The sequence below is a fragment of the Balaenoptera ricei genome, chromosome 5 (genome assembly GCF_028023285.1).
Source record: "Balaenoptera ricei isolate mBalRic1 chromosome 5, mBalRic1.hap2, whole genome shotgun sequence".
Lineage (NCBI taxonomy): Eukaryota > Metazoa > Chordata > Mammalia > Artiodactyla > Balaenopteridae > Balaenoptera > Balaenoptera ricei.
This window is the reverse complement of record NC_082643.1, coordinates 52,526,938-52,770,730: the sequence shown is the minus strand read 5'-3', so window position 1 is coordinate 52,770,730 and position 243,793 is coordinate 52,526,938. Positions and strand designations below refer to the sequence as shown.

Here is a 243,793-nt window from a genome sequence, read left to right as displayed (position 1 = left end):
AACCAGTTGCATAAATCTGTCTCTATCTCTCTCCCCCTCTCTCCACCTTTATCTCTACCTGTATCTCTCTCTTTCTCTCCCCACCTCTTCTCTTTCTCTATACCGCTGTTTACTTATCCATCTGTAAAGATGTCTTTTCCCCTTGGTAATTAATAAGTAATCTGTGGAGTTATACTTTGAAACTGTAAATATGCCATTGCCTGATAATTTCTCACCAGTGACTTTAGCATCCATTCATGAAACTGGCTTAAATCAGTTTTTACTATGAGAGTTACGAATAAATTGACATTTATCAGTTGGCATTCTTATGTAGAGAAGAGCTTTTCCTTCCTCGACTTTTATTTTAATTTAGTATTGGTATAGATTTATGAATTCTTTTTTCCCCAAAATTTAATGAGTTATAATGCATTCTTGTCATTATTTACTTTACTGTCAAATTGTCCCATTGGTTTCTATCTTCTTTTGACATGTTTTTGAAAATGTCCTTAGTTTCTGGCATGGTGCTCTCAGCTTATTTTATAGTTTTCATGGATCAGCCCTGGAATTATTCATTTCTTTAAGAAGCTCAGGATTCTTATAGTAGAGAAGAGTGTTTAAAACCCAAGGTGTGGACACAAAATGTGCTCCAAGGGCACCAAGTAGCTACTTGGTTCCTACTGCTTTCAGGTCCTTTTAGTAGACATGATTAAGAAATAGATTTCTTCTTTTATATCATGTACTAAAAAATATTTCCATATTTAGGATCATGTTCTTAATATAGATTCCCAGAATTTGAGTGATTGGTTGAATTAACATGAACATTTTAGTGTATTGATTCTTATTATAAACTTGTTTTTCAGAAGCTTTGATTGTGGGTACTTGTTTTGCTGTATGTTTACCAGAATTAGATCTTAATTTTTTCTTTTTTCTAATTCTATCAAGTATATAAAAATTATATATTTTAAATTTAACTTCCTTTGATTACCAGCAAAATTTAGCGTCTTTCTAGTTGTTTCTCTTTGGTGAATTATTTATTCTTGCCCTTTCTCTTTTAGCATTTGCAATATTTCAAGATTTTTTTCTTTTTTTGGTTGTCTATTTGGCTAGGCATTGTGCATACTTAACCTGTGGACTTTTTTTCTAACTCAATAGATTTTTCCAGTGAAACACTGAGATAATTTTTTCCTAGTTAATAATTAGCAAAAAATTCTGCAGAGTGATCAAATAAAAATCAAATATGAGGTATATGAGAAATAGGTTAAACAAGTTACTTTTTTACTAATAGTGTCAAAGAATAATATAAAAACTTGATTTTCCTCAGTCACGTTACTTTCTTTTGTGAATGTGATTTCTTAAAAAATGAAACAGTTAAAACTTACAGGTTTTGTTATTTTCTTTTTCTTTTTGACTGAATCCTTAACCCTGCCCACAAAGCCTCAAGATGTAGGTAAGAAATTTACTTGTATATCACCTAAGGAATGACTAAGTTGGGATAATTTCTATTTTTTAACTTTGTTTTCTTTCAATTTAATTTTTCGCTTGCTTTTTTCTCCCTCTCCCTAGTTTACATATACTGATCAGATATCCTGAACTAACCTTCCCATATATTGTATTTTGGTGATCATATTACCCTATCTATAGACAGAGACAGTTATCACACCCACCAAATGGTCACCGGCCTTATGGTAGTATAGGAAATGTTGCTGGGAGATATAATTTGGATTTGAAAATATTAGTATTTCTTGCAGATGTGTATAGTGTATGGTAACAGTGGAACATTAGATATGAGTTAAGATTTTTCTGGAGCCTTTGGTTGTTCAATGTATCTCCCAACTAGGTGGTAAACACCATAAGAGTATGCAGGACCTTGTTTCTTCCAACTGTACAGTTTGTAAATCTCCCCAAGCCTGGCTGATGCAGTGTCAGCCTGGAGGAAAAGGTGACTTTTATATTTCTTCTGCTCAAAGGGGGAACATTTTGAACTTCATCTGTTCAGAGGTGTCTTTTTGTAATCCCTCTGGCCTGAAAGGAGCATATTTTTGTACCTCGCACCAAGGTGCTGTAAGTGTTGCCATGGCCCTGAAGATGTGGATTGTGTCTTAATTTGGTACCCCCTACAGTGTCTGCTAGTGAGCCCAGTTACCGGGCTTGAAGAAGGGTAGTCATTCTTGAGTTTTCCTTATCCTTTGCCCCTGTAACAACTTACTAAAAAATCCTGTTGATTTTTGTCTCCAATATCTTTTGCATTCATGTTTTCCTTTGCACTTCCATTACTCCTACCAAAATTCATGTCCTGCTGATTTCTCAATAGGATAATTGCAAAAGTCTCCTAATGGGCTTCTTGCCTTTTTCCACCTCATCCATTCATTCTTCCATCCATCTATTTGACAAACAGTCCTCGTCACTTTCTATTTGTCAGGCACTGTGGGAGATCCCAGCATATCAGACATACCACTACCTGCCTGGTATTTCTTAGCATATAGAAATGATGATATTACTGTTCTATATAAACATTTTCAGTGGCTCTTCATGGCTTCCAGTTGGAGCCCAAACTCCTCAGCTTTATATGAAAGATCTACATAATTTGGACCCAGTTTCTTTCTATCTTAGGTTCCATTAGTCTTCTTTATGACCCACTTTTTCATCAAAGTGGATTAATTGACTTTCCCCCAAGACATCCCAGGATTTCTTACCTTTGTGCTTTTACTCACACCATTCTCTCCACATAGAAATATGAGTTTCCTTATTTCTCAGCTAGCTGAAATCTTGTACATTTTTTTCAGACTCAACTCATATGCACCTCCTCCTATACTCCTTTTCTGGTTCCTCACCCAGAGATCATAAAGCATTCCTGTCATATACTTACCCACATTACTTTAGAATGTCATATAGATTCTACAGTGGATTATAGTCATGTTCATGAGTCACCTGCACTATGAAAGTACTTAGGAACCCAAGGTCCAGGGGGAGATGTTTTAGTCATCATTGATTGCCTCATAGTATCCAGCACAATGCTTTGCAAAAGTAAGGACTGCATGAAAATAGTCTATGTGAACAAATATAAATGTGCTCTGATAAGTGTATGCTCACTGGGAGGGAATCAATGATTTTAGACTAGTTCAGAGAACACTTAAATATCTGTGTCTGACTAACACTACAATCTGTACTACCACCAGCAAGCTCTGGTATCTCTTGTTGGGCACAGTTGTAGCATTATATCACTTAACAATGAACACACATACTACTTTTCTAGTCATATGTGACACTTAGTGGGGAAATGGTGCTTGTATTTGACATTTGTGGCTGGGGAGCCATCAGTAGTAAATCTAAAGTCTGGTCAGTGTGAGATTAATTCAAGTCAATTCAACTTAATGAATATTTTTTGAGCACGTAATCAACTGTGATTAAGATCTAATATTTGGTTCATATGATGTCTCTTCTTCATGTTAAATACGCCAAAATTATTTTCTACCATCAGTTATCTATTTTATACTTTATAAATTTATCACATATAGTTTTTTATTGGGAAAATGTTAAAATACCAGGATATATAATAACCTAAATATCTTTGTTTTTCAGATGATGTCAGTATCACCCAGAAATTTATAGAGGATAATATTGGATATATGTGAGTTTCTCTAAACTCATTTTGATGATGATGGTGTTTACTATAAGCTTATCTGGTACCTTCCAGAAATGTTAATTCTTCTCAAAAGTTATGTAATTAAATATAAACCATATCAAAAAATAAATACAGTGTTAATCATAAAATTCAGATGAGGCAATTGAATTGTCAAGAAGTTGTAAAACTTATAGCCTTCACACTTTGATAATTTCCTGAGGTTAGTCTGCAAGTGGGTGTTCCTATGAGTTTTTGGTTGGACATAAATCGAAATTCTGCAGGTCATCATTGTGTACTCTGTGTGGACTGTTGCAGCACCATCATTGCATTTGCTCAATATATTCAGGAGGCATCCTTTGAAGAAGTAGAAATGTTGGTAAAAGCCATGACAGAATACAGAGATAAATGCTTGGCTGACATGACACTCCCAGAGTGTTCAAAATTAGCTGTAAGTAAATTGTTTGCATTTCCTAAACAAACAAGCTTATTTGTCAACACTGAGAGAATTTTTGCCTTGGAAATATAAAAAGAAAGATGCTCTATGGCCCTCATTTTTAGTTTTTAATTAAAAAATCTTTTAAAAAAAAACAACAGAAATTTATTCTCTTACAATTCTGGAGGCCAGATGCCTAAAATCAAGGTGTTGTAGGGTGTGCTCCCTGCAGAGGCTCTAGGGGAGAATTTGTTGAATGCTTTTCTCTTAACTTCTTGTGATAACCAGCAATCCTCAGCATTCTTTGACTTATAATTACCTCGCTCCCATCTCTGCCTCTGTCATAACATGGCCATCTTCTCTCTGAGTCTCTTCTCCTTGCCTTATAATGACAGCAGTCACATTGGATAAGACCCTCTCAATAACTTGGCTCTATCTGCTGAGACCCTATTTCCAAATAAAATCCCATACACAGGCATGGGGATTAGGAATTGAACATAACTTTTTGGGGGACATTTTTCAACCCACAACAATGAGTATCTGGCTAGTCTCATTACAAGATTCCAATAACGAATTCTTCCTCCACCTGAATGAATTTGGACCTTGAAGCCAACTTGAGAATGAGGAAGAGTTAGTTTCATGTACCAACATAGTGGTCAAAAGCTTATGTCTCCAGAAGGAAACTAAAAAAGCTGAAACGTACAGGGGCCTGAGGAGTGCTATTTTCCGCCATCTCTACTAAATCACCACTCAAATGTGGTTTTGGGGCAGAATGAGAGTCTCTGTTCAAAATATATATTTTAATTTTATCTATAACCCAGAGAAACAATTAATATAGGAACGGCTCATAGCAGAAATCATGGTGAGGGAGGTGAGTAATGCAGATCTTAGATTTCTAAAAGCATCATCTCTCGGCGTCAGGAAGGAGAAATCTGGGCCCCTCACTTTTTAAAAAAAAATAATTAATTAATTATTTTTTTTGTTTGGCTGTGTTGGGTCTTCGTTGCTGCACGTGGCCTTTCTCTAGTTGTGGCGAGCGGGGGCTACTCTTCATTGCGGTGAGCGGGCTTCTCATTGCGGTGGCTTCTCTTGTTGCAGAGCATGGGCTCTAGGCACGTGGGCTTCAGTAGTTGTGAGGTGCAGGCTCAGTAGTTGTGGCACACAGGCTTTGTTGCTCCGTGGCATGTGGGATCTTCCCAGACCAGGGATGGAACCTGTGTCCCCTGCATCGGCAGGCAGATTCTTAACCACTGTGCCACCAGGGAAGTCCCTGGGCCCCTCATTTTTATTTTGCCTGACTTTAGTATTTAGGGTAAGGCACTTTCCTAGGAGATGCAATTCTGTGTAATGATGTACAGGAGGACTTGGTTATGAGCTTGCAGTCCACGCTGTAAGTATACAGGCAGGAAGACAGGCAATAGCCTGGCAAAGCGCATGGAAGTAGAGGTACCTTCCTTCCCTGCCTCTCTCAATATGTACTCTGCTGTCACACCCCCTCTTCTTGGCCTCCTCCCAATAGAGTCACCATCTGCATCTCTAGAAAACTATTACTAAACATTACCACTAAATACTTCACCAACACATTACACTCTGACCCTGTCACCTTGGAAGAGAAGGAAAAAAGCCATTATGTAAGAGAAATGTAGGCAGTAAAGAGATAGGCAGAGGTTGAAGGGCCTCAGGATAGGATAGAGAAAACTTCCCAAAGTGTGGGATGGTTGTCAAGGGTGTGGGTAAAGATGCTCTTCTGGTAATATTGGGAAAATTTGGGAATCTTTTTCGCAAAGGGTGACACTCACCACTCATTGTCTCCACTGTGTCATCTCAGAAGGTTGAAAAATGTCACAATGAATAAAAAATGTCTTTTACTTTTCTGTTGTCCAGAATGATGTTTTACTGGAAAATATATGTGCTATGGAGGGACTGCCACAAAAGCATAATTTTTCACACTGCTGCCATAAGGCTGACTTTGAAAGAAAACATTGTTTCCTCCATAATAAGAAAGCTGATGTAGGATTTTTGCCTCCTCTCCCTACTCTGGATCCTGAAGAGAAATGCCAGACTTATAAAAATAACAGAGAATCTTTTCTAAACAAGTAAGTTTAATTTTAGTAGAAAAATGATTTAATTGAAGAATTACTCTTAGGCTAAATCCAATATCTCTTCCAAAGGAACATAGCTGGGTTTCTTAATCATTTAGTTCATTAAACATGCATTTGTGTGTCAGATTCTGTGGTCATTGCTGAGGAGATGAACAATATATGAAATCTGCTTTCAAGATCCTTTCATTGTGATGTGTATTTTCTAATGGGATGAGCCCCAGAACTGAAGGGTGTGCATGGCACCAAAGTTCTACTGGAGGAAATAATATAGTCTTTCAATGGAGAGTTATAGCTTTTACTAAGGGTAAACATTACATCAATGGATGTTTAGCAAAAATCTGTTTTCAGTAGTGCAGTAGTTGTAGAAGCAGAGACTTTTTCTGGAAAGCTTAAACCACAAAGCTTGTTTGAACATAAGTGATTATGATCTCGGAATCTTGGATGGAGTGTGTATAGGTAGCTGTTCTTTGAACCTGAAAAGGAGAGATGCCGACCATCTGGCATGATAGGGGAAGAAAAAGAATAGCCAGAGCCCCGTGTTCATGATTAGAATGGCAATCATCATTCCTCTTTGGGAGTTGGCAACTTCAGTGATACAACTTTTATTGGAAACTCAATAACGCTGCCTTCCATTGAAGCCTTCAGTAATGGGAAATCCTTCTTCCTCTCACCTTTACTTTCACAACTTGTTCTTCTCGTCTTTTTAAATCTTCTCTTTTCCTTCCCTTGTCTACCATTCTTTCATTACCTTCCTGTTTTTTTCTTTCCCTCCTTCCTTCCTTTTTTCTTTTATAGTTATATCTACGAAGTTTCCAGAAGGAACCCCTTTGTTTTTGTCCCTACACTTCTTACTGCTGCTGCTCGTTTTGAGGAGATGACTAAAATATGTTGTGAAGAACAAGAAAAAGCTAACTGCTTTAGAACAAAGGTGGGTATTACATTTGTTTTCTTAAAAGGACGAGGATTCATCCCAAACTGTAGATCTTTACTTAAAATTAAATTATAGCAAAAGAGTTGTTTACCATTTAAAAACCATTCTCTTGTCACTTTTACTGGGTTTTCAACCCATTGGCCACCTGCTACTGATCTAAATTTCTTATTACCTGAGACCCTTGAAAGACAATTGCCCATTTCTAGGGTCTCTCTTCTGGCTTTGTCTTCCTTGTGAATTGGAAGGAAATGCTAGTGAGTAAATAACCAGGGTAAAAATGACATTTTATCTTCTATCTTGGACAAGTCCTCTTTTGACTACTTTTAAACTCTTTTAAAGTCCTCTTTTGACTACCCATAAAACTGAATCATCCTGGTAGAGATGGACAAGCTCACAGCACTCTTCACCACTCATCTTCCCATCAAGTATAATTCAGTCACTGGGAAGACTGGCCCCACCTTTATAATAAGCCACAAATTTATATTTTGATATGTACATTTCCTGAGATAAAAACCCCATAATTTTCTGTTTCTGAGCAAAGTTTGGAATTGTTTGGTTGACATGTGGTTAAGAAATAAGAGAATAGTGGGATTTTGTTCTTGCTTCAACAGAATTTCTCTTTATCCTTCAGGCAGAAACTTTCATACAATATTTAAAAGCATTATCTTCTTATCAAAAAAATGTCTGTGGGGCACTTATGAAATTTGGACCACAAATCTTAAAATCTATGTGAGTTTCATAATAAGTATTTTGTTTCTACTTGTATTTTCTTGTGTAAGTCCCATTTTTGTTAAATCATTGATGACTTTTTATTTATACTCTTCCTAGTTCCTCAAGGGTTTTGAGGTGGGGCTCAGTCTGGGTGGATTACTCAGACCAGGACATTAGGTCCGGTTGAGAGAAGACCTGCAAGGTGGGGAGACCCCAGAGAGAAAGAGGACTACTTCTGAGTTAGTTTTTGGTTAGTTGGGAATCTGAGTGGGTCTAGGAGTTCTGAACCTGAGTTTTAAAACATTCAAGTGTTTTAGACATGACTTATCCATCCATCTTTGACTTTAATGACTAGGAGACTACCCTCTAGGGATAAATTTTATTTTACATGCTTACCCTAGCCAACTAGCAATGATGCTAGTGCAATGTTTTGTGAAAAATTCTGAGATTTCAAATAGATCAGCAGGAAAGGATTCTGTGATGAATAACCTATGCCAGCCATGGGCTCACAACAAGAAATTGTGGTCCTTAAAAGAAGTGTTTTGCTATAACAATTATGGAAGAGGGCACATCTCTCAGGCCCTTTTTTTCCCAGTCCTGATCTGGGACTCAAAATATCAACCTAGGATTTTCAAAATGATCATGTGGGCCATGCAATGTATAAATATTGGTAAAGCCATCAGTGAAAAAAACAAGGGTACCACATGCTTACTGCAGCTATTTATACTGTATTAGCAAAGAGCTCCCTCTTGCCTTACGTGTTGTTCAAGTTGTTTTAGTGGTTTATCAATTCTATTTCCAGAAACATTGCTGTACTTAGTCAAAAATTCCCCAAGATTGAATTTAAGGAACTTATCTCCCTCCTAGAAGATGTTTCTTCCAAATATGATGGATGCTGTGAAGGGGATGTTGTGCAGTGCATCCATGGCAGGGTAAGTATTCTATAAAACCAAGTAAAAATAGTGATTTTGGGGGTGGCTATATTTTATTTTGAAGTTGCCCTAATGTGTGGCTACTCATCACAATAAAATCAGAGTGTTGATAAATTGGTTGGGATTAACAGATAACACTACTGTATATAAAATAGATAAACAACAAGGACCTCCTGTATAGCACAGGGAACTATATTCAATATCTTGTAATAGCTTATAATGGAAAAGAATCTGAAAAAAGAATATATATATATTCTTTTATATACATATATATTCAGTTATATATATAACTGAATCATTTTGCTGTACACCTGAAACTAACACAACATTGTAAATCACCTATACTTCAACAAAAAATAAATTGTTAAATAACAACATAAAATAAATAAAATAAAAAATAAAATGTTAACAAATAAGACCAAATAAAACTTTGGAACTTTTTATACATGGGATTGTTTTTAGATTACTCAGAAGATTCTATTTTATATGGCTAAATGCACATGACATAAACTCCAGGAATTTAGAATTTGTGGACATTAATTTAGGCCAGACTAAAGTTTTCTTTAATATTGCAAATACTCTTTAGTTATATTAGAAATTAACAGTAAAGCTCAGAAAATGATTCATCTTTATGTTTTTAAGAGCTGCTTTCTCTGAGTTTCTTCAGGCTATTTAGGAACAGTCTTTCCAGATAGGTAAATACGTTAATTTAAAATAACTCTTACTCTAGTCTTTAAAGTGATTCTCTAATGACATATACTGGTAAATATATTGTTGACCTAGTTGAAGATGTTCATGCATACGAGGGTAACACAATTTCATTAAAAATATCCCGACTTCTTAGTTGAAATTAGGCTTTTTCTTAGTGACTTTTAATTAGTCTTTCTGTTTTAAATTCACAAGGAAACATCATGTTAATTAGACAACTTGAATTTTAGAATATGAAGATATGTACATTTTATTTCAAGTAGCGGACAGTAGATATCACCAAGAATTATTTTGCCCTTAACTGTATTTCAATGAAAAGCAATCTCACTCGCTATTTACTTTTATACTGTTTGATTGTTTATGGGGATGTTGGTTTTATAATATTAATGTACTGAAAGGATATAATTGAAGATTTTTCCGTGAAGTTTGGAGCTGAGACTAAGGGATCATATTATATTCTTAATATCCTTTTCTTTGATGGCTTTATGTAGAAATAAGAGGAATAGAATTGTAATTTATTCAAAATAGAAATTAATTCTCAGACAATAAGAGATGTGTTGCCTAGAATGATGATGGCCTTAGGTGAAACGTATATATGTTTGCAAAGACGGGCTCCCTGGTTCTAGGAGGTTTGCTGGAAACATGGTGCCAGCCTCCTTTCCATTTCTCACCTCAGCCTAGAGCTTCATCTCATTCCTTATCCTCAGTGTTCCCCAGAAGAAGATTCCAGGCTGGTGAACAGCTTGGGCAAAGTCAGAGAGTCTGGAATAGCCTGGTGCTTTGACAGAACTCAATGTAGTTCATGGGACGCTAGGACAGAGAGTAGGAGGAATGTACAGCCTAATTCTGGAGGGTATGGAGAGAGGACTAGAGGCTAGACTAGCTTTTAAAAAATTATCCAACTAATGTGTAAGCAAGATAGCTTCACCCTCTCCCTTATTCCCGTAACTTTATATGGAGGTCAGAATTGGGTAGGGAGAGTAGGGAGAGGGGAGAGAGTAGGGTTTACTATTTTGTACATTATTTGATAATTTGAACAGCTTCAAATGAATAATATCCTTAGGAAAATGGCAACAATGAGCAGAATATCTCCTTATGTTTGAGAAGCCTTCATCTGGCAGTTGCTGTAGTGGTTCATTTGTTTACCATTCTTTCATTCGCTTATCAAATATTTCTTGAGTTTCTACTATATACCTGGCAATGTGGTTTCAGGCCATAAGAGAAGAAATCTAGGATTATAGATATTACAGTAACATGTCTTTGGTGGCCCTCATTAAAGTACAGATGAACTCTTATGGGAAAGAAACAGCATTTAGAATTTAAAATGCCGATACACCAGTGGAGTAGGGGTAAAGTATTTAAAAGATTAATACTTAACAATGAATGTAAACTTATGAGTCTATTTTTCATAATTATATCATCTAAAATCCTGAGAAATAAAGCTTGCCTTAGTATGAAAGTTCATTGTATTCAATCAATACAAAATTTAATTATCTATCAAATTAGCTGATGAAACAAGTCCAGATGTTATGCACATGGTTGATTTTGCTTTGAGTTTTGAAGGAAAATCCAGCCCTGAAGATATTATGAAAATAAAGTCATTTCCCATTCTTATTTGATACAGAGCAAGGTCATGAGCCATATTTGTTCAAAACAAGATTCCATCTCCAGCAAAATCAAAGAGTGCTGTGAAAAGAAAATACCAGAGCGCGGCGAGTGCATAATTTACTCAAATAAAGATGATAGACCAAACAACTTACCCCTAAGAGAAGCAAAGTTTACTGAAAGCGAAAATGTGTGTGAGGAACGAGATGCTGACCAAGAGAACTTCATGGCCGAGTAACATAACTCTATATTGACATTTATCAGGCAAATAGAAACTTTGGATTTGACCTATTTTGGCTAACTTGGGTGGAAGGAATAGGGATCATTTAAATCACATAAGTATTGGGTCTCATAATTTTAAGAGTCATGGCTATCGATTATAGTCTTTTTACATGATTTTAAGAAAATGCAACTGTGTCATGATGTGATGGCTAACATTTATTGAGTACTTGATATGTGCCAGACAATGGGCTGAGTACTTTATATGGATTATTTATTTTAATTCTCATACAGTCATGTAAAATAAGTGTGATTTCCCTCAATTTTCAGATGAGCAAACTGAGGTACAAAGAAGTTAAGAAACTTGTTCAAGTTTCACAGCTAAAATATGACAGAGTAGGGATTAGACCCCAGGAGGTCTGGCCTGAGAAGTTGCAGGCTTACCTGCCATGCTCTGCCCTCCCCTGCCGTCCCTCCCCCTACACAGCTGCCCAGCTGTTCAGGGGAAGACTAGTTGACTTGGAGCCAAAAGGACTAGATTTGAGTCCTGGTTGAGTCAGTGGGACAAAAGTTAACCTCTCTGTATTTTAGGTAATCATATATAAAATTCATATAAGAATATTCGTTCATTCCAAATATTTTGGTAATAAAATATAATCCAGGGACTTTACTAGGTTAGACAGGGTTCTTATCCCCAGTAAGCTTTCATCAATAAGAATTGTGATGTGAGAAGAGATAGCCTCATAAATAAATGAGTACAAGAAATGCTCTTTGATTTCTGATAGCAGATGATAGGTAATGTGGGGACAGGGGAGGAAGTCCCTGGGGACCATGGAAAGGCTTGATGGGGAGGAGGTACTGGAAGAAATTTTAGTAATCTGGATAGAAGGAGTAGAGCATGGATAGAAGTGTAAAACTGCTTGGTGTATATGTGGTTGTGAATAGGGTTTCTGCAGTGAGAGAGGAGGGTAGTGAGAGGTAGATGGGTCAGATCATACAGGCATGCTAAGTAATGAGATGCCACTGAAGGGTTTTCACTGAAGAATAAGGAAGGACAAAATCACTTTTGTTTTTTAGAAACTTCATCTGGAATGAATCCCAGTTTGGGACTTAGGTGGTTGGTAAGTAGTTTTCAGACTCAATGAGATGGGAAGTATGGGGGAATGTTTTGTGGGAAAGAGAATATGTTTGAATCTGACCACCTTGACTTTGAGGTGCCTGTGCGGTAATTAATTGGAAATGTCACAAGATAATTTTATATATGAACCTGGAATTCTGGAAGGAGGTCTGGATTGAAGATACAGGTTATTGAATACTCACCAAATTTTCAGTGCTTCCCATCTATTAACCAATTTAATTTTCAGAACGACCTTCTGAGGTTAGAACACTTTTATTATCCTCATTTTACAGACAAGGAAACTGAGGCACAGAGGTTAAGTAACTTGCTACAAAGTCACACAACTGATATGTGGTGGAGCCGGGATTCAAATGTAACCAGTGCGGCTTCAGACCCCTGCTCTTATAACCACTGCGCTCTATTGCTTCTCATGAGTCATGGACACTAAGTCAAATTAATCTAAATGATAGATGCAATGCGTTTCACTTGTACCTGACATATGCTTGCTAAATGGAAGCAATTTTCATCCTCGTCCTCATCCTCATCATCTCCATCACCATCACTATGACAACTAAAATAGGGTTTGAAGCCTGGGGAGAAATGATAGAGCAGCAATGAACATGCTGAGCCAGAAATGTTTCAGGTGCAGTTTTTCTGGATGCAAACATTTGATGCAAGACCTCAGTGGATCTGCCAGGCTAGGGTCGGCTCCCAGGGGTTTTTGTTTGCAATATTTTGGTGGTGTGTTTTTAGGTATAATTTTGTTCCTGGAGAAAGGTCCACGGCTTACGTGAGATATTAAGGGGAACACTTGATTCTCTGAAGGTTAAACACCACTGCTTTAGGATATGGGAATGTATCCCACAAATGGGATTGAGAAAGCAGGTGGGGAAGCAGGAGAGATGATGTCAGAAAAACCAAGATTAATCAAGAGAAAAATGTTGCAAAACAAAAAGAGATTAAAAAAAGTTCCTTGGACTCGGAAAACTCTTGTGAGGTATTGCTCTCTCAAAACATAGACCATTTTTACTTAATTTGAATGAATAGAGAAGATACTTTTATGAAGAAGATTGTAAACAGCACAGTCGAGGTAGTTAAAGAAAACACCTCTCTTTTGAGAAGAGAGTCAGCTTGGTTTAAACAAGAATGAAGTAGGCATCCTATGGGACCTAGATTCAAATTTTATACTTCTATTAACAGCCAGGTGCTTAACTGGTCTGAGACTTGGTTTTTTCAGCTATAAAATAGTACTTATCTTGAGGGTTAAGTGAAGTTAAATGAGAAAGTGTTTTATAAAGGGTAGGAAGCCTATCTTGGTCTCCTATGCACAAGGCTTGATCCAGTGCCTCGCACCTACTAAGGGCTTAATAACTGTTAGCCTTTTCTCTCTCCCTTTCTCACTTTCTCCCTAAATCACACCCACATATACTTCACCGAGGCCATGGAAACCTTCGCAATGACTTAGGGTGGCAGGAGTGATTATTCCCATATTTGACAAGTGTCAGGATGAAGGAATGAGCAAAGGCTGCTCCACAATCTCTCCCCAAGTTGGCACCAGGGGTGGGGAGAAATCCATATTCCCACCATCTCAAGATGGAGGTCTGAATGCATTTTCCAACAGAATTATACTCGATATGTATTTTCTAAAGTATTGGTGGCATGATCTACTATTTCTGATGCTTTATGGATTAAATCATTCTAACAATGAATGCTAAATACCTTTAATCATTCTATCCCTCCAAGTAAAAGGATTGTTAGTGTAAAACATAATATGGAAGAGAGCCTTTGTAAAATGATCTCCTGTTGTCAAAATGTCCTCTTAAATCATTCCCTGACCAAACCAGAGGAGGAACTTAGCATTTGAAGACAGACTCAGTATTAGAAGATCTCTCTAGAGTAAAAGATAGCAGGATTTGGTGTTTTGCTCTTTCTCGAAGTTCTAATATACAAAATATTTTACACATCGCAGGTTTCTTTATCAATACTCAAGGAGACATCCAGAACTGTCCACACCAGAGTTGTTAAGAATTGCTGGAGTGTATGAGGATCTCCTGAGAGAGTGTTGCAACACGAAAAACCCTCCAGACTGTTACAGACATGCGGTAAGTTCCATCCTAGTAGGCTCAGAGAATTAAATAAACAAAATAAAACAACAAACATTTAAAAACTATCAAAGTTTCACTCTGGTAAGTTGATCATTGGGAAGACCAACATCATCGGTTTGGGTTACTCATAATGTTTTGAACTACAAATCCTGTGTGTTGATGCAAAAAATTCTTCCCATTAAACATTTATATTTTTATTTATGTACTCTGTAGTTTCTTTGGCCAATTCAGTTTTTTGTTATAGTGAAAGTAATAAATGATTATTAAAGCTGATTAAGAAAGTATCAAAATTTACAAAGAAAAAAATAAAAATTTTCTGATTCTGTCACCAAGAAATAGCTATAATTAACATTTTTTCATCTTTTCTCTGCATATATGAATATATTTATATGTGTGTTTAAAAATAAGATTGGAATAATACTTTCTTAAGAAAACTTTGGATCTGTTTTTATTTATTGGCATAAAAAACATTTTATGTGATTAAACAGACTTTAAAAAATGTACTTTATTTTACATGATGGTATTCCATCATAATAATTGATTTAAATTCTCTCATACTGTACGTTTGAGATTTTGGACATTTATTTAGCTTTTTAAAATTTTTATTTGTAGGTGACCCTAAGTATCTCATTCCATTCATCTTTATTCATATTTATGGTTATTTTCTTAAGACAGATTATCAGAAGGAAAATTATTAGGTCAAATTATATAGACTTTAAAATAAAAAATATTTGATACAAATGGCCAGGTTACTATCTAGAAAGTTATTACCACCATATAGTTCTATAACAGTGCTTGAAAATGCTCATTTTACCTACACCTTCACCAACATTGCACATAGAAATTAACTTTGCTAAATAGTGAGCATGTTTTAAAAATTTAATTAATTTTTTAATGAAGTTAAACTTTTCCCATATGATTTTAGCTACTGTAGTTATAAATTTCCTGTGAACAATTTGTTCATGTCTTTTACCCATTTTTCTGTTGAAATTAGCATTTTTAAATATCAGTTCATATGCACTTTTTGTGTATTATAGAAATTAATTATTTGTCATTTTTGATTTGTTTCTCATTCATTTGATAAGTGTTGCTTTTGCTTTACTTAAAAAATTACCTCCACTTGCCAAAAATGCCAGTTTACACCCATTCATATTTGAGCAAGAAGTAAGAAGACAAGTTTTATCCAGCTCTACCGCTGTCCCTAACAAGGAGGTCTGTTCCTGACCCTTAAATGAATCATAGTGCTAGAAAATTCTCTTTATTATATGGAGACACAATTCGTCCCACAGCATTCATCCACTGGTGTGTAGTTTTCTCTCTAGTGGTCACTTAGTAGATGTCCAATTTTATGCCACGTGAGAGAGAGTTTGTCAAATATTTGAAGACAATTATTGGAGGTTTTAAGTTCCAATTCTAAGTGATGAAAAAGAAGATATAAAAAAGATACACATGATTAAAAATGTTCTGTAGCAATACTTACTCACTGGGTGATTCTAGGCAAGCCACTTGACTTCATAGGGCCAGATAACTTCTCTGGCCACTTCAAAGTGAGAATCAATATGATCATTGTCTGGGAATTCCCTGGCGGTCCACTGGTTAGGACTTGGGCTTCCACTGCAGGGAACACGGGTTCGATCCCTGATCGGGGGACTAAGATCCCACATGCCGTGACGCGGCCAAAATAAATAACTAAATAAAGACATACATAAAAAAAATAAACAGCTTGTCACCTCTTTCTAAAAAAAAAAAAAAAATATGATCATTGTCAACATCAGATTTGAATTTCACTTTGCAGACTGGAAAGCTCTATAAGGTAATGATACCTCTACAAGGTAATGATAATGAAAATTTTGAGCTTTCAAATTTAGCAAAAATCATATCTATAACTATAACTTAAAAATTCAAATTCTTACATATATAAAAACTACCCTCAATTTAATGAATAGCGTATGATAATGAGAGTTTGAAAATGCTATATAAATTAAAAAAGCAATTAGACAAGTTGACTTGAAGCTTATGATTAAATTTTAGATAAAATGTTCATAAACATGATTGTTCGTATTTTCAGGAAAACAAATTCAATGAGACAACTGAGAAAAGCCTCAAGATAGTACAGCGAGAATGTGAACATTTTCAGATTTTGGGGAAGGATGACTTGAAATACCAGTAAGTTGTTTGCACAAGTAGGTTAACGACGGTGACCAGGATAAAATAAAGAGTGCCACAAAGTGTCAAAATCTTAGCTCAGTCTTTTAGTTATGACAAGTTCATAAACTCTGGGAAAGAATAAAAACATAAAAGTCAAGAAGGCACATCAAGCTGTCATATTAAGCCCTTACCAGAAATGAGGTTAGAAATTGAAGACATACAGGATTCTGGACAGATTGATTCTCTAATGCATTAGTTTTTGTTTGGACTAGTCTTTCTCACTCCCAGCTCAGAATTTCTGGATTTTACCTCATTTCAGGAGTGTGGGGTGGGATGGAGAAAACTTCAGGTTGTTATAATTTTCCAAGGAAGAATTATTTAAGGAAATAATTCTTATTGAGTAAAAAAAATAATTCTGGATTTACTTAACACTTTAATATTCATTTTAAAGTATTCTTGTGAGCATTCACGAATAATATGAAGTTTGTTCTGGATTTTCTTAATTAATTACCATGCTAATGTATTGTGTGTTGAAACCAAACATCTTCAAGTCACAACAAAACACAGCTTAAAAAATATATTTTCACTATTTCTGCAATTGGGCTGTTATCTGAGAACTCAACCCATTAAATATCTTTGTTTCCTCCATCTCAGATTATCCTTTTCCAACATGTATCTATTAAATTTTCCCTTCGAAATATTTATTAACTGCTCAAGGGATTTCAAGCAGGATTTTACATACTAGCCAAGATATTTTCTTCCAAGGAGCTCCTATACTCACAGGTGAAGAAGGATGGGCAAATCTGAGAGTTTCTGAATTATCATGAAATTAGAAGGAAACTGAAACACAGCGATCTAGGAGGCAGGGTGCAGAAACACAGAGAGTGAAGGGACAGTTCTCTACCACTTTATGAGAGAGCTGAGGTTCGCATTGCCCTTACGTTGGTTGTCCCTAGCCTGGCAGGGTCGGGGCTTCAGAGGGCTAGACAAGGGAAAATGGGTACCTGCTTTTGTCCAGAACAAACAGACAAATGTTCTTTCAGCTACCTCATCAATCTCACAAAGCTAGCCCCCCAGCTCTCCACTGAAGAACTGACCTTTCTTGGCAAGGAAATGGTGACAGCTCTGACCACCTGCTGTACACTGAGTGAAGAGTTTGCCTGCGTTGATAATTTGGTGAGCCTGGCCCATGTGCCTGACTATTCCTAAAAGAAAAAAAAAAAAAAAGGATGCTTTTGCACTCATTGATTTATAGTGATTATCCGTCTTCCTCTCTTCATTGTTTTCAAGATTGTTAAGCAAGGAAGGTCAAGTTTTATTTTTGGCTTACTGTGTCAAAATCCTGAGAAGCAAAAGAGAAGTCTTAAATATTTGCTTGGGGTTCTCCAAATCATCTTTATTACTTCTTATTTATATTAGAAGCAATTTGTTAGAGCAAACCACTTGGAATCATAGAATTGTTTCAGAATGATAGAGAAAACTTCATAATCTTAAGTAATGGGATAAATTCTCTCTCTTGTCCCACCAGGTCAGTAAGAGAATTGCTGCTTCCAGCCCAGTTTGGGTTGGGTGTACCTTTTTAGGTCTGGGGTGGACAGTATGCTGGGGACATCCCAGAGGGGACTAAATCTAAGGGCCACAGTGTCCTGATGCCATTTTCAGTTGGCTGTTTGCAGCTCTCTGCTCAAAATCACAAATTTGTGTATATGTTAACAAGAATTAATCTCTAGGCATTTAAATTGCTATGGCTTGAATTTTTGTTATAATGCCATTTAGGACCCCAGCCTCTACTTTTCTTTGCACGTCGTTTCATGTTACAAGTGCATGGGTTTTTCTAAGTTGACCGTGATATTAGCACAAACTAACAATTCATCTAGCTGTATTTCAAAACTCCATTGCAACTTTCATTGGTATAGGTGGATTTAGTTCTTGGAGAGTTATGTGGAATAAATGAAAATCGAAGTATCAACCCTGCTGTGGACCACTGTTGTAAAACAAACTTTGCCTTCAGAAGGTCCTGCTTTGAGGGCTTGGAAGCCGATAAGACATATGTGCCTCCATCTACCTCTCAAGGTTTATTTATCTTTCACGCAGACTTGTGTCAGGCTCATAACGAGGAGCTCCAGAGAAAGAAAGACAGGTACAGACATTCTCTACTGTTCACCTTTTTCTCAGCAGGAAGACATATCATGTATTAATGAGGTTTATTGTAATGGATATGTGATTTTGGTGTTATAATCCTGTTCTTTCTGTCAAACTGTCCAGTCTGTACAATTATAAGTTAAAACCTAGCTAGTCTTTTCCTTTGCTAGAGCATTGGAGTATCCAGAAGACTGTATTTGAAAAGGTGGGTGAGAGTAACCATAAAAAAGCTCATAGAAGGATCATAATGAATCAGATTTTCTAGAGAGAATGTCATAGATGTTTGCTCTGAGAATCTCTCTTAATGTCTGAAGATAAGAGAGGCCAAAAAGGAACACGAATTTTGCTTTTGTTTTCTCAGGCAATGCTATAAATGCCAAGGAATCAGATCTTTTTTTTTTTTTTTTTTAGATTAAGCAGTGTCTGTATCAAGTGGAGTGGAAACAGAATTCAGTTATTGAGGAAGGGGGAATAGATGTTGCTTTGGACATGAATTTTCTAGAGACAGCAAACGTAGTCACATATTCTACAATATTGTGCATATTGAAGACTTACTATATGTTCCCATATTTTATACAATTTCATCCATGACTACGTAACTCTCCAAAGATTGTTATAATGGAATCCATCCTGTGTGTTTAACAAGAAAGTTTCAGGACATCCTTTCAAAAGTGGAGTATTTTAACTTTTTACATTCACCCAAATGGAGATTCCTAAGACATATGATTCTATAACTAGCCTTTTGGAGAAGAGGGCTGCAGAAAGAAATCGTTAATTAATTCTGTTTAACATCACTGGGTCACAGGTTTCTTGTCAACTTAGTGAAACTGAAGCCTGAACTTACAGGGGTGGAGCTGCAGTCATTGCTGGCGGATTTCACGAATGTGGTGAAGAGGTGCTGCCAGGCCCAGGGGCCTGAAGCCTGCTTCAAGGAAGAGGTACTTCCAGCTCTTTTCCCCCTGAAATCCAACTGGTATTCCTGGTCAAACAAAAGAAACCAGAACTCCCCTTAGGACCCCGCTTCCTCCCTGCAATGTCTCCCAGGCTGAGGCCTGAGAGCACAATCGCTACACAACTAAATATGCAGACATCTCTCTGACAGGGTTTTGGCACCATCTCCTTGGTGACGACATGGTGTAAGAAAAGGTGTCAGGAAATCATAGGTTCTATGCCAGCAGTCTTGGTCATGTCACTTAATCTGAACTGTGGTTCATCTTCTTTAAATGAGGACGGTAATAATTATCCTTGAATTATACCATCCAGTTGGTTAATAAATAGTTAATCTGACTTACAAAGGAGATCGTATCAGTCTCAAAGGGAGGGGAGCAGGAAGGACATCAGGAAGTGATGAGGTCTTTCAGGGGGTGGCTGTGTCACCTTCCTGGCCCTTGTCCCAACATCCCCTGCTAGAGAATACCTGTGTGTGAAGTGAGGAGGTGGCAGAGAAGATGAGAGGAGATGTGTCCCCTGCTGGTTCTTGTTCCAGGAACCTCAGGCACCTGTGAGTGTCGGCCCCAGTGGATACTCCTTGGAAGCACCTTGCCCACTGTTTCTTTCCTAGTGACACCCACTCCCCTCCAGACTCACTCACAACTCGTGCACACACACGTACTTCGTTCACACTCACATGCTTCATGCACACTCACAGGCACACACACACACACACACACACAGAGCTTTCATTCTGGTTGAGGGCCCTCTGTTTTTCTGAGTGAGTGCTTAGTCTGGGAATTTTTTTTGGCACAGACTACTAGTTTTTTGAAAAACATGCTTGATTTCATTAGAGGGTATTAGTAACATCTAGCATTTATCTGGGTGAGTGTATGTATTGAGACCACATAAAGGGAGAGATGAATTCCCTGGCAGTTTGTAAAAGGCTGGGGTGTCTGTTTCCAAGATCACCAGAAGAAATGGTTCATTGTCTCCTGTACAACATGGGAGTGGTTTAACTTTTCTTTACAAAACTCAAGACAACATGCTTCTCTAAATTCAAATAAAAATGTCTTAAATTTTTCTTTTCATTTTTTTTTATTGGAGTAGAGCTGCTGCACAATATTATATAAGTTACAGGTCTATAATATAGTGAGTCAAAAGTTTTAAAGGTTATGCTCCATTTATAGTTATTATGGAATACTGACGATATTCCCCATGTTGTATAATATATCCTTATAGATTATTTTATATTTAATAGTTTGTACTTCTGAATCCCCTACCCCTATATTGCCCCTCCCCCCTTCCCTCTCCCCACAGGTAACCACTAGTTTGTTCTCTATATCTGTGAGTCTGCTTCTTTTTTGTTATATTCACTAGTTTGTTGTATTTTTTAGATTTCACATATGCGTATATCATACAGTATTTGTCTTTCTCTGTCTGACATTTCACTAAGCATAATGCCTTCCAAGTCCATTCTTATTGTTGCAAATGGCAAAATTTCATTTTTTTTTTTTAATCTCTGAGTAGTATTATGTTGTATATACGTGCCACATCTTCTTTATCCATTCATCTGTCGATGGACACTTAGGTTGCTTCCATATCTTGGCAATTGTAAATAACATTGATATGAATGAACATTGGGGTGCGTGTATCTTTTCAAATTAGTGCTTTTTTTTTGGACACATATCCAGGAATAGCATCGCTGGGTCGTATGGTAGTTCTATTTTCAGTTTTTGGAAACCCTCATACGCTGTTGGTAGGAATGTAAATTGGTGCAGCTACAGTGGAAAACAGTATGGAGGTTTCTCAAAAGTCTTCCTATGTGTTTTTATTTCTTTTTTTTTCTCTCTCAGGGTCCAAAATTGTCAGCCAAAAGTCAGGTTGCTTGAAAAACATCAAGTAAAACTCACCAAAGGTAATAACTTCTATCTCAATCAAAGGTTAAATGTATTGGTATCTTATTTGGTCATTTTGGCTTTTCACTTCTCATGCTTCAATGTCAATTTCTGGCTCATCCCCCATGCCTTACACCTAACAGACCCCAGTACTGGTCCTGTAATGTTTCTCTGAGTATCATTCACTCCTTATGGGATGGCACAGCTGCATTTGTGCTAGCACCCTCTTACTGTCCCAGCAGTTTTCTGAATACCTAAAGGTATCCACTCTTCTGCCCTTCTGCTACTACAGTCAGATGTCTGGACCAGGAAGGAAAGGCAACCGAATCTATGAATGTTGACAGGGAGAGGAGGGGGTTGGGATGGGCAGACAGGCCTCAGTAAAGCTGTTCTAAGAGTCTCTTGCTTCAGTATTTACATAAAAGAAAAGTGATATGTTAGGGATTTCAAAAAAGTGTATAAAGGATCTCTTCTTCCCTGCAGTTTGTGTAAGACGAATTCACAAACTTTAGGAACAAAATATTGAGTAGATACAGCAAGGATGTTCAGTGTCCAGGAAGAGAGACCTGGACCTCCACAGGGAGTAGGTTTGGATCTACAAAAGGCAAAACATAGTTACCACTAACAGTTCTTTTTATATACATGACTTTCCATCACCCAAGTTATAACATTTCATATTCTTTTGCTGCACAAGATACTATTTTTCTTTCCAGGTTTCGGAGAAAAGAGAGGAAGACCAACATACCTGCTTCCTATCTGTCCTGTGGTGAATTTCATTTTCTGAGAAGAACACAGTAAAAAATTCTCCTATAATCATTATCTGAGATCATGTTATTGCAGCAAGCAATAAACAACAACATTATAAAGTTATTTCTCAAAGACTAATTGTCATGTGTCAACTTGTTAACAAAATTAAACAATCAAGAGTCATTCATTCCTTCAGGATCTTTGGCTCATTGGCTAAATCTACTACTTTATGGAAGACAGGACTCTGAAATAGCAATTGTGAGGGCAGAATCCTCACAGATTCTGTTCTTGATGCTACTGGGAAGAAAATGGGGAGTTGTGGGCATGCCGCATGACCTCTACTACTACTACTACTATTACTACTACTACTGCTATTACTAGCTGGGATTGAATGTTTTCAATGTAAAAACATCGTCGTAGGTACTTCTAATGCATTACCTCATTTAACTGTAACACCTCTATGAAGTAAACCTTTTTTATTCCCATTTTACAGATAGGGAACCTGAGGCTTGGGGATATAAACAAATCTGTTCAATGTCATATGACTAGTAATTGCCAGAACCAAGGTTTGAATTTGAGCCCTCTAATTTCAGAAGAATATTCTTAGCCACTGTACACACTGCCTGTGTATGGCCGTGTTGTGGGTGTCTTATAAAATCTGTTATTAAGAGAAGGGGAAAACTGCCCAAGCCATTTTGACAGTGACTCTTTTCTCCCCACATCCCCACTCCATGCCAAAATTGCTATTATGCTGGAGCTGTAAGCTTGGCAGTGACATCTAAGGAGAGGGAGTGGTAGGAACTGGGAAGCCAGGAAATGAAGGTTGGTCATGGGATCATGGCTTGATGATCCTGGCTGTTCTCTAAACTTTTAAGGTTTTTAGTATTTCAATGTCTGAAATGAAAGATGATGACCATCGAAGAGATAAATACATGAAAATATTCAGAGTTCTTTTGGTTTAACATTTAGAGCATAGTGTTTGGGATTCTCATTCATTTATCAACAAATATTTATTAGATCCTACTGTGTGTCAGACATTGTAGATGCAAATATGAGGCAATTAGACATGGTTCTTAAGTCCTGTTGGGCAGGGGAGAAGGATAGTAAGCAATCACATACAGTGTCATAGGTGCAGGATGGAAACAGCCCCTGTTGTGGGAACACATAATACCCGCACTCAATCTAAGCTGAAGATGCAGGTGGGTGGGGAGCGGGGGGATTATATTCCTTCTGCCAGTAACTTGCTGTATGGCCTCAGACACAAGTACCCTACGATCTAAGACTCCCATTTCTTGGTGTAGGGTGAAAGAATAATCCCCACGTCACAAAGACTTTAGAGAAATGTATTAAATTACTATATAAAGTATCCAATACAATGGCGAGCAGATAATAGGTGTTTAATTCATGAAGCTATTTTGTCCTTTTACCATTTTTCCAAGCACTCTTGTTTGTTAACAAGGATAATAAGGAAGAAAATTTTACTTAGATCATGAATAATAAGTTTAGCAAACAGAAGTGAAACAGAGCATAGTTTGCTAATTCAATTTTGTACCTAGTAGTGGATTCTGCTATGTGTCCAGTGCTATGTTAAGAGCAGCAGATATGAAACCAGAGACCCAGGAAACTCTGCCATCACAAGACTCTATTATCACAGAGGAAATTGCCGTGCAACTCTCTCCACTGATGTGCCAGAGAACACACTGAGAAGGCGGGTAACCAGTGTGATGTGAAGAAAGGAAGGAGAGGAATGTTTTATTCGGAAGTCATGTTTTTCCTGGAGAAGAGAGGATTTGGAACAAGGGCAAGTCACACTTACTCTGTATTGCTCAGACAGAAGCCATACCAATGAATAGAACGTACCTGGACTCACTCGATGCAGCAAGACTTTTCTAGTACTAGAGATCTTTGGAAACGTGATCAGCCTTGGGTGCTATAATGAGGGCCAAGACTGCACGTGCATGAGCCATCACCACCCAGGTTTTTGGTGGAATCCAGGGACCCAGCCTTGCTCTTTCTAACTCTGTTTCTATGACTTGGGCTAGAATTAGGTTTGCTGTAAAAATAATATTTTTAAAAATCATCATTGTGTCTTGTACTTGGACACCTTCCATTTTTGATCTTAAAGGTCAGCATGGAGATCTTCCTCTCTTAGAGAACAAATTCTGTGCTGTCTTTTGAATTCTATCACAAAACCCATTCCCTTGCCTTTGCCTAAATAATCCCCACAGCTTGTCTTTCCTCTGGTCTAAAAATTCTGTTATTAATTACTAATAAAGAACTTAACTTTTTTTATGTCTTCAAGAATCTCTTACTGTGAAAGAAGGATTACCGTGAGAAATTAATTTTGTCCAAAATTTTTAAAAAGAGGAATTAGTTTAGCACACATACAACAGTTTTTTTTTTTCTTTAAGTAACAGTTCCAATCAATTAATAGTGGCTGTAATGAGGCATTGTGCTGTGAATGATTCTAAGGCTAATCTAGGTTCAGAGAGAAAGAGTACAGTGATCGATTAGTAATGTCTGCAATGGGTGACAGTCTGGCAGCACTCATCCAAAGGATTTGCTATCCCTAGAGCAATAGGTCCATTTCTGATAGTCCCAGGTGGCTCAGAGTAAGATCTCAAGGGAACAGCTCTAAAGATGCAAGACAGAAAGAGCTGAGCATTAGGACAGTTTAAAGGACCCTGAAAATCTACCACACAGGGCCATCAATATTCTTTACCATAAGCCAGTGTGTCCCAAATCTAAATAACAGATTTGTTGTTGTTGTTGTTTTTCAGGCAAATATATCTGTCCCACTTGTGATATTTCTTCACCTAGGAAACCAGAAATGAGAATATGTGGGTAGAAGAATCAAGCAATGGACTGCCAGCCGTAAAGATTATCTGGTCCAAACCCTCCATCTATAAATGAGGAAACTGAGGACGGGAATGGTTAAAGTATTAACCAGTGATCTTCCATTTCTAAAACTTTTAATCTTTACATTTAGCTTAAACTTTTTTTTTTAAACATCTTTATTGGAGTATAATTGCTTTACAATTGTGTGCTAGTTTCTGCTGTATAACAAAGTAAATCAGTTATACATATACATATATCCGCATATCTCTTCCTTCTTGTGTCTCCCTCCCTCCCACCCTCCCTATCCCACCCCTCTAGGTGGTCACAAAGCACCGAGCTGATCTCCCTGTGCTATGCGGCTGCTTCCCACTAGCTATCTATTTTACATTTGGTAGTGTATATATGTCCATGCCACTCTCTCACTTTGTCCCTAGCTTAAACATTTTATTTAATTACTAATCACCTGTGTCCTGCCCTAGACCCAAGAACTGGATGATAGGCAAAGCAGAAAATAGCTGAAGGATGTTGGGACCTCAGCTTTTAATACTAGCTCTTGGGTGGTGTGGGCTCTGACATCAGACAGACCTGAAGTTCTACCTGTGAGTCCATGAGCAAATTATATGACCCCGAGTCTTAATTTATTATTCAAGAAATAAGAATATGGCTATCTAAATGTAATCATATAAAGCGCCAGACTCACAGCAAGCACTCAGTAAATTAGGTCGCAGTCCCTTGGGTTTGCTCCCAAGATCTATGCTCCCCACTCTCTCCAGCAACATAAAAATGTGCCCAGCACTGGAACCCAGGCCTTCACCATTTATTTGAATCTGGGAGAGTACATGTTTACTTGATCTGCTGGCATTTTTGAACTTTGTACACATCAACAAGCATTTCTAGGAAATGAGATATTTACCAAAAGTGTTTATTGATTACTTTATTCCAAGGTCTATGTGGTGTAATATTGAAAAAACAGGTAGATTGACGTGACTCGTTTTATTTTATTTAATTAATTAATTAATTTATTTAAAAAAATTTTAACATCTTTATCGGAGTATAATTGCTTTACAGTGGTGTGTTAGTTTCTGCTTTATAACAAAGTGAATCAGTTATACATATAAATATGTCCCCATATCTCTTCCTTCTTGTGTCTCCCTCCCTCCCACCCTCCCTATCCCACCCCTCTAGATGGTCACAAAGCATCAAGCTGATCTCCCTGTGCTATGCGACTGCTTCTCACTAGCTATCTATTTTACGTTTGGTAGTGTATATATGTCCATGCCACTCTCTCACTTTGTCACAGCTTACCCTTCCCCCTCCCCGTATCTTCAAGTCCATTCTCTAGTAGGTCTGCATCTTTATTCCCGTCTTGCCCCAGCTTCTTCAGGACCTTTTTTTTTTTTTCTTCTTAGATTCCATATATATGTGTTAGCATACGGTATTTGTTTTTCTCTTTCTGACTTACTTCACTCTGTAGGATAGACTCTAGGTCCATCCACCTCACTACAAATAACTCAATTTCGTTTCCTTTTATGGCTGAGTAATATTCCATTGTATATATGTGCCACATCTTCTTTATCCATTCATCCAATGATGGACACTTAGGTTGCTTCCATGTCCTGGCTATTGTAAATAGAGCTGCAATGAACATTTTGGTATATGACTCTTTTTGAATTATGGTTTTCTCAGGGTATATGCCCAGTAGTGGGATTGCTGGGTCATATGGTAATTCTATTTTTAGTTTTTTAAGGAACCTCCATACTGTTCTCCATAGTGGCTGTATCAATGTACATTCCCACCTACAGTGCAAGAGGGTTCCCTTTTCTCCACACCCTCTCCAGCATTTATTGTTTCTAGATTTTTTGCTGATGGACATTTTGACTGGTGTGAGATGATATCTCATTGTAGTTTTGATTTGCATTTCTCTAGTGATTAATGATGTTGAGCATTCTTTCATGTGTTTGTTCGCAATCTGTGTATCTTCTTTGGAGAAATGTTTATTTAGGTCTTCCCATTTTTGGATGGGGTTGTTTGTTTTTTTGATATTGAGCTGCATGAGCTGCTTGTAAATTTTGGAGATTAATCCTTTGTCAGTTGCTTCATTTGCAAGTATTTCCTCCCATTCTGAGGGTCGTCTTTTCGTCTTGTTTATGGTTTCCTTTGCTGTGCAAGAGCTTTTAAGTTTCATTAGGTCCCATTTGTTTATTTTTCTTTTTATTTCCATTTCTCTAGGAGGTGGGTCAAAAAGGATCTTGCTGTGATTTATGTCACAGAGTGTTCTGCCTATGTTTTCCCCTAAGAGTTTGATAGTGTCTGGCCTTACATTTAGGTCTTTAATCCATTTTGAGTTTATTTTTGTGTATGGTGTTAGGGAGCATTCTAATTTCATTCTTTTACGTGTAGCTGTCCAGTTTTCCCAGCACCACTTATTGAAGGGGCTGTCTATTTTCCACTGTATATTCTTGCCTCCTTATCAAAGATAAGGTGTCCATATGTGCGTGGGTTTATCTCTGGGCTTCCTACCCTGTTCCATTGATCTATATTTCTGTTTTTGTGCCAGTACCATACAGTATTGATTACTGTAGCTTTGTAGAATAGTCTGAAGTCAGGGAGCCTGATTCCTCCAGCTCCATTTTTCTTTCTCAAGATTGCTTTGGCTATTCGGGGTCTTTTGTGTTTCCATACAAATTGTGAAATTTTTTGTTCTAGTTCTGTGAAAAATATCAGTGGTAGTATGATAGGGATTGCATTGAATCTGTAGATTGCTTTGGGTAGTAGAGTCATTTTCACAATGTTGATTCTTCCAATCCAAGAATATGGTATATCTCTCCATCTATTTGTATCATCTTTAATTTCTTTCATCAGTGTCTTATAATTTTCTGCATACAGGTCTTTTGTCTCCTTAGGTAGGTTTATCCCTAGATATTTTATTCTTTTTGTTGCAATGGTAAATGGGAGTGTTTTCTTATTTTCGCTTTCAGATATTTCATCATTAGTGCATATGAATGCAAGAGATTTATGTGCATTAATTTTGTATCCTGCTGCTTTACCAAATTCATTGACTAGCTCTAGTAGTTTTCTGGTAGCATATTTAGGATTCTCTATGTATAGTATGTCATCTGCAAAGTGACAGCTTTACTTCTTTTCCGATTTGGATTCCTTTTATTTCTTTTTCTTCTCTGATTGCTGTGGCTAAAACCTCCAAAACTATGTTGAATAATAGTGGTGAGAGTGGACAACCTTGTCTTGTTCCTGATCTTAGTGGAAATGGTTTCAGTTTTTCACCATTAAGGACGATGTTGGCTGTGGGTTTGTCATATATGGCCTTTATCATGTTGAGGAAGTTCCCTCTATGCCTACTTTCTGGAGGGTTTTTATCATAAATCAGTGTTGAATTTTGTCAAAAGCTTTCTCTGCATCTATTGAGATGATCATATGGTTTTTCTCCTTCAATTTGTTAATATGGTGTATCACATTGATTGATTCGCGTATACTGAAGAATCCTTGCATTCCTGGCATAAACCCCACTTGATGATGGTGTATGATCCTTTCAGTGTGCTCTTGGATTCTGTTTGCTAGTATTTTGTTGAGGATTTTTGCATCTATGTTCATCAGTGATATTGGCCTGTAGTTTTCTTTCTTTGGACATCTTTGTCTGGTTTTGGTATCAGGGTGATGGTGGTCTCGTAGAATGAGTTTGGGAGTGTTCCTCCCTCTGCTATCTTTTGGAAGAGTTTGAGAAGGATAGGTGTTATCTCTTCTCTAAATGTTTGATAGAATTCGCCTGTGAAGTCATCTGGTCCTGGGCTGTTGTTTGTTGGAAGATTTTTAATAACAGTTTCAATTTCAGTGCTTGTGATTGGTCTGTTCATATTTTCTATTTCTTCCTGGTTCTCTCTCGGAAGGTTGTGCGTTTCTAAGAATTTGTCCATTTCTTCCAGGTTTTCCATTTTATTGGCATATAGTTGCTTGTAGTAATCTCTCATGATCCTTTGTACTTCTGCAGTATCAGTTGTTACTTCTCCTTTTTCATTTCTAATTCTATTGATTTGAGTCTTCTCCCTTTTTTTCTTAATAAGTCTGGCTAATGGTTTATCAATTTTGTTTATCTTCTCAAAGAACCAGCTTTTAGTTTTATTGATCTTTGCTATCGTTTGCTTCATTTCTTTTTCATTTATTTCTGATATGGTCTTTATGATTTCTTTCCTTCTGCTAACTTTGGGGTTTTTTTGTTCTTCTTTCTCTAATTGCTTTAGGTGTAAGGTTAGGTTGTTTATTTGAGATGTTTCTTGTTTCTTAAGGTAGGATTGTATTGCTATAAACTTCCCTCTTAGAACTGCTTTTGCTGCATCCCATAGATTTGGGTGGTCGTGTTTTCATTGTCATTTGTTTCTAGGTATTTTTTGATTTCCTCTTTGATTTCTTCAGTGATCTCTTGATTATTAAGTAGTGTGTTGTTTAGCCTCCATGTGTTTGTATTTTTTACAGATTATTTCCTGTAATTGATATCTAGTCTCATAGTGTTGTGGTCGGAAAAGATACTTGATACGATTTCAATTTTCTTAAATTTACCAAGGCTTGATTTGTGACCCAAGATTTGATCTATCCTGGAGAATGTTCCATGAGCACTTGAGAAGAATGTGTATTCTGTTGTTTTTGGAGGGAATGTCCTATATCAATCAAATCTATCTTGTTTAATGTATCATTTAAAGCTTGTGTTTCCTTATTTATTTTCATTTTAGATGATCTGTCCGTTGGTGAAAATGGGGTGTTAAAATCCCCTACTATGATTGTGTTACTGTCGATTTCCCCTTTTATGGCTGTTAATACTTGCCTTATGTATTGAGGTGCTCCTATGTTGGGTGCATAAATATTTACAATTGTTACATCTTCTTCTTGGATTGATCCCTTGATCATTATGTAGTGTCCTTGTCTCTTGTAATAGTCTTTGTTTTAAAGTCTATTTTGTCTGATATGAGAATTGCTACTCCAGCTTTCTTTTGATTTCCATTTGCATGGAATATCTTTTTCCATCCCCTCACTTTCAGTCTGTATGTGTCCCTAGGTCTGAAGTGGGTCTCTTGTAGACAGCATATACACGGGTCTTGTTTTTGTATGCATCAGCCAATCTATGTCTTTTGGTTGGAGCATTTAGTCCATTTACATTTAAGGTAATTATCGATATGTATGTTCCTATTGCCATTTTGTTAATTGATTTCGGTTTGTTATTGTAGGTCTTTTCCTTCTCTTGAGTTTCCTGACTAGAGAAGTTCCTTTAGCATTTGTTGTAAAGCTGGTTTGATGGTGCTGTATTCTCTTAGATTCTGTTTGTCTGTTAAGTTTTTAATTTCTCTGTCAAATCTGAATGAGATCCTTGCTGGGTAGAGTAATCTTCGTTGTAGGTTTTTCTCCTTCATCTCTTTAAATATGTCCTGCCACCCCCTTCTGGCTTGCAGAGTTTCTGCTGAAAGATCAGCTGTTAACCTTATGGGGATTCCCTTGTGTGTTATTTGTTGTTTTTCTCTTGCTGCTTTTAATATTTTATCTTTGTATTTAAGTTTTGATAGTTTGATTAATATGTGTCTTGGCATGTTTCTCCTTGGATTTATCCTGTATGGGACTCTCTGCTCTTCCTGGACTTGATTGAGTATTTCCTTTCCCATATTTAGGAAGTTTTCAACTATCATCTCTTCAAACATTTTCTCAGTCCCTTTCTTTTTCTCTTCTTCTTCTGGGACCCCTATAATTAGAATGTTGGTGTGTTTAATGTTGTGCCAGAGGTCTCTGAGAGTGTCCTCAATTCTTTTCATTCTTTTTTCTTTATTCTGCTCTGCAGTAATTACTTCCATTATTTTATCTTCCAGGTCACTTATCCGTTCTTCTGCCTCAGTAATTCTACTATTGATCCCTTCTAGAGAATTTTTAATTTCATTTATTGTGTTGTTCATCATTGTTTGTTTGCTCTTTAGTTCTTCTAGGTCCTTGTTAAATGTTTCTTGTAGTTTCTCCATTCTATTTCCAAGTTTTTGGATCATCTTTACTATCATTACTCTGAATTCTTTTTCAGGTAGACTGCCTATTTCCTCTTCATTTGTTAGCTCTGTTAGCTCTGGTGGGTTTTTACCTTGCTCCTTCATCTGCTGTGTGTTTCTCTGTCTTCTCATTTTGCTTAACTTACTGTGTTTGGGGTCTCCTTTTTGCAGGCTGCAGGTTTATAGTTCCCATTGTTTTTGGTGTCTGTCCCCAGTGGCTAAGGTTGGTTCAGTGGGTTGTGTAGGTTTCCTGGTGGAGGGGACTAGGACCTGTGTTCTGGTGGATGAGGCTGGATCTTGTCTTTCTGGTGGGCAGGTCCATGTCTGGTGGTGTGTTTTGGGGTGTCTGTGGTCTTATTATGATTTTAGGCCGCCTCTGTGCTAATGGATGGGGCTATGTTCCTGTCTTGCTAGTTGTTTGGCATAGGGTGCCCAGCACTGCAGCTTGCTGGTCGTTGAGTGGAGCTGGGTCTTGACATTGAGATGGAGAGCTCTGGGAGATTTTTGTTGTTTGATATTACGTGGAGCTGGGAGGTCTCTTGTGGACCAGTGTCCTTAAGTTGGCTCTCCCACCTCAGAGGCACAGCCCTGATGCCTGGCTGGAGCACCAAGAGCCTGTCATCCACACGGCTCAGAATAAAAGAGAGGAAGAAAAAAGGAAAGAAAGAAAGAAGAAGATAATATAAAATAAAAAAATAAAGTTATTACAATAAAAAATAATTATATTAAGAAAAAAATTTCTTTTTGTAGAAAAAAATTTTTTAAAGTAATAAAAAAATTAATAAAAATAACGGACAGACAGAACCCTAGGACAAATGGTAAAAGCAAAGCTATACAGACAAAATCACACACAGAATCGTACACATACACACTCACAAAAAGAGAAATAGGGGAAAAAATATATATATTGTTGCTCCCAAAGTCCACCTCCTCAATTTGGGATGATTCGTTGTCTATTCAGGTATTCCACAGATGCAGGTACATCAAGTTGATTGTGGAGATTTAATCCGCTGCTCCTGAGGCTGCTGGGAGAAATTTCCATTTCTCTTCTTTGTTCGCACAGCTCCCGGGGTTCAGCTTTGGATTTGGCCCCCGCCTCTGTGTGTAGGTCGCCTGAGGGCGTCTGTTCTTCGCTCAGACAGGACGGGGTTAAAGGAGCAGCTGCTTCGGGGGCTCTGGCTCACTCAGGCCGGGGGGAGGGAGTGGTACGGAGGAGGCGGGGCGAGCCTGCGGCGTCAGAGGCCGGCGTGACGTTGCAGCAGCCTGAGGCGCTGTGTGTTCTCCCGGGGAAGTTGTCCCTGGATCACGGGACCCTGGCAGTGGCGGGCTGCACAGGCTCCCGGGAGGGGAGGTGTGGAGAGTGACCTGTGCTCGCACACAGGCTTCTTGGTGGCGGCAGCAGCAGCCTTAGCGTCTCATGCCCGTCTCTGGGGTCCATGCTGTTAGCTGCGGCTCGCGCCCATCTCTGGAGCTCCTTTAAGCGGCGCTCCAAATCCCCTCTCCTTGCGCACCAGGAAACAAAGAGGCAAGAAAAAGTCTCTTGCCTCTTCGGCAGCTCCAGACCTTTTCCCGGACTCCCTCCCGGCTAGCTGTGGTGCACTAGCCCCTTCAGGCTGTGTTCACGCCGCCAACCCCAGTCCTCTCCCTGGGATCCGACCTCCGAAGCCCGAGCCTCAGCTCCCAGCCCCGACCCGTCCCGGCAGGTGAGCAGACAAGCCTCTCGGGCTGGTGAGTGCTGCTTGGCGCCGATCCTCTGTGCGGGAATCTCTCTGCTTTCCCCTCCGCACCCCTGTGGCTGCGCCCTCCTCCGTGGCTCCGAAGCTTCCCCCCTCCACCACCCGCAGTCTCCGCCCGCGAAGGGCCTTCCTAGTGTGTGGAAACCTTTCCTCCTGCACGGCTCCCTCCCACTGGTGCAGGTCCCGTCCCTATTCTGTTGTTTCTGGTATTTCTTTTTTCTTTTGCTCTACTCAGGTACGTGGGGAGTTTCTTGCCTTTTGGGAGGTCTGACGTCTTCTGCCAGCGTTCAGTAGGTGTTCTGTAGGAGCTGTACCATGTGTAGATGTACTTCTGATGTATTTGTGGGGAGGAAGGTGGTCTCCGCGTCTCACTCTTCCGCCATCTTGAAGCTCCTCCCCGACATGACTCATTTTAAAATCCAGTATTTGTTAATGAATGCTATCTATCAAAAATATTTCTTCAATGTCATGAATTTCTATTATTTATTTATTTATTTTTATTTATTTATTTATGGCCGTGTTGGCTTTTCGTTTCTGTGCGAGGGCTTTCTCTAGTTGCGGCGAGCGGGGGCCACTCTTCATCGCGGTGCGCGGGCCTCTCGCTATCGCGGCCTCTCTTGTTGCGGAGCACAGGCTCCAGACGCGCAGGCTCAGTAGTTGTGGCTCACAGGCCCAGTTGCTCCGCGGCATGTGGGATCTTCCCAGACCAGGGCTCGAACCCGTGTCCCCTGCATTAGCAGGCAGATTCTCAACCACTGTGCCACCAGGGAAGCCCTCTATAATTTTTTGAGGGTCATAGTGACCAAGGTGGAAAAACTTTCACCAGAAAAACGTTAATTATTAATAGCAATTACTTGGAAAGAATATAAAAGGATTCCTCAATTCTCTCAAATGATAGAATGTACTCTATAAAGATTCATCTGAAATAATGAAGACTGTTAGAACCATATCTTTTCTTGTCTTCTGCAGCTACATTAAATGTCAGACTCTTCAGAGAAGTTTACTAGATGCAGGTAGGCAATCCTATTTACAATCTATACACCCATGTGCCAGGAGATGAAACATAATGACTATTAACATATACATGGAAAGGCTTATCTTTCTCAGTGCTTATCACTGTCAGTAGAGTCATTGAAGATTGCTAGAAATTAACCTGTGGAATAGATACAGAAAGAGAATTGATATATTGAGGCAGCACACACAGGAAGATCTCATTTTCATTTTCCACCTTACTTCCACCCTAGGTGAGAGAATGATGTGTTTCAAACTTGTATTTAAAATTGGATAAATGATTTTAGATAGAGCAATAGTGTTTATAGTAGCAAGAATAATCCCATGAACTACATTATTCAGTACCTACTATGTGCCAGGCACTGTGCTCAATGCTTCACACATAGGCTTTCATTTAATACTAACAACCACCCAATGCAGTAGCAGTTATTTACATTTGATAGAGAAACAGAAACTCTGAGTGCTTAAGTTATTTCCTCAAGGCCATATTGAGTATCAGAGCTAGAAGCTGAACTCAGAATAACTGTCTCCAAAGCTTTTACTTGTTAATATGTAAATAATAATGGTTTCTTTATTAAATAGATAGCTGCTAAGCTCTTTTGAAGCTATTGATATTAGAAGGAAGACACTGTTTTCAATAGAGAGGATGTGTATGTGTATGTGGTGAGTGGAGATGATGAAGATGAAGATGATGAGCGAATCCAAGATGTATGAGTTACTGTTTTTGCCAAATTAAGCCTGGCAAAGTGTTAAAGTTTATACTTTTGTTCCTAATGCCAGGCTTTAATTTTCTTAGTGTTCTTTGCGTGTGCTAGTAACTTCTAATAAGAGATAACCAAAGAGTCAAGTTTAATTAATTCAGAAGTATCAATACAGGTATGTGCAACTTATTTGTAAGCCAAAGACGGTTTTCAACTACATGATGTGTTTGACTAGAAAGAAATCATTCACAAAATACAGTTTAAATAAAAGAAAAGATATATTCTTATAATTTGTTCTGGTTTATGATATAAACAAAAACAAATTTGGAAATTTATGAATGAATAAATATAGATTTGAATTGTCAAGGGGGATTTCAGTTTGGAAAATTTCCTCTTCTGTAAATAAAATCTCTTTTTTTTTTTCAGCCATGCAGCACACTAATAGCCAGAATTATCTAGAGGAGAACTTAAGAGCTGTGTGAGTTTTATTATCAGTATTCTTTTGTTTGAAATTTAAAATCATATTAATTATTTTTGGGGGGGAGTAGGGCAGTGATATAACAAGATTGATGGAGGAAAAGAGTTTGATTCTATCTTCAGCATTCACACAAGTGTTCTGTTTCAGCACTAGTATTATGGTTGCACAGTTTCTTCAGAAATTGACTTATGAAAAAGTACAAACCATAGTTAAAGAATTACTAGATCTTGCAGAGAAGTGCAAGAGCCTCAAGCCACACGAATCACCTTCAGAATGTTGTCACCAATTGGTAGGTGAATCATGTTCTCCCTTTTTCTCTCTGTTTTTTTAAAAACTAAATTGCAAACAAAAGATGTTGTTATGAAGTCGGATGATTGAATAATTAGGCAAGGGATTTTAAGGCAACAATATGTACATGTGTCACACTCAAGATATAATCTTTGTAGGTTTATAAACTTACATTTTATCATTTCATATCTGGGAGATCAGACTCTGAGAACCAAATGCTCAAGAGAATGAATTGTACCCTAGAATGCCAATTTGTTAATTTAAGTCGGTTGCTCTTTCTCTGTCACTAGAATATCATTGTCTGACATCCTCATATAAAGGTTTCTGGGAAATTAATGTACTGATTTTAAAAGTTTCTAAGAGAATATAAAAAAGAAGAAAAAAGTGAATATTATTATAGGCTTTTTTCCCACTTAGTAGAAAATCTTGAAAATTACTATTGTCTCATAAAATATGTCTATCTTGTGATTAGAAAAATCCTTGATAAAAACTAACATATTCTTATAATCTACATATTTTTGGATCAATTATTCTCATATCAACAATTTAAATACAAATAAATAATTTTCTTTTTTATTTATAGATTTTTTTCACTCCATCTTCTTGGGCTAAAACCTACCTATTTTTTACCAGACTCTAAGTAGTCGTAGAAAAATCATTAGTCTAATTAGAGACACACTTTAAATGAAGTTCCTTTGCCAGTGGCTAGCCTCACTTATTTTATATCGATTTCTTCTTATTTCCATTTCCAAAGATGACCTTTTTCTGCCCTTATCCCACAAATCTGGAAGCATATGTCATTTGAGGTTTACAGCATCCCACACATTTACTGCCATTCAAAGATACTTGAAAACTGAATCATTACATTTCTATTTGAATATTTGACACTGAATACACATTGCCTCAGAGTTTAACTTTTAAAATAAAGTCCCATGGAAACCAACTAAAAACAGTCAGGAAGCAAGGAAAGCAAACTAACAGCTGTTTCTTGGTGGGTAATTCTTATTAAAAATACCTTTATTTCTTTAGGTCCTGGGCATTTTGGCTTACCTTTATTTTAATACCTTCAACTGTATGAAAATGAAGCACTTACATAGGTAGGGAGAAAATGATAAATTCTGTTTGGCCAATGTCCAGCATATGGGAATTTAGACTTAAGAACATTTTAAAAGGCTTTCACTCAAAAGAGCTATGTCCAGGGACTATTGGATACAGAGTATAACATTATGCACTCAGTTGCACTCAGTTGCCTTTTCTATATAATTTCTTAACTTTCCTGTGGTTAGAAATGTAGACCACAAGTGCCTTCCCTTAAGTTATTATTTCCTCCTACAGATGACTACCTTCCTAGAGCATATTTGCAATAACCAAGGGTTGGCTGACAGACATGTATTTTCTGACTGTTGCAATACAAATAATTCAGCAAGACACAAGTGCTTCCTATCATACAAAAAGGATGTTGCAGGTTACAGTGATATATTCCAAATTTCAAATCCTGAGCAGATCTGTGAGATGGACAAAGAGAATCCAGTGCCAGTGAAAGAGAAGTAAGTCACTTTTCCTTGCCATGTCTTTGAAAAAGAGTATTTTCCAATTTTGAAGACAGATCTTTTGTTTTAATATAAAAGCCTCTGAGTACACAATGCTTGATTATATAAAATTAAAGTGAAAATTTGAGCTACAATTTATCTTTTTCCCTCACAATGACAACATGGTCTTAGTGAACCCAAGAGGGCATGAAAATGTCTGTGCCATGAAACATTAAAAAGGACTAGGATCTGTAAAGGACCCATCTCCTTAAAGGTTAGATTGGTCAGACCAGTAGCAAATGATGTTGAAAAATACAGTCTAGTAGACAAAGCACAATAAACAGAGTATTGGGAATAGAGAGCAGGTAATAGCTCAGGCAATGGGCTGGTGTTTGGGAGGTTCACCAAGGGATAGCAGGAGGGGTATCTGATAGGCATGGAGATAGAGTCTGTCATTGGGAACCTAGGAATAAGTAATAATTGTGGATCCGACAGAGATGAGTTTTCTACTCAAGAACTCTGATTCTGTAATTCCCATCTGGAGTGGATAGCATGATAGCCCGTGGGTAGGTGAGCTCATATTTTGGTTTCCTAGTTAGCACAGGAGTCTATCTTTTGAGAGTGGGGTACGAACAAGTTAGAGGCAGGCAACCAAAACCAGAGAGAGGTAGAAATGACAAGAGAAGTACAAAGCTTCAGTTCTCAAGGAATGCAATTCTGGCCATCTGGTCAAGACAGACTCACACACTGGGAATAAGGGAAAGATCTGATTGCTGGATCTAGGTCAAAAGGCATGGTGGTGGTTTGATTTCAGATTTTAGACATGAAACTCTAAACCAGAAATGAATGAGCAGACAGGGTGACTTGATGTTGAACAATGTAAACACTTTTAATTCACCTATACATGGGCAGAATTGCCCCAGAAGTTACTGAGCCTTCAGGAAGGAATTAAATGGCCCCAGTCACTAGGGAGAAAGGACTAAGGGACAAAGGATTGGGCCGGTTCCAACTGGTCTGACATTAGGGGCAACCAAATGGGAAACTGTAATATGAACTTGGCTACCTATTAAGTGAAGTGCTAGCCACTCTAGGTGAGATTTATAAAATCAGGTTCAGGCATTATAAAATCAGGTTTGAGCATTCAGAGATTACGAAATCTAACCAATACTCAGGCAGTGAATCTAATCTCTTCTTGAACATTTACAATTAAGTCAGTATCAAGGAGTTATTTTACATGCTAATTTAACTTATGTGCATACAACCATAAATATTCAGGAGAAAATAATTTTCTAACTACTTGCTTCATAATTATATCAACAACTTTGTTTAGTTCTCAACCAAAGAAACAGTAACTTATATCAAAGCTAGAGGAAAAGTCTGCTATTTCAGTCTTATCAAAAGATAGCATAGAATACAGATACACCAAACTGTAGTTATTGTATCTTTGGATTATCTAAGGAATTTTCAATGACAGTTTTGATTATTGTAAGATAAGTGTGACCCTTTGTTACCTTGCAATAGGGACATTCTATTTTTAAATGGCTCTAATTATTAGAAAGCTTTTCCTTATACTAAATTCAACTTTGCCTTTGGAGATTTGAAATTAGATTAGTTCATACTGAAAATCCTCTATGGGAACTAAGTTACTGCAGCACAAAAATGAACTCTTAGTTTAACATAGTACCCAACAGAGAGCAGAGGTATTGAATGGCTCCAATGAAATTTCCTATCAACCAAGAATTTTGCCTTATCTTGGGTGGCAGTTGTATCTTGATAATGTCAATTCTGCTTTTCTTTTTTTACAAGTTGGGCTTGAGAAACTTTGCTGAAATGAAACAAATCTATTGACTGAACTTCCAAGAGTAAGGGGGTGTGAGGGTGGAGGTTGGGCGGGGGTCAGCATTTTCTCTAGTTTAGCCTTTTGCTTATACTATCCCAGTAAATGGTTAAAGCCTTAACTGTGCTTTCATTTTGGCTTTTTGTCTTCATTGGCTACTCTGGAACTTGGCAGGTCAGCCTTCTCCAGCTCAGCTCAGCTCCTGACACCCCTCTTCCAAGGGGTAACTCAGGAGTGCAAGATCCTTCCACCTTGGAGCTATACCATCTGGAGCATGTGTTTCCAAGGTTACTGCAAAAAAGAAAGCGAGAGACTAGGGAACTGTGCAAAGTAATTAATAGCCAAACCTAGGAGTGGTGTATGGCATGTTTATTAGTATTTCATTGATTAGAACTCAGTTATATGTTCCCACTTAACTGCAAGAGAGGCTGGAAAAGTAGTCTTCCTGTGAAAACAAGAAGAGAAAGTGGATTTGTGTGAACATTGAGCCAGTTTTTGTCTGCAATGTCAGCTTTTTTGGGGTAATTGTGTGTGTGGGGAGGTGGGGAGTAAATAATTTGAGTAAGCTTTGTGGAATAGTGTGAGGAGATATGATTATAAGTGAAAGGCAGGCCTGGTGCCCAGGCTCTATAATGAATGTAAAGAATAAATTTGAGAAGCAAATTAAGACTGGGATTTAGTAAGAAACCAAAATATTGTGTGACACGTCTTGGAGGACAATGGAATTAACTTTTCTAGTCTAGAAAGATCTTATGGATGATTTCAGAGATTCCTCTTCACCCACCAATAGCTTCTAAATTTAATTCCCCTTCACCAGGTGTACAATCTTCCATTTACAATCAGTTTAGACTATTGAACTTTCTATCTCCTACTACTTATGTAAAAATGAAAAGTTTTAATTACTGATTTTCTTTACCTACTGGTCCAGAAAGTACAGTTGGTGACTTCATGGGCACTGTCTAACCTCACAGTGATCTCTCTGTAGTGAACTTTTGATGCATTTAAGTACAGTGCTATCCTATTTCTGTCACCATGAAATTCTAGAAGTTTCAGGTCAACAAAACTAAATGAATCCTAAGTTTTTAAGAAACAGTGTCAGCATATGTTCTTGAATTCCAAATTATATAGCTTTGTATTTGTCAAATTACAGGTACATTTATGAAACTTCTAGGAAACATCCATTCTTGTACGGACCCACTATTCTGACCATGTCTGCTTGCTACGAAACAGCTGTTCAGTCTTGTTGCCGAGAAGAAAATAAGACTGAATGCTTCCAGATAAAGGTAAACTATTCATATGTCAACTCTTACTTAGGGACTTGTTATGCTAAGTGTGGGCTATGGACCATCAGCATATGCATCACCTGGCAGCTTGTTAGAAATACAGTCTGAAGCTTTTCTCCAGACCTGCTAAAGAAGACTTCATTTTAACAAGATACTCAGGCAATTCATAGAGTCCTTAAATTTTGAGAAGCATGATCTAGCATAAATATAACTTCATAATAAATATTTAATATTCCAGTTATTATTTCTGTATAACAGAACACCCCAAAATTTAGTGGCTCAAAACAATAACAATGAGTTTATTACTCTTATGGTTTCAATGGGTCAGGAATTCAGGAAGGGCTCATCTGGGCTTTTCTGGCTCCTGATTTTTCATGTGGTTGCAGTCAATGGCTGGGGCTCTGAAGGTCTGAAGTACCTGGAGGTTGGTCCAACATCTCTTTCTCCTCATATTATCTCAGGGCCTTTCCATGTGGTCTCTCTGTCTTGGCTGGTTTGGGCTGCTTCACAGAATGGCAGCCTCAGGGCAGAAGTTGTATGGCCTTTTATGACCAGGATTCAAAAGTTACTTCTGCTCTACTCTATTGGTTGAAATACTATAAAATCTCACCAGTTTGAAGGAGAAAGTAAATATACTGTAACAAAAGCTCATTGTAAGAAGAACATGGGATAGAAGTTGTTATTATAGCCATCTTTAGAAAATAGAGTTAGCTTCACACTTAATTTTAACCGTGTGGCTTTTTCTCCTTCGTTGAATAGACATAAATCGGTGATTTGTTCCATAATAAAACTACTTTTTATGTATGTTCATTAAAGGTTCTAAATATCAACACAAAATAACCATCTTTAGAAGGCACACCAGATGGATTTTCCCAAGGTCATGTTGAAATGAATAGTAGTTTGATAATCGTTTTGATGAATTCCTCAAGTCTAAGGGCAGTGCCGCTTCTTCCTTGCTGTTTTCTTTGATCTCCTCAGTGAGAATTTCTCTCATATGCCTCTCAACCCCTATTTCTCTATTCCTCTAAACCTATTTCTCCTATTGAGCTCCTCATCATCTACCTTGTGTAAGAAATTAAATAATGTATCTAAAGAGTCTGACATATGCTAAGTACTCAATAATCGTAGCTATTATCATTAAAGCTCCTTACATATATTTCTTTCCCTAGTCATCTCCAATTCCTTCAGTAGCCAATTCTGAATTCCTAAGCAAGACAGTCATTTTTGTCTCCTTTTGGTTTCGTATTATTAAAAACAACAAAAACAAGTGATTGTGTAGACTTAGGTCTCATTACCTGGCATTTTGGAAGAATGAACTTTTTCATGAAGGTTAGTTTTTTTTAGGTAACTTGTTTCAAAGTTTTCTTAATCTTAACCCTTTCAGAGGAAATTTTTCCTTAATGTATAACGTGCCCCTATAATTTTTTTTTTAATTTTTATTGGAGTATAGTTGATTTACAATGTTGTGTTAGTTTCTGTTGCACAGCAAAGTGAATCAGTATACATATACATATATCCACTCTTGTTTAGATTCTTTTCCCATATAGGTCATTTCAGAGTATTGAGTTCCTTGTGCTATACAGTAGGTTCTTCTCAGTTATCGACTTTTTATATAATAGTTTGTATATATCAATCCCAATCTCCCTATTTATCCCTACCCCCCAACCCCGATTTCCCCCTGTAACCATAAGTTTATTTTCTACATCTGCGACTCTATGTCTGTTTTATAAATAAGTACTATTTTTTTTAGATTCCACATATAAGCAATATCATATGATATTTGTCTTTCTCTGTCTGACTTATTTCACTCAGTATGACAATCTCTAGGTCCATCCACATACTAAGCAGATGCTTTTAAGTTAGCTAAGAGTTCTTTTCTCCTCTCCCTCACTTTGTGATGTTTACAGTCTTGCTGCCTCCAGGATGTCTGTTCCTAGAAGTTCTTGCTCCTTGCCCAGAGAAAATTGCATAGCCAGTCATGTAAAAGTTGTATCTATGATCAGAGAATGTAGTTTATGAGGTAAGCCTTCACAGACTCTCTTGTGAAGAAGTGGATAAGCTTGTTTGTATTTGATTTCAAATGAGTATAATACAACAAAATAAGAATAAAAATAATAATTATATTTATAATTAATTATAAAGTATAATTTATTATCGTTGTGTCATATTTGTGGTTTGAATATTGCCTCTGTATACATTATCTAACTTGTTCTTAAAAAAAGCATTGTAAGGTGCTGTTACCCCAAGTTAAAATAATATATGGTCAATATAATGTTTTAAGTGAATATATAGAGCTCTTCTGAAATTTGAAAATGTTGTTTATTCTCCCACCACACAGAGATACCAATTTTGGTATATTTCCTTTTATTCATTTTTTTCATTCACAGATTTTATTTTGTACATTGTTGTGATCAAATTGAATATATAGTTTTGGTTAGAGACTTAAATACATGTGCTTTTTATTAGAAGACAAAAGTAAAAATTCTGGGTTAAAGAATATGAACATTTTTGTGGGGGAGGCTCCATTAATATATATTGCAAAACTGGAGCATATATCATAGATAAGCATTTGGAGACATGTTCAAGATGACAGGGCTAGTAACTTGAATAAAACCAAAATACAACTGTAAGATGTTATCGAAATTTATTCTAGTGGCTCTCTGGATTTTTGTTTGTTCACATTCTTGTTCTCATTTATATGCCAAATGTCTAAGTTCTGGGACAAACAATCTCTGGGGAAGTGAGATGCTATTTTATAAAAAACAAAAAACAAAAAAACAGAGCCTTCACCAAATTATGCTTTTACATTTGGCCTCATAGATAAGGCAATAAAAACTTTCTACTTTTGAGGAGATATATGATTTTTATTTTTCTCTCTTCTTTACTAACCATGAGATGAACTTCTTCTGTTGTTACCATAGTTCTTTGATGAGTCGGTTTTCTAATTACAGCTAGAACCCATCAGAAAATACGTTAGAGAAATATCTTTGAGGCATCACCACTTATGTGAGATTGGGATTAAATTCAACCACAAAGTAGCAAAAGCAGTGTAAGTTACCTATTTAGATTTGTGGGCTTTGTTGCTTTGGATCACCCTCTTTGATTAAACTCATTTGAAAAATCATTTATCTTTCGTTTGCTAATGTCTCAGTGCAAATCTGGTTCCTTTCTCTACACGTGTGCTACTTGCCTGTTCAATAGGGCACACTGGGCTGTGCCTGAAAATGCACAGTCCTCCTCTCTACCCACTATCTCCTGTGGGGTTGATATCTCCTCTATCAGCTTCTTCCATCAGCTCAAATCCTTTAGGCTCTTCTCCAGTGCACAAAAGATTCTGTACATTCAGATGCTCACACTTAGTAGTTCTGCATGGTAAAGGTTAGAGGACAAAAGGTATTTTTCTCTTGGAAGATAAGAAATATTTTGGCTCTAATGTCATGTAGGACAGAAAAAGCGAGTGGTGTTTTTTGGGGTGGGGATAGAGGAGTGTGGGGTGGGAGGAGAACTTGATGCTACTCAGTGTGCCTCTATCTTGGCCCAGATTGTGTTCCTGTCCCAAGTTGACCCCTGAAGACATCTTCCCTTATATCACCTTCTTCCCCAATTTAGGATAACATTGGGCTGCCTGGAAGCTCAGTTTTCCTTATAAGGCAAGCCCATTTTTCATATTTCTAGAAAAATTTCAGGGATGTTTTTCGGTTGTGAACAGAGAGGGACAAGGAAGAACCAAACCTCTTACAATTATTATTATTATTATTTTTTTCACTGAATAAAAGTTTTTCTTAAATTGAAGTATAGTTGATTTACAGTATTGTGTTAGTTTCAGGTGTCCAGCAAAGTGATTCAGTTACATATTTTTTTTTCAGATTATTTTCCATTATAGGTTATCACAAGATATTTGAGTAAATGTTGAGACAAAGTTTAAATTTTAAAATTGATGCAAATCTGCTTGATTTGGAGAATTTCATGACCGCCTATGATACAGGTGGGAATAGGCAGAGATATATCTCTACTCTATGGAAGATTTCCCTGGTGTCAACTATTGGAACTATTGCAGAATTTTAAAGGAGTTGGATGATATCCATGATTCCAGTAGCAAATATGTGAAGTTAGGCAAAGTCAGTTCTTTCTAAACCAAAAGAAACCATGTTTTCCTAGAGCTAAGTGTCCTGATTTCCAGACTCTGAGTCAGGGCTGGGGGAAGAAGGGTGATTTTTCTGTTATTACAAGGCAAATAATGGGAATGATATAAAACCCATCACTTGTCTCAGACCACAGTAAACAGGCAAATGAAACTATCTAGCCCTATGTGTATAACCATGGACATAAATTATTAGAATTGCAAATATCTCCAGTCTGGTCCCTAAAACAAAATCAAACAAAGGAAGAAAGGAAGCCTTTCCCCAAGCTAATGAGAAATCTCACAGTAAGTAGGATTTGATTTCTTTGTCCCACTGAGAATGTTATTATTGATGTAATTTAAAGGTAATTAAGAGGTTTATCTTACAATTATTATCTTTCTGATAAAGAATTTTATTTGGAAAGTCAGGTCAGATAAATTCCCAAATTACCTATCTAAGCAACTCAACTTCTTTAAACAATAATTTGAATGATGAAAATGACTCTATTTACACGATTATGAATTGAATAATTTTCATTTTGTGATTTACATCTTTGTATGGCTCTGGGTTCTATCACTGTAGAAATAGAAAACATTTATAATATACAACTGTCTTCATCCTACATTTGCAACTGTGTTTCTATTCTTTCGGTTACTCAATGAACTACAACTAATTTTAGAAAGAATTGAATTCAAAAAACTGTTTAAAATGTACTTTTTTTTTCAGGGAATTGGTTCTGTTGACTAAAAAACAACCTAGAGCTAACTTTTCTGAAATTGCCAAACTGGCCATGGATATTAAAAATCTGCATCAGATCTGTTGTGAAGGAAATGCAGTAGCGTGTGTGCTTGGCAGAGTAAGATTTTCTCTTTTCTTAAAACTCTTTAAAATACTTGTACTTTTTAAATAAAGGTGAGGGTGGTATAAATGAATCTAAAAAAGTAATTATCATTTCTTAATATTATCAACAGAATGGTGTCTCCCCTCCTCTCTCTTCTCTTCTCATGAAACAATTTTTGTCTTTCTTTTCCTCCCTTCCTCCCTTCCTTCCTTCCTTCCTTCCTTCCTCATTCTATCTACTTTATTCTTTTATTCTTAAATTTTTAGAGCTGGCTGCTAATTTTCTTCCAAACTGGGATTGTATTTCATTCATCTTTGAATCTCTAGCAAGTCTTAGAATTGCAAACTATACCCTCAGGCCTTATCAGCCTGGAGGAAAGAAGAAACCACCAAAAGCAAAGGTGTGGCATCAAGGGACAAGGGCCAGGGCATGGACAGCATAGAACTCACCTGCCCCACGTCCAAATTTAAAGTCTCAAAATCCCAGAGAAGGAAAAAATTGTAGCTGTTAAAATCCTGATAACGTTTTAGTAAATCACAAGTTACAAGTATGTTCCTATTCATTCTACAAGTTTGAAAATTGAATAATTTTCATCATGATAAAAAATAAAACAGAAACAAAGACAGACTACAATCATGATTTCAGTGAGAAATCTATGACTCTTATGGGCAGGAATCCTTACCCCCAACAATTTTTGTCCCATTACACAACAGATTAAGGAATGTGGGTAACAAAATCAATTAAAATAGAAAAATCATTGAATCGAACACTCAGTAGAACCCCTAAGATTCTAAGTCCTCAAATGTCTACTTTGCTGGAACAGAGAGTTGGGGTCGGACTATAGCTTTCCCTTGGCAGCCATCGCAGTTGGCCATTGTTTGGTCAGTGCCGCATTCAGCTTGACCGAAAGATGGTGGCCGCTACTGCCAATTCCATCCTGGAGATAGACAATATAAAGTTGCTTCTTGGATTACTTCCCGTATGGCAAGAATCTCAACGCATACTGGAAGCAATACTATCCTATACACTTAGAAGTCGTGCTGGCTCTTTAGGACAGGCTCTCAGAATCCTGTCTGCATGAAGACTAGGTGAAAATTACAGGGAACTTTGGGACCTATCCATAGGTATTAAAACAAAACAAAAGAAAAATCTCTAAAATCCTTTAACACATAAACAATACCCATGCCAAACTGGTAACTCTAGAACGGCTCCTGTTATGGTCTATACTATGACAGGAATGCTAGAACAATCTCCAGTTATTTAATTATATTAGATAGTATTCATAAGCAATATAAAGTAACTTTAGATAGTTCTGGCATTCCTGTTTTATTCTAGACTATAAAGGAAACAGGTTTAGAGTTATTGGCTTGACAAAGATACTTTTATGTGTTGAGATGTTTCACTCTGTTTTAGAGGTTGTCTTGTTTTGTTTTAAATAGGATGGATTCTGAACATTAGTAAATATTCTTTTGTCTTCTTAGGATGCTCATTTGATTTTTATTGTTTGACTTATCCATTGATGAATTATATTAAAAGATTTCTTAATATTTACCCATCTTTACATTGCTCAAGTCAATATAATTTTACTATATCTATGGTCTCTCTCTCTCTCTCTATATATATATATATGTCACATTTTTGCATTTATCTTTAGATGTGAAATGGATCTAGAACTTTCTTTTTTGGCACATATTTTATCAGGTTTTGGTATCCAGTTATGATAACTTCTAAAAGATGAGTTAGAATTTTTTTCCTTTCGAATTCTCTGAAATAACTTAAATAGCACTGTAACTTACTTGTTTTCTGAAGGTTTGTCTGTGAAACTGGAGGAGGGATGGAGATGTAAACTGATGTGACAACTTCTCCATTTCTTTTGTTATGGATTTATTTAAACATTTTTTCAGTCAGTCTTTATTATTCATGAATTCTGTACTTGAGAATTCACCTACATGCCAAAATTTATTTGTGACCCCCAAATCAATACTCACAGCACTTTGTGGTCATTCCCAGATTTATGCATGCTCAGAGCAGTGGAAATCTGAGTTGGCAGATGTGCATTGTTCCAGCTACAATAGAACAAGGTGATGCTCTCTGCCTTCTTGTTGTAGCTCTCATACTGTGAATAGGTGTTCTTTTTGCAGTCTATTTAGTGCCACATTTTCTGCATTTCTGTGCTTTTTGTTGATGAGTTAGCTGTTTAAAATGGCCCGAGTATAGTTCTGAAGTGTTGTCTAGTGTTCCTAGAAGCTGTGATGTGCCTTGTGGAAAGAATATGTATTTTATTTTATTGGAGTATAATTGCTTTACAATGGTGTGTTAGTTTCTGCTTTATAACAAAGTGAATCAGCTATACATATACATATATCCCCATATCTCCTCCCTCTTGCATCTCCCTCCCACCCTCCCTATCCCACCCCTCTAGGTGGTCACAAAGCTCCGAGTTGATCTCCCTGTGCTATGCAGTTGCTTCCCACTAGCTATCTATTTTACATTTGGTAGTATATATAAGTCCATGCCACTCTCTCACCTCGTCCCAGCTTACCCTTCCCCCTCCCCTTGTCCTCAAGTCCATTCTCTATGTCTGCATTTTTATTCCTGTCCTGCCCCTAGGTTCTTCAGAACCTTTTTTTTTTTTTTTTTTTTAGATTCCATATATATGTGTTAGCATACGGTATTTATTTTTCTCTTTCTGACTTACTTCACTCTGTATGACAATCTCTAGGTCCATCCACCTCACTACAAATAACTCAGTTTTGTTTCTTTTTATGGCTGAGTAATATTCCATTGTATATATGTGCCACATCTTCTTTATCCATTCATCTGTCGATGGACACTTAGGTTGCTTCCATGTCCTGGCTATTGTAAATAGAGCTGCAATGAGCATTGCGGTACATGACTCTTTTTGAATTATGGTTTTCTCAGGGTATATGCCCAGTAGTGGGATTGCTGGGTCGTATGGTAGTTCTATTTTAGAATATGTATTTTAGATAAGCTTTGTTCATGCATGAAGAACAGTGCTGGTGGCTATGAGTTCAATGTGAATAAATCACCAATATGCAGTAGTCCGCCTTATTGCCCCTTTTGCTTCCTGAGGTTTCAGTTAATCACAGTCAACTTTCATCTGAAAATATTAAACAGAAAAATCCAGAAATAATTAATAAGTTTTAAATTGTGCACCATTCTGAGTAGCATGATGAAATCTTGTGCCATCTTGTTCTATCTCATCTGGGATGTGAATCATCCCTTTGTCCAGCGTTTCTTGGGGATTAGTCACTCAGCAGCCATATAGGTTATCAGATTGGCTCTCCTGGGATCACAGTGCTTGTGTTCAAGTCACCCTTACTTTACTTAACAATGGCACAAGAGTAGTGATGCTGGCAATTTGGATCTGCCAAAGAGAAGCTGTAAAGTGTATCCTTGAAGTGGAAAGGTGAAAGTTCTCAACTTAATAGGAATAAGAAAAAAAAAATCAAATGCTGAGGTTGCTAAGATCAATGGTAAGAACAAATCTTTTATCTGTGAAATTGTGAAGAAGGAAAAAGAAATTCATGTTAGTTTTGCTGTCACACCTCAAACTGCGAAAGTTTTGGCCACAGTGCATGATAAGTGCTTAGTTTAGATGGAAAAGGCATTAAAATTGTACAATAAGGTATTTTGAGAGAAAGAGAGAGAGAGAGACCACATTCACATAACTTTTATTACAGTATATTGTTATAATTGTTCTATTTGATTGTAAGCTATTTTTGTTAATCTCTTACTGTCCCTAACTTATAAATTAAACTTTATCATAGGTATGTATGTACAGGAAAAAACATAGTATATATAATGTTTGGTACTATCTGCAGTTTCAGGCATTGACTGGGGGTCTTGGAATGTAACCACTGTGGGTAAGGTACTCTATATTAAATAAGGTGTTTTAGACAGAAACATACACAAAATTAGGTTATGTCTTGATCTGTTGACGAAAATGTGGCCAGAGACTTGCAGAAAACTTATTCTGTCTTTCCTCTAGGGCAGATGATTCAATATTCACGAATTCAGTGTTTATAACTACTGTGAATAATGAGAATCAACTGTACTTATTTTTGTCAGGTTTTAAAATATACATTTTCCTTTAAAAAATCTCCTTCATTAGCACTTTCTCATTTAGAAATATAGAGTTCTACACGACAATATTATTATTTGATAACTAAAAACATCAATTATGTAGTTATACCTCCTTTCCCCCCATGTATATATGTTTTCTCCTTTAAGTAATTAGTTTTGCAAAGGGACTATTTAATTTACTGTTCTTTTCCAAGACAGAGTTCTTGGAAAACGACATTTACTCCAGTTTCACAACTAGGTAGAGCCTAGTCAGAAGTGCTTTATGTCATTTCTAGGCCTGGCCTATAAAATCTCCTGTCCAAAACCCCCAATCTGAGGTCAATGTTAGAATCTACAAGTTGAAGATGACAGTGCCTCTGTCAGCCTGGTTCTCAGAACTACTGCCCAGAGACAATACACCTCCCCTTCTCAATAGGACTTTATTGAGAAAGAAACGACTGGATCCTATTAAGCCACCAAGAGCAGGCTCGTCTCTTAACTAATGGACACACTCTCCCTTATCGGTCTCAGCCTGACCTCACAATGCAGCTTCAATTTACCACTCTCAGATCTAGATCTTCAGTACATTCTTCTTCTCTCCTGATCCCTTAATCTTAACCTCAACTAAATTTTCCCAATGAGCTCAAAATGTCCTATATATCATTTCCCAAATATGCCATGTTCTTCACCTCTAAGACTCTTTATATATAAAGATGGATAATTCTAGTAAGCTTTTCCTCTCCATTTGTTTCCAACTAACTTCTATTTGTCCTTCAAGACTCAAACCATTCAAGATCTTCACTCTGATCTTTATCCAGTCTGGATTGCCAGTCTCTCTTTTTTCTTCCAAAATATAATACGTACATTTCTCTAACAATTTATTTTATAATGCATTATTATTGTTGTTTAATTATTTGACTCTCCAACTAGATTGTGAGTTCCTTAAGTATAGAGACTAGCTTGTTCATACACACATGTACTTATTTTTGTATGTGTATATATAAGTAAATATGTAAGTTTTATAGTAATATTACAGTAATGTAGATAGAAAATGACAGAGACAAAATGTTTTCTAAACTGGGATCCCAGAACGATAACAACAGCAGCAAGTAATAAAACTCTTCATTTGTATTTTGTTGGGCTAAACTTGAAAACAATAATACAGTCTGTCTCCCTTTAAGTTCTTTAAGAGATGTTAGAAGAACTTGTGACACTTGAGTAACATCAAATAGAGAAGGTTTCTTATTAGAATGAGTCACTATAAATGACCTTTTTGGTCTCTCAGTTTGTCATGGAAAAAGCAATATAAGATGCCAAGTTTTTCTCTGGTTTTCTACTAATAGCAATAAAAAGAAATAAGTTCAGAATGAAGTCATCAAAAATAACTGCTCTTTTATGTTTATAGAGCCAGCTTATGAACTATACCTGCTCTAAACAGGCTACACTATCCAGCAAGATCACTCCATGCTGTGAACTGCCAGAACCATTCCGAGGGGAATGCATTATCAACTCAGAAAATGACAAACCTGATCTCTCATCCCTGCCACTTAGCAGGTTTACAGAAGACCAGTTTGTATGCAAACAATTCACTGACAAACAAGATGACTTCCTACAAGAGTAATATGGCTTTTTGTAAAATCTTAGTAATGGGATATTGTATTTATGGATTCTTTGGGAGAGGTTGCAAACTTGAATGATGATAGAGGCGAGCCAATGATGTGAGTGAACGGTTAAATGGCTGAGAGGAGATGCCTTGTGGAGTCCAAGGTTGCAGCTACTATTTGGCTCTAGCTACTTGTTACCATATGGGAATGTAGGCTTTGGGTCGTTGGGTCAACTGCATTTTGAGAGAAGTCGGAAATCTCTTGATTTTTAAATGTTGACATCTAATATAGGAATTTAAAAAAACATGGTGAGCGTCAAGTGTGTGCAAGCTTTGCTCTGAGGGACTTAGTCATCCCTAAGTATGGCTTTCAGATTGGTTTGCCTGGCCAACTCTTCTAATTAATTTAATGCCTACTATCAAAGCCATAGTGTGGCATTTCAAGATTAAAGAGATGGAGTTCTAACATCTCTGGTGTCCATTCAGAAGTGCAAATTATTTGGGGCATAAAGCAAACTGATTTCAATATATTATAATATTAAGACAATATTACTGAGTAATTGAAATAATTCCAAAGTCACTTTGTGAAGTATTATTTGAAGCAAACTAAATTCTAACAAAACATAAGAATTTGAATTATTCTCAAAGTTTTCTGTAGATTGACTTTAGCTATATTTCTGAAATTACATTTGACACTGGCTTGTAAAAGTAAATGTCACTACCTGAACTCACTTATCCCTAAACTTGCATTTAGTATTGAAAAAGTTGATACGTACAACTTCCTAGTGGAAATTACGTTAGACTATGAGTTGTGAGACGTGAGTTCCAGTCTAGCTTGGTCATGCATCAGCTTTGAAATGCAGTTCAAGCCACTTAATTTCCCCAGACTTTTGGGTTCCAACTGTAAACTGAGGCAGTTGGATAAGATCACTTCAGATGTCCCTTCTGTAATTCTATGATTCCTTTGAAAATATTCTAGAGTCCAAATTTCTCTTTCTTGTAACCCAGAAGAATGTGCAGCTTATGGACAACTCATGCTTGAAGGCTTATGTGGAAAACAGGGGAAGGTGGTTATTTAATACCTAGTCAGCACAGTCTTACAAAAAAATTGTAATATTTATAAAATCTAGCCTCAAAGATCATCAAGAAAATGTTCTCACGCAAACACTTGAAATGAATTTCTAGTAAAAGTAAGGAGAGACCCTGAGCCAGGAACTAAAGCTTATCAGGATATTTTAGGTTCAAGTTTGAATCTGCCACTCACTACTGTGTAACTTTGGAAAAATCACGTAATTTTATTGATTTGGTTTCCTTATCTCAAAATATAACCAATAAAACTTCCCTGCCAGCCTCCCAAGATTTTCAAATACCTAAAGTCAGTTAAAATATTGAATAAATTTCATGGTCATAGTTGGCTTTTGAAAGAAAACTATGGCTTCAGAAATTTAGTGTTTACTTTCTAATATGCTTCATGTGCTTACAGGTTTCTTTATGAATATTCAAGAAGACATCCAGAGTTGGCAGTTCCAGTGATTTTAAGAGTGGATACACTATATCAAAACTTACTGGGAAAATGCTGTAAATTAGAAAATCCTCTGGAATGCTATAGTCATGGGGTAAATTCTTTTTTTTAAACCTGTTTCTCATAAGTGATTGCAAACATAGGGAAAAGTCCAGTGCTGTTAGTAGTGCTGTACTTTTGTAAGATGATTATGCATGTTCTTTCTAACTGCAAGCACTACACAAAAACTTTGATTTCTGTCTAAACCAAAGGCCACATCATTATACAGCAGCAACTTTCTGTGTGAGTCACTGCATTATAGATTCTGTGTTTTATGAAAACAACTCTGTGCAATCTTCTCTTTAAAGTTTGCTTGGCATGGTAGCAGGTAGCCTGGAAGCATAGCCTATTAGGGTGGGGGAAGGTTGACAGTTTCCACCAAGCAGGCCTGGAAACTGTCCCTATCTCTGGCCAGAAATCATACTGTTCACAGTCAGCAGCTCCTGTTGTGTAGTTGACGTGGAAAAAGCCGGTTGCCTTACAAATCTCTGACCAGAGGATCTGTTATCCACAGCTTACCAGGAGCCAGGTGGTTCTGGCTTTTGTTATGCTAATTAGTGGCTTACTTATTTATAGAGAGGTGGGGATGGAGGACGAAGGCATTTCTTGTCCTGTTTGAGCTCAAGCAGGTACACCTAGCATCTTCCTGTTCCCGGAGAGAAGGCTAAATGAAGGCGACTTAGTCTTTTGTAAGTTAGCACCCTTTCATAGCATCACCTGTAGACTCCACAATCATCATTATGGTAATAGCCCCTTTCAGGAGCATGGATGTTTAGAGTTTACAAAGTAACTTTACAACAAGTGTCCTATTTTATTCTCATGACAGCTTGGTAAGATAGGTAATGGCATAAGTACTAGCTACATTTTATAGATGAGAGTTTTGAATTTCAGAAGGTTCATGTGACTTGTCCAATGTCACACAGGCAGTAAGGACAAGGCTAAGTGTTAAATCCAGGCAAACAGTTTGCCAATCGGGTAAAATTTTTACTATAATAAATACTGTTTATTAGGATCAGGTGGACTGGGTCTGATTACTTAAGAAGATAACCAGTGCTCCTACCAAAGAGCTAAGTCTGCAAGGTCACTCGTATCTTCCCACTGGAATTTTATTTGCACTGTTCAAGAATTCTTTGAACTTTCATTTAGCTCTGAGAATTCCATGTGATTCCCTTCAACGTGTATTTGTGGAGTGCTTTACTATGTTCAAGTCTGGTACTTGTTTTTATTAAACCATGACTTCTTAATATGTATCTATATTTCTATACCTACATCCATATCTCTATATCTGTACTGTTTACATAAAAATGCTGTATTATTAAAAATAACCAATATGCACGCATACGCACACACATTCTGATCAATTAAACTTAGATCTATAAATTACTTTTAAGGACCTCTTTTTGGCTTGATGAATGATTAGCTTTATGCTTGTAAAATATGCCATTGAAGCCCATAAAAGAGTTCATACTACAGGAAACTAAATATCAATCTTGCTGTCCCACTTTTTTCTCCACAAAGTACATGGCCATTCCTGTTTCAGCAAAATGTGTTGTTTCAACATTTCCAAACTCACTAAGTAAATAAAACCCTGGGTTTAGTAAAACAGTCACATTAAACTATTACAGAAGATGGTTTTGCAATCTTACCTCAAGATATATTGTTGCAACGTTAGATAAACACTGATTATCTTTATTTTTCAGGAAGAGATGTTTCAAAGAGTGGTTCGTGAAAGCCATGAGCATGTGAAAAATCAGTGTGATTTACATGAGAAATTAGGAGATAGTAACTTCCATGACAGGTATGCTTCCAAGATATTGTCCAGATTTATGGTTGTTCGTGAGTTTTTGTTGACTTCTGCTGCTGAGAGTTGCTAAGAGTCTATAGTCAACCTTAAAATCTCAGAGGCCAAGGAAAAACTCAGTTCAGAATTAACCTAGCTATCTTTGTCTTGATAAGACAGTTGTCCACATAACCTTGGGTGCTTTTACATTGCTTTTTAGGCCAGTTTCCAGATTCCAATCAATGCCCAGAGGTCAGGGAGCCAGCAGACCCTGACTGCCCTTCTGCAATCCCATAGGAGCCCTCTACCCTTCACCTGGATATTTAGTTTGGGGCTTTGCATGCAATTTGGAGTCAAGGCTGCAACAGAAATCTAATCTAGGTTTTCTTTGTCAGTTTCAAGTCAGGTCAATATAGCAAATACAGTATTTTCACCATTAAGAGTAGAGATAAATAGGTACCTTAGTCAGAGGGAGCACACGTAACTCTTTGTGTGCAGAGAGCCTGGTAAATCCCATTGTATTTCAAAGATTAAGATATAAAAAAAAAAAAAAAAGCCAATTTTCAGTTATCTTTAAGATCTTACTGTAATGGTCTATTAAGAAGCAGAGTATATATGTTAATCCCAATCTCCCAATTCATCACATATATATACACTAATATGTATAAAATGGATAACTAATAAGAACCTGCTGTATAAAAAAATAAATAAAATAAAATTCAAAAATTCAGAAAAAAAAATATACAACTGAATGCAGAAAAGCAGGTGGAGAGCACTACATGTTTGTGGATGTTATTTCAATAAAAGTCCAAACAGTTTAGTGTGTGTGTGTGTGTGTATGTGTGTGTGTGTGTTTTGATAAAATGATCTTAAAATTCAAACAGATATAAAATAGGTAACTAATAAGAACCTGCTGTATAGCACAGGGAACTCTACTCAAAAAAAAAAAAAAAAAAAAGAAAAAAAAAGAAGCAGAGTATTGAGGAAAAGTTCAGTTTGATATAATGTCCCATAATATTGAGCTTAAATTAAATGTCCAGAATAATGGATCCAAAAAAATTATTCTTGTTTTAGAATATTTGGCTTATTATTATTTTTTTACTGTTGTGTTTAATTGCTAATGTCTAGCTTAAGGATTAGACTGTGGCTCTCAAACTTTAGAGTGCATCAAAATTACCTGGAGGACTTGTTAAATACAGCGCACCCCTAGAGTTTCTGATTCAGTAAATCTGGGGTGGGGCATAAGAATTTTTATTTCTAACAAGTACCCAGGGGATGCTGCCAATCCAGGGGTCACACTTGAAGAAGCACTGGATTAGGTTGACTATTTCATTAGATGTTATAGCTAAATTCTTCCCCTAACTCCATTATAATATAAATGCAATAAATGATTCTGATATTTTGTTGTCCTCAAATTCAGTTCTGCAGAGTCTTTCTCATTAAAATCTCTCTCCATATCCCTCAGTTCCCACTACCACTCTCCTAGTTCAGGCCATCACTTGAATTACTGGCATGGACTTTTCTTCCCTCACTTTGCCTCTTGCCCACTCCAATCCATTCTTTATATAGCAACCATAATTATCTTAAAAACAACGTAAATCTGATTCTATAGTTAAGCTTTCTTCCTTCTCCTCTCTCCAATTCCCAGTCCCCCCTAATTAAGAAAAAAATCACACTCAGTGACTTTCTAAATGCTCCCCTCTTACTTTCACTCCCCTTCACCTGGCTCATTTTTAGTTATTGTCAGATCTCAGCTCACATGTCATTTCCTCTAGGAAGCCTACCTGACCTCCCTGGGATGGGATTAGATGTCATTCTGTGTGCACCTATAGCATTCTCTATTCCTCTCATTACACTGATTGTACTCCTCTATCTCCCTCACACCCCCAGGGGTGTGAGACCATGAGAGTAGGACATGTTTCCTGATCGTTGCTGTAGCTTCTATTCCTACACGTCGTAGACAACCAATAGATGCTTTAATGGCTGGTGCATATATTTATTTCAGAAGCTGTTGACTATGAGTCTGATTTTGCAGCCATCCAAATTAGCTATCACAGTATCCTTCATAAGTAGAAAGAAGATGGATCAGAGTGGAGCAATGTGTGAGGTGGAAAGGGAATTCCAGGTATACTGAATAAGCCATTGAGCCACTGGGTCAAGAACTAAAAGGATAGACTTAAAACCAATCTAATGACTTGCTCATCCCACATCAGAGACAATGTCAGATATTGAGGAAGACTTTGTAGAATTCTTCATTTTGGGCACATTGCCATTGCCAGGAATAAGAGGAAATTATTCTTTCAGGCTCATAGTCCTTTATACTAAGAAAGCCCCACAACTATCTGCTCAGGAGTTGGTTATATTCACGAGGAACATGGCAGCTGCTGCCACCAAATGTTGTCCACTGAATGATAAGCAACAGTTTGCTTGCATGGAGAACTCGGTAAGCACACCCTCGACTGCATGTTTGTCTGTTGTTAAAAGTTCTGAACTCCAAGCCCCAGCAATCAGTCTCATGTTGGTGGACATGTCTATGAATTGTCAATGGAACCTAATAATTCTGTCCTTAAGAGAATTTATTTCTGGTCAGTTCATGCCAACTGTCTTTGATTAGCAGCAGAGATAAGACTATCACTTTGTAAACACTGGGGATGTCAGATTCACCAGACCTTTGCCTGGATCATATCCCAAGGTCTATTCCCTGGATTTTCAAGTCAACAAAAGCGATTTTGCTGATTTTAGACTAATTCATACTAATCAAAAGTGTAGGAAAAAACCACCCAATTTCCTCTTGTGTTTCTCCTTTACTCTTACAGAATTACCATATTCACAACATTTCTGACACCAGATGTGTGGGTTTTTTTTTTTTCCCCAAAGCAAGCACTGGGAATCCTACAATTTAACTCAATTCTAACACTATCTGCTTGGAGATAGCATCAGATCCCACAGGTTGAGGGCTCAGTTCCACAAGACTGCTCCCACCTCACTTCAGATGCCAATCACAATTCCAAGTTGTCACCTGTGCTTCTGACTGATTAGCTAGAAATCGGAGGTTTCCATGACCCCCTCCTTGTGTTCAATTAATTTTCTAGAGCAGTTCACAGAACTCAGGAAAACACAGTTACCAGTTTATTGAAGGATATGAAAAAGATGCAGAAGAACAGCCAGATAAGAGATACATAGGGTGAGGCCTGGGAGGGTCCCAAGTGCAGGAACTCCCTGTGGAGTTGGGGTGTCTCACCCTCTTGGTACATGGATGTGTTCACTCACCTGAAAGCTCACTGAACCCCATACTATTGGGATTTTATGGAGGCTTCCTCACATAGACATGACCAATTATTAACTCTATTCCAGCCTCTTTCCCCTCTCTGGAGCATGGGGGTGGGGCTAAAAATTCCATGCTTCTAATCATGGCTCGGTCTTTCTGGAGACCAGCCCCCGTCCAGGAGCCCCCCAGGAGCTCACTCAGAGTCATCTCATTAGAACAAAAGCTGCTCCTAATGCCCTTATCACTTAGCAATTTATAAGCATACCAGGACCTTTGTGTCAGGAACCAGGGTCAAAGACCAAATATTTATATTTTCTGTTATCTTACATCAAACTTACAAGTGTTACCTTCATTAGACAGAATACCAGGTATTCATTTACAGTGAGAAATGTCTTCTCAATGTCAAGAATAATTGGGTCTAATAACTAGGCTACACTTTTCCCTGAATCACATTACTTGGGAAGTTGAAGTAGGATATGGGTATTCATGCCAATGGAATCAGAGGAAAGGCAGGGATGGTCTTGAGGGATATTTCTTCCAGGGATATGAATTATTCCCTCCTAGCAATGGAGAACATCACTCCAGGACCTGGATGCTCATCTCTAGGTCTCTCTCAAGTGGTATATTTTAATGCTACTGAATTCTTGTTTGGTGACAGCTTTCTTTGTCCTATATTCTTGGTAGAGCATCTCCTCTATGCTAAGTTAGTCTTTTTTTCTGATAACATATAGTTGTTTTGGTTACAGATTTAAAATTTTTTATTATCCAGCTCTGTCTTCCTTTTAGTTTATTATAAATTTTTATTATCTAATCATGCCTTCCTTGGGGAACTCTTGATTTATGTTCCTAAAACCTTGTTTTTAAGTGATCTCTTTGGTTACTTCAATAAATTCATAAATTAAATGTTGCTGCTCACTGGTTTCAGTCACTTCATCCCCACATACATAAGTGACAGGGAATTTGTGTGGTCATTATACTCAGAGGGGAATACAGGCAGCCTTGCAGCCAACATCAGGATAAGTATCAGACACACCCTGGGAGCAAGGCAAGGTGACTGTTCCAGAAGGAGACAAGAAAATGGAAGGAGACAACTGAAATAAGATCCAGGGATTCCTTTCACCATTCATTTATTCACTTTTTCATTAATTCAACAAGTGTTTATAGGTGATTTATCATAGACCAAGTTCTGCGGTAGTTACAGATGTCCAGTTATAAAACACAGAAACACATTGGATTTGAGCTTTTCTAGAAGTGCAATCATCAGTCTTGCATCTGGGTCAAATTAGCAGTCATGTTGACCTGAGACTTGATTTCAATTGGATGGAGCATAAGAAACTCCTGCCTCAAGTCAACACTGGTCTATAAACGGCACACTGGGGAGGAATTGGGAGGTGGGGTCCAAGGGAACTCACTTTTGAGGATGACAGGAAGAGGAGGACAAGGCTGAGAACCAGGCCTCACCTGACACTTGCTCTTTCCCAGACAGTGAAATCCAGGCCAAATGAGCAGACACTAGAATTTGAGAATACTTTTCTATGGATACAAAAAATAATATTAATGACCACAAACCTTATGGTTCTTATTTCAATTCTTTTCTGGGGAAGGCAAAGCTAATTCTTGGAGCTTTATGCAGAAGACACGAGGCAGAGTCTATCAATGCCGGCGTGGGTCACTGCTGTGATGACTCGTATGCCTTCAGGAAGCCTTGCTTTGATGATCTGCAAGTAGATGCAACTTACACTTCTCCACATTTATCCTGTGACCAAGTCGTCAACCTTAATGAGGACTTGTGCAGAGCTCAGGAGGAGGAATTACAAACCGAAAAGCAAAAGTAAGGATCTTTGTTTATATATATAATATATATATTCTGGTTACCCTGAATCAACACAATGCATCAAAAGCACTCCACCTCCTGGCAGTGGGGCAGCTCCCCTTTAGTGCCCACCCACTCTTCACACCCTCCTCACATGCCCCTGATCCTGCCCTTGGGAGAAAGCAGGTCCTCGTCCTCATGGTTCCTTCTCCCCCAAGGTCATTAGAAATGGTTGGTAGCTTACTTCTAATTAATTTATTTACTCTAAGACTTGCTCTTGGAGAGTCTAAATATTATTAGTCCAACAGTATCACCTTGCCAAATGAGGCAAAGTTTTTGTTGCCTTGGGAATAAACACATTCCCGTGGTCAGCAAGCGCAAGGTTGTCACTTATTCTGTTTTATCACAGTACTTAAAATTCATAAGCCAACGGACCCTTGAGGTCCTTTCTTCAGTTCCCAAGGTGAGCTGATCACAAACTAGACTGTAAACCTTTCCAGTAAACATTCCAAAAACCATTGTAACACTTAGTTAGCCATTCTTTCTTTAGCCCAGGCTGATGTGAGAAGATAATACTTTATTTTTAGAGTTCGGGCTTTGCTTTCTCTTGAGGAAATTCTCTGGCATAGATAGGCACCCTTTATGTATGTCATCTCACCAAATCCTTACTGCAGATTTAGGGGGTAGATACTATTATTACCCCATTTTGATTGTGAGGAAACTGAGGCTAAGGAGGCAAGAAGAAATGGTATGAGATCATGCAACAGGTAAATAAGTTGTTGAACTGGAATTTGTACCCAAGCTACCTGGCTCAAAGCACATATGCTTAACTACCAACACGTAGCTGTTAGTGTGCCCTAATCAAAGGGTTATAATGCTGGTGATAATTTTTAATACTTGAAACTCTTCATGTAAGGGCTAGATAATGAAAATTGTGAAATATTAGGAAGCATCCGTGTTCTAGTGAATTCACTGTGTTTTCTGTATGGAGAAAGCAATAACACAGAGACAGCTAATGTAGAGATTTCTAGAATATTCTGGGAGGATACATACTGGGAGTCAAGGGCTGGGCTGGACAAAGCTCTCCAGTTTCCTGGGAAGTGGTAGGGGTTCTCTCCATGGCTTTCACCCCTATATAGTTCTGACTGATCATCATAGCATAAGTCCACATACACACAAAAAAGAAAAAAAAAAAAAACAAGTGAAGGAGCTCCTGGAGGGGAAAGACAAAATTCAGCAGGATTATAAAGAGAAGGCAGAAATGAGGTCATGGAATAAGACAGAGGAAATAAAGAGAATAGAAGTTCAAAGGAAAAGAATTTAAAATCCAATTAAGAAAAATACAGAGTTGAAATGTTAAGACTTAAGATAGTATATAAAGACTAGAATGTGCTTTAAATGAAAGGGTGAATAAATGTAATGAAAATAAAAGATTAATATCATTGAAATGAAAAGCTGGAAACAACTTGATGGTGTTGAGGATTAAAAGTAGGATCTAATATTTTAAAAGGTAAATTAAAAAATTTAAAACTAAAGGGATGAATAGAATTAGGGGAAATGTTTTAAAACAGCAGTTGGGTTGATAGGTAGAGAGATCCGGGGGATGGGCTGGGTGGGTGTGAGGAAATGGACAGGAGAGAGAAATCCACTGCAAGCAGATCACAGGTATGTGGCAAGTCGTTATAAGGGAGGGGGGCCTAGCTTCCAAATGGCACAGAGTCCCCAGCTGTAGAAAAGGCAGCCTTCATATCTGGAGTGTCAAGGAAAGGTACCATGACCTGCTGATACCTCTGCTCCAAATCTCACTCCCAGACCTGCATTCTCATAATGGGACCCTTTTTTCCCCTTACCTGTCCCAGTACAGTGAAAGTGTTTCTCCTTGTTTGTTTATTTATTGGAGTATAATTGCTTTACAGTGTTGTGTTAGTTTCTGCTGTACAATGAAGTGCATCAGCTGTATGTATACCTATATCCCCTCCCTCTTGGACCTCCCTCCCACCTCCAGCCCCCCATCCCACCCATCTAGGTCGTCACAGAGCACAGAGCTGAGCTCCCGGTGCTTTAGGTAAGCAGCTGCCACCTGATCTGGAAGCTCAGCGGTCATGCAAGTGTTCCCTCTACTGGTGCCTCTAGGGACATGCATCCAGAAACCAGCTGACCCAGCAGGACAGAGGAGAAAGCAGAATAGTTGGGTGTGTCTGAGGCATAGGTGAGAGAGGGGAGAGAAACTTCTGGGGCTGAGACTAGAGGGGTTGGGAGGGGTCAAACCATGAAGACAATTGGAATCCCAGAGCTTGTGAGGAAAGAGAAGAAGGGTATATATGAGGGAGCCTTCCTACCTCCTCCACTAGGTTTCTCTATTATTGTTAAGTCTACAGCTCAGACCCTCAGGGAAATTATAAAAATGCTCATCAATTATTTGCTGAGTGAACAAATGAATAAGTAGGTGAGAAGCTGTGACAATGTACCATTTATTGTGGGAGTCAGGGAGAAGGGAGACTGTGGTTGGAAGCAACCAATAATTTGAAACGAAAGTTGCAAGTTGTGCTATTACTATAATTATTCATTATCGTTGCCATAATTTGATGAAATAATTAATATAATTATTCATATTATCTTTGACACTATTTATAAGTGCCTGCAGTATGCCAGTTACTGTACTCAGCCCTTTAATGTAGTATTATTTTTGGTCCTCACAAAAACCTTGCAATGTAGGTGTTCAAATTCTCATTTTATAGAGTAGGGTCAGAGAGGTTAAGTATCTTACCCATCGTCACACAGACTAGTGAGTGGAGGTCCTAACTTGAGCCGAAGTAAGTTTGACTGCAAAGTTTGTGCACTTTTTATGACATTGGAAGGAAAAAGAAGTCCAGATTTTGCATGAACTCACAGTAAAACCAGTGCCCCTCCTATACCAGCTTTGGCCACTTGGGGTGCTGAATCCCCTAGGCCAGACCATAGAAGCCCCAGTGGGTGCTGGGAAATGGGGTAATCTCACTGTGTAGGTACTCATGATGGTTAGTTTCTGTAACATGGGACTGAAGCTGTCCTATGCTTTTATGGGTTGGTTAGTGAATTTCAGCATCGTAGCAATACTGTTATCTGTGGGGGAATATATTCTGAGACAAAAACCACCAAAATTCCAATGGGAAGTAGCCTGTATTTCTCACTTTGAATAATTAATTTGTTAAAAACTGATAATTATTATTCAAAGATAGTATCAACTGTTTTGACCATACATCATACATAACCATACAGACTTGAATGATACAGAGATACAAACAAGCACAGTGTTTTCTTTCAAGTGGGATCAAGTTTAGGTCTAATTGGAAAATTGAATATGTACATGTCTCAACTATAATAAAACATAATTTAAAATAAGATCAAATATGTACAGAATGGTTGGATAGAAAAAAGAATGCTTATACTATTCTATTTCTTTGTAAAATGTTGATTTACTTTATTATTAAAGTAATACATAGTCTTTGCAGAAAATTTAGAAAATATAGAAAAGAGAAGAAAAACATAATACTTTTATTCCAACACTGCAGAGATACCCATTATAAATATATGTAGAGTGTAGGGATATATAATTCCATATCTGTATACAAGCGCACACTCCCACAATTGCCCTCTGTCCATCAGTCTATGGTTTGAATACATAATAATGCAAGTTTTGCACATTCTTGCTACTACCCGCTTATACAGAATTTCAGTTCCAGCAATTATCCTCAGACTCCTCAGGGGAGAGCTTATGAAACTCCCCTTGCCTCTCCCCCTCCGCAGGAATCCTCCAGGCATTCCTGGATCCTTGGCACCACTCCTGTGCCACTGGGAGCAGTCATGCCCTCCAGGTACTGCTGTCTCCTGCTCAGCAGCAGACTGGATCCCTTTCAATTGGTGACAAAGTTGCTTTATGTTTTGTTGTAAGGAAAAAATAAGACCTCCCCCAAACCTCAGGATTGTACACATTTAGCAGGTGCTGTGGCAGTGCTGCTTGTGTCTTAACGGTGTGCAGGACTTTAATGAAAACACTCTTACAGCCCCCTTTCAAAGAGTTATCCTGATTCCATATAACTCAGAATTGAGTGTAATGGAGGCCCATCTGGGGAACCACTGAATTACTCCCGTTTTCCACTGACCAGACCTTTCTTAATGGGCGGAAGTCTGTGAGCCTGACTTCTTGTCTCAGGACGAGTTCTCGAAAGTAGTTCTCAATCCTCATGCCTTCTGGGAGGGAGGCTCACCTCACTGGCTTGTTATATATGCCCAGATGTATATTATTCCCAAGGAGTTGAAACTAGTGTTACAAATGCAAAGTGGAGATGACATAGAGCCTTATTAAGGAGGTGACAGAGAGCATTACACAAGGTAACATTTATAAATTTTCAGCACATTGTCTGAAACAGAACAAGTATCAAGATACTCAAAAGATCTTGGCTGTTGTCATCATTTTTAATGTAGCTTTAAAAATGATAATGTATGCAGTTTTGTCACTGATTATTCTTCAAAACAGCATTTTAATGGCTTTTTAATATTCCAGTATATGGGTACAATAATGAACTTAACCAGTCCCTGTTTCTGGGCATGAAAATTGTTTTCAGTTTCTAAGTATCATAAATTGTGGCAATGAATATTTTTGTACATATGTCTTTGTCCCCTCTCTGATTTTTTTCTAAATTCCCAGGTCTTAGGATTAGGGGCAAACATGGAGTTAATTAAAATCTCCTAGCTTCTATTGACTGTGTCTTGCTGGTGCTCAGAGATGCAGTGATTACATGCTTCTCAAACCCACCTCATGACTGTAGTAGTTTCCGGAAAGAAAATTGACTTGTGCTTCCTTATCTTCAGTCAGGCTGCTGTTTCAGCTCTGTCTATCCTCAAGGCTGGGGGTTGGGGGGAGGGTGCGAGAGGGTGGAGTTGAAATGGGAAGTTCAGAGGCATGTCCAGGGCGCTACCAAGTTAAGCTAAATATCTGATTGCTTAGATGGGCTCAGCACGCTACGGCCATCTGGCCAGGGCTGTTTCTGTAGGTCCTGCGGGCACCGCCTGAACAAGCTAAGCCTGGGAGCTGCAGAGCGCCGCGTCTGCTTCGCCTCTGTTCCCGGCTTCGCTCCTGCCTTCCCCGCCTGGGACCGAGCTCGCTCTGCCCAGTGCCTGCGCTGGTGCCACGTGCATGTTGGGGACTTCACTGTTGACGACTGCCGGGCAGCAGAGGGGTGGGTGGCATCTCAGTCCAGGAGTCAAGCGACTCAGAGTCACCTTGCCTTGGGCCAGCTGCCCGCAATGAGAGCGGGGTGCGGGGAGAAGAAAAGGGCGTGTCACTGGGGCACAGAGTGAGACAAGCGGCGCGCGCCCCCTTCCCCACTGGCTGGTCCCTCTTCACCATCGTTTCCAGCTGATGGCAACTGGCACAAACTGTGCCCGCCAGCCACTTGGGGCAGCCCACCCCAGGGGTGCGGCGGGCCTGGAGTTCTCTGTCTTGTGATATAAGTACTTATATAATATCCTCAATTTTGCCTCTTGGCTGAAAAAGGCTAAAATATTTGCCGGACCCTTGGGTTAGAGTGTCATAGAAATAGCTACTTAAAGCTTTGAGATATTTTCTTTTATACTTATTCAAGTACAAATTAGGCCACTAGGTATTATCAGTGTGAATTTGAAAATGAAGAGTAAGTGAAGGTTTTTGGGTAAGCAATAAAATATGGATTAATGTACATTTCCCCTACCCTTTGTGCCTTGTTTTCTTTGTAGTTAAATCTCTCTTGATCAGTAAAGGAAAAAAAAAAAAAAAAAAAAGACAACATTGGAAGATTTGGGATACTATTTTATTAAATAGAGAGACAGAAACCAGTTTATAATTTTAAATATTTGAAGTGGTTGAAAAACCGATGTTTATATAGTTGTGGGGAAACTCATTCTGTGAGGGAAATCTGAGATGATTGTCAAACTACTGAAGTTTCAAATTAGTGTATTGGTTTTATTATTAATAACATATAAGGGGCCCTCAACTTCCAGGTGTGTTATACTTGTAATATTTATTGGGAAGTTAGTTGTTTAGAATAAATGTTGTTCATAACAAAATATTATAGGAAAAGCTAATTTATTGTATAACCTATTTACCACCCAATGTAATAAAAATAGAAAATAATATTTACCCTAGTAATAATCACATAAAGGTAATTAAGTTTAATATAATAGTTATATTGATGAGATGTGCTTGAAGAAAAATATGTTGAATAAAAGATGGAGATGGATATTGTGAAAACTATGAGGACATCAGGGCATTTTCAGGGCCTGTAAACTTAAGAGTGAGAGCTATGCAAAGGCATGGGTGGTGTGCAGCTTTAAATAAGCAAGGCAGGTTTGCAAGCTGGCCTTCTAGAACTCAGGGAGTGCTTGTATTTTTGCCACTCATTTCTTATTCAGACTCCTCAGCAACCTTGTGAAGCATGAACCATATGCAACAGAGATGCAGTTCCAATCAGTTATTGTGGATTTTGCTCACCTGGTGGAGATGTGCTGTCAAGCAGAGAAAAGTGAAATGTGTCTCCAAGAAGAGGTATCTCTGTTTCCTTGTCTATTCTCTTAGCACTCTTAGGGTAAAGTTTAAAAAAAAAAAAAATCCTTTCTCCATGCCAATCATGAATGGATTAGGAGAAAGTCACAGTTTAAGTGGATCGGTGTAATTGACTATATTTGGGTTTAAGATATGTTAATATTTATGTTCATTTGAGGGAACTAGGCGTGTTAGACATGAATAAGGATAAATACAAAGTCATGACACCAGGTGAACTGAGATGTTTAGGACTGAGGGTGGGAGGAAGAAGGATGAGTTGAAGACTTTCTCATTATAGAGAAATGGTGTCCTTGGAAATATAAGGAATTTTAAAGAAATAACAGTTTAAAGACCTGTCTGGGCAAACTGTAGCTTCATTCTAGAAATTTCTGGGGGCATAATCAGGTAGAGTCACCAAATGTGGTTTGGGGCTTAACTAGGAAACCGGTTTAGGTGAAAAGGATTGCATTTTCTCAGTGGCAGATCATTAGAACAGGGGGTTGAAGAAGCGAAAGCGAAAAGAACAGTGACCAGAAAAAAGTGTCTCTGTGCATACACACCAAACTGACTACCAGGAGACTGTTTTGTGTAACTAATGTAATTGCATACAGTTAACAAGCAAATGACTTTTCGTAAGATGGTAACGTTGTATGATTTAAATTTCTAAGAATAGCATGGTAATCCTACCATCCCTGTGTGGCACAGAAAATTCATGTTAATTCATGGAGGGGACCTGGGATGGACCATTCTCCTGGGGGCATGACTTAAGAAGCAGAAACTAGGATATAGTAGGTAATAGTATCCGAGTAGAAGAATGCAAGCGTGCAGTTCAAAAAATAAAATATAATATAGCAGGCTTTACAGTCAAAACAGGCTGGGGCTAGTTAGTCCTAGTTAGGACTAGGTTTAGCAGTGGCCCAGGGAAACGTTTTCACAGGTAACAATTTTCACGAATGCCTCAATTACCTTCAGTGGCTCTTTTCTACTTTTTCACCTAAACTGTACATGTGCTTATGTTAAAAGTCATATATCTATGGTCTAGTCAAAGGTAGGCAAACTACAGCCCTCTGGCTAACTCAGCTCCACTCCCTGTTTATGTAAACAAGGTTGTGTTGGCACACAGCCTTGCCCATTTATTTGCGTGTTGTCTATGGCCGCTTTTTACAACAGCAGAATCGAGTAGTTGTAAGACTGAGTAGTTGTGACAGACTGAATGAACTGCAAAGCTCCAAATATTATCTGGCTGTTCACAAAAAAATTTTGCTGACTCCCAGACCAGCTGATACACAAAATGAAAATAGTCACAAGTGCCCATTTATTTACTTTAAAGCCCTTTTCACTTTTTTGTAAAACATTCAGAAAACAGATCTCTACCTGAGTAACAACCCCATATCCACACAGATAAACACTTTTGCAGAAGGGCCTGCGCCTAAAAATTCCCAAAGGAATTTTCTTGAAGTGTTCTTGCCCTTGAGTGTGAATGCTTCTTGCTTGAACTATTTCATCAATAGCATGATAGGAAGATTTCTGTGTGCTTTTTTTCCCCACACTTTTTGTCTGACGGTGCTCTTCAACTTAATCATTGAAAAGCCCAAACTTTTCCCCTTCCCTCCCCTTCCCTCTCTACTTTCTTTCAGGATTTCTCCACAAATTAAAGGAGAAAATAGGGGCTATCTGAAGAATATATCATGTTAATTAAAATTTGCTAGATGAATTTCTTCAGATAGAAATGCTTATTATATGTAATTCTGCACCATCTATAAAGTTCGACCAAGTATATCTCCGTATGATTATTTTAAGGAGGTGATTCTGAAATATTCGTGTGCATCAGAGTTACTTGGAGGGCTTGTTAAAACAAAATCAATATTTTCCATCCCCAGCGTTCCTAATTTAATAGAGCTAGGGTGAGGTCTGATTATTTGCATTTCTAACAAGTTCCCAGGTGCTACTGATGCTGCTGGTTTGGCGACCACTTTAAGAACCACTTTCCTAAGGTGAAAGTAGATAATCATAAACTGTTTCCTCCCTCCCTTCCCAATATTTTTATATATCTAACTTAGTGAGAAGTTGGAACCAAGGACAGTAACAAAAATAATAAAACAATTGAAAAATAACCTATTTATGAAAGGAAGTGAAAGATTTTGGGGACATTAAATACAAAGGTAAGACTGGAATATAAAAGCAATAACCTTATATGAATAGGCTTAGCAAAAAATATAGGAATATATGATCGAAATATTTTGGAATCTTATCATCAAGAATTTCGGTGAGTCTTTGTGCCTCTGTGTTTGTGGAAGAGGTCTAGGTTTGACTGTAATGCAAATGAATAATACCTAGTGGCTTTGGGAGTCTCCATGGAACCAAAATCCCAGAAGTGAAGAGGCTTAGCCAATTAGCAGTCTGTAGATAATCCAAGTTAGACTAACTGCTCCAGGGACCTACATGCATTTTCTTTGTTTTCTTTTCTGAGATTAGAATAGTCAATTATGTGAATCTGTTCTGCCTGTTAAAAGAGAAAGTGGGCAGGTTTGAAGACTGCCTTTCTAGCTATGGCTAGTGGGAGGGTAAAACATTTTTAAACAAGATGGAAGACATATTTTGAGAAGTAAACCAGAATGCAGGAAAGTTCTAAGGAGAAAAAAGTGAACCAAAATTAATGTTGGTAAGAATAAGAATGAAACAAAAAGAAGGAATAAAATAAGAAACTCAACCATACAAGGTGAATTTGGATCTTCCAAAGAAAAGGAATTTCATATTTCATGAAATAATAATGTGAATTGTAGACTTCAGCAGTTTTAAGGAGAAAACTACTCAGAAATTCTCTCCTCCAGGTCAGTGGGGAATGATAATTGTAGCCTGAGATACTTATCTGTCACCCAACAGAATATAACATAGAAGAAAGTTAACAAGAATTAGCAGGAATTTGGGCAGGTTGAAATGATGGTTTGAAAATAATACATGAAATTTAACAATAAAAAAAGCAAAGTTCTGCTTTTAGTTGTGACTCAACACAAGTTCACGGGGAAAGACTTGCTGGTTTAAGTAGTCTAGGCGTACAACTTGATGGGTCTACTATCAAAACTATTGCAATCCTGGGATGCATTTCTGGAGAAAAAACAAGGATCAGATTAAGCAATGTGATATCGCAACCACATGGATCAGGTCACTCTGGAATACTGTATTTACTTTCTTATGATATATTACACAATTTTTGAAAATTACATAAGTAATACATGAACATGGCAAGAGTTCAGACAGAAGAGCAGGGTACATTTCCCATTCCCAAAAGGTAAGCAGTTTAAGTTTTCACTTTTAGTATTCCTAGTGATTACCATTATTACCTTAATAGTTTTTTAAAATATTGCTGTCACTTAAAGAATATAGTATACTTACATTAACTTCGACAATACTACCAGTAGACTCTCAATTTTTTTTTTTAGGTAAAGTATTTTTGTAGTTTTAGCTCTTTTATTGGTTATACTCTATTTCTTGGTCCTTCGACTTCAATCAGCATCTAGTGATTTTCCAAAACATAATTAACATGTCTAAACTTCTTTTGATTTCTTTGCCAGCTTTCCTTTTTAAAGCTATACCATTACTTCCACACTGTCTAGGTTTATTCATCCTGCTTTGTAAATGTAAGGTTTATATGCTTTGTCAATAGGTTGATCCCAAAACTGGAAGGTATTAAATAGTGTTCAATAGTGTGTTTAACTGTAATATTATTTACAACTGTACAATGAATGGATTGACCAATAGTTTAATGACTTATCCTGTATCACTTAAAAAGTGTCAAGATTAAATGAAGTCTTTTTTCTTACTTACTATCAACTGCAGAAAATATGCCACATTTATTTAGTTTTACATATTTGGACTATGATTTCCTAGTACATCCTTCTTTTTTGAGAGTTTCTAATTACCATTCTTTTTCCATGTTGACAAATAAAGCATCTACTTTCATCACACCACTAAAATTTATCACACCGCTAAATTATATCAGGTTCTTAATCATACAGTTTTTGTAATAGAATATTCTATCATCTTAAAGTTTGATAAGATTTGAAACTTAAAGTTTGATAACATTTGAAAAGTCCTCTGACTTAATCTTTCAGTTTGGATTTAGTTATTTCTGGGACTGATTTATGGCTGTCCACTAAGAGTTTCTTTTTAAGTGTAACTCTGTGTAAAATTGACTATTTCTAACATCCTATTTTGTGTTTTTTTTCTTGGATTCTTTTAAGTTTTTTTGGCTACATTCTTAAGTTATGTATGTATGTATTTATGTATTTTTTCAGAATGGGACCCGGGTGATAAACTTTTGGGGCCCTTGCATATTTAAATATTATTTCTCCCATATATTTACACAGTTATTTTTTAAGCTGGTATGTTAGTTGGGGTTCTTTAGTTGTAAATAATAGGATCAAATTCTGGCTAACCTAAGTAAAAATTAGTACATTGAAAGGATAGTAGTGACTTCAGGAATCTTTAGGAAGTTTAAAAAAATGGGCTGAGCAGGAGATAAGAACCAAAGCAGCTCAGAAGTCAATGACTTTCTGGTCTTTTACTGCTGGTACTTCTCTAATGTTACTATTCTGAGCTTCTTGCTCTGCATTTTGATATGTTGATTAATATCACACCAATGACTTTATTTCTCAGAAGTTCATTATAGCTCTTACATTGATGGGTTTTTTTTTTCTTTTTAGCATCAGTAGGCTTTATTCTTTCTGGTATATTGTTACTATTATTGAATTGGGATTTCAAAAGAGATGAGAGGTGACCCATTTTAAAAGGATCTTGTCAAGTTGTTATGTCCAGCAGTATCTAGAATGTAAAAAGGTTTGAAAAGCATGTCACAGGATTTGGAGAAATAGACTAGTAATGTTTACTCCAAAGTCTTCAGATGGATGACAGTTTAGCAGTCTCCTATACAGACAATGTACAGGCTGGAAGAAAATATTTGCAAACAATACTACTGACAAGGGATTAATTTCTGAAACATACAAACAGCTCATACAGCTTAATACCAAAAAACCAAACAATCCAATCAAAAAATGGGCAGAAGACCTAAATAGACATTTCTCCAAAGAAGACATACAGATGGCCAACAGGCACATGAAAAGATGCTCAATATCACTAATTATCAGAGAAATGCAAATTAAAACTACAATGAGGTATCACCTCACACCAGTCAGAATGGCCATCATTAAAAGGTCTACAAATAATAAATGCTGGAGAGGGTGTGGAGAAAAGGGAACCCTCTTGCACTGTTGGTGGGAATGTAAATTGGTGCAGCCACTATGGAGAACTGTATGGAGGTTCCTTAAAAAAACTCAAAATAGAGCTACTATATGATCCAGCAATCCTGCTCCTGAGCATTTATCCAGAAAAGATGAAAACTCTAATTCAAAAAGATACATGCACTCCAGTGTTCATAGCAGCACTATTTACAATAGTCAAGACATGGAAGCAACCTAAATGTCCATCGACAGATGAATGGGCGAAGAAGATGTGATATATATACACAATGGAATATTACTCAGCCATAAAAAAGAGTGAAGTAATGCCATTTGCAGCAACATGGATGGACCTAGAGATAATCATACTAAGTGAAGTAAGTCAGACAGAGAAAGACAAATACCATATGATACAACTTCTATGTGGAATCTAAAAAATGATATAAATGAACTTATTTCCAAAACAGAAATAGACTCACAGACATAGAAAACAAACTTAATGGTTACCAGAGGGGATGGCAGGGGGTGGGGGGCGATAAATTAGGAGTTTGAGATTAACATATACACACTACTGTGTACAAAATAGATAAACAATGAGGATCTACCATATAGCACAGGGAACTATATTCAATGCCTTGTAATAACCTATAATGGAAAAGAATCTGAAAAAGAATAGATGTATATACTTGAATCACTTTGCTGTACACCTGAATCTAATACAACATTGTAAATTAACTATTCAATTTTAAAACATGAATTAAAAAAAGGAAATAAATTAACATTCAAACAAAACAGAACAAAAAAAGTCATGGGTCACCGCGGAAGTAAGGATATGTAAATTCCAGAGGTATTTTTAAAAACAAGCCTAAATAGATTTCAATCTTTCTAGACAAATTAGGTGTGGTACTGTTTGAAGGTGGGAAGAACTAAATTACTAGACTTCTAACCATTTTCTACAGGATTCTAGAGGCTCTTAGGAGTGCGAGTCATCTATCCCTCAGATGTGTGTGTGTTCATACCTTAGCAGTGGAGTTCTAGGGGTCCCATTTCCACTAAGCTAAAGATTTCACTTTTATCTACTTGGGCTTCCACAAATGATTTTTATTTGAATAAGGACTATACAGGTACAAATTGGGGAAAACTTTTGGACTTAATATCAAGGTCTACACCAGTACATATGAAGGGAGCAGAGATAATCTGATCAATTTTAGTGGTTTTGTTCCTCTTGAATTTCTATACCTGAATATGTAGTGATTTAGCATGGGATTACCCTAGAGCTGTTTTAAAATGCAGCGCGAAGCTGACGTTGATTGTTCATTCTTACCCTGCAGCAAAAGAGTGCCATATTTTTGTGAGGAGGAAGCAAATTTTTATTTATTCTAGATCTGGGGTCCTGAAAGTGGATGAGGCATTGCAGTTAATTAAGTCCTTAAGCTAAGGGACTAGGCCTGTGAGAAATTCTGAGACCTTGAGAGGCAGGTGTATTAGATCCCATCTCAGGCATGCAAAAGGGAAGTCTTAAAGATTTTCTGTTTGGGGATCAGAGCTGCTTAGCTGTTTTCTCTTTCTCACAGATGTGCTTATTTGCTTTTTTTTTAGGGGTCCAAACTGATTAAAAAGTGCCAGTCTCTTTTGGGAGGCTAAATGATTCCAGCATATGTCAATGTACAATCTTTGCTGAGAACTGCTTTTTGATTTTCATTAATAATGAAATGCATGTCTAATATTCAAAAGAAGAATCAACACCATTTTTCAGCTACTAGCAATGTTACTCAGGAACATTAGCTAGTCTACACTAAATCTCTCCTTTCCTACTCAGCAGAGAAATCTACTTATTGTAACTCTCCTACAACCCACTTCCATTCCTTCTCTCTCCCCATAAGCTTTCTACTTCTCAGAAGCAGCAACAGAAATATGAAACCAAGGGGCCTTTCAAAACCTCAGGTGGGGGGCTTCCCTGGTGGCGCAGTGGTTGAGAATCTGCCTGCCAATGCAGGGCACACGGGTTCGAGCCCTGGTCTGGGAAGATCCCACATGCCGCAGAGCAACTAGGCCCGTGAGCCACAACTACTGAGCCTGCGAGTCTGGAGCCTGTGCTCCGCAACAAGAGAGGCCGCGATAGTGAGAGGCCCGTGCACCGCGATGAAGAGTGGTCCCTGCTTGCCACAACTAGAGAAAGCCCTCGCACAGAAACGAAGACCCAATGCAGCCATAAATAAATAAATAAATAAATAAATAAATAAATAAATTTAAAAAAAAACAAAAAACCTCAGGTGGATGTAATGAGCTACCATATTGAACTGGGACCTGGCTGCTGGGATTCTGGAGTGAAAAAGACCCCAAGTGCCATTTGTGGTTTCTATCTGTATCACTACTGAAAATGATTATTGATGAACTGAATGAAATGTGTTTTACAATAAAGGTACTTACATGACTGCATTCCCTTTTATCTTTACCCGAGATATGATGTTGACATTGTCACCAAGGGGTCCTAACATATTTATATTCACTTGAGCTTTCAGTGATGATTTGTAATAGTAGTCTTTTCCCTGGAAATCCTGGCATAAATGACATAAAGAACTTATCATTTCGACTTAGTTTTGCAGATTCTTGTTTTGTGTGTAATGAAGTAAAAATAAGCAGTGATATTTTAGTGCTTACTAAATTAATGATTTTGTTTAGAGAAAATGTTTAATTCTCATTATAGTGCTCTTTACTTGATTTCAGTTTTTCCTCACTCCAGTAATTTCAGCATGTTCATATATACTAGCAAATTAAATCCAATAAACATTTAAGTATCTATGGTATTCAATACACTGTGCTAGGCGTTGCAGGGAATAATATGAATATGATATGGCCAGATCACTAATGGATTTAAACAAGATATAAACACATAAGGAATTATAATAATGGGCAGATTTCACGTTTCCAATGTCACAAGAGCAGAGCTAACTAATGTGGAACCCAGGAGTTTGAGATCACACATAGCCACAGAGACCAGGAAAGTTCATGGAAGGAGTGACCCTGGCCAATGACTAGAAAATAGGCATGTTTTAACAGATAGATGTGGAGAGTGTGAGCGCGAGTGGTGAGTGATTCAGATGGGTGGGTTCTGAGACAAGAATAAAGTAGTTGTGGGCAGTAAGACTTAGTGAAAGCCTAGGCTACAGTGTTGGGTGAGGACATATTGTAGTTTAGTTATAACAATAGCTAATATTTATCACACACTTCTTATGTGCAAAGTGTCAGCCTTTAAATATATTATTCCTATAACTCCTACAACTGTATAATGAAGTAGGTACTATTATTTCTATATTACAAGTGAAGACAGAGAGATGCCATTTGAGGGTGTGTAATTAGGGTGAGGCTATATATTCTAGTGGTTAAGAGTGTGGTTTCTGGAGCCGTAAGTTCAAATCCTACCTCAGTCTTCTACTAAAGAGCTTAGCAAATCTCCTAACCTCTCCATGGCTTACTTTCCTCATCTTTAAAATCAGGTTGAAAGATTAATTTCCTCACAGGAGTGTAATGGATGTTAAATGAGTTGATCTATGTAAGGCAAATGCTAAGTGTGGTTAGTTTCAACAATATAAAATTGCTGCTTTTGTAGGCCAAATATGGACAATTTCAAATGTCTCAGTCTAATAGTTTAGCTGTTATTTAGAAGAAAAATGGATGCTGTTGGGGTTTTGCCCTCTTGAATTGCCTCCTATTCCTTTCCTTTCACATGTAGATATCTCAATATAATAGATACATCTGCCATCTTTTCCACCTAATCAACTGCCTTGCAAATGGATTTCTTCAGTTCTTGAAGCCAAGTTGAACAACCCTAAACAAAATTCCATAGTAACACTGCCTAACTGTATATTTCATACTGCCAAGAGATGATAAAATACACCACCATATTAGGGAAAACCATATAGAAAAGTTTCGATATGTTTTTAGCTACTAGATCAGAGTTGTGAAAAAGGAGGCATATATACAGGGGATTTAAAAAAAATATTTTAGACAATTTATTCACTCATTCTTTTATTCATTCATTAATTCATTCAGTCTTTTATTCAATTGATTTTTATTGAGCATATCCTATACACAGGACACCATATTAAGTACAACAAAGTATACAAAGATGAATGTGACAGGTCCTCTACCATTAATAAGTATAACATTATCTAGAACTGAATTTGAACTAATATGTAACTGGTAGTGAAATATTTGGACCACCTAAAACAAGGATGAACGGTTTTGTGACAAAAGTTTATATTCTTGTATTATGTAAAGATGACTCTGAAGTGAACAGATTTTTGTCTCAGAAATTATATCAGTTATCTATTGTTATGTAACAAATTATCCTAAAACATAGCAGCATACTACAACAAACATTTCGTACCTCACACATTTTCTGAGGATCAGGAATCCAGGAGTGGTTTAGCTGGGATTTTTGGCTCAGGTCTCTCATGAGGTTGTAGTCAAGCTCTTTGCCAGGGCTGCAGTCATGGAAGGCTTGACTGGGGCTGGCCGATGGCGCACACCCACGGCTGTGGGCTGTGGACGGGGTGCCTCAGTTCCGTGTTGGCTTTTGGGCTTTTGGAAGAAGGTCTCAGTTCCTGTTATATAGGCCTTTCCCTAGTGCTACTCTGGATGTGGCAGTTGGCTCCCCCCAGAGCAAGCAATCCAAGAGAACAAGCAAGGAGGACACCACAGTGACTTTTCTGACCTAGTCTCCAAAGCCACAGCCTGGCACTTCTGCTTTCCTCTGTTCCTTAGAAGTGAGTTACTAAGTCCAGCCCATTGGCAAGGTGAGGAAGATTAGGCTCCATATCTTGAGAGGAGGAGTATCAATGACTTCATACATATATTTTAAAACTACCACAGTAGTGATGTTAACATCTCACTTGAATAATTTATTTGAATTTTTTTGCATCTAGTAGAACTCTGTGCTTGCATGTACTTGCTACTTTTTTGTTGGCAACTTTTTAATCATAAATTTTCTATTTCCTAAATAGAAAAAGCAATACATGTTCATTACAGATTATTTAACAAGTGTAGAAAAATATGAAAAACATGAATCACCCATACATAATTCTACAAACCAGACATAACCACATTTAACATGTTTTTGGTTTGTAGTGTTTATGTACAAATAATAATATACATACATATATAAACATATATCTTATATATCTTATGGATAATAAACTTTCGGATATTGTATCTATATTCTTATCCAGATACATAAGGAGAATTTACTCTTATAATTAAAATTTATTAGAAAACAAGTTAAGAGCTGCATAACATTTTATAGGTAAATGTTTCTTTCCTTCCTTAATCTTTTTTTCCTATTTTTGAACATTAGGCTATTTACCTCCTTTTATCACAATAAATAATAATCATCTTATATCTGATTATTTTCATATAAGATCCTTCAAGTAGAATTATAGGATGAACTTATTACGAAATTGCTTTCAAGAGAAGTTATATTCATTTGTATTTCTACCAGTAGTTTAAGTGACCATCTCATTGTAATTTGTTGAGTATTTAATATTATCATTTCTTAATCTTCTTTAATAGATGAATTTCACTTTCCTTCGCTTTGCATTTTGTTGACACGCCAGTTATTTTATTGCGCCTCTGCTCCACATTCACTCTTTGTTGTTGTCTGTGAAAATGTACATGGGAGCCTTTCTATATGCTTCCTTTGCAGCTTACATGATGTCATGCTTTGTCAGTAAGGGGCACTGGAGAAACACTGTAGGAGGAAGTTGGTCTTTCCTGATCCTGGGAAGCTGACTTTCTTCCTTCACTGCTCTCTCTACCCAGAGTGGTTTCTTCAGTGCTAGTTGCCTGTAGGGTGCAGCTCTCTTTATCTTGTTGGGTTCCTCCAACCCCTTTTGTAGCTTTTGATTTGGTTTGTGGTGGCACGGCCTGGAGGCCCAGTAGAGGCCTGTGTCCTAGCTCAGATCATTACTCTCCACACCTTCTCAACTTGGTGCATGCTCCCAGAGAGTGCCTTGTGGGGCTGATCATCTGGTAAACCACTTGCCCCACCTTTGTCCCATGCAGCCTCAAAGATGCCACAGTCCAAGGCATACACAGAGTTGTACTAGGTTCCTGCAGAGATGGCTCCTGCAGCCCCCCCAGTCCTAGCAGCACCGGCAGCAGCGCCCTTGACTTCATTTGTGTGCCTACCCTTCAGCCTCAGCTTACCTGTGCCCCCAGACTTTGTTTCCTGCAGACCTCCAGACACCGACAGCCTGTGATCTGGCTTTGTGCCTGCAGAGAAGCCCCAAGTCCCTTTGCTCACCTGCCCACCTGATCCACACTCCAGAGGGTTGTTCCTGCTTGTCCTATGACTGTGGCCCTGCTGTGTGCTGGGCAACCAGAGGATGTCTCCCTTATCCACTGGGCTGCAACCACACCTTCTCCAGTGAATTCTCAGCTCCTCACTCCAAGCTTTTCCTTTGTGGGGTATTCTTCCTCAGCCTTAGGGTACCCTTTGGAGTTCTCTTCACATTTTTATAGTTACTCTATCTTCACAGCTAAGTAATTCTTTATATTAAATTTCCCCTGTTTAAATGACTGTGTGGTTTCTGTCTCCTGATTAGACACAGACTAATACAACTGATCACTATTAAGATACAACTTTTTTCACATACTTAGTAGCCATTTGCATTTCCTCTTCTGCAATTTTACTTTTCAAGCCATATGTCTTATTTATTCTATCCAGGCATGGTATTTTTTAATGCATTTGGTAGACTTTCAATATATTAAAGATGAATCTTTTGTCATGTTTATGGCAGATACTTGACACTACTTTAAATAAGTATACTGAATTTTAACCATTACATTTGCTTTATTTTTGTGAGATGAGATTTTCTTATTAACTGATAGATAATAGGATGAAGATGCAAGCCCATGTCTTATTCAACAAAGGAGATTTCCTAGGACTGAAAAGCTCACAGCACACTTTTACTTTCGTCTGGTTTAGGATTTGGTTACACTGAGAAGTAATACCTTTGTCTTAAACATGTTTCATATTTTGATAACTGATCTTCCAACTGGGTTTATTACATTCAACCTTATCCCATAGTGTGTGTAATATAATCAGTTTAATCCAGTGCTTATGAGGAATGCAAATAGAAGTAGTAGTGGAATGGAAAAGAGCTGCATAAAACTCCCTTTTAATATAGAGTTCATAAATAAAATCATAGATGATACTTGTGGCATTCTCAGTGCTTTTTCAGATTGGTTAAGTGTACTTGATGGACCCTGAGTGTTGTTTTGTAGAATGAGTTGTCTTGGAGAAAAAGGGCAGAGCTCCAGATTTCCTGCCCAACTTCGGCTACCACTTGCATTATCTTCTATATTCATTCAGCAACAAATGGTTATCATGGGTCAAGTCTTAGCCTAGCCAACAAAATACACTAAATCTCTGTGATATGTTTGTTTGGAAAAATAAAGAAAACTAGTTCAATTGACAAAAAAAAAAGCTTAAGAACACTTTTGAAAGTCATCAGCAGAACAGAGGGGGAAAAAAAAAGAAGGGCTCAGGTTGAGAAAATTACGATTTGGATTTCTTAACAGAGTCCATAATCTTTTCCATCCCAAAGGACAGATAGCTCTGATGTTATAGATAGCCCAAAGCCACCTATCCATAGAAAGATAGTCCTAGATTTTATGAAAAGGCTAGAGTATAAGGAGCTGTGAAACACCATCACCATCAGATTCCTTGGTGGGGTAGTAATGTGCTGATTTTTTATTTTAAGAGCTGGCAGCTTTTACTTCTGAATCATTTCTGAGAGTCAGTTGATGAGAGTTCTCTTGACAGTTGAAGCTAAAATAAGTTTTAGCTGCATGGTATCTGAAGATGCCATTTAAATTCAAGTTCATTGAGTGTTTTACTATAAAAACTATTTGGAATACATAGTATCCAAGCTTATTCCAGTTACTGAAACTAAATTCAAGTTCCTTCAGTCCAACTGTGAACCCTACTTAACCTCTTCAGTTTAAAGAGAGACAAGCTTTTTCCACATTCAATTTCCTACAGATTCAAGTTCACATATATTTATATAAATGCAAGTATAGAATTTATACACTCAAATAGTTGTAATACCCTTCTAATTTTGTTGAAGTGTTTTAGCAATAGTGACCTGTATTGCTAAACTGTTGTCTCTGTTTTTATTACCTGTTTACTTCGAAGACATTTCAGTATGATAGCCTTTTCTGTACTGAATCTGAAATAAGGAGAAAAAGAATATTAACAACTGGACACATTTTGTGCCTTGAACCTATTAAAGAACGAAGCACCCAGTGTGCAAGCTCTTAACTTACTTTGTTATTGTTCTCTGAATCTCTCTTTTCTCTTCTTCATTTAATCTTTGAAGGATGGATTCCAGGAAAGAAAAATGAAAGTTAATATACTGAGCCACCTGAAAGAAAAACAAACAAAAAGAGCAGAGCATTTGTGTGAGAGATGCTGAGTGAGGAGAGGGCAAAGACAGATTCAGGGCAATGGCATCCATACATCACTGCTAATTTCTTCTGCATCTTTATCCATGAGGAATATGCGAGCATTCTTTTTGGATGGTCCCTGTAGGAGTCTATGCAGTAGCGGAATGTCTGTTTTCTTTAGCCGTCTCTGCTCTGCAAATGAAAATAAGAATCAGCTACAGTCAGGAGTCCATTCTAGAGAAAAAAAAAAAAAACATAATTTGTCCATTCATTTTGCTTCTTCAGCTCACTTTGAAAGACCTAAAAAGAACATACAACAGGAGGAACTCAGAAAAGTAAATTGAAATTAAAACCTTTAAATGAACTAAAAATGGACTTCTTTCTCTTGCTATCCTTCAGGGTTTGACTTTCTATTTCAGAATGCCAACTTTGCCTTTGGTTTGGATGTTCAGACAAATCTTCAGTCCCATTTATGCCTTTTATCATGCAACACTCCTAAAAAATTCTTTACAATTTTTCATTCTTTCAACAAATATTTATTGATCTTTCCTAGTTCCATTGATGTAATTCTATCTTTCTAGTAGTTCAGATCCAAAACTTTGTAATTATCTTCAGTTCTTCATTTCTCTCTCACCCCACATCCAGTCCTTGGCTTTTCTTAAAAATATATTCAGAATTGTTATTCGCATCAGGGGTATTTTTTATTATTTCATTAAACTATGGACTTCATCCATTCAACCATAATAATGAGATGAGAAAAAAATAACTTCCTGTTTGGTATCGTCCCAGAACTTCAAATTTCCAAAAGTCACAAATACTCCCACCCCAAAATACTTCTAGCTTTCTGCTGAAGTAGTTTCACATCTGTGATTTCATTTTAGGACACAGTGCCTTTACACTCATTTTCTTTCCTCCTCCCTTCCTCAAATATTTTTTGAGTTCCAACTATGTACCAGGCCTTGTTCTCTGTACTGGGTACACTACAGAACAAAGCAGAGTAAAATCACTTCCCTCATGAACCTTACACTCTAGTGGAGAAGAAGATGATAAGGAAGATACATCAATAAGACACGTCACATATAGTGATAAGTATTCAGGGGAAAAAATAAAGCAAGGGAGGGGGTAGAAAGCATGCACATGTGTAAATATGTTCGTGCAGGGGAGAAGTTTGCAATTATTGTAGGGTGGTGGAGGAAGGCCTCACTGAAGATGTAACATTTGAGCAAAGACCTGAGGGAGATGAGAGAGGCACCATGAAGCTATTTAGGGGAAGTGTGTGCCAAAAGGGTAAGTAAATAAATAGAGCACCTCTGAGGTCAGTGCATGCCTAATGCTGTCAAAGAGCAGCAAGGGAACAGGGTGGCTGGCACGGAGATGAGGGGAGGGTTGTTAAACGATGAAGAGAAGAGGTAATGGGACCAGCACAAAGACTGTGAATTTAGTGTCAGACGAGAGACCATTGGAGGATCTAAGAAGTGTGACATGGTCTGACTTCCATGGTTAAAGAATAATCTGTCTGCTCTGTTGAAGTAGACTGAAGGGGAAAAGGTGGACCAGTTTGTCCTTTCTACAGTATCATGTGTTTCCTTGGGTTTTTAAAAGTTCCAAGTGTCAGAACTGTTCTCATCCCCTGGACTGGACTTACCCCAGGAAAAAGGGCAAGAGAGGATCTAGAACATAGAAGTCCAGCTTCCCCACAATTAAAGTGACATCCATTCCTTTGTCCACAGAGTCAGTGTTCGTTGCTTTAATTCCTCTACCTTTTCTGAAGCAATGGGGAACCCCATAATTTAGCTCCTGTCATTAACCCACCAGAATCCTCTTCTGACCTTTACATCTTGTATTAACTTGGTTTTGCATCCTCGATTTGCTTCATTCTTGATATCACAGGGCAATGTTCCTTGCTTCATGGTCACCTGGGATAATTATTAGAAATATGTATTCCCAGACTGTCCTCAGATCTGGAGGGGCTTGAGAATTTGTGTTTTAAATGAACTCTCCAGGTAATTCTGAAGGGTGCTACAATTCGAGAAACACTGTTATAGATCATGCGCTTAGTAGATAAAAGGTATTAAAAAACACAGCTATCTATTTTCCACATTACTACCCAAACAGGTGCTATATACTCCATTCTTTTCTCTATTCCTGGTCCCTAAAAAGGTCCTAGTTATGATTACCTTCAGTTCTGGATTTCATGTATAAGAAATTTTGACACAATATAAAAGAAAACATAATTTTCACAGGTAAAATTTAAATAACTACATTTTACAGTAAAAATAAGCATTTCCCCCTGATTTTAAAAATAACATACGTATTGGGGAGGGGAAAGGAGGTTATATAGGTCAAAGAGTACAAATTTTCAGTTATTAGAAGAATAATTTCTGAGGATCTAATGTACACTTGAAAGTTGCTGAGAGTAGATCTTAAGCATTCTTAGCCCAAGAAAAAAAGAGTTAACTATGTAAGCTGATGGATGTGTTGATTATCTTGATCTTGGTAATCGTTGCACAGTGTATATGTATGTCAAATAATCACATTGTACACTTTAAATATATACAATTATATTTGTCAGTTATTCCTAATTATTCCTCAATAACATACATACTACTGTAATTATGAGGAAAAGTATAAGGCAGAAAGTAAAAATCACCTGGAATCCCAGAACTCTAGGATAAGCATCTTTTCACTTTTTGTGTCCATCCCTTCATATATCTCTTTATGCACACACACAAACAATACATAAAGGTGGTCGTATCACACTTGCTATTTTTATTGTACACATATATTTTTAAAAATCATAATTTGTTTTTTGTTTTTTCCTTTTGTGCTTTTTCTCCTTCCCATTGTCTTTTCTGTATCTCCCCAACCCCCTAACCAAGTAATCAGTGTTAATGGCTTGGTATTTATCTTTCCATACCTTTCTCCCTGATCATGTGATCATATAAACCACATATATAAATAGGAATTTATAATTCTTTTCTAAAAATGGGATCATACTATATACATTTATAGGTGTCTTGCATTTTTAATTAAATGTATATTATAGAATTCCTTCCATTCAACTAGTATAGATCTAACTCATTTCATTTAATGGTTGCATAATAATCACTTATTAAATCATTCCTCTATGATGGGTAACTTTGCCTTTAGCTTTTTGTCACTATAAATAGCCTTGCACATAAATCTGTAGGCAGTAGTCCTTTTATTTTTGTGAAACAGATTCTCACCAGTGGAATTGCTGGGCTAAAGGATATGTATACTGTGGATTTTAACAAATGTTGCTAGAATGAATTTTAAGAAAGTAGACAGACAGATCTTCACCAGAATTGCAAGAACATACGCTTTTACCCTTATCCACACCAGACATAGGTGATAATATTACATTGAATTTAAGGATTGAATTTACATTTCCTTAACTTCTGCATTCCCTTTAATACTTGTATTTCCTTGAGTTTAAGACTTTCCAAAAAATATTTACTGGTTACTTTGTTATTCTTTGAATTGCTTTATCATACTTTATTTTTATTGGATTGTCTTCTCACTATCATTTTGCAAGAACTTTTTGATATTGTAGGTATTAATCTTTTTTCTGATATTCTTCATAATGCTTGTTTCCTTTTTTTCTTTTTTTAAAAAATTATTTATTTTCTTATTAGTCGTCCATTTTATACACATCAGTGTATATCAGTCAATCCCAATCTCCCAGTTCATCACACCACCACCCCCACCACCCACCACTTTCCCTGCTTGGTGTCCATACATTTTTTTCTCTACTTCTGTGTCTCAATTTCTGCTCTGCAAACCGGTTCATCTGTACCATTTCCTAGGTTCCACATATATGTGTTAATATACGACATTTGTTTTTCTCTTTCTGACTTACTTCACTCTGTATGACAGTCTCTAGATGCATCCACGTCTCTACAAATGACCCAATTTCGTTTCTTTTTATGGCTGAGTCATATTCCATTGTATATATGTACCACATCTTCTTTATCCATTCATCTGTCGATGGGCATTTAGGTTGCTTCCATGACCTGGCTATTGTAAATAGTGCTGCAATGAACATTGGGGTGCATGTGTCTTTTTGAATTATGGTTTTCTCTGGGTATATGCCCAGTAGTGGGATTGCTGGGTCGTATGGTAACTCTATTCTTACTTCTTTAAGGAACCTCCATACTGTTCTCCATAGTGGCTGTATCAATTCACATTCCCAACAACAGTGTAGGAGGGTTCCCTTTTCTCCACACCCTCTCCAGCATTTGTTGTTTGTAGAATTTCTGATGATGCCCATGCTAACTGGTGTGAGGTGATACCTCATTGTAGTTTTGATTTGCATTTCTCTAATAATTAGTGATGTTGAGCAGCATTTCATGTGCTTCTTGGCCATCTGTATGGCTTCTATGGAGAAATGTCTATTTAGGTCTTCTGCCCATTTTTGGATTGGGGTGTTTGCTTTTTAAATATTGAGCTGCATGAGCTGTTTATATATTTTGGAGATTAATCCTTTGTCCGTTGATTCATTTGCAAATATTTTCTCCCATTCTGAGCGTTGTCTTTTCGTCTTGTTTATGGTTTCCTTTGCTGTGCAAAAGCTTTGAAGTTTCATTAGGTTTCATTAGTTTAGTTTTTATTTCCATTACTCTAGGAGGTGGATCAAAAAAGATCTTGCTGTGATTTATGTCAAAGGTGTTCTGCCTATGTTTTTCTCGAAGAGTTTTATAGTGCCTGGTCTTACATTTAGGTCTCTAATCCATTTTGACTTTATTTTTGTGTATGGTGTTAGGGAGTGTTCTAATTTCATTCTTTTACATGTAGCTGTCCAGTTTTCCCAGCACCACTTATTAAAGAGACTGTCTTTTCTCCATTGTATAGCCTTGCCTCCTTTGTCATAGATTAGTTGACCATAGGTGCAAGGGTTTATCTCTGGGCTTTCTATCCTGTTCCATTGATCTATATTTCTGTTTTTGTGCCAGTACCATATGGTCTTGATTACTGTAGCTTTGTAGTATAGTCTGAAGTCAGGGAGTATGATTCCTCCAGCTCCATTTTTTTCCCTCTAGACTGCTTTGGCTATTCAGGGTCTTTCGTGTCTCCATACAAATTTTAAGATTTTTTGTTCTAGTTATGTAAAAAATGCCATTGGTAGTTTGATAGGGATTGCATTGAATCTGTAGATTGCTTTGGGTAGTATAGTCATTTTCACAATGTTGATTCTTCCAATCCAAGAACATGGTATATCTCTCCATCTGTTGGTATCATCTTTAATTTCTTTCATCAGTGTATTATAGTTTCCTGCATACAGGTCTTTTGTCTTCCTAGGTAAGTTTATTCCTAGGTATTTTATTCTTTTTGTTGCAATGGTAAATGGGAGTGTTTCCTTAATTTCTCTTTCAGATTTTTCATCATTAGTGTATTGGAATGCAAAAGAGATTTCTGTGCATTAATTTTGTATCCTGCAACTTTACCAAATTCATTGATTAGCTCTAGTAGTTTTCTGGTGGCATCTTTAGGATTCTCTGTGTATAGTATCATGTTATCTGCAAACAGTGACAGTTTTACTTCTTCTTTTCCAATTTGTATTCCTTTTATTTCTTTTTCTTCTCTAATTGCTGTGGCTAGGACTTCCAAAACTATGTTGAATAATAGTGGTGAGAGTGGACATCCTTGTCTTGTTCCTGATCTTAGAGGAAATGCTTTAAGTTTTTCACCATTGAGAATGACGTTTGCTGTGGAGTTGTCATATATGGCCTTTATTATGCTGAAGTAGTTTCCCTCTATGCCCACTTATTGGAGAGCTTTTAAAATAAATGGGTGTTGAATTTTGTCAGAAGCTTTTTCTGCATCTATTGAGATGATCACATGGTTTTTCTTCTTCAATTTGTTAATAAGGTGTATCACATTGATTGATTTGCATATATTGAAGAATCCTTGAATCTCTGGGATAAATCCCACTTGATCATGGTGTATGATCCTTTGAATGTGTTGTTGGATTCTGTTTGCTAGTACTTTGTTGAGGATTTTTACATCTATATTCATCAGTGATATTGGTCTGTAATTTTCTTTTCTTTTAGTATCTTTGTCTGGTTTTGGTATCAGGGTGATGGTGGCCTCATAGAATGAGTTTGGGTGCTTTCCTTCCTCTGCAATTGTTTGGAAGAGTTTGAGAAGGATGGGTGTTAGCTCTTCTCTAAATGTTTGATAGAATTCACCTGTGAAGCCATCTGGTCCTGGACTTTTGTTTGTTGGAAGATTTTTAATCACAGTTTCAATTTCATTACTTGTGATTGGTCTGTTCATATTTTCTATTTCTTCCTGGTTCAGTCTTGGAAGGTTATACCTTCTAAGAATTTGTCCATTTCTTCCAGGTTGCCCATTTTATTGGCATAGAGTTGCTTGTAGTAGTCTCTTAGGATGCTTTGTATTTCTGCGGTGTCTGTTGTAAGTTCTCTGTTTCCATTTCTAATTTTATTGAATTGCGTCCTCTCCCTCTTTTTCTTGATGAGTCTGGCTAATGGTTTATCAATTTTGTTTATCTTCTCAAAGAACCAGCTTTTAGTTTTATTGATCTTTGCTATTGTTTTCTTTGTTTCTATTTCATTTATTTCTGCTCTGATCTTTATGATTTCTTTCCTTCTACTAACTTTGGGTTTTGTTTGTTCTTCTTTCTCTACTTCCTTTAGGTGTAACGTTAGATTGTTTATTTGAGATTTTTCTTGTTTCTTGAGGTAGGCTTGTATAGCTATAAACTTCCCTCTTAGAACTGCTATTGCTGCAACCCATAGGTTTTGGATTGTCGTGTTTTCACTGTAAGTTGTCTCTAGGCATTTTTTGATTTCCTCTTTGATTTCTTCAGTGATCTCTTGGTTATTTAGTAACATATTGTTTAGCCTCCATGTGTTTGTGTTTTTTACATATTTTTCCCTGTAATTGATTTCTAATCTCATAGCGTTGTGGTCAGAAAAGATGCTTCATATGATTTCAATTTTCTTAAATTTACTGAGGCTTGATTTGTGACCCAAGATGTGATCTATCCTGGAGAATGTTCCATGCGCACTGGAGAAGAAAGTGTAATCTGCTGTTTTGGGGTGGAATGTCCTATAAATATCAATTAAATCTGTCTGGTCTATTGTGTCATTTAAAGCTTGTGTTTCCTTATTAATTTTCTGTTTGGATGATCTGTCCATTGGTGTAAATGAGGTGTTAAAGTTCCCCAGTATTATTGTGTTTCTGTCGATTTCCTCTTCTAGAGCTGTTAGCAGTTGCCTTATGTATTGAGGTGCTCCCATGTTCTGTGCATATATATTTATAATTGTTATATATTCTTCTTGGATTGATCCCTTGATCATTACGTAGTGTCCTTCCTTGTCTCTTGTAACATTCTTTATTTTAAAGTCTATTTTATCTGATATGAGTGTTGCTCCTCCAGTTTTCTTTTGATTTCCATTTGCATGGAATATCTTTTTCCATCCCCTCACTTTCAGTCTGTATGTGTCCCTAGGTCTGAAGTGGGTCTCTTGTAGACAGCATATATATGGGTCTTGTTTTTGTCTCCATTCAGCAAGCCTGTGTCTCTTGTTTGGAACATTTAATCCTTTCACCTTTAAGGTAATTATCGATATGTATGTTCCTATTACCATTTTCTTAATTGTTTTGGGTTTGTTTTTGTAGGTTCTTTTTTTCTCTTGTGTTTCCCACTTAGAGAAGTTCCTTTAGCATTTGTTGTAGAGTTGGTTTGGTGGTGCTGAATTCTTTTGCTTGTCTGTAAACCTTTTGATTTCTCCATCAAATCTGAATGATATCCTTGCTGGGTAGAGTAACCTTGGTTGTAGGTTCTTCCCTTTCATCACTTTAAGTATATCATGCCACTCCCTTCTGGTTTGTAGAGTTTCTGCTGAGAAATTAGCTGTTAACCTTATGGGAGTTCCTTTTTATGTTTTTTGTTGTTTTTCCCTTGCTGCTTTCAATAATTTTTCTTTGTCTTTAATTTTTGCCGATTTGATTACTATGTGTCTCGGCATGTTTCTCCTTGGGTTTGTCCTGTATGGGACTCTCTCTATGGTTCCTGGACTTGGGTGGCTATTTCTTTTCCCATGTTAGGGAAGTTTTCGACTATAATCTCTTCACATATTTTCTCGGGTCTTTTCTCTCTCTCTTCTCCTTCTGGGACCCCTATAATGTGAATGTTGTTGGGTTTAATGTTGTCCCTGAGGTCTCTTAAGCTGTCTTCATTTCTTTTCATTCTTTTTTCTTTATTCTATTCCACAGCAGTGAATTCCACCATTCTGTCTTCCAGGTCACTTATCCGTTCTGCCTCAGTTATTCTGCTATTGATTCCTTCTAGTGCATTTTTCATTTCAGTTATTGTATTGTTCATCTCTGTTTGTTTGTTCTTTAATTCTTCTAGATCTTTGTTAAACATTTCTTGCATCTTCTCGATCTTTGCCTCCATTCTTTTTCCAAGGTACTGGATTATCTTCACTATCATTATTCTGAATTCTTTTTCTGGAAGATTGCCTATCTCCATTTCGTTTAGTTGTTTTTCTGGGGTTTTATCTTGTTCCTTCATCTGGTACATAGCCCTCTGCCTTTTCATCTTGTCTATCTTTCTGTGAATGTAGTTTTTGTTCCACAGGCTGCAGGACTGTAGTTCTTCTTACTTCTGCTGTCTGTCCTGACTCTGGGTCTCTAACTGTTTGTTGGGCTTTTTTCAGAGGCAGCAGGGTAGAAAGACGCCACAGGGTCTGCTTCTGCTCCAAGTCCTCTTCAGTGGTGCCTATGTCTGTGATTTTCTTCCATAGCAGTTGATAGTTGAATAAATTTTAAAACTTTGTTTATGTGTCTACAGTTGCTTTCATTGTGACCCTTCTTCATAATGTTTGTATCTTTTATCAATACATTTTTATACAGTTCAATGTTTCTACCTTTTAGTTCTTTTCCAAAACAACTAGAATGAATACACACACACACAGACACACACACACACACTCACTCTTAGAATTTTCAAAAATTTAATATATTTCTTATATTTAAGCTTTTGATTTATAAGGACTTTAATTTTGTATGTGTTTGGAAATCCAGCTTTCATTTTCTTGTGATTGTTCCAGATCAAAAAGTATTATTTTATTCTATTCAATTTCTGGCTCAAACATTCTGATACTTAAATTATAACCTGAGCTACTTTTATAATTTAACATTTAAAAATTTTCAGTTTTAAGGCTTTCAAAGATTTCATTTTAGTATTGCCTTAGGGTTTCTCTAATCTTTCACTCCCTGCTCCTAGCACCCCACATATAGCCTCTTCCGAATGTCCTGCTGCTAAACTTTTACCTCCACCACAAAGTTCTGCACATTTTTCTGTACTGAGGAAGAGAGAACACTCCCACAATGGGTCAGACACTGTGCTAAGAAAGATGAGGAAGAAATGATATGTAATGATGACTCTAGTAAGAGCTAGAATAATAAGGGAAAGTGAAAAAGAAAGAAGTACAGAGGTCAACTTAAATGCCTAACAATTCCTGGGAACCTTCCACCTATTCTCCAGTGCTCTTTGATCGCCATTCAGATAATTTAATGACTGGTCAACAAGCAAAGTCTTTTGTATTATAAACTCTTCTAGGATACCTTATTCTTAGGGTGTCTTCCTCTGAAATTGTGAAATACGAATAATGTAAAACACTCCCCCTCTCTTCCTTCCCTCCCTCCCGTTCTTCCACAGAAGGAAGTAAACTGCTTTTCTGCCTTTCTTATGGGCAGAAAACGATAACACACTGGAGTCATGTAAGAACAACCACCAAGCTTTCTTACCTCCTGTTGCAAAAATAATGTAAAGTGCAAAATCCTGGGCACTATTTTCAATCTGTCAATGGAAAAAAAAGAACAGACATGAATTCTTTGTTGTCAATGTTTTCTAAGCCAACCAGACCCAAATTATATATGTTTCTTCACTTTCATTTTTCACTTTCAGATATAAAACCTTTTCTGCTCCCTGGGGTAATGTAATTTCTCAGGCACAGTCCATTTATATTATAAATGGACCCATGCAGTTCAAACCCATTTTGTTCAAGGGTCAACCATACATAGGAAAGAATTCTTTAGAACTGAACATTTAATTTCAGAAAAATCCATTTATGTGCCTACAGTTAAATTATATACAAGATATTTATAGCTCAGGTCACTGATAAAGATTACCTTAAATTTTTGGAGAATTTGCTTTATTACTTCTTCAGTTCTCATATTACTGTTTATTCTGACCTTAGTTTCTGATCCAAAGGCTGGAGTGAAAATTGATGTCTAGTAGAGAAAAAAAAAGATTGATATAATTTTAAGGACTTAACGTGACAAACTAATGAGAGTCTAATGAGTTCAATATTTTGAACCTGGCCTTCCTTTGGACAAAAAATCCAAGATCATCAGTTTAAAAATTTGCTTTCTTACTTTTACTTTCTTTGTTGTTGTTGAATACTGTACTATGTATGCCTTTAAGCAGCTTTATATTTTTTCTAGAGTAAGTTAGGTAAAACATCATTTGAGAATGTTCAAAACAGTTTCACTAGATAGCCACACCATTCTTCAGTGTAGTTTAAGATTTCAAAATCCCTCCTGGTTGGGAATAATTGTTCTAAATTGTTTTAATTTGAACTGTATAAAATCACTCCTTTTTGGTTGGTCAGAAATGGCCCAGTGTTGGCAATTTCATATGGTTCAGCCTATATCTCAACTGAGGATTGAGGTAAAAGTGTTGCTAATTGAATATCTAGAACAATATTTCCTGCAAGTTGCTCTAATCAAGAGTCTGCCTTTTAGATAATACTTGGTAAAAGGTTTCCATGGTCAGATAAGTCTGACACATCCCTCTTGGGGATTAGTAATGCACCATAAAAAAATCATAAGAAACATATAACCATAAAATTTTTTCTCATTATTTGATCATTATTCCTATTTTAAAATAGATAGAATCCTGAGAGAGATGAAAAAAATTAAATGGAAAATTCCAGAAATAAACAATTCATACATTTTAAATTGTGTGCCATTCTGAGTAGCATCATAAAATCTTGCACCATCCTACTCCATCCGGCCCAAGATCCCCAACCATTGACAATGTCTGCTCCTGACAGCCAACTATCGACGTCATCATGGCTTGATGGTCCAGGATCATCTGAAGCAGATGATCAAGAGTAGCCTAATGCTGCATCACCATGCCTCCGTTATTCACCTCACTTCATCTCATCACACCACAGGTATTTTATCATCTCACACCCTTACAAAGGTGAATACAGTGCAATAAGATATTTTGAGAGAGATGGAGGGAGAGAGAGACCACATTCACATGACATTTTTTACAGTATATTTTTATAAATATTCTACCTTATTATTAGATATTGTTGTTAATCTCTTATTTTGCCTAATTTATACATTAAACTTTATCATAGGTATGTATGTATAGGAAAAAACAGTATATATAGAATACAGTGCTATCCTCGGTTTCAGGTATCCATTGGGAGCCTTGGAATGTTTTCCCTTGGGACTACTGCATCACAATCTAAGCCTCTAATACTGGAGGCATTATCAAGAGGCTTCATGATATAAAAACATATCTTACGACTACATCAACTTAAATTCCTAGATGCCCATCATTGCATACACATTGATAGAGTGCTTTGGGTTTCGGGGTTTTGTTTTCTGCTAGTTATTATACTGCAGTGAATGATATTTGTGTGAAATATCTTTAGTTCCACTTGATCTCTTTCAATCAATATCAATAAAGCTAATGTAAACGGAGTTCTTCCTTCGAGCAGATACTTATGCTAAGTACTGAACTCACCTCATTCCACTTAATCCTATCAACAGCCTTGTAAAGAAGGAAGGAGGAAAGAATGAAGGCTAAGAGGTTGAGTAATTTTTTATTTGCTCAGCAAGAATTTGCAATCAGGTCATTACGCTGCAACACCCAAGCATTCAGCTATGATGCTGTGCTGCCAACTTTAGTGCCCATTTCATTCTTAGCCTTGCATATCCCATCTGGAAGCTGCTCATTTGGAATAATGTGGCTTTCACAGCCTACTTTAACACAAATCACGCCACAAGTGCTGATGACATACAGCATAATTCTGAGGAGAAGAAGAAACCAGGACAATTGGTAGTTGCATATCTGTGGGGGACTGTCAATGTTACTTTTTGGCCAGGAGGACATTATTGAGCCAGAAAAATGTCTAATTTGAACAGAGAATTCACAAGGGAGATTTCTCCGTACCAGTCTCCAAAGGAACATATGGATACTCTCTCAAGGGATGAAAAAGAAGGAAAAAAGGTAGAAAGCCCTAAAGAAAAAAAGCTTATGATGAATGAGTCAATATTTTGTATGAAAGGGCTTAGAGTGGTGCCTTGCACAGAGTGAGTGCTTTTTAAGTATTTATTTAATGAATGGATGAATGATCGCTAAAGTACATGACATGAAAAATTTGAGTTCTACAAAAACATGATGTATTTCCTACCTTCGGCCAAGTTAAATGTCTTATAAATACTATAGAAAGGCACATATAAATTTAACACATATTAAGTGAAAAAAATCAAAATGCAAATAGTATAAGCTACAATTGCACTTGTGTAAAAAGTGATATGGGTTTATGTATAAGACCTGGAAAATTTAATTGATCAGAATAAACAAGTCTATAGCTGATTTTTTCCTTTTATTTAAATATTAATGTTTGAATGTACTTTGAACCAATCTCTCTTGTAGCACTTACATATTTTAATGCCATTTGTGGATGTATTGGTTTCTTTGCCCAAGCTCTGAGCTCCATGCTGGCAAAGGCATCAATTGAGTCACCTTTATATTTCCAGTGTGTATCACAGGGCCTGCCACTTAGGGTTCACTGATCATGTTGGTTAAGAACTTGGCTTCTGGCATCAGACAGAAGCTGGGTTCGGGTTCAGAGTTGCTACTTAAAAGCAGTGTGACCGGTGATGGATTGTGTAACCTCTGTGAACCTCAGTTAACTCATATGTAAAGTAGGGAACATAATGGTATCTGCTTCATAGGATTGTTTTAGTGATTAATGAGATAATCCATCAAAACAGTTTAATGCTTAACACATAGAGAGTACCCAATAGTAATAGTAGTAGTATATCTAAAGGCATTATTATTATTTTTAATTGTAAATTGAATTGAGTGATATTGTTAGCACAATAGACAACATTCTTTTAAATGACATTAATGAAACTGTAACTCACTTCATGGTTATAAACGTGTCCGTTAATAGAGGCCCTATGCTTCTGTCTGTCCTTTCTGTCCATCATCGGAGGCTTCATCCTTTTTCTCACCAGGGTTGCTTCACTCATGGTTCTATAGAGCAACGGGGATTCAGGTTCTTCATCTGCATGAAGCTTCAGAGTGCTACTGTGATAAGATAAATAATCTGGGGAGAATAAAGGTTATAAGCCCATATAATTTAGCTGCTCACCTCTTTGCATCGTGGGTGGATTTGATTACATACTTAGTAATTATGTAGCTAAGCAATGGACTATAATGCTTTTAAACAGAAAATAGCAATGATCTTGTTTAAGAATAGGGCCATCTGGTGACACTTGTTTTCCATTTTACCTTGGAATTTTAATTATATTGTAATTAGAGTATAAGCATGTGATACTTCATCTTTCTCTAGCACTGGTGCTTAAATAAAAATAGATTTTTATTGTATCTTTGGTGCCAAGAGATTGTGATTCCCTTGTGTTTAGGTGAGTGTTGTCAAAGGGCTAATTATAAGGACCCTTATATAAAAGATGCCAAAAGGCCATAAGACAAAAATAAGGGAATCCTGGAAGGAGCATCATGTTTGTTACAGAATCTGAGTTGTTATAGAGACAGCAGAGAGGACTGAACTGAGAATGCTTTGAAAAAAATTAAGCTAAACATTGGAAGTTGTTGGTAGATTCATGAAGATAATGCCAGCACCATACCCTTGTTCAGTCTGAAGTCAGTTTGGTAATATCACCATCCCGGGAATGTGAACCCCACCCCAGCCTCAGTCATCATCTTCTCCTTGGATCTCTACATATTACATGAAAATGAAAATCCATGTAAAATGATATCATGCCCGAGTCTCAGTAAATGACAGATACTAATATTATTCCTAACACATCATCATTATTATGATTACTGTTGTCACATGTCATAGGGGGTGGCATTTTCCATTCGTTTGTCAAATTTGATATGAACTCACTTGATGTTCAAGTAGATTTCTCTTTTTTAAATAAATGTTTGAAACAACCCTATCAAATATAGTGAATGCAGTATATCTGCCTCTGAGAAGCAATGTTATATAAATATCTATTAACCAAAATGTTCAACCTCTCAAAAGATGTAGAATTCAATCTGAAGGGCTTGGTCTAACATAGAAATCTTCTGAGTTTAATAAATGATCCTAATCCTTGGGGAAAATATAAAACAATTTTATGTATACAAACTTTATTCAAACCATCAGTTCTCCCTAATCTAGTAAATCTAAGGGACTTGATGTCATTTAAAAAATAATGTTTTTATATAGCAAAGTAAGGTTCTTAAACATCATATGAGCACTGTAGTGACTTAAGTTAGTATGTTCCTAAAATATATTTTTTTAATATAAAATAAGGGTTTAATAAGTAACGGTATATAAAATGTTGAATTTCAGAAAAACATTTAGGATTCATGCTTTGTATTAGTTTAAAAAAGTCTCCTCATTAATAAGATTTTGATACTGACCTTCCTGGGAATCTGTTGCTCCAGACACTGGAATCTGAGTCCTGTCCAAATCACTAATACGGTAAAGATCATCAAATTCTCCCCAGCGTGTCATTCCCCTGAAAAGTAATAAATCTTGTAAGAGATATTATTCTATCATAAAAAGGCATAGGATGGTTTTCAGATTTACAGTATTAATATAGTGCTGTGGGCCTCTGTAGGTAGACACATCATCCTAAGTTATAACAATTTTTTATATTATTAAAATTATATTTATACCAGAGTAGTCAGCTTGCATTTTAAATAATTCTTATACTGATTTTGAGCATGTTATGACCCAATAATTCAGTTACACACTGAACCACAAGATTATATAGATTCTGTAAAACATAAGTGCCAGTGGAATTAGTAGAAACCAATATAATCCATTCGTTTTTTTTTTTAAACATCTTTATTGGAGTATAATTGCTTTACAATGGTGTGTTAGTTCCTGCTTTATAACAAAGTGAATCAGCTATACATATACATATATCTCCTCCCTCTTGCATCTCCCTCCCACCCTCCCTATCCCACCCCTCTAGGTGGTCACAAAGCACTGAGCTGATCTCCCTGTGTTATGCAGCTGCTTCCCACTAGCTATTTATTTTACATTTGGTAATGTATATATGTCCATGCCACTCTCACTTCGTCCCAGCTTACCCTTCCCCCTCCCCGCGTCCTCAAGTCCATTCTCTACGTCTGCATCTTTATTCCTGTCCTGCCCCTAGGTTCTTCAGAACCCCCCCCCCCCTTATTTTTTTTTTTTTTTAGATTCTATATATATGTGTTAGCATATGGTATTTGTTTTTCTTTCTGACTTACTTCACTCTGTATGACAGACTCTAGGTCCATCCACCTCTCTACAAATAACTCAATTTTGTTTCCTTTTATGGCTGAGTAATATTCCATTGTATATATATGTCACATCTTCTTTATCCATTCATCTGTCGATGGACACATATGGTCACCTTATCTTTGATAAGGGAGGCAAGAATATACAATAGAGAAAAGACAGGCTCTTCAATAAGTGGTGCTGGGAAAACTGGACAGCTACATGTAAAAGAAAGAAATTAGCACACTCCCTAACACCATACAGAATCCATTCTTATACAGATATCTCACAATGCTTTTAGGAGAGTTTAGATACAAAGTGTTTATTCTGCCAACTTGCACTAAGTTCCTGTTGTATTCAAAGCATTTTTAGGTAAAGTGACTCCAATATAGTGATATAAAGCCTATCTTTAAGACGCTTGAGCACTATAAAGAATGCAATTTATAAAGGAGGAAAGTGTATGAGAAACTTCTTTTCTGGAAAATCATGATTTATATAGGGTACTAACAATTTTCAATGCATTCTAATGCCCAGAATACATAAAACTGGGCAACTGCTTATTTTTACCAGTTGGGCCAACACTCATTGTTATTTTCTTTCTGGCTTTAGATAAGCTACTTATCTTCTCTGTGCATTAGTGTTCTCACCTATAAAATGGGGATGATTATAGTATGAGGTAGGATAAGGTTATTGAGAAGATTAAATGAGTTAATTTGTGTAAAATCCTTGAAACAGTGCCCAACACGTAGTAAGCACTCAGTATGTGTTAAAAACTATTGTGATCGTCCTCATCTTCATTGTCATCCTCATCATAATCCCCATCATCTGTATCCATTTCATGATAGGTCAGGAGCCGTTAGGGATCCAAGGTATTCCTAGATGTCTCTAGGTTAATAGACACTATCGTAGCTGGGACCAGTCTTAGTCCTACTAAGAGTCTCTTCCATAATGTCTGTTTTCCTTATGACCAAAAAATATTCACCCATAGGGAATTTGTGGCATTAATTCTTCCCAAATGTCACTGGTGGCAACAACAACAAAAAATGCTTATTCATACGAATGGTGGCAAATATGAATAAACATGGTCCTTTTCTTCCTTGATCTCTGAATTCCTTTGATGTCTTTTTACAACTTCTGTATCATTTGGGCCTCATAATAAAAGCCTTATGACATAGATAAGATAATCCTAATTATTTGTTTATTAATTTTCTAGTAAGCTGTACTATACAGAATATAGCCAGCCAAAATAAATGTCTTAAAAGTCCAAGAACTTTAGGCAATAACTTTAACTCAAAAGAGAACTGTTTTGGTCCTGACTCAGACTCTAGTTATTCTTCCTTTTTCTTTTTTCTTTTCAATTAAAGTATAGTTAATTTACAATGTTTTAGGTGTATAGCAAAGTGATTAAGATATATATATATATACGTATATATTTCCTTTTACAGATTCTTTTCCATTATAGGTTATTACAAGATATTGAATATAGTTCTTGCGCTATACAGGAGGCCCTTGTTGTTTACCTATTTTATGTATAGTAGTGTGTATCTGTTAATCCCAAGCTCCTAATTTATCCCTCCTCCAATTTTCCCCTTTGGTAACTGTAAGTTTGTTTTCTGTATCTGTGAGTCTATTTCTGTTTTGTAAATAAGTTCATTTGTATCATTTTTTTAGATTCCACATATAAGTGATATTTGTGGTATTTGTCTTTGTCTGACTTACTTCACTCAGTATGATGTTCTCCAGGTCCATCCACGTTGCTGCAAATGGAATTATTTAATTCTTTTTTATGGCTGAGTAATATTCCATTATATATATATATATATATATATATATATATATATATATATACACACACACACAACATCATCTTTATACATTCATCTTTTGATGGGCATTTAGGTTGCTTCCAAGTCTTGGCTACTGTAAATAGTGCCGCTATGAACATTGGGGTTCATGTATCTTTTCAAATTAGAGTTTTAATCTTCTACAGATATATGCCCAGGAGTGGGATTGCAGTATCATATGGTAACTCTATTTTTAGATCTTTAAGGAACCTCCATAATGTTATCCATAGCGGCTGCACCAATTTACATTGCCACCAACAGTGTAGGAGGGCTCCCTTTTCTAGTTATTCTTATGATAGATAAAATTATCAATTTTCCCCAATCTATAGAAGATTAATTTAAAAAGGCAGATGTGATTATCATAGAAAGAGTGATAGCAATGGAAAAGACAGAATACCAACGAAAAATGGAAACTAAAAAGGCAAAGCACCCCGGTGCTATCTCCCATGGGGGAAGATGACAGAGCCCAAGCACACCAGACCAGTGATGTGCTATAAATTCTTGGTAATCCTGCCCAGCTTCACCCCTGTCCTCACCTTCTCTCAGCTTAGTGGTGTCACACAAATACAGAGAAACAAACATGCCTCAATATGGTCAGTGTTTGGCCCATTTTCCTTCCTACCATCTTAGCAAAAATAAACAACTCCCCCATCACCCCCAAACCCACCCGTTTTCAGCTCTGGATTGTGTAATTTGAAGCGTCTCCACATACAACTGTGCAAGTGACTAAGCTTGAAGGCAGTTACCCAAAGTTTTCCAAAGAAAACTGGTTGGGACTTCAAGTAATATCAAATAGTTTAACTTGCCCAAGCACAGGACTGTTAGCGTTGCCCTGATCAAGCTTCAGGATATACACCATTAGCAAATTTAAACTGTGGGGAGGTTTTCTAATGAGCTGCAAAATAAAAAGGAGGTAGAAATTTGACAGACACATAGAAGGCGGCCACTTCTCTACCCACATTGTAAAAGAAAAAACACTACTGATGTCATTCAAATGTACACCTGGCCAGTTTTTGCTCTTTATGCCATTCTGCCATGACTTGTCCAATGCACGTCAAAGCAGACTTTGGAAAGACATTAAAAGCAGAAATGAAAACTGGTGCAAGCAAACATAACCTCAATAAAGCTGTTTTTACGAAAAATTTCCAAAACAAAATACTTGGACCAGATATGAGAGATCAAAGTACTGTCCGTAGAATTGTTTCCATAAAAGATCACAAGTGGTCACAGCTCAAACTGATTTATTTTTAAACTTATACCGCTCCCATTAAGCTGATTCAGTGTGACTCATTTCAAAGATAATTAAAACAAACTAGCTTGACAAACTGATGATTCTCCCCAACGGTGAATTGAAAGAAAAGATTGCAGCCCTTCCTGCAGCTGAGTACACAACTTCCACGTCTTTCATTCCACATTCCATATCCATCCACTGGAGATATTAATCTGTGATCCTGAGAGAGTAGAGGTATAAGTTCTGCCCACACAAACCCAGTGTGGGAAAGAGAACAATAAGAATTCTTAGGGAGTGAGGGAATAGTCCATTTCCTTACACAATTTCACTCAAGGCTCAGAGTTTAAATGAATACCACCTTGAGGGTGGCAACCAGAGTGAGGGTGTCTAGGATTGGATTGAAACAAAGTGGCTCTGCACCCCACTAGGGAATCAGAGACCAAGGATCTTTTTCTGACAGTTCTTACCCACCAGAAAAATCTGATACACTGCACTTCAAATATTCTCCCAGTAAGTCTCATTACTGTGGTAAAGGGCAAGCAAAGTTTTCTAGGGTAGTCTTTCTCAACTTTATTATTTTTTTTCTCAGCTTTAAACTAAAGGAGATAATTTATGTTTGTTTCACATCACTGTTCTGATAAACAATAAGAAAAGGCAGATGGAGTCTATGGAAGGCACATCATAAGGAGATTAATTTATAATCTGCCACAGAATATGGAAAGGCAGCAATATACCTTCTCTACCTGGGCTTCTGAAACTCATCCTCAAATTCAGTGTCTCTAGGAACAAGGGTTTGAATTTTAATTGGAGAAATTAAAGAAAACATCTTGGGATATCCATTCAAAATCGTGATAGCTTAATGTGATAATACAGGTAGCTTACTGCATATCTTTGACATCCTCCCATAGTGTTCCACATTAATCAAGCGTTCATGATTCAAATAATTTAAATGCATCAAAAAGAGCTGGCTGCTCAGAGAACTTGGCAATGAGTTCTTAGGTAATAGGAAGAATGATAGCTAATTTTGCCAAATTCATACCTTGTACAGTTTCCTAAAGGCCCAGGGGTAATTTTTACTTTTAAATGATGCTCCTCGTCCTTTAGAATCATCAGCCCCATCCATCTTCTAGTACCTGAAGGTGAGGGATGCAGGGCTTCATCAGGCTGCCTAAGTCTGTCATTTCTCTTCTGCTCTTCATAAGTACTGGACCCTTTGCCCTTCATTAGTCTGGATGGGAGACTAATCAGAAGTGGTAGATGGGGAGACAGTTTACCCAACAGAGCAGAGGTAATGTAACCACCAGGATTCCGTGGGCTTCATTCGATACTAAATTCTGAGTCCTCTCTTTGTGTCGACACACTGCTGAGCACCGGGATAAAGATGAATAAAGCATGCTCCTTACCCTTGAGGAGCTCACAGGCCAGAGGGGGAGGCAGGGGTTTAAAAATACAGTTAACGGCGTGCTCTGAAAGGGATATAGAAAAGTTGTCAGGGCACCTACTACAGGGTCAGAAAAGGCTCTCTGGAGAACGTGTTACCGACCTGAATCTTAAAGGATTGGTGGAAGAGTCTAGCAAACGGATGTCGAGAAGCAGATAGGCTTCCAGGCAGAGAGTCAGGAAAGTAAGAAACTGCATGATATGTGTAGGGAATAATAAAATGTTCAGAATTGCTGGAACCTCACGTTTGAGAAAGATTGGCAAGGTGCAAATCACAGTGGGACTTCAGTGTTTTCCCCAAAGGAAAAGTGGTGCTTCCCTCAAGGTGATACCCGATTTTCCTTGGTTATGACCAAAGGTCAGATTGAGGAAAAGGTCAATCTCTACTGCTCTCTCTCCATCCTCTCTCCTGCTAGAACTCCAGCTCATCTAGTTATGGATAGAAGGATGGATGAAGAGAACGCTTGATACCTCCATGTATACACGAAAGGAAGATGTGTTAGAAAGTCAAGGATTAAAAAGGAAAGGGAGAAGGGAGGGAGGAAGAAAACAATATTTATATCTGTGATTTCTTTGGGAATATTTATTAATTTTTCTAAAAATTGTAAAGGATAATGAAAATATATATCTCAGCCCAACTTATATATTCAAGGTACAGTTGCATAATCCCACACAGAGTACTGTTTTGTGCATTTACTGTACTTCACATGCATTTTGTCCTGATCCTAACAGGACACAGTAATCAGATGGAACAAAATTAAGTCTCCTTTCCAGAAAGCAGGAAAAGCCCTTTGTTCTAAGAAGAGGAGAAATTTAAATTTTATCCCCCCCTTTTTGGTGATAAGACCAGGGCTAATGAAATCTTGCCTTTACATTTTGTTTTTTCTAGTGAAAGAATACAGTCTCCCAGAAGAGAAGGAATACAGCAGAGAGGTCAAGAGCCAGACTCTGGCACCCATAGACCTGAGGTCCAGTCCAGTTCTGCTACATGGTAATTGGGGATCTTGCACAAACTACCTAACCTCTCAGAGCCCTGGTTTCTGAACACCTACGTCCTAGAGTTGATGGGGGATTAAATGAGGTTGTATATAAACGTTAGAGCTTTCATCCTTGAGGCACACAAAAAAGGTAAATATGAAGATCATTTTCTAAGGAATTAAAATCATAAAAGGTAGCTCACCTTTTGGAAAAGACATCTGGTGACTTCAGCACAGTGAAAGAAGGGATTTGCTTCTCATCTTGTATTTTCAGTTGTATAGGCCGCTTTACTCCCCAGAAAATGTCCAGCGTTCCTTCAACAATTAGTTTACCATCGTCAGTCTAGGGAAGAAACCAATCATCTCAAACACTATTTTTGTATTATTTATAGAGGCAAATGTTTTAACTGAAGATGTAGAAATGAAGTCTGTAAGACATCTTAATAGATAAAAAATAAATTCCCAGGTGGGACTGTTTGGCTTTTAAATTTATCTACAAAACAATTCTATTTTTGAAACATTCTTTTATTTTTGAAAACAGCTATAACCAGCAAAGTCATAATAGTAGTGACATGCCCACCAGAGGGCACAGTATGCTAAAATATTTTCTGAACTCTGCTTCTTCAATTAAGTGGAATTTTAATTCTTTAATTCTATTTAGCTTAAAATTAAAGCAGAATTAAAAACTGTGCTAAAGTAGAAATCAGAAGAACAGCTATTGTTCAGTTTAGTGGCTATTTTCTCATTTCTGAACAGGAAAAATTTAGCTCACAAACTTATGCAGAACAAGTGAAATAATGTATGTAAAAACACAGTGTAAAATACACAACAAATTATATTTTTGAAAAAAATCAATAGCACTTGAATAATCTCTTTTAAGTTGGAACTATTATAACAAAAGAAGGAAATTCTATGCAAAGAAAAATTAGTAAACAGGATTGAACACTTACTTATCCTGTGGATGTAGATATTAATACCAAAGCACATTCCCATAGAATGTATTTTCTAATCTTTCTCTCTTATATATGTAAAAGTCTGTTACTAATGTAGTGTTATTATTATAGTAAATTTGGAAAATATAGAAAGAATATTCCAACTATCCACTAACTACTCTAACATGCAATAACTACTTGTTATTATGAAAAATCAATAATTAGAAAACATTATAAACACAAATGACTCAATTCTTATTTGAGAGTGTAATGAAAACTCCAGACTCTGGAATCAGACAGACCTGTGTTTGAACTCTGTCTCTGCCATTTCCTAGCCGTGTTCTCTTGGGCAAGATGTCAAACATCTATAAAACTGGGCTGCTTCTTCTGAAGAATGAAATCATAACAATCCTTGATTCATAGGACCTCGTATTTAAAGTGCTCAATAAATGTTATTGCTTATTATTTCTTTGGCTGACAAACCTACTTTGGAGTCACTCCTGAAACAAAATTTTGCTCTTTCTCCCCCTTTTGAGTTCATATCTCAGATCACTGTGAGGTCAGGTACCAATCAGTTGTCCTTAACAGCCAAACATAATTTGCTCTCTGAAATGGCAGTACACGATGCAGAGCCTACATTTTAGTTATTGATGTATAAATCTTTTCGTGGCTTAATTATACTACAATGAATCCCTTATATCAAAAACTCATAGAATAACTGCTCTTCTGAGGTTATCTAACTTTTGCTTTCAAGAAGAAATACTCCAACTATTATCAGAAAATGAGGTTTTCTCATGTAAGGAATATCAGAATATTTTTTAATTTCAGAAACCATCTCTAGGACTTCCCTGGTGGCGCAGAGGTTAAGAATCCGCCTGCCAATGCAGGGGACACGGGTTCAAGCCCTGGTCTGGGAGGACCCTACATGCCAAGGAGCAACGAGGCCTGTGGGCCACAACTACTGAGCCTGTGCTCTAGAGCCCGTAAGCCACAACTACTGAGGCTGCGTGCCACAACTGAAGCCTGTGCACCTAGAGCCTGTGCTCCACAAGAGAAGCCACTACAGTGAGAAGCCTGCACACCGCAACCAAAAGTAGCCCCCGTTCGCTGCAACTAGAGAAAGCCTGTGCGCAGCAACGAAGACCCAGTGTAGCCATAAATAAATAAATAAATTTAATTAAAAAAAAAAAAAAAAGAAATCATCCCTTTTGAAAGTAACTAAATAAATTATCCCTGAAGGCTTGTTTATACTTATCTAATCTCATTGTCTCAATCTTTAGGCCTTTTCTCTTCTAGATCTACACCAATACCCTTGGTGATCTCAATGATCCTTATACGCCATCTCTAAACTAATAGCTCACAACTTTAGATATACAGCCCAAACCTTCCCCTAAACTTCAGTTGTCAAACTTGACATCAAATTTAATATGTTCCTAATTAACTTTTGATCTTTCTTCCTGTAAATATTTTCCTTTCCCAGTCTTCCCCATCTTGGTAAATAGAACCCCCATCTTTCCAGTTGTTCAGGTCAACATTTTTAAAGTCACCATTAATCTTTCTTTCATACTTAACCTCTCAAAATCCAATATGTTAGCAAATCCTATTAGCTTTATCTTAAAAATATATCCCCGATATGGCTATACTCACCATGGGTACTACCACAATTCTAGTTTATATCATTGTCATTGTTTGCCTGATTATTGCAACAGTTTCTTTGTGGTCTACCTCATTCTTCTCTTGCCCCTCTATGTATTCCTAGTAGCTAGAGAGATCGTTTTATTTTTACTTTTTTAACTTTTTATTTTATATTGGAGTATAGTTGATTAACAATGTTGTGTTAGTTTCAGGTATACAGCAAAGTGATTCAGCTATACATATATATGTATCTATTCTTTTTCAAATTCTTTTCCCATTTAGATTGTTACATAATATTGAGCAGGTTCCCTGTGCTGTACAGTAGGTCCTTGTTGGTTATCCACTTTAAATATAGCAGTGTGTACATGTCAATCCCAAACTCCCTAACTATCCCTCCCCCCCCTTCCCCCCGGTAACCATGAGTTCGTTAGAGAGATCCTTTTAAAATGAATCTTTAGATAATACCACAACTCCTCAGTGGCTTTCCATCTCATTCCAAGTACAAGCTGAAGTCTTCACAATGATCTATAAGAGCCTACATGCTCTGGTGCCCTCTCCTTCTCAGTTCTCTCTATAGCTTCCTTGTTCTCTACTATCCCATTCCCACAAGGTCCCTGCTGCACTGGCTTCCCCACCGTACCTCAGTTACACCAGCCAGGCTCAGGACCTTTATTGGGCTGCTGGATATGTCTGTGTCTGGAATGTGTGTCCCACAGACTTCTACAAGGTTTGCTCCCTGACATCTTTCAGTCTTTGGTCAAATGTTCCTCTTTCCCCATCCACTTAGATTCCTGAGCCCTCTTCCCTGCTTTGTTATTCTCCACAGCCTTTCTTTTTTTGGCTGCATTGGGTCTTCATTGCTGCACGTGGGCTTTCTCTAGTTGCGGCGAGCAGGGGCTACTCTTTGTTGCGGTGCGCGGGCTTCTCATTGTGGTGGCTTCTCTTGTTGCAGAGCACGGGCTCTAGGTGCGCAGGCTTCAGTAGCTGCAGCACGTAGCTGCAGTAGGCAACTCAGTAGTTGTGTCGCACAGGCTTAGTTGCTCCGCAGCATGTGGGATCTTCCCAGACCAGGGCTCGAACCCGTTTCCCCTGCATTGACAGGCAGATTCTTAACCACTGTGCCACCAGGGAAGTCCCTCTCCACAGCCTTTATCGCCATTGGATACACAGTTTACTTTTTTGTTTCTTTTCTGACTACTAAAATGTAAGCAGCATGAAGGCAGGACATTGTCTAGTTTCTTCACTGCTATGTCTCTAGCTTTTAGAACAATGTCTGCTGTGTTGTATACAATAAATATTCATTAAATTAATTAATCAGAGATTTAGAAAGCTACATGCTATTCTCCATGGACTGCCCCTTTTAACAGTGTCCATCATTGTAACTAAGTCAGAGACTTGAAAATTCCGGATTCTAACTTTATTGACGGTGAGTAAAGATGGAAAGATTAAGCAATCTGATATTCTCACTGTAAACTTTACTTCATACAGTTTTAAAAAATTATGTAAGACAGGACACTTTATTCTAAAAAATCAAATGACTTTTGCAAATTGAGCACTGATTCACAGAATAGGAAATGACATGCCTCGACTTATATGTCTGTCACATCAAAATTCAAACATTTTCCTAAAGGAAACGAACTTTTTAACATCATGAATTCTGTGGAAACAACTGAATTAAAATATAAAATCATTTTCTTAAAGTTTTGATCTTTTCTTAAATTTTATATTTTTACAGTTACCTATATGAGAGATCTAAGATACAGGATAATATTGAAATAATTTAAAATTAGGCCATTTAAAAAATTTAGGCCCATTTCTTTATAAAGGGATTAGTTATTTCCTACTTCTGTAGGAAATTACATATAGGAAGGTAATTGAAATGTCCAATCAAACTAAATCGTTTAAGCTCACTAGTAAAGGCCAGAGAGGTTTATAAATTTCCTTCTGTTCCAATTGCAGATTTAAGCCAATGGTGGCCGAAAGTCAATGCTGTACACATTTGAAGATCTGAAACATAGGTAGAAAGTTCTAATGTTCCCTAGGACCAGGAAGATATTGCAAAGATGTGAAGTGAGTCCCATTAGAATACAAGACTGAGTAGGAAGACCTGTGGAGAATGAGGCATTAAAAAAAACAATCTAAGGCCACTTTGTACAGTAGCCTGCCAGTTGCAACCTTAAAAATGCTTGCTGAATTGTTTCTAGGATAGATTTTTAATGGAATTGCTGTTCAAAAGATGTTCATACTCTGTTTTTAAAGTAGAAAGCAAATATGTCATTAAAGTTGTTTTAAACTTTTTCCCATTCTAAAAAATACTTGGAAAGTCACAGATGTTTCAGGACTAGGATTTTGCAATATAGTCTAAAACTGAAAAATCATGATCAAGTTAAAGATTCACCTGTTTCTCCCAGACCATTTGCGTTATGGACTCCAACTTATCCTGACTTCTCTGTACTTTTATGGATTTTTTTCTCCTGTGAATCAAACTGTACTGCATTTCTTTGACGGGCTTACCTGTCCATATAAAATATGCAGATTTTTCTGGTTCTTATAAAAGATGTTATAGGTCTCCAATAAAGAATTAAGTTGTTCCCTAAAAAAACAATATTACATTCAGTTACAATCAGTCTTAGGCTCTTTAATGGTAGAAGGCAATAATGGTGCCTTCAGTTCAAAAACATATGAGATAGGAAAAAATGGTTCAATGGAATCTTTACTATTCTGTCATTTTAATACAGGTCATTGAAAACTGAAGCCTTCTTAGGACATCAACAAGTGTTGAAGATGTTAATTCATAAATAAATAATCAAAGTAAAACAAATAAAATCTGGTCTTAGGTGGTTACTTTCCCTTAGTGAAGATGTGTGTTAATAATTTCAAAGTTGAATTTGATTTTTAAAAAGTCCTTCAAAATTTTCCATAATGAAGAAATGACTGGCTGCAAAGAGCTGTTTGAATTGAATATATAATCTAAAGCAGTGGTTCTCAACCCATTTAAGTCACAGTATCTTTTGAAACCCTGATGAAAGCTTTGGCTTCCCTGCAGGGGTTTGGGTTAATCCTATATATAAACACATAGTTTTGCATATACAATGTGTAGTAGCTAATTTATGTGCTATTTTGAAAGACTTTCCTGATAAACAAGGAAGGAGTTATTTTCCACATAGTGTAAGTATAGGTTCTTTTTATCTGACAGTGACAAACTGACATTTAAAAATATTCTTTGTTTAAAATTCTGGAGTAAAAGGGAATTCCCTGGCTGTCCAGTGGTTAGGACTCCAGGCTTTCATGGCCAAGGGCCCAGGTTTGATCGCTGTTCAGGGACCAAAGATCCCACAAGCTGTGTAGTGCGGCCAACAACAACAACAAAAAATTCTGGAGTGTATACATCAAAATATTTCTAGTGGGTGGTAGGATTTGAGATGATTTTAAATATTTTTCTACTGTCCTCTCTGTTGTCAAGTTCTTCCCGGGGTTGTTGTTGTTTTTATAAAATTTTGAGTTAGTTTTATTTTGACAGTTAACAATTAAAATATTTTCATAAGAGAATAAATAAATAAATAACCAAAGGATGGAAAATAACTGCAGGCAAAGTGGTGAGGAAAGTGTTCTGTAGCAGGAGGCAGCTGTAAAACAGATTTCATTTCACATTCCTTTTTTGTTTTACAACATTTAATCAACCTAAATTAAGCACCTAGTATGTGCCTGACTTTATGCTTTCCACTGGAGATCCAGCAACAGCTCAGGAGTGGTTGTTGCTCCTGAACATCTCACCCTCTGTGGCAGGTGAGCTCTGGCAACGGGAATGCTGGTTCCTGCCACACCTCCGTCCTCCCTTTGTGCTACCACAGCTCAAGATGCTGCTCTCACTCACCCTGCTGGTCCAAGCTATCTTCTCTCACCTGCATTATGGCAACAGTCTCCTAAAAGCCTCCCTGTGTTTGTTGTCTATTCTCAACAGCAGGAGTTATTTTAAGACAAACCTGATCACCTCTCTCCTTTGCACAAAGCTCTTCAATATCTTCTCATCATTAGAATAAAAACCAATATCCTTCCAATGACTTCAAAGGCCAGTTGGGCTCTGATCCCTGTTACACCTTCCATCTCATTTCTACTTCTCTTTCCTTCACTCACTGAACTCTAGCCGCTGGCCTCCTTGATGTTCCTTGAGTACTCCAGGCACATTCTCACCCCAGGGCCTTTGTACATGATGATCCCTCTGCCCAGAATGACCTCCCCCACGCCATCACACTGTTAGTGCATTCATTTTTTTTTTAGCTATTTACTCCAACGTCACCTGCTCAAGGAGTCCTTCTTGACAACCAAATCTGAAAGTTTGCCTTCTCCCAACATTCATATCCTGCTTTCCTCCTTACCTCTGCCCCTTAGTCACCATCTAACCTTGAATATATTTTATTTATTTATCTTATATTCTGTCTCCTTCACTAGACTGTAGCTCCAAGAGACTAGGCTTGCTTCCATGTTTCGTTCACACTATGTTTCATGTGCCTGGAAGAGAGCATGGCACATAGTAAGAACTCAACAAACACTGGTTGAATGAAGTGATCAGAAGAAGTCTTATTCCTAAAATAAAACCAAACATATCAACAGGTGGAAAGCTTTTTTATATAAGTTGTTTTATGGGGGAGACATCTCATGATATTAAACTTCCAGGTATAGTAATTGATAAAATCCCTTTGATCTTCAATACCTGTCTCCCTCCCATAAGAATACTTGGCTCCATGAGGGCAGGAATTTTGGTCTATTTTATTCATTGCTGTCTTCCCAGTGCTTAGAGCAGAGCTTTGTGCATAGTGGGCTCTTATTCAATAAGCATTTAATGAATACTGAATGACAGAGTTCATGTATATTGATTTTTATGTTTGAGATCAGGTAAACATACTTTCCACTTGACTTTTCTCACTTGTAATTTTTAATGCGCACATTTCCAAGGATCAGGACACTCCACACAAACACCACATAAAAAAATTCTACAGAATTCCTCCATGTTATTATTCCATTTCCCAACTGGCTTACTTTAGAATTTTAGTGCTGATGAATATTTCTGTTCTAAACATCACTGGGCACACAAGGGATTTTGTTTCATTGGAGTCATTGCTGTGGGATGGTTCCTTAAAATTAACATACTGGTAAAGAGCATGAAGACTTTTATAGCTCTCATTATTGGGTGCCAGGGCAGCATACGGAAATTTCCAGTTCACTTGGGATGCAACTCCTGATATGCTGAGCTGTGAGAGTTGTTATTAAAGTAAATGAATTTTTACATAAACTTATTCCCTCAGCTTCTGTTTCTGATTAAACTGCATGATAAGGTATGGTACAAGTATCCTTCAAAGTATTTACCTCAGGACCATGTTTGATTAGAAAGATTATTCTCTGGGAACAAGCTACTTGGAAAATGTTTCTGTATCTGAAGAAACCTGACTAGATCTTTCTGCACAGAAATAAGTCTCCAAATGACCCAGGGAGTCAGCAAACTGTGGTCCCAGGCCACCTGCTTTTGCAAATAAAGTTTTATTGGAATACAGCCACACTAATTTGTTTGCCTATTGTCTATAGCTGCTTTCTTTCTATAACTGCAGAGTTGAGTAGTTGTGATACAAACCATATGGCCCACAAAGCCTAAAATATTTATTATCTGACCCTTTACAGAGGTAGTTGGCCAACCTATAAACTATGTGTGACACAGGGTAACTAAATACCACAGAAATCTTCCATATTTTTCTCACCACAGGCAGGGTCTTTCCGACTATCAATGAAACTTTGAAGGATTTTGGCATGTGGAAGAAGAAAAGAGTTCAGTCAAATAGCGTTGGGATAAAATTAGGTAAGTTAATGGTGCCATAAAGTGAGAAACTAGAAAAGAAAATCCAGATGTTAGGTAAACAACTATAGTAATGGTGTATGCATTCCAAGTATTAAAACTTCATCACATTTTAATCGTATGGACTTTACCAGAGGAACTTTGAAAATGATTAGTTTATGCACCTGATGAAGCAATGGGTTAATACAACACGAGGATAAAGTGTAGCCTGCAACATTCTCACTCGACTTGTTGGCATTAAGGGCACAAAGAGCTGAAGAAGTTATTGTCAAGTTGATTATCTCTTATCTGCTGACTGATTCGAATTTTGTCCTCTAACAGAAGACCTGTCCTAATGGTCATCATTCATACATTTGCTGTGTGAGCACAATAAAGAGGTCTCAGCCATACACTGAGGTGGGTGAGAGCTTGAAGGAATAGACTCTGCCTACTGTGCACTTTGGAGGGGAAGGATTAAGCAAGAAGAGTGTGAGGAGCTTACCAGGCAAAGAAAATATTAACAAGGACATTCTAGATATTTCTGTAGTTTTTGTGACAAAAGCTCAGCGAGTTGGGACTCTAAGAGTAGAACATGTAAAATGGGGAATGGTGAGTGATGAAGAAGCAGGCAGGAACCTTGTGAACCATTTTAAGAAGCTTAAAATTCACCCTGCAGGCAATGGGCAGTTACCTGAGGTTGCAGGCAAGTGTAAGGTATGATGTGCCTAAGGGCCACTAGGGAGCTTATGGAAGACAGATTGCAGGACAAAACAACACGGAGGCAGCAAGATGAGTGGAACAATTGCAATGGTACTGGGGTAGAGAGCCAAGGCTATGTTCTGTGGAAAGGTGATCAAATGTCCCTCATGTACAGAAGAATCTAAAGTCTAGAAGAGACCTAAAATAAGTATAGGGATTATTTGGTTTAGGAGATCCAAAGGCCACCATTAAAGTGTTATCTAGGCAGTCCCTAGTCAGGAAAGGGAAGACTGATTTAATATACATGGTGACTTGTCAGTGGTAGTTATAATGTATTTTTTAGGATTTAACTTAAATGTTAGCTATGGACCTCCCTATCTCATAAAACAGGAAAAAAATCATCTGTGTACTTTTCCCTCTCAGCCCCAAAGAGTCCCCCACCCAGCCTAGACCAGACTGCTTAGCAGCTGTTCAACTGCCCTAACAAAGCTATAAAGTGGGTGATAAGAAATGAATTCCATATCCAGTCTTCTCAGTTTACAAATTTGTCTAGAAGCCACAGGGACACCCAAGAAGTTGGCATGGTACAAACAGCCTGTATATCAATACTTTATGTGTGATACATAAATTGATTTTCTAAGAAGAGCTTGGTTTTCTTGAACATGAAATACTGTATCATAATATATCGTAAGAATTTTAAAAAAACATTATCACATAATATATAACATGAATAGTGTTTTTATAAAACTAAGGAATAGCAAACTTCTATGTAAACTGGACTTCTAACTGAATGAACACATAGAGTCATAAGCTTCCCTGGGACAGAAGCTGGCACTGTGCACTGACAGTACAGAGAGGGGACCCTGATAGATGCAGATGGACACACAGAATTAGTCATTACAGCTCCTGGGTGAGTGCTTACCAGGGAAGGACTTAACATGGGGGGGCGATAGGTGTAGGGGAATGATGCCAGGGCTCCTGCTCCTTTAAGGTTCCCTGTTCCTGTTAAGGCTGCCAGCTCAGTTTTAATGAGTAAAAGTGGATCCAGAGTTGACTGTAAAATGCTTAGGTGTACTTTGCACTTTGTGGTCTGAATTGCATCTGCTCAGCAGATGGGAATTACCCACATTCTGACGTTCGTCATGAATAATGGGCTGAGCAAGAGAGGAGTTCCTCAATCTTATCACGCTATTTGGCCGGAAGAAACACTTTGTATTTAATTTTATAAACTGTAATATGCATTGACATATTGGGCAGCACGAAGAGTGGAAATGAGTTATGCCCTGCATCCACAGATAGAATGAATGTCAAATTTTAGTTGTAATAAGAGTTCTCCCTCATTTTAGTAATGACTTACAGCATAGTTCAGTGGCTATCTGATCCTTTTCCTGGAAACCAAAAAACCCCATCTCATTCTTTACTAAGTGAGTCTTACAATTTGGACAAAGGCAAACGAGAAATACTGTTGTATGTTGTAGCCCAACACAAGCTTCAGAGATTGCCACATGACACAAAATAAACTTCAGTGGAAAATACAACCCAATGTAGGCACCAAAGGCAAATTTGGCCATGGCTGTGCTTCCTGAGTTTGTGTTATTTCTGCCTCTTGGAGACTTGCTGAAAAATGTTCAGGCTCCCAGCCAGGCAGACACCGAACCACATAGTGACAGCAGCACTAGAGACAGCATTCTGCTGTGTGTATTGCCATGTTTAAGAGCAGGAACCTAAAACATTCGAAAGAGTCTTTTCCGCGAGATGAGGAATTGAGGTAGAATAAAAATGCTAGCTTGCTCTCTTACACAGTCACCCCTCCCAATTTTGTTCATAATGTTACATTTTAGCAATGAGATTAACTATTTAATGTCAGGTTCAAAAAACTGAATTTGAAACTTAGAATTATTTTTACAAAAATCATATTAACACGTAAAGATAGCAAATTGATCATTTCCTGGGAATTAAGGTTGTGATTTTTTATTTTATGTGTTGTAGTTCTGTATACTTTTCAAACTCTATATAGTAAGTGCATAATACAGTCATAATGTTTTCATAATTTTGCTTCCATAAACATGTAATATGAACTCCTGTATGTTTTTGGAAAGGGGAACCAGGAAATATGGGGACAAAAGAACGAGTAAAGCCTTATCATTAAGCTCTTTGCCAAGACAAACCATCATTCCATATTACTGACGTCTGCAAGCAGTAGCAGAATTCTCTTAACCCACATTATCCTTCGTTACTGTCAACTTGAATCCTGGAATTAAAATTGCAAACTCCTGCCACCCCTCTTCCATAAGTGGCTACAGCTCCAGTTCTTTTTGTCTTTGGCCTCATCTCCTGGCTCAAATGATAAGGAAAGAAGACTGCTTTTCAACCTTTGCTTAGAGACTTTCTTCAGCTAGCAAAGTAGGTTATTCATTTCCATTGCAAATGAAGGGATTGGGTTCCACAGTTTGAATACTGAGAAGCTGGGAAGGGAAGGGCTATCTCGATTGAAGCAAAAATGCAAAACCTGAATGATCAGGGAGCCCTGAATTTGTTTAACTCTCCCGACTTCCTTCAAAGGGCCGCCCTTTTTGAAAAGGAAGGGTTTTGAACATCTTTAGCAACTCTGCTCAAGTATCATTAATTATTGCTGGTGGTTGGGATGATGGTGCCTGTGATTTGTTTGCCTTTTTCTTCCAAGCAGTTCTATTCTAGACCCTAAGTCTCTGTCAGTGCTGACAATTGATAATGAAAAGGACCTGGGAGTTTCCTGAAATCCATTAGTAATCTAATCAGTAAGGTAATATAACTAGACTTGTCTCACCTCCACCACATAACCACCCTCTGGCTGCTTTTGGCCATTTTGTGACTTTTGTATTTTCTGAGGTATACATCTTTTTAAGATTACCCCTGTAAACAATGGCCCTGGAGCCATTAATGAATAGATCTATCAACTTCTCTCAGGTCCTTAACACCTAGAACTCAGATAAGAGCAAAAGGATTAAAGATTAAGGTATAATTTCACAATATTAAAAAGGAATTTGAAGTGACTGATGGCTAGTCGGTTGATAGAAAACAAAAACCCCCAAAATGTTTTCTTGATTATGAAAACTCCACTGTTTAAGAGGGGAGCTGTAGCTACTCAGAACAATGTCACTAGATGTTGGTAAGACATGGAAGAGGGGATAAAAAGGGAGAGGCAAAGAAGGATCGTATCATTTATTAAAATGCTCGTGCTTCTGAAGAAGACAGGAATGTGCCTTAGAGCTGATACCTGATTTTGAAGAGAATTCCTTTATAAGGGTAACTATCAGATTTTATATTTTAACACACCAGCTTGTTTTCTAACAACCTCAGATAAAGGAAGACACTTATCTACTCTCTTTCTCTCTATGGTTTGGCTTCTGAAGATTTTTATGAAAAATTCACAGCCTGTTATTCCAGTTGGCGGCTGCAATGCTCAGCTTCTGCATCAGACCTTGGTTTCTGTTATCACATGCCGCTGACTTCCTAAGGGCAGCCCAAGCAGTTTGTGGACGGGGAAGAAAGAATGAGGGAAGTCTATGCTCTACAATCTCCTTTTCTGGCCTGAAACACAGAGAAGTGTGGTCTCTGGCTCGCAGCCCTGACACTATTTGCAAATCAGTACTGATTTTTATATTCTATTCTAATCCAATGTAGGGACTTGAAACTACCTCCACTTCGATGGAAACTACCTCCACTTAGATGGAAACGCTTCGATGTTTCTTGTTGTAGCTGATGGTTTTGGAGAGAACAAAGAAATATTTAGTGCCCAAGAAAAAGCTGTTTGAAAACTACAGAAAAATTATGTGTCCTGAATGTGTGGACAATATGAAACACAGTGGTAGATGTTAGATAAATGGTCCTAAAACCGGACCTGAAGGGCTTGTTGAAACAGATCATGAGTGGCACCTCCAAAGTTTCTTATTGAGTTATGTCTGGTGTGGGTCCTGAGAATTTGCATTTTGAACGTGTTCCCAGGTGATTCTGATGCTGCTATTCCAGAGACCACACTTTTGAAATCCATTCTTTCAGATCTCAGGATGCTGAGAATCACGGTGATATTATTCTTTTAGGGGAAGGGAAGTCTATCAACTGGCAGGTTGCAGGTTGAAATAGGTGGACATTCCAACTGAAACTAAAATAGTTACATATAACCAGCCTACTAACATTTCTGCCCTTTCCTCCTCTGTTACTGAAGTAAGAGGCCAGGGAACACTGTCCTTGCAGACATTCTTTGGGAGGAAGTTTGTTCTAGTTTCCTATTGCTGCTGTAACAAATTACTACAAACCTAGTGGCTTTAAACAACACAAACATATTATCTTACAGTTCTACAGGTCAAATGCAGGTCTCACTGGCTATAACCAAGGCTGTACTTCTTCTGAAGGCTCTAGGGGAGAATACATTTCCTTGCTTTCTCCACTTTCCACAGCCTACCCACATTCCTTGGCTTCCGGCTCCCTTTTCCATCTTCAAAGCCAGCAGTGGCTATGCAATCCTTCCCACTCCATCACTCTGACATGGAATCTTCTCACATAGTTCTCCTACCCTCCCACATTTAAGGACCCTCATGATAACATTGGGCCCATCTGGATAATCTCCCAAATTTAAGGCTAACGGATTAGCATCCTTAATTCCATCTGCAACCTTAATTCCCTTTTGCGACGTAACATAAAATATTCACAGGTTCAGGGGATTAGGAAGTAGACATCTTTAGGAGGTCATTATTCTATCACGGGATTCAGGGGTGACTCCTATCCAAATATTGTCTGAATACGTGGGAGGCATCTTGTTAGAAATCAGAATCTGTATTTTAACCGAGATCCCCAGGAAATTTGCATGTATGTTAAAATGGAGAGAAGCCCTGATATAATCACCTTGCCTCTAGGTACGAAACAGTATTTAAGGGTAATATATGTCAAGCCAAAATACTAAAGTCCTGATTTAGTTCCTTGATGCTGATACCCCATACTCACTCATCATCAGCAAAAGTTTATTGAGGAAAAAAAAAAAAAAAAGTTTATTGAGGGATTACTACGTAACAGACAATGTAATAGATGCTGGGGAGACTGCAATATTTAAAACCAATGGGGCCCCTGCAGTGATGGGAGTTGCTTTCTGGAGGAGGAAGATAGAAAAAAAAAAAACAAAACAAAAGAGCAAATAAAGAAATATGTTGATTTTACATAGGGGTAAGTGCCATAAGAACAATAAAACATCGTCCTGTGATGCAGCAGATGAAAGAGGGCATTTTAGAAAAGGTGATCAGCAGGCCTGAAATATTCAACTGACACCTGAGTAATGGGAAGGAGCTAGCCCTGGGAAGAGTCAAAGAAAGTGTCCTGAGCAAGAGATGCTGGTGCCACATCTTGTGTGCAGGACTGAGCTTGACATGTTTAAAGGAGAAAAACAAGGGAAGAATGGCTCAAGATGAGGTTCTAAAGGTTCTCCAGGCCAGATCGCATTGGGCCTTAGAGACTCCTTATGGTAAGGAGTCTGCAATAGGAAGCTTTGAAGGGTTCAAGCAGGACACTGTGACTACATTGTAAAGAGACGTTCTGGCTGCTGGGGGAGGATGGATTCCGGGGACAGGGAATGGAAGCTGGCAGCTCGATTAGGAGGCAGTTCTAGTTGTCCAGGCAAGAGACAGTGCTGGCTTGGACTAGATGGTGAGAAGTGGTCGGATATTGGAGGCGGAGTTGATGGGACTTGCTGTGGGGCTGGGTGTAGAAATGAGGAAATGAAACAATTACGTTGGTTTCTAGCTTCCATTAGGATCTTGCTTCTCATTTTTCCATGATTTAAACTTTTAGGTCTTTCTAATACGTGCCCTATAGATATTTTTTTAAAAGCCAGTTAAAAAGTAAACACAGATGTGTCACACAACACGCGTCATGATTGGAGCAGATGCAGGCTGACCGTAAAAGAACACGCTTTGTGTATGAACGGCTGGGAAATTTTGTGCTTGTTGAGGATGAGTACCTTGACTTCACAGTCTGATGCCCCTTGTTCCCTTGAGATGGGGAAACTATTCTGTTAAGCCTTTTGGACTGATACGCCTTTCAGCCACTTGGACCATCAGGATTGTTACTAGAGTGTCTGAAACACAACAGGGGGTCAGTGATCCCCGGGGCCATCTACGTGAGCATGAACTAGAGACAGGGCTTTCCTTACAGGGCTTTTACGGTGCTCTTCTGTAATGCCGCCGTGACTTTGACCACTGATTCTCTTTACACGGGAAAAAATACATTAAGCGACCTCCTTGTCTCTATTCTGGGCGTCCTCCATCTACTCTTCACACTCTATCCAGAGTATGTAGAGCATACAGAAGCATATCATCTGCTTTGGTTAACATCCTTAAATGTCTCTATACTGCTCTTGGTATAAAAACCCCAAATCCTTATCACAGCAGGTAAAGTCCTGCTTGGTCTCTCTTCCTCTTTAGCCTCTTTTACAGAGATGCTTTTTCCTGTGTCCTGCACCTCAACCACTCTGGGAACTTTCACTGGCTGGAACTCTGTGCTCCCTCTGGCCGTGAAGATGTCAGGAGTGCTCTCTTGCTGACTCTCTTAAACTTGTTAGCTTGCTTCACCTTCAGATCTCTGCACTTCCCTGCTTAGGCTAGATCCTTATTTTCTCGTAGAACTTGGTTCTTTTCCTTCTGAACGCTGACCTCATTTTGTTATCAGGCTTTTAGAGCTATGGTCCTCACTGTGATTTCCAGAGCAGTAGCATTTGTACCACCTGGGAACTTATATGTGCAAATGCTCACTCTACCCCAGACCTGCTGAGTCAGAAACTCTGGGAATGGGGTCCAGCAATCTTTATTTTACCAAGCCCTCCAGAGATTCTGATGAAGGCTCAAGTTGGAGATTTGTGGCTTCAGACTACAACCTCCATGAGAGTAGGGCTCTTGTCTGTTTTTGCTCAAAATTGCTACGCCAGCTTCTAGTCAGCGTCTGGCTAATGGTGTGCTCTCAGCAATTGTTTGTTTAGGGAATTAAATATAGAAAACTGAATGCTGAGCAATATTTAGTGGGGAAAGATCCTTTACCAGCATAGCTAACATGACCAGAAATTCAAGTAAACTCTGTGTCATCTATTTCTAGAGTCTTTGAATTTTGACCTCATCAGACTTTCTACTGAAACATTTTCAGTGTGTATTGGGCAGACAGATGATCTTGTTGTTTTTTAATGGACTAAAGTGATAAAATAGGTAAATGTGGAGTAGATAAATTTTATTGTGAATAACAGTCATATTGATATGCTCAATGACTGTTACCAACATATACTCATTGAAAAATATCTGATAATAAAGCTTAACGACCCTTTTCACTAGTCTGGGGGTGATATTATTGACCTTTATGTGAAATTGTGATATCCAATTTCTCACAATAAAAATGAATTTTTACTAGGTCACCAGACATGAATAATGGGAATGTTTACATAAATTTAAAAGAAAAACTCCCACATAGAAAAAGATTCCTCATTTTTAAAGGAGATGGTCCTACACATGTCTCAAACTTTTTGCCCTGGCTTATTTTAAAATCCTGACTCCTATCAAAATATCTCAGGGAGGACTCCCTTATCCGTTATTAAAGACAAAAGTCCAACAGTCTTCAGAAGAGTGGTGCCCTGTCTTTATACACCTACCTGCAGGGTATTCTGGGGCTCGCAGTGTTTGCGTCAGTTCCTTTGATCCAGAGAAGACCCAGGCCATGGACCTGGGCAAACATTGCCCTCTGGTTCTGCCCTCCAGGTAGGACGCAGCCTCTGGAACACTGGCTCTTTGTGCTGAATTTGTGCTCAGAGGTGCAGGTGGCTGCTTTCTTTGTTTCAGCAAAGGGTACCGGCCAACATGCTTGGCAACAGGAACTGTTTGGAGTGATGCACTTTCTGCTCAAATTTATTACATCTTGCTATTTAAGGTTAGTTAGTAAGGACAGGAATGCACATGTGCCTTGTGGCCACTGTTGGAAGAGCTGCAGCCTGCAAGGGTTTGTATTAGGTTCCTAAGTCGGAGAATAAAAAAATCTAACAAGTTCCGAGAGTGAAATCTGATCTACATTCTAAAACTGGATTTGAACTCTTTTTTCAAATTCCGGATTGGCCCTTGCTCACCCCAAAAATGCCCTGATTTTAGCCTAAGACTTGAAGTGAAAGCACTTTGAAAGCAACTATAGGGAACCACTTTTTTTTTTTTTTTTTAATACTCAGCTCACTTAGAATATTTACCATGTGAAGCAACGGAGCAGTGACAACCCCAGGCAAGGAAACAGCAACTGGAATTTTAATCATTTGAGCATGGAGTTAACTTATGCCAACACCCTTCACTCAGGGAGGTTTCTAAACTCAGAAAATTCTTATCCAGGAGTAAGACATAAATGTTATATTACTTACTGTGCTATTAAATCAATACCTCTTATTTCATGGATCATATATTTGCTGAAAGCAAAATTTTCATTAAGGAGAGTCTATTTTCCTATTAATTTTCAGCATTTTCATGTATTTCTGTGCATGAAAATAAATATCCCTTAATAAGTTGGTGATTTCTATCTTGCCAGAACAATGTCTGTCACAGAATGGGAGATGAATAACTACTTAAGTGAATAAGTGAAGAATGGAGGGGTTTATGACAAGCTGGATATCATAGGTAGTCAATGGTATCATTATAATTTTTGGTGACTATTTTGTAAAGATTTCCCTGAGTTCCAGAAATTTTGTTTATTTCAGGTGGGCAGAAGTTCTCAAACTTTAAGCCTTTCCTCCTCTGAGCAGTAGTTTCTAGACTCTAGTAATACATCAGAATCACCTGATTAGCTCTGAGGCGGAGCGCAGCATCTGCATTGTTAATAAGCATCTTGATCTCGGAAGGCAGGTGGCCCCTGGACCACATTTTGAGGAATGCTATCTTCAAGTCCAGTGTTTGCGTAAATGCTATATTATTTTACTTTGCCACCTGGAATGCCAATAATACATGGATACTAGGGTCTGAAAGGGTCTCTGTGGTATAGAAGATAAACTGCAAGTGCCCAATTCAGTCAATTCAAAAATATGACACAAAATAAGGGTCACTAGAAATGCAGACACTTTGGAAATATCCTCCCCCAGAATATGTGGTTTCATTTTAACATATTTCATTGTAGGCCAGTTATAAAATGGGAATGCATATAGGTTCTCAAATTTTGTTAGTTTTCTTTCTCTTCTTATAGTCTAAATGATTAGAATGTATGCATAAAAATATTTTCAGCGATTAAAAAGTTACAGAATGCTGGCTTCAAGGCTATTTTGTGGGAAAGTGATTGATACAGACTGGCTGAGGGCTATGGCTGTGCTGTTCAAAACTAATTATTCATGTACTGCTTTTATGAGTTTGGCTAACTCCAAGTATAATCTGTTATCACTTAATATTTTTCTAGTTGATGTTTCTCTTTTTATATATTTATTCAACAATTCTGTATTACTTATTGCATTCATATTTGCAGAATTATATATGAAACACTACCCTCTCCCCTTAAATTTTCAGTCTTATTTGGGGAATAAAATAAATAAATATAATACATTAGAAAGTGAGAGTGTTCTGATAGCATGTGGTTCTGGATGGGTGTTTTCATTAGTTACAGGACCCATGGTTGTGAGTGACAGAAACCCAACCAAGTTACTTAGTAACTTGGTTACTAAGTAAGCTTTTATCTGTCCTGAGCAATAATGTTTGTGAAATCAAAGATTTCATGTGCTACTTATATTTTTCTAATGCTTTCCAAGAGTGTTCAAATCAAAACCAATTATTCATGTTTAACCTAAAATCATCTCATGTATCAAGGCCATACAGGTACCTCACCTTGGGAAAGAGGATGCAAAAGATACTTAGGTCTTACCTTCAAGGGGCTTACATTCTACCTTGGGAAACCAAGCATCTGTTATGAGGCAGTAAAGACAAGGCAAGAAGCCTTAAGCTGTTGGTGGGAGAGACAGATCATCAAACTATTTTAGAAAGCTAATTTGTAACAATAACATTAGACTTACTTGTATACTTTGATTCAGTAATTACACTTCTGTGAACTAGTCCTTGTGTATTCAAAATATTGGAGCCATCTTGAAGGTCAAAATTAAAGGAATTATATTATGACATTTCTATATTGTTGAGTGATATAGTATCATTAAAATCATCTTTAGGAAGATTATTTTAATAGTATGGGGAAATATTTGTAATAGAATGCCAGGTGTGTAAAACAAGATATAGAATGATCTCAACTATATAAAATAAAATCCTTAGAATATGGAGAATATGACAAAATTATACAGTATATTTTCTGAGTACTAAGATTATGGATAATTTTATTCTTTCAATCTATATGTTTCTATATTTTCTCAGCTTTTATAATATAAATATATAAAATACAATAATTTATAAAATAAACATACTTTCATCATTAGGAAGTAAACATTTTAAAAGAACAAATACACAAGTAATTAACAGGCTAATTAAAATCTTACTGCAGTTCAGGGAGGATTTCATGGGAAAAGTGAGGAACTGAGACTGGGAAACTATAAAATATTACAAAGGAAACAAAAGTTGACCTGGTAACCACCAGTGTATGGAATAGGTGTTTATCTCAGTGAAAATTCTTGATTTTCATACTGTAATTACACAGATGAATAAAAGGAATGTGGTGTCCAGGATGAGAAGTTACCATCAGCTGCTCATGGCTACAAATGAGATCGACATTAATCAATTAAGAACAGAACAAAGAGCTTCATGAAGGCGGAAGAAAGCTGTTCTAGAGAAACAGAGGATTCAAGGACTGAGAATAAAGAGAAACACATGTGAACACATAGCACGATTGGGAAGAACAGGACCACCCCTTGGAGCAGACATGAGTTAGGGAGGGCACTGGGACTTCTCTATGACATTTGTCTTGAGGTTTTATAGGGGAAGAGAGGTCATGGAGATGCCAGTGAGTGCAGAAGGGGACTGTGAATTGCTATTTGGATTACGTGGTGCCTGTTTAGGGTGTCTTTTAATCCGATCATAAGGGTAAATCTAAAGGTTTTGGTGAGAAAGGACCTTGCTTCCTCAGGAATCCAAGAGGCGAAGAGCAGCTGTGGAGCTGGAGTAGATGAAAAGGAAAACGATTGCAACCTCAGACTGAGAGGTGGCCCCAGGAGTAGTTTAGCAATGTACTGAGGGCGGGACTGGTGGGAGATGAGAATCAGGATTCCATGGGCTGACCTGAGTCAAGCAGATTTGAATAACAGGAAAATACGTACAAGGGTTCGTACATTCTTCTCTTATGCCGTGTACTGTTTCTTCTCGAAACTTCCCTCCCAGTGTGGTAAATTTGTTTTCCTGGCTGGTTAAACTTACACTGCACAGAAGGCATTTACGCAAAAAGGAACACTGGTGTAGACCCAGGGCTACTGTCTTTGGAGACACCTTTGTTCAATGTTTCTGTAATTTTCTCTGGGGGAGGCACTGTGGTAGGGGGACCTTCTTGGGGCTGTGCTGGGCTCTTACCCTGTTCTGCCCTTTCTGTCACTCTCTCGTGAGCCTCTTCCCTTTTCTTCACAGCCTCTCCCATCTTCTCCATCATCCCTCTATCTTGAATCTCATTTGCCTCCTGCTTCTCATGCAGATCACTCACATGCTTTTTTTCATCATTTTCTCTTCCCAAACCATCACCTTTCAGGTCCTCTCAACAATGTCCGTCTTGTTACCATGTCCATCTCTTACTTCTCTCTAGGATCTTTCTGTCTCTCTTCCCTTTGGTTTCATATGGATGTTACTTTCTCTGACTTTCATTATCAGTCATCTGCACTTATTTTAAAAATTAATTTCTGCCTTTCATTTCAATTTCCCATTTTCTCAACTTCACTCTTCTCCTTGTATCTCCAGCAGTATTTTAGCTACCTTGACATCCCAAAGTGGTGTTTTCTGTACTCACCCACTCTATCACTGCTCCTTCTCTCTGTTCAGTGCCCACATTCCTTCTGCCCACTTTCCATCCGATGCACTACTGCCTCGCCTTGTTGTTTCCTACTTTTCCTTTCACTCTTTTCTAACCCTGGACCTTGAATCTTCTCTATCGCACTTATTTCCTTGGTGATATTAGTCAGTCTCAAATGTAACTTGTCCAGGACTGAACTCCCGATCTCCTACCCCAAACCTTCTCCTCCTGTAGTCTTTATAATGTCTGAAAGTATTAACTCCATTCTTCCTGACCCAAATCCTTGGAATCATCCTTAATTGTTCTCTTTCTCTCATACCCACATCTAATCCTTCAGGAAATCCTATTGTTCCTTCCTTCAAAGTATACCCAGAATCTGACCATTTTTCCCCACCTCCACCGCTGCCACCTTGGTCCAAGCCGCCATCATCTCTACTGTGGACTATCAGCTCCTCGATAGTTTCTCTGCTTCTATCCTTGTCTCCTCTTCAGTCTGTTCTTAAAGCAGCAGCCAGACAGATTCAGTAACTCGTGTACTCAATAATCTTCAGTGATTTCTCATCTTGTAAGTGGGAAAGACAAAGTCTCAGTGGCCTATGAGGCCTTACATATTCTGGTCCCGTTCTGTCTCTGACCTCACCTTCTCCTACTGTCCTCCCTATGTCACTTTCCCATACCAGCTTCCTGCACCCTTACAGGCGTGTGCCTGCCTCGTGGCTGTGAATTTGGTGTCCCCTTTCCTGGAAGGGGACCTGGGAGGCTCCCAGCCAGATACCCACACAGCTCACTCACTTCCCTCCTTCAGGCTTTTCCCTACTGCCACCTCCTTCCTGAGGCCTTCCTTGGCCATCTTATAAGAAGTCATAACTCACTGCTCTCTACCCGCCACAATCATTACTCCCCTTCCAGCTTTATTTTTATTCTTCATATCTTTCAGCACCTAATGGTGCATCTTGTTTTACATTTATCCTACATTTTGACTGTATCCCTCTTTTAGGAGGCAACCCCATGAGGGTAAGGGTTTTGTTTCATTCATTACTGAATGCTCAGGGTCCACAGGAGTATAAACTGCTTTTAGGAAGCAGTTTATAAGTATTTGAGTAATGAATGAATAACTCATCTATCTTTTACTTCCTGTCTTCTTCCCACCTCTTAGATTTCATGCTTATCCTCCAGCTGTGGCTTTAATGTCATTTTTGACCATATTTGTTCCTTTTGCTTTCCTACTGTGCAATCCTGCGTCATTAATACTACTTTCCTCTGTCATTTATTTGGCTTTGTTTCTCTTCCCTGTAAGACATGGATCACATTCCAGGGCGACTTGTTTTTTTTTCTTACCTTTGTGTCTTTCCCCTCTTCAGCTTCTGCTCTAGCTCAGCCAGGTTCATCTCTTATCTGTACTCTTACAGTTTTCAAATCCCTGCTCTATTATTCCTAAACCAGCATAAGATGCTATCTGCTGTGTATAAGAAAATAGCCATAGCTGTTGTCCATCTATTGCATAATCTAACATCAAGAGGGAAACAGTAAAAATGAAGTATGTCCTGAGGAGCAAGGGGGGGAAGGAGAGGTCAGGAAAGCCTGGTTTAGGCCCATAGGCGAATTCTTTGGATATATTATTTATGAGGAGCCTCGGATCCTTTACTTAATGCTGCTCCTGAGAACTGTGACAACTATTAAAATAGAAATTTGGCTCTTGGTGAAATTAGACAACTATTTATGAAATATGAGTGATTGTTCCATGATAGGCTATGGCTTTTCAGTCTTTAGGAACATATTTATTCAATTTCTAATTCAGTGTCTCAACTGATGATTCATATCACTGATCTTGTGGATCATACATCTTGCTTTTTTTTATTGACACACATTTAGACTTTATTATAATACCTATGGAAGACCCAAATTTAGGCACTCTTTATATCATATTTTCTGAAATATTTTACAAAGCCCTCATAATTTTTATAACATTTAATTCACTGGGTTCTCTTTGTAGCAAATGAGAAAAATTAGAAAATGTAATGATGCCATTTTCCAAGTTTTTCCAATGCAGTTAAAGCTTTCAAAATGAAGCTTAGAATGACAAAATGCATAATACACATAAGGTGTAATCCACAAATGACTGATAACTAGAATAACATATAATACAGGTGTACAGTTACCTGGTAATGAATGTCCTCTCATTGATGAAGATCCAAGAAGAGGACTGGTGAGCCATCATTGTCATTTTCTCCCCCTTTTTGAGATCATCTGAGGCTACCCTAAAACATTAGAATAATATTAATGATATGTTCCTGTGATGCATTCATAAATTAGTTTCTGCCTTAAACTGAAATTATTTGTTGTGTCCCTATTGTGTAAAAGTATTTTGGGGAGAGTTTTTAAGTAGTGTTTTTTGTATGGGCATGAGGGTTGGGTTGGGGGCGCTGGGAGGAAAGAGAGTTTTCTTTTTACCATGTGCCTGCTCTGGATCTTACACTCTGAATGTGGGCCATTTGATGGATGTTATCTCATTTACTCCTCAGACCATGCCAGCAAAGTAGGGGTGTTATTTCCATTTCACTTAGTAAGCAGTGGAACAAATAATTTGAAGCATGGTCTGAATGTCTTTAGGGTTTCCTCTTTTTTTTCTTTCCAGAATTGTTTTTGCAGCTTGAAAAGGGTTTGAGTTTCTATAAATTTGTCTGTTCTAAGATTCTTTTAAAAGATTTTTTTCCTATGTCAAAGGGAATTAATTTTGAGGATAAGTTCAGAGTTCTAACTACAACTCACTTTGAGTGGGTTTCTGAATGGCATCTTCTAAACCTGCTTTTCATGGTTATTCACAGGATAATTTGTTTTGGGAACAAGTAATAATATGTTGTTTTTTCCCCGTCCCCTTCCACCCCCTCCCCCGCCTCCATATAGCTTTAAGATGTTTAGGTGTTTTACTCCATTCTTATTACTCAATACACGCTTTTGAGAAAAATCTATTTTATTCTCTTTTGATATCAGTTTCCCATTTTAAACTGAAAATTATATTCTGCATATAATTTATGGAAAATAGTAGTAAAGGAAGACGAACATATAATTTAATTTTGACCATCTAAAGAAAGATGATAAAGAGGGCATATGAAGAAGTACTAGATGAGCCAGAAATACATAGCTTGACATACGGTTTTCCCCTTGGTAATCAATTCAAGAGACTGACAGCTGTGTGATAGAGAAGGGGAGAGAGAAAGGCAGACAGGGGTGGAGCAAGATTTCTAACAAAGGACAAAACGAACTGCAATGTTGGCCCATGATAAATGCTACTGATTTGCAAATTTATAAGTGAAATCCTGGACCAGAGATGTGCTGATAATCACTTCCCAGTTCACGGCTGTACTAGCCATGCTCCCAGCGATGCAGGGATCCAGTATGTCTGAATCTGGCATAACTCCCTTTATGAGGAGTCCTATTTCTGAATTTTTAGTATCTGATTTGGAATACACGCTAAGAATTTTCTTCATTTTTCAATTTATCCACAGTTCCGATACTACCAGGTTTTACTGATTTAAAATTTATCTTCCTGCTCCATCTCTCTATAAATGCATAGATGGGCTTAGGGTGTTGGAAGCTGCTGTTTCCTGGTGCAGAGCTCACGCTTTATTGAGAAGTGTAAAAAGGAAAAAAAAGAAGGCCCATGAGGAATTCCGTCTAGTTGAAATAATGTTTCTGAAGCCTTCCTGATTTTATATTTTATAGTAAAATTTCTAGATACTTTTGAGAAAAAATTACCTGTCTCCCTGTTATATTTGTAAGTAAAATTTACAAATTTTATTTGTAAAATAAAATTTACAAATTTTATTTGTAAAATAAAATTGACTTGTGAAAAAAATTGACTTGTGAAAAAAATTCATTTAGTTTTAAACTTCTGTTTATATAGCAGCTCAGTGTTATTTTCTTTAAAAAGATATTAAATTCCCAAAGGCTTATGTGATCCAGAAAGAGGCATGTTGCAATCATTGAAATTTTGGGGGGCAACATGATAATACAAGCTAGCTAAAGTAGAGAAGAAATCCTAGGGCAATGTTTGGCGGTGTGCAGAAAAAAGGAAGATGTACTGTGTAAACTGAAAAACTAGAGAAACTGTGGCCCAAGGCAAGGAAGGATCAGGAAGTTTGGTAAGTCTGTTTTTGGAGTATTTCTAGAAGAAATTCTCTCCTGTATGATTCTGTGCAAGGGAACATATTCCTTCTATTCCAGCAATTGAATTCAAACTGACTGAACCCTGTCCCATCTCACAAACACAGCTTGAAGTTACCAGGCAGCCAAAATCAAGCTCTGACTTGCAGGGTTGATTAAGTGTGAAGTAACATCTTTCCAGTCTCCTTCAGGCTCTGGAAACTGTGGTCAGACATGAGTAATAACCTCCATTATGTCTTCATATAAATGGCATTAGGGTGTGACCAGAGATTTTATATAATATTTTCTAGTCATTCCATTTTGCAGAAATAGAATATTTAATTATCATTGCTTCAAGCCTATAGAATCATAGGAGCTATAGCCAGGATAAAAAGGTAAGCTAGAGAGAAAAGTTCCATTTTTTTTTTTAACATCTTTATTGGAGTATAATTGCCTTACAATGGTGTGTTAATTTCTGCTTTATAACAAAGTGAATCAGTTATACATATACATATGTTCCCATATCTCTTCCCTCTTGCATCTCCCTCCCTCCCACCCTCCCTATGCCACCCCTCTAGGTGGTCACAAAGCACTGGGCTGATCTCCCTGTGCTATGCGGCTGCTTCCCACTAGCTATGTATTTTACGTTTGGTAGTGTATATATGTCCATGCCACTCTCTCACTTTGTCACAGCTTACCCTTCCCCCTCCCCATATCCTCAAGTCCATTCTCTAGTAGGTCTGTGTCTTTACTCCCGTCTTGCCCCTAGGTTCTTCATGACCTTTTTTTTTTTTTCTTAGATTCCTTATTTATGTGCTAGCATACAGTATTTGTTTTTCTCTTTCTGACTTACTTCACTCTGTATGACAGACTCTAGGTCCATCCACCTCACTACAAATAACTCAATTTTTTTATTTTAAAAAAGAAGGGGAGGAATTTCCTCCTTTTCCTTCTGAAGCAGGTCGTTTTGATTTTGGTTGGGGTAAGCTGTGTGAAAGACATTCTATGTTTTCTTTCTTCAGGAGAATACTAGCAAAAAAAAAAAAAAAAAAAAAGAAAGAAAGAAAGAAAAAAGATAAAGAAAAGCTATCCTCACAAAATCCTGATGCATAGTTTTTCCTTATAGTGAGCTATGAGCACATCTCAACAGGCATAATGTAATATTCAAGCTGTAATAGTCAAGTTGAATGCTTGACTAGTTTCCCTTTATGCTTTTACCATTTTGATCATCACATCATCTTGTTCACAAACCTTCTTGGGATCTCGTTCTTAGCAAATATAGCTCAAGTCTCTTAACCTGACCTTCAGGCTTTCTGCAGTTTCACCCAAACCTACATTTCCAAACTCAGAATTGAAGCTTTCTTTAATACCAGGGCTTCTAGTCTAGTGGAATCACGTGTCATCAAATCTCTTCTCACTATTTCCCTTTCCCTCATCATTTCAGGTTCTAGTATCTGCTCAAGTGGGATCGTCTCAATCTCCCCATGACCTGTTCTACACTGCTGTGATGCCGCTCTCTGCTGTCCATTGGTATGGTCATGATTGAGTTATACCTTATCTAATTTTCTACTCATATCCTCTTGCTCAAAGAGTGGTGCCCCTCTAGTTGGGAATGTCATCCTCTTTGATAGCACATCATTGGAAGGGGGTTTGTGGAGGACTCATGACAGAAGAGACAGAAGCTTAGCCAACCAGGCAAATTAACTGTATAGGTCAGAAGCTACAAGGGCATTTTAGGCTCCCTTGGGACAGAGACACAGCAAGCTCCAAGAGCCCAACAAATCCCAATTACTCAGTCACAAGATTTGGTCTGTGCTGTTTGGTTATATAGCCTTTGCTCTTGCTTCTAAAACCTGAGTTTTGCCCCTAGATTTTGTCATTCTAATCATCCTCAAAAAGAGTTACTGATGCTCCCTAGTGAGGTCCACCCCCCCACACACCCCCAGGTGGTCACCTTGCTACCCAAACATAACCTTCTCCCTCCTGCATCCAAATTATTTATCATTATTTACCATCTATTCTTTACTTCTATACTTTTATTTCTCCTGTACCTCTCCTTCCACATTCCAGCATCCTATATCTTGCCAAGTGGTTCATTTTCTCTCCTCATTTTCTCTGCCTCTTAGCAGCAATTGACAGAGTTGGTTGTCCCCTCCTTCTGGAACACTTTTTTTGGAGACTTTTGAGACAAAACAGCAATCACACAACCTTACTTTATTTCCTTGCTCTCACAGGTCTCAACTTTTTAGTCTTCTCTACTGCTTCCTCCTTTATATAAAATGCTGGCTAGTTCTAATAGTCTGTCCTCAGCCATCCTCTTTTCTCTAACTACACTTTCTTCCAGTTAATCTAATCCAGTTCCATCCCAGCCTCTCTGCTGAGCTCCAGACTCATGTCACTGCCTACTTTATCTCTACTTGGATGTCTATCAGGCATCTCAGTGTCAACACGGCCAAACCAGAATCACTGACTTTCTCGCATGCTCCAGAATTCCCTCCTCCACAATTCTTTCCAATCTACCCAACTGGGCACCAAAACTAAAACTCAGTCTTACTTTTTCCTCTTTCATCATAACTAGATTCCAATCTGAAAGTAAGTCCTATTTGTACCTCCAATAGGTAACTCCAAAGCTTCTGTTTCCAATGCTACCACTCTGAGCCAACCCACCACCATCTTTCTCTTGGATTATTGCATCAGCCTCCTGACTGGTTTCCCTGCACCCACATCGTGACCCATATTCCATTCTCCACATGGCATCCAGGATGATAATTTCAAAGAGCAAATTAGATCTTGTCATTTCATGATTAAAACATTGCAAAGACTTCCAAGAATGAACTAGAATAAAATATAACCTCCTTATGATGACCCCCAAGATCCTGTCAAACTGTTCAGTATTCATTCCCTTCATTATTTCCCTCATTGATTACATTTCATCTATCAATACATTGGCCTTCTTTCTGGTTTTCAGTCACTCCCTAAGCTCATTCCTGCCTCAGGGATTTGAACTTGCTGCTCCTCCTACTTGGAGCACCTTACCTCAGACCTTCACGTGGCTGCCTGTTTCCCATCACGCAGATCTCAGTCCCTGGGTCTCTTCTCTCAGAGGCTTTCCCTAAGCAAGTCTCAGCCAGTCATTATCACATTATTTTCATCTAGGTACACATCAGTATCTGAAAGGATCTTATTTATTTACATTGTCTGTATTCCCCAACTACAACATGAACTGTTTAGGATGTGGGCTTTTTTGTTTGTTTGTTTGTTTACCTGTGTACATCCAGTTCTTAGAATTTTGCCTAGAACATGGAAGGGATTTAATTAATATTTGTTGAGTGACTGACTAAATGTCAAATTGTAGCTGTGACCCAAAGGACTAATTACTATTAATAAAACTTTTCTTGACCTCATAGTTAATATGATATTTTAGCTGGGACTAGAAGTCGGGGATATTTTGAACTGAAGAAGCACAAAGTGCAAATTGACAGTGATGGGCTGAAGAATCACGGCAGTGGCTTTCTGATTGGCTCCATTCTATTTGTGTTCACAAAAAAAATTACCTAAGGTATCATTAAAGATAGCAAAAATCGCTATGTAATTATATTGTCAAACTCATGATCTATGCTGAAGCAAATCATAGCTAGCTTCAGAAGATGTGATTAAACAATTTCAAAAGCCCTGGGACTTCCCTGGTGGCTAAGAATCCACCCGCCAATGCAGGGGACATGGGTTCGAGCCCTGGTCCGGGAGATCCCACATGCCATGGAGCAACTAAGCCCATGCACCACAACTACTGAGCCTGTGCTTTAGAGCCCATGAGCCACAACTACTGAGCCCACGTGCCACAACTACTGAAGCCTGAGCGCCTAGAGCCTGTGCTCTGAAAAAAGAGATGCCAGCATAATGAGAAGCCTGCACACTGCAGCGAAGAGTAGTCCCTGCTCACCACAACTAGAGAAAGCCTGTGCACAGCAAGGAATACCCAGTGCAGCCAAAAATTAATTAATTAATTAATTTAAAAAAAAACAATTTCAAAAGCCCTTACATTATTCTCTGACCCTAGAAATAAGGACAGTTGAATGGAAATTATGAAAGAAAAATGAAAATAGGATAAAATTTTTCTTCATAAGCAGTATATGCTAATTGAATAGGAAATAATATTGACCATGTCTGAATCCAAAAGTTGGCTAAGCAAAATATTCAAACAACTGAAATACCTGAAAGGTAAAAATGTGATTTAGTAAAAGTCCCATTTTATTATTAATTGCTGAAGTGAGAAATAAATCTATGAATTCCAATAGTTTCCCTTTTCCATTCCCATTAACCATGATTCACTGCAAATTAAAATCTGGTAATGCCTTTGTGAATATCCTCTAAGTTATAAAGACTTGGTAAATTTAAGAGTCTGAGCTAGTTACCTCAAAAGGCTTAAGAGGAGGATAATCAGAGGTTATGATTAGCATAAAGATTTATTAACAAAAGAAAAATTACGGGTGTAGAAGCCTAAGGGTCTTACTTTGAATGTTCACAATTATTTTGGTAGAACAGAACAAACTATGACTTGAGGAGGAAGGTAGTTGTTAAAAATCTATATACTTTACTGGGAGGGATAATCACAAAGGGCTCTCCCATCCTGGGGCCAGAGCTTATTACTTAGATTGTGTATGAACTAAGATCACTTATTTAATGTTTGGCTATTTATTTTGTAATTATGTCCAGACAGAGTAGAGCTCAAGAGATATGGAATTAAATAGGCAAGTAATTAAATCCTGGAGAAAGAAACAGTCCTAGAAGTACTAGGCAGGTCTAGGCTGAAACAGACCTTGGAGGCTCAAAAGGGAAGAGAGAAGACCAGGAAGATAGAATCAGTCTGAGCAGGCAGCAGGGTTCAGGAACCTGAGAAAGCAGAATAAGTCAGCACCAGTATTTGGGCAACGCTGAGGACAGAGAGCATCTGAGAGCATCAGTGGTTCACCTCTTCCTGCTCTGCATCCTGCCTAGATGTGGGCTTGCCTGGACTGGCCAGAATGAGGCCGGAGGATGGGAGGTGAAGCCCAGTTAACTCAAAAGGGCTGGTCATTTAAAGTACCTTCCTTGGTCCAAGCATGGATTAATTAAATGGTTGTTTGTTTAAAAGTGGGAAACTTGGCTCCCTCCTTTGTATATCAACAAATATTTCATGAGCTCCCTCTCTGTGCTGCTGCTGTGCTAGCCAGGAAGTGTAGCCTGCATCTGTATCTGCAGCTCCTGATTCCTGAGGCCCCTGCATGCAGGAAGTGTCAAAGTGGTCATGATTTTACAACGAACCAAAAAAAATACATGTGCTAATTTCCTTGGGTCCTCCAGCCAAAGAGAATTTCTCCTGCCTTTGAACTTTGATAGCAAAATATCTGCAGCTTTCTAATTACTTAGTACTTTCTCTCCCTAATCATATTTTATTTTACCTGATTTCCTTTAGAACAGGATGATTGCTCATTTCATTTTTGTATCTCCTAGAGTGAATGTATATATGCAAGTATGTAGAGAAGACATATATAAAATTATGAATATCTGTATATTCAAGATGTGGAGAGATGTACAAAAATATTAACAGTAAAATTGAGAGCTATGAAATTGAGTGATAATTATTTTCTTTTTGATTTCATATGTACTTTCTAAGTCATATACGAGGAACATATCTTAATAACACACACCATAAAAATTCCAAAAAAAGAAAAAAGAGCAGAGAGTATAACATTAGAATAGCGAGTGTGTATTTCAATTGTGAATTAAGATTAAAGGCTGTATGCGTGGTGGGTTTTGTTTTAATTATTATTTTTGCCTGAAGAAAACGCAACGGAAAGTTACAAATATGTATTTACCTCTAAAATAAAGCTGTTTTCTCTAAGCTCTGACGTGGAACCTTGTAGAAGAGAAGAGTAGACCCGTATACAATTACATAACTTCAAGGAAGCAAGACAAAACATCTATAACTCTAACCGTTATCCAATTCTTAGAAAACAGGAAAAGAGTCAAGAAAAGTATGGTTTCTGGTAAATATTTGGCTCCATATTTTTTCTAAAGAATGTGTGTCATTTGCAAAGATGGTAAAAGTTGAGCGTTGGACTATAATCACTATCACTTTATTAAGTGATATTGATTGCAGTTAGGGAATGTTTGTTTTGAGATACAAACAAAAATGTAGTACAGTGCTTGAATTTAAGACAGGATAAACAGGATGAATATCAAACAACCAGGCTTCTATGTGAGTCTACCATCACCATCAGTCCAGTGGAATCTAATTTGAAATGCCAAACCTTTAGTATGCTATTGCATATTTACATGGCGCTAATGCCCTGTGCTCCATTCTCCCCGGAGTGCCCTCAGGGAGGTGAGAAAAGCAGGAGCAGTAGGAGAAGCGAGCTAGTTGGAAGGCATTCAGGACTCAAGGCATCTCGCCACCACTCAGTCTGGGAAGGAGCTACTCCAACTGCCGATGGCTTCTTCTGGAATTGCTTCTATGGCACAGCTCAAGAGTCTCTGCTTCATCTGGGTTTCCAAGAGGAAATCCTAAGGTTGACTTCACAGGGGCCATGGCTCAGTTTTTCTTGTTCATCTGTTGGCTGCAAAAGAATCGGCCCTCCTCTTGAGCTCCATTTCCTAGACTCTGGGATAATGATGGCGCTGTCCTTCAACCATCTCAGCTACTAAGATAACACACCCTCATCCCTTAAGAGAGACACCTTCATGTTCAACTACTGAAAGCAGTAGTATTGGTTCGTTTGGTACTTGAGATGATGTTATGAAATGATGAACTCACTCTACTTGATAGCTTTAAAAGACTAATTTTTTTCCAACAGATCCAACCCTCTCTAACCCTAGACTTTAATGAAAAGAGAGAACATTCAAAAGAAGTTCTTTCTCAGAGGTTGTATTTTCAATTGACCTTTACTTGACTATTTTTAAAAATCTAAACTTTTATATGAAGCCCATGTATCTCTAACAATCCTAAATTCCCCATCTGCATTGTAACCAAAGAATCTGTATAAGTAAATCGACTATTAGCACTAGATTTCTATGTTGATGAAAGGTATAGGATGCATCTTACTTTAGGAAGTTAAAACAAGTATCAAATATGAAACCTTGAATTACATGTTAAAAAGACATATTACATATATGTTATACTATTTTAAATGTAACCAGAAAAGTTAATTTTTTCTTAATCACTGCTGGTTACTTCTATCTCTTCTGACTGACCAAAACATTTAATAGTTTATCAGAAAATTTTATAAGCATTAGAAATAGTAGAAAAACATTTGTATACTAAAATAGACTATAGGAAGATTTATAACTGGTTATGTGGTTAAATAAATAAATCTCAAATTATTCTCAAACATGGTTAATGGAATTATCTCAGTTGGGGCTAATGCTTATTATTTAGATATATGCCTATTAACGAATACAAAAATCAAATATTGATAACTTGTTTAAATTCTAACAATATTTATTCAGCATAAAGGCATATTTCCTCTTTGAAAACTATTTAGTAAACACTGATACTATAATTTATTCTAAATAGATTGGATTATTTTATAAGTTTTTAGTTAAACTACACTAAACTCAGTCAAGCCCCGGAGGACAATATAATAGTACAGTTCAGTTTAGTTGGCTTTAGAATTCTATCTCCAATTCTCCAGTCACTATCCCATTATAAGGGTGGGCGGGAGGGGGAACTGGATGAAGGTAGTCAAAAGGTAAAACTTCCAATTATAAGATAAATAAGTACCAGGGATGTAATGTACAAAATGATAAATATAATTAACACTGCTGTATGTTGTATATGAAAGTTGTTAAAAAGTAAATCCTAAGAATTTTCATCACAAGTAAAAATTTGTTTTTCTATTTCTTTAACTTTGTATCTATGTGAGATGATGTATGCTCACTAAACTTATTGTGGTCATCATTTCATGATGTATGTGAGTCAAATCATTGCACTGTACACCTTAAACTCATACAGTGCTGTATGTCAATTATATCTCAATAAAACTGGGAGAAAAAAAAGTTCCCTCTAGCTCTAAAAACAAAAAAAACCCCAAAACAAAAAAAACCTCAAACAAACAAAACAAAAACACAGTACATACATTGCAGATTTTCAACTCTGCAATTTGAATCCATTAAAACAATGATAATATTAAGCTAGGATCAACTGCAAAGCATTTAACTGTTTTATATTAATAAAATAAAAAGATAAAATGTCATAATTGGAAATACTTTGCTAGTCACACCTACTAAGTTTATTCCTTCCTCAAAGTTATCCACATTAATAAAACCACCAGCAACATTAACCAAAATACCCTTTAAAGAAAAATTCATAAAGTAATTTCACTTCCCTATAATTTAAGTGGTAAAGACCAGCAAAACACAGGTATCATTCGTTTATGTTTCTTTTCCGTAAACACAAATAAAAGTCCATATCACTTTAATATAAACAATACAATATGTGCTACAATGTAAGAACATGAACTATATGGTCTAATTTTATCAAAGTTATTCAGGGGCAGTCTCTCTCATAAATAAAACTCAAAATTGATGGGTTCTACAACATGGGGTTGAGTGTTTCTCTCCTACTATGAAATTATTGTTTCTTGTTAGAAATAACAGATTCATATAAGTGAGACTTCTCCAAAGTAAAAATCATTGAGTAGCAAAAAGTTTGAATTTGCCACCACATACTCTATTGGAAAAGTGGCAAGAAGCCAGATAATTTCATTGCTACTCAGAGGTCATGCTTTGCCCACTTGCCATCTGCTTACGTGTCCTGGACCCACTCACTGGAAACCAGTTCAACTGCAGTACCCCCATACTGTCTGGTCTCACTAGCTCACTCACCGTCCTTGACATGGACCCTTTGGCAGAGCTGCAAATTGCTTAATGCTAATTGGAGGCACTATGTATAACTATGTATAGAAGGCTTGCTAAGTGTTTTAATTCCCATCAAAGCCCTATTGGCAGATCCTGTTATGATGCTTATTTTATAGATGACAAACTGAGGTTTGGCTGGGTTAAGTAACTTGCTATGGGACAAACCAGTAAGAGGCAAAGCCAAGATTTGAACCTGTAGCTCTCTTGCTTCAGAATTGGACCCTTAACTCATGGACTCTCATTTAATTATGATTATCCTTTCATTGTTTGGGGCAGTCTTAAATTATATCAGAAATCCTTTTCAGTTTTGTGTGTGTGTGTGTGTGTGTGTGTGTGTGTGTGTGAAATCTCTGTTGATTTGTGGAAAATAATAAAACTTTAGCTGAACCGCAATTAAAAAGACCTTTCAAGTCTGCTGCTTGAATGTAACATTGTAACCATAAGGGTACTGAGGGCAAGGGGGAAGTCATACAGGAGTCTAGTATCTTTTCCAGGCAAACCACAATTCCGGGTGAAGAACTTGAGTTCCACATCTGTCAGAAAAGGGAGGAGGGTTTGGTGGCCACACTTACCTTCAAGCCCTCCCCTCTTTGCCCTCCCCTCTTTGCCCTCCCCCCTCCCCATATGCTTACCTTGGTCAGGAAAGGGCGTTCTGAAAAAATCAAAAGGAAAATACCTCCGGGTTTCGGGCTGCTCTGACACATGCACACCTTCAAACTTGGCTCCCTATGGATTTTGCTTTCTAACAACTTGCCCTCAACTTGACCTCAGGGAGTGGATTATAGGGTTTTTGGTTTCCCCTACCCCCATGTTTCACCTGCTACACTGTGAATAGGAGATTTTTACCTTAGTTGTTGAGCTGAACCTGCTCCGGAGAGTTTGTTCCCCTGCTCAGTTCCAAGCTCTGATCATCGTTGGAGAGTCAGTGCTTGCTCACCTGTCCCGGAGGTGGAGCTGGGGTCGGAGACGAGCGCGGGAGGAGGGGCGCACACGCTCCTGCCCGGGCGGGGCTCCCTCTGCGCCGGGCAGTGCCCCGCCCACGAACAGCAAGCCCAAGAAACTGTTAATTATTACTCCTTTTGGCTACAGCAGGGAAGTGTTAGAAACCTGAGCCACTCCCTGTGCCTCAGTGCATGTTGGGAGTGTTTACTATCTTTCTTCGGAGCCACTGATAGGAACTCCCCTTTGCTCCCTGTCACACATCTTGAGGACAAGTGAATTGACATGCTGGTTAACGCTTTAACCTCTGAACTGGCCGGATTCTAATCTCTCCTCTCTAGTCTGTAGAGAAATAGTCTTCAAGAAATGACACCGACTAGGACTGAATGTCATTATTCACATGTCTTTCTTTTGAAAATTTTCTCTTTTAATCAGAAATTTCTTAATTCCCCCCCTTGTTCTTTTGCCACCTCCTTTCCTAACTGGCACCTTTTCACCCAGAGCGGTGGTTCTCCCACTCAGAGCAAACCAGAGGCACCTCCGTATCTTGCTAAACCCTCATAACCCATGGGCCTCAGCACCTATGAGTCTCTGATCTAGTAGATCTAGGGTAGATGGCGGGTATGTTTTAAATAAGCTTCACAGAAGAATCTGGTAGACATCAAAATTTCAAAACTATTGTAATAAAAGTATGCAAGAGGAAATGAATAGTAATTTAGTCACTACCTAGTGAATTGTGTTTGGTGACTGCTTTTCCTTAATACCTCTAATTTTAAAAAAGGCACTAAAGTCTAGTTAACTAGACTTATTATGGTGATGATTTCATAATATATGTAAATATTGAATCATTATGTTGTATACCTGCAACTAGTATAATATTATATGTCAATTATACCTCAATTGAAAAGAAAGGAATGGATAAAGGAACTGACAGTTTTAAAAAAAAAAAGAGCTCCCTCTTTGAAAACTACCAAATTTACTTAAAATTAGTAAAATCAGACCCCAAAAAAGGGCACCAAAAACTTAGAGACACTCAGATGACAGATGCTCTGGAAATAGTGCTTTTATTTACACTCACACAAATGCACTTTTTGGTATCTTTGGTACTTTACCTGTTTCCTATGTAAAGCACTTTGATCATGAAAAAAGAAAAAAAGAAGGTTATTTTACAAGAGTAAACCTCAGAGCCCTCAAAAGGAATTAAATATAATTCCTACAATGAGTTGAATAGGCAGAGTTGATTTCTGGTGTCCTGTGTATTCAAATGTCAAATTAACAGACAGACCGTCACTCTAGATTTGCAGGTTACATGTTTGATATAGAACTTGAAGGATTCTCTGTGTTCAAAAGGTCAGTTTATCTAGTTAACTTGTCATGTGTGGAGACCAGGGATGATCAGACTGACCATTCCTTGGGCTATTTTAATAAACTGAACAGGCAAATGGGCTTATTGGATCACAATCAAACCTTCTACAACCTCATATATGAGGACAGTGTGACCTGGTATTACCTGTGGGGATTCATTTGATGGCCACGTTGGCCTTACAACCCCCCGTTTGTGACTGCTGGTATGGACTGACCTTTGAATGATGACTAATAGGAGCTGCAGTGTCCACAGCTCTTAGGCTCCAGAATGTCTTTGTTCAAATCCATGCCCCACTCCCATTGCCTGCATTTCTTTATTATCAGTATCCGAGAAACCTTGTTTTGCCTTTTTTATCTGCAAGCATCCTTGAAGCCTTTATTCAGATTACTCGTTTTCAACTGGTTTCCTTTCACTAGTTTCAGTGATTCCTTTTGTTCTGGAGTACTTAACCTTTTATAAATATGTAATTTTTATTTTGTAATATAAAAAATACGTAGTTGCACATGTGGAAAATATGAAAAGCACAGATATGTAGAGGAAAAAAATCACCTACAATTCCATCTCTCAAGTATAGTTACCAAGAACAATTTGGTGAATGTCTTTTTTTTTTTTTATATAATAATAGCAGTAATAGCTTCCATTCTTTTTTTTTTAATTTTTTTTTAAATTTTTGGCTGTGTTGGGTCGTTTCTGTGCAAGGGCTTTCTCTAGTTGCGGCGAGTGGGGGCCACTCTTCATCGCGGTGCGCGGGCCTCTCACTGTCGCAGCCTCTCTTGTTGCGGAGCACAGGCTCCAGATGCGCAGGCTCAGTAGTTGTGGCGTACAGGCCCAGTTGCTCCGTGGCATGTGGGATCTTCCCAGACCAGGACTCGAACCCGTGTCCCCTGCATTGGCAGGCAGATTCTCAACCACTGCGCCAGCAGGGAAGCCCTGGTGAATGTCTTTATTGACATACTTTCTCTATGGATATTTACCAAAATGCTATTACATTTGCTTATTGTTTTATAACCTGCTTTTATCACATTAAACATATTATGAACAATTTACCACATGTCAGTCAGGTTTTTTTCTGCAATATGTTTTTAACTAGCTGCACTGTATTACACCATATGGATATACCATTATTTATTTAATCAGTTCCCTATTGAGAAATTTATATTACTATAAACAACGCTGTAGTAAATGTTGTATGCAATTGCACACAACCACGATTATGCCTTTTAGACATTTCAAAAAATGAAGTTGCCAGATGAAAGGTAATGCACATTTTTATAGAATTTCTCTCAAGTGTCAATTTTATACTCCTGGAGTAACTCTTGGATTATTTTTCTTCTTTTAAACATTTCCTTATTTGAAAGGTAAAAAAATCATATCCTATTTTAAATATGTATATTATTGATTACCTATAAGGCTGAACCCACATTTAGACTGACCCTGCATTTTTGCTTTTTGTTTATTGTACTCTTTGTTCATTTTTTCTGTATTGATTTCTAAGATCTCTTTATATATTAATCACATCAACATATTGTCATATATGCTGTGACTATATTTCCCAGTATTATTTGCCTTTTAATTTTGTTTATGGTAATTTTTGACCTACAAAAGCTTAAAAATTTAGTTATTAAATTTATTACTATTTTTCTTTATTGCTTATAACTCAGTGTTAAAAAGCTTTCCCATCCTTAAAGTATATATATATATTTTTTTTCTTCTAGTTTATTTATTTAGAGATTATTTATTTATTAAATTTAACATTTCAACCCATCTGGACTTTATGATGCTAACAACAGTGATATTTAAATCTAAATTAATTTTTAAAAATTATTAGTTATTAACCAAGTAGGATTTATTGAATAATTATAGATTATAAATTCCACAAGGTAAGGACTATGTCTTCTGCTCTGTTTTATCTCCAAAGCCTAGCACATGACTAGCAGGTTCATTGTTAACTCAGGCCGAAGTTTTATTTGTTTATTCACTTATTTACTTATTTATATATTTAATTGAGATATAGTTGATTTACAATATTATATTAGTTTCAGGTGTACAACATAGTGATTAAAAATTTTTATAGGTTATACTCCATCTAAAGTTATTATAAAATATTGGCTATATTCCCTGTGCTGTCTAACATATCCTGTAGCTCATTTGTTCTATACATAGTAGTTTGTACCTCTTAATCCCCTACCCCTATCTTTCTCCTCTCCCTACCGGTAACCACTAGTTTGTTCTCAATATCTGTCAGTCTATTTCTTCAGGCCAAATGTTTAATAGTCACTCGATTCTTTTCTTTCCGTCCTTCCACTCCCAGCAAGTCTTGAAGTTGTATCTTAGTCTCTGCATCTCCACTACCTGCTAGATTAGGCAGTATCACTTCTTGCTCAGATACTACAAATGGCGTCCTAACTGGTCTTTCTGCCTGTACTCTTGTCCCACAGTAGTCCATTCTCCACCTGTAGCCAGTGTAATCTCCTATAAACAAAAACCAGATCACAATGCCACCTTTCATCTCCTTTGCTGAAAACCTTTCTGCCAGTTGTCCCCTGTATCTGGGATAAAATCTAGATCTGAACTCCCTACATCTTTGACCTTACTGATTCTCTGCTCTCCTGGTACTGACTCTCTCTTGCTGTCCTGGTTTGATTTTTGTTCCTGGGACAGACCAAGCTGGTTCTTGCCTCACTGCCTTTGCATTTGGTATTGTCTCTGCCAAGAAAGCTCTGCTCTTGTCACGGCTTCTTTCCTTTCATTTTTTTTTTTTTTTTTCCTCAAATGTTACTCCTCGGAGAGGCCTCCCATGACCACTCTATTTTTAATTTTTATTTATTTTGAACATCTTTATTGGAGTATAATTGCCTTACAATGGTGTGTTAGTTTCTGCTTTATAACAAAGTGAATCAGCTATATGTATACATATATCCCCATATCCCCTCCCGCTTGGGTCTCCCTCCCTCCCACCCTACCTATCCCACCCCTCTAGGTGGTCACAAAGCACTGAGCTGATCTCCCTGTGCTATGCGGCTGCTTCCCACTAGCTATCTATTTTATATTTGGTAGTGTATATATGTCAATGCCACTCTCTTACTTCGTCCCAGCTTACCCTTCCCCCTCCCCGTGTCCTCAAGTCCATTCTCTACATCTGCGTCTTTATTCCTGTCCTGCCCCTAGGTTCTTCAGAACATTTTTTTTTTTTTTAGATTCCATATATATGTGTTAGCATATGGTATTTATTTTTATCTTTCTGACTTACTTCACTCTGTATGACAGACTCTAGGTCCATCCCCCTCACTACAAATAACTCAGTTTCATTTCTTTTTATGGCTGAGTAATATTCCACTGTATATATGTGCCACATCTTCTTTATCCATTCATCTGTTGATGGACACTTAGGTTGCTTCCATGTCCTGGCTATTGTAAATAGTGCTGCAATGAACATTGGACCACTCTATTTAAATAAGTCCTCCAGTCTTTCTCTATCACAGTCCCCTGTTTTATTGCATTAATGGCAATTGTTATCACTATCTGAATGTATTTTGCTGTTCTGTTTATTATTGAATATATATTTATTGTTTTGGGTGACCTGTTTGTTTTACATCTCCTCTCATTAAAAATAGGATCTAAGAGAACAGGGACCTTGACTTCTAGATTCAGTGTTCTGTCCTCAGTGCCTAGAACAATGCCAGGTCCATGTCAAAGGCTAAAGAAACATTGGTTCGTGATCAACTCATGGTGGCTTAATAAATATGTGTTGAGGAAAAAAATCAAGATCATATTTTTTCTGATTTGAAGTGATACTTTTATCTAGTACTAAGGGCATATATATTTTAAAACATGATTCTAGAATTTATAATTTTTTCCATTGACCTATCTAGTTATACTGGCATTGGTTCCATATTATTATAAGAGCTTCATAGTACAACTTAACCTCTGGCAGTATAACCTGATCATCATTTATTTCTAAAATTTTCTGGGTTATTCTAGCTTTGTGATACATAAATAGCTGCTCACTATAACATAAATAGTTTACATTTAGTGATTTCATGATTTTCCGTTGTCATTGGCAATTCTCCTAGGCCAGTAGGCTAATTCATATTAGCCAATAATCCAGTTAATGACTTCAGGTCTAGGGGATAAAGGATCCTAAAAGTAGATATTTTTCTTGTTTGATACTTTATTTTAGGACATTGAAGTGAACGGTGGTTTGACTGCAATAATAGCTCTCATTTGTTCCTGCTTCCCTGTATCCCTTGGAAGGACTTTCTTACACTGGTTCTGGGCTTGGCTATATGATTTGCTTTGGTCAATGAGTCAGTACCCAGTGATGTAAGCAGAGGCTTGAAGACTAGTTGTGCACTGGCACATACCCTTTTATTGCTCTTGGGGCCCTGAACAACCCTATGAACAAGCCTGGGCTAGCCTGTAGGATGATGAGAGACCCTTGGCTCAGTTGTTTTATTACGCCAGCTGACAGCCTAAAAGGAGAGTCAGTAAGCTAACCTGCAGCTGACTGAAGACCCATAACAGAGCTCAACTGAGAACAGCAGAACTGCCCACCTGAGCCCAGCCCAAATTTCTGATCCACAGAACTATGATCTGCATCAATGGCTGTTGCGTTAAGCCACTAAGTTTTGGGGTGGTATGTTTTAGGGCACAGGTTAACTGATACATCTGGTGTGTTTTTCTCACACATGTACACACATGCACACATACATGAACATGCGTACACACTAATATATTATTACTTGGAAAGTGAGAGAAATCTTAGGATCACAATGTGTTCTTAATATAATTCTGCTACAGGGATACAATCACCCATAGAAATGGCACAGAAAAGGAGAAAAAAAGACATGTGTATAATTAGAATGGGTCATTTCTACATCCCACTAAATCACTCCTGAAAAATATTTAGAGCTGATTGCAACTGGAAGAAAATACAAAGAGAACAACAAATTGCCTGATTCTAACACTATGACCCAATTGCTGTGGGTCACTCATACCAGTTTGTTTCATAGCCTACACCTTGTTAGGTATCTGAGGTTGCACTGGAAGCCAAGGCTACGCACTAAATGAAGTAAAAAAAGGAAGCAGAGGAGCTCCAAACAATGAGGGGACTCCCAGTAAAAACCTAACTAGAAATTGCCTTAATAAGGAAGCCAGGCATTGATAAGGCAACATGATAAATTACTTTTCCAATATGTAAAGCTTAAAATAAATACATTTTACATTTGGTAATTTTGCCATAGAGATCTTAATAAATTATAATAACAACATTAATTCTCTGGGAAAAATCCCAGCATCTCTCTTGAATTTGAAGAATAAACCATCATTTCCTGTTTAAATTAAGAAACATTTAATTGCTTTTTTAATAAAAACAAAGACTTTAGAACTTTGACTTTTTAAAAAATTGTTGAGAAAAATAAGATAAGGGAGGGGAAATTCCCTTCTAAAATTCCCCTAAAAATTTAATTAAAGTAATGCTGTTATTAATGTGCAGGTCATTTAAAAACTTTTATATAGTTGATGAATTTTTTAAAAACCTCACTCTTCTGTAGTTATTGTATATTTTGTACTTATACTGACTTTTGAATCAGGCTCTAGTTTGTCCTAATCATGGGCATAAATGCCACACAACTGCTTTTACAATTTGAACAATGAAAAACATTGTATTAATTGAGAAGTGATAAAATAATTTCCATTTCTAATGCATTTTCTTTCTCCTCTGAGAGACAGTTTCTTATCTTCAATATGGACTGTTTTACAATAGTGTAATGGCCAGTGGAAAGCATTCAGCTTAGTCAGACATTGAAAAATTACTGGAATGTAAGGTTGATCTAACTGGGACATCTGTCACCCCATTGATCACAAGGGTTGATATAGCTGATCTGGCTGGCTAGGCGGTGTCCCCTTTCTCCCTCACCCCTCCATGAATGTCCCTCCTGCAGCTGCATGCTCCCCTAGGTGAAAGAAGGTGACCTTCCCCTACATAGGCAGACTGTTCTTTGGTCAGGGGTATATGAGTAGATGTGCTCCCCTGCTGGAATTACCCAACAAGCTCTCAAGGTGCATTTATAGGAGAACATAGGGCAGTCATGTTTTCAAGACTCCAGACACATCTGAATGAGGCACACATGTAGCAGTCTGCCTTTCTTTTAGAAAAACAGAAAAGGAAAAAGAAAAATTACTTTGTGCCAGGCAGGTGAAGAGATGGTCATACAAAGATGAACAAGACAATCTCTGCCCTTGAGGAATTAAAAATCTTCAACATCTAGATGGACTCCATTCAGTCTTCTCTGCCATAGGAGAAAAGAGATTTCAAAGCACACATACTTCCAAAATTCAGTGACAGAAAGAAACACAGGGCATAGTGGTGTTTTGATAGATTTTAAGAAGTAGAAGGCACAATGTTTTTTTAACAAATGTACTCTTTATTTAAATTAAAAACTTTTTAATAACATTTTTTATAACATTTTTAAAGATTATTTTCCAGTTACAGTTATTACAAAATATTGACTATGTTCCCTGTGTTGTACACTACATCCTTGAGTCTAACTTACCCCCATAGTTTGTACCTCCCATTGCCCCACCTCTATGTTGCTCCTCCCCCCAATGGAAACCACTAATTTGTTCTCTATATCTGTGAGTCTGCTCGTGTTTTGTTATATTCACTAGTTTGTTGTATTTTTTAGATTCCATATATAAGTGATATCATACAGTGCTTATCTTTCTCTGTCTGACTTCTTTCACTTAGCATAATGCCCTTCAAGTCCATCCATGTTACTGCAAATGGCAAAACTTCATTCCTTTTTATGGCTGAGTAGTATTCCATTGTATATATATACTACATCTTCTTTCCATTCATCTGTTGATGGACACTTAGGTTGCTTCCATATCTTGGCAATTTAAATAATGCTTCTATGAACATTGGGGTGCATGTATCTTTTTGAATTAGTGTTTTGGGTTTTTTTTTTTTTTGGCTATATACCCAGGAGTGGGATTGCTGGATCATATGGTAGCTCTATTTTTAATTTTTTGAGAAACCTCTATACTATATTATGCAGTGGCTGCACCAATTTATTTTCCCAGCAACAATGTACAAGTGTTTCCTTTTCTCCACATCCGCACCAACATGGAGTGGAAGAATTAATATTGTTAAAATGACCATACTACCCGAGGCAATCTACAGATTCAATGCAATCCCTATCAAAATCCCTATCAAAATGGTATTTTCCACATAACCAGAAAAATTAATTTTAAAAATTGTATGGAAACACAAAGACCCCAAATAACCAAAGCAATCTTGAGAAAGAAGAACAGAACTGGAGGAATCACACTCCCTGACTTCAGACTATACTCCAAAGCTACAGTAATCAAAACAGTATGGTACTAACACAAAAACAAACACATAGATCAGTGGAACAGAATAGAGGGCCCAGAAATAAACCAACACACTTATAGTCAATTAATCTACAACAAAGGAGACAAGAATATACAATGGAGAAAAGACAGTCTCTTCAATAAGTGGTGCAAGGAAAACTGGACAGATACATGTAAAAGAATGAAATTAGAACATTCTCTAACACCATATACAAAAATAAACTCAAAATGGATTAAAAACCTAAATGTAAGACCAGATACTCTAAAACTCCTAGAGGAAAACATAGGCAGAACACTCTCTGACATAAATTGTAGCAATATTTTTTTGATCCACCTCCTAAAGTAAATAAGAGCAAAAATAAACAAATGGGATCTAATTAAACTTAAAAGCTTTTGCACATCAAAGGAAACTGTCAACAAAACGAAAAGACAACTTACAGAATGGGAGAAAATATTTGCAAATGATATGACTGATAAGGGATTAATATTCAATATATATAAACAAATGTACTCAGTAAATGAATAGAGAATCATTTTCAAATAAATGAAATGAGCAGTAGTCATTATCCCACCCTAAATGGTACTGCTTTTGAAAACTGATAACTGTGTACAAAACATAAAGAAATTCAATGGAATGTGACAGTGATTGCTGTTTTTCTAAATATGGCATTTAGCTAATTTGATCTGTATTCCGTTCTGTTTCTCCATTCCTTCTCCCCCAACACACAGACTTTTTGATACCATGTAAGACCTCTCTTCAAGTTTTGGAAAAGAACTAATAGTAGTAATAATAATAATGTATGAAAAATTCAATTTCATGCAGTAACAGCTTATAAGCAAGTAAGATCAGTGTACTGAAATTTCAGTACAGTATTGTGTTGGCCAAAAAGTTCATTCGGGTTTTCCATAACAGAAAAACCCCAAACGAACTTTTTGGCCAACCCAATAGTTGAATGCTACTGAAAGTCAGGTTGTAACCTGGATGTTTTTTAAGGCAGTATTGTAATGATGACAATATTTCTAAGCAAAAAATTGGAATATTTGATTGGACTCCTGGATAGAATACATGAAATTAAGAATTTTCAAGGAAATCATGGACATATGATTATCAAACAAATAACACAATTTTCATTAATGCTGACTCTATATGATGTGCTCAAAGGTATCATACATAATGACAGACTTAAAAAAAATGTTCTAAACTATTAACAATTGTTTTTCTTAGAAGGATCCACAATTGCTTTCTGTCCCACCCTTAATAACCCTGGCTACTCCATCATACGTTCTAAGCATAGATGCTTGCATAATTTCAGAAAACAAGATATAGTTGAGTTTGTGTTGGTTACAGTCACAATATGCAGCTCCTGGAGCATATCCTGTTTGTGCTAAGGGATTCTTCTTGGGGTAAATTCTTGTGACATCACATAGATCACAGCATTTTGGCAGAACTGGGTTAAGCACTTAAGTAACTGTAATTATATATCTTCTGGGTAGTGTCTGCTAATTAGTTAGAATAAAATGTTGATCTGGAATTAATATTAATATATCTGAACCTCTTTCATTTAGGCTATGTATTTTTTTTACTAATTTCCACAGCTACATAGTCTGTGCTTTGACATCTAATATTCTATAGTTTTGCTGCTTTATTTTTTGTTGGGCTAACAATCCCAGGAATGTAGAGGAATAGTTCCCAAGTTTCTCCTGCATTATAATTTAGTTTTTCTGTTTAAATAAATTTTATTAAGGTGAAATTTATGCCTAATACAATGCACCCATCTTAAGTGTACAGTTTTGAGTTTTGACGAACGTACACACCCTGCAACCACCACTGCAATCAAGATGGAGAATGTTTCCATCACCCCCACATTTCCCTCCTCCCCGTTGTAGTCCCTCACCCCTCCTCACAGGCAGGTACTGATGTGTTCCTTACTGCTTGTAGACAATTTTGCTTGTTTTGAAACTGCATCTGTATAGTCACCACAGTGATCTTACGTAGCCTGTACATTTACTTGGAATGGTTGCAGGTTCCGACGAAGATTTATCTTCTTATTTAACAAATGTTTATTGAGCTTCTACCAGGCATCAGACATTTCCCACCAGTCCTCTTTCACTGATGACAATGAAAATGGAGATAATATCATAACTAGATTTCATAGGTGAAATTTACATTACTTGTCAATATGCAATGTGAAAGTTAAGAGAAGGGAATATTCTGAGTACGTTTCTTTAACTTTCAGTTTGGACAATTGGATTTTTTGTCATGTATTGAGTTTTACTGAGTATAGTTGATATACAATAATCTGCACATAGTTAAAACATACAATTTAGTATGTTTTGACATATGTATACCACCATGGAATCATCATCACATTCAAGATAATGACCATGTCTATCACCCTCAGAAGTATCCTCATGTTCCTTTGTAATCCTGCTCCCCATTCTGTCCACATGTGAATCCTAATTGTTTCACATATTCATCAACACTGGGTATAGTTAGTCTTTTTAATTTTAGCCATTCTATTAGGTATGCAGTGGTATCTCATTGTGGCTTTAATTTGTATTACTCTAATGATTAATGATATTGAATATGTTTTTGTGATTTTCTGGAGTATATGTTTGTGATTCTTAGGAAGAGTTTTCCCAATTCTTTAGCACTTTTCTGATAAGACCAGTGATGATATAGACAAATGCGATTTTTTGATATTATATAATGAAATATTTTAACATTTGGAAGATCTGCATAAGTCATTAGGCCAATATTTTCCAAATGACCAATACATAATGTCACAGAATCTTGCATGGGTAAAAGATCCATCCGAAGTTTAAAACAGACCAGATGATTTTATTATATCAGAGTATAAAAACTTCATTGACATGGTTTCAGATTCCACACTGCAACTCATATTTAACCACTGCTTTTGGTATCAGGGTAATGGTGGCCTCGTAGAATGAGTTTGGGAGTGTTCCTCCCTCTGCTATATTTTGGAAGAATTTGAGAAGGATAGGTGTTAGCTCTTCTCTAAATGTTTGATAGAATTCGCCTGTGAAGCCATCTGGTCCTAGGTTTTTGTTTGTTAGAAGATTTTTAATCACAGTTTCAACTTCAGTGCTTGTGATTGGTCTGTTCATATTTTCTATTTCTTCCTGGTTCAGTCTCGGAAGGTTGTGCTTTTCTAAGAATTTGTCCATTTCTTCCAGGTTGTCCATTTTATTGGCATATAGTTGCTTGTAGTAATCTCTCATGATCCTTTGTATTTCTGCAGTGTCAGTTGTTACTTCTCCTTTTTCATTTCTAATTCTGTTGATTTGAGTCTTCTCCCTTTTTTTCTTGGTGAGTCTGGCTAATGGTTTATCAATATTGTTTATCTTCTCAAAGAACCAGCTTTTAGTTTTATTGATCTTTGCTATCATTTCCCTCATTTCTTTTTCATTTCTTTCTGATCTGATCTTTATGACTTCTTTGCTTCTGCTAACTTTGAGGGTTTTTTTTTCTTCTTCTTTCTCTAGTTGCTTTAGGTGTAAGGTTAGGTTGTTTATTTGAGATGTTTCTTGTTTCTTGAGGTAGGACTGTATTGCTATAAACTTCCCTCTTAGAACTGCTTTTGCTGCTTCCCGTTGGTTTTGGGTCATTGTGTTTTCATTGTCATTTGTTTCTAGGTAGTTTTTGATTTCCTCTTTGATTTCTTCAGTGATCTCTTGGTTATTTAGTACTGTATTGTTTAGCCTCCATGTGTTTGTATTTTTTACAGTTTTTTTTTTTCCTGTAATTGATATCTAGTCTCAGAGTGTTGTGGTTGGAAAAGATACTTGATACAATTCTGAATTTTCTTAAATTTACCAAGGCTTGATTTGTGACCTAAGATATGATCTATCCTGGAGTATGTTCCATGAGCACTTGAGAAGAAAGTGTATTCTGTTGTTTTTGGATGGAATGTCCTATAAATATCAATTAAGTCCATCTTGTTTAATGTGTCATTTAAAGCTTGTGTTTCCTTATTTATTTTCATTTTGCATGATCTTTCTATTGGTGAAAGTGGGGTGTTATAGTCCCCTACTATTATTGTGTACTGTCAATTTCCCCTTTTATGGCTGTTAGCATTTGCCTTATGAATTGAGGTGCTCCTATGTTGGGTGCATAAATATTTACAATTGTTGTATCTTCTTCTTGGATTGATCCCTTGATCATTATGTAGTGTCCTTCTTTGTCTCTTGTAGTAGTCTTTATTTTAAAGTCCGTTTTGTCTGATATGAGAATTGCTACTCCAGCTTTCTTTTGATTTCCACTTGCATGGAATATCTTTATCTATCCCCTCACTTTCAGTCTACATGTGTCCCTAGGTCTGAAGTGGGTCTCTTGTAGACAGCATATATACAGGTCTTGTTTTTGTATCCATTCAGCCAGTCTATGCCTTCTGGTTGGTGCATTTAATCCCTTTACATTTAAGGTAGTTATCAATATGTATGTTCCTATTACCATTTTCTTAATTGTTTTGGGTTTGTTATTGTAGGTCTTTTCCTTCTCTTGTGTTTCCTGCCTAGAGAAGTTCCTTTAGCATTTGTTGTGAAGCTGGTTTGGTGGTGCTGAATTCTCTTAGCTTTTGCTTGTCTGTAAAGTTTTTAATTTCTCCATTGAATCTGAATGAGATCCTTCCTGGGTAGAGTAATCTTGGTTGTAGGTTTTTCCCTTTCATCTCTTTAAATATGTTCTGCCACTCCCTTCTGGCTTGCAGAGTTTCTGCTGAAAGATCAGCTGTTAACCTTATGGGATTCCCTTGTATGTTATTTGTTGCTTTTCCCTTGCTGCTTTTAATATTTTTTTCTTTGTATTTAATTTTTGATAGTTTGATTAATGTGTGTCTTGGCGTGTTTCTCCTTGGATTTATCCTGTATGGGACTCTCTGCTCTTCCTGGACTTGACTGACTATTTCCTTTCCCATATTTAGGAAGTTTTCAACTATCATCTCTTCAAATATTTTCTCAGTCCCTTTCTTTTTCTCTTCTTCTCTGGGACCCCTATAATTCGAATGTTGGTGTTTTTAATGTTGTCCCAGAGGTCTCTGAGACTGTCCTCAATTCTTTTCATTCTTTTTTCTTTATTCTGCTCTGTGGTAGTTATTTCCACTATTTTATCTTCCAGGTCACTTATCTGTTCTTCTGCCTTAGTTATTCTTCTATTGATTCTTTCTAGAGAATTTTAAATTTCATTTATTGTGTTGTTCATCATTGTTTGTTTGCTCTTTAGTTCTTCTAGGTCCTTGTTAAACGTTCCTTGTATTTTCTCCATTGTATTTCCAAGATTTTGGATCATCTTTACTATCATTACTCTGAATTCTTTTTCAGGTAGACTGCCTATTTCCAATTCATTTGTTTGGGCTGGTGGGTTTTTACCTTGCTCCTTCGTCTGCTGTTTATTTCTGTGTCTTCTCATTTTGCTTAACTTACTGTGTTTGGGGTCTCCTTTTTACAGGATGCAGGTTCGTGGTTCTCATTGTTTTTGGTTTCTGCCCCCAGTGACTGAGGTTGGTTCAGTGGGTTGTGTAGGCTTCCTGGTGGAGGAGACTGATGCCTGTGTTCTAATGGATGAGTCTGGATCTTGTCTTTCTGTTGGGCAGGACCGTGTCCAGTTGTGTGTTTTGGGGTGTCTGTGAACTTATTATGATTTTAGGCAGCCTCTCTGCTAATGGGTGGGGTTGTGTTTCTGTCTTGCTAGTCGTTTGGCATGGGGTGTCCAGCACTGGAGCCTGCTGGTCGTTGAGTGGAGCTGAGCCTTAGCTTTGAGATGGAGCTCTCTGGGAGAGCTTTTGCTGATTGATATTATGAGGGGTCAGGAGGTCTCTGGTGGACAAGTGTCCTGAACTCAGCTCTCCCACCTTAGAGGCTCAGGCCTGATACCTGGCCGGAACACCAAGACCCTGTCAGCCCCGTGGCTGGGTCATCCTGGAGAAGATGGACTGAAGCCAAGAGAAAGCTAGAGGATTGGAGACCTGTCAGAAGGCTTGTTGGATGAAATCAGGCGAAGGATGGTGAGATTCTGTACCCAGGCTCTACTCGCAAAGGGGAAAGTGGTGCCTCAGGAATCCGAGCGCACGCTTCCACCTTATTATTTCTTTTAAATTGAGTTAAATGTTCTGGCCATTTTGCAGTTTGGCAGAAAGAACACAGAGACACTGTGATCAGATGTGATTTGAATTCTGGTCCTGCTTCATACTGGGTTTGTGCCTTGGGCAGCTAAACTCTTGGAGCCCTAGTTTCCTCATCTGTGACATGAGAACCTTGGTAGAGACCTCAGATGCAGTCATATTACATAAGGAGGGGTAAGTGAAGCACCATGTGCCTTTCACATAATAGTTGCTCAATAAATAGGAGCTGTTATTGCTATTTAGGGAGGTGTGAACAGGAGAGGGCAAAGATCTCAAAAGTGATGCTTCCAAGACTGAAGTTGTTAGTTATAACGGAAGGATGGAGCTACATGAAAAATGAAAGTAGACTGTGGCCAATGAAAAAAATTTAATTTGAATTTTTTGGTTTTCCAATGTGACTCAAGTATCCATTTTAATACTTTCTGAAAGCATAGACATATATGTCTATATGTATATGTATGTATATATCTATATCTATATCTAGTGACAAACTTAGGCTGAAGGCAACAGAAATTAATCTGGGACAAGGAAAGAGTAGGAGGAGTGGTGCTAACCAAAGCCACAGATAGCTAGATAAACAGATGGAGAGGTAACTATGAGAGAAGTCAGGTAGAAAGGACAGGGGGTCTCCATGAACTCAAAACTTGAAGACTTTGCAATGTCATTCAGCCCAAGACCTATGTTTTGCAATTGTGGTTGTGCCACTGTTTGCCCAGCTCCTTTTCCTTGGCACCTCTTTTTAGGTTATTAAGTTAAGGTTGATTTCTTTTTGTGAAATGTCATGAATATGTTGGAGGCAACACACACAGGCAGAAGTAAGTTTGACTCTTATCTCTGCCAATTTGAGCAAACTAATTAGTGCAACCTCTATTATTGAGTCCCTATCATGTCCCTGGCATTGCACTAATTTCTGATGATATGATGGTGAACAAAGGCACCTGTTAATCCCTGCTCTCGTGGACCTCAGAGTGTCAAGTGGGAGACAGACATTATACAAAAATGACACTAATGAATGTATAATTACACTCTTAGATAAGTTCTAAACTGTATCATAATTTAAAGGAGGTTGGGGGAAGAGTATTATATTTAGAAGGAACAGCATGTGCGAAAGATCTGGAGCAGGAGGGAGCAGGGAAAATTAAAAGACAGAAAAATCAAAGGTAGATGGAGTGAAGACAGTCAAGGAGAATGCAGAAGGCTCAGTTTCTTTGTGTATAAACTGGAGCTCATACCGTAGAGGGTTACCTTATGGATTAGTGAGAGCCTAAGATAATGTCCAACCAATAGTGGCTACTAGTTAGATGGTGGCTACAGTTATTATAACATAATTGCTGCAAAGATGAAGACATTTCTTGAATCACATAAGTCAAATCAACCTTGTCTTTAACATTTATTTGTGCTTGACCTTTGTGATGGGCTACTGGCAGACAAATGTGTCTCAGTCCCTGCATTGCCCAGCAGACCTGCAGTTTAGGGAGAAAGTGGGGTGTTTTCTTTTGGTCTTGGACTATGTAAGATGCCTGTCAGTGAGAAGAGGAATGTCTAAAAGGCATGGTTGAAAGGAAGGAGGGAAGAGGTCAAAGAAGCTCGATGTTCTAAATCTTTTTTCCCCAGACATGTCTTGAAATGTGACATTCCGTTCCCCTAATCTGTCATTTTCTATCCTACAGGCAAAAGTTCCAATCTCCCAACATGTTCCTGCAAGCAAAGGTCTGAACAAGGAAACAACTGTAGAAAATCTCTTTTAGCAGTCAGAGTGGAATTGAATTGAATTGTAGAACAGCCTTTTAAATGGACCCCAGGATGAGAGCCCCTATAGCCCAGAGCCTGTAGCACAAATAACCTGGATCCAAATCCCGTCTCCACTCTTGACTTCTCTGTGTCCTTTTTTCCCTATCTGTAAGATAGGGATAATGATGAAAACAGTAATATCTACTTCAAATGGTTGTTGTGAGGATTAAATGAGTAAGCAGAGTGAATGTGCAAAGGCTTTAGAACAGTTCCTGGCACAGAGTAAGCATATGTGTAAGTGTTAGCTATTATTTTAATGCCTGAAGAAGTTGCCACTTTTGCCCCTCCCCCCTCCAACATATACACATGCACACCTATGTACGTATATAAATATGAATAAACACACACACATAAGGTTTTCATGATCTTGGTATCAAGATGTGTATAAACTTCTTAGGGTGTTGTATATAATTGAAAATGCTTTGAATTTAATGAGTTTTCAAATGCTGCAGCTATTAAGGGCAATAGACAAAGGGAAGAATTTTTTTTTTTTTTTTTGGTCGCGTCACGCGGCATGTAGGATCTTAGTTCCCCAACAAGGGATCAAACCCGCGCCTCCTGTATTGGAAGCGCGGAGGCTTAACCACTGGACCACCAGGGAAGTCCCCCAGAAGAATGTTTTAATTTCTACGGCATCTTTCTAGGGACTAGTGTTGTTTCTTTCTTTCTTTTTTTTAAAATTAATTAATTTATTTATTTATTTTTGGCTGTGTTGGGTCTTCGTTTCTGTGCGAGGGCTTTCTCTAGTTGCGGCGAGCGGGGGCCACTCTTCATCGCGGTGCGCGGGCGTCTCACTATCGCGGCCTCTCGTTGCCGAGCACAGGCTCCAGACGCGCAGGCTCAGTAGTTGTGGCTCACGGGCCTAGTTGCTCCGCGGCATGTGGAATCTTCCCAGACCAGGGCTCGAACCCGTGTACCCTGCATTGGCAGGCAGACTCTCAACCACTGTGCCACCAGGGAAGCCCCTAGTGTTGTTTCTTAATAGTCAGTGCATGAGGGAGAAAGAAGAGTGGGAGGGTTACTTGGGGAGCAGCTCTTCTTCCTCCTCCAAATTTCACGTGTGACCATCAATCCACATCAATCTTCCCGGCTGCCCCATCCGCTGACATCCACCCCAGCATAATTAAAGCCTGGGGAAAAGGTAAAGAGCTAGATAGCAGGGATGGGAGTTGAGAACCCGTTGCCTCATTTTGCACACAGTTTAGCTTCCTGCATCCAGACCAAGGTCCCGTGGCCACCTTTGCTTGCAGAAGGCTGAGCTCTTGTAGGTTGGGACTCAAGATGTATCTCCAGGCTTTGAGTGCACAAAAAGGGATTAGCTAACCCATCAGCACCTCTCTAACTCCACATCAGCTGTCATCAGAAGCAGTAGGTTGGCTTTCCTAACTTCAGGCTCCTATCGGTACAGCTTCCTGGAACCTGAACCTCAGAGGCTCACATTTCCATTGCAATGCCATAGCCAGAGGGTGCCCTTGTTCCTGCCAATCTCTTACTTGGAGTCTGCTTTCTTTGCCATTCTTTATAAAGCTGGAGAACTTGAGGCTGCAGACACCAGTTCTCAGTAATACTGAGGTTGCCCTTGCAGGACACACATTACCAGTTTTCCTTTCTACACATGTTGCTATCTGACCTATGTGTGGATTGTTACGCTGCAGACTTCAACACATTTTCTTTGCTGCCACTGAGAGTTGCTGTGTTCCTAACTCTCTTTGCTCTAATCATTTGTCTTAACCCAGAAACCTCTGTAAAAGGAGAGGTGAACACTCGTGGGGGTGAAATGTGGCTCAACCTGGGGTAAATATAACCCCATATTTCACTACCATTTGTTCTCTACCGACACAGCACCAGAACTCAGCCCTGGCAATATGCCTCCTCAGGGCTTCCAGCTTTCTCTAGGGATCACAACTCAGTTCTCCCCTTCCTTCAACTTGACCCCTCTCTACAACCATTTGAGGCCACTCCACTTCCACTGCTGTTGGGTTTCTTTGTGAAGCATCGGATGCCCAAGCCTGAGTATTTTATCCTGAGGTTTCCAACACTGTCACTGTGGAAGGGCCAAAGTGGTGCATATGTCAGCAGATACACAAGAGATGTTCCTGCTCTCGGCTACACTGGCACCAGGCCCCAACTGTACAGTTCATGTCCAAAGCCTCACGGAGTCCCCCTATGAAGGCGGCCCTTCAGCTGCCACCAGCAGGCCTACTCTTCATGGCCTCAGTCACAAATCTAAGGAATAAAATAGAGATTTCTGGCTTCTGATCTAGCATGTAAGGAGCTTGGAAGTCACCACTCTGTCCTAACAAGTAAAATGCTGAACAGACTGAAAATGCAACCTCTCTTCTTAGATCTGTAAGACAAGTGAGGTCACAATCAAATCACTTCCCCCAAATTGATTAGACCAACAGGCATGTACAGAGAATCACAACTTGCTGGAACAGAAACCCATGAGCAGAAATTTCCATGGGAACCAGTGCTGGGGTAGGAAAACCTGGACTGATCAGTTTATTATAAAAAATTTCAAATATACAGAAAAGTAGGAAGACTTTTACAGTGAATACTATATACTCACTCTATGGATTCAACAATGAACACTTTACTCTACTTGTTTTTAAAATTATATATCTATGTAGCCATCATTCCATCTATCCATTCTACGTCATCATCTTATGTTTTGATCCATTATTAAATCAATTATAGAAATCAGTTTGTTTACCCCCAGACACCTTTGTGTGCATATCAGTAACATTATTAACTAGAGTTCAATGTAGCTGTATAAACCAAAATTGTTCCCTTTTCTTAGGTATAATGAAATGCACAAATCTTAAATGTTCCATTCGATGACCTTCGACAAATGTATACACCAGTGCAACCCAACACTCTTTTTTCTAGCCATGCTGGCCTCTGGATCATCCTCAGGGTGCTTGCAATTGCTGTGTCCTCTACCTGACATCTATCCCTCCCAGAGAAGACATGCACATGGCTTATCTTGAGTTTATGCTGAATTGTCACCTCCATAGAGATTCCCCAGTTAAAACTGCATGCCTACCCCTGGCCTGGCACCACCCGTCCCCCTTCCCTGCTTTAGTTCCTCCATAGAACTTATTTTTTTAATTTAGTTTATTTATTTATTTATTGAGGTATAGTTGATTTACAATGTGTTAGTTTCAGGTGTACAGCAAAGTGATTCAAATATATATGATATACATATGTATATGTATATTTTTCAGATTCTTTTCCATGGGTTATTACAAGATATTGAATATAGTTCCCTGTGCTGTACAGTAGGTCCTTGTTGTTTATCTATTTTATATATAGTAGTGTGTATCTGTTAATTCCAAACTCCTCATTTATTCCCTCTCCCCACTTTCCCCTTTGGTAACCGTAGGTTTGTTTTCTGTGTCTGTGAGTCTGTTTCTGTTTTGTAAATAAATCCATTTGTATCATATTTTAGATTCTGCATATAAGAGACATCATAGGATAATTGTCTTTCTCTGTATGACTTACTTAGTATGATATTCACTAGGTCCATCCATGTTGCTGCAAATGGCATTATTTCATGCTTTTTATGACTGTGTAATATTCCATTGTGTATATGCGCCACATCTTCTTTATCCATTCATCTGTTGATGGACACTTAGGTTGCTTCCATGTCTTGACGACTGTGAATAGTGCTGTGATGAACGGTGAGGACTCCACAGTGCTTACTGCTCTTCAGTTTTGCCATTGTGTACTGTTCATTTCCTTTCACTTGACTGTAAACTCCATGAGGACAGAGCTTTTCATCTCTTCAGTTCCCTACTATAATCTGAGTGGTACAATTGTGCCTGGAATACAATAGACACTAAAAATTATTTGTTGCTTGATAAAATTAACAGATGAATTAATATGCCAATATGAATACTTATTTAAGGGTCTGTGAGATTTTCCAAGAGGGTCCTCTTGCTAAACACTCTGTTTGATCCGTGAAGGAAAAGCGCGACCTTGCAGCCACTGCACATGGAGGCCCCTGCATATGCGGGTCAACAGGGGCCCAGGGTTCAGCTGGGGAATCAGGTAGGGACTCAGGTGCCCCAGGTACAGCTGGCCCTGGGGGCACTGCATACAGACAGAGCACTGGTTCGCAAAGCTTAGTATGCATCAGAATCACCTGAGGACTTATTAGAACTTACACTCCTGGGTGCCCGTCCCAGAGTTTCTGATTCAGTCAGTCCTTGGTGAAATCCAAGAACTTGCATTTTTTAACAAGTTCCCAAGTGATGCTCTGCTGGTGGTCCGGGATCAGGCTTTGGAATACAGTAGAGCATTGACCGCTGTTTGCTGCTTCTCTTTTTCAAGGCTGTGTACAAACCCCTCCCCCACCATCGCTGCTGGACCCTGTGCTCCCTCTTCTTCGCATCCAGGGCTCCTGCTTGTGGCTGAGCAAGGCAGCGACTAGGAGCAACGGGCAGGAGAAAGCCCAAGTCTCACTCTTCCCTGACCGTGCTCCGCCTCGGCAGTTGTGAGGCCTGACATCTTCTGTCCCTTACAAGTGGTGATGACTCCACAGACATATCTGCATCAAAGAAATGAGTTAGTTAATTGATTAATTCCTCAGATGAATATGGGAGGGGGGGAATTGAGACCAGAAGTAGATTAAGCCAGTGGTTCTGAAACTTCAATTACACATGGGACGCTTATTAAAAAGGCAGCTTTCCCACGACCACCACCAGCAACTCAGAGGAGTGCTAAAGTATTAGGGCTAAGGTAGTTTAAGAAATAACAATTTAAGTAAACACCCAGATGATTCAACTATGGCTAATCAGTGGACCCACGCTACAAAATACTGGATTAAATAATTTGCCCAAGTTCACCCCAATAATAGCATACATGGAATAGAACTGTGTCTAATTCATTGAAATATGTTCTTGACAGCCTACTGTGTGCAAGCAGTGTTCTAGGCTGTGAAGAGGCAATGGTTCACAAGCTAGGTTGGATCACCCACGCCCTTTCAACTAGAACATTCTGCCTCTTTCTAAGTGAGTCTGGTGAAGATTTCTTGAGATGAATTATGCTTTATTGTACTTCAACTTAGCCACGGTGATTTAAGAAAATGACAATTATGGGCACGAATTATAGGCATCAATTTAAAAATGTAGTAGCAAATAGAGAACAGTTTCTCTAAGGCAATTCAATTAAATACCATATAAATCCATATCATATGACACAACTTAATCTAATGCAATTCAATGCATTACATTACGCTACAATACAGCGAAAAATGCATTGCAGTACAACGCGGTATCTCACTGCAGCTGCAGTGCAGTGGTCTTAGCGGCAACCTCATCTCAGGTCTTAGGCTGTGGCGCCCTCTAGTGACAGAGACTGAGACGCTTTTTTTGTGTGTGTGTGGAGGCTACAGATGCACTTCCCATTAAATGAAAAAACCGTCAACAAACATCTGTTAGAATGGAAAGGAGCTGAGATCCAGCTGCCTGCTTTTTATATAACAGAGGTCACAGATTAAGAGACTTACCTGAGCTGTCACCTGAGTTAGTAATAAAGTAACTGATTATCCTGTCCGTACTACTCTTGTTTTCACAGTATTTTTTTTCATTTGTGACACATAAAGGAGGAATAGTAATCAGCCTTTTCTCCAGCCTGAAGATAGGAGCCTGGAGTGGCAATATAGGATGGTTAGAAACCCTATAAAGGATTAACACAATAGAAATATAGAAATAAAATATGTAATGGAATATCATAGAAATAGAAAAAAAATCTGTATCCTTTAATATGGACTCATCTTCCTTCATGGTTGGAGGTTAGCTGCTCTTATGCTGTTTGGGGATAGCAAGGAGAATGTTAATGATTCAAAATACCTTATTTTGCAAAATGTATTGTGCAAAATGTAAAAACTGTGTATTTACAGTTCATTAAATTCATATTTACTGAGCACCTACGATGCTTCAGCTCAAACAAAACACACACACACATACCCCTAAGCAATTTCATCTGCATAGTAGGCTCCTTTTCCTCCCTCCACATTTGCTGAGGATGACGAGAGCTTTCCTGGTGCCAGGCGCTCTGTTAAGTACCAGCGGAGCTCACGGTCACGGGCTGACTCCTTCATCTCCTTTGTGGAACATGTGACTCTGATTGAATATGATGCTATGAAGGCTCCCATACCAGTGCATCAAACTCAGGTGATCCCCTTAGGTGCCACTTGGCACTCTCTTGCCTAGTTTTGATGGAAAATAGCCCAGTATAGTAATCCTGCCTTGAGAAGATCATGGTGAGCAGGGCTTTAGGCCCTTTGAGGACGAATTTCCAAATCATGTCACCAGGAAGCCTCTGAGACAAGCAGAGGTGCCAGCTAAAGAGAGAGGAAACCTACAATGGATAATGGAGGAGGGAGACCATATCAGTTGCAGTGGTTGGGACCATAGTTCTTCCCATTTCATTTCCTCACCCAAGCTTCCCTTAGGAAGAGAGGCCCCCAGAATCCTAGAAAAGCTGCTCCCTGTATGTATGTGAGGAAGTGGATCTCGGCAGTGCTAGGGGTGGACTGCAGTGGACATGGGCTGTGCCCTAGGTTCTCCTTCATCACCTTAGCTACTGGAATAGGGAAGAACAAATCTGATTCCATATTAGATCTGTTTCTTTGCTTTCTGTTGCTTTTGTTACAAGTTAATCATGAAAAGGATGTCGACTATAGCTATAGACATACATAATGGCCTGTCTCAGGGAACCCTGCCACTCTGCCTGAATGTTAAACTAAAATACCTTTGTTCAGCTCACAAGGAACATCCTGACCCAGCTCACCTGTGAATGGCTGCAGGAAAGAAGAAATTAACACATCCCCTCTCTGAGCCTGGCGAAACCAGGAGACATTTGCAAAACTTATGGCCTTTTTTACTTTACCTCCTCACCTCCCCCGTCTCTGCTCTATAAAAGAAACTAGCAACCAGACCCTGGGAAGATGGTTCTCTAGGACTCTAGTCTGCCGTCTTCTCGGACTCCCGGCTTTCCGAATAAAGTCGCTCTACCTTGCCCCAACACCTCACCTCCCGATTTATTGGCCTGTCGTGGGGCAAGCAGAATGAGCTTGGACTCGGTAACACTACTGGAATACCGTGAGCAGATGACCTTCAGCTCAGACCCTTCAGAAATTGCCTCAGTTGCTGAGGTGAACTGCCGAGGTGAGCTGACTTCACCTAAGCTCATAGCCTTCTGGGCCCTACCCATATCCGATGACTGATAAGGTGGAGATAAAAGACGCATTGGACTCCAAAGCAGGACAACTTTGACGGGCCATAGCACCTCTAGTAATGATCAGTTAAATTTTGCCTTAGTAGATAATCTAGGAGACTTAGATGCAAATTTATTCTTTCTCCTATTGTTTGAACTTAGGATGCTATTAAACTGTAACTAGGGACTTCCCTCATGGCGCAGTGGTTAAGAATCTGCCTGCCAATGCGGGGGACATGGGTTCGAGCCCTGGTCTGGGAAGAGCCCACATGTCGAGGAGCAACTAAGCCCGTGTGCCGCAACTACTGAGCCTGCGCTTCTAGAGCCCGAGAGGCACAACTACTGAGCCTGAGTGCTGCAACTACTGAAGCTCGCGTGCCTAGAACCCGTGCTCTGCAACAAGAGAAGCCACCGCAATGAGAAGCCCGTGCACTACAATGAAGAGAAGCCCCCGCTCGCAGCAACTAGAGAAAGCCCGTGTGCAGCAACAAAGACCCAATGCAGCCAAAAATAACTTAATTAATTAAATAAATTAAAAAAAAGAGTACTGCTTTTGACAGCACCTTTAAAAAAAAAAACTGTAATTATCACTAGTAATTTGATGGTAACATCTTAAGCATGTAATTTTTCTATTTTTAAAGAATATTTACAAAGAATAAAGCCTTATGATCAGTGTTACTAACTCAAAACACATATATATTTTTATACCTCCTGGCGTCTACGGCCTAATCACTTTTCAAAAGGGTCAGGCAGGTTTGTTGTGGCATACATCAAAATATGTTTCCGTATAGCCCGTGCTTTGTAAATATTTCCAGCTCAGTATCTGTGGACTCTTAAAAATTCTGCCCAGTTTTTCTTGACATAAAGAAAATTTATTTAGCTAATTTTGAAACTTCGCACTGACAAAGTTTAAAAAATTTATCTGACTTTGAATGATGAAGATGAGAAATTTTATCAGCTTGTCTAATGAAGGTGGCTGTCAACTTGATAAAACAATTTTCTCCTCACTCACACTATAACTTTACAAGTCTCCTTCTCAGTCTTTTTGGACCTGTTTCTTTGTTTATTAAGAAGAATTGCTTTATATAATTTGACGCTGAAAATCTTGTATGGTTTTGAGAAAGAGAAAAGCTGTCCCCAACCTCCAGGAGCTGGGCTGGTACGCCCAGCAAGACCTTCATGTTCTTCTTTTGAAATAAACAATTTCACAGAACACTGACATCAGGCAAGCTGCTCTGTGACCCTGATGGATCAAGACACAAACAAGACCACTTCATAACCACAGCTGAACACAGAGTAAATCATGAATGTGGGTTAAGCCACAAAAATGATCAAACATCTGGCCGTGCAGGCTGATCAACATGCCTGCTGCTTCTTTACTCGTTACAGTTTTAGCCTCGGTCTTGATATCCCTCTGTCTAGGTAAGATTTAATAAGAGACCCAACCATAGAATTGCCCCACTTTCTGACAACATTCAGTCCAGAGCGAAGCCCTGTTTCCTAACCCTCACCCCAAATCACCTAACGCAAGTCCAAATTTAAAAATAAATTCTTCTGAATGAATGCCATTTTCACGAGATACCCCCCGCCCCCAAGGTGTGATTTCTCCCTCACACAATGAGCAACACACACTGCTTTTTCAACCACGGTGGTGTCCCAGTGGAGGGTGTGACACCTTCTTTACTTCACCTATTAGTAATTTCAACTTAACTTGGCTAGAACGTTGCAGGTAAACTTGATTTGTCTTAATCTAGCTTTCCAGGTTCACATCTCTAATTTACACAGTATTTTCTCTCCAGATTTGCTCAATTTTTCAGTATTCTTTTCTTTAGACATGGAATAGGTCAACAATAATTTTGTTAAATGCTTGGCAATCTTCCTCCTTCCCAAGTATTTTAATAGATGTGATATTTATTTATTTATTTATCATAGAAACATAGAAATGCTTATGGAAAGACGACAATCCAGTTTCTGTTTGGCTGGTGCATGTTTTGCCATTTGCCTGTAAGGCATTTTGAAACTCTGAGGTTTCCTCTGAGTCAACTCCCTGCAGGTAAATAAGTAGAAAGACCTGTGTCAGGGTACTGACATGGGGAAGCCAAAATTCCCAACTGTCAATAAGTGACGTCAGTGGAGAGACTGAGTCATGTTCCATCTATGTAGTTCTTTGAATTCCTAGAGGAAAAGTTCATGGAGGAAATGGTTTTGAACAAAATGAGAAACAATCCTTTTGGTCATGTTTTATTTCTCAACATCATTTCCTGTTCTTAGACTAAAAGGTACCTATGACTGATAACATTTGCTCCAAATTCTCAGAAAATAAAGCTTGTTTTCCTTGGCAGGCGTCATTATCCTCTGTTCCTCTGCTGCATCAACCTCGACGTCTTGCCTACTTCCCGCTTATTTGCGGCCTATAGATTACTGCAGCACTACGGTGTCAGTTGGTCCCGCCCAGAACACTTCAGTTCTGCCCTGAAAGGATATATTTAATAACTGATTGGTGTGTCCCTTTAATACAAGAAAATGGAAACTGAACAGCCAGAGGAAGCCTTTCCCAACGCCGAAACCAATGGCGAATTTGGTAAACACCCTGCTGAAGATATGGAAGAGGAACAAGCTTTTAAAAGATTTAGAAACACTGATGAGATGGTTGAATTACACATTCTGTTTCAGAGCAAGAATGCTGGGGCAGTGATTGGAAAAAGAGGCAAGAATATTAAGGCTCTTCCATACAGACTGCAATGCCAGTGTTTCAGTCCCAGACAGCCGTGGCCCCGAGCGCATATTGAGTATCAGTGCTGATATTGAAACAGAGAAATTCTGAAGAAAATCATCCTTCCCTTGGAAGAGGGCCTGCAGTTGCCATCACCCACTGCAACCAGCCAGCCCCCGCTCGAATCTGAAGCTGTGGAATGCTTAAATTACCAACACTATAAAGGATGCAACTTTGACTGCGAGTTGAGACTGTTGATTCATCAGAGTCTGGCTGGAGGAATTATTGGGGTCAAAGGTGCTAAAATCAAAGAACTTCAAGAGAACACTCAGACAACAATCAAGCTTTTCCAGGAATGTTGTCCTCAATCCACTGACAGAGTAGTTCTTATTGGAGAAAAACGTTTTAAGGTTGTAGAGTGCATAAAGATCGTCCTTGATCTTAAATCAGAGTCTCGCATCAAAGGACGTGCTCAGCCGTATGATCCCAATTTTTACTATGAAACCTATGATTATGGTGGTTTTACAATGTTTGATGACTGCCGTGGATGTCCCTTGGGATTTCCCATGCGGGGAAGAGGTGGTTTTGACAGAATGTCTCCTGGTCGGGGTGGGCGTCTCATGCCTCCATCCAGAAGAGATTATGATGATATGAGCCCTCGTCGAGGACCTCCTCCTGGACGAGGTGGCTGGGGGGTGGCAGAGGTCGGAATCTTCCTCTTCCTCCACCACCACCTAGAGGAGGAGAGCTAATGGCTTGACAGAAGAGGAAGACCTGGAGACCGTTATGATGGCATGGTTGGTTTCAGTGCTGATGAAACCTGGGACTCTGCAATAGATACATGGAGCCCATCAGAGTGAGAGATGGCTTATGAACCACAGGGTGGCTCTGGACATGATTATTCCTATGCAGGGGGTCGTGGCTCATACGGTGATCTTGGTGGACCTGTTATTACTACACAAGTAACTATTCCCAAAGATTTCGCTGGGTCTATTATTGGCAAAGATGGTCAGCGGATTAAACAAACCCGTCATGAGTCAGGAACTTCTATCAAAATTGATGAGCCTTTAGAAGGGTCCGAAGCGGATCATTACCATTACAGGAACACAGGACCAGATACAGAATGCACAGTAATTGCTGCAGAACAGTGTGAAGAAGTCTGCAGATGTTGAAGGATTCTAATGCAAGATATTTTTTTTTCTTTTTTATAGTGTGAAGCAGTATTCTGGAAAGTTTTTCTAAGAATAGTGAAGAACTGAAGGAGTCCTGCATCTTTTTTTTTTTTTTAATCTGCTTCTGTTTAAAAAGCCAACATTCCTCTGCTTCACAGGTGCTCTGCGTTCAAAGTGTAGCGAAATCTTTGCAGTTCACCAAATGAAAAGTTTTATTTCCTTGCAAACAGGGTTGGGGGTTGGGGGAGGGTGTGCAAAAATGAACATTGAAATTTTGAAACAGCAGCAGAGTGAGTGAATTTTAATTTTTGTTCATTGTTGGTGGTTTAAAAAAAAAATCCCCCCATGTAATTATTGTGAACACTTTGCTTTGTGGTCACTGTAACATTTGGTGGTGGGGGGGGGGTGGGACAGGGAGGAAAAGTAACAATAGTCCATATGTCCCTGGCATCTATTCAGAGCAGTGTGCAGAATGTAATGCTCTTCTGTAAGAAACGTTTTATGATTTTTAAAATAAATTTAGTGAACCTGTTTTTGGTGGTCATTTTTTTTAAGATGGTCTTTTTTCTTTTTTAACATCTTTATTGGAGTAAAATTGCTTTACAGTGGTGTGTTAGTTTCTGCTTTATAACAAAGTGAGTCAGCTATACATATACATATATCCCCATATCCCCTCCCTCTTGCGTCTCCCTCCCACCTTCCCTATCCCACCCCTCTAGGTGGTCACAAAGCACCGAGCTGATCTCCCTGTGCTATGCAGCTGCTTCCCACTAGCGATCTATTTTACATTTGGTAGTATATAGTAGTCCATGCCACCCCCCCCCCTTCATCCCAGCTTACCCTTCCCCCTCCCCGTGTCCTCAAGCCCATTTTCTATGTCTGCGTCTTTATTCCTGTCCTGCCCCTAGGTTCTTCAGAACATTTTTTTTAGATGCCATATATATGTGTTAGCATACAGTATTTGTTTTCCTCTTTCTGACTTACTTCACTCTGTATGACAGACTCTAGGTCCATCCACCTCGTTACAAATAACTCAATTTCGTTTCTTTTTATGGCTGAGTAATATTCCATTTTATATATTGCCACATCTTCTTTATCCATTCATCTGTAAGACAGTCATTTTTAAAATGGCTGAATTCCCCCCAAACTCCCCCAAACTAAACACTAAGCTTAATTTTCAGTCCTCTGTTGGATATAAATAAATGAATCTCTTCTTGGACTTAGGCAAAATATCTTGACACATTCAAGATATTCAAGAAATCACACTGGTGTTTTCTTAAGTGATTTGAAAGTCCATTGCTTGGGAGGAAATTCCACCATACATTCATGCTTATAATAAGCTGGCGATTTTTGTTTGTTTTTGCAAATGCTTGCCCCTACTTTGCAACGATTTTCTGTTTGTAATTGTGAAGAACCAAGGTGGGGAGCAATACAACAGATGGAGTAGTTGGTATAAGAATATACCAGAAGCCTAATGGTGGCAAGTTTTATTAATCAGGATAATACTTGGTTATGGAAGTGACTGATGCTAAATAAATTATGATTATTTTTTATTAGATAATTTCTCACCTATAGACTTAAAACTGTCAGCTTGGTAGTGTCTGTTAGCTAAACCTTTTAAAATATATATATATTCTTGTTTTTCCATAGTATGCAAATTGAAAGAAAAAGATGTACCATTTCTCTGTTGTATGTTGGATTATGCAGGAAATATTTGTGAACTATTCAAAAAAAGATGAAAAAAGTTCCTGTGGATGTTTTGTGTAGTATCTTGGCATTTGTATTGATAGTTAAAAGTTCACTTCCAAATAAAACTCCCATAATGCTAGGAAAAATAAAGTTTGTTTTCTTTGAGTTTGACATAACTTGTATTTCACACAGTTACACAAGTTGGTGAATAGTAATATGACTGACTCAGCGTGAACTCCTTTAGTCTTATGAACCTATCATGAATTTCAAATGACAAAATCTAGATAAGCTGCATAAAAATGATCTGATTACTGCTTGGGTCTGGAGATAATTCTATATCTTTTATCCCAGGAAGATGTCCACAAGGATGCCCTTATTAAAACTATAGCATGTAGAAAGTAAATCCCTCATTTAAAGTCATTTCAAACACAAAAGTATACAGTGTTGGTGTCTATTTATCAATGAAGAGCTTTCAGTTGCAGAAAACCTGAGTCAATGGGATTTAAACAATAATGTGGATTTACTGGCTTCTGTAACTGAAAACCAAAGGACGATCCCGCATCAGACATGTTTTGGTTAAGAGCTTGGTTCTGTTTCTTCATTCTGGCTTTATCCCAGGCCGGATGTCACCCCACAGTCACAAAGATGCATGGTCACGAAGGGGCGACAGGCTTCCTTGTCCATTTCCAGGGTAGAAAGTGGCACTTCTTACATATCAAATGATATTTCCTGTTCTTCATGCAGATTGAACTAAGGTACAGTGACCATAGTTGCAAGGGGTTTGAGAATAGGCTGATTGACCGTCAACTGGAACTGTGGAAATGGATAAGTCCACTTTCACATCACGGTTACTGTGTGATTACTACACGGTTACTACAGATATTTCCTTAAAGGAAAATCAGAGATCTGTTGGGTAGGAGGAACAGAGGGAATAGATGCTGGTCAGGCCTGTCCAGGACATTCCATTTTAAATCTTTGACCTATTGGAAGTGATATCCCATTTTACCTCTAAGTGGCAGTATAGTATTGGGCTAAAGACATGGGATCTAGACAGGTTGCAGTCATTCAATTCTTAGGTCCACAGTTACAAGCAGTATGGTTTTATGCAAGTCACTTAACTTCTCCTTGCCTCAGCACCTTCATTTGTAAGATGGAATTAGTAGAATCTTCTTTGTAGAGCTGCTATGAGTTTTCAATGAAATGATGCATATACAGCACTTAGCGTAGTGCTTGTCAATTTCTAAGTATTGGGAACAATATATTTGCAGGTGAAGTAGCCACTTGATGGACTCTCTAAGGCATTGTTTTATCTGTTGGGGCATGTGCACACTGCCCAGAATGTTTTGGAGGTTTTTCTTCCCATTCTTAGGGCATTTTTGTCAGTTAACTAATTTATTTTAGGTAAACTCAGTTCTTTGACCCAGAGACCAGCAGTCTGGTACTAAAGAAGTGATGTGTTGTGGCATATTGTGCTATAAATTCTCCAAAAAAAAGCCCCACCAAGTGTTCGTGATAGGGAATTTCCTTTGCAGTGTAAATTTCATTCTTAAATAGTTTGAATACAGGGTACCAGCAGCATCTTACTGGGTCTCCATAGTTTCTTGTTAGGAAAATCACCACAGAAGGCCTGCTAAACCCATACAGGGCAATAAAGTTTTGATTATTCCTTGCTTACTTCCGTCAGCTCAAGTAATTGGATAGCTGAATATATGCATATGGCAATAGCAAAGTAATTTTCTTTTGGCTTGCAACTTTTTAATTTCATTTTTATTGAAGCCAGTGGTGAGGTGGGATGGTGGAGAGCAAGAAGAAAGGAGGTGAAGTAACCCTGGTTACTTGTTTTAAAACCCATCCAGTGAGGGCTAAAGATGGAGCTTGGACTACATTCCTTTGGGAAAATCTATATAAACCTCGTAATGTACAAAGTAGATGAATTAGGGTGATTCCTTCAAATAGCTCTTTGCTTTTCAAAATGATTTATCTTATGTATTTACAGAAATGACAAACTTGATGAATTTGGAATATGACTTGTGCTTAAGTATATGGAAGCAATTAGATCAAGGGAAAGAACATCAGCTTTGGAGACGGAAAGACCACTCCTTAAATCCTGACATCACTGTTTGTCAGGTGTGTGACTTTGGAAAATAACTTAACATCTCTGAACCCTCAGTTTCCAAATCTGTGAAAGAGGGACAATAATACCTTCTTTGTAAGAGTTTATGGAATGATTAAAAAAGAATTGTCTAGCACAATGAATGATAGATGTAAAGAGCACAAAAATTATTCTTATTTATAAAGATTCATTGAACATGTAAGTTATAAGGAAAGATCTATTATGTAAAGTAAAGCACGTCTACACTCAGAATTCTATGACTTCTTATTGAATGTCCTACATCGGATCCTAAAGCATTCTTTTGTCACAGGGTCTCATCACTTCAGGTCTAAAACTGAGAGACTTACACACTTCCTACTGTCGCTGAGGAGAACAAATAAACTGGAATGCCACTATCAGCCCACTGAATCAGTGCTTGGCTGCACATTATAATTGCTTGGGAACTTCAAAAAACCTCAATGTCCCAACCGTAACCCAGAACAATTAAATCAGAAGTTCCGGGAGTTGGATCCAGCCATGCGTTTTTTAAAGCTCTGCAGAAAATTCAAAGTGCAGCCAAGATGGAGAATCATTGCTCTAAGCTGTTGCTTCTCAAACTATAATGTGCGTGTGAATCACCTGAGGTCTAGTTAACTTGCAAGTTCTGATCCTATAGATCTGGGGTGGGGCCTGAGCCTCTGCATTTCCAGTACTCTTTCAGGCGATGCCGTTACTGCTGGTTCCCGGACCACACTTTGAGCAGTCAGACACTCAGATGCTTATTTTCCTCTCTCTTTCAGCCACCACCCAGTTCTGGGAAAAAAGCCTTTTATAAAAATACTTTCCTTTCCTAGCAATAGCTTTATTTCCCCTTCAGTTTTATTGAGAAATAATTGACATATATCCCTGTATAAGTTTAAGGTATACAGCATAATGACTTGACATATTGTGAAATAATTATCACAATATGTTTAAACATCTGTCACCTCATATAAGTACAATTTTTTTCCTTCTGATGAGAACTTTTAGGAACCACACTCATGACAACTTTCAAATGTACAGTACAGCAGTGTAAACTGTAGTCATCGTGTTGTACATTACATCCTTAGGGCATATTTGTCTTTTAACTGGAAGTTTGTACATTTGGACAACCTTCATCTAATTCCACCACCCCTTACGCCCTGCATCTGGTAACCACAAATTTGTTCTCTTTTTCTACGAATTTTTTTTTAAGATTCTATGTGTGAGTGATACCAGGTAGTATTTGTCTTTCTCTGGCTGACTTATTTCACTCAGCATAATGCCCTCAAACTCCATCCATGTTGTCACAAATGGCAGGATTTCCTTCTTTTTTTATGGCTGAATAGCATTCCTCTGTGTGTGTGTGTGTGTGTGTGTGTGTGTATACTATATTTTCTTTATCCATTCATCTGCTGATGCACACTTAGGTTGTTTCCATGTCTTGGCTATTGTAAATAATGCTGCAATGAACATTGGTGTGCTTATATCTTTTCAAATTAGTGTTTTTGGTTTCTTTGGATAAATACCCAGAAGTGGAAGCGCTGGATGATATGGTAGTTCCATTTTTAATTTTTTGAGGAATCTCCATACTCTTTTCCATAGTGTCTGTGCCAATGTACATTCCCACCAACGGTGTACGTGGGTTCCCTTTTCTCCACATCCACACCAGCACCTATCTCTTGTCTTTTTGTTGATGGCCATTCTAACAGGAGTGAGGCGATATCTCATTGTGGATCTGATTTGCATTTCTCTTAGGAATTGCTTTTACTTCTGAGACCACTGTCATCTTTATCCATGCTAGAAGAATGTTATTCTTTCTCCAGGAGTGTTTCAAATTGCTCTACCCTTCTTAAAATATCAGTAACTTTGACTTATGAAAAATATATATCTCTGTCTTCAGTACAAGATGACTCACAATTTTATCAGGAAAAAATTTGTTAAAGTATTGACATAATATGAACACCTTCAGAAATCTGACTGCTCTGAGAAGTTTTTAAAGAAGATAATTTATGCACAACTAAAAATCAAGAAGAATGCTTATTCAGGCAGTGTTTGTTTACACTGAAAACTGTTAAGAATTGTTGATACTGCTGAGATTTAGATTTGAATCCCCAAAGCAGCTTTAAACTGAACTGTCTTGTCCAGAATCATTTTCCTAAACTCCACTGGTCAGACTACTACAGCTGCCCTACAGGTGACCTTGACTTTTGGTACAGAAAACAGAAACTCCTGAATAGATCTGGGACTTGTCCAGGCTCTGGCACAGGAATATCCACGTTAGTGGTATGCCTTTAAAGGCGAGAGCCAGGATACTTAATATCCTTTTTTTACTTTCTTGTTTTGTTTTTTTTTTACTTCTTTAGCCTGGCATAGACGACCAAGCCAATGGCGTTTGAGTCAGCTATATCTAGGTTTGAAATCTCAGCCCTTCCTATTTGCTGTCTTCGAGTTTGGGACAAAGTACTTTGCTTGTTTGCATAAATAATTGTTTATTATACTCTCACATAACAGGAAGTCATGAAATAATGGTTTTAGGGATGGCTCAGCAGCTTGACCATGTTACCAAGTTTCTCCCGATCCTATCACATTGACAATGTGTTTCATCATGATGACTGTGGAAACTCCAAGTATCATATCTGCACAGGTATCATACCTACACAGGACAACGCCCTTAGTAGAAAGACAGCGTATATCATATACCTCTGTTTAATCAGGGAAAAAAGTTCTATCTAGAAAACTCCCTAGCTGACTGCCCTGTCAGTCTCATAATTCATCCCTGGGCAGAATTCACATTGTCACATTGTGGAGAGCACACGGTCAAATCAGGATCCTCTTAGCAGGGAAAAGTGGGATATGCTAGTGTATTGACAATGTAGGTCTTTAAAACACCATTAACAGTTGTCCTTCTTCATTGTTGAGACTATCTCTGAATTAGGCAATTACATTGGCCCACGGGGAATCATCAGCTGGTTTGTTATCCCCGAACTGATTTATTTCTTTACTTGAGAATGGCTTCAGTTTGCATCTTGGAAATTTTGTTTCTAGTAAAAGAGTTCTTATCACATTGCCATAAGCTTTTTGAAAGTTTTCACCTAGAAGTTGAAAACAGTATGATCTTTGTTGCTCTCTTCAAAATTTAAGACCAAGAAGGCCAAATTACATTTTTATTTATAAACAAGGACTAGGTTAGCATCAAATTTAAATCTGAAATCAGAGAGGAAAGAGGACAAATTTTGCTCCTGTTGTATTAATATATCATGGACATTTGTTGCTTCCACTAACACTGTATTATGAGTTCTTCACTGGAGGTGGCTGTGTCTTATTAATCTTTGTATTCCAAGAAGTTGACTCATTTCTTGGCTCATAGGAGATGTATGATAAATGTTGTGTTGCAAATAATCTCAAAACACACGATTTCATGCAACGTTAACTTGGCAAAGTTATAAGACAAAGTCCTTGTCTTGGCATTAATGAATACCTCCTAATTTTCCTATTACCATACTTGAGGCAGCTTGTCAATGATCCTCCAGCTTATGGTGAATGTATCAAGTGGTGTCGACAGAGTCAACTCATGAATTGGCATTACTTGGCACACACAGAGTAGATGTGGCGCTTAGCCTGTTTTTTGCAGCACGAAGCCCTCCGTTTGTCCCGAGCTCATTACTGCACATTGGTCTCGGAGTCCATAGCTGAGGGATATCAATAGTTCTGGAAACCAGCTCACATCACATCCTATGCTTCACTGATGGCTATGTCTGAATCAGAGCAAGGCTTGAGGGCGCAGGGTTTCTTATAACTTGTTTGGCTGGTTTTCATGAGTTGACTGATTAATGTGGACAGTCAGCTCATTTCTCAGTGTGTAAAAGATGGAATCACTGTGAAATACTAGAAATTTCTTGAAAATGAAATACAGAAATACGAGGAGAGCCAGAGGGAAGTGAGAATCAAGAATAGCTTCCAATAAGGAACTTTAGAATGTAATTTTCTGGGAAGCAGAGACCCGTGACTCCTCTGTCCTCAGTCCCCAATGGTGACTTGCTGCAACATGTTATATTGTGTAATGCTCAGGAAAGTTCACATGTACCAGATACCCTTCTTTTCTCCCGAATCATGAACACTGAGGGCCAGAGGGGCATTTGCACATAGAAGCACCCCTAGGTGGTCGTCCTGCCCTCACCCTCTCTTGGTAAGTGGCCATTCTCGGCGGGCTGGTCATTCTGGTCAGTTAGTTTGTGCTTCTTCCATCATTCTCAGTTTGGGTAGCTCTTGCAGTCTTCCCAGAGAACGAACTTCCTGCCTAGGGTTCCTGATGAGTAGCCGTTGCCTTGGGCTTAAAGCTGAGCTTTTATGAGTAACACTGAGTCAGAGTATGGTAGTGATGATCTAAGATTCTGGAGTCATATTTTCTGGGTTCAAATCCCAACTCTGCCACTTGCAAGTTCTATGACCTCAGATGCTGCACCTCTTTTCCCCTCACTGCCTCATTTTCCTCCCGTACGTCGTAGGGCTGTAAGGAAGATTAAATGAAAGCATTGTCTGCCACAGAGAAAACACTGTGTAAGTCAGTAAGATTATCATCATTTGTGTCCGTCCCAATTCAGATGTGTCACAACTTTAGCAATTCTACATGGCGCCTGTACACCAGTGGCATCAACTTAGAAATTTCTCGGCTATGCAAGATAGGTGACTAAATAAACTGTATAGCAATGGTTGTGATCACCATTTTGCATCAATATTTTGTTTTAAATTTTCTTAAATATCTTTCCTATAATTTCTTTATTTTCAAGTTAAAATATAAAATTGTCAAGGGCTGGGACTTTCTTTATGAATTTCTTCATATACCCAATGCAGAAGTGCTACATATGTGTCAAATATAAAATGTACTGTTTTCAAAATTAAAAAAAAAAAATCAATTGAGAGGCAAGCCCTTCACGATGGCAAAACAACCAACCAATTCAGTCACAAGGCTCCTAGTTTTAGGACTGTTAAATTCTAGGGTCAATTCCATTGTTTTCAGTGTAATAATCTGACTACCTTATCACATAATCTTCCCACCTAACATCCATATGACTTTAGGATACCTGGACCTCATCATTGTCTTTCATCTTAAGGAGATACTGGGATTTCTAATGGTTTAGCTGATGACAAAGGTTGTAGTATTGAGGAATAATCCCTATTTAGAGATTAGAAGGCTCATGAACACGTCATATGCAGTTAGAATATAATTTAACCAATGAAATATCCAGTTGGCATTTGCTCAAGTAACACAAGAGTTTCTGATCATTGGAAACCATACAATATGGGCAAAGTGTTGGTGAAACACAGCAGTGTGTCCTGGTCCGAAAGATAACATTTTGGTTGTTTCTCTGGTCATCGAAAAGCTACATCTATATCACATGTACACAGCTTCTTGTAGGTCACTCAAAATGAATTATTTCAGGAAGGTAGTGGGTTTGACCCAGTTAGGCAGTGCAGAAGAGTTATTAAAAGTACTGGCTCTGGAACGGAACCCCTTGTGATCAGATCAAAGCACAGATGCACTATCTTGTGTGCAACCTCAGGCTGATTCCTTCACCTCTCTAAAGATCTGTTTTCTTTTCTAGAAAATTGGCATAAAAATAGTACTACTTCATTACTGTAAGCATAAAATTTGAGAATGTAAAATAAAGTGCTTAGCCCACAGACTGTATAGTAAGAATTCACTACATTTCAGCCATTATTTTTTACTATTATTTGAAGACAATTTCTACCTTGACGCTGCATTGGTAAATAACATAATGGTGAGAAGAAAGCTCTTCCTGATTAGTACTGAGACCTGCATATTCAGGGAACTCTAATTTGTGTTTCAGTAAATGATCTGATTAGTGGTGAGATCAGAAGGTCCTGTAAATGGCTACCCACCCTGTTCCTGTCAGAACCTGAGTCAGGTTGAGACTAGCTGCCTGACACATTTCTGTATGGTTTCCACCTAATGAAGCCACCTTCATACATTGCTTTCTTTAACTGACCAAGGACCTATTGAGAAAACTGTCATCACATGACAGAGGGTTCTTGGAAGGAAGACGTGACTTGCCTGAGGCCAAGTTTCTGCAGTACTACTCGGATAGTCTTAATAATAGCCAACTTTAATGAGCATCTACTATGTGCTGGCACTGAGTTAATAAGCACTGTACATGCATTATCCTGATTAATATTCATAACAACCTTTTGGAATGGGACTTTCATTATCTCATTTAAGTACAAGGAAACTGAAGTGAAGAGAGGTGTGTAATTTGTACAAATCCCCACAACTTGGAAAAACCAGGGTGTGCTCTGACACTATACGATGATGGATGCAAGGACTTTGTGTATGAAAATTGTTGTTTCTCTGAGGCCTGTAGGGTACATATATTTTTGGAAGGGCAAAGATTAACTTCTGTTGAACTTTTTGTTTTTCTTTTTAATTTTACTTTTTATTCTATTTTATTTTTTTAACATCTTTATTGGAGTATAATTGCTTTACAATGGTGTGTTAGTTTCTGCTTTATAACAAAGTGAATCAGCTATACATATACATATACATATATCCCCATATCTCTTCCCTCTTGCGTCTCCCTCCCACCCTCCCTATCCCACCCCTCTAGGTGGTCACAAAACACCGAGCTGATCTCCTTGTGCTATGTGGCCACTTCCCACTAGCTACCTATTTTACATTTGGTAGTGTATATATGTCCATGTTACTCTGTCACTTCGTTCCAGCTTACACTTCTCCCTCCGCCTGTCCTCAAGTCCATTCTCTACGTCTGCGTTTTTATTCCTGTCCTGCCCCTAGGATCTTCAGAACCACTTTTTTTTTTTTTTTTTTTAGATTCTATATATATGTGTTAGCATACGGTATTTGTTTTTCTCCTTCTGACTTATTTCACTATGTATGGCAGTTTCTAGGTCTATCCACCTCACTGCAAATAGTTCAATTTCATTTCTTTTTATGGTTGAGTAATATTCCATTGTATATATGTGCCAGATCTTCCTTATCCATTCTTCTGTTGGACACTTAGGTTGCTTCCATGTCCTGGCTATTGTAAATAGAGCTGCAATGAATATTGTGGTACGTGACTCATTTTGAATTATGGTTTTCTCCGGGTATATGCCCAGTAGTGGGATTGCTGGGTCGTTTGGTAGTTCTATTTTTAGTTTTTTAAGGAACCTCCATACTGTTCTCCAGAGTGGCTGTATCAATTTACATCCCACCAACAGTGCAAGAGGGTTTCCCTTTTTTTCACACCCTCTCCAGCATTTATTGTTTGTAGATTTTTTGATGATGGCTAGTCTGACTGGTGTGAGGTGATACCTCATTGTAGTTTTGATTTGCATTTCTCTAATGATTAGTGATGTTGAGCATCCTTTCATGTGTTTGTTGGGAACCTGTATGTCTTCTTTGGAGAAATGTCTGTTCAGGTCTTCTGCCCATTTTTGGATGGGTTGTTTGTTTTTTTGATATTGAGCTACATGAGATGCTTGTAGGTTTTGGAGACTGATCCTTTGTCAGTTGCTCTATTTGCAAATATTTTCTCCCATTCTGAGGGTTGTCTTTTCGTTTTGTTTATGGTTTCCTTTGCTGTGCAAAAGCTTTTAAGTTTCATTAGGTCTCATTTGTTTATTTTTGTTTTTATTTCCATTTCTCTAGGAGGTGGGTCAAAAAGGATCTTGCTGTGATTTATGTCATAGAGTGTTCTGTCTATATTTTCCTCTAAGAGTTTTATGGTGTCTGGCCTTCCATTTAGGTCTTTAATCCATTTTGAGTTTATTTTTGTGTATGGTGTTAAGGAGTGTGCTAATTTCATTCTTTTACATGTAGCTGTCCAGTTTTCCCAGTGCCACTTCTTGAAGAGTGTGTCTTTTCTCATTGTATATTCTTGCCTCCTTTATCAAAGATAAGGTGACCATATGTGCGTGGGTTTATCTCTGGGCTTTCTATCCTGTTCCATTGATCTATATTTCTGTTTTTGTGCCAGTACCATACTGTCTTGATTACTGTAGCTTTGTAGTTTAGTATGAAGTCTGGGAGCCTGATTCCTCCAGCTCTGTTTTTCTTTCTCAAGATTGCTTTGGCTATTTGGGGTCTTTTGTGTTTCCATACAAATTGTGAAAATTTTTGTTCTAGTTCTGTGAAAAATGCCAGTGGTAGTTTGATAGGGATTGCATTGAATCTGTAGATTGCTTTGGGTAGTAGAGTCATTTTCACAATGTTGATTCTTCCAATCCAGGAACGTGGTATATCTCTCCATCTCTTTGTGTCATCTTAAGTTTCTTTCATCAGTGTCTTATAGTTTTCTGCCTACAGGACTTTTTTCTCCTTAGGTAGGTTTATTCCTAGATATTTTTTCTTGCAATGGTAAATGGGAGTGTTTCCTTAATTTCTCTTTCATATTTTTCATCATTAGTGTATAGGAATGCAAGAGATTTCTGTGAATTAATTTTGTAGCCGGCTACTTTACCAAGTTCATTGATTAGCTCTAGTAGTTTTCTGGTAGCATCTTTAGGATTCTCTATGTATAGTGTCATGTCATCTGTAAACAGTGACAGTTTTACTTCTTCTTTTCCGAATTGGATTCGTTTTATTTCTTTTTATTCTAGGATTCCTGTGGCTAAAACTTCCAAAGCTATGTTGAATAATAGTGGTGAGAGTGGGCACCTTGTCTTGTTCCTGATCTTATTGGAAAATGTTTCAGTTTTTCACCATTGAGAACGATGTTAGCTGTGTGCTTGTCATATATGGCCTTATTATGTTGAGATAAGTTCCCTCTATGCCTACTTTCTGCAGGGCTTTTATCATAAATGGGTGTTGAATATTCTCAAAAGCTTTTTCTACATCTATTGAGGTGATCATATGGTTTTTATCCATCAGTTTGTTAATATGATGTTATCACATTGATTGATTTGCATATACTGAAGAATCCTTGCAATCCTGGGATAAACCCCACTTGATCATGGTGTATGATTCTTTTTCTCTTTTTTTGATTCTTTTAATGTGCTGTTGGATTCTGTTTGTTAATATTTTGTTGAGGATTTTTGCATCTATATTCATCAGTGATATTGGCCTGTAGTTTTCTTTTTTTGTGATATCTTTGTCTGGTTTTGGTGTCAGGGTGATGGTGGCCTCGTAGAATGAGTTTGAGAGTGTTCCTCCCTCTGCTATATTTTGGAAGAATTTGAGAAGGATAGGTGTTAGCTCTTCTCTAAATGTTTAATAGAATTCGCCTGTGAAGCCATCTGGTCCTGGGCTTTTGTTTGTTGGAAGATTTTGAATCACAGTTTCAGTATCAGTGCTTGTGATTGGTCTGTTTATATTTTCTATTTCTTCATGGTTCAGTCTCGAAATGTTGTGCTTTTCTGAGAATTTGTCCATTTCTTCCAGATTGTCCATTTTATTGTCATATAGTTGCTTGTAGTAATCTCTCATGATCCTTTGTATTTCTGCAGTGTCAGTTGTTGCTTCTCCTTTTTCATTTCTAATTCTGTTGATTTGAGTCTTCTCCCTTTTTTTCTTGGTGAGTCTGGCTAATGGTTTATCAATTTTGTTTATCTTCTCAAAGAACAAGCTTTTAGTTTTATTGATCTTACTATCATTTCCTTCATTTCTTTTTCATTTCTTTCTGATCTGATTTTTATGATTTCTTTCCTTCTGCTAACTTTGGGTATTTTTTTTCTTCTTCTTCCTCTAATTGCTTTAGATGTAAGGTTAAGTTGTTTATTTGAGATTTTTCTTGTGTCTTGAGGCAGGATTGTATTGCTATAAACTTCCCTCTTAGAACTGCTTTTGCTGTATCCCATAGGTTTTGGGTCGTTGTGATTTCATTGTCATTTGTTTCTAGGTATTCTTTGATATCCTCTTTGATTTCTTTAGCTATCTCTTGGTTACTTAGTAGTGTATTGTTTAGCTTCCATGTGTTTGTATTTTTTAGTTTTTTTCCTGTAATTGATATTTAGTCTCATAGCGTTGTGGTCGGAAAAGATACTTGATATGGTTTCAATTTTCTTAAATTTACCAAGGCTTGATTTTTGACCCAAGATATGATCTATACTGCAGAATGTTCCATGAGCACTTGAGTAGAAAGTGTATTCTGTTGTTTTTGGATGGAATGTCCTATATATATCTGTTAAGTCCATCTTGTTTAATGTGTCATTTAAAGCTTGTGTTTCCTTATTTATTTTCATTTTGGATGATCTGTCCATTGGTGAAAGTGGGGTATTCTAGTCCCCTACTATTATTGTGTACTGTCAATTTCCCCTTTTATGGCTGTTAGCATTTGCCTTATGAAATGAGGTGCTCCTATGTTGGGTGCATAAATATTTACAATTGTTATATCTTCTTGTTGGATTAATCCCTTGATCATTATGTAGTGTCCTTCTTTGTGTCTTGTAATAGTCTTTATTTTAAAGTGTATTTTGTCTGATATGAGAATTGCTACTCCAGTTTTCTTTTGATTTCTATTTGCATGGAATATCTGTTTTCCATCCCCTCACTTTCAGTCTGTATGTGTCCCTAGGTCTGAAGTGGGTCTTTCATAGACAGCATATATACGGGTCTTGTTTTTGTATCCATTCAACCAGTGTATGTCTTTTGGTTGGAGCATTTAATCCATTTACATTTAAGGTAGTTATTGATATGCATGTTCCTATTACCATTTTGTTAATTGTTTTGGGTTTGTTAGTGTAGGTCTTTTCCTTCTCTTTTGTTTCATGCCTAGAGAAGTTCCTTTAGTATTTGTTGTAAAGCTGGTTTGCTGATGCTGAATTCTCTTAGCTTTTGCTTGCCTGTAAAGGTTTTAATTTCTCCTTCGAATCTGAATGATATTCCTGCTGGGTAGAGTAATCTTGGTTGTAGGTTTTTCACTTTCATCACTTTAAATATGTTCTGCCACTACCTTCTGGCTTGCAGAGTTTCTGCTGAAAGGTCAGCTGTTAACCTTATGAGAATTCCCTTGTATATTATTTGTTGCTTTTCCCTTGTTGCTTTTAATATTTTTTCTTTGTATTTAATTTTTGATAGTTTGATTAATATGTGTCCTGGCATGTTTCTCCTTGAATTTATCTTGTATGGGACTTTCTGCTCTTCCTGGACTTGATTGACTATTTCCTTTCCCATATTAGGGAAGTTTTCAACTATAGTGTCTTCAAATATTTTCTCAGTCCCTTTCGTTTTCTCTTCTTTTGGGACCCCTATAATTTGAATGTTGGTTCATTTAATGTTGTCCCAGAGGTCTCTGAGACTGTCCACAATTCTTTTCATTCTTTTTTCTTTATTCTTCCCTGCGGTAGTTATTTCCACTATTTTATCTTCCATGTCACTTATCCGTTCTTCTGCCTCAGTTATTCTGCTATTTATCCCTTCTAGAGAATTTCTAATTTCATTTATTGTGTTGTTCATCATTGTTTGCTTGCTCTTTAGTTCTTCTAGGTCATTGTGAAACGTTTTTTGGATTTTCTCCATTCTATTTCCAAGATTTTGTTTCATCTTTATTATCAATATTCTGAATTCTTTTTCAGGTAGACTGCCTATTTCCTCTTCATTTGTTTGGTCTGGGGGATTTTTGCCTTGCTCCTTCATCTGCTGCATATTTCTCTGTCTTCTCATTTTGCTTAATTTACTGTATTTGGGATCTCCTTTTCACAGGCTGCAGGTTCGCAGTTCCCATTGTTTTTAGTGTCTACCCCCACTGAGTGATGTTGGTTCAATGGGTTGTGTAGGCTTCCTGGTGGAGGGGACTGGTGCCCTCCATTTCTGGTGGATGAGGCCAGATCTTGTCTTTCTGGTGGGTAGGATGGCTTCCGGTGGTGTGTTGTGGGGTGTCTGTGAGCTCATTATGATTTTAGGCAGCCTCTCTGCTAATGGGTGGGGTTGTGTTCCTGTCTTGCTTGTTGTTTGGCATAGAGTGCCCAACTATAGCTTGCTGGTCATTGAGTGGAGGTGGGTCTTAGCATTGAGATGGAGCTCTCTGGGATAGCTTTCACTGTTTGATATTACATGGAGCCGGGAGGTCTCTGGTGGACCAATGTCCTGAACTCGGCTCTCCCACCTGAGAGGCTCAGGCCTGACACCTGGCTGGAGCACAAAGACCATGTCAGCCCCACAGCTCAGAAGAAAAGGTAGAAAAGGAAAAAAAAAAGGAAGAAAGAAAGATAAAATAAAGTTATTAAAGTAAAAAATTTTTTTAAATTATGAAAAATAAAAAAATGAAAAAATGAAAAAAAAGAAAGAAGAGAGCAAGCAAATGAAAAAACAATCCCACCAATGATAACAAGCACTAAAAACTATACTTAAACAAACAAACAAACAAACAAACAAAAAGGACAGACAGAACCCTAGGACAAATGGTAAATGGAAAGCTATACAGACAAATCACACAAAGAAGCATGCACATACACAGTCACAAAAAGAGAAAAGGGGAAAAAAAAAATCCAAGTCTACAGTTGCTCCCAAAATTCACCACCTCAATTTTGGGATGATTCGTTGTCTGTTCAGGTATTCCACAGATGCAGGGTATACCAAGTTGATTGTGGAGGTTTAATCCACTCCTGAGGCTGCTTGGAGAGATTTCCCTTTCTCTTCTTTGTTCACACAACTCCTGGGGTTCAGCTTTGGATTTGACCCCACCTCTGCGTGTAGGTCGCCTGAGGGCGTCTGTTCCCCACCCAGACAGGAGGGAGTTAAAGGAGCGGCTCATTAGGGGGCTCTGGCTTACTCAGGCAGGGGGGAGGGAGAGGTATGTAATGCGGGTCGAGTCTGCAGTGGCAGAGGCTGGTGTGACGTTGCAACAGCCTGAGGCACGTTCTGTGTTCTCCCAGGGAAGTTGTCCCTGGATCACGGGACCCTGGCAGTGGCGGGCTGCACAGGCTCCAAGGAGGGGAGGTGTTGATAGTGACCTGTGCTCGCATACAGGCTTCTTGGTGGCTGCAGCAGCAGCCTTAGCATTTCATGCCAGTCTCTGGTGTCCGCACTGGTAGCCACCTCTTGTGCCTGTCTCTGGAGCTCGTTTAGGAGGTCCTCTGAATCCCCTCTCCTTGCGCACCCCGAAACAATGGTCTCTTGCCTCTTAGGCAGTTCCAGACTTTCCCAGACTCCCTCCTGGCTAGCTGTGGTGTGCTAGGCCCCTTCAGGCTTGTTCACACAGCCAACCCCAGTCCTCTCCCTGGGGTCTGACCTCTGAAGCCCAAGCTTCAGCTCCCAGCTTCCACCTGCCCCAGCAGGTGAGCAGACAAGCCTCTCAGGCTGGTGAGTGCTGGTCGGCACTGATCCTCTGTGTGGGAATCTCTCCATTTTGCCCTCTGCACCCCTGTTGCTGCGCTCTCCTCTGTGGCTCCGAAGTTTCACCCCCGCCCATCCCCATCTCTGTCAGTGAAGGGGCTTCCTAGTGTGTGGAAACTTTTCTGCCCTCACAGCTCCCTCCCAGAAGTGCAGTTCTGTCCCTATTCCTTTGTCTCTGTTTTTTCTTTTTTCTTTCGCCCTACCCAGGTACGTGGGGAGTTTGTTGACTTTTGGGAAGTCTGAGGTCTTCTGCCAGCATTCAATAGGTGTTCTGTAGGAATTGTTCCACATGTAGATGTATTTCTGATGTATTTGTGGGGAGGAAGGTGATCTCCACATCTTACTCCTCCGCCATCTTGAAGGTCCCCCACATATAGCTTTTTGAGTTAGTGTTTTTGTTTTCTTTGTAAAAATATATAGGTGTAGAATTGCTGGATCATATGGTAGTTTTGTTTTAATTTTTTTTGATAAACCTCCATACTGTTTTCCATAGGGGCTGCACCAATTTACATTTCCACCAACAGTGCAGGAGGCTTCCCTTTTTTCCATATCTTTACCAACATTTGATACATCTTGTATTTTGAATAATAGTTATTCTAACAGGCATGAGGTAATATCTCATTGTCGTTTTGATTTGCATTTCTTAATTGATTAGTGATGTTAAGCACCTTTTCATATACTTGTTGAGTATGTGCATGTATTCTCTGTAAAAATTGTCTGTTCAAGTTCTTTGCCTATTTTTAATCAAGTTGGGTTTTTGTTGTTGTTGTTATTTTGCTATTGAGTTGTATGAATTTCTTATATTTTGGATATTAACCCCTTATCAGATGTATGGTTTGCAAATATTTTCTCCCAATAAGTAGGTTGCCTTTTCATTTTGTTGGTGATTTTCCTTGCTGTGCAGAAGCTTCTTAGTTTGATGTAACCTCACTTGTTTATTTTTATTTTTGTTGTCTTTGCTTTTACTTTGGTGTCAAATCCAAAAAATTGCCAAGATCAATGGCAAGGAGGTTGTCACCTATATTTTCTTTCAAGAGTTTTATTGTTTCAGGTCTTATATTCAAATCTTTGATCATTTTTGAGTTGATTTTAGTGTATGGTGTAAGATAACACTCCAGTTTCATTCTTTTGCATGTGGCTGTCTAGTTTTCTCAACACTTTTTATTGAAGAGACGGTCCTTTTACCATTGTATAGTCTAGGCTCCTTTGTCATAAATTAATTGACCATATATGTGTGGGTTTATTTCTGAGCTCTCTATTCTGTCCCATAGGTCTATGTGTCTGTTTTTATGCCAATACCATACTTCTTTGATTACTATAGCTTTGTAGTATAGTTTGAAATCAGGGAGTGTGATGCCTCCAGTTTTGTCCTTCTTTCTCAAGATTGCTTTGGGTATTTGGTTCTCTTATGGTACAAATTTTAGAATTGTTTCTTCTATTTCTGTGAAAAGTGCCATTGAAATTTTAATAGGAATTGCACTGAATCTGTAGATTGCTTTGGAGAGTATGGACATTTCAACAATACTAATTCTTCCAATCCATGAGCACAAAATATGATCATTTCCTGTTATCAACTCACTAGCTGAATTTGTCATAGTTGCCTGCCTATAGAAACTTTCACTGACCCCAGAGGGCAGCCAGCCGGCTGTACTTTTATTTTTTCATTTTTAGGAAGCCACAGAGCTGTTATGACCCTTGTCTAGCACTTTGCTTAGTGATCCTATGTACTAAGAGTTTGATTGGCCTATCCTGGAGGATCTTCCAACCAGGTAAAGCTAAAGACCACACGCACAAATCTGTCATAGATGTTTAGAGATTCTCCTGAAAGAGTTTCTATTTTGTGACTCACTTGGGAAATATGGAGCAAGCCTCTTTGTGATATGTTGTATCTGAAGCCAGAAAAAACATGAAGGGAGTCTGGGATCCTATCCTTTGCCACCACAGTGGACTTGTGTTTCTGCAGCTGTGTGTGTGCTGGGGTGTTAGTGGTGGTTATGCAGAAGAGTGTGCTATGCTCAAGGAAGTTTGTGAAAGTGTGTGTAATACTAACAGGTCTCTTCAGAGTCTTTATTTGACAATGTTAATGGTGAATTGCAATGAATTAAGGTAATATAAATGACTAGAATAATTTTTTTACCAAGAATCTTGTAGAACTACTTTCCTGTGGAATGCGTTTTGAGAAACTCTGGTAAAAATGGTTAAGTCTGTAGGCTCAGGGTTAAATCCAAGCTCCACCACCTAAGTGCTGTGTGACTTTGGGAAAAATATTTAAACCCTTGGTGCCTTCTCTGTTTCTTCCTCAATAAAATTAATATAATAACGACATCTATCTCATAAGGTTTTGTTAAGTGTGGTCGTGGTTAGCACTCAATAAATATAAACAGTTTCTCCATTAAAGGATGCTTCAGTTGCATATTTGGGTTAGTTTCCTCAGCTTCATGTAATTTAATTTTATTTAATCTTATTTCCTCTTAAATGGCCATCTGCTGATTTGCAAGGGACCCCCTTCCAAAAACAAACAAACAAACAAAAGCAAACCTTGAGCATTGTCTCATGGTAAGCCATGCCCAAGGGTGCTGTTGACCTAATGATGCAGTTGAAAATAACACTGAAGTATGCAAACATTAAGGGCCACAAGAAGATCCTTTTATTGTGAGAGGGGTCCACACAGCTCCTCTCCCAGCCCACAGGGAGCTCATATTATTAGTCTATAATTCTGAGTTCTCAGGATAAGAAAATTCCTCACCTGGGGCTCAGATTTTGTTCACAAGAAGGCTGTCTAGCAGGGCTGCCTGTGTGGGTAAATGACTGAAGCCCTTGTTCTCAGTTGTTCCTTTCTCTGAGGGCTCTGCAAGCCAACATCCAGACACTTCAGTTTTGAGATATCAACTTGGCATTTCGCCAGTTTTAGAGAACAGAAGACAATAAAAAGATGTCAAATGGTTGGTAAAAATATTAAAAATTGTGGCCCATGAGACGATGAGGTGGACATGGTAAATAGATAAAGACCACTTTTTTTTTCACATTTCCCTGGCTACCACTACACATTGGTGGGGTGAAAACCTGCTGTTTTCTCTAAAGGAATGTTGGACTCTGGAAAGACAAAAGCATTCCCCTTCAAAATCATCTTTCTTCAAAATCATCTTCATAGCTTCAAACTCATCTTCCTTCCAAGATGGTCCAAGCAAAATCCTTTGTGTTACAGCTAACTTAACAAGCAGCGGTAACAGTAACCATTGGGTGAGCCTAGGTGGTGGCACTTTTGTATAAGAGAGGGGATGTATTGTTCAGGGAGGAGAGAGAGTGCCCAGCAAATCCTGCTTCCTCATCTGTGGAGGAAGGTGAAGGGGTGGGAAACCCCCAAACCCTCACCCTGGGAGATGTGGATTTAAATAGCATCTGTGGGATTTAAGCAGCATACACGATGTTAGCCTGCAATCATTCCACACTGGTAAGTGGAATTATTACCTAGAACACTCAGGATGGGCATGGAAAAAGAGTGGGAACACAGCAGCAATAAAGGGGAAAGTTGAGAAATATTTATGGAACAAAATTATTAGGACTTTAAGATTGATTAGTTTTGGGGGGGTGAATGGAATAGTCAAGGATAATTCTGTCTCTGGCTGACTAAGCTGGGTGGATTCTAATGTCATCAAAGGAGAAAGAGCAAGGTTGGGGAGGAAATAATGAGGTCAGATTCAAAAAATTGCACTTAGGTGTTGACTGTCAGTTCCCAAAAAGTCTACCAGAAAAACCTGTTGATCAAGCAACGCTGTTTATTAGAACACTATCAGTTTTAATAATATCTCAAAATGCTAAATTAAGTCAGGGAAGCTATAGCATTTTAGGGCCTGGGCTGGGGTATTTTAAGGTCAGTTTTTCAAGGAGAGGGGTGGTAGGGATCAGTGGGCACACTGAGGCACAGATCTTGAAGCAAGACTTGACTTGAGGAGAAGCTCCTAAATCTTGATAAATAAACTGTCTAATTGGCTTGCAGTCTTAACTTCCAGGAAAGCGTATTTCCTAGATCAAGAAGCTAACTTGTTTTGCTTGGTGCCAGCATCATTTAACATAAGGACACAGTCAGTAGGTGTAGTTCTACTATCGTCTAGTTCAGGGAAAGGAAGTTCTCAAGACGTTCACGGGACATTCAATCAGTCCAAACGGTTGTCTAGAAACTGGTGGTGGAAATGTAAATAATGGCTTCGAGTCATCTGAATAGAATATGCTTTCTGATACAAAGCAGGAACTCAATGAAATATCAGACAAACCTCCTTTGAGGATGTCTTCTATCCAGGATCACTCAGGAAACTAAAACTTATAAATGCCCCTGAAACGTTAGTGACTTGACATCCAAATCCAAGAAGGAAGGAGAAAGTGATCATTTTATTCTTCTTCCTCTCTCTTTATTTTTTTTAGGATCTGTGTCCTACCCCTCAAGTTTCTATCCCTAAACTATAGCCATTGTTTTGTTATCAGGACAACTAAATGTGTAAAACATGCCTTATAAATGGTCCCGTTCAGAAAATTACAGCTTTAAGGTCATTTCCAGAAAACAAGAAACAGATAAGCTTACATATTGTCCATGATCTGTAATTATCTCCTGAGAGGAAGCCATTATTGAGCCTTTGGAAGAGGGAGTACAGGAAAAACCAGAGGGTAGAAAATAGACTTGACAGTTTCTTTCTCTGTCTGCCCAACGTTTTGACTTATTCTAAAGGATGGTCAAATATATTGGGTGCATTTAGTTAATTCACACAACAGATGTCTGTTAGGCACTTACGGTATGCCAGCCACTGTTATAGGTGCTGGGATACAGCAATGGACAAATGGAAATCCCTGTTCTCGCGGAGGTTACATTCTAGTCATGGACGCAAGAAAACGGGAACAAATAAATATATTAGATAAATATATATGTCAGGGGGTTATCAGGACTATGAAAAAAATATGACAGATGAGTGGATAGAGATCAACAGGGGAGGGACATTTTAAATAAACCAGAGACATGGTACAGGGTTAGGAATGAGGTTCCTGATTCTCAGTTTGGGATTTTTTTCCATTACAACATTTTGCCCTTCATGGTTTCCTGTTATTGCTTCATATTCCAGAAGCATCTTCCCTTTTCTCAAGCAGTAAATATAGAGGTAAAATACATGGCCAGAAAATCTGGAATTCTAGGGGCAACAGGTAAGTGCTTATTAGACCTGTCGGTTTTACTTTAGCCCAAGGCTGAGGCTGGATGGAGGAGATTACAGTGGTGTTCCAAACAAATAGTCATTTCAGACAAACAGAGGTGACTGCTTTTCTGTCTCACTATACTTATGATTCAGGTCTTTTTTGACTTAACTTGTTTTATCATCAGATAGAATTGTAGCAGCTTTTCTAGCTTAAGAACAGCTTAACTGGAGCTCTCCAACAGTTGGTCCACAGTCCTCTGGAATTGTAGAATGATATCAGTTGATATTTTAAGCACAGTAACCAACTTCTTTCCTACCTGTCTCAGAGAACTATTTTAGGTAGAGTTCATTCTTCTCTTACGTGCCTTGGCTAATGAGATAACAAAGCTGCTATTCATGTCAGCCGATTGTTTATCTCTAGACAAAAGGACACATCTTAGGTAAATAGAAACCTCTGCTCAAAAAACAAAGGAAAAAAGGTTTGACTCATCACTTTGAGTGGAGTCTTTAATATGGAGTGGATAACTTTAATTTGTCTGACTCAAAAAGAACAATCTCTATTTAAGAACAGGAGTGAAAAATCCCCCAGTCCTTTGGCGGGTCTTGGTCACAAATATGTAGAAAGTAGATTCTTATTTTATATGCAAAGTGTTCAATGGATGATTGGCTAAATCTCCACCTCTCTTTCCCTTTCATTTTCTTTTAAAATAAAAAGAAGTTTTGTTAGCTTAAATGAAAAGAGACTTATGGCAACTGGGGGAAGTTGGGCAGCGTGGCAGTAGTTATAGAATGAATAAAGCTTTGATTTCGTTTTTTTAAGTATAAGTTGTCAACAGCTGTGCAAAGCAGAGTTATACTCTACCCAAAATCCACCATGGAAAATAATGCCCCCTGCAATAAGAGTAAACAAAAGTATTTGCATAATAGTCATACTAACCAAAATCGATAGACAACTCCATTGAACTCCGCCTACCCATAATCTGCATAGATCTCATTCTGCAGTACACTTCTCTCTTTTCTCTTCATTTCATGTGGAACATTGAATCTGGAAGAACTGTTCTGTTTCCTTTGAGGTTCTTATTCATCTGCTTTTTATTTCTCCTTACATTTTAGTCATCCTGATGGAAGACAAGGGAGAAAAAAATGGACAAAAATATCTCCGTACATTCTTTTAAAGAGCCTACTGTGTGTCAGACTATTCTAGTCCCCTCCAAATACCAGAACCCCCAAACTCCACTCAACTGGAGTTTACATGTGATTGAAAGGGGATGGAACAATAAACAGTAAATAAATGAACCCAAGAATTATTTCACATTGGGGGGTTAAATTATTTTGGATGTTCAGAAAAGGCCTTGGTTACATGGTAATGATATTTGAGCTATGAATTGAAGCTATAAACACCTCTGGGAACAGAGATTTCCAGGCAGAGCACAAGACCCTAAGAACTGAACTTGGCATGTTTGAGGATCAGAAAAAGGCCAACTGAGTGCCACCTGAGATGCAGAGGTGGGCTAGAGTTTGAGAACCCTTAGGGGCTATCATAAGAAGCTATTTAAATGAATACTTTATTCTAGTTACAGTAGGAAGTCATGGAAAGTTTTTAAGCAGGGCAGTGATGTGATTTGATTTACTTTTTAAATGATCACCCCTGCTGTTATATCCAGAGAAGAGAAGATGATGTTTGGACTCATGTAGTAGTGGTGAAGATGGAGAAATGCAGACAGGTTTGAGAAGCATTTTGAATGCAAAAGTAAGAGGACTTACGGATGGATTAAATGGCAGTGTGGCAGGAAAGAGAGGAATTGAGGTTAAGTTCTTGGTTTTTGACTTGAGCAACTAGGTGGATAATGGTACCATTTACCAAACTGAGGAAGCCCTGGAGATGAGCCAAGGAGGGAGTGGAGGGAGTACCAGTAGCTCTGTTTCGGCCAGATGATGCTGGAGAAATCTCTGAGCCTTCCAAGTGGAGAATTACTGCTGACACCTTCCATTTACAGACTGTATTATATACTTAAAAGTTTTTTATTTGTACAACTAATGGATTGATTGTATGGGCAGATGGGGAGATTTGGACAAGAAGGAGAATGAGTGAAGAGAGGAGGGGCACAGAAGCGTGAAGGAGATGGTGCTCCCTGATGTGATTGCTGTTGTTGACTGCCATGCCAGGCAATCCAGCCTTGGCTCTGCCATGTGCCCCTGAGAAGAAATTTACTCCTTTTCCTCTCCCATGCCTTCTTCAGACCATCTTGCTGGGGACTGAGATGACACATTTCTCAGAAGGAAAATAATAATTGACTTAAATATTCTTTCTTTTACAATCCTCATTTGCCTTTGAAACTCTATCACACTTCTTGGTTTGTTATTCTAGTTGTCACACTGAGGCTTCATAATCTATGAACTCCTGGGTTCACTGCGTTCTAGGACCCAGGAAAATAAAACACTTGCTCCTATTGAGCAATAGTTCAGCATGTACCTCTTTGATATTTATATGTCAGTAAATATAAGTAACTCAAATGATTCACTTAAAGAAATGTTTTCTAAACCATAAATTAACACTGAAGACACATCTTATCAATGATTTGTTTTCTTTCATACACTCAGTTGCCAACTGAATTTTCAGAGGAATGTTTTTTTAAATTAGCAGATAATATTTATGTCAATGACTATTATATTTAAATATTTTTTATTTCAAAACAGATTAATAGGAAATTGCAAAGATAGTACAGAGAAGTCCAGTGTACACTTCACCGGGTAGCAACTATTATTTTAAAAAATCTTAATATATTTGCCTTTAATTAATTTGAAAGGGCAGAGATTCTCTCACAAGTAATTGGGTCTATGGTGAAAAAATATATATATATTTGCATTTCTGTTGTATATGTATTCAGAGTGAATTACTGGGTCAGAGAGTATGCATATATTAATTATTTACTTTTTATTTATAAAAGTAATACATGTTCATTATATAACATTTTAATAATACAATAGCCAAAAAATTAAACTACCTATAATTCAAGAACTGAGATACAAGCAACGAAAACTTTGATGTATAAACGTTTCCTGTGAGGGTGAGCGAAGAGTGTCCCAGGAAGTGGAACGAGCTTGTATAGAAGTCCAGTGCCACAAAGAATGTGTGACTTTTCATAACGGAAAGAAGTTCAATGTGACTGGATCTTAGAGTATAAGCAGGCTGTGTAGGAGAAGACCATGCAGAACTCTATAGGGGCTTGTTAATGGAGGGTCTTATACTCCCAAATTAGATTTAGTCTTTATTCTAAGAGCAATAGAAAAGGCATTGTAGAATTTTTTAGGGTGAGGAATAATATAATCGTTTTGTGATTTAGAAAGGTCATTTCTAAAAAATAATCATTTCTGCCTGCAGTATAGAGAATGCAGTCGGGTGGAGCAAGATGTGAAGCAAGAAACAAGACTTTCTAGTAATCTAGGCGAGGGATAATGGGTATGTGGACTGGTGAAATGTCAGTGGAATAGAAGCTTTGGTTATTGATAGGATTTGGGGGGTTAAGAGAGAGGGACAAATCAGGGAGAGATTCTAGTGTTCTTTCTTGGGCAACTCAGTAGCTGGTGGTTTCTTTCAGAAACAAGAGAAGAGGAGATCCAGTGTCAGGAGGGAGGTGATGCATTAGTTTGGGATTTACTTGGTTAGGGTGAACCATAAGTCATCCAAGTAGGTGTGTCCAAGAGACAATAGATACATAGTTCTTCAATTTAGGAGAGAGGTCTGGCTTCAAAATATAGGTTGGGAGTTATTACCAAATAGATGGTTACTTGGGTATGGGAAATTCTACTGAAAAGAAAGACTTGAGAGAGAAATAGCAATATTTTAAAACACGGAAGGGAAAGGGAACTCTGCAAAATAAACTGAGATAGAGTAAACAGTAGAACCAGAATTGTCTAACACTGGGGAAGCCAATGGAAGGGATTTTCAGTAACATGGGAATAGGCAGCAGGGTCAAGTGCTCCTGTGTGGGCACATGGAAAGAAAGAAGTACTAGGTCTGTCTACACACCCACCCTACCTATTTTAATGTAAATATTCACAGACCTCTAGAAGTATAAGTTTCTCAAATGCTGAGAACAGTTTACTTACCATTATGTAGGTGGTGAGGATCTTGAATGTCTTTTTATTAGAGAAAGAAGTCAACAGCATTTGGACACAGATTGTCTTCATGAGTGAATGTTAGGATTGGAAGGGCCATGGAAAGCTGTCAGATGTGGGCTGGCTGGACCCAAAGCACTGCAGAGTAAGGGGCTAGAGAGGTGAGGGGTGTTTCTAACCTCTGAACTCTCCTTGAAGCCAACTCAGAGGACCCCTAAGGGAGAAAAGGATGGATAGACTTCCAAGCTCATCTCCTGGGAGTGATCATGGGCAGGAGGTGAAGAGGAAAGCTGATGAATGAAATTAAGGTGGTGAGAGGATAACGTTCAGGAGGAGAAAGCAGAAATGGTTGCAAGATACATCCTGACATTTTAGACTGGTTTATTTGTGGGCTCTTGTCATTATTAATCCTTGAGAAGAAAAGAAGAAAAGAAACACACTGTTAACCCAATTTTTTTTCCAGTAGTAAGCAGTACGAAAGGGAGTCTAGAGTGTTTTAGTGTATTACAGTTTTGTTTACATAATAATGCTTTGACTTGGTTCAAGCCAGAGTGTAAACAGCCTAAAGTTGGAACATTTCCCCAACTCTTTCGATGTCTTCCAGAGAAGGAGGTAGACTCATCCCCTATTCAGGATATTATTTTTAAAAATTATGAGAAACAGAAAACAACAAGAAAAGATAGATCTAAGGACCTTAGAGCCTAGGCTAGGCCTGCTGGATCTTGCTGTCAACAGCACATTTGTTATTTTCTTCTTAATTATACTTGTTATTATCTTTTGTTCAATTCTGTGAACACGTGTTGTGCAAAGCATCATACTAAGCCATCATACGGAGGAACAGAGATGAAAGACATGGTTTTCTCTTCTTCAGGAGCAGACAGTCCCATGAAAGCAAGGTCAAAGCCTATCATTTTTATCTTCATATCTTCAGCACCTCATACATAGAAGGTGCTCACAAATATTTGCTTAATAATCATATGAGTGCTGCAATGAGGCTAGGCATACAACCAAGTAACTTTAATACAAATTCTTGTTTCCAGCTCTTTCAAAGCTGATTGCAGTGTACTGTGCATGATGTAGGGCCTCAACCAGTACCATTTTTACAAGCAAAATACATTTTAGTCCACAATCTGGAGCTGAGTTTGCTACTTCTGTCTTGTGGACGCTGTCATATTTACATGTTAAATGTGAAAGCTGCTACTTTGCAGGTGTCTCCATGCAATGTTTGATTTCATGTGTGAAGTACTGAGCTCTTCCATGGGAATTAAAGACATTCTCACAATATAAGCATTTTGTGTATATTTGATACTGAAATACAAGAGTGTTGGTGGGGAAACTTCACTGAACAATCAGTAGAAACTGAACACTTAAAACCAACAGCATGATATGACTGTGTGTGATGGCCCTTTGAAAGGTTATATTTATGAGCTGGTATACTTTATTTTTTTACAAAAGATCAAGTCTTTTAAATTATAGACTTCTGTAAAAAGATGGAGAATTGAAGAGATTTCAGGCAATCCAATTAGGATTAAAATTTCATTGACATAACTTCACATAATCCAATTAGGAATAAAATTTCCCTGTAAAAGAAAAATTCTTAGGCAAGAAGGGTAATTTAACAAACATTTCTATTAGTGATTTTAGAATTTGAATCACATTAAGGCAATCTGCTATAGAAAAAGGAGTGAATGAAAATCACTCTGTACCTGTCTTGTGCCAGCCCTGTCTCTGTCCCCAACACCATGGTCTTTGGATGTCTCTGCTTCTATTTCCTCATCCATTAACTGAGGAAGTTATGTGAGAATGGTTGTCTACAACCACACAGATCCAAACTCCTCTTTATTATTAGATACTTTATTACCTGCTATTTGAAAATGAAATTCGGAAGCAATATAATCTCTTTGCAGTTATAATTCAGTGGAACTTGATAAGGTATTCTCTCCATAATATAGGGCAAAAACAGAGGGAAAGCAATTTATAATTAAATAATATGTGTTTTACATAAATGTTCAGGTATAGATACACCAGAAGACATAATGGAGCAGACAGAAGCTTGTACCTATTTATAAGGAGTGAATTTACATTTGAGAGAAGTAAGTAGTTTATAAGCCACTCCATACAAGAAGTGCACAGAAATGAAAGCCCAGGAGTCTGGATGTGGACACTAGGATAAAAAACAATGTCAGGATAAGTAAAAACAGATCAGGCTGATTTATAGATGATAAAAGGAGAGAAATGGAGAACATAAGGAAGTATGACACTTCTCTGACAGCTTTATTGGCTGTTTCTTTGTAAAAATGTTTATTTAATCCTGATGGTTTCACTGCTTAATTTGAAAAGAAAAGAATTGTTGACAGAGTGAGCAAATTAGTAAATCAGATACCACGGGTAGGTAAGAGGAATAGAAAGTGCTAGGGGATTGCTGTGTTTTATAGTGTAGTTAGAAGACTTCTCTGAAGAGGGACGTTTACATGGAGAACAGAAGAAAACAAGAAAGATTATGCAAAGCAGAGAAAGAACCTGGGTGGGGGGCACTTAGAATGTGCCAGCAGCTGCAGGGAGGCCAGGGCAAGAAGGCAGAACACACAGGGCAAAGCACAGAAATGGCAGAGGATGAAGTCAGAGAGTGGGAGGAGGAGATAACATGGGGACTTGAAAGCCACTGAGGGACTTCTGACTTTCATCTTAGTGGGATGGGAAGCCACTGGAGATACTGAGCCTAGCAGTAACATGTTGAGGCTTGTACTTTAACAAAAGTCTTTTGTTTCTTTTATTCATTCAGAATGAACACTTTACAACTGAAAATTGAGTGTAGGGGTAGAAGGGAAGAGATAGATAAACCTAGACCAATAGGAGGATATAGCCATACTTCAGGTGAGAGATGATGGTGGTCTGGACTTCAGTGACAGCAGAAGAAGAATTAAGAAGTAGATGAATTTTAGATATATGTTAAATAGAGAGCAGACAGGAGTTGTTGATGGTTTGAATGTAGGTGTAGGATAAGGGAAGCAGAGATGACTAAAATCAAGTTTTAACTTGAGCAACTTGGAGAATGGACTAGCTGTTTACCAAAAGGGGAACACTTAAGGAGAATCAGGGCTTTGTGTAGGAGAGAGAATGGAAGTTTCATTTTGGATATGCCTTTTTGAGATGCTTTTTAGATATGCAAATGGTGATTGCAAAGAAGCAACTGGATAAATGTGTAGGGAATATAGAAAGAGGTCTGGCCTAGAGATATAAATTTTCCATGTTGGTGGATGTGGTGGAGGTGTTTCTGGATTCAAAATTTGAAGTACCACTCCTGACAAATTTTGTCTAATGTTTAAAATACAAGAGAAAATGACAAATTTCCAGTTTCCACTAACTTTGTGGCACTTAAACATCTCATGTAATGCTCTGTCTTTTGAAGGACATTTTTACACTCTCAGAATCCTACAGATCAAATATTATATTCACATATTACTAAGGAATATGAATCTTACACTACAGACTAAGTATATGGGAAAATTCACATTCATTAAAAAAATATATTAAATTTGAGCTTACTTCATATTCCTCCAGAGTCATGAGAGATTTAATTTCATTAAATCATTAATGGGATTCCTTGGTTTCTACCACCCCACCTCCCAGATACTTCTAAGATTCCAGGAGACATATGGAAAAGAAAACATTTGGAGAATGTTCCTCTGGTCTTGAAATCCATGAGAGACCAATTTTACAAGCCCACATGGTTTGTTGAAGTGCAGAGGGGCATGCTCAGAGCACAGAAGTCTTTGCCAAGTTGGAAACTCCAGATCCCAGGTCTAACTTTCCTAGGTATAAAATCAACCATTTCCCCAGAGTCCTGTCACCTCTCTGGGGATCTGAGAGAAGTTCAGTGTTCTCCTTCTAGTGGAAACTCAAATCTTACTGTCTTTTCTAGTCTAGGATAATGTACCTTCTCTCCCCTTCTCAGGTCTCTTTTTCCTCAAAGACACTCTCTTCTTTCTCATCCCCCAGCAGGATTGCTGGAATAACCTTCTTAATTAGGCTTCTTTAGGCTTTTCCAAAAGAAGAAAATGCTAGTTTTTAGACTTCTTCTGCTTTAGAACAAATAAAGTTGGAGCTTCCCTGAGCCAAGAGAGTACAAAAAGCACAGGGAGCATAAAATATAGACTAATAATCCCATAAAGTATCCCACCACACTTGGAAAGGCCATCACCATGCTGATATGAACCTTGGCTCTGACTATCTACTATTCAGTTAGTTGTGTGCTGAGGGAGAGTAATAAATAGAGCACACTCTGAAATCCTCAGGTATTTTTAGCCTTCTCAGTTACTCACTTCATTAGTGCAATACCTTATCTGGTTAGAGCTTTGCCATTAAAACTCACTGTGGCATCCAATTGCACATGGCAGGGCTAACAATACACTCTCTCACTTGTGCCTGGAGGAAAACAACAGCGAACTCCCCAGGCCTGTTCTTGCATGACTGCAGCCAGTATAGCTTACTTTCCTAATGCCTTACTGACCTACTAACATTCCTGAGGTTCTGAGCCCTGTCATAAGATCACCTAAATAACAGCTCCACAGGAGGTTAAGCCCCAAAGGAGGAGACGCATTTCTGCCTCACTGAGTTGTGCCGTGATCTCCATGTAATGGTACTCTGAATGAAGACAAAGGTAGTTCTGGGCAAGGAAAACCTCCTAATTCATGGGGCTCACAACATAAACCTTATAACAAAGGGAACAATTCTTTTTGACTTTGTGAATAGACCCAAACAGCTCCTTGGCTCTTGAGTTTCTTGGACTCTGCTCATTTTTGAGCCCCATGACCTGCCTTGAGGACAGCCCTGTCAGCTCACCCTTTGTGCCCTCTTTCCATAGCCTTGGCAAGGAACAAGGCAATAAATCCAACTTTATTGACTTAATTTCACATCTACTTTCCCAAAGAAATTTCTGGAAATAAGGAAATTTGTTGGTTCCATTTTTACACTAGTAAATTTGATTTCTATTGAGCCCATTCTTATTGTCCTTCGACATGATAACATCATAATAAATGATAAAAGCAACTTCTTCATTAAGAATATGACAGAGTAGAAGAGAGAAAATGATGCTTGACACTCCAAGCATCCAACCTCAACAAGGGAAGTGGACAGCAGGTGAGGGTCCTATTTCTTAACAAGGTCTTTTATTGGGTTAAATCTGAAATAACCCTGTCATTTGGTGTCATTTGGTGATTAAATGACTAGAGTCATTCACCAAACATTTACTCTGTCCTGTGACAGACCGGTATAGTTTACACATATCCATTATTGAAACAGTCCAATTTTTGAGCTTCTTGTTTGTTAAAACAAAAATTCAAAAGCAAAACAAACCCAGACATGTTTTAAAAAAATGAACTTCAATGTTTCTGAATGTACAATACCTGAAAACAGGGATCAGGTAGCTATTTTTAAAATGTCAAAAATTTATTTCCTGAACTTCCAGGGTAAAAGCAGAATGTTTGCCTTTGGCATACTCATTCATTGTCCTAAGTGGTATACCATTTAGATAGTTAACCTTGCTTCTGAGAATTGTTTATTCTTTCTCCTTGTGGTAGCTCAGCTACTTAGAAAATAGTCCAAAGGACTATCAGACTGGAATATTAATTGATATCCTACTTAGCATCTTAAAAAGTTGTTTTATGGGAAAGAGTATATAAACATATTTTACATTTTCTTTTCTTCTTATTTCTCCTCTTGTTGTTCTTTCTTTCTTCTGTTTCCCCTTCCCGCCCCTGCCCCGCTTCTCTCTGTCCTCCTTCTCCTCTTCCTTCTCCTCCTTCTTCTTCTTTTTCTCTTCCTTCTCTTTCTCCCTCTCCCTCTCCTTCTCCTTCTCCTTCTTCTTTCTTCTTCTCCTCCTCCTCCTCCTCCTCCTCCTCCTCCTCCTCCTTCTTCTTCTTCTTCTTCTTCTTCTTCTTCTTCTTCTTCTTCTTCTTCTTCTTCTTCTTCTTCTTCTTCTTCTTCTTCTTCTTCTTCTTCTACTTCTTCTTCTTCTTCTTCCTCCCTCCTTCCTTTCCCTTCTTTTTTTCTTCCTCTTCCCCTTACCCCTTTTATTCTCCTTCCCTCTCCTACTTCTCATTCTCCTTCTTATTCTTGAGTTTATCAGTTTCCCTTAGTCTGCAGGGCAATCTGGGATTCTGTGTAAGGCAGTGATGATGGTGAGAGGGGTGTCCTTTACTTGGGGAAAAGAGTAGGTGGGATATGGGGCTTTGAATTAAGGAAAGAATTGCTAGTTTTATGGTTTTAGACTAAATTCTTCAGTATTGGGGCTTTATTGCCAGAAGAAAGGGACTTATATATGAATGTCTTTGATCATTCTTTCTGGTGAGCCAATGTACGACTTGGATTCTAGATCATGAACCATACTGTCTTGAATTTCTGTCATTTCCATATGGTGAAACTATGTGCTAGGAGATGGGGGTACAAAGATGAATGGTCCACGCTCCCAGCACTGAAGAATCTCATCATCTAGAATGGAAACTCAGAACAACTCAAGCTCTATTATAAAAGCTAAATAGTGATATAATAAATACTTAAATTGAATGCTCACAGAAAATTTTGAGGAAACTGAAGCATATAGAGATTAAATAGCTAGTCTAAGATCACACAGCAATACGACTTGAGTCAGGACTTGAACCTACACAGCTTATGAGACAACTCTTGAGGCAATGAAGAGTCACAATGAAAGAAAGACCTGAGGCTAATGAAAGCTTCTGAGGAGAACTTATGTTTCAGTTTAGCCTTGAAGGATGAGTGGTAAACTAGGCATCCCAGGTGAACAAGACAGGTGAGGATATTTCATGTTCTCAAATATGCATATTTGAGAGATTGTCAAAGGGCCAAGAATAGCATAGAAACTCTTGATATCTAATAGAGCAAATCTTCTCTTGTTTCTCTTCCATTGGTCAATTATCCATACATATGTTGATATTGATCTGTCACAATTAGATAATTGATCAAGGGGACAGAATTGAAAAAAAAAAACCCTCAGAAATAGACTTCTGCATGAACACTTAATATGAAAGAGGTAGTATTGCATATCAGTGGAGAAAACTGCTGGGACAATTGAGTATCTGTACGGGCAAAAATTAAATTGGACCCTGTATTGGATGCTGTAATGCCTGCCCAGATCTCCCCTTCAGGATGGTAGCACTAATTCTCCAGCTGCCAGGAGTATTGTTAGCTCACAGCTCAGAGCAAATCCCACCTCAGGAATTTCCTTTGGCCTAAAGTAGATACCGTGTTCAAAGCTGTGCCCTCTCCCTGAGGGTAGTCTAGCTCCAAAGACTGGTTGATGTGGGGGTAAAGATCTATCAATATGAGGCATCCTAGAAGGGCTATACCAGTTCCACAACTCCACATGGAATCTGCTGAGGCCTCTGCTGCATCTGTTCTACCATCGAGTTCAAGTTCAAGTTTTCCTTATCCAACCCCACTTTCCTCACTCTCTACTGGGTATTGTTCCTAAGAGCATTATCCAATAAACCATAGGTGTGCAAATTAGCATCTCAGAAGCTATTTCCTAGGGAGGTCCACCTATGACAGACCCCTAACCCACATCATACTCCCAAATCAACTCTAGGTAAATTAAAATAAAGGTACAGAGAGATGAAATAATTTGCACAAGTTCACATATCTGAAAGTGATAGAGCTGGGATTTAAACCTGGGCAATCTGGCTCTAGAGTCTCTGCTCTTAACCACTAATGGCAAAGAAAATAAACCAAACGGAACTGCATGGAATATCACAAATGAATCACACAAACATATTGTGGAGCAAAAAAATCAAGGCACAAAAATGCAAAGAGTATGACTCAGGCAAAATGAGCTCTATTGTTTAGGAATGCATGCATAATGAAAGGCAAGGCAAAGATTACTGAAAAGAACAGGAAGTGGTTACCTGAGAGGAAGAGGAAAAGGTTGGAATTGGGAAGGATGTTCTAGGGGTGCTGGGAATGTATTATTTCCTGATCTGGGTGGTGGTTACTCATGTGTTCACTTTATAATAATGTTTTAAACTATAGCTTTGTATTCTTACTCACTTAATCTCATGTTTTGAAAAAATAGAGGGGGACTTCTCTGGTGGTCCAGTGGGTAAGACTCCACACTCTCAACGCAGGGGGCCCGGGTTTGATCCCTGGTCAGGGAACTAGATCCCGCATGCATGCCGCAACTAAGGATCCCGCATGTCACAACGCAAAGATCCTGCATGCCACAACTAAGGCCCAGTGCAGCCTAAATAAATAAATAAATGTGATGCATATATTATCTCTTAAAAAAAAATAGAGGGAATAAAGAAAACCACATTGAAACAGAGGAGGTGACTGCAGGGGAGTACCCTTGAAGGGTCAGCCAAGGGTCAGGGTCACAGAATTCTGTGTGTGTTAATGTGCTTTTCAGACATTAACCAAGAAATTTTGCAAAAGCCTCCCCAAATTGTCTGTTTTTGAACAGGGAGCTCTGGAATCCTGGTGGTCCAGACTCTGTGTTGGTGTTGATTCTGATCTCTCTATAAAGCCATGGACAGCTGAACTATCCACCTCCTTCTGCGCTTTGAGGTCTGTGTTTTAATCTGCCTGGACAGCTTTCTCCTGCATGCCTTTAGGTGCCTCAGAATCAACGCATTTGAAACAAAACTCATCAGTAGCAGAATGAGCTTTTAAAATTCTTTTTCCTCTTGGGATTGAGTTCATACAGGCTAGATGACAAAGGGACACAGCCTAGAAGATTGTTAATCTGAGTGGTATAAAAGATTGGATTATCCCGCATGTAGCATAGCTCTCTGTCTTCCTTCCCTCTTCTGTGATTCAGCCGGGGAACAGCTGGAGATGAAGGGCTGATAGTGAGCTCAGCAGGGAGGGAACCATTAGAAGTCCCGAGAAAGTGGTGTAAGAGGACAAAGGGGCTTTGGGATAGGAGGAAGGGGTATGAGGTTCCTCAACCGACTTTAACTAGGTTCATCAGTTCAACTAGGTGAACTGAAGGTCAACAATTGTGACGTTGCTACAGTAAGAGAAATGTGTGACCAAGGCAGTGGAATGGGGCCCAGAAGCCACTTTGGACTCCCACCTATTCCCATCTTATATTTTCTTTGTAATTTTTTCAGCTATTTGTCAGATTAACGTTTAGGCCATGTGGGACAAGGACAGTGCTGTTCCCACTTGTCTCAATAGAAACACAGCTCTGGAGGCTTCACATTTTTTCAGTTTAGCAAGTCTACAAGCATAGGTTAGACATCAAGTTTCTGAGCAGGGCTCTGAGAGCCACTGATAAGACAGTCCCTTCTGTCATGGAGCTCACGCTATAGCTGAGGAGACAGGTCAACAGGCGAGCACAGCGCCAGATCTCAGGCTCTGGGTGAGACCCTAGGGCTGATAGAAAGGAGTGCACATGACCCCTGTCTTTAAGGAGTGTACCTAGAAATTAAAATGACTGAGCAAGACAGAGCGAGGGTGTTGCATATTATGTGTAGCTCTCCAAGGGGAGTGTTGGATTTGGGGGAAGAGTTGTGGAAGGGAATTCTGAAAGAAATAGTTGAAGACCTGAGTTTTGAAAATAAAGTTATTATGATTATTTTATATTTTATGTGTTTGAAAAAAAAGTTTTTTCTATTTATACTTTTTCTTCTCATAGCTTTCATAGTACAGTGCTTTGAACCCAGTATTGGAGGAGAACCTTTTGGGAAGGGACTGGGGTATAGATTCAATGGTTAAGGTTTCCAGATGAGACATCTACATCCAGGGTGTAAACATACGTTTCTTTCAAGTATAATTTCTTGGAAAATTAATGGAATAACATTTTAATTAAAGTCTTTTTATTATAGAACAATGGGACCTGATTAGAAAAATGGCTAATTATGGTCTTGTCTTTCTTGAAACCTCAATGTATCCTTGAAAAAACTGCAGCATAAAGTAGACCCATCCAGGAAGCTTAGTTTAGGAAGCTAACCCATCACACTGACATTTGTCAAGACACTTAATTTGTTTGGTTTTAAGAAAATCTTTTTCTTTTTTTCATTGTTAACACAAAGAGCAAATTTATATTTGTTCATTGAAGAGTTTCTAAAGCGTTGGAATCACAACAGTAAGAATTCATTTCTCAATTTGCATTTATCACTTAAAGAGACACCAAATTGCTCATGAATTAATAAGCTGACAGATATTGTCATTTCCTGGTGGGATACTTTCACAGTTTTAGGACAGGAGGAGATTGCATACAAGGTACTGTTCATCATGTGTCTTGGGGTATGTTTCCAAAGGTCTGAAGTTTACATTAAATTTATAGGAACAAATGTAATTGAATTAAAAGAGAGAAATCTACATCTTAGAATAAGGCTGTGGAGTCAGATGGTGGTTCTAAGAGTGCCTGCTATGCTTAACCTTTAGCTATAATTTCTTTCTCACATGCACTGACTCAGTATATGCTGCTTCATGTTCTGTAGCTACTTGTCACGCTTATGAATCAAGACACTGAAATATTAGCCAAATGAAATGTTGCACAATTCAGCCTGTTCACTCATAGCACATAATTTTGATTATAATCATCTGTAGCCTCAGATCTGGCAGGCTTGAGTCCACTAAGGGAAGCAGAAATGAAGCAAGAGATGAAAGAATCTGACCTTGGCTGCAAAGGGTAACAGGATGCCAGCAGACTCAAGGTCTTGCTGTTTTCCCCCTTTTATTGAAATGGCAGGTCCATAACAAATTTATGCAAATACTACATGGAAAAAAATTTCTCGAAGGCAATTTCTTCATGCCAAACATTTTTGCTTTTCTTTGCCCTAGACTGTGGATGATATTAGCTTACTTTAGAGTCTATTTCTTCCAATTTTCCTCCAAGCTAGGGCAAAGGAGTGTTTATGTCACAAAAAGGCCAAGGCCCTACAGGTAGGGCTGGGAGTGAGAGAGGCTCTGGGGCAGGATAGAACACCAGGAGGTTTCACTAACGTTCTTTTCTTTCTCAACCACCCCTTCCCATCTCACAAGTGGCTAGGGTTCAGTAAAAGGATAGTAATTTTCATCTAAACCTGGGAACAGAGGTGCCTGGCACTTGAGGATGAAACCACATCACTTTATTCAAGATCCAACTCAAGAAAACTCTCTCCTCATGACTAATAGAATCTGAACACTGACTCCTTAAAGTGAAAATGCAGTGGCATTAATACATCAAAAGAAAGTTACATTAAAATAAAACAAATCTCTAAAAAAAGTAAGTATTCTACAACAGGAGAATTCTAGTCCCTGGGTCCTATCGGAGCCCATTGTTAGTCAGCGTGTTTCCAAGTGTCACTTACTTCCACCTGTCATACTGTATGAACATCCTGCCCCTTGGGAACTCTGGCCTCCACCTGCACTCTTCTCTACTGGGTGGTTCCATTTTTTCCCTTAGCTTTCAGTTTTCTAGTTTTACCCATCCAGGCATCTCTTGTGGCAGAGGCTTGTGGCTTGTCCCAGGAGTTTGTCTTCATGGATTAATGGGTGAAGGTGGTTCTTTTGACAACAACCCAGGGTCTAGAAATGAAGTGTTAAAAGATCAAGAATTCATTTCTCATGGACATCCCTTCCCAAATGTCCTGGACTGGTGAAGCATTCTGTGTGCCCAAATTACTGTGTGTAGATTCCAGGTAGGTATTCTCAGTGACCAGCTCTGGGTCCACTTCTGTTGCCCCCACCCCATTTCTACTGAAAATACTGTTTCACGCAATGACCAAAAAAAGTCGGCATGCCCTGGGGTAAGGTGTGTTAAATTATCCTAAGTGAAGGTGGAGAGAGATAGCATTTACAAGTGGAAGGGATCTAAAAAATAATCTACCCCAACTCTCTCAGTTTTCTGATGAGCAAAGAGAGCTTTGAAGAGGTTACTCATTCAAAGTTACTTGGTGGTAGTCAAGTCCCTGATTTCCCCTTCTGGGCACTGTTACTTGTACCATGATGTTTACTATGTTATCATTATTACAAGGGCCACAGCAAAGTGCATTCAATCCAACCAATGGTTATTGACTCCCCACCACGTACAGCTACAGCTCACTATATGTTAGTCACAGACCTAGGAGCTGGATGTACCCACAAAGACCCTGCTCTACAGGAGCTCACATTTAACTGGAGAATAGATTGCAAGAAAAACACTATTTGTGTTATGATTATGATCTTAGTTGTTACGCTGCACAATGAGATTATTTTAACTGGAAATGGCTGGCTTTAAAGTTGTTCTACAAAGGTTTGAACATGTTTGTCTTCTGTGACATTCCCAATTTATAACATTCCAGCTGTCTGAATGTTTGCCTAACGTTGGCTATCCTGTTCTCTGGTTCTGAGGTTGTAGTCACAACAATTGTAGCAAGAGGTGGGTGGGCTACTTAGAAGGCAGGCTAGAAAGGCAATCATTGGAGGAACGGCTACAAAAAGCCAAAGCGGAAGTTTACCCAAACCAATTGGGAAAATTTTTTTACATTAATTACTATTTTTTTTCCTTGCTGAGGAGTTATATTAACTCAGAGTTTCCTCTGAATATTTCTGTAAAAAATTCCCCTTTGATGAAATGAATTACCTCATGAAATCTAAATAAAGAAGGAGTTGGGAGAGCAGGAAGGAGACTCCAGCAATGTGGCCACTGGTAGGTGGGCTTTCTGTGGAGAAGCCTCTCCCTGACCTGCCTGAAAAAGCCCTCAAATCCTCCACCTCCTTTGCTTTTGATTCCAATCATTTTTTTCTTTTCTTTTTTTTTAACCAAAATTCTGCTGACTGGATTGCAGATTAGGACAATGGCATTCTAAATTTTTTAAAGGAAATGTTACCTATGCCCCTTTGTATAGACCAAATTGTTTGAATTCTCCTATTGTGTCTGTAAAAACAACTTGGTAATTTAGACAAAAGTAATTTCTCAAAGTGAGGTTATACATGTATTCAATATATGTCATGCTAGGTATTGTTTCCTCAAGAGGCAAGACCCAGCCCTTGTCCTAGAATAGTTTACAGTCCAGATGGGGAGACACCATGAGATGGGCAACTTCTGGTCAACTATTATAAATTTAGCAGCATCTAGACTCAACACCAGATCGTGGCTATCTGGGATTTCATGTGAAGTCATAATCGGAATCCCATTCATGTGAAATAGAATTCCTTCATTAAAACAATGTATATTGAGCACTACTATGTTTCAGGTACTAATACTGACAGACAATTACAAGTCCCCTGTAAACAAAACAGACCTAATTCCTCACTCTCGTGAGAATTTATATTTTAGCTAAAGCTTGGTTAGTTGCTTTGATAGACCCCACAAGAGCTCATTTCCCATGATGCTCCACAGCACTCAGACAGGCCACGTGTCTGCAGCAAAAGAGGTGAGTCACCAGAACTGTGAGGAAAACCCAGTCTGAGGAAGTAAGGACTGTGGTAGGAGAGCACGTATGACTTCCCCCTGCAATTTAAAACTCTTGTCTTAAGCGTTTCTATTGAAATTTTCTAAGCAAGGTAGTAATCCACAGACTATGACACTTTCCCTTTATGAAAATTGCTAGGTAAAGAATGGATCACCCTGGTATTGGTTATGTGATCGACCCTGAGGGAGGGAATGGAGAGCAAGCAGTCTGCTGGATCTGGGCCTGGAGCGCTGGGCCCACCTCTTCAGCTGTGCCTTAGCAGCTTTGCAAAAGGCAATGAAGAGCTCAGAGCCTCAGTTTCCAATGATCTAAATGCAAACAATTTGCAAACTATAAATTGTTATACTCCTACGAGTGATTATAAATATGCATACCGATGTCTACATTATTGAACTTTGAGACTCTAGTAGAGCAAATGTTACAAAGAGGGTGAAAATTCAAATACACATTGAGAATCTGCATTGGACTAGGTAATGTGCTGGGTTTTTTTTAATGTGGTTCTAGTTACTTACCTTTCATACCACTCTTGTAAGGAGAGATTATTAGTTTATTTTATAACTAAAATAACTAGGATTCAGAGAGTTACCTAGAGTCCCACAGACAATGAGCAGAGGGTTGGGATTCTAATTCTGAACAATTGGCCTTTATACTTGTGCTTTAACTAGGCTAAGTGGCTGCTCATACACAATAAATAATTCTGTCATGGAATCTCCTAGATGTGTTTCACTAAAATGTAATTTTCCTGAATGGAGAAATGATAGAACTTTTTGGTCAAAGGAGCCTTTTTGAAACTACAAAAATATACAAGAATCGCATCTTTTTTTTTTTAAACATTCTTCTGATGTGACATTTACCATCATCCTTTCTGAAAGTGGGAAACTACAGTAGAAAACTCCAGTGCAGGATTAAGGAGTTAATTCAAAATACTACCTTTATTTAAATTATAGTTGAGCAAAAATTCACACAATTATTCACTTAAGAAGATTAATTGGATCTCTGACAACTTTCATAATAATAACTACCACATAATGGTATTTGTTGTGTGTTCCGATGTTAGCATAAGGCTTTACATTGACCTCAATTTTCCCAGCTCCCCTCTGAGTCTGAAGTGCCACTATTTCTCCATTTTATAGATAAGAAAAAGGAGACAGAGAAACACACAGGTGGGTTTCCAGCCCGGGGAGGGCTACCTCAACTTCTGGGTTGAGAGCAGACTGCAAAAGAGGGAAAAAAAAATAAATTAGGCAAGATTTCTAGGGATTAGGTCCACTCTGACGAAGGTCTGGTCTTTCTGATTTATACCATTGCTTAAGTTAGTCCAAAATGTGCATCCTCATGTTTAGGCGAATAACATGACACCACTAACAAATATAAGAACATTCTGTTTTCTTGCCAGGATGCTGAACGGGGTTTGCGTAATTATGAAAAAGGAAATGAATTTTGACTAGGTTTGAGGAACAAGGCTGCCCAAGCTATCAACAACTCTTGAATTCCAGCTGTGATCAGTGTCTTGACAAGTATCATTTGCTTAGTCTTGGATGACAGAGCAGAGTTGTAAAAAATTGAAAGTTTAAAGTTTTTTAGTAAAAGAACCTTTTCTCTTTCTTTCTTCTTTCTTTCTTTCTTTCTTTCTTTCTTTCTTTCTTTCTTTCTTTCTTTCCTTCTTTCTTTCTTTCATTCTTTCTTTCTTTCTTTCCTTCTGCAGGGAAATAGTATGTAAAACTACATATAGCAGATTATTCTTTGGACTGAATTTTAAAATTTCCATCTGGTAATTTAGTTTCATTTATTTGTAGTAAGAATGAGTGCCTCTAATGATTTAGCACTAATTGTGCACTAAATTCTATTTGAGGACTTTACTTAACTCCTTACTAACTTAATTATTTACCATATTTTGAAGTAGGGAATACTGGCATCACATTTTAGACTGAATAAGATGTGCAAAGGATGAGGTGTGTTCCAAGTCCACACTGATGATCGTCTTTGGAAATGTGTCTTCAACCCAGTGTTATCTGACTTCAGACCTGTGTTTCTAAGCACTGTCTCTGAGTTTTAAGCAGCTCTTTCATTACTTCATTGAGGCAGGTTTCCAGTCACACTGTTACATGTGGAGATCAAGACCCGTAGTAATAATAATGACAACACTTTCATAGCACCTGTGTTAACACACCAAATTCTCACCACACTGTCAGGTAGGTACTCTTTTACCTCAACTTTATGGATTAGCAACTAAATACAGAGAGGTTAAGTAACTTGCCCAAGACCACATATAGTAGTTAGTAGAACTGGGGTTCAAATCTCAGGCATTCTGCCTCCAAAGCCATATGTTCTTATCCATAATTCTATTCTGTCTCTCCGAGTTTTTAATTTAATCAGGGTGAACTAAATATGTGTGCAGCTCTTAAAAATTATTCTGCATAATTAAAAAATTGATACTCATATGCATTTCAGTATTTTATCAGTTCTCCAACTTTCACAATTGTCCCCTATGTCTTAATCACATAAAGAAGAAGATTTTCCAAGCACTGATGAAACCTCTAATTCAATGAAATTTACTAGTTATAAACATTTTCTTCCTGGAATTTAATTTGCATATGCCTACTGTTTCCTTAAAGCATTAAGAATGTGCATAAATAACATCTTGGAAAAGCAGGGTATGTGGCATGAGTCTTGAGATTGATAAGGGAGGGCAAGGGAAGGATTAAATCACCCGGTCCTGTGAGAAAAGAGCTCTGGTCTTGTCCTTCCTTTTCCCATATCAGAGATCCTAACATTTCTAAGAGAAGGCCATTAACAGTTCCTTGTTCTCAGAACTGTTGGTCTGCCAAGAAAATGACCATTTTTTTATTTTGGGCAAGTTATGTCTGAGATTCCTATTGGTTCCCAAGTGAGATGTCAGGTGGACAATTGGATATTACTCAAGTATGGTGTTAGTTGGCACCAAGCAGAGTGAATGAATGAATGAATGAATATCAAAGGCTGATAGTTCATAGTTGGGGAGCATTAAGAAGCAGACAGAACTTGGTTTTTAATTCCAGCTCTGTCATTCACACAGTGTGATCTAGGTCAAGGCTTTTAATCTCATTGAGCCACAGTTTCTTCAGTTGTGAAATGGAGATTTATTCAACAAATATATATTGAATGCCCACAATGTGTCAGGTACTGTTCTAGGTGCTGGACACAGCTGTGAACAACACTTGAAAAAATCCTCACCCATGTTTATATTCTATTGTGTGTGTAGGAGGAGGGGACACTGTGTAGAATCAAGTAATAAAGCAATGAAAAAGTGAAATACGTACTGTGTCAAATGCTTATAAGTATAAAAGAGAACAAGAAATCAGGGAGAGTGTGAGGCCATGTCTGTTGGGGTAGAGATGGGGAGCTGAGAGAATGGTGAAGAGTTAGAATTGTAAATAGGATGGTCAAGGAAGTCTTCACCGAGAAACAAAGATTCCAAGGAGGGAAAGGGAGGGAGTCATACAGATATCTGAGAGAAGACTCTTCCAGCAGAAGGAAGAGCTAGCAAAAAGGGTTTGAGGCAGGGCCCTCTCTGGTGAGATCAAGGGGAAAAAGTCAGAGTGGCTGAAACAGACTGAATGGAAATGAAGAGGGCATGGGAACAACAGAGGAACCACGGATGTCACCACAGTTTTCAGACTGAAAATGGAAAGATGGAGCTTCCAGCTACAGAAATGGGAAAACCTTGGGGGAGGACCATATATGATTTTAGACAAGTTAATTCTGAGATTCCTATCACTCACTGCCCAGGTGAGATATTAAGAAGTCAGTTGAATAGTCAAGTCTGGAGTTAGCAGTGGGGATCAAGCTGCACATAGAACTATGGAAGTTGTCAGGTATTAAAGACATTTCAAGTCATTTCAAGAACTGGTGTAAGTAGAGAAGGGGAGAGGTCCAAAAATGATGAGGGAAGTAGAGGAAGGTCAGGAAATTGCAGTGTTACAAGGGACAATTGTAAGCTGAGGAGGAGGAAGTGAGCTTCTAGGTGAAATGCTGTAGGTAAGTTAATACTCTCTTCACAGCATTTGGGCATGAATTAAATAAAAACAATATTTGTACAACACGACATAATACCCCGCATAGCATCTGGCACAAAACAAGAACCCAGTCAATGCTTTTTTTTTTTTTTTTTTTTAAAGAATCTATTTGGGACCTCCCAAAGTAAAATTTAATCATATTTATAATTTCATAAATATACTTTATCTGCTAATAAAATGCATGACTTTATATCTCTGAGGACAATGAAACTTTTAAAATGTGAGGAAATAAAATATATCTTAGAGGAATTTCATAAAAGCTTAAAGTAGATTCTCTTCCCCATAAATGTTTTTATACTTTAACAAAATGTAATAGTGATACACAGAATTTGCTTCATAACTGAATTTTTAGGAATAAGTCTTTTCATCGTTAAGGGACAGCTAGAAGGAGGGAGGGATGATGAAAGGAAATTGGAACAAAATAAGGGATTCTTCATACTTAATCTCTGTGATACTCTGTCAGGTGCTTTAAGTGCATCTCTCTTAATCTGCACATTAACCCGGCAAATAGGAGATGGCTCTTTCCAACCACTGGAAAGAGAGTGGCCCAAATGTATCTGCTGTGATGATACCTTCCATGTGAGCTGTGGGCTGTGAGGCCTCCCATATAAGTGTTTTCTCCAAATTCCAAGAACCATTTATCCTAAGGGAGAAGCTGTATTAGTTATTTGCACCGAAAAGTGCAATGACCAAAGGCTGGAGATATTATTTGTCCCCAGTAGTGTCTTCAGCCATACCTCCAATCAAAGTTTGGAATGATGTGAATAAGTAAATGCAATATCAAGATTTTCTATCTCTTCTGGCCCAAGTTCTTCGTTCTTCGTTGGAGATAAGCAAGGCCAAATGATTTCCTTCTAATCATATAACCAGATGACAGGAAAGGATTCGGGAGGCCTAGCCAAGTGTACCAGCTCTCTGCTCTTGTCTTGTGATGCCCACACACAACACCTCTGAGCAAGTGAGCCTAGACTACTAAAGAATGCTCTCACCTGTGTCATCTGCAGATTTTCTGTAGACTAGACTCTTTGTCAGAAATGGCCATAAGGCTTTGCCTTGGAGGTGAATACAAAGATTGAACACAGATATTTTGAGTATTCTTGTGACTCATGGATTCAGTTTGCACAGGACACTGGGTTCTTCAAGGTCTCACTCACTAAATGGGGTTCCACAAGCACATGTAAAATCTGTGTGGGAGTGGGAGAGAGAGTGACCCCCATTCATGGGATCTGTGCTGTAGCACAAGATAATTTAACGACCTTCGTGAAACATCCATCCTCTCAGAATGTAAAATTCTCTGAGAGCTGAGACTATGTTTATTGCTGCCAAAAAATATAAACCCCATCATCTAGTGTATACTTCGTATTCAATAAACATTTGCTATTTGAATGAATTCTGCTTCATTCTACCTGCCTGACAAATCTCAATCCCATTGTTAGCTGAAGAGATGCCCATATAGACTATTTTTAACATCACCACTTTAGACCAAGGGATAGAGGAATGTGAATAATTCCTCTGGAAAGTGTAGAGCCGCATACTTTGAAATTCAGAGTCTTCAACTAGGGGGACTGTTCAGTCTGCTGGACTGTATACTCTATGAGAGCAGGAACCATATTTATCTCACTCACCATTTTTTCCCAGAGGCTTCACAGTCCCTAGTGTATGTTAATTGTTAATAATCAGTTTTTAAACAGTTAATTTATCAAAAAAGATATTTGATGAATAGCAGTGATAAAAATGGACAGGATCAGCCTTAAGTGCTAGAAGTAAAGACAGTTATGAGAGTCCTGTGGTGAGCTCCACTGGGTGAATTTCTCTTCATCACCCTTTTTTTGGGTGTAATAAATAACTTCCTGGGACTGAGCATGCAGCAGACACCCAAGAAATATTACTTTAAGGTAGATTTTGTTCAAAGAAAACAAGAGACGTCAGAGAAGATGGTCAATTAATAGAAAATGGTCTGATAGGACAGTTAATGTGTTAACTGGTGTTCAGAATCTGATTATCTAAAAAAATTTTATTTAGTGCTATCTTGAATCTCTGTGCCAAATGTATTAAAAATGGTTTTGTGAAACTGCAGCCATTTCAACAATATCTTGAAATTCAAGTACCACATCTTTGTTGAATTAAATAACAATGTTCCACATAGTGGTTAGGTAAAGGCCAAGAACTGTTTAGGTCTTAATTCTCATTGTAGAGAGTAAGTAGTCATAATATATTTATAAAAATATTTTAATCTTCAATTATATCTGTATAGATATAAACAAAATTGGAACTGACAGTGGCCTCAACTGAGATATAACAAGGTCCCTCAAAGCTGAAGAAGCCCTGGCATTAGTAATGATTTTCATTCATCCCCAGAAACTATGTATGGTTACATTTTGTTATGCCAATGGTTTCCTTAGAGCTGTGATGCCAGTTATGGGTAATTACCCAATAGAAACAGAAACAAATAATACATTTTCAACATTCCTTCATCATCCATAAATAAGGCTGTATCTGCTATTCAACTGCATAAAGATAAAACATATTATTATGATTTTTTAACCTGGTAAGGGCAGTGATTCTTAATCATTATCTGGAACTAAAAAAGGTCAGTGAAGACCTGCTAAGCGGTCCAAAATTGGTCCATAACACAAGCTGAGCTACACTTCAGTTTGGATGCATGCAGCTAAATGAAACATGTTTTATTCTGAATGATTTTACTTTTAGAAACTTACCAACTTGCAATGTGTAGAGGATTAAATGGAGATAAAAATCATCCAAAATATTTGGCACTGTGCCTAGTTCAAATGGGCACTTGGAAATGTTATTTCCTGCCACTCATCTCCCTCCTGCTGCACTTCTTGAGAGCTCTTAATCATGACTGTTCAGCTACATTATGTCTGAGCACCACGACTGTTAAGCTCCCTGAAAGGATGCCTTTTGATTTTGACTCTAAGTATCTCCTTACTCTTTCTTCCCCTATCTCCTCTTCTTCTTTCTTTACTACTTCAAATTAGGACATTCATTCAGGTAGTTGAAAGTAGATTAGTTACAATGTGATAAAACTTAAGCCACTAGACAGATGAGAGATGCTAAGTAACGGTTAAGAAGAAAGAAAGAAAGAAAAAGAAAGAAAGAAAGAAAGAAAGAAAGGGAGGGAGGAAGGAAGGAAAGAAGGAAGGAAAGGGAGAGAAAGAAAAGAAAGAAAAAAGCCCTAAGATATTAAAGGCCCTTGCTAACCTGTGTTATTAGACCTAAGATATTCAAGGAGGACGGCCCTTTCCTTTTACCCTTCCCAGAACCAGTCCTGAGCTAAGTGGATCTATGCTTCTCTTAGGAATGCAGCAAGGAAGACCTTTTGTTCCTCCAAAGTGATTCTTGGGCAAAATGTCTTCATGAACTGTTACCCACAAAAGTAGTTGTGGTGATCGGGTTGTGATTTGAAGCTTCAGGGTGACCTTGACCAGACAAGGCAAAAGCTACCTAATGACCCACTTCTACCTCCTGTATGGCCTTGTCTAAGTCTTTGGGCAGCTCGCTTTTGAATAAGAGACTCTGTCAAACTTCCCATAGTATCTTTAGGTTCATCTTTCTGGGCTTGATATATGTCTGTCTTTACTTGTGACTCCAGGTTTTGGTTTGGGGTTTAGATGTGTTTATCCTTTGGGTGCTAAATCTGACCCTCACCTCATTTTGCTTCTAACCTTAGTGCTGTTAGGTCTTGGTTTCAGGTATTTATCTACTTGCTTTATTTCTTGATTAGAGTTCTGACCTTTGCTTTTGGGGGATAATGTTTGACCTTCAAATTGTGTCCCTTAATCTGCTTCCTTATTCATGTTTTCTTTCAAATGATCCTACTTGTTGAAATTTTCCTCAATTTTCAAAATCTAGTTTAATTGCATTCTCTTCCAAGAAGCCTCTCCCAATCCTCTCAGTTAGAATAGACTTTTCTTCTCTTGGCTTCTGTGTTTTCTGTATCTCAACATTTCTCCAATTTTTCCTTAAATGTGAAACTATCTTACAGCAAGAATCTCCTTCCAAGCCTATGCCTGTGAAATGCCCTGGACAAAGTAGTATCCTCAATTTACTGAATTGAAGTGCTGACCTTTCCACCATTGTGATGCTTTGTAGTGGTCAAAGTTTAAGGGCTGACCGTAGATCTCAGCCAGACTAGAGCTACAGGACATGTGGCATACAAGAACAGACCTGTTTAATATCAGGTTTTGTTGTGGTCAAGTCCCAAACTTGACCATTATTCCAAGGGGATAAAAAGAAAAAAAAAGCTCTATGGGGTCAGATGCAAAGGATAGGACTCGAGTTTGGAGTGAATTTCTGAGAAGACTTGAAATCGAGTTGCATGCAATTGTGGATTTCATGGATAGAAAGACCATGGATTTGTTCTCCAGTTCCCATAAAACAAAGGTGAAGGGGGTTTCAGCTAATATTAAGAAGGGCTAAATGTCAAGAAACTTAAAGGAATTATGGCTTTTTATAGTGAGTAATATACTTAATGAAGTCATTCTTCCAACCTGCTACTTTATAAGATGTTTCTATAAATTCAAAACTGCCCTTCTAGTATCCTTCAGCTGTGGTATGGTAGAAAGAGAACTTGACTTGGAATTAGGCAGTCTGATTTAGGAACTGGCTTTTCACTACCAGAAAAAGGAGCATGGTAAAGTCACTTAAATGCTCTGATTCTCATCTCCCCGCTACCTCCTGCAAAAGGAGGATATAGTAGATCCTGCTGGTGCCCATCCATATCCTCTTTCTCTTGGGCTAGTGAATCTATCCTCTAGCTGCTAGAAATGCTGGCTAAAAATGACTTATAGCTGCCCCCTTGCCAAGAGAAGTGCCCTTGTATTGAGTGGTTATACACCCGCATTCTTCCTCTGATAGCTCACAGCCAATGAGAAGCTGACATCAGTGATGGGGAGTAATAATGCCTATCTCACAGAGTAGTTAGGATGAAATAAGGTAGCATACATAAAAATGCCTAGGATGCTAAAGTAAGTGTTAAAATTTTAAAAAAAAAGAAAGAAAAGAAAAAGGGAAAAAAGGGAACTAAGAAAATTGTAGCCATGTATTGCTAATCTATAAAGTTAGATTCATGATGTCAAAGAGTAGAGTCATGACCTTCTATACTTTCCAGGTCAGAATCCTGGGTAGAATGGTTGGCACATCTAAATGGCATTTATGTTCTTGTATGAGGAGCAAGCTTTCTAAATCATCATAAGAAATACTGTCTCACGGCAGTGTCAATAACATGTGAGGTAAGAAGATGTCCTCCATGTTAGACTGTCTTCCTTAACAACTTCTTGGCAAGTTACAAATATTCATACTTTCAAGTAAGTAGAATGTTTGACATGGCTACTCTTGACTCACTGGAAGCTGATTTAAGATTTCCTTTGATTTAGGTCTTCAAAGTGAGCAACTATAAGTAATTCTCTCAACAAATGACAGTGATAATAATTGAGCTATATATTGGGTGCCTATAGTGTGTTGATTATTCTACATACATACATCATATTGGGTAATCCTTCAAGGTACTTATAATTATCCCAAATTTGCACACTGGAACCAGAGACTCTGTCATTTAATGACTTGCTGAAGGTCATACCACTGGCAAGTGTGTCAGACTCAGGGTTGGAAGCCAGGATTGTCTGCTCATACATTCTGTGCTATGTAGAGCTAAATTAGGGCCACATGAAGACAAATTCATGTCTATATTTTTATTTTATAAGTTAGACCCAAGCCTAAACACCAGAACACAGAAGAGGGGTAAATATAATGGTATGAACTACTTTTAGCTCAGATATTTACCAAAAACCAGCAAAGAGATAACTGAGAACCATTAAAGGAGGGTCCTTGTCTATTGATGAATAGTAACTGAGGAACTGAGAGGTATAATTATTTCATAAAACATGAGCATGAGGACTAAGGTGAGGGATTATTCTTTATTTTTTTTTAACATCTTTATTGGAGTATAAATGCTTTTCAATGGTGTGTTACCTTCTGATTTATAACAAAGTGAATCAGCTATACATGTACATATATCCCCATATGTCCTCCCTCTTGCGTCTCCCTCTAACCCCCCCTATCCCACTCCTCTAGGTGGTCACAAAGCACTGAGCTGATCTCCCTGTGCTATGCGGCTGCTTCCCACTAGCTATCTACCTTACATTTGGTAGTGTATATATGTCCATGCCACTCTCTCACTTTGTCCCAGCTTACCCTTCCCCCTCCCCATGTCCTCAAGCCCATTCTCTACGTCTGCGTTTTTATTCCTGTCCTGCCCATAGGTTCTTCAGAACCATTTTTTTTTTCTTTTTGATTCCATATATATGCGTTAGCATACAATACTTGTTTTTCTCTTTCTGATTTACTTCACTCTGTATGACAGACTCTAGGTGCATCCATCTCACGGCAAATAACTCAATTTCATTTCTTTTTATGGCTGAGTAATATTCCATTGTATATATCTGCCACATCTTCTTTATCCATTCATCTGTCAATGGACACTTAGGTTGCTTCCTTGTCCTGGCTATAGTAAATAGAGTTGCAATGAACATCATGGTACATGACTCTTTTTGAATTATGGTTTTCTCAGGGCATATGCCCAGTAGTGGGATTGCTGGGTCGTATGGTATTTCTACTATAGATTTTTAAGGAACCTCCATACTGTTCTCCAGAGTGGCTGTATCAATTTACATTCCCACCAACAGTGCAAGAGGGTTCCATTTTCTCTACACCCTCTCCACCATTTGTTCTTTGGAGATTTTTTGATGATGGCCATTCTGACTGGTGTGAGGTGTTTCCTCATTGTAGTTTTGATCCGCATTTCTCTGATGATTAGTGATGTTGAGCATCCTTTCATGTGTTTGTTGGCAATCTGTATATCTTCTTTGGAGAAATGTCTGTTTAGGTCTTCTGCCCATTTTTGGATTCAGTTGTTTGCTTTTTTGATATTGAGCTACATGAGATGCTTGTAGGTTTTAGAGATTAATCCTTTGTCAGTTTCTTCCTTTGCAAATGTTTTCTTTCATTCTGAGGGTTGTCTTTTTGTCTTGTTTATGGTTTCCTTTGCTGTGCAAAAGCTTTTAAGTTTCATTAGGTCTCATTTGTTTACTTTTATTTTTATTTCCATTTCTCTAGGAGGTGGGTCAAAAAGGATCTTGCTGTGATTTATGTCATAGAGTGTTCTGCCTATGTTTTCCTCTAAGAGTTTTATAGTGTCTGGCCTTACACTTAGGTCTTTAATCCATTTTGAGTTTATTTTTGTGTATGGTGTTAGGGAGTGTTCTAATTTCATTCTTTTACATGTAGCTGTCCGGTTTTCCCAGCACCACTTATTGAAGAGGCTGTCTTTTCTCCATTGTATATTCTTGCCTTCTTTATCAAAGATAAGGTGACCATATGTGCGTGGGTTTATCTCTGGGCTTTCTATCCTATTCCATTGATCTATATTTCTGTTTGTGTGCCAGTACCATACTGTCTTGATTACTGTAGGTTTGTAGTATAGTCTGAAGTCAGGGAGTCTGAATCCTCCAGCTCCGTTTTTCTTTCTCAAGAGTGCTTTGGCTATTTGGGGTCTTTTGTGTTTCCATACAAATTGTGAAAATTTTTGTTCTAGTTCTGTGAAAAATGTCATTGGTAGTTTGATAGGGATTGCATTGAATCTGTAGATTGCTTTGGGTAGTAGAGTCATTTTCACAATGTTGATTCTTCCAATCCAGGAACATGGTATATCTCTCCATCTCTTTGTATCATCTTAAGTTTCTTTCATCAGTGTCTTATCGTCTTCTGCATACAGGTCTTTTGTTTCCTTAGGTAGGTTTATTCCTAGGTATTTTATTCTTTTTGTTGCCATGGTAAATGAGAGTGTTTCCTTCATTTCTCTTTCAGATTTTCCATCATTAGTGTATAGGAATGCAAGAGATTTCTGTGCATTAACTTTGCATCCTGCTCTTTTACCAGATTCTTTGATTAGCTCTAGTAGTTTTCTGGTAGCATCTTTAGGATTCTCTATGTATAGTATCATGTCATCTGCAAACAATGACAGTTTTACTTCTTCTTTTCCAATTTGGATTCCTTTTATTTCATTTTCTTCTCTGATGTGGCTAAAACTTTCAAAACTGTGTTGAATAATAGTGGTGAGAGTGGACAACCTTGTCTTGTTCCTGATCTTAGTGAAAATGGTTTCAGTTTTTCACCATTGAGAACGATGTTGGCTGTGGGTTTGTCATATATGGCCTTCATGACGTTGAGATAAGTTCCCGCTATGCATACTTTCTGGAGAGGTTTTATCATAAATGGGTGTTGAATTTTGTCAGAAGCTTTTCTGCATCTATTGAGATGATCATATGGCTTTTCTCCTTCAATTTGTTAATATGGTGTATCACATTGATTGATTTGTGTATATTGAAGAATCTTTGCATTCCTGGGATAAACCCCACTTGATCATGGTGTATAATCCTTTTAATGTGCTGTTGGATTCTGTTTGCTAGTATTTTGTTGAGGATTTTTGCATCTATGTTCATCAGTGATATTGGCCTGTAGTTTTCTTTCTTTGTGACATCTTTGTCTGGTTTGGATATCAGGGTGATGGTGGCCTTGTAGAATGAGTTTGGGAGTGTTTCTCCCTCTGCTACATTTTGGAAGAGTTTGGGAAAAATAGGTGTTAGCTCTTCTCTAAATGTTTGATGGAATTCACCTGTGAAGCCATCTGGTCCTGGGCTTTTATTTGTTGGAAGATTTTGAATCTCAGTCTCAATTTCAGTGCTTGTGATTGGTCTGTTTATATTTTCTATTTCTTCCTGGTTCAGTCTCGGAAGGTTGTGCATTTCTAAGAATTTGTCCATTTCTTCCAGGTTGTCCATTTTATTGGCATAGAGTTGCTTGTAGTAATCTCTCATGATCCTTTGCATTTCTGCAGTGTCAGTTGTTACTTCTCCTTTTTCATTTCTAATTCTATTGGTTTGAGTCTTCTCCCTTTTTTTCTTAACGAGTCTTGCTAATGGTTTATCAATTTTGTTTATCTTCTGAGAGAACCAGCTTTTAGTTTTATTGATCTTTGCTATCGTTTCCTTCATTTCTTTTTCATTTATTTCTGATCTGATCTTTATGATTTCTTTCCTTCTGCTAACTTTGGGGGTTTTTTTTTGTTGTTCTTCTTCTTCTTTTTCTAATTGCTTTAGGTGTAAGGTTAGGTTGTTTATTTGAGATGTTTCTTGTTTCTTGATGTAGGATTGTATTGCTATAAACTTCCCTCTTAGAACTGCTTTTGCTGCATCCCATAGATTTTGGCTTGTCGTGTTTTCATTGTCATTTGTTTCTAGGTATTTTTTGATTTCCTCTTTGACTTCTTCAGTGATCTCTTGGTTATTTAGTAGTGTATTGCTTAGCCTCCATCTGTTTGTACTTTTTGGTTTTTTCCCTGTAATTGATATCTAATCTCATAACGTTGTTGCTGGAAAAGATACTTGATACAATTTCAGTTTTCTTAAATTTAACAAAGCTTGATTTGTGACCCAAGATATCATCTATCCTGGAGAATGTTCCATGAACACTTGAAAAGAAAGTGTATTCTGTTGTTTCTGGGTGGAATATCCTATAAATATCAATTAAGTCCACCTTGTTTAATGTATCATTTGAAGCTTGTGTTTCCTTATTTATTTTCATTTTGGATGATCTGTCCCTCAGTGATATTGGGGTGTTAAAGTCTCCTAATATTATTGTGTTACTGTCAATTTCCCCTTCTATGGCTGTTAGCATTTGCCCTTTGTATTGAGGTGTTCCTATGTTGGGTGCATAAATATTCACAATTGTTATATCTTCTTCTTGGATTGATCCCTTGGTCATTATGTAGTGTCCTTCTTTGTGTCTTGTAATAGTCTTTGTTTTAAAGCCTATTTTGTCTGATATGAAAATTGCTACTCCAGCTTTCTTTTGATTTCCATTTTCATGGAATATCTTTATCTATCCCCTCACTTTCAGTCTATATGTGTCCCTAGGTCTGAAGTGGGTCTCTTTTAGACAGCATCTACACGGGTCTTGTTTTTGTATCTATTCAGCCAGTCTATGTCCTTTTATTGGAGCATTTAATCCACTTACATTTAAGGTAATTATTGATATGTATATTCCTATTACCATTTTCTTAATTGTTTTGTGTTTGTTATTGTAGGTCTTTTCCTTCTCTTGTGTTTCCTGCCTAGAGAAGTTTCTTTAGCATTTGTTGTAAAGCTGGTTTGGTGGTACTGAATTCTCTTAGCTTTTGCTTGTCTGTGAAGTTTTTAGTTTCTCTGTTGAATCCGCATTAGATCCTTGCTGGGTAGAGTAATCTTGATTGTAGGTTTTTCCCTTTCATCACTTTAAATATGTCCTGCTACTCCCTTCTGGCTTGCCGAGTTTCTGCTGAGAAATCAGCTTTGTGGTTCATAAGGAGAGGGATATGCTTAATATTTACATATTTCACAGCTTGGGAAAGAAAATCCTCCCCACTTAGGGTGCATTGTTGCTCAATATTTTAATGTCATTGTGAGTACATGATTCAAAGTTTGAAGGAAGATGTGGGTAGCGAGAAGTTTGCACACTCAGTCACCGCAAAAGATAAACGCAAGCTACCAATAGTGGGATCGAGTTAACCTGACTTTAGGAAGCTACGTAAAAATGTTATTGCTAAACAGAAATGTTTCAAGTCTCCCATGAAATATTTTTGGCATGACCTCCTTTTTCAATAAATGCTCTCCAAAATTGGTTACTGTTTGAGAAATGTTGATCATTTTCTCCTTCAAAGATGGCAGTCAAACAGTATGGTGCGTACTAATGTGAATCTATTCTGAAAACATTTCAGAAGCATCAATGTATGATGTGTGAAAATTCTCTCCAGGTTCATTAATTGTATTCTTAACAATTGCTCAAAATTCAAGGTGCTAATGATGATTGCTTATTAAAATACATCTAATCTGGAAATTAATACAGGTAATATTTACTAGATAGATTCTAATCTTTCTCTTTTTTACAATTCCTTTGAAATAATTTGTTTATTTCCCTAAAGATGCTCAAATTATCCCAAGCCAAGGGAAAAGATGTCAAAATAACACACCAGTAAACTAAAGACTAGCTGACCTACTAGGGTAGTTCAAATAAATAACAAGTTTAGACTAGACATAGGTAGAGATTACTGTAAACATTCCTTGTAATTCTTGGTTATCCTTTAGAATAGCATATTCAAGCTTGATTATATAAGAGCTCATATATGTTAAAAGACAGTATGATTTAAAACGTGCACACACATCAGATGTGTGAATTCTTTTCTGAAATATACAAAATTTTACAGTTTTTTAAAGGAGAAAGATGACAAAAGCAAACTATATCATGGTGTGGTTATAGCTATACTTTGGGAAACTTCAACATTTTGTGACTGATTGGATTGAGTAACTTTAAAATATATGACATTTACTTTTCCTGACAGCTCCATTAAATGATAGCAACCCTGTTGAGGTTCCATGTGTAAACTCATCACAAGGACAACTTCAGAAAGGAATGATGAAGATGAGGCTAACCCATTAGTTTAGTAGATGAAGAATCATGGCCAAAAGAGATGAAGTGGTTTTCCCAGGGTCACAGAGCAGACAGGCAGCTGAGCAAGAGCTCAGAAACCAACCCCCTGATATCCTAGCCAGTGTAAACTGCCTGGAAAGTGCAGGGAAGGAGAAATTGTGTAAAAGCATTTAATGTGTTTAATTATCAGCCTTTGATATGTCAGGATAGACTTCATTATCTGTAGTTTGTCTGGTCTGGTGAGCATGCAACAAGATTTTAATAGCTGAGTCCTATAAATGTATTATTTTGAAAAAATCACCCAAATCTCTGAGTGAAAGGGAAATAAAGGGAAATGATTTGTTTAGGTCAGTCCATTAGATGAAACCCCAAATCCAAGTCAGATAGAAGTCGTGACATATAGATTAGTTCTGGTGCCATAAATAATGTAGTCCCTTTTAATGTTTAGAGGTTTTGTCCCACTTTGTAAGTAGAAATCTCTTGCCCGTGAAAAAACATTGCCAAATATTTCTGACTCCCTGAATTGTAGCTGCATTTTAGGTTCCGGATACACGATAAGTGAAAAATAGAAAATATTATCTGCAATGTAGAATTTGGACTAGATGAACACTTACAGCTCTCAAATCCTAGGTTTGACCCTGGCCCATTGCTATCTCTTGTGTACAATGGGATTACATGAGATAAATTTATCCATTCTGCTAGGATCAGCAAATGGGAGAAAAAGCATTCCACGTTAATGATTATTTATTAGTGTTCTCAGTATTCCAGAATCCAAATGCCATAGAACTTTAACATAGCCTGAAAACAGAGAGGTTTAGATAAGGCTTTCTCAAATAATTATTGTAATAGTGAGAAACTTGGACACAAGGCACACATCATCACCTTCATGATTTCTTCATTATGCAGATGTTGCAGATTGTGCAGTTTCTTTATTATGATGCTTCACTGTTCTGTCAGATGTGCATCAGGGGTGAATGCAAAAGACTTGTAGATTCTTAGTGTTGGAAGAGCGTCGTAGCTCATGGTATGGGGTTAAGAAGGCAGGCTCTGGAATTTGATATCAGTTTGACTCTTGGTCTGCTACTTAGTCCCTGTGGGACCTTGGACAACCTGCATAACCTCTTCTGCCTCAGAGTCCCCATCTGCAAATTGAGAACAGTAGTAGTACCGACCTCTTAGGGGTGTTGTAAGATTAAAGGACTTACTGCTTGGAAAGCCCAGAAGAAAGTTCCTGTCACATAGAAAATGCACTGTTCAGTAATCTTTGCTCTAACTGCCTAAGATTTTCATTTAGCAGATGAGGAAAGTGAAATCTATCAGGATCAAGTGATTTTCTTTATATTTCAGAGAATAGAGCTTTACCTGCTATAGATTTAAATCCATGCAATTAATCCCAATGGTTTCTACCCTGTGGAATGTCATCTGGTAATGACTGCTCATTTTGGACTTTGAAAATCACTTTTTTCAGAAAAAAAGTGAGTTCAGTCTGATTCATGTAATCCTTCATACGATTACTTCAAGTCTGACCTTATAAGTCATTGGAATTTGTAATCGTCTGTGTGTTAGGAGAAATAGGAATGTCCTACGACAAAAATAATTTCCCTTCACCCACTGACTGATGCTTGAAATTCTCTTTAGTTTAAGGATCTGTTCCTTGTTCAAACACACATTTTTCTAATATGGAGAACACTTCAAGTTTTATTAATCACTTTTGTTATATGGTAAAAAGCAAATTAAAAGGGAGGTTTTGAAAAGGGGGAAAGAAGAGAAAACAAAGATCCTGGGCCCTTGAAGTAGAGCATAGAATTGGGATGGCTTGGGAACTTTGAGAGCAGACTTCTCCACAATTCTACTTATAATCAACTCTCCACTTGAATATTCCTGAAATAACATTTGCCCTGGAATTAATGAGTCTTACTCTGTTTACAGTGCACTAAGCCACATGCTGGGCACAGTGGAAGAGGTAGACACAGTCTCTGTCCTCACAGAGTGCCAATCTAGTAGGAGACAGAAAACAAACACACGTAAGTAACTACAACAAATTGTTAAGCACAGTAGAACGTAGGGGTGTGAGTAGGAGTCAGAGGGAAACCGCAGTACACCAGCACTTTTCACTCCTGTGAGCAGAGTAGCTCTAATGACACAGGAGAGCGCAGAGGGAGCCTAGGGATTTGGGACCAGATGTGGGAGCCTGATGACCCATACGAGTGAGAAATTCCTTCGAAAGCATTTGTTTTAACTTAAAGATGCAAGCAACATTTCCTACTTAGTAATTTTTCCCTTGATTATTTCAATGCATTATAAAAGTAATATTTTAATTTACACCCATTGAAACTGATGCTCCATGGAGATGCCCACTTTGATCTGTGGCTTCTTGTACAATCTTGTACAATGTTGTGTAACCATGAGGACCAGGATGCTCCTATCTGGTGCTTGGTGGTATGAAAGCACGAGGCCTAACACTGACAACATTTCCTGTGTTCGTGTCACCATATGTCATCTTCAGTTGCCTGTATAGTCCATCAAAAACTCTTGAGTCATGGCCAGGAGGGAAGCAAGTGTTAGACTGGCCTATGCTTTCTCTTCCATACACTAATTACAACCCGCTGGACATCCCAACACCATTTGAATCAATAACTAGCAGAGGGAGGGGAGGATCAGGGAAAAACTAAATTCATGAAGAAGATTCATGGTGGCCATAACCCTTCAGAGTTCTTAGCACTGTCAAGTGTGCCTATTGTGGGTCTAGCTCTCCTATTTGTAACCCAGTATTTATAGGTTTGTTTTTTTCTGTGCTAAGCAGCATAAAAAAGAAGATGCTAGTATATGGTCATTTGGGAAATAAATAAAGCTAAATTGAAGTATAGTATGAGTGTACTCTACTCTCCCCGCTCCCCTCCCACCTTTGGACATTAGTCAGAGTTTTTTATAATGATGATACTACATTTTCTTTTGTTTATACAATAAGGGAAATATATTATAATCTGTTCTAATTTCCAGGCTGAACTAATATTGTGTAGTACAAAATATTTATTTTTGAGGTTGAATTTTCTGAATGTAAATTTTGTGTTTAAAATAATATTGATATCACTAATTTTTAGATTCAGTGTTTAGAATTTTTTATTAAAAATTTAGTGGAAAGCATTAATAAATTTTAATAAAAATTCATTTGTACCTAACACCATGCTCAGCATTTAAGGGCTTTCAATAAATATTAATCCAATGGATAAATGAAAGAAACACATTAATGAACAAAATTAATCACAGAATCCCTTTTAAGAACATAGTGAAAGATGGAGGAAAGCACTGCCATAATTTTATGCTAGATAAATTCTCAACATTTTCTACTACTTGTGTATTTTGACAAATTAATATATAAGGTCGACTCATCGAAAACTTCAATTAAATGGCTTTATCAGTTTATATTGAAAATCATTTTTAAACTTTAAGTGAGTCAAATGAATCATCATTCTATCATTCTGTAATTTTGGTCAACTGTCATTACAAACATTTTATGTATGTGTGTGTCTCCATGTATAGCTTTTAGAGTCTCTGAATTCCAGCTCAGGGTTGAATAATGTTGGTGATAGTTTTTCTTTGGGCTGAGACCTAGGACTGTCCACTTTCTGCTGGAGTGAGAGACTAGAACTCCTGAGTTTTTATTTACTGGTTATTGAATTACTATATATGCCTAGTAAGAGGACAGAACTCAAGAAAGAGCCACCTGAATTGTTCAAAGCAAATCTTGTTCTCCTATTTTGGGAAGGAGGGGAAAAGGTCCTTTCATGACCATCCTTTATATTGTTTATAGGCAGAAATTAGTTGAAATGTGTCTGCATTGTTGGCTACCTTTATTTTTTTTGTTGATTAAGTATCATCTCTAAGTCATCTAGTTAATTGTTGATCATCCATGAGTTATGTAACTGAATTGTCATTTTCCGGTTCAGCTTCCTATATGTGTTCACATACTAAGTAATTTGTGCCCTGCTTAGTATGGTGTTAATGAAGAAAGAAAGAAAGAAAAAAAAAAACAGAATTGGGTGGCCCGATAAAGACTGAACAATAATTGCAAAAAAATTGGGGGAAAATAGGCACTGAGGGAGCTGGATCCTCCTAACGCCTTGCTTCCTCTTTTCAGTGCTGGGAAAGAAAGCTAGCTTCTGATCCTGTCTAAAGCAAGCTTGCCTAAAGAAATTGAAATTTCTTTCAGAGGGTCGTCGAAAAGATGGAGCCAGCATGAATCATTTTATCTGTTGCTACTATAGAAACTATTTGCACTGTTTTATAGAAATTACTAATATACAAATTATTAGCTCATTTTAAAAGACTGTCTTAACACCTACAAGTTTAACATGTAAAAATGAAACCAGAAAATTTTAGGGAAGCAGCACTTTGGTTAGTAGCTTTATGTGTTTATGAGAAGTTGAATGAAGAGTTGTTTACCTGAATTTGGTAAATTTAGATTTATATTTGACATGTCTGTTTGGTTAGTAGGGAAATGGATAGAACAGAATCTGTCCCAGGAAAGCTTTATTAAGTCACATCCAAAGGGAATTTACTTTCCATGATATTATATTTTCCTTGACATAGAGTTTTGCCTTTCTTGCTCCCTACCCTCTACCAGAAATACAAATAACCTGCGCACGGAAAAGATTTTAACCAAAATTTTAAGATAAACTTCATGTAGCTTCCTCTATATCATTTTGTGACTCTTAACAGCAAAGTTAGAGACATTTACACAACTGATGATCTAGCCACAGGAAATCAATGCCTTATTATTCTTACTTTTGAAGCATCTTGTGAGAGAAAATTCATTGAGGAAGGGGGATTTAAAGGGAGATTTCCAAAATCCTCAGGAAGTTCTGCACGCAGTCAAAGGGCTCATACTCATGACTCCTGCAGCACATCTGCAAACGGCATTGCACAGGAATTTCTTCTGAGTCATGCCTCAGGAATTCATCACAGTGGCATCTGCTGAGGAAATGTGGATGGTCACCGTTACCACTCTGCTGCTGAGGCAGGACTCCTGGAAGGGTTCCTCTATTCAGGAGATGTTTTTAACGTGTTCACCATAGGCTAGGATCTTGGAATTCATTTCAGACCCTGTTACACAGAAGTCACTGACCAGAAGGGAGAAACAAAAGAAATCACTTACGATACGGTATATGAGGCTATAGCTGTGGGGATTAAAGTCTGTTCCCTGGATAGGCAACATCTGGGAACTTGTAAAAATGCGAAATCTCCGGCCCTGCAGACCTTCTGAGACAGAAACTCTAGGAGTAGAGTTACAAGATTTGTGTTTTAACGAGACTTGCAGGTGATTTTGCTGTTCCCAGCAGGCTAGAGGTAGGCTCACATAATCAAGGGAGGGCAAATCAGGAGGCCCAAACCCAGATGGGGCAGGTTGAGGGCAAGTTGGAGAGGATCTTTGTAAATGATCAGTACGTTTGCTGACACTTTGCCTAGATCTTGTAAAGGATCAGTGGGTTTGTTGAGAAAAAGGGTGGGCGGGGGGAGTGGAGAAATATGTTCCAGACAGCATGCACTGGGCTCCAAGAGCCAAGAATAGAAGGACCGAAGCCAGAGGAGAGGAGACAGACAGATCCAGAAGAGCTCAGGGGAGAAGGACTTTCTTCAAGCCGAGGAGTGCGGATTTTATCTTGAAGATCACTGAAGATTAAAACCAGGAGAGACATGGTTAGATTTGCATTTTAGAAAGTTCACTTGGCAGGAATGAGTGGATGGTGAAGGGATGAAGATTGAGGTTAGACCAGGGAGGAGATTTCTGTGGTGATCCAGACCAGACAGGAGGGCTCAGCCCAGTGCAGTGGGTGGAGCTGGGGAAGGGGACGAACCCCAAATAGAAGAGATGTTTGAAAAAGTTATTTGGAAAAACCACATGTTATAATATATTATAAGTGCTAAAAAGCATGAGGCGTACGTACTGACTGATAGTGAATGCCGACAAGAGAGTGGAAGGTGAAATAAATGGAACGGACAATTGTCTGTACAGTACAATACAAATTTTGAAATATATGCTCATAAAAGCAGACAATATTGGAACGTATATATAAAAATCTTTATCTCTGGGTGGTGAGATTGCAGATAATTTTGGGTTTCTTCTTTATATTTTCTTTATTTCCCAAGTTTTCTAATACTGAATGTGAATCATATTTATAATCAGTAATTATAAATGTTGAGGAGGAAGGAAGGAAAGAAGGAAGGGAGGGAGGGAGAGAGGAAGGGAGGAAGGGTCATATTGAGGAATGAATGGGATAATGGATGGGAAGTCGGAATGGTTCCATAAACAGGGATAAATTATAATTCCTACAAGAGTCTTTTAAATTTAATCTGTCATAAAATTGCCTATAAAGCAGCCTTGACTATAGCACTGAACTCAGATATTCTATGGGGCAGTGGGGGATAGGAGGGGGAAGGGCAAGATTGGACACGAGGTAGGCACCAAGCTAGGGAAGTAAGTAGGCTGTGCACTCCCTGACTGTCCACTGGGTTAGCCAGAGCTACGAAAGTCACAAGACGGGGATAGGGGATACGGGCCCAGAGAGGTCATTGTCTTTGAGTCTGACTTCTCGGATGGAGGCTGCCTTACCAAAGCTGTGCCGAGGACTGGCTGCCGAGACCCTCCCCAAGCCCTCCCCCAACCCAGGCCCTGCCTCAGGGATTCGGAGCATTTGCTGCTCTAGTTGTTGAGATAAGTAGATAATCTGAACGTGTTGGAACAGAGTTATTCAAAAGACTATTTTTGATTTCCTTGGCGGTACTCTTCCCCCCCCACCCCGCACCCCAGCCAATTTCCCTGCTGTGGGAAATGACACGCAGTTCTCCACATCATCTTCATCATCATCATCGTAACATAGAAAATCTACATAGCAACAAGGTGTGTTTGCCAGGGATCTAGAATCACGAGATGATGGTAGAAAGTTTTCATGCCATTCACGGAGAAGTAACAAGTGGCTAGAATTCCAGGAGATCATACTAATGACAGTAATGGATCATTTATCACTATGCTAAGCACTTTACAAGCATTATTATTTAATCCTCACGACAGCCCTATGAGTTTGCTTTGAAGAAAAAAGAATGTATAGGTGAGATAAACTGAGACCTCAGGCATATGATTCTAGTAAATATCAGAACCTCAGTTTGAACTAAGATAATTTTTATTCAGAAGTCAGTATGAAGAGTTCAGAAGATGGATGGTGTTGATGGTGGCACAACAATGAGAATGTACTTACTATCACTGAACTGTGCACTTACTGAACCACGGTTAGGATGGTAAATTTTATGTTATGCCTATTGTACCACAATTTTTTGAAAAAGGCGGTACTACTGTACACTGCATTAGTACCTATCCCAGAGCTGTTTTGATGTGACCATTTTAATAGTCTTTGAAGTTAAGGTAATGCATGCTTTTTGGAGAGAAAAACTGAGGTGTCCTAAACCCTTTGCTCAGCTTCTTCTTATTCATCCTTTTCTCTCTCTCCTCCTTTCACCCCTCCCCACCCTGAACAAACAGACAGACAGATGGACTGTCCCCTTTCCCCAGCACACATGCACACAATCCACAGCCACAAACTCTCTGCCCAGCCACTGTTGCCGAGGCTACATGTTAATTCTCAAGATGATTCCAAACTGAGGCAATTCAGAGCAAGCTCACTTGACCCTAACACTGTAAATGGAAGAATAAGCACCTGGGAAGCCAAATTTCCCAGAGGTTTTGGAAATTCTGATGAAGATGAAACTGAGAGGAGGTACACGTAGCAAATGACAAGCTCAGGTTTTTAAATGCAACGGCAAACACACTCACGTACACACACGCAGGAAATGAACAAGTGAACTGGCTCAGTTCCAGAAAATGAGAAAGGTCGAGGAAAAGAGGATGACATGCTTGCCTAAAATGCTGGCTGCATTTCCTGAAACTCTCCGAACCCCACCTTTTGGCAATTCTTTTGTAGACGAGAGGACGGTGTTGCTGCTTTCTGACCGCAAGGTGGGGCTTGTATTGGGACAGACTGAGCAGCTCTAGGATTCTTTGTGTTTGCCTTTTCCATCTACAAACCTTTCTACAGTGCCACCTAGATATGATTAAGGGCAACCAGTAGTAGCTTACTACACACTACCTGACCAGGCTGCAGGATTCTGAAAGCACCCAGGGTGAAATTCATGCACAGCTTAAGACCTGCATCAGGAACACTTATTTAACACAGGAAAGATAAAATATCTTATTTTTTCAGAATCCTTTTTTCTCAACATGGTATATTTGTGAAGGTAGGTAATGCTTTGCTGTGCTGTAGGGTTCTTTCATGAATCCCCTGAAAGGTCAAGGCGAACCTGAGCCACTCCCTCTTTTTCTCTCTTCTTTTAGAATATGAGTATATTGAAGAAGAGAAGGGGAGGAGAAGAAAGAAGAGGAAGAAGAAAAAAGAAAAGGCATATCAAAACAGAATTAAAAGACTTTTAAAAATAAACCAACAGTTTATATTTAATAAATTATACTCTTAAGATTGCACAAATATATTGCAATAGTCATGTTACTAAAAATATAAGCACTTCATAATGCATTCAGGCTCTGTGTCCAGGACGGGATAAACAGTTCAAAGCTGAACACTAAATATCTAATGTTTTCAATCCTGCCAATATATCTCTGTGACTGAGGGTGTGACCTTATTCAGTGATAACATTAAATACCAGCTTTAAGAGTTTTTGTGAATGCAAGACTCTGGACAAATATACTTCCATCCCTCACCCACACCCTGTTGATAAACTCTATTTATAAACCACAGATGTTATTGAATAGATTTATGGATGTGGTAGTGACGGGGCACTTTTCGCTCTTCTAAGCAGCTTCAGACCTATCAGTAGCTTTTCCTGATGTTCTTATAACCCTTACTTTCTAGGCTTAAAATGGTCTTTTGCATTATAGTTTTCAGAACTTAGGCCATCGAGATATAAACTCTACAGGCTGCTGGATCCACACCCAGCCTGGCCTTCTTTCTGTAGAGGAGAAAGGGCCCAGGCGTTGGGGTCAGAGAGACTGGGGTTCAGATATGAATTCAGATTTGAGCCCAGCTGCTTGTTTGCTTTGTGTACACAATTTTTACTCTCTTAGCCTCAGTTTTCTCACTTGTCAAATGAAGATAGCACCGAAAACATAAATTTGTGGTAAGAATTAAATACATTAACTTATAAAAAGAACCTAATATACTCAAAGCTAAATACAGATTCAATTCAATCCCTATCAAAATTCCAATGGCATTTTTCACAGAAATGGAAACAAATTCTAAAATTCATATAGAATTGCAAAAGACCCTGAATAGCCAAAGCAATCTTGAAAACAAAGAAATTGAGTTGGAGATACCACACTTTCTGATTTCGAATTATATTACAAAGCCTTAGTAATCAAAACAATATGGTACTGGCATAAAAATAGACACAAAGATCAGTGGAACAGAATAGAGAGCCCAGAAATAAACCCAAGTATATACAGTCACCTAATTTTCAACAAAGGCACCAAGAACACACAATGGGGAAAGAATTGTCTTTTCAGGTAATGGTATTAGGAAAACTGGATATCCACATGCAAAAGAATGAAACTGGATCCTTATCTTACACCATACACAAAAATCAATTCAAAATGAATTAAAGACACAAATGTACTACCTAAAACCATAAAACTCCTAGAAGAAAGCATAGGAAAAATAATCCAGGACATTGTCCATGGCAATGGTTTTTTGGATATGACACCAAAAGTGCAGACAACGAAAGGGAAAATAAACAAGTGGGACTACATCAAACTAAATTGCCTTTGCACAGCAAAGGAAACCATCAACAAACTGAAAAGTCAAGCCAGAGATTGGGAGAAAATATTTTCAAACTATATAAGTGATAAGGGGCTAATATCCAAAATATAAAAAACTCATACAACTCAATAGCAAAACAACAGCAACAAAATCCAAAAACCCAACTTGATTAAAAAAGTGGGCAAAGGACTTGACTAGACATTTTTTCCAAAGAAGACATACAAGTGGCCACAGATATATAAAAAGGTGCTCAACACCACTGATCATCTGGGAAAGGCAAACCACAATGAAACACCGCCTACACATGTTGGTACGGCTATTACAAAATAAAAAAGAAAAGAAAAACCATAAAAGATAATAAGTGTTGGCTAGGATGTGGAGAAAGGGGAACTCTTGTATACTGCTGGTGAGAATATAAATTGGTGTAGCCACTATGGAAAATAGTATGGAAGTTGCTTGTAAAACTAAAAATAGAATTACCATATGATCCAACAATCCTACTTCTGGACATATATCCTAAGAAATTGAAATCAATACCTTGAAGAGATATCTGCACTCCCATGTTCATTGTAGCATTATTCACAACAGCCAAAATATGGAAATGATCCAAGCATTCATCAATGGATGGGTGGATCAAATCAATACATTGTATAACTTAAACTTATACAATGTTATATATCAATTATATCTCAATAAAGCTGGAAAAAAAAAAGAAATTTCCATATATATACACACACACACACACACACACACACACACACACACATAATTCAGACTTAGGAAAGAAGGAGATCTTGCCATTTGCAACAACATGGATGGATGTGGAGGACACTATGCTAAGTGAAATAAGTCTGACACAGAAAGAAAAAAAAACAAAAAAAACCCCAACCTGCATAATCTCACTTATGTGTGGAATCAAAAAAGTTAAATACACAGAAGCAGAGAATAGAACAGTAGTTACCAGGGTTGGGAGGGTGGGGGAAATGGGGAGATGTTGGTTAAAGGGTACAAAGTTGCAGTTATGTAGTATGGATGAGTCTAGAGATCTAATGTACAACATGGTGACTATAGTTCATAACACTGTATGGAATACTGGAAATTTGCTAAGAGAGTAGATTTCAAGTGTTCTCATCACACAAAAAAAATGGTAGGCAATGATATGTTCATTAGCTTGACTTAGTAATCATTTTACTATGTGTGTGTATATCAAATCATCATGCCATACACTTTAAACATATATAATTTTTATTTTTTTAAAAAAGAACCTAGTACAGTGACTGGAACACAATAAATTTTAATCTATCCCTCACTTCCACCTCATTCCTGCCTCAGTCTTCTTTTTTTTTTTTTTTTTTATAAATTTATTTATTTATTTTTGGCTGTGTTGGGTCTTCGTTTCTGTGCGAGGGCTTTCTCTAGTTGCGGCAAGCAGGGGCCACTCTTCATCGCAGTGTGCGGGCCTTTCTCTGTCATGGCCTCTCTTGTTGTGGGGCACAGACTCCAGACGCGCAGGCTCAGTAGTTGTGGCTCACGAGCCTAGTTGCTCCGCGGCCTGTGGAATCTTCCCAGACCAGGGCTCGAGCCTGTGTCCCCTGCATTGGCAGGCAGATTCTCAACCACTGCGCCACCAGGGAAGCCCTGCCTCAGTCTTCTTTGCACTACCAGCTATAGCCACCACTTCATGCAGCTATGGTTGTAATTAAGGAGCTCTACTCAGGATGCAGTTGGAAGACTCCTATTAAGCAAGAACTGCACCATACCTAAATAATTTGGCAACAGTAGTTTAGATGCTGCCTCAAGTATCTAAGCTGGTGGAGACTCTATCCTTCCAACAGCTTACGTTTGAAATCTTCATCATCAACGACTTTTCTTTTTCTCACATCTCATACCCAATCTCTCAGGATTTTGTGTTGCCTTCAAAATATCCAGGATCTGACCACTAGTTACCACCTCTGCTATTACCACTCTGGCCTGGTATAAACAATTATCATTGTGACTTTCCAGAGTAACCTCTAACTGGTCATCTTTGCCTTCCCTACAAACTCTTCCCCCCCAACGCCTGCACCCTGCCCCATCTCTACCCAGCAGCTAGAGAGTCAGATCATGTCACTGATTTACTGCAGACCCTCCAATGGATCTCCATGCAGAATAAAAGCTGAAATCCTTATAATGACCTACAAAGCCCATCTGATATAGGCCCTTACTCTTTGTCCTCCTTTCCTATTCATTATTTCCTTTCCCTGCACCAGCCACGCTGGCCTCCTTACTATTCCTCAAGTATACAACCAAGCGCCCAACTCAAACTGTTACCTCTAGCTGTCCCTTTGCCTGGAATATTCTCCCACATAGCCATTTAGCCGATTCCTATATCTTTCAGTTCTTAGTTCAAACTCAACCTCTCAGGGAGGCTTCCCTGGACTCCCCAGTGCTGTAATCTGCTAACCCCCTCACCCACCTGACAGCCTGATCACCCTGCCCTACTCTTTTCCTCATAACATTTATACAACTAAAACCAAGGGTAGCCATTTCTATTCACGTTATTCACTAACATTTCCCCAGCAACTAGAAAAGTGTTTGAAATATAGAAGGTACTCTGTAAATATTTGTTAAATGGATGAATAATGGGAAAATGAAGTCTCTTTTCATATATTTTCAAGTAATAGCCGTTAAGCCATTTGATGTTTTTGTTTTCCAACAAATCAGATGGGCTTTAGTTCTTTCAAAAAAAGTTTCCAACTCCAACCGCATTACTTGTTTCACAGTAAAGGGTCAGCAGCTGCAAATGATCTAAGAGTCATGAAGAAACCAAGTAAGAGGAAATTGTGTCAGGAGAGAGGGGAGCGCAGGAAGCACTTCCTCTCATTCTTGGAAGGTGGGGGGAAGAGGAGTCTGATGGTAAACACACCATCCCCGTGATCTCCAATTCTAGACTCCTTCTTCATTAAACCCATCAAAATTAAGGCTCTTCTCCTCTCAGTTGATGAGAACCATGCAAGTGACACTTTTTAGTTAGCTACATCTAAGGGCAAGTGCACATTCTCTTGAAGTTTTGTAAAATCTCAGGTTTGGGCAAGTGTCCTCTCCTGGCGCAAGTGGTCGAGTTTCCCAGGGACAGTTCTCCACCTATTACACATATACTGTGCTTCTTAGAATAAAGCATCAGACAGTAGGGACTGTATCGGCAAATTCCCTGATTTTACAAATGAAAGCCTGAGGCTTTGACAGTAGGAGGAACTAGTTCTTCTATTGGATTATGGTGTCCCCCTCTCCCTCACTGAATCAAATTCCTCTTCTCCAGCCTTCTAAATCCTCTCAGGCAGGAGAGGGTGCGGGAAAGAAGGGATATGTGCTCAAAACCAAGTCTGTGAGACTCACAGACACAGGAGAGAAACTTTCTTGAGGTGGCATAGAATCTCTGGACTTCTTGTTTAGGTTCAAATCCTAATTCTCTCTCCTACTTGCTGGCTGACCATCTGCAAATTGCTTAATCTCTTTGAGTCTGTTTCCTCATCTGTTAGATGGGAATAAATAATACAAAAATATAGGGTTATTGTGACTATTACAAAAAATAAAACATATGATGTACTAAGTTATAAGGTCCTGTTAGTACAATTATTCTTGAGGGAGGACTCTCTGCACTCATTGCTAATGTCTAAGTAAGTCAAGCTCAGAAAAGAAATGTGCCATTTTAATTCTCCCCATTAACCTTGGCTCTCCAATACCTGCTTCATTTTTCTTTGGGTCTCTTTAGTGTGTGTTTTCAAGGTCCTGCTTTTCTGGCTGGGGTGTTATTTTTATCCATTTCTACTCTCTGCTGCCCATTTTGCTTTTATCTCCAACTTTGTAGAGGGCGATGCCAGTGGTGTTTTCCAGATTCACCCCCCCACAGCTGGGGAAAGGGAAGTACATGAAAAGTTCATCCAACGGGTCTGGAGTGGACGGCTTTTCCTTTGTTTAAAACTCCACTAGATTCTGTGGGTGGTGATTTCCTCCTTCCTCGTTTAGGGACCACGAAGAAGGATTTAATTTTGATGAGTAGCAGTGATATAGTCAAGAAGAAGAATACCCTAGATGTGGTAAATAGTAAATTACGTTAGATGAGAAGATAAACTGCCTCGAGACAAAACCCTCTCAAATCTGGAAATCAGACAATACAGAGCACCAGATTAAGGAGAGATGGATAAAGAAGTTTTATATCCTTATTTTGCATAAATTTGGGGAATTCTGAGAGACTGGCTCACATCTCTAAACCCATATACAAGCTGAATTATTTTCTGATTTTTGTTTTCCTTTTATGTGAAAACATCACATAGATTTTTCTTGAATTATATATATCTATTTGGCGAGCTGAAGGGAATTATGAAAGGAATAAACTTTCACCCTCTATCTTAGTCGCCTTATGCCACTGGCACTGCCTTTTAGCAGACTAGCTAAGGAGATTGCATCAGTTGAAAGCAGTACTCCCTTTTCATCTTTTTGGATGGATTTGGGCTTTCCTCTTGCGGGCAGCAAGTAAACTGAAGGTCATTCATATCTGGAACTCATTGAATATGAAGATTCTCTTCCACTTTCTCATTCTTGTCCTTATCTATCCTTCTCTTTTGGGAACGTCAAGAATTTTTTCCTGAAGCCTCTGTCCTGGACCTATGCAGAGATGGCAAGCAGCGGGCAGAAAATATCATTTCTCTTGCAGTTGACTTAAAGACAGTAAACTCAGAATGCACTCATTATTCTCAAGTGTTCTACTTCCAATATACCCTTTATTGATTTTACTCCTTAAGAGTTTTTAACGGAGGTCAGTGAATTTCTGAAACTCGACGCACAACTTCGTACATTTAGGCTTAGGTGGATTTAGGGGTAAGGAGAGGGCACGGAACTTTCATTATATTTCCAAAGGATTAAGTGGTTAAAATAAAAAAGGTTAAGAACCACTGCGGTGATAACTACAAGGGAAGTGAATCTGTTTAGTCTTAGCACGTTCAAGTTTAATTAGACTAAATCTGTGGGTCGCCATTCAAGTTCACTGACTGGCCCCTGGCAATACTGTCTGTGTGGTCTTCTGGACTCTCCGTGGTCTGTGAAGCACAGCTGATGGGAGGAAGGAGGCAGCAGAGGCCTCCTGCATCAGTGGATGCTGGTCCCTGATAGTCCCCACACACTGCTCTCCACCCCTCTCCCTGCCTGCTGTGTTGTACCTCTTACCCCAGCCCGGGAGCAGCCTAGAAGGCATTGGATGGTTAATTCACCAAACGAGGAAATTGCTGCCTGGCTGAACTGGTTACTATTTTATCTATCCATCACTAAATGAGAGCATGAACTAAAACTGTAGTTTCCATACTGTATCCTTCTGGGTTCATGAAAATAAAACAATTGTCCCTGAGGGAGAACAAAAATAGACAAAGATAAACATTTTTACTTCCTTTTGTTGATATTGCTCTTGGTGGGAAAACTTCTGAGAACTGGGGAAGTTTTACTTTCATTTGAGAAATGTTTATCGAGCACCTGTTTGTTGCGGACACTGGGCTAGAAGCTGGCACATGGTGTAAAGAAGGCAGACACGGTCTCTGACCTTGAGGAATTTCCAGTCAGGTAAGACTTACATCAACAACTGCACAGATGGGTTGAGCTCGTTTTAACAGAATCTGACATGGACTTTTTTATTTATTATTATTGGAGTTTAATTCCTTTACAATGGTGTGTTATTTTCTGCTGTATAAAAAAGTGAATCAGCTATACATATACATATATCCACATATCCCCTCCCTCTTGCATCTCCCTCCCACCCTCCCTATCCCACCCCTCTAGGTGGTCACAAAGCACCGAGCTGATCTCCCTGTGCTATCCAGCTGCTTCCCACTAGCTATCTATTTTACATTTGGTAGTGTATATTCCATGCCACTCTCTCACTTTGTCACAGCTTACCCTTCTCCCTCCCCATATCTTCAAGTCCATTCTCTACACCTGTGTCTTTATTCCTGTCCTACCCCTAGGTTCTTCAGAGCCACTTTTTTTTTTTTTTTTAGTTTCCATGTATATGCATTAGTGTACGGTATTTGTTTTTCTCTTTCTGACTTACTTCACTCTGTAGGACAGACTCTAGGTCCATCCACCTCACTACAAATAACTCAATTTTGTTTCTTTTTATGGCTGAGTAACATTCCATTGTATATATGTGTCACATCTTCTTTATCCATTCATCTGTCAATGGACACTTAGGTTGCTTCCATGTCCTGGCTATTGGAAATAGAGCTGCAGTGAACATTGTGGTACATGACTCTTTTTGAATTATGGTTTTCTCTGGGTATATGCCCAGTAGTGGGATTGCTGGGTCATATGGTAATTCTAGTTCTAGTTTTTTAAGGAACCTCCATACTGTTCTCCAGAGTGGCTGTATGAATTTACATTCCCACCAACAGTGCAAGAGGATTCCCTTTTCTCCACACCCTCTCCAGCATTTGTTCTTTGTAGATTTTTTGATGATGGCCATTCTGACTGGTGTGAGGTGATACCTCATTGTAGTTTTGATTTGCATTTCTCTAATTAGTGATATTGAGAATCCTTTCAGGTGTTTGTTGGCAATCTGTATATCTTCTTTGGAGAAATGTCTGTTTAGGTCTTCTGCCCATTTTTGGACTGGGTTGTTTGTTTTTTTGATATTGAGCTGCATGAGCTGCTTGTATATTTTGGAGATTAATCCTTTGTCAGTTGCTTCATTTGCAAATATTTTCTCCCATTCTGAGGGTTGTCTTTTTGTCTTGTTTATGGTTTCCTTTGCTGTGCAGAAGCTTTTAAGTTTCATTAAGTCCCATTTGTTTATTTTTGTTTTTATTTCCATTTCTCTAGGAGGTGGGTCAGAAAGCATCTTGCTGTGATTTACTGACATGGACTTTGGATTCCAATCATATTGTGTCTTAAATACTTCAACAATCCCTAAGGCCAAACTGGGGGAGAGAACTAGTTAAGGTGAAGCTCACATTTTGAAACAAAAACTTCAAAACAATTAAAGTTTTAAGAAAGGAGAATGGTGAAACTACAACATAAGATCTGTTTTTCCACTTTAGCTACTTTCTTCAAATTGCTAAGAGTTTCATCTCAACTCAGCTTTTAAAACTATCACTTGTCTATAAGAGCAAAAGATCGAAGTAATAAACTTTTAAGAAAAGAGGAAGAATAACCTTATAAAGTTGTACAACCTTGAATCAGCATTTTTAAAACCTTTTTTTAACCTCCTGTCCCTTGACTCAACTGCTTGTGTGGGTCTTGGTTACCTCAAGACATAATTAAATGCACGCATAAGTCCAGTCATTTCTAATACAGCAACTTCTCTTTTTGCCATGAGATTTCATTTCCTATGATGTTTACTTCACATGAAAGAAATCCTAGTGGCAAATAACATATAATTGTTATTTTGAAGATATATATTTTATTATAAACACTGGAGGAAACAATCTCTAAAACTTTTTTTCCATAAATATAACAAAGAAATGACTACAAGTAAACAGTTACACTTAATTTTTTTTTTTTTGTATTGAAGACAGGCTGATCTTAGATCTCCCAAGTCCATAATAAATGTCTGTTTCCACAACCAGCTTCTTCCTCCAATCTCTTCCTTTAAACTCCATCTCAAAATCTTCATTGATTTGGGAGATAGAATTGGAAACAATACTCAATCCCCTGTGTATATCAACAGTGTTTTTTTTTAACACATAAACATGAATTAAATTTTTAGGCATAAAAAAGAAAGCTCTATAATTAGAAGAAAAAGAAACAGCTTTAAGAGATCTGTTGTGTCAATACATCTTTACTTTTTGATTGGTAAATTTAAAAATATATATATAGTTCTCCCACTCCAGACAAGGTGAAGTGTAACTTAAGTGACAGATTAGAGGGAAAAACTGACATTTATTGAGTACTTCGTATGTGCCAGGCACCACGCTTGACATTTTCCATGTATTTCCTCACTTAACTCTCACTGTGGTCCTGTGGAATTGGGGTTATCCTCATTTTACAGATGAGGAAACTGAGACAATGAGGTTAAAATAACTTCCCATGGTTGTTTGGTTAATAAGTGGTGGAGGGGTAGGTTTGAAAGCAGGGTTGACCTAGTCCAACAGCCATGCATACCCTTAAATTTAAGTTACTCTTACTTGACACTGCTCAAAACCAAAGCATTTAGCTGTTTCTGTTTTCTAACTTGTCCAGACTTTGAAAAATGTCTTTTCTTTAAAAGGTAGAACACTTTTAGCAGTATGGACCAACTTTTCTTAGTATTTTTATGAATCGTTAACTGGAGACATTTGAATTTGGAGATGGAACTGAAATGTTCTGTAGCCCTGGAGGAGGTTAAGTTATCATATTAACGAAGTACAAATAAATGTCTTTTATCTGTAAAAGGCAAGAACGTGTTTTAAATCTTTCAACTAACTCTTAGCTTTATTGAGTAAAATTTCAGGGGGTAGGTATTTTATGTTTATGATCTTAGTATTAACAATATTGTAGGTCAAATTCAGTGATATGTGTTTAGCATTTGTCTATGGTTCTCTTAGCCTCAAGGATTGTTGAGCTGAGACTAATTTCCTCAAAGGGAGAAAAAATTCCAGGTGCAAGTTGAGACTTTGCTACTGGTTTTGGGAAAGGTGGCTCAAATTTTAGCAGCAGCAGATGCAATGCCAGCATAGAATTGACTTGCTCTAGGTCTCTTGGTTAATCAGCAAGGGAAAGATTCAAACCCAAGTTCATCTCACTTCAAAGTCCATGTTTTTCCCACCACATTCTGCTTTATTACGTGAATACAACTTTGTTTACAAAAAATTCCTAATTCTACAATACCTATTTGAAGTGGGAGTGGGGTGGAGAGGTGGGGATGGGACATAAATTGTTTAACGCACTAAAAAGACATTCAGTTTTCTTGTGAGGAGTTTCATGGAAGAAGAAGAGTTACTTGGCAAGGTGGAAAAAGTAAATGACTGTCTTTGTTTTGGCTCTTTCTTCAGCTCTTCCTTTTCTTGGATGATGGACTTGGTCCCATGGCTATGGTGGAGATCTCTGGATGCTCTTTGTTAAGTGCTGGTTGGAACTTAAATAAACAGATTACTGGTCAATAGTCCCATTCATTCCTACAGCGTGACAAAACATCACTTGTATTTATGTGCAGCTTGCTCTTCATTTAAACTTTTCACTCCAATCTGCTCTATTTTGAAGCAACATTTCCTCAAACAGGCTAATTAGCCTTTTGTTTGTTTGTTTGTTTTTGACTTTACCCAATTAACCCTTTTACTTACTATGCAATAACTCATAGGGTTACCTTTACAGAAGTGGGACAAGGCCAGAATTACTGCCCCCTCTAGTCACTTTGTCTCTGTCCAACCTTACCTCTGATGAAGAGAGTCTAAGGACATAATGCATCAAGGTTACACTGGGAGAGATCAACAACATTTGCAAAGATGTCCTTTTGCTTTATAAATGAATGCCCCATTCCGAAAAAATTGTGAGCATCTAGGTTAAATGGAACTCATTAGCTCAACCTCTAAGGATGATGTCAGGATGCAGAGAAGAGGAAGGGAAGAGATAAGGAGACGGGATAGACAGGGAAAAGAGGTGCTTAGGTAAGTTGCAAAATTACTAAGGCAACCCTGAGGAAAAAGTAGAGGAATGTTTGCAATTCCTCAGAACTCTGAGTGTCTTAGTGGTACCATTAGTATAATTGGGTCCTAGTGATGATGCCTTGAACCAGTCACCTCAGGGTCTTTCCATATGAGAATATGTCTTTGCTGAACAAACCAGCATTACTAAAGCAAAGAGACTGAGAATTTTCTTAAAGATTCAGGCCTTGCTTACATATCTGGTCCCTATTTTTCCTTTCCTCATCCACACATATTTTCCATACAATGCTCAACAATTTCAGGAACCCAGTTGGGCCATATTCTCTTACATCTTACCACCTTGTACTTGCTTTCCCCCACACTAGCAAAGCAGTACCCCCTTCTCCCCTCTCCACTGGTCTTAGCCCTACTCATCACCAAGACTAAGGCACTACGTCACAGTCTTAAACTTGTTTCTTCAGACAACCCCATTCATCAAAACTGCATCAGAGGTCCCATTTGTTTGCTCCCTAAGCTTCCTATAATTATACGTATTATAATACTCATCCACTGTATTGTACTTGCTTGTGTAACTAATTGTCCATATTCTACTTTAGACTGCAAACTCCTCGAAGTCAGAGACTATATCTGATTTACAGAGTATTCACATCTCCTACTACAAGACCTGGCATTAGCAGATAATCAACATATATTAAATAAATAAGTGAACAATCAAGTTCCTAAAATAGATTTAAAAAGAGTAAGAACTGCATTGTACATAATAAACATTTACTTTGCTGCAGAAGTTGGTGTAAGGTTCTTTTTTGTCTTTTACTATTGTAAGCTCGCTTCCTTAGTGTTCCCTTTCCAAGGAAGTCCAGACTCATCTCTGAGGACCCACGTGGGACAGAGAAAGAAACTTCATTGAGTCATACAAAGGTGGTTTTGTGTTCCAGTGTCCTGAAGAAAAGTCTTTTCATCACCCCTTTGTAAATGTGCTTTTAGACCAGGACTAAAACTCTCAGCTCCACCACTACTTAGATATATGAACTTGGAGACGTTATTGAGTTTCCTCATCTGTAAAATGAGGACATTATTACTTATCCCATTGTTGTGAGGATTAAAACACACACACACAGTCCCTGATATCAAGTAAATTGAAGTTATATTTAAGAAGTTAGTTGGGGGTCACTACATAAATCTTTCAGCAAAGGAAGTTCTCTCCCCAAACCACAAGTGTTCACATTCTGAAACATCATTACTCTTGGCCTAATTTTCAATAATGTTTTTGTCATAGAATTTAATTTAAATCCTATATCAGTATTTAAACTAGGTGTTTCCTCAAGCATTCTAGAATTCCATAGATTTTAAGACTCTGTACTCCAGATTTTCTATCTGAAATGGTAATGAACCCTAATGCAATCAGATTTTGATCTGGAGCTTTAAATTCTAGCAAATCATAATTTACACTGATATTGTTTCTATTTTATTATATTATTGCATTACATGCTGAAATCTGGCTCAACTTCGTATTTCAGAAACCAATCTTTTATCAAGAATCCTCTAAGGCAAATGAGATTTTTAAGAAATAATTTGTGGTGGAATATCTTTGCAGTTTGGAAGTCAACCGTCTGACAAAAATGAGAAATACAAGCTATGGCTCTTGGGGTAGATGGAAATTCACCAGCTTAAAAGTTAAGCCAGGAAGTTTACGTATATGAACTTTATGAGACAGGTGGATGTTATTAAAACCATTTTATAGATATTGAAACTGGAATTCAGAAAGCTTAAAAACCACACAAAAATTAGTGGCTGAACAAAGGTTTAAACCCAGATGCTCTTTCCACTAAGTATATACTGCTTATTTTTCCATTACACACCACCTCATCCCACCCCAACCAAGTAAGCCCAGTGAACCACATCTTGGAACATAAACAATTCTTCCTTTTACCACTTGAGTGTCTTTGAACAGCATCCCTATCTAGAACGTGCTGTTTCCCTTCACCCTCCTTTATTAGAGTCCTCTGTACTCCAATACCCTGCTCAAAATGCTTATGGAAGATTCTGCCCTTGTGTCCTTGTTGGAATAAATATCTTGGTACCACTTGTCTGTTCTGTAACATAGCCTGGTCTTTATATTGCTTTCTTCTTCTGACAGACCAAACTCTTTAAAAACAAGTACTTAGTCTTATCCATCTATAGATTCCCACATTACTCAGAAGTTACTTGATAATATTTACGATACTGAACTGAATGCTATCCCCTTTCACTCTGTCAAGCATGCATTAGAAAACCAAATCTTTTGAAAAGTTGTAACATGCTCCCTGAAAGCCGTAATGGTTCCTGGAAACTTTCCAAAGTGCTTAGAAATGGACTTCTTGTAAATTATGTCCCCAGTAAAAGTGGTTGACTAGATTACCTTCTCTATCATTACAGCATATATAATTTACCTAAATAAATGACTGTGTCATAAAAGAACAATAACAAATGACCTTACTCTGACTACTGCAAGATAGGACTATGATAAAGTTATTTATAAATAAAAAGAACTACCACTGACAATAATGTATCAAACTGAGAAGTTTGAATATTTAAAAAAATATTTTAAAACATTTTAAAAGAAAGAAATGTTTTCAAAACATGTTTTGAAACATGTTTTCAAAAAAAAATCCATAAAATTATTTGAAAGATCAAATAAAACTTCAATCACACTGAAAATTTAATAAGAAAAAAATCACTAGGGGAGTCAGATGACTCAGCTCTGCTCTCAAAGTGCGGGCAGATTGTTGCATATTGCGGAATTTCCTCTGACATGACACAAGCATGAGGGTGCACTTGTTCCCTACTCTTACTATAATATAAAAAGCCACGGGAGCTTCCCATCTGACACAGGTCCTCTGGGACAGCAAAGCTCACAACCGTCTAGGACAAGAGCCAGGAAGAAACCAGAAAGACAGCACCTTGTGTAAGCATGACTTCCAAGCTGGCTATTGCTCTCTTGGCAGCCTTCCTTCTTTCTGCAGCTGTGTGTAAAGGTAAGCACGTCCTTCTGATCTACAGAAGTTTGCTGTGTCTAAATGTGATCCTCAGATAGCAAGGTTATCCTTAATGCCTCGATAACAGACATCCTTTTATTCAGCAAGAGAAAACCATCTTTGCAGTCATGTAATGTTAAATTGAAGTCTTTAAGTTTTTAAGTTGTTTAAATATAATATTTAGAAAATTGAAAAGTTTGATTTATATAGAGCTCTATTCCTATCATTCATACTCTGTAGTATACATATATTTAACATAAATCTGTAATTTAGAGTATATTTTATTGGAGGCCACATTTACCCATTTTATCTATTAATACTGAGTAAAGTAACTCAGGTAATTTTACTTCATGTACTATTTAATTGACGAGCTTCAAACAACTATCAACTGCTCTTTGGCTTAAAGACAGATTATAAACCTTATTGGGATCCCTCTTATGAAATAAATACAGTTTAGAATGTTTATGGTATATATAAACATTTTATATGGTATATATATGTATATATATATATGTTAAGTGTATATATATATATATATATATATATATATACTCTTAAACATCAAAGATTTTGCTAAAATATAGGACAATCTCTGTGCAACTCACATATATTTCTATTAATTCTTCCTGAAGGCAATTTTCCTGTTGGTGAATCTTGCCTACCATGAATAACATTGTGGTATCACAGAAGATTATGCAGTGTCGAGTAGGAGAAAAAGTACCATGAGGATGTCAACATTGCCCAAAGACAACTCCAAGTGTTTATGTCATTCAATGTTGTCAGGAACGACTGTTTTTAAAACAAAGAGAAAAACTGAGGTCGGGGGCTAGGAGAATATCCAGCCATCAATTTCAGGAATAAGTTTGCTAAAGATGTGTTGTTTCCCAAACACACAGTCACCAAATGATCACACTGGAATTACCAAGGGCGAAGCTAGCTGAGTTATGCCTGTTAATGAAATCAATTCTTAATTGCTTTTTTTTCACAGCTGCAGTTCTGGCAAGAATGAGTTCAGAACTTCGATGCCAATGCATAAATACACACTCCACACCTTTCCACCCCAAATTTATCAAAGAATTGCGAGTGATTGAGAGTGGACCACACTGTGAAAATTCAGAAATCATGTAAGTAATTTCAAAAGTGATTAGATATTTTACTTTAGTAAACCTAGAATTGAGGAAGGTGGAAGAATCCAGCAAAGTTCTAGGTACTAAGAATACATAGTAAGCAAAACAGAAAGAGAAAATTCTTTGTCTCCATGGCATTTAAATATTGTACCCTCCATGACTCATAGCTAAAAATTAGTTTGGACTTAGATTTTATGCCTGTACTTAAGGAACCATGACTTGAATGCCAAAGGGATGTTGGAAACCCATTAAATACTGATTTTAATCATATCTCTCTTATTTCAGTGTTAAGCTTGGCAATGGAAAAGAGGTCTGCTTAAACCCCAAGGAAAAGTGGGTGCAGAAGGTTGTGCAGATATTTTTGAAGAGGTAAGTTGTTTTTTTTTTTTTAATTTAGATTCTTCATTTATCCTATGATGTACAGTTCAGAAATCAACCTATAAATTTCCTGCTGCTGCTGAAAATTTTCTTTTAAGTATCTGCCTCTTTGATTAAAAAAAAAATAGCAGCAATAGTGAGTTTGTTGTACTCATAACTGGGAGATCACATATCTCAGTTTGTCCAGGGAAGTGTGGGCATATGCCTGTGTCCTGTGTCGTTAGTATGACTCTCTCTCAATCTCAGAAGTGTTCTGGTTTACATACCTTATCTGAACTCTCCATTTATAGCTGAAAATATAGAGTATTTCTAACACATAAATATCTAAGACTCTCTTAATTTCTATATTAAATATATTTTCAAGAGCCATACATTCCTCCTTATTTAGAACATTGTTAATTTTTAAACTTTTTATTTTATTTTACTTCTTTTCAGAGCTGAGAAGAAAGATCCATGAAAACAACAACAACAACCAAAATCCCATTTGTCCATGGCTTCCAAGAATTCCTCAGTAAAGATACCAATGAAACTTCAAACAAATCTACTTCAATGCCTCATGTACTGTGTAGGTCTGCTGTAGGGTTGCCAGATAAAATACAGAATGCCCAGTTATATTTGAATATTAAGTAAAACAATGAATATTTTTTTCAATGTCCCACGTACATTGTTCCATGTAGGACACACTTATATTTTAGAAATTATTCATTGTGTACGGTAAATTCAAATTTAGCTGGAAATCCTGTTTTCTGTTTTTGTTTTTTGTTAAATCTTGCAACCCTAGTCTGCTGGCCAGGATTCACGAGTCTTTGTTCAAGTGAGCCTCAGTTTCTTCTTTATTCCCAAACTGGAGAAAAACATCTCAGCCACTGACCTACCTCACAGAGATGTGAGGGCATGTGGAAGCACTTTAACTTTTATTCAGTCATGTAAATTATTTTGAAGTGTAACTTATTCACCTATTTATTATTTATATATTTATTTAAGCCTCAAATATAGTAATGTTTGTGCATGAATTTGGAGAAATGGGAAAGAAGCATTGTTGATAAGTATAATGATGGTAGTGAATTTATATTTATTTTTTATATTAAGTGATGTATTACAGAACTACTTTGATCAAGGTTGTTATATTATGATCACAGTTGCCAGATTTAGCAAATTAATAGAAAATAAACAAAAAAGACATCCAGTTGATTTTTCTTTCAGATAAACAATAAATAA

At 38.0% G+C, this 243,793-nt stretch overlaps 4 protein-coding genes, 1 long non-coding RNA gene and 1 pseudogene across 7 annotated transcripts; 5 read left to right on the top strand and 1 right to left on the bottom strand.

The window, feature by feature from the left end:
* Nucleotides 1-1,338: 1,338 nt before the first annotated feature.
* On the top strand, nt 1,339-21,576 carry AFM (afamin). The gene is made up of 14 exons (XM_059924053.1): nt 1,339-1,426; nt 3,559-3,607; nt 3,917-4,049; nt 5,919-6,130; nt 6,932-7,064; nt 7,699-7,796; nt 8,581-8,710; nt 11,043-11,257; nt 14,329-14,461; nt 16,533-16,630; nt 17,656-17,788; nt 18,529-18,752; nt 19,560-19,692; nt 21,541-21,576. The coding sequence occupies exons 1-14, from the start codon at nt 1,339-1,341 to the stop codon at nt 21,574-21,576; spliced, it is 1,815 nt and encodes a 604-aa protein (XP_059780036.1).
* Nucleotides 21,577-33,860: 12,284 nt separating this feature from the next.
* On the top strand, nt 33,861-72,569 carry LOC132366225 (alpha-fetoprotein-like). The gene is made up of 14 exons (XM_059923824.1): nt 33,861-33,945; nt 35,071-35,122; nt 35,270-35,411; nt 36,746-36,957; nt 39,927-40,059; nt 43,011-43,108; nt 44,907-45,036; nt 50,513-50,724; nt 52,194-52,326; nt 53,972-54,069; nt 56,356-56,494; nt 58,924-59,150; nt 65,562-65,694; nt 72,525-72,569. Exons 1-14 carry the CDS (start codon nt 33,861-33,863, stop codon nt 72,567-72,569), a joined length of 1,839 nt encoding a protein of 612 aa, XP_059779807.1.
* Nucleotides 72,570-75,075: 2,506 nt separating this feature from the next.
* On the bottom strand, nt 75,076-135,480 carry RASSF6 (Ras association domain family member 6). 2 transcript variants are annotated; one of them, XM_059924052.1, is made up of 12 exons: nt 135,385-135,480; nt 123,660-123,758; nt 105,540-105,618; nt 100,662-100,801; nt 94,117-94,214; nt 92,607-92,791; nt 89,565-89,666; nt 89,181-89,232; nt 79,450-79,568; nt 79,257-79,354; nt 79,111-79,159; nt 75,076-75,923 (listed from the first exon to the last, which is right to left on the bottom strand). In XM_059924052.1, the coding sequence occupies exons 2-12, from the start codon at nt 123,722-123,724 to the stop codon at nt 75,906-75,908; spliced, it is 1,005 nt and encodes a 334-aa protein (XP_059780035.1). In that variant the 5' UTR covers nt 123,725-123,758; nt 135,385-135,480; the 3' UTR covers nt 75,076-75,905. The 2 variants fall into 2 exon arrangements, with proteins under 2 accessions (XP_059780035.1, XP_059780034.1); XM_059924051.1 differs by lacking the exon at nt 75,076-75,923 and having other exon boundaries at nt 76,410-79,159.
* Nucleotides 135,481-161,842: 26,362 nt separating this feature from the next.
* On the top strand, nt 161,843-163,390 carry LOC132366455 (heterogeneous nuclear ribonucleoprotein K-like; annotated as a pseudogene).
* Nucleotides 163,391-233,849: 70,459 nt separating this feature from the next.
* LOC132366454 (uncharacterized) lies at nt 233,850-237,547 on the top strand. The gene is made up of 3 exons (XR_009503444.1): nt 233,850-234,043; nt 235,298-235,417; nt 237,448-237,547. It is a non-coding gene; the product is annotated as an uncharacterized LOC132366454 (long non-coding RNA).
* A 3,278-nt stretch (nt 237,548-240,825) lies between these two features.
* On the top strand, nt 240,826-243,226 carry CXCL8 (C-X-C motif chemokine ligand 8). Of its 2 annotated transcripts, XM_059924049.1 has the most exons (4): nt 240,826-241,070; nt 242,059-242,194; nt 242,483-242,566; nt 243,011-243,226. In XM_059924049.1, exons 1-4 carry the CDS (start codon nt 241,007-241,009, stop codon nt 243,030-243,032), a joined length of 306 nt encoding a protein of 101 aa, XP_059780032.1. In that variant the 5' UTR covers nt 240,826-241,006; the 3' UTR covers nt 243,033-243,226. The 2 variants fall into 2 exon arrangements, with proteins under 2 accessions (XP_059780032.1, XP_059780031.1); XM_059924048.1 differs by lacking the exon at nt 240,826-241,070 and having other exon boundaries at nt 241,752-242,194.
* Nucleotides 243,227-243,793: the final 567 nt, after the last annotated feature.

Excerpts from the sequence above, each read along its gene's own strand:
- CXCL8 (XM_059924048.1), top strand. The coding sequence starts at position 241,974 with ATGATCACACTGGAATTACCAAGGGCGAAGCTAGCTGAGTTATGCCTG. Across the intron at positions 242,195-242,482 it reads TGTGAAAATTCAGAAATCAT|TGTTAAGCTTGGCAATGGAA; the intron begins GTAAGTAATTTC and ends CTCTTATTTCAG. Across the intron at positions 242,567-243,010 it reads GTGCAGATATTTTTGAAGAG|AGCTGAGAAGAAAGATCCAT; the intron begins GTAAGTTGTTTT and ends ACTTCTTTTCAG.
- AFM (XM_059924053.1), top strand. The coding sequence starts at position 1,339 with ATGAAACAGTTAAAACTTACAGGTTTTGTTATTTTCTTTTTCTTTTTG. Across the intron at positions 3,608-3,916 it reads GAGGATAATATTGGATATAT|CACCATCATTGCATTTGCTC; the intron begins GTGAGTTTCTCT and ends GGACTGTTGCAG. Across the intron at positions 11,258-14,328 it reads CAAGAGAACTTCATGGCCGA|GTTTCTTTATCAATACTCAA; the intron begins GTAACATAACTC and ends TACACATCGCAG.
- RASSF6 (XM_059924051.1), bottom strand. The coding sequence starts at position 123,724 with ATGACAATGATGGCTCACCAGTCCTCTTCTTGGATCTTCATCAATGAG. Across the intron at positions 94,215-100,661 it reads CCAGATGTCTTTTCCAAAAG|GGGAATGACACGCTGGGGAG; the intron begins GTGAGCTACCTT and ends ATTACTTTTCAG. Across the intron at positions 92,792-94,116 it reads AGCAACAGATTCCCAGGAAG|ATTATTTATCTTATCACAGT; the intron begins GTCAGTATCAAA and ends TATTCTCCCCAG.
- LOC132366225 (XM_059923824.1), top strand. The coding sequence starts at position 33,861 with ATGAAGACTGTTAGAACCATATCTTTTCTTGTCTTCTGCAGCTACATT. Across the intron at positions 33,946-35,070 it reads GAGAAGTTTACTAGATGCAG|CCATGCAGCACACTAATAGC; the intron begins GTAGGCAATCCT and ends TTTTTTTTTCAG. Across the intron at positions 54,070-56,355 it reads GATAGTAACTTCCATGACAG|GCTCATAGTCCTTTATACTA; the intron begins GTATGCTTCCAA and ends TTATTCTTTCAG.